The sequence below is a fragment of the Erinaceus europaeus genome, chromosome 10 (genome assembly GCF_950295315.1).
Source record: "Erinaceus europaeus chromosome 10, mEriEur2.1, whole genome shotgun sequence".
NCBI lineage: Eukaryota > Metazoa > Chordata > Mammalia > Eulipotyphla > Erinaceidae > Erinaceus > Erinaceus europaeus.
In genome coordinates, this window is record NC_080171.1 from 15,016,209 (window position 1) to 15,300,882 (window position 284,674).

The following is a 284,674-nucleotide window of genomic DNA, read 5'->3' on the forward strand; positions in this document are numbered from 1 at the left end:
TAAATCCCTCTCTTCTCAAACCATTTCACACACTGCTTACTCAGCACCACCTTTAGGAAACTACTGTTTCCTTTCTGATTGTTTCTGACTCTGAGTCTTAATAAGGTATATTACTCTACTTGTTCCCAAAGGAAAACATTTTTTTTTTTGGTCAGCTTAAAGTAAATACCACTTTAGGCCAGTTACCCCATTGGTAAACTGGGAATAACAGCAGATTGCAGGGATGGTAGAATGGGGTTAATTATATATGGAGTGTGTAAGGGTTGAGCAGATACACAAGTGATCTAGAAGTTCACAGCATAATACTATAGCATTATAATAATTTTGGCTTGCAGATTATACCCCAGCTGAGGTATCACATGGAAAGAGTGGGCCTGACCAGGCCGTGGCTGGCTAAAAGTGAAATGGAAAAAAAAAAAATAAGTTGTGAAATATAACTTCTCTTCCTAAACTTCTGGAAAAGCCAGAGATAACTCTCCCATGTGTAACCCACATTCAGGGAACATGTTTCTAGATTCAGTCTGGGGAGAATTTTTGGGTCCCCAGCAACTTGGTTTGCTGCCAGGATCTGGTCTCTCAGCCTTGCTGAGCACAGAGCAGAGATAGAAAGAAAGGCAGGAAGTCAGAAAGGATTTGTGGTTGCTGGAAAGGCGAGTAGATCTCAGGCAATGTTGTGCTGTGCCATTGTGGCATCCCTACAGTAGCAGATTTGGAAAACTGATTCAAGAAGATGACAGTCCTGTAAGACCAAAGAAGCAAAGAACAAAAGGGTGAATCCTGAAAGGACAATTTGCTGTCAATCCCATTGCATCACTGATTTGGCTGAGTGGGCAGAACACAGGCTTTGGAGAAAGATGGGGAACTGGAGTCCCACCTCTGCCACACAACCCCCGCCCCCACCCCCCAATTGGGGCAGAAGCCACAGCTCTCAGGCCCTCCCTGTTCAAGGGTCTCAGACTGAGAGTTTGACCTCCACCTCCAACGTGGCCAGGGCTATGTCCTTGCCAAAACTGCCACTGGTCTTGCTACCTGCGATAATCGGTTTTCCCTATAGGATACAGGGGGGGAAAAAAATTAGACTGGCTCAAAGTCCACTCAGACTGTGCAGACAGCAAGCAGAGATGTTCAATGATTTGGGCTAAAGCCCTAGTAAATCAGCTTTCTTACGAAACATCTCAGACCTTAGTCCCCACACTTCAGTGTCAGTCATATTCTGGTGCATGTCCAGCTAGATTCAGAGCACCAGACAGCTCTTCCCTCTCCATGGGGAGCATGCAGTAACCCCCCCCCCCCGGAAAAAGCAAAACAAAGCAAGCTGTGCATCTCCCACGACCTCAGTTTTCTCATTTTTCGGTTAATAACCAGAGGGTAATAAGTTGCAAAGAACAGACTGGTGAAAATTGTTATGGCAGGAGGCCACCGGGGAGCTGACATGAGTTTCTCAGGGCCTCGGCTTCTCCAGATATATAATGAAGGCCCTGACACTTCCTACAACCTTAGACATTCAACGCTCCCACTGTTCGCTGGGTTCCCCAGGTTGTCTGCGGATCAGTTCAAGCTTTGGCTGTCTGGGAGGTGGAAAGGTAAGCAAATACCGGGACCTCCCACCGTCCATCCTGGCCACATCTGGATTGCTAATACGCTCATTAACATAAACATTCCTCCCTGAGACTGGCAGACTGGGGGGTGAGCCCTTCAAGAAAGGCCCATCCGTCCGTATGGGGTCTCGGCCCTGCATTTCCTACGTGTGCAACACTCAGGAAAACAGAAAGCTCCCGTATTCATTCCCCCCCCCGCCCCCCGCCTCCAACAGTGGGGATTCCGAAGGTGCCCACCGCGTGGGTCCCTGGAGATGGAGACCTATGTGGCCTGGGCGCGCAGCAAGGCTCCGGCTGGACGCCCCTCGCCCCAGGCGGTGGCAGGTCGGGCCCGGAGGTGGGGCGGGGAGCGCCGCGGGCCCCCGGGGACCGGCGCCGAGGCAGCTGCAGGAGGCGGCGAGTGCGGTAGGCGAGGCGCTGGGGGCGCGGGCCGGGGGCTGGCGGCTGGCAGCGCGGCTCGCGGGGGTGCGCGGGGCGGGGCCCGAGGGCGGGCTGGGGGCGGGGCGCGCGCGGGCCGGGGCGAGGGGGCGGGGCCGCGGCGCGGGGCGGGGCGGGCTCTGGCGGCCGGGGTGTCACACACGCGGCGGCTCGGGAGGCGGCGGCAGCGGCGGCGGCAGCCGCCGGGACGGGCACGGGCGCGCGGGCTGCCTCCCTCCGTCGCTCGCTCGCTCGCTCTCTCTCGCCTCGCTCGCTCGCCAGCTCTCTCGCCCGCCTGCCCCCCGGCTGCGAGGCCGGGCTCACCCAGCGCGCTCGGGAAGAAAGAAGCGCCGCGGAGGACGCGGAGAACTTCCCGCAGCAGCCGCGGCTCCGACGAGCGGGGCAGGGAGCGCGCCCTCAGGGGAGGGGCCGCCCGGGTCTCGCGCTCCCCAGGGGCCCGCGGGCCGGGATCCCATGAGACGCGCCCGCAAGGGGCGCGAGAGCCGGAGCCCGGGCGGCGAGCGGCGGGGGCGGAGGCGGAGGGCGGCGCTGCAGCCGCGGGAGCCCGGGAGCGGCCGGCAGGAGGCGGCGCTGAGAACTTGAACTTGGCGCCGGGAGCGGGCGCCCCGGACGCCCCCCGCCGGGGCCGGGGCGCCGAGGGACCTGGGCGGCAGCGCTGTCCCCCGAATGGCCGCGGCGGCGGCCCGGGCTCCCGCGCCGCGGCCCTAGGCGGCCTCTCGCCATGGCCAAGTGGCTGAACAAGTACTTCAGCTTGGGCAACAGCAAGACCAAGAGCCCCCCGCAGCCGCCGCGGCCCGACTACCGCGAGCAGCGGCGCCGGGGCGAGCGGCCCTCGCAGCCCCCGCAGGCGGTGCCGCAGGCCCCCGCGGCCGCCTCGGCGTCCTGCGGCCCGGCCGCCGCTTCTTGCTTCTCGGCCTCGTCGGGGTCGCTGCCCGACGACAGCGGCAGCACGAGCGACCTCATCCGCGCCTACCGCGCGCAGAAGGAGCGCGACTTCGAGGACCCCTACAACGGGCCCGGCTCGTCGCTGCGCAAGCTGCGCGCCATGTGCCGCCTGGACTACTGCGGCGGCGGCGGCGGGGAGGCGGCCGGGGGGCAGCGCGCCTTCTCCGCCTCGTCCGCGTCGGGCGCCGCCGGCTGCTGCTGCGCGTCTTCGGGCGCGGGCGCCGCCGCGTCCTCGTCTTCGTCCTCGGGCTCCCCGCACCTGTACCGCAGCAGCAGCGAGCGGCGGCCCGCCACGCCGGCCGAGGTGCGCTACATCTCGCCCAAGCACCGCCTCATCAAGGTGGAGAGCGCGGCGGGCAGCGTCGGGGACCTGCCGGGGGGCGCCTGCTCGGGCGGCCGCACCTGGAGCCCGACGACCTGCGGGGGCAAGAAGCTGCTCAACAAGTGCGCCTCGACGGCCGCGGAGGAGAGCGGGGCTGGCAAGAAGGACAAGGTAAGGGGGCGCGCCCCCACCCCTCCCCGGGCCTAGGCCGGGGCTCCGGAAAGTGCGCACGCACGGTGCGCGCGCACGGAGAGCCTGCGGCGCCGCTTCGGTGCGGATCTCGACTTGGTGCGGGGTCCCGGGTCTGTCCTCTGCCCCCACGCCCACGTCGACAAACGCCCTAAGTCCCCCGACATCGGTGTCTTTCTCTGCTGCTTCCCAGACGTGCCCCCACTCCTGCTTGGACTCTCAGCCAGGTGCTCACTTGGGAAGTAGCCCGACCAGAGCACCCGGCCCCGCCGGCCCGCGGAGAGGCCCGGGTAGTCCTTCCGGCCCCCAGGAGCCAGAGCAGAGCCAGACCTGTCAAGGGCTTAAAGGAGCCTTGACGTTTCTGCACCCCACACACACTCTCCCCTGCCCCCCCCCCAGCACCGCCCCCATTCTAGAGATGGGAAGCTGAGGTCCAGAGCTGGGAAGGAACTGGCCTGATTTTTTTTTTTTTTTTTTTTTTAACACAGCCTGCCTGGTGGTAGATCCGACCGGCTGTTTCGAAACGTGTCTGTGTAAATCCCTCCTGGCCCGCCACACCCTCCCCGCGCCAGGTTGCCACACCAGGGCGGCCTTTTGTACTGGAGCTGCCCAGGGAAGCCTCCGCGCTGCGTGGGCTTTTCCGGTTGGAGCTCACCGCCTGTCCGAACGCCTGGGGTGGTGATGGTGGTGGTTGTGTGTGTGTGTGCGCGGGAGGGGGCGCCCATCTGGCTGGTCTGGAAGGCCACCGGCTTCAGTCCCCATCATTCTTCCTGACGCTACACCCACCCTGTACTGACCAGGGACGAGGGGACCTGCTTTATGACCCCACCCACCCCCAATGTATCAGGTCATCTCCACTCCCTTTTTGAAACATGTCACTTCATAACAGTCCGAATGAGCCCTCTGCTTCCCCCCCCCCCCAACCTCTTTGCAACCCTCCCTTCCCCCTGTAGAATAATGCTTGTTTCTATTTTGGGTGGAAGTGTTTTGATTACATCAGAGGCCCCGTGCCCTGCATGGGCGATCCAGATGTTGCCCCTCTGCCTCTTCCCACCATTTCCCAGAGGTAAACTTTTTGCTCAGACTACACTGGGGCAGGTGGAAGAACAGTTCGAGTTCCTTTGGGGACTGCATGTCCAAAATAGAGAGAGACAGACTTCTGCTTGCTAACCGGTGTTTGAAAAGGGATCTTATTTTATCTTCTGGCAAGGAGGAATAAAGGGATGCCCCTCCTTTCATTTTTCTGCTGAGCATTCTCTCCCCCAGGCTCCTGAGTATCCCCTCCCCACTGGCTCTGCATTGGAGGGTGCCATCCTCCAGCTCATTGGGGCCAGTTTGTAGACACAGCTCAGAAGCATAGACTCTGGGCTTCCTAGGCACCCAGGATACCACACGTAGGTGACACAGAGCTGAGAAACTGTGTTTGCGATAGATAGGTAGGTAGATAGATCTGAGAGGGCCCCTGCTCCTGCTGTCTGACCCCAGCTTGGTCAGCTGCTGACCTGGGAGAACCTGCACTTCCTGGTTACAGAAGGTATGAGGAAGGCCTACCACCGTGAGGCTCCCGGAAGATTCACAGCCAGTCAGCATAGTTAGACTGCCTCCGGGTTCCGCATGGTCACCTCCTCAGGTGGGCAGGTGGCCTCTCTTCTACTGTTCCTGTTCTGCCTGCTTTACTAAACTCTTCTTCACAGCATTCAAAACTTCAGTAAACATTCCTTCCTAGTTACAATTAAGACTGTTGCAACTCATGCGGAACAATACATTTTAGAGCTAGAATGTCAAGTGTGGTTAAGAGTTGGCTTAATTCTGTATCATCCCCCGCACTCTCCCTGTTAGGTGCTGTGAATGCTGTGTTGAGGCCTTTGTGTTCCAGGAGGTTAAGAGAGGGTGGTCCAGAGGAGGGAGTGGATATGGTAGCTGCAGGAGAGAACCTGGCACTTGAGGGAATAGCAAGTAAAGTCCCTGTGGCCAGAAGTGTGGTTAGAGTCGGACAGGACCAGGAGGGTCAGGAAGGACCTTGTAAGCTAAGCACAGTGAGAAACCGTGAAGGGGGTTTAACTGCTAAATACTGTAAGCAGATGATGCTTTCTGGGGAAAGCTCTCTGGGTTGCATGTCATCTACTAGGTTATGACTCTGAGCCCTTTGATCTTTGAGACAGAGGGGCTGCAGTTTCCAGATGTTCTTTCTAAAGGGGAGACGGACCAGGTAGAGTCACCGTGTGCTGTGTCCAGGCAGGTGGTGCGGTGGTAGAGTACAGGACCTGCAGGTTTGAAGGTCCCAGTGTGATCACTAGCACCACATAATGCCAGCCAGGGCTGATGACTTTGGTTCTCTCAATAAATAAATAAATCTTAAATAAATAAATAAATAAATAAAGTCACGTATCAAACCAGCACCAGGAAGGCTGGTTAAAACACAGGTTGCTGGACCCATCTCCCTACAGTGCCTGATGGTACAGTCCTGAAGTGGGATTTGAGAATGTACATTTTGTTCTAAGCCCCTGGTCCCCACCTGCAGGGGGAAAGCTTCATGAGTGGTGAAGCAGGGCTGCAGGTGTCTCTCTCTCTCCCTCTCTATCTACCCCCCTCTTAATTTCTGTCTCTATCCAATAACAAAGAAAGAGAATCTACATTTCTAACATGTTCCCAAGGTGATCTTCTGCTGCTGATTCCGAGAAGATACCCTGGGAATTACTACTGCAGCAGTGGCTTCCCCCGACCCCTCCCTTACGTCTTCTGGTCAGAGCCTTTGGGATGCAGATCCCCTGTGTGGGCCTGTCTGTGAGTCCAGAGCCAGCACTCACCCCTAGTCCTGCTCAGGCAAGCTGGTGCTCACCTCACTTCCAATCAGATGGCCTCTGGGTAGTCAGGCATATTGCAGAGCCAGCCCTGGACTGCTGGACCCCTGGGCCTGCCCTTTCACCTGCGGAGCTAGAAAATGTCACTCTGCCACCAATGTGTCCTGGAGCTCTGCTTCCCCAGAGACACACCCTACTAGGGAAAGAGAGAGGCAGACTGGGAGTATGGACCGACCAGTCAACGCCCGTGTTCAGCGGGGAAGCAATTACAGAAGCCAGACCTTCCACCTTCTGCAACCCTCAATGACCCTGGGTCCATGCTCCCAGAGGGCTAGAGAATGGGAAAGCTATCAGGGGAGGGGGTGGGTTATGGAGATTGGGTGGTGGGAATTGTGTGGAGTTGTACCCCTCCTACCTTATGTTTTTGTTCATTAATCCTTTCTTAAATAAAAAATTTTAAAAAAGAAAAGAAAATGTCACTCTGGCATCCTGCTTGGTGTCACCAGCTGTTAGGAGATAGAGCTCCTAATAGAATGGCCCCAGTGTGGACACACCTGTGGACATATGCCCCAGGGTTGTTCTTTTTTTTTTTTTTTTTTAACATCAGACCTTTTGGTCCACAGAGACTCCTTGCTTTCTGCTCTTCCAGCACCCGCATGCATCCCCCCCCCATTCCAGTGCCTTCCTCAGTTACACACCCTCTTATTCTCCCAGGTGAGTTATGGGGTGCACACATACCTCCTTGTCACATTCCCTCTGCCACACTTTTCTTTTTAGAGCAATGCAAAAGAGGGACTCTGTTGTCAATATATCCAACTCTTTTTTTTTTTTTTTTTTAAGATTTGTTTTATGAGAGAGACAAAGAGATGACCTTGGCATATATGTCACTGGGGACTGAATCTAGGGCCTGACATGTGCAAGTCCTGTTCTCCACCCACTGACCTGCCTCCCCCAGTCATCCAAAGCTGCCAGTTTTGTCTGTCTGTCTGTTTTCTCCCAACACTTATTTTGTACTGGGAGAGCTCCTGATGCAATGGTTAGCTAGGAGGGAGGGAGGAAAGGCTGAGGAAGACTTGTCCGTTTTCTCTGATCTGAGTCTCTGGAGGAGATCACCGCACATGGTCTTCTCCTCCCTTGTTCCCAGTGTTTTTGTCTGAGGGAATTCGGGGAGGTCCTCCTCTGGGAGGCCACTTGAAGCTGCATCTGGAGATGACAGTGGAATCTGAGTGCAGGCCAAGTGGGTGGCTGCGGCAGGCGCACTTATGTGTCGGCATCGTGCGCACACGCCTGTGCACACAGGGACCCGCCTGCCCCAGAGCCCGGTGCGTTCTAGAAATCAGAGCTTCCTTGGCTTTGTGTGGGGAACGAGAGCTGACAGCATGCGATTGGGAGCTGCAGGTAAAGGAGTGGGCTTAGAGTGGGACCAGACCCCAGAGAGGGAGCAGGGTCAGGGAGGGCCTTGTAAGTTAACCGCAGTGAGGACCAGTGGAAGGATTGACCTGCTAAATGCTGAGAGCAGGCCATGGACAGCTGCCCATTTCTGGGAGATGGGGGGGTCACAGTGAGGGGATGATTATGATACAGTCTAGGTGAAAGACTGCGGGGGCCTGAGCGCTGGGGAAGAGAAAATGAAACTCTAGGAGGTGGAAATGGTATTTCTTCAGGTTGTCTTTCTAAAGAGGTAATGATGACAAAAAGAGGCCAGCCGCCTGGTGGTTCTTTTGTGCAGCCAAACAGGTCTCATCTAGTTAATGTTTTCTGCTGAAGTCTTGTTTCTTTTAACATAATTAAGTAAATGTTGTTTCCACCACAACTGAGAAAGGCAAGATGCATCATGACATCAGCTTCCTGAGTGTTTAATACATGCTAATATGCACCAGCAATTTTTATATGTTGTCAGCATCCACACACTTAAATAACATGTTTTCTAAGGAGCAAATAATATCATGTCTGACTTAGGGAGAAAAAAAAAAACACAGCAAACAGCTTCTAAGCAGCCTGCTCAACAGTGAGGATTCAGAGAGGAAAGTAGTAGCCAGCTTAGCAAGAAGGAAGCTTCTCAGTCGGTTAAATACTAGCTTCTCCAGGTCTGATTTGGAAGACAGATAGAGCCAGTGTCTCAGCCTCAGAAATTTCAGGAGAGAAATCTGCCCAAAGGCTGGAGGGACTGAACTCTGTCTAGGAAGTCATAGTGGGCTTTCTGGAGGAGGTGACATTTGAGCTAATGGTGTGGAAGGATAAAGAGGGAATTCCCCCCAGTGGGGAATTGAAGAGGAAGGCTTTCCATCCAGAAGGGATGGTATAGTCATGCCAAGGCCTACAGGGTTCAGAAAGAATGGTTGGAGGCTCAGCAGGGCAGGTCTGTTGGTGGTGATGTTGGGGGAGGGAGGGTTGTGGGGGGAAGTTGGAAAGAAGTTGGAACCACTAAAGGAAGAGTGTCTCCCATGCCTTATTGAGAAGTTGTTACTTGTCTTTGGGACCTTTTCACATAGAATCATCGATGTGAGACTTGACTGAAGCCAGAGTCAAACATGAGTTGTTAGTTATTCCCTTTTGATTAATGACTGCTTCCTCCAATTCATAGAAAGTAATTGACGGAAAAAGTGGGAGTCGAACTTGGTAGCTGGCGTTTGCCTTGGGACACTTACTTCTTTGAAGCTTTATCCTATGAGAGGAGGGTGAGAGAAGTGCCACATATCAAGCCTGGGTCACCCCACCCATACCCTCAGTAGTGTGTGCTCTAGACTTGGTGCTAAGCATTGCGTTGGTCACTTAACTCTCGTAATTACCCCACACAGCATTTAATTCTGTGAGCCAGAGCTGCATAAAAAAACATGCCAAACCCAGGGGTCTGGACACTCCTCTCTCATATGCAGCATTGGCACTCAAAGCTGGGTTCTCTCTCAGATGTGCAAGGAATCTGCTCTGCCAACTGAGCCACTTTCTGGGGGCCTCGGCTTGGTGCTTCAAAGTAAGGGATTAGCAAACTTTTCTTAACGGTCCAGAGAGGAAATATATTTAAATTTACAAAGCTAAACTGTCTCTGTCACAACTATTCAGCATTGCCACTGCAACTTGAAAACAGCCCAAGATATTATAGAAATTAAAGGGTAGAGTTGCATAGCCCAATAAAGTTTTATTTACAAAAGCAAGGGGCTAGTCTGTGGCCTGTAGTTTCCAGCTACTTTTTTACTTTTTTTTTTTTTTTTGTCTCCAGGGTTATATCACTGGGGCTTAGTGCTGGCACTACTCCTGGAGGCCACTTTTTCTTTTCTTTTCTTTTCTTTCTTTCTTTTTTTATTAGATAGGACAGAGAAACTGAGAGAGGAGGGGGAGAGAGAGAAGTAGAAAAACAACTGCAGACCTGCTTCACCGCTTGCAAAGTGATCCCCCCTGCAGGTGGGGAGCCGGGGCTTGAACTGGGATCCCTGCATGGGCCCTTGAGCTTGGTACTATGTGCACTTAACCCTGTGAGCTACCACGCTCTCCCCCCACCCCCTGCCAACTCCTACTTTAAATGATAAGTCTTTATTGTTGTCCCTGAGCCCTCATGCTAACTGAGTAGTTTTTCTGGCCTCAGCTGGGTTCACTCAAGCATCTGTGATCGATGTTGGGTGGCGGACCCTTGCTGGCTCTCCCACATGCTCGGAGGTCAGCTAGCTTAGGATGGTGGCCTTGGCAGTGGCAGTTCAGTTCTGTTCCATGTGGTCACTCCAGTAAACCTTGCCCATATGATGGTGGCAAGGCTCCAAGAAAGAAGTCCCTACAATTTCTTGAGGTTGAAACCATCCCTTCTGTTGGCCAAAGCCAGTCAGTCATAAGGGCAACCAGGAGGCAAGGAGAGAGACAGAGCTACCTCGTCCCACAGCAAAGGGCCTCTGCATTGTCCATCTCCCACTGGTACGATCCAGGCTGTTCTGCCTGAACTGAAGCATAAAGGTTAATGGCTACCAAGTGTGAGAAGCAGGAGACGCCTGTTCAGAGCCTGTGTGCTTGCTGTCAATCTGCCCCACTAGTTTGCATGATTCGAATGGAGGTGGGAAGGCTTTGATATTTGTGAAAATGGGCTTTGTGCATCTCTTCCTCAACCACACTTCTTGTTCCTCTTCTGACGTCCCTCTGTCCTACATTCCAACCCTTTCAGTCCTGGCTTTCAGTGGCCCCCAGAAGAGACCCCTGGAACTGGCTTTTCTTCCTCCCTCCTTCAGTCTGCCTCCAAGTCCTATAAATGAGATGTTAATGCAGCCCTTGAGTTATTTTGTAGAGAAATTCTGCGCACAGAGCTGGCATGTCCTGAGGGACACCTGCGCAAAGCATGCGCCTTGTTAACTGTCATGTCTTTTCATTCTAATTCCAAGTGTTCTCTCCCTCTGAGGACCAGCAAGGCCAAGTGTGCTCTGATTTAAGAAGAAGCTGGGGTACCTTGGCCCTTATCAACAAGGAACCCAAGTTTCCTTAAAGGAGATGAGGTGGCCATCCTCTGAATCTGACAACCTCTGAACATGACTGATTTCTTCCCCCACCTTAACCCCCAAGACTTGACCTCCTCTCTCTGTTCCCAGAGCACTTCTGCCCCCGTAAGATAGGCATCAGACAAAAAATCTGAAACAGATAGGGCTTCTTGCTGTCCCAGGCAAGGCTGAGCTTCCCTGTGATCAGACTGCCCCTGAGCAGTTGAGCTTGGAGCGGATTTTCACATCCTGAGCTGGGGAGGTTAAGAGGTAGTTAGTGGCTTGTGGGGAAGGAGGCGTCCTCAGGACCGGTCCTTAGGAAGAAATGAAGTGTGTGACTTCCTAGCAGCAGGACACACTAGCTGGCCGGACATGGCAACACATCCCCGTAGCTTTCAGAGGCTGGATGGTGATGGTGGCTACCCCCCTGCAGAAGAGAGTAGTGGCTGCAGGAGTCTCTGTTATCCTGACTTCATCGACCTAGGAACTGCCATATTTAGGCCACAGCCAGGAGCTGTGTGGGTCCGGGCACAAGCCAGAGGGAGTGTGGGTGATACCTGCTCACAGATATCTTCTGGTGGGTGGGTACACAGAACTTGAGGTTGAAATTCTGAGTCTGGTCCCTGGTAAGAGACCAGACTTCTCTCTCTCTTTCTTAATAATTTGTTTATTTATTTATTGGATAGAGACAGAGAAATTGAGAGGGATGGGGAAGATAATGGGGAAGAGAGATATCAGCAGCACAGCTTGATCACTTGTGAAACTTTTCCCCTTTGCCAGATGGGGACTGACAGCTTGAACCTTGGTCCTTGCGCATGATGACATGCGCTCAAGCAGGTGTGCCACCACCCAGCCCCCAAACTCAAGGTATCGACAGTGTGGTGTGGGGGAGCTGAGAGCCATCCTGCCACAGAGTCTGTTCTGGTCAGGGCCCTGATTCCATAGAGCCAAAGGAGGAAGCAGGCTGAGGAAGAGTTCATTTTGACTGAGAGAAGCCAGGAAGTCTTTCCAGAGTAGGACATTTGAATATAGAAAGCCTAGCCACCAGCATGGAGGAAGCTTTTCCCTAATAGTCACATTCCTGCTGCACAGACTCTGAGCCAGAGGTCCTGCTCTGTGCGCTGTAGATACAGCCCCTCTTTTCCTCTCCGGCATAGTCCTTTGAAATAGGTCACTTTCACTTGACATAGAACACTGAGCACAGAGAGGTTGAGTAACTTGTCTGAAGTAAGACAGCAGAATAGCTGGTGGACATGAGACTTCCAAGTTGGATCAGAACTTGCTTTGAACCGCCTCAATATGCAGAATCTCAAGCCTGAATTTTCTTGTGGCTTATCTGTGGCTAGATTTCCTCTTTATCAAAGCGCCTCCAGGTTCCTGCATTTGTGAAAGTAGTCCACAGTTCAACAGACTCTTCCTCACCTTCTATTCTGATTCCGAGCCGTTCCGCTGGGAAGGTCCATATTTTATGGACAAGAAACTGAAGCTCAGGGGTGGAGTGGAGGCTGCTCTTGCTCTTCCTCATGGCAGGTACCAGCCTCGCAGTGCCCGGCTGCTTTCCTTGCCTTCTGAGCCCAGTGTCTGTTGTGCCAGAGTTGTATGTAGGTGGCTCGTCCAGAGCTCCAGTCCACAGGAAGGGTGACAGCCTGATTGACTTCCGGTGCTTTCCGTGTTTTGATTCTGAAAAATGCTTTGCCAGGACCATTAAGGAGCCTCGACAGAGGCGTTGCTTTCACAATGGAATTTTCCTTCTCTTCCTGTTTGGTATTTTCCAGTAATATTTCTATTAATGTTTCACTTTCGGAGGCACTAACTTCCTGAGAATTCGAACTTTCTCGACTGCTGAGCCAGGGAGAATTGAATTTTCCCTCTAAGTCATTTGGTTCCTTTCCTTTTTCTCCAAGGGGAGCACTCTCTGGATTTCCCATTTGTGCAACAGAGGAAGGATCTTGGAGGTGGGGCCAAGGGATGGAGAGAGAATTAGTCAGGGCTCCTGGGGAATGACTCAAGTCCAGTGTTTTCCAAGCGGCATCTAAGGTGAATGGTCAGAAAGGGGCTTCCTGAGACTCAAAGGGGAGAAGTGAATTGACAGATGGGTGGGGTAGGGCTCACTGCTGGCTCTGCTCTCACAAGCTAGACTCCAACCTCTCTGCTTGGCCATAAGAACCCAAGCCAAGTCCTTTCTCCTCAGTCACTCATGCAGCAGATTTCTGTTGAGAGCCTGCTATGTGCTGAGTATTGTTCTGCTTAGGTGCTGGGGATATAAGAGTGAATAAAACAGATAAAAGTCTATGTGTGTCATCCACCACCCCCATCCCCCAAGTGTTTGTCTCACCTGAGATAAGCAAAACAAATACAGTGTATCTGGTAGAGACCGGAGGAAAGTGAGCAGGAAAAAAAGAACTCAGAGGGCCTGACGTGGGGTTTTAGATCGGAACTTAGACAGGGCTTTGCCAAAGGCTATGCTGGAGGTTAACCTAGCTCTGAGGGATGCATCTTCTAGCAGAGGGCACAGCCAGGGCAAAAGGCTAGACAGGTGCATTCCTGGTTGCTTCAGGGAGGCCAGGGAACTGGGGTGACACTGGTGGGGCTGGTGAGGTCAAGGAGCTTGGTGTGTTAGACCTGGCGGCACTCGAAGGGCCTCTCACTTGAACTCCAGCTGGATGGGCCAGTCGAGGGTACTGAGCAGAGGAGTGATGCCAGCTGACTCGGGCTCTCCAACCACTCTGGCTATGTCGCGGAGAGCAGACTGGAGGGGATGGTGCGGAAAACAGTTGCATGGGGATTGAAGCCGCTGGAGCTGGGGTGCGAGACGCGACACACGTTAGAGGATGGGACTTGGGACCTGAGGAAGTGGAGCTGTGGGGTTTTGAGAAAGGAGAAATGGGTAGATGTGAGAGGAGGGTGACTTCCTGGGTTTTTGCTGAGAGGGGGGAAGACCCAGCCAGAGTCCTAACAGCTGAACTAGTGAACTTGATCCTGCAGCTGAGCCCTGCGACTGCCCTGCCCTCTGGGGCTGTAAGGTCGCTGAGACTAGAAACCATGGGTGGCCTCTGACTGGGACTGGGGCATACCTCCAGGAAGAGGAGGCCGGGGGGAGGTGAGGTCAGAGGAAGGTGCCAATGAGGCCTTCATTCCAGCCCTGGATCCATTATGCAGCTGAGCCCAGCGATCAGCCTGCCCACTGGCTGTTTGTCCAGAGCCTGGGGACTGCCTTGGTAGAACTGGAGGTGACACCAACATGGCCAGGGGTGGAGCACAAGGGAGCTCCCTGCTTCTGGTCTGAAATAGTCCCAGTTCTCTTAATTCAAAAGAGGCCGTCTGCTGAGTTGTTGAGACTAGACTGGACACCAGGAGAGGGTGAAGATGGGTGTTGTGGTTAAGTCTCTAGGGACAGGGCTGGGCCTGTCTGCCCCTGGTGCTAAGTATATCATTGTTCTGCAGAGCACTGTGAAAGAACTCACCCTTACATGGGGCGGGGGGGGGGGGGAGGTAGTAGGGGAATGGGGTGGTTCACTGCTGTAGGGGCTACAGGGAGGAAGGAAAGGAGATGAAACTTGGCCGGTCTTTATCAGTCTACGGATAAGTTCTAAAAGTGGGAATAACCAGAACGCTCTTCGCCATGAAGCTTCATATTTTGTGGGCTGTACACTCCCAGAGAGCCAGACAGCCCGTAATCCCCTGGTGCATTCCGAGCCACACATGTGATATGGGCCTGGGGCATCTGTGGAATGGTGCAGCCCCTACCTGCCGTGCTCGGAGGCCATTCCCCAGCACTGCGAGCTTGAGTTTTTGATATCCTTCAGTGTTTATCTCTCTGTTAACTTTTGTCTTCTTTTGACACAACCAAGACAAGTTAGGTACAGGAATGTTGATAAGCAAGACTAAAATAGAAACCAGCTCTAATTCTGTAATTCACAGAAACCCTTCTTAACTGTCGCCAGTTTTCCAGCTAGCCTTTTAAAAATCTGTATCTGTTACATGGCAACTTTGCCGCCCACACAATAATTAGTCTTGTGTGTGCTGTTCATTTTCTTGCATAAAGGCTTGGTGAGGTGTCTACATTATCTTAAAACATTCAGCAATGGTAACTTAACGTATGTTCTGTTACACATTTGATCTCCCTAGATTTCAGTAATTTAACAGTGCTGTAGCGAATATATTTGTAACCTGGTTGGTTCTCTGCAGAAATCTGTTATGGTTCTGGGAGTAATTCAGAGAAGTGTGTGTGTGTGTGTGTGTGTGTGTGTGTGTGTGTGTGTGTGTGTGACGTGTGTGTCTGTGTAAGAAGGTTAAAATTTGGTCACATGCTCTCAGCTCTGAGTATATTCCCGTCAATGCTTTTGCCCAGCACCAAGAATTGTAATGCAATTTAGGCTTGCACCTTCTTCAGTTGCTAGTGCATATGTGCGTGGAGTGATTTGCGTTTCTTTTCTAAAATTGTTTACTTACATTTTTTTTTGTCCATATTCTTCTACCCCCGAGTCTTTTTAATGATTTGTAAGAGCTCTGTGGGCTGAGGATCTCAGCTTCTTTGCCTGCCACATGGGTTATGGAATATATACATATATTTACAAATTTGTAAAGTGTCTTTTGGTTCTGTGTCTAGTGGTTGTAGTTGCTCACACTACTACTACTATTGTTTTCTGTCCTCAAATTAGTCTGGTGGTCTTCGTGGTTTCTTTTCTTCCTAAGAGTCAAGGTAGAGACCAGAGCAGGAGCTCTGACATAGGCTGTGCCAGAGATGGAGGCTGGGGCCTCACCCATGCAAGTCCAGGGTTCTTCCTGTTGTAACCCTCCCTGGCTCCTCTTCACAATCTTTTTTTTTTGTACTGCTTAGGAAGTCTCCTCCTCCCCCTCCACCGTCACCACCACCACCTCCTCCCTCTCCATCCCGTCCCCCCATCTTCTTTTAACATTGAATGTTGAGCACTGTCTCGAATTTGATTTCAGGGAGTGTATGAGACAGAGAGTTAATTTTATATTTCCAAGTGGTAGTCTGTCTGGACATTCTCTCCTTGTTGCTTGGTCTCTGATGTGTCTGTATTCCTTCAGGTGCCTGTTTAGACTTCAGTATTTTGACTCCTCCGTCTTTCTCCCTGACTGCCTAGAGGCCTCCAGCTATTATGGTAATGATGGTTTCACCTTGTCTTTATAAAATGACACCTTTCGTCTGCAGATATGCATGTGCTTATTACACATCCAGTCCTGACACCTGAGGGGAGTAGCTGAGCATTAGCATTTCATCTCTGGATCCGAGCAGCTGGGAAAACCTCCTCAAGTCAGCGTCTCCCTGACCACAGGGCCAGCCAGCCACCTGGATGGTTTGGGATGACTGTTGACTGGCTGTGGTCTGTCCTGTCTCAGTGGCTTTATCTGGGTGTGACTGCTTCCACTTTCACACGGGGACTTTTGTGGAGAAAGGGAGGTAAACATTTTCAGATACCTCCTGTGTGCTACCATTGGCAGGACAGAAATGAATACACCCCAAAGTCTAACTCAGAGCCCCAGAGGGGATATTAGAAAGACACTAGGGTTTTTTTTTTTTTGGATAGAGACAGAGAAATTGAGAGGGGAGGAAGAAATGGAGAGGGAAAGAGACAGAGAAACACCTGCAGCCCTACTTCACCACTCCTGACACTATCCCCCTGCAGGTGGGAACAAGGGGCTTGAACCTGGGCCCTTGCTCACTGTAATGTGAGCACTTCAGCAGGTATGCCACCACCTGGCCCCTAGGAATAGTGTTGATACAACATAGGGTGCAGAGAGAGACGGACAGGCAGGTGGGTGATTCCCAGTGGCCTGGGTGGCAATAGCAGTAGTGGAATTCTCTCTACCTAGGAGAGTTCAAATTTGAAGGGTGGGTAAGACTTGAAGGTGTGAAGTGGAGGTGGTCTAGTTCTAGTCACTTGGCTTTTGTTTCCTCACTAAGTCCAGTTCTGGTGATAGTCGTTCCCAGAATTCTTCACCCTTGCCTTTTCTGTCCCCCTCAACCCACATGTCCTTTGTCTTCATTCAGCAGGAGACCCTTTTCTGGGCTCCTGTTGTTGCCTGTTTCTCTTTCTTGCCCCTGCCAACCTCAGCCTCAGTCTCATCCATCTTGCAGTATCTGCCATGATGTGTGACCCTCATGAATCGGTGTTGAAGGAACCAGTGAAGTCCAGCCGCACTCCTGGGGGAAGTACCGAGAACCAGATGCAGGTTCTGAATGTCGACCAACCTTTGCATGGTTCTGACAGAGTGCCTGCCTGTGTCACCATGTTACTGAACCCTAACCGAGCCCTGGCAGCATTGGAATGACCAGAAGAGTTTTAGGGTTTTGTTTGTTTGTTTTTCCAAAATGTTGGATTCCTTGGTTTGCACCCCACACTACTGACAACATGGTGTCTGGGGAGAGAACCTGGTATTTTTGCATTTTCTAAAGTTCCCTCGTGATTTGGATTTGCAGTCAGGATGGAAAGTTGGTGCCCTCGACTTCTGTTTGGGGTTCTAGGAAAGCTGGGGGTCACCTAGTCCAGCCTCCTCTCCATGCCTGAAAACTTCCCTTGATGGGGGGGTGGGGGAGCTCTCATCAAACAGGCCACAGAATTGCCTGTTCTTTTGCATACATGGGCATCTAAGATTTCTTTTTCTTCTGATGTTCATGCCAACTTTTTATTGACTGTCAACTTTGTCTGTAGATCCTCCAATTGGATTAGTTGGTTGGATCTGTCTGACCTTTTTCCACATGACAACATGAAGCTGGCGAGCCTCTCTTCAAGGGCAGAGGGAGGCTGCAGACCAGCATTTCCTGGGGCCACAGGATAGCTCATCTGCTTGGCCGTGTGTTTACCATGGGTACCACATGGAAGACCAGAACAATGGAGGAAGCTCTGACATTGTGGTGTGTCTCCACTTCTCTTTTCTTTTTCTTTTTTTTCTTCCCTTTTGTCGCCCTTGTTGTTGTTATTGTTGTTATTGCTATCATTGTTGTTGGGTAGGACAGAGAGAAATCAAGAGAGGAGGAGAAGACAGAGAGGGGTCGCTTCACAGGCAGTGAAGCGACCCCTCTACAGGTGGGGAGCTGGGGGCTCGAACCGGGATCCTTTCACTTTGCGTCATGTGCGCTTAACCCACTGCGCTACCACCTGGCCCCAGTGTCTCCACTTTTCTATCTGAAATAAAAACAGGGATGGCAGGGCTGGGGGTGGGGGTGGGGGAGGGAATCCAGCCCAGACAGAAGTGGTGGTGTGCATATGCTTAAAGTCCCTGCACTGTCAAAACAAAAACATCCCCCTCCTCCCCGCAGCCAATTCTCAGCCAGGACACCAACTGCTAAGGACCAGGACCCTCCAGTAGCCAAAGGGGACAGCTTGATGAGCCCACAGCTAGGAGTTTCCTGGGCAGGAAGTGGCAGGCAGAAGCAGGTGGTGGAGGAGTTCGGAGGATCAGAGTCAGATTCCCAAGTGGATTTGTGGGGGTTCTGAGCAAAGAAAGTAGCAGGGAAGCAAGCGGGAGTAGATTCTGGGAAAGCAGGTAGGATGTCCCTACCTTGGACCTCAGCCCTGAGCAGGAGAAGTTGAGTGGCATGGGATTAAGGGGTTGCCCACTCTCCATCCTGGTGCTTAGCCCCTTGTGGGGGTAACCAGTTTTTGTTCGCTTTTTAGATAGAGACAGAGAAGCAGAGAGGAAGAAAGTAAAAGAGACCTCAGCACCCAAGCTTCCTTCAACACAGCGGGGATGGAGGGGTGGGGTTGGGGGGGAGCAGGGTCAAGTCAGGGTCACAAGCATAACAAAGTGGTGCACTACCCAGGGGGCTACCCTGCCAGCCCTGGGGGTAACTGGTGAGGCCAGGCACCACAAGAGCCCACAGCTGTGGACACAAACACAGCAGGAGACCCCAGCAGCCATGCAAAACAGGAGCACTGGTTCTGGGGGCCCGAAGCTTGGAGCTCAAATTCTGGCCCTGATGCCGGAAACTTAGTAACTTGGAACAAGTGATGGAATTCTCCAGGTCTGGAAAGCCCCATCTCTCCCCACGTGGATGTGAGCATCTCCCCACCATTCACTCCACGCCGTGCACATACACAGCCTGGTCCTCCTGGCAGGTCGTTGGCGCATCTTACAGATGAGGCATTTGAAGATGAGGTTTGGGGCGGGGCAGCACATAGGCTTCTTGTAAGGTTCCAGTGACACAATTTGCTTAAATGGCAGAGCACAATGCCTGGCATGAAGGAAGAGCTTTATGAGGCTTTTTATTTTGTCCACAGCCCATTCTGGGGCCCCGCCCAGCCCAGCATTCTGGCTTCTTCTCCCAGCCATGGGGGTGGGATGGGAAGGGTAGCTGGGGAGGTCATTCTGAAAACTGTAGCCATTTCCCCCTCGGCTAAGCAGCTGGACATGACTCTTTGCAGTTGGAGAATAGAAGGGCCCTGCACTCTGCTTGAGGAGCTTTATGCATATTAGCTAACTGAATGCCACAACGCTAGGAGGTGAGGCCTCTGGGTTCCAAGTTTCAGACAGGGAAGCTAAAGTAAACAGTTCTGTTAGATTGTCTTCACAGGTGACACAGCTGGTAAAGGCAGAGTTGGAGAAGGAGGCTGAGTGCAGGCAGGCAGTCTGGCTCCTGTCTGCCCTTCACCTCTGTGCTGCCAGCTGCAGACAACAGCGACAGACAAGACAGACGTCAGTTCTTTATCACCTGAGAGCCCTAGAGCATCTGGTTTGGGCCAGGGACTTACTCATCTTGTGGGTTCTGGGCATGATGCTGTCAAAGGGAACAGGAGGAGGAGGACTTCAGGGGGAGGTGACATAGAAGCTGGGCCTCCACAGAGAAGATCTGGATATTTGTGGAGGTTGATAGACAGTTGGAGGGGACCCTGTGGCTGATAGAAGATGAAAAGACACATGGGAGGAGATGAGAGGTGCTGGAATGGGATTTGAGGCCAGATGTCAGAAGCCTGCAGGGCCAGGCCACAGAATTTGCTCTCTTTATTCTGTGGGTAAGAAAAGGGGGCGGGAGGCTGGTGAGATCGCTCACTAGGATAGTGCACTTGGTCATGTGCACAGCGCAGGTTTGAGAGAGACTCTTACTGCAGAGAAGGAGACTTCAGCGTTGTGATCTCTCTCTCTCTTTCTGTATCTTTCTAAGAAGAAGAAAAGAAAGAGATATGGGGGTTGGGGAATGTCTGGGTCAACCTCGAGCTTTAGAGAAATCTCTTTGTGTGCAGTTTCAGAGGAGATATTGAAGCCTAAGCTAAGCCTGGAGGTGGGGGGTCTCATCTAGGAGGGCAGTAAATGCTCTAAGCCTGACCCCCCCCCCCCACATCCTTAAGCCATGAAATACGAGGGCTGACTACACAGACAGTTCTCAGATGACACTGGTCAATGGAGGGAAGTTGACCCAGTGCTTGCCAAAAGGTAGGATAGATTTTTCTGGATTGCTGCTGTCAATAGCTGAGGTGCCTCACTTGGGAGTCTGTAAGTGACCTAGTCTGCTAGAACATTTGTCCACATCCTCTTGGGCTCAGAGAGCTCATGCACCAAGCTCCCTGGGGTCCTGTCCTGGTCAGCCACTCATGAGGGACTCAGAATAGGGAAGGGCAGGACCACCCCACAACTAATTCCTGAGGGAAGGTGACTGGGTTAAAGCAGAAGGAGGAGAGGACAGTATTTGTTCTGGAGACTCACTGAGCTAGTCATCTGACCTTGAGACCAGGGGCTCTCAGCTCTCTCACCTGATGGTGGAGGAATGCAGTGTCCTGGTCAGACTGTAGCAGGTGAAGGAAGTGGAACCTCAGGGGGACAGCAGGGCTGCTGGGGCTTTGGCTGGTGCTAGGGAGGTGCTGACCTTCAGTGGATGTCCTTTGCAGGCAGATGCTTTTTTTTTTTTTTTAAGATTTTATTTTATTTATTTATCAATGAGAAAGATAGGAAGAGAGAAAGAACCAGTTATCACTCTGGTACATGTGCTGCCGGGAATTAAACTTGGGACCTCATGCTTGAGAGTCCAATGTTTAATCCACTGCACCATCACCCGGACCATGGCAGAGGCTTTTTGAGTGAATGCTCAGGATCCTTTGGTTCCCCAGAGGGGAAGAAGCATTAGCCGGGATGGAGATGTTTGCTTTGCTCAATGGAAAGTCCCCCTGAGGCTTCCCCCCTAGTCCTTCTGTGCTCACTGCTGAATCAGACCTGGCTCCTTTGGCCTGCAGTGAATGCCTTCCAAGTCCAGAAGGGAGGCTTTGAGATACAGATCTAGGAAGAACGTTCAGTCCAGCTTGGGACTCTTGTCGTACACTTGGGGGGAATTTGGCTGTCAGCTGACTCCTGCTTGTTGAGCTGTGGGGCTTAGCATCTTGTCTGAAAGCCATCTGTGGTGTGACTGTAAAGTGACAAGATGGTGGGAGGCAGTGTCATCTGTCCTTGTCACCCACAGGACAGCTGAGAACATCAGCACAGCCTGGATTCCACTTGCAGGGCCCTCGGGGGCCTGCACTTTCCAAATCCAGACATATGTGTGTTTGAGGTCTTGCTCCAACTCCAGCCTGTTTTTTGCCTACACCCTTGACTCTGGTTCTCTTATTTTTTTTTTTTAAACTTTACATACTGATCTAAGGAGACAAGCCTATAAAGAGAAGGGAGAGGGAGAGATACTCAAGCAACTGTCCCAACATCCCTGCAGATTTCCTTGGTGCTGTCAATAGTGCTTCCCTTAGGGGACCCCAGGGCTGCCTCACATGTGCTCTGTGAGCCGAGCTGTCTGCTGGCCTCTTCCCTTTCTTTATCACCCACTAGGACAGAAGTGGGCCTGGCTTACAAAAAGCAGAGGAATTTTTCTCCATCCATCCCGGCAAGCCCTTTGTTTTGAGGAGTCTTTTATTAGACATGAAGTCCCTAGAGGAAGCAGAAATTGCTGATAGTGACAGCTCACAGAGGGATACAGATGGAGCAATCTGGAGATTAAATGGTGTAATCAGTGGGTGGGGGTGAGGGTGCATTGTTTTTGGTACTATTCAGTTCCTCGCTCCCTATCTTAGAAATGACTTTCTTAGACTTGTCTGGTGGTTATCAAAATACTTTATTTTATTGTCATCATTTTGCTCTTGGCAGTTTCCTCTGCTCTCTCTCTCTCTCTCTTCCCCCCCCCCCCCCCCCGCATTTTAACAAGTACTTCAGAACATTGGATTCTTTCAAATCTAATGGTTTGTAGTTTCATTTGTGCTCAAACATTCCTGACTCCAAAAGTAAAGTTCAGTTGTGTACTTTCATTCCCTGAGAGAGTCCTGTTCAACTTGGGGCCTTTCTGGCGGTCACTTTCATAGTTATGTGTGGGAAAAGAGACTTTGGATCTGTGAAGAGGACTGAGATAAAACACATTCATATGTTTTTCTCTTCCAGACTATCTTAAAAAAAAAAATCACAAAGAAAAAAAGGGGGGGTGGCTTTCCTTGTAAGAAGATCTTCCCTAGAAGATATGTATATTCGAATTTCAAAGGCTTGTTTGAATGTGAAATCTAAGGTCATCTTGGCCTTCACAATCTGAAAATCAGAGACAAATGAGTTAGATTGTCATTATTAGGCCTATTCCTGGAGCCACTTAGGGCGTGACATTTTCTACTCCTTACTTTCTTTTTTAAGGTTTATTTTTGTGAGGAAGAGGGATGGACTAGAACATGTGGTGCTGGAGATCTGATCTGGGGCCTCACACTTGCAAATCCTGTTTCCTGCTACTGAGTTATCTTCCTGTCTCCCTGGCTCTTTAGTGACAAGGAGGAATTTATAAAGGAGAGACTCCTAGAGCCCTTTTGCTGTAGGACTGTGGTATTTCCCTGCATTTGTCTGAGGTTGGCTGGTCAGAACATTGACAAGGATTGACTTGGGATTGGTGGCAAGACTGTGTGTGATCATGGTGCTTGCAGTATTAAATACCCCATAAGACCTGCTCACATGCTGGCCTGGGGTCTGTCAGAGAAGCACTGCTCAGGTAGTGTCAGTCTGGGTTCAAGTGGAGGGTTCATGCCCAGGGATAAGTCATTTGACTTTTGATTCTGTGTCTCATCTTTGAGAAAGTGAGAGTGTTCCTTCCTGTCACCAAATTCATCATCAGGCCTCTGATTCTAGTAGCCAGAGTTGCCATAAAAATGTCGGGGAGGGGGAGTCGGGCTGTAGCGCAGCGGGTAAAGCGCAGGTGGCGCAAAGCACAAGGATAAGGATCCCGGTTCGAACCTCGGCTCCCCACCTGCAGGGGAGTCGCTTCACAGGCAGTGAAGCAGGTCTGCAGGTGTCTATCTTTCTCTACTCCTCTCTGTCTTCCCCTCCTCTCTCCATTTCTCTCTGTCCTATCCAACAACAACGACAACAACAATAATAACTACAACAATAAAACAACAAGGGCAACAAAAGGGAATAAATAAATAAAATTAAATTAAAAAAAATGTTGGGGAGGAGGAAATCTCAGAGAGACATAAGCAGAAAGGGGGAGCGACACAGCAGCTCAGACTGGGGGCCAGGCGCTAGTGAAGTGGGTTAAATACACGTGGCGCAAAGTGCGAGGACCGGCCCCGGCTCCCCACCTGCAGGGGAGTCATTTCACAAGCGGTGAAGCAGGTCTGCAGGTGTCTGTCTTTCTCTCCCCCTCTCTGTCTTCCCCTCCTCTCTTGATTTCTTTCTGTTTTATTCAACAATAGCAGCTATAACAACAAGGGTTACAAAAATGGGGGGGGGGGCTGGCCAGGGCCAGTGGATTTGTAGTGCAGGTACCAAGCCCCAGCGATAACCCTGGAGGCAGAAAGAAGAAGAAGAAGGAGGAGGAGAAGAAGAAGGAGAAGAAGAAGCTCTGAAACTACGACTCTGTGGCAAGGTGGTACCTCTCTCCTAGGAGTTTGCTTTCCTCCTAAGGATACAATGAAGAGAGATCTAGAATACACAAAAAGCTGGAGGTTGCTTGAATATCCAGCCATGGGGAAGGGCTGTCCAGCAGTTCACTTGGATGCATTATTGCTTTGCCGTGTTGGTAACCCAGGCCTGAGTCTGGTCCCTGCCACACTGAAATCAGCTTCAATATCTTGTTTCTCCATCTCTACACCTCTCCCTCTCCCTCTCCCTCTCCCTCCCTCCTCCTGCCTTGGTCTCTGTCTATCTGAAAAAGTCATCCAGGAGCAGGAGAAAAGAAAGGAAAAGAAAGAAAAGTAGAAGTTTCACTATAGAATAGCTTTCTTTTTCTTTTTGGATTTGTTTATTTGTTAGGATAATGAGAAGAAAGGGTGCAGAGGGAGAGAGACAGACTCAAGGACTGCTCGGCCCTGGCAGAAAGAGCAGCCAGGGATTCAACCTCTGGGCCTCGGACATGCAAGTTGCTTTTCTAAGAGGCTGAGTCTTCTCCCCCAGCCCTGAATGTTTATTTTTAAGTAGGCTAAAAAAACCCTAAATATCGACTTACTTCCTCTCTACCCTATTTCCATACACATATGCAGGGGGGAAAAAACTGGAAAAAAAATGAACCCAGCTGTGAACAGTGGTTGCCATTGGAAGGTTGGACTATTTCTCAGTTTTCAAAACCACATTTGTTTATTTGCTTACAAAGGTACATTAAAAAAAAAAGTTGTGGAGCGTCCCCCAGTGCAACGGGAAATGAGGCAGTCAGCCAGCTTGTCAGGCCATCTGAATGAGTGGTTACACTTCAAAGCTGGGGCAGAGAAGGGAGCCTCATTGTATTGGAATGTGGGCAACAAGGATCACAGGAAGTGGTGACAAGCCCTTTGTTATATAAGCTCACCAGGCTTGCTTGTTGGTGCCAGCGCTGGCCCTCGCTGCTTGCTCTGGTCACAGCCTCAGCCTGGGTAGGGACCTGTTATCAGGACTGCACAATCAGGCACCGGAAGCTGCAACACACACCCTTTCTCGCTTGACTCCCACTGGCACGCCCGGCTAGTCCATGAAGGGCAAAAGGCTGGAGTGGAAGGATTTTGGGTATTATTCCAGACCCCGGGGAAGATGCAGGGAGTTTCCCTGGCCCCTCTGGAAGGAATATAGGCTGTCTTCAAAAGCAAGAGCAGCCTGCCTCTCCTCTGCTCCTGGGTCTCGACCCTGTTGTTTACAACGGCAGACTTGCTGATGGAGTTAATGGAGAGATTCCCTGTTTGGAAGTTGTGCAGAGAGCAGTTTCCCCCCTCTGTCAACTTCCCAGCAGGAGGTGGGCAGGGCCCCACCTCACACATGACAGGTGCCCGTTGAAGCCTTGTAGTCTTCAAGAGTTTCCTGTGCGGAAGAGAGAGAGAGAGCTTGTCTGGTCAGGACAGTGGGATATTATAGCTGGAAAATATTTTTGTCCTCATGACTACAATCCTAAGCAGTTTTTTTTTTTGAACACCTATTGTATGCCCTGCTCTGCTGTGTGCTTATATATGTAATATATTTTTAAGTCTGTTTGTTTACTTATATATTTTTGTTGGATAAGACAGAGAGAATTTGAGAGGGAGAGAGAAAGATACCTACAGCACTGCTTGACCATTCATGAAGATTCTCCTCTGCATGTGGAGACCAGGGGCTTGAACCCACGTCCTTGCACATGGTAATGTGTGCTTCCCACTGGGTACACCACTGCCAGCTCCTCTGCTGTGTGCTTCACTCTAGGCCCATCAGGATCCTGCAAGGAAAAAGGACACATATACAGAGAGGCCAGAGGATGTGGCTAAGGCCCGCAGACTTCTCTGGTTTATTGACATCTCATCTTATTGGATACCAGGAATTCAATTTCAGTGACACTGTATTTTTTTTTTTTTAATATTTTATTTATCAATGGGAGGTTAGGAAGAGAGAGAGAGAAAGGACCAGACATCACTCTGGTACATGTGCTGCTGGGGATCGAATTCAGGACCTCATGTTTGAAAGTCCAGTGCTTTATCCACTGCACCACCTCCCGGGGACCACTTACTTTTGGTTTTTAAATTTATTCTTCTTTGTAAAAAGATTTATTGATTTCATCTGGGGTGAGGGGGAACCAGAGCCGCGGTCTGCTACATTTGGCCCTGGGGATCAAGTTTTACACACGACCAGCTGAACTACCCACCCTCGCCTGCCCCTTTCAAGTTCCGGCTCAGAATTAGTCAGTCACTCTGGATACACGGAGCCTCATGTTGCCTTGACTGGGTGGCAGTGGACGAGTCCCATGCCCTCGCTGGGCCACAGTGTCTCCATTTGTAAAACAGCCAGCTCTTCCCTCCTGTCAGCAGGCAGTCCTGTCTCCTCCAGCGAGTTCCCAGGATAGCTCCTAACAGCTGTGTCCAGACTGCAGGCTCCTGTGGAATGTGGTTGTGTCCCTAAGAGGTAGTCGCCTGCAACCCAGGGATCTTTCCTGTCAAGCGGTGGCTGTCACAGGTGACTTGTTTTCTCCAACTAAGGAGACATCGGGAATGAAGTCGTGCAACTCGACGACAAAACCACAGTCCTCACTGCACTTTGAGCCCATTCAGGCTTCCTGCCCCTGGCAAGCTCACACGTCTCATTCCTTGGCCTGATCCCCCACCTTTTCACCTGCATTGGTTTAGAAAAGCCACTGGCAGTTTCCAGGGACTGAATCCACGCTAGAGCATGAAGGCCTTTCTGGCCCAGGGTGCTCACAGGAGTGTGTGACCCCTTTGGGGAGGTGCAGTGGGGCTCGGGAGATTTCGGCGAGGCCTCCAGAGGCAACCGCCCGCTCTTGCTGGCGCGTGTATGTTCTCCTGCATCTCACACGGTGCTGAGTGACAGACAGCAGGCTGTTTTGTTTTGTTTTGTTTTGGGTACAGGGGCTTCATGGCTGCATAGTTCCAGCGCTCCAGATGAACTGTTTCTCCTTTTGATTTCAGAGTCTGAGAGAGGCGAGACAGCGTAGCACTGTTTCACTGCTCATGAAGCCGCTTCCCCCATGTAGCTCGTGGTACCTCCAGGTGGTACCAGGGGCTCAAGTCCAATTTCTCACACATGGTAATGTAACCTTCTACCGGGTGAGCTATCGCCTGTAAGTTTGGGGTGTTTTTTAATATCCTTTTTTTCATAGTTAATGATTTAATAATGATTGACAGGATTGGGTTAAGAGGGGTACAGTTTCACACAATTCCCACCACCAGAGTTCCATATCCCATCCTCTCCTTCCTTCTGGGAGTTTAGACCAAAGATCTTTATGGAGTGCAGAAGGTGGGCAGTCTGGCTTCTGTAATTGCTTCTCCACTGGACATGGACATTGGCAGGTCCATCCATATCCCCAGCCTGTCTCTCTCTTTCCCTAGTGGGGTGGGGCTCTGGAGGGGGAGGCTCCAGGACACATTGGTGAGGTCATCTGCCTGGGGAAGTCAGGCTGGCATCATGGTAGCATCTGCAACTTGGTGGCTGTTGGGTGTTGTATGCTTTACATTGGGTTGTTCTAGATCTCCCACGCCAAGAAAATTGGATCAGTCCTGTTAATTTCGCGGGCCTGCTTGGCCCCGCCCCTAGGAACCCCGACAGAGTTCAGAGTGGCAGAGTTAGAGAGAGTGTTTGGCGCTGCTGCAGGGGAAGGATGCAGGACAGATCTGTGTGGTGATTGGTTTGGGTTAGTTTATGAATCGTTGTTCGTGAATAAAGAAATACAGCTTCCCTGCCCAGCCATCTGTCTCTGGTCGTCTCTGTTACCCGCCCGTGAAGCTAGCCTGGCCAGCTAGAGCCGCTGAATTTTAACAACAAATGGCGCCCAACATGGGGCTCGAACCCACGACCCTGAGATTAAGAGTCTCAGGCTCTACCGACTGAGCTAGCCGGGCTCCTGTGTGCTGGCGTCGGCCTCTTGCGGGCTGCGGGGCTGCGGGGCTGTGGGCGCGGTGCGCGGGGTTGTCTGGGCGCAGCCTGCTGGCTGGCTGTTTAACCAGGTGGAAACAGCAGCTCCGCACCTCGCCTCCCGCCCGCTGGCTATTCTCGCTGGCTGTTCTGAGTTTGCCCGAGTGAGTGGAAACCACAGAGTGGTCCAGAGATAAGTGTTCCAGAAACAGCAAAACAGTCTCGTGAAGAAAGAGCAGAGGCCTTTGGAGATCTCTTCACAAGCAGAAGAGAAGGCCATAGTACATAGGTAGCCAAATTGTCTTTACTTATCTGAGAGATGCGCAGGTCAGGTCCACGTGGGCGCCATTTGTTGTTAAAATTCATGCATGAAGCTGTCCCTGTAGGTGGGGACCAGGGGCTTAAGCCTGGGTCTTTGCTCATGATAACTTGTTGTGCTCAACCAGGTACACCACTGCCCAGCCTGTTTTTATTTATTTATTTATTGGAGGATTCATTTTTTTAAAGTTGACAGTAAATGCAATCGTTTATATATGCATAACACTCCCCAGTTTTCCACATAACAATACAACCCCCACTAGGTCCTCCTCTGCCATCATGTTCCAGGACCTGAACCCTCCCCCCACCTATCCCCGAGTCTTTTACTTCGCTGCAACACACTACAAGTTTTTGTTTTTAAGGTTATTTATTTATTTAAATTTTATTTATTTTCCCTTTTGTTGCCATTGTTGTTTTTTATTGTTGTAGTTACTGATGTTGTCGTTGTTGGATAGGACAGAGAGAAATGGAGAGAGAGGGGGAGAGAAAGATAGACACCTGCAGACCTGCTTCACCGCCTGTGAAGCGACTCCCCTGCAGGTGGGGAGCCAGGGTTCGAACCGGGATCCTTCCGCCGGTCCTTGCGCTTAGCACCACGTGCGCTCAACCCGCTGCGCCCCCGCCCGACCCCCTTAAGGTTATTTATTAAAGAGAGACAAGTCCTCTGACATGTCTGGCACTGATGTTCAAACTCAGACTCTCATAAACATATACACCTCTCACTCTACCAATGAACCACCTCCCCGCCAGCCAGTCAATAAGTATGTTAAGCTCCAATGTCAACACAACTTCTTTTTCTTTTTCTCTTCCTCCCCCTCTCCCTCCTTCCTTCCTTCCCTTATTCTTCTCTCCTCCTCCTCCTAATACCAGGATTTCTTACCTCTGGCTTTTTTCAGATAGAAAGAGCCAGATAGGGGAAAAGCAAGGACACCTTAGATGTTTCCCTTAGTGGGGGCCTGACTTGAACCCTGGTCCAGTCGCGACACAGCAGGCACACTCTCCAAGTGAGCTTTCTTGTCAGCCGTCAATGCAGTTACTGTGGCGCCTCACTCCCTCACTTCTTTCTCCCGTTGCCTATAGAAAGTGCCTCTGTATAACATAGGGACGAATGGGTGTGACTGTGTACCAATAAAACGTTTCCATTTTTCACTACAGAAACAAAACTTTGCAGAGGTCTGCTCTAAAACATTAGACGCACCTCCTCGTGATCACAGCCCCTGTTGATGGAGTCTCCCTATTTTGTATATGTGGAGAGAGACATAGACACCCACATGTCTCTTACAAGTTGTCGCTGTCCTACGCATGACAGAGATTTGATGAAAGCCTAGCTGAACAGGACTTGCCCATATATCTCAGGTTAAGAAGTCTAGGTCTTGAAGAAAATGTACACACACCCCCCAACACACACACACACACACACACACACACACACACACACAGTCGTGTCCTCCTGTCTAGTCTGGTTTGTTATAAAGATGTAGGAAGCTGATAGATTGTCAAGGGTTTTTTTTCCCCAGTGCTGCCAGGAACTGTCAGCTATGGGGACATCCCTATCTGATGCCCCACATTGTCTGAATCTTGATTTGTGCTTCTGTCTTGACTCTGGCCAGGGAGGTAGCCCAGTGGTAGAGCCTGGGACTTGGCATGTGTGAGGTCCTGAGTTAATCCCACTTTCTGTATAATGCCAGAGAACTGCTCTGTACCCTCACTTGAATAAATAAGAATCCTTTTCAAAATGTATTTATTAGTGACTTTATAAGGATTAACAAGATGGTAAGATAACAGGTATATAATTCCACACAGTTCCCACCACCAGAGTCCCCTGTCCCATACCCTCCTTGGAAGATTCTCTGTTCTTTATCCTTCTGGGCATATGGACCAAAATTCTTGATGGGGTGCAGAAGGTTGAGGGTCTGGTAGGCTCTGTAGCCCCCAGGAGGCCCCCCCTAAGACCCCAGTAACTCCAGCAGAGTGGAATGCCTGAGCCCCCCTTTGCTCCCCCCCCATCGGTCTACACACTAAATGGCAGGTGCCTGGAGGAGGCTGAGGGGAGCAGCAGGTGGGCAGCTGGGAAGAGGTGTCCTCTCTCCTCAGGAACAGATGGAGGTGATGCCAATAATAGCAGGAAGGTGGCTCCATGGGCAGAGTGCAGGACTTGTGTGTATGAGGTTCCAGGTTCAGTTCCCAGCACTGCCTAGACCAAAGTGGCTCTGGTCTTTCGCTCGTAAAATATCTTTTTTTAAAGGGAAGCTTATCTGTCTGGCAGGTGTCTGCTTTGCCATGTGTGTGGCCCAGGCTGGGAGTGCTGTGACATTGGGGGAGGCTTTGTTGTGCCAGTGTCTGCCTCTCTCTGTCTCTGTCTGTCTGCCTCTCTTTAGGAAAATGTCTCTCACAGCAGGAAATCATGTATGTGTCGAGGCCCCGGCACAAGAAAGTAAACTTACGGGGGCTGGTTGGTGGCCGATTTTATCCTGTGTAAGGTGCCCTAGTTCAGGCCCCTGTAGTGGAGAAACTTCAGGAGCAGTGGGACAGTCCTGCAGGTGTCTCTTTTTCCTCCTCCATCTCTCCCTCTTTATCTCCATCTATGTCTGTCTCTGTCTCTCATCCTCCATCAAAAAAAGAAAGAAAGAAAGAAAGAAAGAAAGAAAGAAAGAAAGGAAGAAAGAAAGAAAGGAAGAAAGAAAGAGGGGGAATGGTTGCCTGGAACAGTGGAGCAGTATCAGAGCAGAACCCCAACAATAACCTGATGGCAGAAGAGGAAAGTAGTGAGCTAGCAAGTCTTCAGCACCTGCTGGTACAGCATCTGCACAGGCTGGGGGAGTGGAACTGGGGGTCCTTAGCTCTTTCCATCCACCCCAACACATGCTAGGGCTTAGCATACATTTTTTTAAAAATGAATAAATGAATTAGACTTTAATACTCTTTCCTAAAAGATTCTCTCTCTCCGTGTGTGTGTGTGTGTGTGTGTGTGTGTGTGTGTGTGTGTCTAGCTTGAAGACCACCAGTGCCAGCTCTAAGGAGGTGATTGAGCCTTGGCCCCATTGGCAGTGGGGATAGGACAGGTTGGTGCAGGGAGGGACGTCTGAGCAACACGTGTGGTGCTCTCCCCATTATTTGGCCTTTTCCGGTGTGGCCCAGATGCCAGATAATGAGGTATTGGGCTGCACAAAGCACTTCCTTGTGCGCGAGAGGCAGAGCCGGCCTTGAAGCCAGTTGGCCACTGGCCTCCTCCCTGTAATTGGTGTGCAGCAGCAGGTTGGAGTGGGCTGCCAGGCAGAGCCAGGGCTTGCCCGCCCTCCAGGCCGCCGCCTCGGCTTGCTGGCTCCCGCACAGGGACCAAGGCCCTGTCATGAGCCGGCCCTCTGAGCTGCCCTGCTGCCAGCATGCTCTGGGAGGATTAAAGGCAGTCGGCCGGCCCTTCCCAGAACCTGCTGACTCAGTTGATGGTCCCCGGGGCAGAGGGTTGGGGAGTATCTCTGACCTTCAGTCCCCCCTTCCTCATCCCCAGTCGCCTTGAGTTTCTCCCATCTAAAAGCAGCTGCTCCCCACAACTAAGTGGCTTTGCTTTCTCGACCTCCAACAAGGAAACATCTTACTGTGTTGGGAGTGGGCAGTTTCACATTTAAAGTGTCAGTCATGGGCCAACAAAACAGTTCAGTCGGATAACATGCTACCTTGCCATGTGTGTGAGACCCAGGTTCAAGCCCAGCCCCCAGCACATTAAAGATAACTTTGCGGTTGTGGTCTCTTTCACTCTCTACCTTTTTGCCTCTCAGTCTCCATCTTTAAAAGAAAGAAAGCGGTGGTTCCTGAAATCTAAATGTGCGGGGTAGCTAGTCACTGCGTTCAAGGGGCTGGGATGGGGGCGGTGGCACTGCATCCCAGCAGCTCAGTCCAGTGTGTGGGGTGAGCTTCCACTGTGGCCGCATGGAAGGATGCGGAAACAGTGCCTCACGGAGTCCGGAGAGGAATGGGCAGGCAGCAGGCTCCTTGGGGGAACTGGATTCCATTCTGGCACTGAGCAGTGGCTCAGGGAGGGAGAGGAGTCTCCAAGGCAGAGGGTCTAGCTTGACAGTAAGCATGGAGTTTGGTTAGCACATACCAGGCGGGGCCTGATGGCGAAGGTGTGGGACCCAGTGACGACAGGTGGGGCTGTGGCCATCTGGCAGAGGGTGCAACAAGTGACTGTGAGGGGTGACAGTAGGGCCAAAGAGCCCCTAGGTAGGCCTCTGTCCCTGTGGGGACCCAGGGAAAACTTAGCCCTCAGCCCAGGACTGGAATGAAGAGGAATCCACCCTCTCAGCCTTGTACCACGTGGCCCCAGGAAGGCCCCTGCTTGGCCAGGCTGGAATTGAGTTCCTACTGTCCTGGCTGTTGCATCTGGTTCTTGGGGTGACTTTCAAAGAGCCCATGCCGGTGACTTTGAGGGAAGCCAGCAGATGGACAAGAGGGGAACGGGTCCCTGCTGCTCTCAGCTGAAGCAGCAAGCGGTAATGTACAGACCCTCCCATGGACATTCATTTATTCATTTTTATTTCCACCAGGATTGGCACTGAGCCTCAGTGCCTGCCAGATGAACCCACCTCTCTTGGCAGGCTTTTTTTTTTTTAATAGAGGCAGAAATAGAGAGGGAGACACCTGCAGCACTGCTTCACCACTTTTGAAGCTTCCTCCCTGCAGGTGAGAACCAGGAATCCATCCATGCAGGTCCTTGCACATAGTGACATAGACTCTCTCCCAGGCACCCCGCCGCCCAGCCCCCATTTGATTTTATTTATTTATTTTTTTACACTTTTCATTTCTTGGTGTATTTTCATGAGGAGGAGGGAGAGGAACAACACCACTCTGCTCCAGTACAGCTCGTGGCCTCTCAAACTGATGTTGTCCCAGCCGCCTTGGGGAGACAGAGGGAGCAGGTGTCTTTAGCTCATGGTTTAGGGATGGAGAATGGCTGCCTGAAAGTCGCCCAAAGTCAGGCAGCCCTCGAGTGGGGTTGGGCCTCTTCTCGCTCCAGCTCAGTCACTTAGTCAGCACATGGCACTGTCCCTTGCTGATGAAAGGAGGTGAGGTTTGTAGTGCAGGGGTAGCTGACAATGGTGGGTGATTTCTGATTTCACTAGTATAAAGCTCCTACTGTGTGTAGGGGTTGTGCTTAGCCTTTGCTTCATTCCAGCTGTCACCTTGGTGGTGGTCCTGTTAGCCCCATTGGGGTGACCAGGGCACAGGGAAGTTAAGTGACCTACACAAAGTTCTGTCCCGGGGCAGAAGTGGCATTTGACCCTAGGCCATCCCAGAAGTCCCTGGTACACCTTGGCTTGTCCAGCATGCTTTATAATTAGAACAGGCTGCAGCTCCTGCTAGTGACTTCCTCACGAGAGCTGTACTTGGAGACCTGGGAGGACGCTGCAGACAGCAAAAGGAAACAGGTAAAGGATGAGGCCACGAGCACTGTTGAAGAAGTATGTTTACAGCTGGCTTTGGTTGACTGTGCTCTGGCAAGTTGTCAGGCCCTGTCCGTGACTCTCAGTCTCTACATTTCACTCCTCAGAACCTCAGGTGACCTCCCATTCCTTGCCTTTTGGAATAACTACGTTGTTTTATCCAGCATTTGAGCGCCCCCCCTGTCCCCCAGGTGGTCCCCCTTCCTCCCTATGCTAAAGGGCACCCCCCTTGGGTCACTGATTTGTCATGGACCCCCCCCCCCCCCGCCTTTACCCCCCACCTAGAAAAGGCATATGCAATTCAGCTCCTGCCCTACAGCAAACCTTTTGTTATTGTTTTATTTTATTTTATTTTACTCTTATTTGTTATTTCATCATCACCAGGCACTACAGCTCTTCCACTCCACGTTGACTTTTTTTCAGAGAGAGAGAGAGGGAAAGGGATGAAGGGAGAGGCTGCTTTCTCCAGTGTGGAGGTGGGAAGTCAGTCCTGAGCCTGTGTCACACATATGCCAAGCTGGTGCACTATTCACGTGACCTGTGTTGCAAGCCCTATCGTGGGGGCTGGGGTGTGGGAGACACAGGACGGAACTAGGGCGCAATGCCGGGAAGTGCAATGCCGGGAAGTGGTGCCTGAGATCGGGCCTTAGGCATATTGGTGCTCTGACAGGCCGAGCTGCTTCCCTGGCCTTTGACAAGACTCTTGCCTTAGCCTATCTTGTCTGCCCCCCACCCATGGGTGTGCCTGTGAGGCTTGCTTATGATTTGGGGCGGGGGGGGGGTACTATGTTCTTCAGTGTGTGTGGGGATGGGAGAAGCAGCTTAAGGCAGAGCCTCCCCTGGGCAGAGGCAGTGTAAGGTCCTGAAGGTGCAAAGGGCGTTCTGGGTGTTAGGCTTGAAGGGCCTATGTCTGTGTGTGACAAGAAAGATCAAAGGCCCCTGGGATGACTGCACTATGACCCTTCATCCCTGACTGCAAGAAACAGCCCCAGCTCTTCGGCCTAGAAAAGAGAGGATTCAGGTGAGGACAAACATCCTCCAGTCCCTCTGTCTCCAGGTTCTCTGGAGGTGACTCACCTCTAAGCATCTCTAGGGCAGGGACCTCCCAGCCCAACCTGGGACAGCTGCATTCCCACCCACCCTGCATCTTGCCGAGCACACGGTGTGACCCTGCTTCACAACACTGACTCAGTCGATCTCTGTTTAGGCAAAGCCCCAGTGATTTTAGCATCCAGAGTCCTCCAAACCCACCTCCCAAAGCCAAATGTACCTGTCTTTGTAGACACCCATCACGCAGCCCCTCCAACGCTGTAGTCTGTCTCTGCCAACCTCTGTCCTTACTTGTATGCCAGGAGTCCTCCTGCCTGACCCCAGGGGAAGCCCTTCCAGCCCTTGCCCCAGCCACCTGCTGCCCACCCGCCTGCTCTCACTGACGTGAAGCCCAGTGGCCAGGGACAGGGTAGGCTTTCAAGAGCTCGTGTCTCTTCTCCTCCAGCAGAGCACCCAGAGCCTGTGGGCTGACGCTGTCCACCTGTGCACAACACCCTACTTCCCACTTCACTCTTCTGAGGTGCCAGCACACATCCAGCACGGATGTGGCATTCAGGTGGCCGTTAGTTCTGGGACTTGCCCAGAGCCACACATGATGCCAGCCGGTAGCCCAAGCAGAACCACTACCTGGGCTTTCTTCTCCTTATTCTCTGCCTCTCTGAGGCTGAAGCTTCAGCCTCGAGAAAGTGTTGTGTAAGGGAGTCTTTCCAGGCTAGAGGGCTGTGGGGGTGGCGTGTGAACCAAGCCTGGTCCTCCGTGAACAGTCACACTGAAAGAATCAGGCTGCTCCCAGCACCCCTGTGGTCTGTGGTGCAGTTCTAGAAGGTGACCTTAGAACTCAAGTCAGCACTTCTGGCTCAAAAGACAACTAGAGAGGCGGGCACAGGCTGCTGGGCTGCTCTGCGAAGTACCACCCAGAAGAGTTCCTCCTCTCCGCTTCTCTCCCCTCATTTTCACTTGCACTGGAAAGCCTGGCCTGTCAGGAACATGCCCAGCAGCTCAAAGGTGGGTAGTCAGTGGCTCTGTGGGGCCAGGGGTATCTTGGACTTAGAAGATGAGTGACCTTCCCTGAGATAGTTCCTAACATCAGAGCTGTTTCCTGATAACTGCGGGCTGTGCGGTCAAGTTAAAGAGGCCATTCAGCAGGTCAGAGGAAGCAATCTTACAAGGGGATGTTGTGGTTCTGTGGCCTCTGCTCCGTGTATGGGGCCGGAGGTGGGCAGAGGGTCGTAAAGCCAGCACGCTTGAATCAAGAATCATGGAGTCCATTCAACCACACACACGAAAGGGAATGGGCCCCTTGGCCTCCACACTGTGACCCCTTTCTTTGGATCTTGCAGCCCGGATATCTGCTGCACTTATGCAGTGATTCCCATGTTGTAATTAATAACGTCTTACATTGGGCTCTTTAAGTGTCTTCCCCCCCCCTTTTTTTAACCACAAGTGTACCTGCCACCTTTTCCCCCCCCACACTTCAAATCTACCACTCCCAGTGGTCCTTCCTTTTCTTTTCCTTTCTTTTTTTGATAGAGACAGAGAAATTGAGAGGGAAAAGAGAGAGACTTGCAGCCCTGCTTCACCACTGTGAAGCTTCCCCCTACAGATGGGGACCAGGGACTTGAGCTCAGATCCTTTAAGATTCCAGTTGCCAGGATTGGAGACAGTGTTGTAGGATAGCATTTGATAGGATAGAGAGAAACTGGGAGGGAGAGGGGAGGGGAGGAAGAGAGGAAGAAAAGAGACATCTACAACAGCACTGCTTACCATTTGTGAAGCTTCCTCTCTGCAGGTGTGGATGAAGGGCTTGAACCCAGGTCCTTGTGCACGGTGATATGTGTACTCAACTAAGTGTACCACTCACTGCCCAGCCGCCTGGACAGAATACTTTATCTTGGAATGCTTGTCACCATCCTGATACCAAAGCATACACATTCTCCAAGGAAAGAAACAGTCAGTGGCGAGCTGTTTCCTACACTGCACTTTCCTGTCCATCCACCTCCCCTCTAGCCTGGCCTGACAGGCTTCAGGGGTTCAGAAACGTGTTCTTCTCCATAGCTGACAGTCTGTCTCCCATCTTCCAAATCACACTTCCCCTGGCTTCTCTGCAGCTGGCTTAGCCACGCCTGTCTTTGTGCTCTCCTGGACACACTCCTGTCCCTGGGTCCTCTGCCTCTTCCCACTCCTGTCACCTTCCAGCACCACTGCCCTTGTGGGTAGACCCAGTCCACTGGCACTCTCCTTGCTCTCAGGAGTCCTGGGTGGATGCTTATGGACTAGCTGGGCAACTGGGTGGGGATCAGAGTGGGCAGCTCCCTGGGTGAAAGGAGAGGCTAGAGCAAAGGATTGTGGGAGGGAGGACTTGGGCATGGAGCAGGTTCACTGTGTAGCCTCAAGTAAGTTTCTTCACTTAGGAACTTTGTTCTTCACTTGCTGAGCCCCTTTTTGAGTACCAAAACCTCTCTCAAGAGACCAGAAAGACTTGTGGACACAGGACCCAAGGCCTAGCTCACCTGAGAGGGCATGTCATGTCTCACACGTGGCCCAGGTTCAAGTCCCAACATTGCTTGGGGAGTGCATTGGCACCAGGGAAAGTTCTAGTGCTATGGTCGGTCTCTCTCTCTCTCTTCCTCTCTCTCTCTCTCTCTCTCTCTCTCAAAAAAGTATGAAAAGGTTAGTCTGTACAAGGCTGTGTACAGAGAGAGAGAAGGGGAAGGAGAAAGAAGGAAAGAAACAGTGTTACGTCTTGGATGCTTGGGCAGAGCAGGAGACTGCCGGGAAGAGTATCATGAGTGTCCGTGGTGTGCTTGGGAACGTGTTGGTTGCTGGGACCCTCCTTTCCTCTGCTTTTGAGATAGAATTAGCTTTCTAGCACACTTGAAAGTCGGGGTCCCTTCCATCCCAGTATCTGCACACCTACCCTGTCTGTGACTGCATGAGCAAGGACTGTGGGCTTGGGCGTGTGTGCTTGGAGTATAGAGTGGTGGGCCAGGGGTGTGTTGGGAGCTGTATGGCCCCAGACTGTACAGTTACAGGGAGAAGATCCTGGTTTCCTTCTCAGGCCTCCAAATGTAGTTTGACCCATTTAAAAAAAAAAAAAAATTCTTCTTCAACTTGTCATCACTGACTAAAACTGTCATTGATGGGAAGAGCGCCAGACTTTACAAAATCTTGTTAGAGTGTGACAGCATGTGAAATGTCATTTGTTGGCCCCTTTCAACTATTTGTGAGGCAATGTCTGTCCCTCAGGCTAGCTTGGGGACCCCTGTGGGACCACAGTAGGATTTGTCCTGCTCTGTATCCTAGAGCCCAGCACATGTGGACCCTGTCTACCAGTTGGTGGCAGAGGGGAGGAGGTCACTGAATTTTGGGGCTCGGGACTGAAAGCTGGCCCACCTGGTCCAGCTCATCTGCCTTTCCATGCCTATGACCAAGGGACCAGCCCTGGCACCTCATGGCAGTGCCACAACACTGGGGGAAGTCCTGGTGCTATGATAGTTCTCTCCCTCTTTATCTCTTATTCTCTGGAATAAAAATAGAGGGGGGACAGCCCAGGAATTCCACTACCCACTGTCACTCTCCTTGCTCTCAGGATTTCTGAATGGATGCTCGTGGGGTGGCTGTTGATCTGTGAGGCGATCAGAGTGGGCAGCTCCCGGAGTGCCTGACAGGAGAGGCTGGAACAAAGAATGGGGGGGGGGGTTCTGAAATTATGCACGTGCAAGGCCCAGGAGACAGGCAGACACACACTGTGGGGCTCAGGGGAGAGAGGGCTTGCTTCTAATGAGGTGAGGGGTACACACTCAGGGGCTAAGTCAGTAGTGACATCACTGGACAGTGGACACCAAGATGAGCTTTGTTTTTCTCTGTGTAGCTGGAGAAACCGAGGCCCAGAGAGGTTGATCAAACTTTCTAAGATGATATATGATTTTTTTTTTTAATCTGAGATGTATTTATTTCGGGCAGGAGAGGTAGCATGATGGTTATGCAAAGAGACTTTTAAGTCTGAGGCTCCAGAGTCCTCAGGTCAATCCCCAGCACCACCATAAAGCAGAGCTGAGCACTGCTCTGGTAATAAATAAATAAATAAATAAATAAATGTTTCTTTTATGAGAGAGAAGAGGCCAGAGTGTCCCTCCAGCAGATGTGGGACCAGAGATAAGACCACAGGGCCTTATATATGCAAGTCCCACACTCTGCTCACTGATCTGCTCCCTGGCCACACCAGTCAGGATTTGAACTCAGATTAAACTCCAAGGCTCAAATTCTCAAACCCTCTGCCTAGGAGTCTGGGGCGGGGTATTTGAATACACAGTGATTAAAGAAGGCAACACCCTGGGGGGGGGGGTGTAGAGGGGTTGGGAAACAAGTAGGTAACCACCCAGCAGGTGGGACTGGAAGTTCCTGGGGGTGTGAGTCTCCCAGCAGGAGCCATGAGAGCTGATGTCTCTGTGCGGGTCAGCATCAGGTTCAACCTGACGCTGTTGACTGGCTACGGAAGAAGGGCAAACACTAGAAGAAGAAGCAACACCTTGCTGGGAGGGGCCCGTGGTTTTGTGTACTGGAAGGTTGCAGGACTCTTCTTGAAGAGAGGATGCTCTGAGGAATGGTGTATAGCACTAGCTTTCCCCCAGACTCCTATCTATCTATCTATCTATCTATCTATCTATCTATCTCCTTTCTTCCATCTCTACAGGAACGAGTTGCATTAGTAAAGTCACTGATAAGAAGCCCTTTGAGCAGACCTTTGAGAGAGAATAAGGGGGTGGAACAGAGCTGCTGAGTTTGAATCCTGACTAACTCCTGCCTTGCTGATCTTGGGCAAATTCCCCAGCTACCCTGTGCCTGTTTTCACCCATACGGTGGGGACAATGGAGACAACGTAAGAATCTACTCCATGGAGTCGCTTAGAGCATTAAAAGAGCCAAGCACAAGGTTCAGGAAGATGGCAGCATTGGTAACCTAGCAAACTTTTCACTGCCTGGGACGCTGAACTCTCAGATTTAGTCTCCTGCACCACCACCACCGCAAGCCAGAGCTGAGCTTGGCCCTTGAGCTGAGATCCACTCTCAGTATCTGCTGTTCTTTTTTTTTTGCTTGTTTTTGTTTTATGATCAGGCTTCACTGCTCTGACTTTCTCAAAGAGAGGGAGGGGGAGAAAAACACCAGTGCACCAAAGTTGTCGCCAGTGCTGTAGCAGTCCCGTGGGGTATCACAGGGGCTCAGCCCTGGGCTGCAGTGGGTGGGTGCTCTCCCAGGTCAGCTGTCTAGCCTGCAGCTGTGTCACATCACTAAGCTGCTGGTTCCATCCTTGCTTCCTTGCTTTCTTTCTCTGCTGTCTGGCCACCCGCAGAGCTGTGAGCCCAGGATGCACAAGTCTGCCCGGTCTGCAGAAGCTTTACATTGTAGACACTGAGCTCATCACTGCCAGAGTGCCACCCAACCTCAGCCGAGCTCTTGCAACATCCCCCAGGGCTCTGGGGGTTCCTTGTGCCCCACTCCTGCGTGGGCAGCGCTCAGGGCAAACAGCACGTTTTGGCAGGTCCTCTGTGGTGTCATTGGTAAGGAGTTTCCTGTGGCTGCGCTTGTTAGGACAGAAAAAACGCAGGTTTTACAGCCCGCTTTTGTTCCTCCCAGATGCTAATAAACAGTTTAAATTTGCTTAAAATGCTGCTTCTTAGAAGAAAAGAGAGCATCTAGGGCATGCTGTCCACTTGTTAGCTAGAGGTCACCGAGGTCTGGCCTGGAGAGAGGGCTGTGCTGCATCCATCAGTAAGAATCCAATGAATTGTGGCTGGTACTGATTTCTCCGAGGCCCCTCATCTTCTGGAGCAGTGGGCTCAAGCTAAAGGCACCTGCACGCTAGGCTGTGGGCTGGGAACCGAGGCTTCCCCGGGGCCAGAGGTGCAGGCCATAGCTCACACAGGGATTCTGCAGACCAGCATGTCTTCCTTTTTGACTCATATTGTGACCCTGAGCGAGTCACTTCCTCTGGGCTAGGTTTATGAATGGTTGCGGATTTATTGTAAAACGGTGGATTTAGACATGCTGAAGACCAGTGACGCTCGAGCTTAGCTGCACAATATGGCCACCTGGGAGAGCTTAATAAGCAGTTGATCCCACGCCCTGCCTGGGACCACTTAAACCAGAACTGGAGACGGAGCTTGGGTGCTGTGTTGTGCAAGTGCCCCAAGTGATTCTTCAATGCAGCCTATAGGAAGGAATCGTTGCAGTGGACCAGAGGTGAGCTGACAGAGGCCCTGGGCCAGACACAGCTGCTGCCTGTTTTTGTAAATAAAGTTTTATTGGTACATAGCCATGCCCATTCATTAGTGCATGGCTGCTTTCAAATTACAGCAGCAATTGAGCAGAGTGCTTGCCTTTTATGGCCTGCACCACAGCAAAACAGTTACCATTTGGCTCTTTATAAAAAGGACTTCTCTGACCTCTCTTTGGATGAATGCCTGGGGAGAAGTGGCTTGGGCATGATCTCCAGCACCTGCCCTATCTGATGCTGATCTGTCTGAGCTCAGATTGTCTGAGACCACCCAGCCCCTCCAGAGCACACCCCTGCCCCACACTGAGCTTATCCTTCCTCCCTTTATAGATGGGGATACCACTTCTCACCCTCACATCTTGCTGGGAAACGTGCTCTTTGAACTGCAGAATAGCACCCTTGGGTCCTGAAGCCAGGGAGGCTGGAGGAGTGAGAGGCAGGGACGGGTACACCTTCAGGTTGGACCAGCACCTTCACACAGGCTCTCCTGTCCTCAGGCCCCACCTTTAGGGTACTAGAAAAATCAGAGGGGCTACATAGTTTCAAGTGCCTAAGGGTTCTGGTTTGTCTCCTGCTGCTAGCTACAGGCTCAGCCAGGCTCTGAGGACAGCTGTGGAGAGGACAGCACTGCCTCCCCAGAGCAGCCTCTTCTTGAATCCGCTCTGCGTAATCAAATGTTCAGCCTAGAATTGAGTGGAAGTTGTTCTCTACCGTCAGTCCCCCTCCTGCATGCCTGCTTCCTCTCTTGGCCCACAGAACACTTCTGCATCCTGTTCCCAGGGCCATCTACCTACCCACCCTGCACTGCACAAACCCTTGAGCCTTCTCTAAAGCACAGGTACTTTCTGTCTCTGCAGTTACGCTTTTGAGCCATGTATCCTGGGCCTTTATCATCCTGTTGGTAGCTGTTATTTAAAAGTGCAGGGTCAGAGCTGAACACGCTTCCCCAGATTTGATTCCAAGAGCCAGCCTCCTCCCTGGTGGTAGAACTCAGAATGGCCCATTGCTGTTAGCACAGCCTGTGGTCAGGTGGCTTTGACCAGCATTGCTTTAACAAAGGCCCCAGGCAGATAAGACTCCGGGTTCTTGCACCCCTGTGGCAAGTTGTGACTTTTTTTTTGGCCCCAGGATTATTGCTGGGTCCCACTATGAATCCACTGCTCCTACAGCCATTTTTTTCCCATTTTATTCGATAGGACAGGGAGAAATTAAGAGAGGAGAGAAGGGAGAAAGATAGATACCTGCAGACCTGCTTTACCACTTGTGAAGTGGAGGAACCCCCCCCCTACTCCCCCCCCCCACACACACAGGTGGGGAGCCAGGGTTTCAAACCAGGATCCTTGTGTGGGCCCTGGAACTTCGTACTATGTGCACTTAATCTGGTGCACCACTGCCTGGCCCAAGTTGTGACATTCTCCATCCCTACCTGGCTGGTCTCCCCTCGTGGGTAAGAGGTTTTCCCAGCTGGCATCTGGGAAGTGTGCTTGTGAGAGGGTTCCAGGGACCCTGGGTTGATGACAGAGCCAGGCCTGGAATGAGGTTAATATTTTTAATGGCAAAGGGTGAGCCCCATTATTACCCCAGCTCATGAATCTATGGCAGAACCCGTTTGACCTGTTAGGTGTCCTTGGTGTGAGAAGTTCATGAATGGAAATCCAATTTGGTCTTTACAATCCAAGCGACCTCTCCCCTTCTTAAAACCTGGGAGGTGGTTCTGGGGAGGGTGTCTGTCTTTAGCAGCAGATTTTTCCTGAGCAGAGAAGCCTCCCTGCCTTACTCACCAAGCAGACTCACCTGGCCAGGAGTACAGGGCAGGTGGCAGGAGCTGTGAGGCCTGGACAGCTTGTTAGGAGCCCAGGATGGGCGGGGAGCTTGGGACTATCTGTTTGGACCTGTTGCCCATAGGTGGGAGGATGGGTATAACCAGGATGCAAGGCGGATGGGGTGGCGGGAATGTGACTCAGCTGGTAGAGATCAGGACTTCTGTGAAGCACTATGTTTGATCAACCCTAGCATTACACACACACACACACACACACACACACACAGAGAGAGAGAGAGAGAGAGAGAGAGAGGGAGAGAGAGAGGAGAGAGAGCTTTAATATAATTCTCAAAACCAAAAGAAAACATGAGAGGAGGAGAGGAGCCAGAGCACCTAAGCAGATCCTGACAGAGTCCTTCTGAAACAACCTATTCGGAAAGTACATTTCTTAAATTAGTGATTTAATACGAATTTATAAAATTATAGGATAACAGGTATAATTCTGTATCATTCCCACCACCAGAGTTCTGTGTCCCCATCCCCTCCATTGGAAACTGCAGTAGTTTTCCCAAGGTCACAGATATGGGCTGACTAATACAACTGTCTATATTTGTATACACTTGCCCTTTTTTCCTATGATCCGCCTTCTCTTCCTTTCTAAGTCACGCTTACACCTGCTACTAGGGTAATGCATTTTTTTAGGGTCTGTGGTTGGGGAAAAGTAACCCCTCACCCCAATCAAATCCTTCCTAATCTCTGCTACCAGTCCTCCTACTCCCTCACCCCACAGAACTTGTTTGCATTCTTTTCCAGGGCCGACACACGCACACACATGCACACACACACGCGCACACACACACACATGCACACACACGCACACACATGCGCATGCACACACACACACACACACACACACACAGGGCATACCCCCAGATCTTCTCTCAGGTGTATGTACTTCTTGTCTGCAGTTATGTCCATGAACGCTGGGTTTCAGACTCTTAATCTTCCCCCCACCCCCACCCCACAAAGATTAGTGAGAGAGAACTAAAGCATCACCCTGGCACGTGGGATGCTGAGAATTGAATTCAGGATCTTATACTAGAGAGTCACTGCTTCTGGGCCCATGGGCTCTTTATCTTCATGGAGGCCCACACCCATCTGTGTTCTCCCATGTTTTTCTATGCAAAAATGCACCAAAACTTTTCCGACAGCCCAATAAAATGCCCAGCTACGTTACAATGAGAAAAATAAGACTTTATAGCCATCCTGGAAAGGAGCAGTAACGTACTATGTGCTGGGCGCTGTCCACGCAGTAACTCTGATCAATGAAGCGGGGGGGGGGGGGGGGTTGGGGGGGACGACCACATTCAGGTCACCTGACTCTCAGCCCCCTGCTTCTTCTTCTAGCGTTTGCCCTTCTTCCGTAGCCAGTCAACAGGTCAGGTTGAAAGCTTTCAGGAGCTGCTTGTTGCTGGCTTTGAAAGTGACTGGGATCCATGTGGATTCAGTCAGCTAGGAAGGATCAAGGATCCTCAGTTTCCCCAATGAATGGGTACTCACGGGATGCACCACGAGAAGGTCGATCCAATGCATCCCAGGCCCCTGCTGTGTGAAGGGTACTCTCAGGGAGGAGTCCCCTGGGCCTTCCCATTGCCTCATGATGCTCCTCCATGGCTCAGGCCAGGGTATGGCCTGTACTCTGCTGTGTGGTTACAACCGGGTGGGAGCCCCCAGGTGGGAAGGACAAACCAGCAGGGGTGGAGAGTGGGGGTGGGGGGCCGTGGCAGTGCAGCAGACAGCACAGGCTGCAGGCAGAAAGCTCTGCTCTCCAGGTGTGGCCCAGCCAGGTGGTGCTCCAGTCACTGGTGGATGAGGAAGAGAGACTTCCAGCACCCAGCTGATTCAGGGAGTGTCAGGGGCCACCCTTGCTCAGGGTTGGCACCTCTGAGCCACCTTGGCAGCACTTCTTCTTCTTCCTCTCCAACCTCCCTTCAGATATTTCCGCCTGCTGCTGGGAGGCAGCCCAGGATAATAGAGACTCGTGCAGTGGCCCGTGGATGGTGTAGGCACCAGGATTTGCCAGTGAGGCAGAGCCCGAGTTGAAGCCTGTACTGCCTGTGTCCTCTTAGGCCTGGGGCAATTACTCAACCTCTCCAAGCTTTTCTCCTCTGGAAGTGAGGGATTTGGAAGAGGAAGTAAATACAGAGTATCAAAAGCACACAGATCAGCAGTTGTCTCCCCCTTCATCGTCTCTCACTGCTCAGGGTTTTCCCTTTGTTTTTGTCTTAGATTTCTTTGTGTTTTTAAATTTTATCTTTTACATTCAAAGACTTGTTACATTTTAAAAATATATTTTATTTGTTGTACTTAAATGAGAGAGAGAAGGGGATACAGAGAGATGGTGGAGCACTGCTCAGCTCTGGCTGATAGTAGTGTGTGAGGGTTAAACCTGGGACTTTGGGGCCCCAGTCAAGAAAGTCCTTTTATATAACCATATGCTATCTCCCACCCACCTCTCATATTTTCGAAGGTACCAGAGGACCCTGGGCTCCCTGTGAATCCTTATGGCAGAGGTGTGAGAAGGAGGAGCTCTGGGTGAACTAGGAGCATCTTGTGACAGCTGTCTTATCAGTGAGGAGCCAGCCTCCCTGAGTGCTTGATTTATACAGCAGCTATACTATCAAAGTTTGCTCTTTTAAAATCAGTAACTCTCTCTCTATCTAAAAAAAAAATCACAGATGTCTCAGTCAAGCAGTTTCCTGTCCTGAGCTGAAATTTCCGCAAACTATTGTGTTCCTCCCCTTTTCCTTGCCTTCACACTCCCACAGTGCCAAGTAGGCAGATGATTGACAGGCAGGACCTGGGAATTCCTGGGGGCCAGGTACAGAGTATGGTCATAGAAATAGTCACTTAACGGTATTTAAAGACCCCAACAATCGTTTGGGTAGTATGCTGCTTTGCCGTGTGAGTGACACAGGTTGGAATCCAACTGCAAAGTGAGACTAGAGATAGCATAATGGTTATGCAAAGAGAATATCATGCCTAAGGCTACACTGTCCCAGGTTCATTCCCCCATATCACCATGAACCTCTCAGAGCTGAGCAGTGCTAAAAAAAAAAAAAAAAAGCACAAAACTGTGAAATTGATAAGTCTGGGATCCAATTCAAGATATCTTTGCCTTCCAAGTGCTGGGCAGTTGCTGAGTAGAGACTGGTCAGGAATATGCCCTTGAAGGAAGAGGGATGCGGCAGCAGAGAAAGACAGGGAAAGCTGTGCTCCTGACTGGGCTGCTAGGAATCCACAGGAGGGTCAGTTTTTTTTTTTTTTTATAAACATTTTTTAATATTTATTTATTCCCTTTTGTTACCTTTGTTATTTTATTGTTGTAGTTATGACTGTCGTTGTTGGATAGGACAGAGAGAAATGGAGAGAGGAGGGGAAGACAGAGAGGGAGAGAGAAAGATAAGACACCTGCAGACCTGCTTTACCGCCTGTGAAGCGACTCCCCTGCAGGTGGGGAGCCGGGGGCTTGAACCGGGATCCTTGAGCCGATCCTTGCACTTTGCACCACCTGTGCTTAACCTGCTGCACTACCACCCAACTCCCGGAGGGTCAATTTTTATAATAATATTGCACGGTGGGCTGAAATGCCAGTGCGATCCAGTGCTTCCCCCAAAAAAACAGTCAGAGTGTGCAGGAACTCTTGTTTAAAAATCATCAATAAAGTGAGGGTAGTGATAATAACACATTAAGCCAAGTGCAGGTCCCTGTGTAACTATGCAGTCATCGCGCCCATGACATTGACCCTGGGCACTATAAATGTCAACCCTCCTAAAGCTCTGGAATTGTCAGATGGGAACCTGCAGCTCTTAACTACCTTAAACTCTGCACTAGAAGCACATTTCCATAGTTCTTCATAAAGAAGCCTGAGGGGGGCTGGCTGGTGGCGCACCTGGCTGAGTGTACAAGTTAACATGCACGGGACCCAGGTTCAAGCCCCTGATCCCCACCTGTGGAGGAGGAGTGGAGGAGTAATGCTGCAGGTGTCTCTCTTTCTCTCTACCTCCCTTTCCCCTCTCAATTTCTCTCTGACTCTACCCAATTGTGTGTGTGTGTATATATATATATATATATATATATATATATATATATATATATATATACACACATATATATACAGACCAAGACCTGGTGTCTGCATGTTGACTTGAGCAGGCAGGTGCTTTCTGACAGGAGCATCAACTAGTGGAAAGAGCCTGGGACCAGGGAGATAACAAAGTTGGTGTGAACGACCAGAGTTCACGGGCCATCGCCGCCAGTCAGGGCCTGAGCTGGACTCTGCTGGCTGGCTGGCAATGTTTGCTTTAGGGCAGACTACAGCTCTTCTCCCTTTGCCCAGCGCTGGCCTTGTGGCACATAGACAGAGACACACTTAGTATGTACTTGCTTTACTTACCGAGCATTAAAGGGCACCTACTATGTGCAGTTCTAAACATTGGACACATGTTAAGATACATCTCATAGGAACTTTATAAGGCAGGTTTTTGTGTTAGTCCTGTTTAATATTTTATCTATTTTGGATCGAGACAGAAGTTGAGAGGGAAGGGGGAGAGAGAGAGAGAGATGCAATGCTGCTTCACTGCTTGTAAAGCTTCCCCCCTTCAGGTGGGGACCAGGGGCTTGAACCGGGCGCCTTGTGCCTGATAGCATGTGCGCTCTACCAGATGTGTTACCACCCAGCTACAGGCTACTCCTGTTTTACAAATGAGGAAACTGTGCAACAGAGTAAGACATGTGTCAAGTAAGACATGTGGCCTGCCTGGGATCACACAGCCAGAAAGTGGGCGAAATAGAGTGGAAGAGACTTTTCTATAGTGCCCTACGCCAGAGGACCCCTGTATCTGAGTGGACGTCAGGCTTCTCCCTGGATTGATATAGCACATAGTACCCCCCAGCCCCACCCCCCAGCTTTTACTTACACCCTTTATGCTGGCCTGAGACTGGGCCTGGCAGCTGAGGGTGAACAGAGACGAGGAGACCACCCCGTATTGAAAGCTTCAGATGCAGGGACAGCAGCCTGCAGTTTTCCTGGGCATCTGCTAGGGCTGTGCAGCCCGGGCAGGGAGGTTTGGGAGCAGAGCAGAGGATGTGTGGAGGACTGTGTTCCCTGAGCTGCTACAGCTCAGTGGTTCTGTGTAACTGTAGTTTGGGGTCTGATCAGGGAATAGCAGAGGGCAGGGCCACACAGCCCCGGCAGCAGTGAGTGCTGGGGAGAAAATGGGCAGTTGTGCACATCTATAATGCTGAGCTTTGCTCTTGCCTTCCAACCCTTCGTTGATGCTGTGGTTTAGCAAAGTAGAATCCTCCACTGAGTACCATTTTTAAATGTGGTAATTGTCAATGATTGGGGTGCTGAGAAGAATGGTTTTCAAATCTGTATATAGAACTGGTAGCCTTTTGTTGGCTGTGATGGGTGTCCTGGCGTAGCTCACCCCAGTCTGGAGCAGATCGGAAATGCCCCGAGGAGGAGAGTAGTTCACAGATTTCGTTAGGAGAGGGGCTCTGAGGGGTGCTTGCTTCTTCATCTGTGTGGTTATCTGCCAGCTGGGTTTGTCAGCATCCCAGGGCAGGTGACATGTGGGGCCATACCACATGGGCTTACTGTAGCGGGGACCATGCCCCCCAGGGCCTTTGCATTTCTCAGGAGGGCATCAAAATCCACTCACTGGAGATGACCGATTACGCTGCACTGAAGCTGTCTCTGAATCCACTGCCAGCCTGTAGGTCCCACCTGCCCCAGCTTCTGCCCAGCACACCTTGCAGGGCTGCCTATAATATAGAAAAGACAGGCCCACACAGAACCGTGAGCCTGGGCAAGGCGCTTACTCCTGGGCCCAGCACAGGCCAGCAGGGTGACTCCCTCCCTCTCTGCAGAGGTGCCATGATTACCACTGTCCTCCCTGGGAGCCTAGGAGCGCCCTGTGGGCAGGACGGCGGGACTGTGTTAGCCCAGGGTTGCATCACAGCAGAAGCACTATGGGCAAGTGGTAAACACAGGCGTGATATTGCGGAGCTCTGTCGCCAGTAACTTTCCTGTAAATGAGAACGTGCTGTTGAGCATGGACGAGAAAAAGTGCTCTGGGCATCGGGAGCCGTTTCTCAGCCTTGAGGACCACCGTGAGTGTTCATGGCGTCTGCGTGCTAGGAGATTCGGGGAGACAGCATTATTTGAAAAAGTAATTCAGCATTTATTGAGCATCCACTCTTAAACTGAATATAATTGGGAACCCTCAGATCCAGTGGTGGTAATTATGGGCAATGCTGCGTGTCCTCAATAAAAAGGCAGTAACTTGGGGCGCTTGGGGGAGCAGCGGGGTAGTGCTGCTGGTAACCGAAAGATGCTCAGCCTGCCTTGTGACTCCTGTGCTGGAAGTGTGTGTGAATCATCGTAATGGGCCCCATTCAGAGAGAAAGGACCCAGCACGTTGTGCGAGTCCTGCACCATCGTTGCTGGTTGCTGAAATAGGCCGCATCTCTCCCGCTCACCCCACTTTTTTCTTTTCCCTTTATTGGGGGATTAATGTTTAGTCAACAGTAATACAATACAAATACAATAGTTTGTACGTGTATAATATTTCCACATAACAATTCAACCCCCACTAGGTCCTCCTCTGCCATCGTTTTCTAGGACCTGAACCCCCCCCTCCACTCACCCCCACCGAGTCTTAACTTTGGTGCGGTACACCAACTCCAGCCCTGCTTAGAGTTTGCCCATCTGACCTTGTTTTTCAACTTCTGTCTATGAGTGAGATCATCCCATATTCATCCTTTTGTTTCTGACTTATTTCACTTAACACGATTCCTTCAAGCTCCATCCAAGACGAGGTAAAGAAGGTGAATTCACCATTTTTTTAATAGCTGAGTAGTATTCCATTGTGTATATAGACCACAACTTGCTCAGCCACTCATCTGTTGTTGGACACCTGGGTTGCTTCCAGGTTTTGGCTATTACAAATTGTGCTGCTGTGAACATATGTGTACACAGATCTTTTTGGATGGATGTGTTTGGTTTCTTAGGATATATCCCCAGGAGAGGAATTGCAGGGTCATAGGGTAGGTCCATTTCTAGCCTTCTGAGAGTTCTCCAGACTGCTCTCCACAGAGGTTGGATCAGTTGACATTCCCACCAGCAGTGTAGGAAGAGGGTTCCTTTGTCCCCACAACCTCTCCAGCATTTGCTGCTGCTACCTTTTCTGATGCAGGACATTCTCACAGGAGTGAAGTTCACCCCGCCTCTGAACAAGCACTGCTAATGGTGGCACAGGTCCCCCAATGGCCCCAAGTCCTGCAGGGGACACAGAGGTCTAGTCTCACAACTGCCAGTATAGCTTAGCCTAGGTAGTGCACCTGCTTTGCCATGTGCCCAGCCCAGGTTCCAGCCCCGCCTCCACCACACTGGAGGGAGTGTTGGTGCTATGGGCTCTTTCCCTCACCCTGTCTGTGTCTCTCTTGTTCTGAAAAGGCCATCCTAGAGCAGTTGGCTTCCAGGCTCTGGCCCCTTGCCTTGTATACTTTTCCCGTGAGCACACTAGAGAAGTTGTTTTCACTGTACTGGGCCTCTGCTACCCCTGCTACCGTGAGAAAGCCTCCCGGCGTTCCCCAGCCTTCCTTGGGATGGGAGCCGCAGAAGGGTCTTGCCTGTCAGGAGCAGAAGCATGACTCAACCCCAGCTGTCGACATCCAGCCCGTTTTGGAAGCAGGTCCTCACATGACTTCAGTTCCCCCACAGTTGGGAATTCCGAGGGAGTCTGGCCTTGTCACCTTGCTCATGAGAGTTCTTGATTGGATGTCTGGGTGACCCGTCTCAGAAAGAGCCTTCCCCTCTCCTGGCCTTAGTTTCCTCCTCGGTATGAAAAGGAAGTTTCTCATATTGGAGGACGGGCAGAGGCGATGATAACCCCACCTGACCTTTACAGAGTATTTGCTTCGTGCTGCTGGGACCGTACTAAGCATGCCGCTGATGCTCATTTATTCGCCACAGAACAGGACAGGGGCTTCATAGAGGCTTCCAGCACCCCTGCCCCTGACAACATAAGTCTGCTACCTTTCTAAGCACCCTGTGAGGACGAGAAGAAAGTTCCTCGCCGGGGGAGGCTTTGTTTCTCTTTATGAGAAAATGCTATTTTACAAGATTGTTCTGTCTCAGGGATGCAGTTTCTTTTTTTTTTTTTTAATTGGGGAATTAATATTTTACATTCAACAGTAAGTACAAGAGTTTGTACATGCATAACATTCCCCAGTTTCCCATTTAACAATACAACCCCCACTAGGTCCTCTGTCATCCTTCTTGGACCTGTATTCTCCCCACCCACCCACCCCAGTGTGATACGCCAATTCCATTTCAAGTTCTACTTCTGTTTTCTTTTCTGATCTTGTTTTTCAACTTCTGCCTGAGAGTGAGATCAGGGATGCAGTTTCATATCTCCTCAAAAATATGTGTTTTCGGGAGCGATTGTAAGAGAAAATGAGCTTGCGCGTCACACAGGTTCCGCGAAACACTGTGAACCTGGGAGTTGGGTCATGTGCATCTGCTTCGTTACTTGCTGCTGGCACTGACCTTCACGCCCCTCTCTGCGGGGCCTCTTGCTCCCTCTGTGAGTGTCCAGATGGATGGTATTTTGTGGTGGGGCCGCACGTGCCACTTCCTTTGCACGAATCACACACATCAGAGACTAAAGCCCACTGTACAGACTAGGCCGTCTCCTGGAACCCTTTCAGTTCTGACTCTGAGAGCCTGCAGACCCCAGGGTGCTCTGCCCTCAGGAGGGGATGTGCTGAGTTCTCTGTCTACAGGCCAGACTGAGAGCAGTTGGGAAATTCTAGGACTGAGTTCTTTCTGAGTTCTAAATAGAACCCCCCATTGCTCAAGAGATGCTGAAAAGCCAGTCCCCACCATGTTCTAGTGAGGTTGTGGGGTAAACGGGGGTGGACTTGGCTCTCCTCCAGCAGTCTCCCACCCTAGGCCCACAGGGAGAAAGTCGGTGAGTGAGTGAGTGAGTGAGGCAGGCAGACAGACAGACAGAAGGAGAGGGGGGACAGAAGGAGAGGGGGGCGAGGCCAAGCAGGCAGGCCAGAGGAGCTGACAGAGGCTGTAATTTGGAATGCATTTTTCCCTAACAAGTTGAAGCCTGCAGGTGTCTAGGCAAGCAGCTGTAGTTGTGGGAGGGGCAGGACTGGAAAGACCAGTGGAGACCACTTGCAGTGCCCCTGCCTCCTGGCACAGGGGCAGGAGGCTGACCAGAAGGAGCAGCCACAGCCCACACAGAGACCGCTTGCATAGTGACAGTGGTCCCGAATGACTGTCAGAACATCATGAGCTCCCTGCTGCTGGGGGCACAGGGGAAGAACACCTGTCCTCCATGCATGAAAGAAAGGACGTGGGACTCCAGGGTGACTGTGCCTGGCTGAGTCTGACTGAGGGAGGTGCGGGGGGGCGGGGGCAATCCCCGGATGGATGCAGAGAAGCACCCTCCCCACCATCTGATTTCCAGGATTTGCAGCTGAGTACGTGAGTTTGCCTAATTAATCTTCTGCAGATTAATTTCCTTGCCGTGTCAGAAGTGATTTATGGGTGTGCTTGTAAGGAGCATTGGTTTATGATGGCCAGAGCTGCCGACAGGAATGGTGAGCAGAGGTGCTTGCGTAAGTCTCAGCATGGGGTGTTCCCAGAGCCCCGTGTGAGGGTCCCAGAGCCCAGAATGCCACAGTCTGTCTCCCCACACTTAGGCAGGATGCCCTGAGGGTCCTGGGAGCTTCTCTACTTCTAGACCAACAGCCCCAGTGACAAGGTGCATCTTCCCCAAAGGATAAAGGGGAAAGAAAAAGAAGAAGGAGAAGGAGAAGGAGAAGAAGAAGAAGGAAAAAAAAAGATTCACAAACATTCTTTCTGTGGTTGGGAGATATGGCAGCTGCTGTCATGGTTAATTGCAGCCAATTTTTCCTGAGTTGTCACAGGGGCCTTTGCTGGGGCTTCTTCTCATCTTTTTTGTCTTACCCTCCTCGGTAAAATCCCAGTTCACTCTGGGCAGGTACCAGAGCAGTTGACTCGATCCTGAGCACCCAGGAAGTACCACCATGTCCTATCGACACAGCTGTCCTCTTTGAAAAGGCCGGAGTTTAGCCCTGTTTCACAGATAAGGCACTAAAGCTCAGAGCAGAATGGGCTGCCTGGAGTAGCTACCCTTAGCAGAATCAGCTCCAACACGCTGCCTGTCTGAGCCATCCCTGCTTAGCGACATTCCTTTTCTGGAGACCCCCCCCCCCATCTCTCTGTCTATTCACTCACACATCCCTGGGCAGCAGTTGCAGACCCGCAGCCACTGGTCAGCCTTGGAGCTCTGGAGCACCACTGGCCTGGGTCACATTATGGATTCTGCAAACACCCACCCACCCACATCAGTGTCTCCTGCAGCCAAGTCCTGCCTTAGGGCAGCTGAAGCTGCGCTGAAAAAAAAACACGTATAGAGGGCATCCAGTTAGCTGACTTCTATCCAGAGCAGACGGCCACCAGAGACTCTGTCTGGATGCTCCAGCGCCAGGCACTCCTGTTCCCAAGCAGCATGTCTCTTGGCTGCAAGCTGCCCTCTCTGACTCATGGAGCTTGTTTCTGTCTCATTTCCAGTCTGTGCAGAACATCTGTCCAGAGGCCTCTTCCCCAGACAGCCCCAACATCATTCAAAACCCTCTTCAGATTACCCCAAGTTCCCATTTCCTTGTTCCTCGCTCTCTGTCCCAGGGACTGTAGGCCTGCCAGGACCCTCCTTGCTGGGTCTCAAGGGAGGACTGGGACTCTGGCCTGTCCCTTCACCTAATGGGGACAGCAGCTTGGAGCCTTTTGACTGGTGCTGTTACCCTAACACCCTACCTACCGTTTGCAGTCTCTCCCTGTCTTCTCTCTCTCTCTCTCTCTCTCTCTCTCTCTCTGCCCTTCTCTCTCTCTCTCCCTCTCTCTCTGCCCTTCTCTCTCTCTCTCTCCCTCGTTTATTTATGCCACCTCCCCAGCTACCCTTGGTTTGCTCTCAACTCCACCCTACCCCCACCTCCCGCCCCAGAGTGAGTGATAGGACCAGATGACTGCTGCTTCAGAAGGCTGAGTGGCTCCTAGGTTTCAAGCTAATCAGCCAAGACTGTTTCTGACTACCCTTGTCTCACAGCCCCTCTCGTCTCCCATGACCCCCCACCCCCAGCAGCCACAACATCTGGTATGCTTAGCCTGGTGGATAATGCATGTTGAGTTACGGTAGAACCAGCACCCTGTGATCAGACACCTAGCACCTTGGATCGAAGGATGCTTACTGGGATAATACATCCCTCCACTGCTCACACAACCCAGGGTCGAGCCCAGCCCACGCTGTCCTGGGGAAAGCTTCAGTGTTGTGTTATCTTTCTCTCTTTCCTTCTATATGAAAATAGCTTGAAGTGGTGAGGCCCCAGTGGTGAAAATGAATAGATGAATGTTAGTGCCTGTACGGCCTCGCTAAGGAACGCAGTCTCATCACAGAGCTATTCTTTTCAGTGGCCTGGGGTGCGGCCTGGACCCTGAAATGTACCCAGCACTCCTCCGGTGAATGTGAATGTGGTAAAGGGAGCCACAACCTCATCCATTATCAGATTCCTGAAGAGATCCACCAACACAAAACTATCAAGGAAACAGGCTATAGTTCTCGTGGCAAATGGGCGAGGAAATGGCTGCGACCTCATAGGACGTCCTCAGGTGTGTTCACAGGTGGCAGAAAGGCCTGGAAAGGACCCAGGGCTGCAGGGGGTGCCACCCTCTCACTTCTAGGGTGAGGAGAGCAGCACAGGATTGGAGACTTCTCTTGCCTCAGCCAGTAAGTGGCTGAGCTGGGGCAGCCCCGGTGCTGCTGGTTCTGGTAAACAGTAGGACCGCAGGGAGGCTGGGAGGAAATGCTTGGGGGGCCGTGGGGAATGTGAGCGGTGGTTGCTCCATCTCCATCATCCCTACGCTTTGGCAAGTCTGAAGAACTTGAAACTGCAAAAGTAACAACCACAACTGCCCCGAGCATCTCAGCAACAACTGGTGGCAATGCTGCCAGCTGCGCCTAGGGTGGCATGGTCTTCCTGGAGCAGGTGCTAAGAGCCAGGTGGACTTGGCCTGGAAGTCTATGCTTTAGTACAGAGAGCCGTGCACATCCTCATGGCCAGGACGGGTGTCAGGAGGCTCACGCTCACTCCCCTGTTCCTGCACGGCCTTCTCCCTGACGCACGCACGGTCTGTGTGTTCAGTCTGGGAACAGCTCACAGCATCATAAAGGAACCCATTGCCTCTGTGTCTCCTGGAGAATGGAGCAAGGTGTGTTGCATCATCTCTTGGTTGACCTTTAGGGAAGAAAGCAAGAGAGCTCCGTTAACACAGAGCACCAAATGCTTGCTTCACTGTGGTGAACAGGGCTGAGAAACATCTGAGAAAAGTAAAATTCCAGAGCAATATCTAGACTGGGGGCAGGGGCTGCCTCCAGATTACTGTTTTCTACTCTTTCCTAATGAAAGTCAGCCTGTGTTGCTTATTAGAATACAAAGTGGGGACAGGGAGTTGTTGGGCAGTGGCATGCCTGGTAGAGTACACACGTCATATACAAGGACCTGGGTTCAAATTCCAAATCCCCATCTGTGTGTGTGTGTGTGTGTGAGGGGGTCACAAGCAATGGAGCAGTGCTGTGGATATCTCTCTCTCTCGCTCCCATTCTTTGCTCCTCTTTCCCCCTATTTCTCTCTGTGTCTGAGGGGGCAGGGGAAGACAACCAGGAGTGATGGAGTTGTGCTGCAGGCCCTGAGCTCCATCAATAACCTTGGTGGCAAAAAGAGGAAGGAAAGAAGAGAGGAAGGGAAGGTGGGAGAGTGCCAGCTGGGGAGATAGCATAATGGTTATGCAAAAATATATCAGTCAGGTTCAGTTCTCAGCACCACCATAAGCCAGAGCTGAGTGGTGATGTGGTTGGTGGGGGAGTGAGGGATATACAGAATTGGGGTGGAACTGAGCCGTCATGACTGTGCCATTCTACTACACCTGCACCAACTTTTTTTCTACACGGAAGAAAGAAACTTCCACAGCACTGGAGTTTCTCCTGGTGCTAATACTCCCTGATGGTGTCAGAATTTGAGCCTGGGCTGTATACACAGCAAGGTGCACACACTCTACTGGGTAAGCGTCTCTCTCTTGCTCAACTTTGCTTGCCTGCCTGCCTGCCTGCCTGCCTGCCTTTCTTCCTCCCTTCTTTCCTTCCTTCCCTCCTTCCCCCCTTTCTGATTTCTTTTTCACACTGTCTGCCCCAGGGCCTCACCACTATGGGATAATCTTTTTCAGACAGACAGAGAGAGAGAGAGAGAGAGGAGAAGATAGCACAGCACCAATGCCTCCATCAGTGTGGCAGGGACTGGATTCAAGCCTGGGTCACCCAGAACCTGTTTCTCACAGATATTCTAGGCCATTCCTATTTTTAGGCAAGTTGGAAAGTAGCCTGTCTACTGTACCAAAAATAGCCTGTGAAGAGTACCTTTTAAAAAGTTTAATTTTGCACATTTCACATGAATTGTTTTTCCTTGTTTGAAAAATGTATTAACATTACAAACAAGCCTCCTTTGGTTTCTTCTAACCACCCAATCCCAGACCCTCCACCCTCCCAGAAGGGAAAAGTTAGAGGCGTGTGTAGCCCTGGTTTTTTTTTTTCTCTTCCTCCCTCCCTCCCTCCCTCTCTTTCTTTCTTTCTTTCTTTCTTTCTTTCTTTCTTTCTTTCTTTCTTTCTTTCTTTCTTTCTTTTTACCATTAAAAAGAGGCACAGGTTTCTGCTTTGGTTTTCCCAAACAGTATCAAGTTGTTGTTTATCATCCCACAGCACACTTTTCACCCAGAACTATGTCGGGGGCAACAATGTTACCTCACATCAAGCAACTGCTTTTATTTTTATCTTGTTGCCTAATATCCGGGTGGGGGCTGACCCAGTTTATTCTCCATCCTGATTTGACAGACGGAGCAGTGAGCTGACATTTACAGTTGCTACGTGCATCAGTGAGGCTCCTGGTACACATCTGAGGACAGATGCAGAGAAGTGAAGTTGTTGGGAGCCCCTCCCTGTGGATTTTTGGACGCTGATAGCTTCTGACCAAAATTACCCTGCAGAAGGCCTCTCCCAGTATTCACACTTCTACACAGTGTATGGAGAGAACCCAGTTTCCTCACGTGGGTCTCTTGGACACACTAACACTCACTCACCTATGTATACGGGAAGTGTGGCTAAGTGCTGACACCTCCCTTGCCTCTGGGGACTAACAGGAAGACAGCTTTCTGTCATTCCCAAGATAAAAATCCCAGGGCCTCTGACTGCTGGAAGGGAGGGACAGAGTTCCACCCAGCAGCTACAGTGTCTTCAGAAGTGGCGGCCTGGTAGGACACTGGAGCCTTTGTCCTCCCCCACCCTCTGAAATCAAGACAGAGAGATAGGAGCAGGTCCTTCAAGGAACCCCCAGTTTCAGGTTCCTTAGGAGCCTTGGGCTGATGGGGAGTCTTTGGGTTTGCTGAGAAGTAAGTCAAGGCTTGCCTGGGATCTAGTCACAACCCTGTTCCTATTTAGGAGGGTAAGAAAAGAAAAGTTTTTCCATTAAACAGAGACACAGCTTCCTGCATTGGTTTTCATCAGTGGTATCAGGTTGTTTTTTATCAACCCATAACTTTCTGTCCAGAACTATTGTAGAGAGAACAATGTTAACACAGAGAGTGCTGCATAGAACTCCTGTTGCTTAAGCAACCACCCCCCACCAGTATTTCTCCACATATCCTCGGGCCAGCCTGGATTCCCCTCTCAGCTCTGTGCTCACTGTGTGTGACCAGGAACATGCCACTTGAAGGTCTTTGCCGGTCTAAGATCAAAATTAAGCAGATCTTTGTGTGCCAGGTGGCTCAACTGGCAGTAAAGTCCCAGCTGACTCCCGTTTGGTGGAACTGTTCAGTTAGATTGGACGAGCCTGCTGGAGAACTGGGACATTTTTTCATGTTTTATTTTATTTTATTTAATTTTATTTTCCTTTATTGGAGGATTAATGTTTTACATTCAACAAGAACTAGGACATTTTAAAGCAAAGCAACCCCAACAGGCATCTTGAGCTACCTAGAGAAACTAGTCCTCTCTTTTATTTGCTTATTTTGGATAGAGACAGAAATTGAAAGTGAATATATATAGTGGGGGGGGGGGTCAGGCACGAAGCTGGTTAAGTGCACACATTACAGTGCACAAGGACCCAGGATCAAGCTGCTGGTCCCCACCTGCAGGTGGAAAGCTTCACAAGTGGTGAAGCAGGGCTGCAAATGTCTCTCTGCCTCTCTCCCACTCTGTCTTCCCCACCCCTCTCAATATCTCTGTCTCTATCCATAATAAATAAGTAAAAGATTTTTTTTAGAAAGAGAGAAACATCTGCAATGCTGTTTCCCCACTTGTGAAATTTCCCCCTGCAGGTAGGGGTTTGAAATGGGGTCCTGTGGTATGTGCCCTCAACCAGGTACACTACCTCTAAGCCCTCGCTGTCTTTTAACTCAGAAAAAGCAGCAGCCTTCACTCAACCAACCTGCTTCTGAGCCACGCCAGCTGAGTGAACACCGGGAGGCTTGCTTGTCACTGGTGTCTGCGGCGGCACTCACTCCAGTCACCTGCACGCTCAGCTCTCCTGACACCTGGTTAAATTTTTACTCAAAAAGAAAAAAAAAAAAGTAGGACATGATTTTTCAAAAGGTCATACAGCGACGTGAATATTTGCCAAGTTTCAGGTTGCTCAAACCTCAAATTCCCTCCCCTCCACTTGCCTCCCTTTGAAGTTTGAAAGCAAATTGATTAAATATACATTTTAGGAACATTCCGATTTGCTTCTTAAACTACCAGAATCTAAACTTTTTTTTTTTAAACGGAAGGATTTCCAACTGTCAGCAGGTATAACTAGAACCATATGTCAGCAGAGACCGGAGGCTTTTCCTGGTTTTAGGATTTGTAAATTCTTATTGAAACGGAAGTAAGCAGGGCAGGCAGCTTGGGGGCCTCATGACAGCCTTAGCTCAGATCTCACTTTAATTAGAAAATACAGACAGTGCCTGCTGAATCGAAGGCCTCCCTGAGCCCCTGTCCCAGGGTGAACAAAGATTTGGTTGATATCCTGCAAGCCCCCTTGTTTGCAAATTCAGGAGCACTCCTGAGTGGAGCTGGAATGTCAATTTCTAGACTGTGGGAGTTTGCAGCTCAAATCTCTCCCTTATTCTCCGCCTCCCCAACTAACACCTCCACCCCAAAATGATTTTTTTTTCCTTTCTTGTGGAAATGTTTGCTCCCTCCCTCACTGCAGAATAGATGGAGGGTATTCATGCTGGAAAGAGACAGTCTTGAAAGCCAGGGCAGAGAGATGAGATTAAGTCCCATCATTTTCCCCATTTGGACTTCCGGCCCCTTGGTCTCTGAGACACAAAACCCTACACCAGCTCAGTGGCCAGGCTGTTTTGTTGGACAGTGGTTCACATGTGTAATTTTCTCCCTAATGTGTTCTGCAAATGGCAGAGTGGAAATATCAAATTAAAGACATGGCCAGCCGGAGCCCTCCCCCATCCTCATCTTCCCCATCCCCTCCTCCACTTGCCTGGTGTCATTTGAGCTCAGGGAGTCTCAGGAAAGGCCAAGATTACAATGTCAGCATGTGGAAGTGCCCCTGGGACACCCCTCACCCCCGCCCGGACCCTCAGCCCTGGTGGAGTGGTGTCAGCTGGAGCATGCTCAGTTGATGGGCGCCGCAGCCCTGGGTCTTTCCTGATGAGTTTGCTCTTGCTTGGGTTCCGTGCTTCCCGCCGCCTCTCCCAGCCACATGCTGCATGCTGTCCCTCAGGGTCGTCTCTTTCCGGGCAGCTCGAGGTCACTTGCTCACCCAGCCAGGGCTGCTGCCCAAGTTGCCACTCACCAGGCTGACAAAGGGGGCCCTTCCCTTCCCCTAGGTTTACAGACCCTTCAAATGCCTTGCATTCCAGGAGCTGGGAGAGCTGGGAGACTCCTGTGGTTTCTAATTAAACCCACAATTTAAATAACAATCCATGCCCCCCAAGGGCTGAGGGAAATGCTAGCCTGGCCTCTCTGTGGAGAGGCAGCTGGGCAGCCTGGCTGGGAGGCCAGTGACTTGCCCTTTTCCAGATGTGTGACCAAAGGGACCGAAACCCCAGGAGTTGGTGGCCTCCTTAGGGTGCTGGGCACCAAAAGAAGTCAGATTATCTGGGTAGGATTTTCTATCCTTTTCAATCTGGGGAATGTACCCCCTCAAGGAGGCTGGGATGAAATGCCAGGGAAAGTTGCCATGTTTATTCTTAGTCTCTGAGAATTTTGTTTTATTTTTTATTCGTCTACCTATTAGTGAGAGGGAGAACCAGAGAATCACTCCGACACATGCAATGCCTGGGCTCGAACTTGGGACCTCATGTTTGCAAGTCCAGTGCTGGATTCACTCTGTGGCCTTTAAGGCCACAGCCTCTAACAACTTTAGGTGTTCTCCTGAAGCGTTGGAATCCTAAGGTCTTCAGTCCCTCCCTGCCTCCTAGCGACTTGCTCTTTCTGTTGTGAAGTTTATTTCTGGGCAGGGTAAGGGGCTTCAGACAACTGAGGGGACCCAGAAGGGCCCTGGGAAGCAAATATCTGGCCACGGGTCCTGGGTGAGTTCCCACTGTCTGGATTCAGCGTAACCATCTCTTTATTGTTCTTGCTCTTTCTGGTCCTGGCAGTCTTTCCTCCCATCCCTCAGCTGCTTTTGTGTTTTCAGCGGACCAGTTTGGGGCCATAGTCATCTTAGTAGTGCATTGCTCTCGCCGAACTGTTTTCTGATTATCTAAGGCATGGTTGTGTTCCAGATTTGAGGGAAATGGAAAGCTGAACCTAATTCTCCCTAGACAGGGTCTTGTCAGCCTTAGCCAACACCAAGAGCATGTCAACACTTCTAGGTCTTCTACCATCTCTTGTCCGGCTCCCCTTCATTCCCATTGCCTTCAGTTCTCTGAAGATACCCTCCAGGTCTTTGCCTCCGTGTTTCTCTCCCCATCTTCCCTCTGTGCTCTCTTTTGACTACCCTGTGTTCACAGGGCTCAGGGCCCCCTTCCCTGAGCACTACCAGTTGGGTCTCCCTGCTTTGCAGACACACACACAGAGGACTGCACTTCCTATGGGCAGACAGTCCACCTGCTTCCTGCCTCCTCCCCTTCTCCCTGCTCTTCGTTCAGGCACAGACTCCATTTGCTTGTTGAAGCAGAACCTAGCTGTGTGCAGGAATGGAAGCAGAGAAGCCAAAGGAAGATTCACGGTACTGCCCTCTTCCCCCCTGCAGGTGACCATCGCAGATGACTACTCAGATCCCTTTGATGCCAAGAACGATCTCAAGAGCAAAGCAGGCAAGGGGGAGAGTGCCGGCTACATGGAGCCCTACGAGGCCCAGAGGATCATGACAGGTGAGCAAAAGGCTGAGCTGACGTGGAGGGGACACCCCTGTGCGGTCCTCAGCCAGCCTCAGCAGGAGAAGGTCTGTGCTTTCAAGTATGGGGCTTGATGTGGTATGTGGGGTAAGGGTGGGGGCAGTGTGCTGTTCCGGCTTCACATCAGCAAGAGCTGGGCAGAGCACAGAGGCCAGATACCAGGACGCCAAGTGCAGTCAGTCAACAGAGGGACTAAGGTATAAATGGCGAGACAGTGAGAGTTCTATAAGGGGTTTTGGAGTGAAGGAAGTATTTGAGACAGAAAAGTGAGGAGCTTCCTAGATTACAAGGCAGTCAGAGAATCAGGCTGGGTCACCTATTTTCATTGCCTGGCAGAAGAGAACAGAGTAGACCTGTAAGGATAAAACTCTCCCTGGCGGGCCGGGGAGACTACATGGGAGGCAAAGAGCCTTTCATGCCCGGGGCACAACAATCCCAGGTTCAATCCATGGCACTACCTTAAGCCAGAGCTGAGCAGTACTCTGGTGAAATAAAGAAAAGAAAAAAAGAAAGCTCTCCCTGGCCACGTAGCCAGAAATCTTTAATGGAATGGAAGTTCTGTAAGGGGTTTCAGAGTGGAATGGAAGCGGCCTAGACAGCGTTGTCTATGTAGCCAGCTTTTCGGAAACACGGGGACTTTCCTTCTGTGGCTGTTTTTGTATTGGCCTGTGATGACAGCACCTTGTCAGAGCAATTGTGGGGCGCCTAGAAGAACTCAGTGGGCTGTGCAGTTATCTCTGGAGCCTATTTTCACCACAGTGGTTACTTGGAGGCTCTGGAAGGAAGGAATGGCTGTTGGGTACCAACAGTCTGGGACAAACCCCAGGCATGAGCACAGGCTGGTGGAGAAGTTGTGAGCAGCTAGGAGCTCCCTGCCCCGGTCCTCCTGGCCCAGCCGTGGAGCCCAAGTTCCACACCTCCCCACCGCTTTAGCGAGTCTTGCACTCAGAGGCATCTGCCCTGGCTTGATGGAGTGACTTTGGCACATTCAGACTTTTAAAAAAATATTTATTTATTTATTTATTTATTTTCCCATTTGTTGTCCTTGTTGTTTAACATTGTTGTGGTTATTGATGTCGTTGTTGTTGGATAGGACAGAGAGAGATGGAGAGAGGAGGGGAAGACCAAGAGGGGAGAGAAAGACAGACACCTACAGACCTGCTTCACCACTTGTAAAGCGACTCCCCTGCAGGTGGGGAGCCGGGGGCTCAAACCGGGATCTTCACGCAGGTCCTTAACCCACTTAACCCGCTGCGCCACCATCCAACTCCCTAGGCACATTCAGACTTTAAGGCAGCAAAGGAACTTCGAAGTCTTTTCGGTTCAGCTGCCTCACTTGCCGGTAGGGAAGCTATGGTGAAGGAAGAAGAGCAGAGGGCCAGTGGGGTGGAGTTCTGGAGGAGGCATGGTGTTTGTGCCTGGCACAGGGCTTTTAGGATATCTCGGAATGGCAGGCACCAAGCTGGGCCCTTGTTAAGTTTCACACTGTCCCTCCAAGGTGTTGTTTCATTTTATAAGTAAAGGGGATAAGGCACTTTCTTTCTTTCTTTTTTTTTTCTTTTTAAATTTTTTTTTTTTGCCTCCAGGGTTATTGCTGGGGCTCAGTGCCTGCACCGTGAATCCACTGCTCCTAGAGGCCTTCCCTCCCCCACCCCCCCACCCCCGCTTTTGTTGCCCTTGTTGTTGTAGCCTTGTTGTGGTTATTACTGTTGATATTGTTGTTTGTTGGATAGGACAGAGAGAAATCAAGAGAAGAGGGGAAGACGGAGATGGGGAGAGAAAGATAGACACCTGCAGACCTGCTTCACCACCTGTGAAGCGACTCCCCCGCAGGTAGGGAGCTGGGGGCTCAAACTGAGATCCTTATGCCGGTCCTTGCGCTTTGCGTCACGTGTGCCTAACCCGCTGCGCTACCACCCGACCCCCTTCTTTTAAAAATTTTTTTTCTTATCTTTATTTATTAGAAAGAGACAGCCAGAAATCAAGAAGGTAAGGGGAAATAGGGAGCGAGAAACCCGTAGCACTGCTTCACCACTCGCAAAGCTTTCCCCTTGCGGGCAGGGACTGGTGGGCTTGTAACATTTGGGCTCAACCAGGTGCACCACCACCGCGGTTCCCCCGGGGGCACTTCCTGCCCAAATAGAGGGAGGAGCTCAGACATGGGTCTGCAGGACATGTGGGGGGAGGGGGAGGCAGGAGGGTGGTGGCATCTGTTGGGATCCTAGACTTGGCAGAGGCTCCACCATTGCTGTGTTTGGAAAAGCCAGAGTCCGTCTCAGCTGTCACCACATCATGGCTTTGCATAACCACTTAGCCAGGTGTAATCATCCTGTGGGGCTTCGCCTTTATTTATCTTTTCAATTACTGGATGATTGATTGATTGATTGATTGATTGATTGAGACAGGAAAATTGAGAGGGAAGAAAGAGGTACAGAGAGAAAGAGAAGGGGCAGGATGCACCTGGTTGAACGCACATGTTACAATACGCAAGTACCCGGCTTTGAGCTCCCAGCCCCCACCTGCAAGGGAAAAGCTTTGCAAGTGGTGAAGCAGGACTGCAGGTGTCTCTCTGTCTCTCTCCCTCTCTGTGACCCCCTCCCCTCTTGATTTATGACTGTCTCTATCCAATAAATAAAGATTAATTTTTTTAAGTGGTCCAGGCAGTGGATAAAGCACTGGACTGTCAGGCATGAGGTCCTGAGTTTGGTCCCCAGCAATACATGTAACCAGAGTGATATGTGGTTATTTCTCTTTCTCCTCCTATCTTTCTCATGAATAAATAAATAAAATCTTTAAAAAAGAAGGAGAAAGCAGCCCTGCTTCACCATTCATGAAGCTGTCCCCCTGCAGTTGAGGAGCAAGGGCTTGAACCTGGGTCCTTGCTCACTATAATGTGAGCGCTTAACCAGATGCACCACCGCCTGACCCCAGGGCTCTGGCTTTCCTAGAGGTGCACACAGCCAGGCCCCAGACAGGGCACGTAGGGTTAACCAGGAACTGTGAAGAGTGACTGCACTCACTCCACGGCATCCTACCTACTCTTGGCCGCTCTGTGTTTGCTCTCTCCTTTTCCAGGCTGACACCACGTTACCCACAGTTTCTGTTGTTAAGGAAATAGGTGATTAAACAGATGTTTTTTTCAGTGGTGATGACCTTGCTCCCTTTGACTTGGAATTCTTTGTGTGCAGTGTCACCATCATGACTGATGGCAGGAATATAGACCAGGCAGCCATTCCAGGAAGCAACTCACAGCTCACAGAGCTGGCGAGAGAAGCTCGCAGAGGGTTGGGGGAGGAGAGAGGGGATCTGAGGTTATGGTTGCGGTGGCAGTGGAGAGTCAGGTGACACTGACAGTTACGTGACTTTTTTTTTTTTTTTTTTTTTACTGATGGTATAACATTTCATGTGAGTGACTTCTAGGAACAGGGCGGGGATCTTTGGGACATAGGAATGACGCAGCTGGAAACAGTATGCCCTCTCGCTAAGGTCTCTTACACTTGCTGAGAACACTTGATGTAAATCCCGGTTGGAGCCTATTTAATCAGTGAAGAAACTGAGGCACAGGGGGTGGTCCACCCAACTGGGTCTGTCAGCCAAGGTCCTGTCTGAAGCAGGACATTGTCTCAGAACCCATCCAGGCAGGATCTGCTGCAGTATGGTTCGCAGACTGCCCAGTGACTGGTTGACTCCAGCACCCTCATGTCTGCGCCAGCCCGGAGCCCTGGGGTGTGCCCCCCATGTCCTCGGCCATCATAGAGCATCTGAGGTCAGATCCAGAAGGAGAGAGTCTGCTTCGGGCTGGCAGCTGCCTTCAGTCTTTGCCCCCCACTCCCCCTTTTTCTTGTTCCGCTCATCTCCTAGGGATGTGTTCCTGGCCTCTTCCACACCACCTAGGCCTCAGTTTCCTTGTGTAAAAATCGAAGAGAAAAAGAGAATTTCTAGGCTTCCTTTCTGCCCTATTCTGTATGTATTTGCTGTGCCTAGACTGAATTTTGATTTGGCCAGTAAGGTCAGACTGCCCTCCAAAGCCCAACTTCTTTTTTAGCATATCCTGTCTCTCTCACCTGAGTCTTGCTCCCAGGCTGGAGGGCCTGGGTGTAAGGAGCCCAACTGATGCAGCAGGCAGGGTGTTGGGTGGCTGGGTGGGTCAGGTCACTGATGTGAGCCTCAGCTGGTGTGTGAGATTAGGAGCCTGAGGGGTTGTCTGGATTTTTTTTTTTTTAATGTGATGTTCTGTGCTGTTGAATTATCTGACCTGTAGCAATAGGGATCTCTGGCAACAGGGGTCCTTGACCACATGGAAGTGGATGGGCAGTCCTAGGGTCCCCTGCTATGCTGGGAACTGGACAGATCCCACCACTTCGGGGGGGCCAGGAATGACATGCATGGTCCCCGGTAGCCAGGGCCTAGCGTGTGGAAGTGACCTGGTGAACCTCCAGTTCAGAGGAGAGACTGTGGCCTTCAGTTCAGGCACTCCATCTAGGGTGGAGGTTGTGAGGGCTTGATCACACAGAGGTGTGATAGAGCTATGGGAACTTTTTGTTGGAGAAGAGGGTAGGGAGATAAGACATTGAATAATGAGTGTAAAGAAAGCTCCCTGGTGTGAAGTTGTAAAGACTGATTAGATCAAGGAGCCACAAGGTACAGAAAGTCTCTCAGCTGGGAACCTTCCTCCCCAGGCCAGCAGCCCCCAGGAATTCTCAAAGAGACCCAGCCAGGTGTGAAGATGATGGTGTCTGTTTTTGCAGAGGGCTTTTCCTTTCTGTGACTCACTCAGCTCTCCCTCACAAAGAGCCTGTGCAGTGTGGGAACTTGAGTCATCATCCCATTTAACAGACAAGAACACTGATTCTCAAGAAGGTTAAATAACTGATCACACGAGGAAAAGCAGTGAGTGCCTCTTGGAGCCTCTGCCTGCTGCAAAGACACTCACCTACCTGCCTTGTGCTCCCAGAGTCTCAGAAATAACTGGGAATGTTGTGCTTATGTAAGTTTCTCCTTTTCTTGTGAGCCTGCTCCCTTCCCCCCCCCCCCCACACACTTTTATAAAATTGTTCAAAGGGTCATCTTACAGAATGGATTGCATAAACATTGATTGAAAACACTTTTTAATTTCTTTCTTTTTTTTTTTTTTTGCTTCCAGACTTATCACTGAAGCTCTGTGTCTATACTACCAATCCACTGTTCCTGGAGGCTATTTTTTCCCCTTGCTTGTTATTATTATTGCTGTTATTGCTATTGTTGTTGGACAGGAAAATCGAGAAACAGAGAGGGGAAGAGAAAGATAGACACCTGCAGACCTGTTTCACCACTTGTGAAGTGACCCCCCCCTACTACCCATCCCCCTGAAAACATTTTTTAAGGATTTATTTCTTTATTCACCAGAGAAAGAGTCCAGAGCATCACTCAAGAACATGTACACGCTAGCAAGCAAATTCAGGACCTGGTGCTTGAGAGTCCAACATTTCCACCGCACCCTCCTAGGCTAATGGAAAGCACTTTGACATACTTTTTAATGTGTGAGCGATCACACACGCAGAAGTCCTTAGCGAGTTGTTATTATTAAATGCGCTTCAGGCATAATCAGAGGTAATGAAAAGGGAGCCATTGCACACAGAAGCTGCCCTGGGTGGCCGCTGTCTTTGCTCCTGACTTGCCATCCATGCCGTCCCATTCCCAGGCCAGAAGACTCAGCCCAGCAGAGCAGCAGCTGAAAGATGAGGAGAGTCTGTCTGTCTGTCTGTCTGTCCTCATCCTCTGGCCTGCCGTTCTCTTTCAGTAGCTGATACTTTCTTTATTCACTTATTTTTTTATTATTGGATAGAGACAGAGAGAAATTGAGAAGGGAGAGATAGAGGGAAAGACACAGAGACACCTGCAGCCCTGCTTCACCACTCGTGAAGCTTTCCCCCTGCAGGTGGGGACCAGGGACTTGATCCTGGGTCCTTGGGCACTGGAACGTGTGTGCTTCACCAGCTTTGCCACTGCTTGGCCCCTCGTAGATTTTTTTTTCTTTTTCTTTTCTCTTTTCCTTTCTTTTTTTTTTTTTCCCCTTGTATCAGCAGTTTATATAAAATGACATTATTCCTGCACCTTCTCAATGGTTTCTTCCTTAACATTTGTCTGTTTCCTTTCCTACTTGGCAAGACCTGGCAGTGAACTTTCTGAGTGACAGGTGGTGCCACCATCAATCGCTGGCACCCCAGCTGTGGCCTGTTGAAGGAGGAAGTCAGTATGGGTCCTGGCTCTGGCTTTGGTTCTGCCCTGTTGTGCTGTGTGACTTGGGCCGGCTTACTGCCCTTCGCTGGGCCTCAGTTCCCTCATGCAGAAAATTGACTTTGACTTTCTTCCCTGGACACATGAAGATCTTTGTTTATATAGAACCCCAAGGGTCCTTGCTTCTGTGGGCATGGTGGGCTTCTCCAGCTGTCCTACCCAGGACCACACCTTCTGCCCCTCTCCATACCTCCCTAGAGTGCTGTCCTGGTACCTTATCAGAATGGACATGCTGCCCTTTCTGTTCCCAGTACAAACAGGCCTGTGAGCTTCAGGACTGTACTTCTAGCCAGGCTCCAACAATCCTTCCTGGAGCTCCTGTTCTTACAGTCAGCAGAAGAAGCATCTCAGAGAAGGAGCCTCTGAGTTTTGCCTAGCTGTCAGAGAGAATGTCTCTAGCCCTCTGGCCAGAGATTTCTGCCTTCTTCTGTCACTCACCATGGCCTCTGCCCCCTGTCCCCAGGTCAGAAGCCTTGGAATTCTCTCTGCTCCTGTTGGGGAGGTGAGCACACAATGACAGAGAAAGGGCCTTTCTGTCTAGGCTGCTCACACCTCCTTCCCAGCCCCACAGTGTCTGAACCTGGGCACTTATATCTTCCATAGCCAGCCTGTGCCACAGAGCTCTGATCCCTATACCAGTCTCTGCTTCTTCCCTTCCCTTCTTGCCACACCCCCACCCTCCCCAGCCGGGGCCTGGCAGGATAGAACTATCTTCACTGGAAGAGTGGTCCTTTGAGCCCAGCATCCTTTTCGACTCAAGTCCCAGAGAGGGATGTGAGCTGGCCGCAAGTCACACAGCAACTAGCTGCAGAACAGGTCTCCTGCCTTCTGACCTGGGGCTCCTAGGCTGTGTTTTTAAAAACTATTTGAAACCTCCTCTTACAGCCTCCTGCCTGACAGACAAGATAACAGGCTTGATCATGGGCTGTGTCGAGTACCCTTGCTGGCCTGTAATTTAGCCAGGATGATTTACCTGCCGGGCAGGAAGGAGCTAATCAGGCTTAAATAGATTTTGTGTTAGTCACCCCATGATGACGTCCCTGTTCTTGAGAAAAGCAGACTCACACGCCCAGCCTGGCGGTGCTCACCTGCTGAGCTGCAGGCCCAGGATGGCAGGGCGGGGCTTGGGTCTCCATGGTGACCAGTGGACCCATTCTGGCAGTCACTTCCTCTTCCCTCGCCCCACCTTCTCTGTCCCTCAGTCCCTTGACTCTGAGTCTGTCCAGCTTTTCAAGAAAGTTGCAGCAGGTCTGGGACAGACCAAGCAAAACTGACAGCAACTGACCACACGTCTGAGATGTGCCAGGTGTCAGCCTCTGCCCTCTGGCTGCCCCTGTCACGTGGGGGAGGTTGACAGGGACCCAGACAAGCTCTGCAGTCTAGTCTAAAGCAAGCCAGAAGAGAACAGAGGGAGACCCTGGCACACCCTCCTGGGGGCCATTGTGGGCTACACAGGAAAGGTGGTGTTGGACAGAGTCACACCTGCTGCCCTGACTCAAAGAGAGGCCTCTGCTTAAACCTCAGCCCATCCCAGCACCTCCCTCCCCACCCAGCCCTACGAGTTTGTGCTCCCTAAATAGTCTTTCAGCCATTAAAATGTAGGCTCATAGGGCAGAAATCTCCACTCTGATCCCTGATGGAAGGAATCTCAGTACCTGAAGTAGTGCCTGGCATAGAGCAGGTACTAAGTACTTGCTGAGTACATGAGTATAGTGATTAATTCCAGACCCTTTTAGGAGCCTAGTAGCTTCCAATTGCCCTCTGAAAATTGCCAGGTCTGGAACGTGCACTTGTAGCCAATTGCTAAGTAAGTGGGGAAGTGAGCCAAGGTTGGCATGCCCTCCAAGCTGGAGCCCCTCTGTGTTGGGGATCAGTTCTGTTTCTGCAGGTGGTGGGGTTGAGGGGGCTGGTTGTGCCCCCCCACAAGGAAGAAAGGACTTACCCATCCCCATGTGTCTTCGGGCACACTAAATATTTCGCCATGGAGTGACTGGATACAGGAATACAGCTCTTTATGAAAAGTAAAGGAAGGAGAGAGAGCTACGGCCGGTGCAGTAGTTCACTTTGCTGGTGTGCTGCTTTGCCGTGTGTACAACCCAAGTTTGAGCCCAGCCCCTCTGACGGAGCCTTCAGTATTGTGCTCTCCCCCCCCCACTCTCCTTCTCTCTCTAAAAATAAACTGTCAACTTGGAAGAAAAAAAGTCAACGGCTAGCTGTAAACCAACAGTTCCCCCATGTGCCCAACGTTACAGGTTCTTGGGGGACAAAGTGTGATGCCTTCATTCTTCAGAAGGGGCTGTGCTGAGCTGGGCTTGAGGAGTTGAAAAGGGAAGAAAAGGAACTTCTGTTCTTTTGAAGCTGACTCTCTGGGTGCAGGATGAGGGCAAAGTGTTATCTCACCACAGTTCCCATAAACTCAATCCTAGCGCCTGCAGGCTTGCACCCCTGACATACTGCAGCCTCTCATCACTGCGCGTCTAGGCTGCCGAGCTCTGGAAGGCAGGGCCGTCCTCAGTGCCAAGAGCAGAATGGAGGCTTGTCCCCAGGGCCCTGGCCACCTCCGGAGGAGGACAGGGTGTTCGTTCATGAGGCTGTCTTTACAAGGTGTGGGGCACAGCTCCGGCCAGTGACTGGCATGAGTTTCTATCTCTGCTTTAGTACCGGGGCACAGACTGAGGGGCGAGGGTTCAGGGAACATCCTGTTGAGCCTATGGCAGCCATGGCCTCCCCCACACTAAACACAGCCCATAACTCTTCTTGCCTGCAGGTGTGAGAGCAAAGGCCATTCCCCTAGAGGGGGTGATAAGGAGAGAGAGGGAAAGCTCAGGTGCTCCCCCTCCGTCCTTTGCTCTGCAGGTGGAAAACTGAGGGGCCTTCCCCACTCTGAAACACTCAGGGAGACGACGGCCAGCCAGCAGGATGGCTCCACACTCCAGCTGCCCAGCGACTCCCAGCATGGGGCAGAGCAGAGAGGAGGTTGTGGGGGTGCACTGCCCATTCCTGGCAGGGGTGAGGCTCCCTGAGGAAGTTGTTTAGGAAGTCACACCTGCCTGGGTGTGTGGGGTGGAGCGGAGGGAGCAGGAGGTAGGGAGACTGGTTTTGTGACTGTGACAGTCATCTAGGTTAAAGGGCGGTTACTTTGGTGTGTTGTGGGCAAGCTCGATAGCCTTTGGGGAGCAGTGGATGAGAGTGTGAGGGAGAAGCTAGGGGTTCTGGTAAGAGGAAGGCTGAGATGATCTCTTGTTCAGTGTGGACTGTCCCATCCAAGAAGGGGAAGGAAAGCTCTTTGTGGAGGTGGAGGAGTCAGTAGGTTCAGATGTGGGTACCTTGGCATTCATGCATTAGAGGCTGGAGCTGGCCCAGAGGACCCAGAATTCTGTGAGTGTCTGGGGAGAAGAGCTGCTTGCAGGGGCTGTGCAAGGAGATTGGCAGCCTTGGCTCCTGCCCCTCCAGAAATCCAAAGGAGATTCTGTGACACCCCCAACACACACACACACACACACACACACACACACACACACACATGCACACACGCACACACACACCCTATTATTTGACGTTTTAATGAGTACCTTTTCTAGCCAGGGCTCCGACAGGCTCTCTGGATGCCTGCAGTAATGACAGAGCTGTATTCAAAGGGCACTGCTTAAAGATTACGTCAGGATTCTCCCCCACTGCTTTGAGAGGAAGCCTTGTGGGGACTTCTGTTTTGCAGATGAGAAAGCTGAGCCTTAGAGGCTGACCCCGAACCATGCCCCACCCCAGGCCCCGTCTCCCTGCAGGATCCCTGCCTCCCAGTTCTTCAGGGAAAAGCTGCCATGGAACAGTCTGTGGGTACAGCCTTTCCACCTGGGTGACGTCCCAGGAACTGTAGCTCTCGTCACTCTCCTGGGTAGTCAGTCCTCCTCCCTCTCTGCTCTTTCAGATGGTTCAGTCCACATGGTTTTGGTTTTTGATTTTTGTTTTTTAACCGGAGCATTTATCGCCTCTGGCTTATGGTGATGTGGGGAATTAAACCTGGGACTTTGAGGCCTCAGGCATGAGAGCCCCTTTGCATAACCACTATGCAACCTACCCTCACCCAACAGCACTGATTTTGTATGTTGATTCTGCAGTTGTTATTACTTTGCTCTAGTGGTCAATAATTTATAGGGGTTTCTACTGGATTCTGTAGGGTTTTTCTATATATACTACCAGCCATATATGCTTTCTGTTTTTATGTATGTATACAAAAAGGAAAAAGCATGATGTCAAACTAATTTGAATAAGTTACCTATATAATGACAGTTTGCCCACAACATTTCGAGATAATTCTACTCAGTTCCCCCAAAGAATTACATTACATTATTACTGTCACTTTTTAAAAAATTTTACCGTGAGGGGTTAATAATGACTTACAGCATGGTCTTTTTTTTTCTCCACTCCCATCACCAAAAGTCTGTACCCCCACCCCCACCCACAGACAGCCGCATGGCCCTCCCACAGTCTTAACTACAGAGTGACTTCATTCCACATTCGTATGTTCCACTCTCCACATCCTGCATCTGAGTGAAACCATTCTGTAGTTGTCCTTCTCCTACTTGCTTCACTAGCCTGATCTTCTCCAAGTCTATCTACTGTATCCCAAAGGACACCATATCTTTTTATTGTTGTATGGTCCTCCATTGAGTCTGTGTCCCATAACTTCTTTTTAAATTTATTTTCCCTTTTGTTGCCCCACCCTTTTTTATTGTTGTTGTAGTTATTATTGTTGTTGTCGTGGTTAGATAGGACAGAGAGAAATGGAGAGAGGAGGGAAAGACAGAGAGGGGGAGAGAAAGATAGACACCTGCAGACCTGCTTCACCACCTGTGAAGTGACTCCCCTGCAGGTGGGGAGCCTGGGGCTTGAACCAGGATCCTTATACAGGTCCCTGCGCTTCGCGCCACATGCGCTTAACCCGCTGCGCTACTGCCTGACTCCCAGTCCCATAACTTTTTTATCCAGTCATCTGTCAAAGGGCATTTGGGTTGTTCCCAACTTTCTGCTGTTGGGGATAGAACTGCTATGAACATGGGGGTGTTCCCCGTTGAATCAGTGTTATATCTTTTGGGCAAATGTCTAGGCGTCTCCCATCCCTTTCCAGAACAGGCAACTTGCACATAAATACTACCCCATTCCTCTCCCCAACCCCAAAGGTCTTCAAGCCAGAGCAGATTGGCTAGCATTCAAAAGCCTCCTCCTAGCCTGGGACTGGTTTCATTTTAGTGGTAAGAAATCAGGAGCTTGGGCGACTCTGGGGACCATGAGGTAGAGGATGTCTGGAATCCTGGAGCTGCGTGCCGAAAGCCTATGGTCAGTAGGAGACAAGTACGACTCTGGGTTGAGGGGGCTCCCTCAGTATCTGCTGGTATGCTGGGCAGTGGAGCCCCAGGCCCTGCTCCTCCCAACAGGGCCATCTAGTGGGAGGTGGCTGTGGGATGCAGGAGCCTGTAATGGCACCATGGAGGTGGAGGGGGCTTAGCCGTCACCTGGTCACAGGCCAAGAAGGATGGCGGGAGCAGAGATATCAAAGAGCATGTCCCATTCCGTGCTGTGAGGATGGAGCTGGGAGGAAGAGGAAGAGGAGCAGCCTAGAAAGACTCCCAACGAGGCCCTATGTGAACTGTGAGCAAGGATGGATATAACCGCTCACCCCCACCCTGTGCTGTCCTTACCTCCACCCCATTGCAAGCTCCTGCAGAAAGGGAGTCTTCCCGTGTGTGGAGTTGAGCCTCTGAGGAAACTTGACAGGCTTTTCATTATTTTCACAATTCACACCCAGAAATTAGAAGGAAGGGTTTGTTTGTTATTAATATACTCAGCCTGTTTATACCCCTCCAGACTTGAAGCTAATTTTCATCTGGACCATGATCCACTGTGAATTCCCAAGGCTCCCGGCGCTAATGAAAAGGCTCTGGGTTGCCTTTCGGGCCCCAGCCCTGCGGCCTGCACTCAGCTCCTGGAACCAACGCCTAGGAAGTGCGGGGCTTCAGGGCTGAGACAGAGAGGAATCTTCCGCTTCGGTTCCTTTAAACCCTCGGCCTTGCAGCCTTTGTGGGGCTTGAATGCTCTGACATAGAATCAGCCAGAGCTGACACTGCAGCTGGAAATCTGAGGTTGGTTTTTAGCTGACGTTGATCCAGTCTCTATGTCGTGCTGTCTGAGAAGCTTGAGCGTGGGTGTTAATACCTTTCTCCTCTCCAGGAATCTTCCTTCATGGAGGGAGAATATCCGAGCCCAGCTAGACGGGTGGTATGCCTGCTCACACCCTTTGTTTCTGGATGTCTGTGGCTCTGGAAATTGAATGTTGTCAGGCTAGCTAGCCTGTGTGCAGTTTTGTTTGATTTGCCCTTTATTGGCTACAAAGCACTTTCTTAAATGCAATCTTACATCACCTCAGAGCAGCTCTGGAGGAAGCCCTTTTTATTCTCATCCTGAAGAGAGAGAAACCTGCAAACTAGAGACTAGGCAGGTTCACCCATCTGTCCCTGTCCCATTCCTTTTCTTCCACTGCCTGGGGCTTGTGCTCTGAGCCAGGTGGGGGGTGGCGGTGGGGGTAGCAGTGGGCAGAGGGCATAGAGACAGCCACAGGCGCTGCTGCCCTCCAGAGCTCATGTTGGAATGGGGAGGTGCAGGCAGTGAGTAGACAGCATAATGGTTATGCAAACAGACTCTCATGCGTGAAGCTCCAAAGTCCCAGGTTCAATCCCCTGTACTACCATCAACCAGAGCTGAGCAGTGTTCTGGTTTAAAAAAATCGAGAGAGAGAGAAAATGGGAAGGTACCCTCTCATCTGTAGAAGACTGTGGGTGCGTGTGAGTGAGCTCCTGAGTGCCTAAAGTAATGCACTAGACCCCCAAGGAGCTAACCTAACCTTTCAGAGCCAATGTCCCTCATCCCCACTCCCAGGCTACCTGTCACCCCAGTGTCCTGGTGCCAAGTCTCATCCTGCAGCCATGCAGGACAGACAGCAGAGGACCCAGCTCAAGCCATATCCAAGCCAGCACTCCCGGGCAGGCCAGGTCCAAACATCCAAAGGGCTGGGCTCCCAGAAGTCACCCTCAGCTGCAAGAAAGGACTGCTCAGGCACTTCTCCAGAAAGAGCTTCGTGTGTTTTCACACACAGGGCGAGGGAGGCTCGGCCGTGTCTGGAAAGAGCCCTGGGTTTGACACTAGATGCAGAGCTATAATTATCGTCTTTAATTACATGACAGAGCCTCTGCCAGGGAGACGTGCTTGGCGATTATCTCCCCTCCTGACGAGGGTGGTTTCATCTCCCTGTATCAGCACTGACATAAACATACACACTCACTTGAGGTTTCAAAGCTATGAAAGGGCTATTCAGTGTTGCCTACCAAGGACCCCTGCCTTCCTTTTCCAGGAGAAAGGGGGGAGCCAGGTAGAAATTGTGCAAGTGCTTTCTTGCCTGCTGCTGAAAAACAATGCTCCTTCGCCTCCGAGTGGACTCCATCTCGAAAACTGGGAGGAGGGAGTCGGGCGGTAGTGCAGCGGGTTAAGCAAACGTGGCGGCAAAGCACAAGGACCGGAGTAAGGATCCTGCTTCAAGCCCCCAGCTCCCCACCTGCAGGGGGGTCGCTTCACAGGTGGTGAAGCAGGTCTGCAGGTGTCTGTCTTTCTCTCCCCCTCTGTCTTCCCCTCTTCTCTCCATTTCTCTCTGTCCTATCCAACAACAACGACATCAGTAATAACTACAACAATAAAACAACAAGAGCAACAAAAGGGAATTAAAAAAATAAATATAAAAAATTAAAAAAATAAAAAACATTTAAAACTGGGAGGAAAGAGCAAACCTCTTCTTGGTTCTAAAAAGAAGAGGAAGAAGGGCAAAATACCATGTAGCAATGACCTTTATGTTGACATTGACACAGTGCTGAGTAAATCTGTGCTACCCTGGGGCCTACTCCCCAGGAGCCGGGAGCCCAGTGGTGCTCCATTGTCGTGTGGTGTGAAGACAAAGGCCCGCAGAGGCTAAGGCACTTACTGTGGTCGCACAGGAGCTGTGGCTGATGCACACGCAGGGCTACTTCTGTACGTTTATTTGTTTATTACCAGAGCACTGCTAAGCTCCCATTTCTGGCGGTGCTGGGGATTGAACCTGGCCCCTTTGGTGTCTCAGGCACAAAAGCCTTTTTGCGTGACTGCTAGGCTATCTCCCCTTGCTGTTCATGATTCAAGTTTCTTCAATCCCCAATTTACGCTAGAGGTCCACATGAGAGAATAAACCTCCAAGCTTGTGGGGGCTGGAGTGCTGAGTGGTCTATGATAAGACAGCACCCAGAGGGCAGTCAAACTTGAGTGCCCAGATGAACCATTCAAGGCAGTTCTTGAGACCTGGGCCTCAAAAAGGCACACAGGGCAGCAGCGTACATGGAGGCCCAGCAGGGTCCCACACTGTCCCACCACCACCACCCCAGCCCCTCTTCCCCCTGCTCTAGCCAGTCTTCAAAGCACAAGTGTCTGCCTCACACCTCCAAGTGCGAGGCTTTCCCGAGCGTGTCAGCACCACAGTTATGCACACTCAGGAGAAGCCGTGCGTGGTACAGGGGATGAGCCCGCTGAGAACGCAGACACCTAGGCACCACCCAATGAACGTTCTCCTTCAAGCCCAGGAAGATGTGTTTCAGTCCTGTACTCCATGAATCGGCCATAGGACCCCAGGGTTCACGAGGCCCTGCTATGGCCTGGGGGCTCCTTCAGCCCCTGTTGTTCTGGCCTGGCCTGCCAGCATCTTTGTCCTCCCTCCACCTCCTTTGCAGGGGAGTGGAAGCGTGCATGAGCTTTGTCCTGAGCCAGTTCCGAGCAGCAGGGTGGGGAGGGGGCGGTGCCGAACAGAAGGGGAATAGTTCCCAGACCCCTGACACCTGGTTGGAGCATGAATGAGGCTTGCACAGGTACGTGCACATACACACACGCACACGCCTCGGTGGCCCGTCTCTGAAGTCCAGAAAGCCCTTCTGGTGGTTCCAATTGTGACAGTAGGACAGGCTGCCCAGTAGGCTGGGGCCATACCCTCCCACAAAGAGAAACCTCGCCAGAGCTGTGGTTTTTGAGGGTGCTTTTGTTCACCCAGGCCAGACCCCCACACACATACAGACCATGTGACACTTCCATTCTGGAAACCTGTTTGCGAACTGAAGTCGCCGCAGACTCCCTGGGGACGTCTTTCCGCAGAAGCCTGCTCCTTAATGGATTGTAATTTCACAGTGCCTACTTAAAAAAAAGAAAAGTAATGTATTAAGAGGGCTATCATCTTGCACAGGCATCATCTGAGTGAGGGGAAGCAGCCATCAAGCTCCAGGGAACCCCACATCTGCAGCACCCTGGGCACTCGTGGGAAGCCGAGGAGCCAGTGGGCAGCCTCCCCACTCACCGTGCCTCACCCCTCCCTCGCACCTGTCAGCAGATGGGTTTCCCCAGCCTGGCCGGAGACTTTCACTGGGTCTGCTAGATGCGCTCCAGGCTTTTCCAGGCCCTCCTCCAGCCCCCTGGGAGTCGGCCAGGCCCCACCTGCAATACCTCCCTGCTCCCCTGTGTCACTTCTCCTTTCTTTCTTTTTTTTTTTTTCTTAACCTCTGGGTTTTTGCCGGGGCTTGGTGCCGGCACTGTAAGCTCCTGGTGACCATTTCCACCCCCCTTTTCTTTTATTATTGAAGAGGACAGAGAGAACTTGAGGGGAGTGATGAAGACAGAAAGGGGGAGAGACCCCACCTGCAGGGGGAAAGCGTTACAAGTGGTGAAGCAGAGCTGCAGATATCTCTCTTTCTATCTCCCCTACCCTCTCGATTTCTGGCTGTCTCTATCCAATAAATATATTTTAAAAAAAATTTTAAGGGAGGGGAGAGAAAGCCACCTGCAGGCCTTCTTCACCGCTTGCAAAACCACCTCCCCCCACAGGTGGGAAGCAGGGGCCTCGAACCAGGATCCTTGTGCAGGTACTTGCGCTTCATACTATGTGCACTTAACCCACTACACTAGCACCTGGCCCCTCACTGTCTCCTCTGAGCCTTCCTTGGACACTCTGCTCCATGGGATTCTCACTTCTGAGCCTCCATCTCCCCCAGCAGCCCAGACTAGGCCCGATGACTCACAGCCACCACACTCCCCAACGCCAAGAACACAGGCTTATCCTTTGTGCTCCTCCCAGCCAGACCTTCGGAAATGGGTTAAATCGCCATCATCGTGATGATGAACTGGGCTGTCGGATCTCCTGTTTGTGCCTGGAAAGTGACAATCCCAAAAAAGAATGATTCTGGGGCCATAGTCGTCCACTCTCTCCTGAATTTGCAAAGGAGAGAATATCTCCAGTCTGGGGAGTCTGTTTCTGGGATGTTTCCAGCACATGCAGCCATTCGTGGTCAGGGAGCCCAGGCCCCCAGGGTATCCCTTTATGTGCGTCTCTGACTCTGGTGCCCCTCTGCCCCCCAGCTCCTCGGAGCTGCCTGTGGCTGGTCGTCAGTGCCTTAGAGCCACGCTCAGCTGCCAGCACCGAGCGCGATGTAAAATACTCACCCCACCTCCCTTCACAAGAAGGCAGGTGAGCTGGGTGTCGTTTTACAAGAAGAAAAGCTTAGGGGCCAGGAGGTGGTTCACCTGGTTAAGTGCTCACAGTACAGTGCTCGAGGACCCAGGTTCAAGCCCCTGGCCCCCACCTACAGTGAGGGCTTTACCATGAGTGGTAAAGCAAGCAGGGCTGCACGTGTCTCTCTGTCTCTCTCCCTGTCTCCCCTTCCCCTCTCAATTTCTTTCTGTCTCCATCCAGTAATAAATAAATAAGAAGAAGACAGGTTTGGGGGCCAGGCAGGGATGCACTCAGTTACAAGCATGTATTACCAAACTCAAGGACCTGGGTTTGAGTCCCCACTCCCCACCTGCAGCTGGGACACTTCACAGACAGTGAAGCAGGCCTGAAGGTGTCTGTCTTCCTCTCCTCTCTTGTCTCCCTGTTCTCGCTCTCAATTTCTCTCTGTCCTATCTCATAATAAAAAATAAAAATAGGGGGAGCGCAGAGGGTTAAGTGCAGCTGGCACAAAGCACAAGGACCAGTATAAGGATCCCAGTTTGAGCCCCCGGCTCCCCACCTGAAGGGGAGTCACTTCACAAGCGGTGAAGCAGGTCTGCAGGTGTCTGTCTCTCTTTCTCTCCCCCTCTCTGTCTTCCCCTCCTCTCTCCATTTCTCTCTGTCTTATCCAACAACAATAATAACTGCAACAACAATAAAACAAGGGCAACAAAAGGGAATAAATACTTTAAAAAATAAAAAATAAAATAAAAATAGGAGAGGAAAGGAAAAATGGCTGCTGGGATTGGTGGATTTGTAGTGCAGGCACCGAGCCCCAGATAACCGAGCCCCAGATAACCGAGCCCCAGATAACCCTAGTGGCAAAAGGAAGGAAAGAAGGGAGGAAGGAAGGAAAGCTCTGCCTGGCATGCTGGGTCACACACTGGTCAACATGGCTTTCCTCCCTCCCGTCTGCTTGGGGTCACCCCTTGCCACCGCCCGTGTGAGGCGCTGTGTTCCTCAGCAAGGCCCGCTGTCCTCCTCTCGTGCTTGGGCTGTCACAGCGACTCTCCACACACTTCGGCACCATCACATCAGTGTAAGGGGGAAGCTGGCATTCGGCCTGTGTGTAGAGGAAACTAGGAAAGATTGTTTTTCAGCTGTGAACACATTGCCATAGAAAATAAAAGTGCAAGTTTTATTAGTAAGCAGGAAGCGGGGGGGTTAGATTTGCAGCTCACAGTCAGCCAGATTTTTATTTATTTATTTTTGCTTTTGTTGCCATTGTTTTTATTGTTGTTGTAGTTGTTATTGTTGTTGTCATCGTTGTTAGATAAGACAGAGAAATGGAGAGAGGAGGGGAAGACAAGAGAGGGGGAGAGAAAGATAGACACCTGCAGATATGCTTCACCACCTGTGAAGCGACTCCCCTGCAGGTGGGGAGCCGGGAGGCTCAAACCAGGATTCTTAAGCCGGTGCGTGTGCTTTGCGCCACCTGCACTTAACCCACTGCGCTACCACCCAACTCCCAGTCAGCCAGATTTCTTCAAGACCAACAAAACTTTGTCTTTTAACCTTCTTGGCCAATACAGCGAAAACAAGAACATTGGACTAGAATTGTCAACCTCTGTGCTTTTGAAATGAGTTGTTTCTTTGTCTTGTTTATTTTATTTTTTAAAGATTTTATTTATTCAAAGAAGATACATTGCTCTGGTACATGTGCTGCAGGGGATTGATCTCAGGACCTCACACTTGAGAATCACTTAGAGTTCTTATTTATAAAATGACTGGACTGGGTGAGATGAACTCCAAGAGTCCTGGTACCAGTGTTCACCTTGGGCAGTGAATGGGGGGAGGGGATGGCATACCCAGTTAAGCGCACATATTACCAAACCCAAGGACCCAGGTTCGAGCCCCAACTCCCCACCTGCAGGGAAGAATGCTTCACAAGCAGGTCTACCAATACCTAACTTTCTCTCCCTCTTTCTACCTTCCCTCCCTTCTCAATTTCTCTCTGTCTTATCCAATTAAAGAAGAAAAAAAAAGTGCTTCAGGGGAGAGGTGTTGCTTCATGGGTCTTAAAGCAGGTCTGCAGGTGTCTAGCTTTCTCTTCCTCTCTGTCTTCCCCTCCTCTCTCAATTTTTCTCTGTCCTATCCAACAACAGCAATAGCAACAATAGCAAGGACAACAAAAATGAGGAAAATTGGCCTCCAGGAGCCGTGGGTTTGTAGTACAGGCAACAAGCCCCAGTGATAACCCTGGAAGCAAAAAAAAAAAAAAAAAAAAAAGGTAGTAAAAAAGTAGACTAACTGGCACAAGGATCCTGGTTCAAGCCCCCAGCTCCCCACCTGCAAGGGAGTTGCTTCACAGGTGCTGAAGTAGGTCTGCAGGTGTCTTTCTCACCCAGTTAAGTGCACATAGTACTAAGCACAAGGACCTACTCAAGGATCCTGGTTTGGACCCCTGGCTCCCTCACCTGCGGGGGGGGGGGGGGGAGAGACACTTCACAAAAAGGGAAGCAGGCTGCAGGTATCTATCTTTCTCTCTCCCTATATGTCTCCCCCGCCTCTCAATTTCTCTCAGTTTTATCCAATAAAATGGAAAAAATGGCTTCCAGGAGCAGTGGATTCATAGTGCCAGCTCAGAGTTCCAGCAATAACCCTGGAGGCAAAAAAAAAAAAAAAAGACTAAACCCAGTACATGTTTGAATTCTAAGGCTCTCTATGTCATAAGCACTTTATATAAGTGAAACTCTCCTTAGGTCATTATTTTATAAAATGTAATTAGCAAATATTGATATTGCCATAGTATGGGGCTTTTAATAAGAGATTATCATTTATGGTAGAAGGTGCTGAGTGGCCTTCTAACTTCCTCTCCCCATCTATCCACTTGCCCTTGTCACGAAGTGAAGAGCTCCTGTCCCCTCTGGACAGACAGACAGAGCTTCTGACTATGGGACAAAGGAGTAGCCATGTTCTAGTCCCCTTTGGAGGGTGGTGTCAGCAGTCACCACCTGACCCTTTGGGTCAGTCACAAAGGGGTGGTCTGGGGTTCAGTACAAGTACTGCTGTCCTTCTTGATGGTCATTTTGTAGCCTCCCATGCCAAGCACTGAAGACAGTGGCATAAATGAGACTCTGGAAGGCATCCAGGGACCCAGGTCAGACACCAGAGCATGTCTCAGACTTCACGCCACACAGTGGGGGTCCCCACAGAGCAGTGGTCATTTGGTTCCCAGGGAAGAGGAGGCAGGACAGGCCTCCCAAGAGCCAGTACTTTCCCTCACTCTTGAAAGTGAGTGGGCTGGCAAGACAGTTTACAGACAGTCCTAGGCTTAGCTCAGAGCGGGTGCCGTGTGGGTGACACTGTAGGAAAGGGAGCATCTGTGGCCTTCCGGAGGGAAGAGAAGGCAGTCCAGTGGTTAGAGTGGCTGGCCTAGGCTGGTGGGAGTTTGGGAATCATTACCCCACTCCACCACCTGTCTTTCCTACCAGCTCCTTCCTCCCCCCCCATCACATCATGGGGCTCAGTGAAACCCCACTCATCCAGGAAGACACTGACCTGGGGGGCGTACAGTTTGATCGCTCACAGCCCGTTGCTGCTGCTGCTGCTGCTGCTTCTCCTCTTCCTCCTCCTCTTTCTCTTTCTCCTTCTTTTTTCTCCGGGGGTATAGCTGGGGCTCAGTACCTGCACCACAAGTCCACTGCTCCTGGAGGCCATTTTCCCCTTTTGTTGCCCTTGTTATTGCCCTTGTTGTTGTTGCTAATTGTTATCATTGCTGCTGTTGTTGGATAGGACAGAGAGAAATGGAGAGAGGAGGGGAAGACGGAGAGGGGGAGAGAAAGACAGACACCTGCAGACCTGCTTCACTGCCTATGAAGCGACCCCCCTGCAGGTGGGGAGTCAGGGGCTCAAACTGGGATCCTTGTGCTGGTCCTTGCCCTTGGCGCCATGTGCACTTAACCCTCTGTGCTACCGCCCGGGCCCCACAGCAGCCTCTTGCTTCTAAACTCTAGGCCAGTCTGGACAGTCAGCCCTGGATGGGAATTGAAGTGCATAGTACCCCACAACCACTAACACCAGCCCTGAAAGAAACGACCCAGGGATTTGCATGATGGATTGGTGTGAATGGGACAAATAACCAGTGCTGGAGTGAGGCCACAAGGGGCAAGAATGCCTCCCCAGAGTGGCTGGGTGGGGTCGGGGGACACGCTTAAGGGAGAGGAACTCTAAGCCAGGCCTTGAAGAACTTTGGGTGCAAAAAAGAAAGGTCACTGCTAGGGGAGGGGGGGGTGTGTGGGAAGCTGTGGCCTTGGCCCAGGGCCTGCATAGTGAACACACTTGTGACACAGTCAGCCCAACACTCTGGGCATAGGAAACCCACCAGTGTTGTAGAGAGCGAGGGTGTTCAGAGTTCTCACATAAGTCTTGAATGACCTACCAAATGTTTTTAAAGAAGTGCTGTGTTCTAAGTGTCTCCAAGCAGGTCTGTGCAGGACAGACGCCTGGACACATAATCACAGCTCTCACACTCTCCAGCTGTGGGGTCTGGCTTAGGAATGTCCTGTCCTGGCCAAGCCAGGCTGCAAGGCCGTCCTGACATTCTGCCTTTCCCTCCTGAGCTGGCTTCCAAAGGGGTGCCCCCACTGTGCTAGAAAGATGCTCCAAGCCCAGGGGTGCCCCAGTGACTTCTAAGGAGAATGACTGCTTCTGTCTCAGCCTGGGCAATTTTTCCCAACAGCCATTTCAGGTTGTCCACCAACCTTCCCCCCCCCCCCCCCCCCGACACACACACACACACACACACAAATCTCCACCGAGTGCCCTGGTACTTCTCATTTTAAACAGCGGGAGCTTCCTGGTAAACCCTATCAGAGGAATTAGTTGCAAATTAAACCCCCAGGAAACAGAATGATTTGACCTATTGTATAGAATCGTTGGATGTGAGCCAATTGGATGTTGAAAGACATCTGCCTAAGATGATGGTTTGGCTCTCACAGTGATTGATCTGAGGCCATTCCTTCTGGCAGATGTAAGAGAGTGTAATCGAGGGTCCTAACAAGGAAACCTTCTCCAACGCAGATCAGAACAAGGGGAATCCGTCGGCTCCCTTTCTGTGTCGCTGCATGTGCTTATGGACTTGTCCTTGGAGTGGTAGGCACCTCTTTCCCCTCTGCCTCCCCTCTGCCTCCCCTCCACACCACCACCACCATGTTCCTCCTACTGTACTTGGCACTGTCCGTGGAGGAAAGCAAATGAGACGGAAGAGGCTTCCTCCAGTGGAGAGGGAATGAGATTTTACAGGCTTCGTAGTGACACATTTCTCAACAGGATTCTTGGGGTCCAGTCCCTCCTCAGGTTTGGAGCACACTCTGACCCACCTGCCGAGAATCAATTTGTTTTATTATTATTATTATTATTATTTCTTCCAGGGTTATTGCTGGGGCTTGATGCTTACACTATAAATCCACTGTTCCTGGAGGCTATTTTTTTCCCCTTTTGTTGCCCTTGTTGTTTTATAGTTATGGTTCTTATTATTGTTGTTATTCATGTCGTTGTTGTTGGATAGGACAGAGAGAAATCGAGAAAGGGAGAGAAAGATAGATACCTGCAGACCTGCTTCACTGCTCTTGAAGCGACCCCCCCCCCCCCACAGGTGGGGAGCCGGGGGCTCGAACCGGGATCCTTAAGCTAGTCCTTGCGCTTCATACCACATGTGCTTAACCTGCTGCACTACCGCCTGACCCCTATTATTATTGTTGTTGCTGCTGCAGCTATTGTTGTTATTGTTATTATTTTGTGTGTGTAGCCTGACAGCCAATGGCCAGGGGCTGCGGAGACTCAGAAACCATCCCTTCTGAGTTGGCACTCAGACTTGGGCACACAAAGCCTTCTCGAGGTCAGTGAGGTCAGGAGGCTGAGGCCCAGACTGCCACCAGTTTGAACAAGGTGCTTGCACTGAAGGGAGGTGAGAGATTCCTCGGGAGACTGGGAGGGGAGGGGTCCTCCCCTGGGGAGGTGGTGCACAGCTTCTTTGTCTCACCAGAACAAGGGTGAACCCCTGCGGTCATGTGGCCTGGTGCCTCCGGTGGGGGGACGTGAGTGAAATCCAAAGTGCATGTGTGTGTGGAGGCAGCTGTAACATGACAGCTGCCGCCCTCTCCCCGCCCTCTCCTCCTTCCCAGCTCTCATCGCCCATCCCCACCCCACCTTACCCCCATTTCTGACCCAGGAAGCATGTCTGGCAGCACCAACTCAGCTGTCACACCACATCAGTTTTCGTAGGTTCCCAGCTAGTGGAAAAGTGCCAAACGTGAGCAGATGATATGTTTAATGAAACGCTCAGAAAGCAAGCCTCGGTTCCAGTCATTAGAGGGTTTATATATAACATAAAGACAGCCCTTCTTCCCAGAGTGTTCCTAAACTGTTCACTGGTAGGAACCATGCAGAAGGGAAGGAAAAAAAAAAAGTCAGATTTCTGAACCCCTGGGTTCTCAGACCATGCTTTCTCAGGACCTAGTCCCATATTGAAGGGTCCTTCTGACTGTGGGTAAATATTTAAAATTTTGAGTCGTAAGGATAGAAGTTGATTGTGTCTGTTCAGCATCTGTGAAAGGCACCGTAACAACTGATATCACCAAAGAAAAATGAAATGAGACGTCTACTCCTCGTGGATGTAAACTGATGGAATGTTGAGTTGTTTATACCAGATGTCAACTAGAAACAAGGTTGTGAGTCTGTCTACACACACATATGCCAGCCCCACCGATCTTTTACATCTGCACAGGGTTTCATGGTTTACAGGGTCCTTTTATATCCTTTGTCTGGTTTTATTTGAATAATAGCCCATGGGGTTAACAGTATTCTCCAGTTCTCACAACACAGGAGGCAGAGGCTCTACTGCCACAGGATGTGAGCTGCTAAATGCCAGGCCAGGACTTGAACCGCAGTCGCACGCTAAAGCTCCAAAGTGTTGGCATCAGGGTGGAGGGCAGCCAGCACATGTGCAGTGTCTGGATTCAAAGCCTCACATTGTCAGGGCAAGTGGCAGGTGTATCATCTCAGTGATATTTGCATTCATCCAAGATGACCAAAGTCTAAAACATCCTGGAGTGAAGGGTGGAGCAGAAGGCAGTAGTATTTGCAAACGCTGCCCACTTCATGTGCGACTCAGATGTGATGTCACCTGGCCGGTGAGGAGCTGGAGGACTCCCCCAAGGTCACCCATCTAAAAGTCCAGTCCAGGTTTCAGACACCTTTGACTCCCTTGTGCTACAGCCATGTAAAAATGGAACAGTGAGAGTGAAGGGAGCAGGATGGGGCAGTGATTCTGCCCACCCATGGCCCACTGAGGTCAGTGCCCACCAGGCACTTTGCAGACTGGGCAGCGGCATAAAAAGACTGCTCGGGCCCTGCTGGCTGAGAGCCATGGCCTGGGCCCAGATTCAGGCCGGCCTTCCCATTCTGAGTTTGAGTTTTCTGCAGATCTTTGAGCCAACACTTTGGAATGTCTTGAGGTCTGATGTCAGTCCTCTGGCCAGCCTCTTAATTGGAAGAGAACCGTAAATTCCAACTGCAGGCAGCCCCTCCCTCCCAAGTGAGACTAGACTTGGTCTCGGGCTCATATCAGCAATCCTGTGCTTCTCAACGGTGAGTCCACACTAGTTCTCAGTTATTTTTAGGTGGGAACTCCATATATTTTCCGTTTCATACCACGCTGGCTCCCTTTTGTGGCTATATTTTCTGCCTCGTGCTCATGTTGCAACAGTCTTACTTTTAGCTTATTTTGTTTTCCTGTAATTCCCTTTTTCTTCTAATTTAATACACACCACGTATGTACACATAGACTTCCTTTCCTCTCTTATCCACACCACCCCCACCCTCAGTGCTCATTCACTGCATCACAAGACTGAATCCAGAAGGCAGGTACTCAGCCTCACCTTGTCCTAGGAAACAAAAAGAGGAGAGTCTTCAGCAAGCCTGGAGTATCCGCTTGTCAGGATGTTAAAGCCTCTTCACTCGCCACTCACCTGTGTGTCCCTGGCTGAGACCATCCACATGCACGTACTTGATCACTCTTGGTTCTGACCTCTTCAGCCCACCCCCCATCCCCCCACACACCCCTCCATAGAAACATATGGGGGGTAGGCAGTGGCGCACCTGGCTAAGCACACACATTAAAGTGTTTGAAGTTGCAGGTTCAAACCCCTGGTCCCCAGCTGCAGGGGGAAAGCTTCACGAGTGGTGGGGCAGAGCTTCAGATATCTCTCTCCCTCTCCGTCTCCTCCTCCCCTCTCAGTTCCTCTCTGTCTCTAACCAATAATAAATAAAGAAATAAAAGAAATATATGGGTGGAGGTGCTCTGAGGGACAGGCATTAGACTTATAAGAGGGCCGGGCATGTGTGTGTGTGTGTGTGTGTGTGTGTGTGTGTGTGTGTGTGTGTGTGTGTGTGTGTAAGCATACATAGACCCTGTTTTCTCTTTTTAAATTTATTAGTGATTTAACGATTTATAAGTGCTGTAATATTACAGGGGTGTAAGAGACTGGACAATGGTGCACTTAGTTGAGCACACACAGTACAGTGCACAGGGATACTGGTTCAAGCCCCTAGTCCCCACCTGCAGGGACGGAGCTTCAAAAGCAGTGAAGCGGGGCTGCAGGTCCTCCCTCCACCACCCCCCTCTGTCTGTCTATCTATCTATCCCCCTCCCTTCCTTCTTAATTTCTTTCTTCTCTATCCAATAAATAGTAAATTAAATTTTGGAGGGGGGAGAAGATTACAGTGGTATAGTTCCATACTGAACCCACCACCAGAGGTTTTTTGTTTGTTTGTTTGTTTGTTTTAATTTAATAATGAGAGGGGCACAATTCCACATAATTCCCACCATCAGAGTTCTCCATCCCACCCCCTCCATTGGAAGCTTCTCTATTCCTTACCGCTCTGGGAGCATGGACCCAGGGTCATTATGGGATGCAGAAGGTGGAAGGTCTGGCTTCTGTAATTGCTTCCCTGCTGAACATGGGTTGGCAGGTCGATCCATATTCCCAGCCTGTTTCTGTCTTTCCCTAGTGGGCAGGGCTCTGGGGAGGTGGGATTCCAGGACTCTTTGGTGAGGTCGTCTGCCCAGGAAAGTCAGGTTGGCACCATGGTAGCATCTGCAACTTGATGGCTGAAAAGCATTAAATATAAAGCAGGAGAAATTGTTGAATAATCAGGAATCTAAAGGTAAGAATATAGCAGATGAGATTTGGGGTCTCCATTTTGGGAAAAGCTAGGAAGTCTATTTTAGGTATATTCCAAGAGGACCATGTCTTGATTAATTCTCGCTTGAGCCCAACAGCTAACATGCAGGTGGGCTAAAGGTATCTTCTGGGGAGAGGGTGTCAGAGTTGGGAATGAGACTAGAAAGCTGGATCAGGGAAGAGAGAGAGTAGCTCCCATATCTGGAAAAAGTATATTATTACTGTTAACTGTAAACCCCATCGATTTGATCTGGGGCCCGCCCATATTCAGCACAAGAGCTTGTGTAACCTCTGCATCCCTGTGGGTCTGAGCTCACACTTCCATGGTTATAACTAGGAACATTCTAGGCTGCACTCATTATAGGACCAGTCTTCCTCAAGGGGCAGAGTATATTGACCCAGCCTCACTGCAGAGAGTGGGGCAGTCCCTACCATTGTTGTTCCACATTGAGGGCGAGGTCTTAGAGAGGCCCACAGGAAGGCCCACCGTTGTTCCTTATGGAGATGACCAGTGATGGTGGAGAGAGGGACCTGTTAGAGGTCTAGGCCCATCATGTCTATGCCACCACCAGGGTTTTTTGATAAACACCCCCCACCCTCTTCTCCCCTAGCACCATGTAGTTCTCACAAAGTTTGAGAGACAGTTTGGCCACTTGTCATGTTATTGTTGCAAGTTCTTCTGATCTGCAGTCAGACACGTGATCCATTACAGCCACTGGCCCTGCACTGTTGCAAGTTCTTATGTTTCATTGCATATGAGAGAAACTAGCCAGCAGTTGCATGGACCCTGTTTTCATCTCCGATACTCATTACATTTGATTCTGGTTCCTGGGCTCCCTAAGTAGCCCCCAAGAATGCCATGTTTTCCCTGTGAGTTGGGTTTGCTCAGCATTTCCTTATAAACCAGCAATGCAGGTTTTCTTCTGGGGAGAGCCAGGAGGGTGAATAAAAGCCTGAATTAGTGAAGCTACTTGTCTTAGCTGGACCCCCTACAGCTGCATTGATGCCCAGAGATAAGATGGCCAGTCCCCTTTCTTGCTGCTCTTAATCCCTTCTGATCCCATTAGCACGGAGCCCCCTTTCAGAGACCTTGTCTGTAACCAGGGGCTAGACTTGTCACCCCTGAACACACCCTTTCTCCGAAGAACAACCTGTTTGCCAGCCTTCATCTTTGTTTGATTTGGGCTTCGTGGCTTGGTGACCACTGTTGTTTGATAGGACTTACCTTGACTTAAGACGTAGAAGAAGGGATAATCAGGCCAGAGAGAAAGCTCACTCGGTAGGGCACATGCCTTGACATGCTGTGGTCTCTCACTCTCTTTGTCTCTGTTTCCCAATCTGAAAGAGCAGTCTAGAGCAGTAAAATCACACATGCTTAAGATTCCCGCTCCACAGAAATGAAAGGATAGTCAGCTCCTTCGAAAGTGGGGGCCTTGGGGCTAGATGGTGGTATACCTGCTTAAGTGCATACATTACAGTGTGCAAGACCCTGGTCCCCACCTGCAGGGGGAAAGATTCATGAGTGGTGATGCAGGGCTGCAGATATGTCTCCGTGTCTTTCCCTCCTCTCTGTATCTCCCTCTCCACTCTGTTCCTATCTAATAATAAATAAATAAATAAAAAGATTAAAAAGAAAAAGAATGTGGGGACCTTTTGCTATGAATTCTTAGTAGGTAGGCCATGTCTTTTGTAATGCCCAGACTGTAACTATAATTCCTCTTATTTATTTATTTTTTTGATAGGACAGAGAGAAATTGAGGGGGGAGGGAGGGAGAAAGACCTGCTACACTGCTCATGAGGCATCCCCCTGCAGGTGGGGAGTGGGGGTTCCTGTAAGTACAGTTCTTTATGTGTCTTCAAAAATCAGGTGCCTCCGGCCAGGAGGGAGGGAATCCTCTGGGTACAGAGTGCACACCTTAACATTTGCTAGGCCTTGCTTGGCCTTGTGCCCTGCCACCATTTGGAAGCACTGTGGGTAATGGAGGTTCCCCCCCCCTTTTTTTCTCTCAAAAAAGAAAAATTACAGAATAGAAACTTGGACTGGGAAGATTATTAAGCAGTGTCTCACACACTCAGGTCCCCAAGTTAGTGCCCAGGACAGCATTACAACAAAAACATAACGAACAAACAAACCCAGGGCTGATCAGGACATATGGGGTGGGCGGCACATTATAGTTAAAGTGTACATCTTAGCGTTTAGAACACAGGCGTGGTTTCCTCTCCTTAAACCTCAAATGTACAAACATGACAAGAAATGGAAATGATTTAGAAACAGTCAGAGAAGCAGACAGACCCTGATGGTCTGTCCCAGTGGAATGTTAAATAGAAGATGATGCATTTCTCAGTGAGGCTTTTCCCAGAAACAACAGGGAGCAGTGAGTACCCCCGTGCCATGTGCCATGTGCCATGTGCCATGTGCCCTGTCCCTTATCAGCACTTCCCACCACAGCCTCCTCACCTGTCCTGAGTCAGTCAGTATAAAACTCCCGGCTCCGTGCCTGGTTTCAAGCAGACTTTTTTTTTTTTTTTTTTAATATTTATTTATTTATTTATTCCCTTTTGTTGCCCTTGTTGTTTTATTGTTGTAGTTATTATTATTGTCGTCATTGTTGGATAGGACAGAGAGAAATGGAGAGAGGAGGGGAAGACAGAGAGGGGGAGAGAAAGATAGACACCTGCAGACCTGCTTCACCGCCTGTGAATCGACCCCCCTGCAGGTGGGGAGCCGGGGGCTTAAACCGGGATCCTGACGCCGGTCCTTGAGCTTAGTGCCACCTGCGCTTAACCCGCTGCGCCACCGCCCGGCTCCCCAGTAAGAGACTTCTGTGTGCCACATCTACACATTGTGTCCTTTAGAGCCTTCTTCTTAAACTTACAACCCAGTGTGTTCTGGGTAAGAAAATTCGATGCAAATTAGCCATGGATTAAATTAAAAAGTGCAATCTCTCTGGTGACAAGGATCCCTGGTGTGTTGCATATGCTTGTAGCTTTTTGCCAGTTTGCCTACAAAAAAAAAAAAAAAAATACGCATCCCAGCAGATCTCCAGGCATTTCCCCTCCGTAGACACTCCTCCACTCAGCAGGGCCTGGCATCTCAAAGCTTAGCTGAGGTCACTTGTTCTGAATGGGACTGGGGCACAATGCAGACCCTACTCACAGACTCCTAGCTTGTTTCCAGGGTTTTTGTTTGTTTGTTTTCTCATTCTTCTGCCACAAACACCCATGTGCATTTATGTCCACACATGGGTCCTGGTATTTCTGCAGTCTCGATTTCTAGAAATAGAAATCGATCAGGCCCTAGGCTATTTTAATTGATCTCTGCAAGGGCCATTTGCCTCCTCGACCCTCTACGAGGCTAGAAATATGGTTCTCTTCCTAATGTAGGCAAATGTATTAAACATTCTCCCCTCGCCCCCCAGTGCTAAATTCTGAATACTTAAAAAAAAAAACTGTCTGCATTGTCCTTTCAGCCAGAATTCATAGAGCATCTGTACATCAGGGTTCTGTGCTCAGAATTGCAGTACATGTGTCAAGATGGATTGGTCATGAATGCAAGCCTCTGAGGCTGGGGTGGGGGTGGGCAGTAAGGGCTCAGCACTCGAGCCACAGGGGTGCCACCTCACCCACCACTGACACAGAAGGAGAGAGGTTGGCAGTGCATTTCCAGCTTCTTGAAGGGAGGTGTTGGTGACTGTGTCAATTCACTTCTGACCCAGTCGGGGTCAGTACAGAGGGTCCTGAACTGAAACAGGGGATGTAACGGTCTGGGGCTGCAGTGGGAACCAGGCCAGAGATGCCCCTCTGTAGTGAGATGTGGTTCCAGGCACCAGGAGGACACAGCTTTCACGAGTGTGGGGACTCTGCAGGACACTTTTAGAGGTCCTAGGGGGGCGCTGTGCTTGTGTCTTCCAGCGTAAAAGCATTCATTGTCCACATGTCTCCTTCCCAATAATGGTAGAGAGGGCATCATCTAGAATACGTGTTGATGGGAAAAAGCCACTTGAAACTAACTCTGAGCAGGAACTTTCAGGCTCCTGATTCTTGTGCATAGCACCTCCCCTGCCTCCAACACAAATCCCCTTCCTTACTCTATTAAGCAAAGCAAAGCAAAGTTAAAAAAAAAAAAAAAGTCAAGTTTATTTGTATCAAGACACAGAAACACAAGACATAAGGGTTATGTTAAAAAGACCACTAAGGTAGGAAGTACACTGACTTTGGCAAATTCTCTGAATCCTTGTTTCCTGTTTGCCCCGTTAAATGGGCATGCAGGTTCTGTCTACCAGAATCTGTCTACAGTGAGATGGTCCAAGAATTTATACACACACACACACACACACACACACACACACACACACACTCTCACACTACAGAGACTTTGTGGACCTAAAAGTGCTATTGAAATAAGGGAGTCTTGCTGTTGATTCCTTTTTTTAAAGAATTTATTTATTTATTGTTTTAAATATTTATTTTTATTATTTATTCCCTTTTGTTGCCCTTGTTTTATTGTTGTAGTTATTATTGTTGTAGTTATTATTGTAGTTGGATAGGACAGAGAGAAATGGAGAGAGGTGGGGGAGACAGAGGGGGGAGAGAAAGATAGACACCTGCAGACTTGCTTCACCACTTGTGAAGTGACTCCCCTGCAAGTGGGTAGCCGGGGCTCGAACCAGGATCCTTACGCCGGTCCTTGCGCTTTGTGCCACGTGTGCTTAACCTGCTGCGCTACCGCCCAACTCCCAAGAATTTATTTATGAGAAAGATAGGAGAGAGTGAAAGAACCAGACATCACTTTGGTACATGTGCTGCCGGGGACTGAACTCAGGACCTTGAGACCGTATGCTTGAGAATCCAATGCTTTATCCACTGCGCCACCTCCCGGACCATCTGTTGATCCCTTTATAAAGTATGAGAGAGAGAAGGAGAAAGAGACAGGAGAAGGGACATGTGCAGCACTGCTCCACCACTCATGAGGCTTCCTCACTGCAGGTGGAGGCTGATGGTCTGAACCTGGGTCCTTGCGCTTGGTAATGTATGTTCTTCACTGAGTATGCTACTGGCTGGCCCCTTGCTGTTGTAGGGTTTTTTTGTTGTTGTTTTTGTGGGGGGATGTCTATTTGCTTATTTGTTTTGTTTTTTGTTTTCCTTAAATGCAAATTGCCCCCCCAGCAGGTGAACACTACTGGGTCATAAACGTCTTGAGGCACTTTGCTGTTAGGTCCTCAGAGGGTGGGACAGCAGGCTCCTCGTAGGAACCTGATGTTGGACTGCAGCCCCCGTCCTCAGGGTCAGCGGAGGTGCATATCCCTCCTGTGTTGAGAGGCTCTGATTTTTCTTACAGACCCAACTCTCAAATGATGGGGCCTTTACAGGGGTTGTTGGGGAATGCTTGGTTTTCTTCTTGAGGAGCTAAGCACACTTGGCATAGCAGCTATGCTGTTTCACGGTCCTACCAACAGTGCTTGAGGGTCTCAGACCTCACTAGGATATGAAAGCCTGGTGGTGGGAAATATGTGGAATTGTTTTTTTTTTTAATAAACTTTTTTTTAATTTTCCTTTTTGTTGCCCTTGTTGTTTTTCATTGTTTTTGTAGTTATTATTGTTGTTGTTATTGATGTCATTGTTAGATAGGACAGAGAGAAATGGAGAGAGGAGAGGAAGACAGAGAGAGGGAGAGAAGCAACTCCCCTGCAGGTGGGGAGTCGGGGGCTTGAACCAGGATCCTTCCGCCGGTCCTTGCTCTTTGCGCCACGTGCGCTTAACCCACTGCGCAACCGCCCAACTCCCAATATGTGAAATCTTACCCTTCTTCTCCTATGGTTTTGTCAGTGTTTTTTTTTTTTATTATTTTTTTTCCTTTATTGGGGGATTAATGTTTTACATTCAACAGTAAATACAATAGCTTGTACATGCATAGCTTTTCTCAGTTTTCCACATAACAATTTTTCCTTTTATAAATAAATCTAATTTAAAAAAAAAATATGAGAGAGACCAAAGTAGAATTCCACTCGTTGTTTTTTTCTCTCTCTTTATTGATCTCATGAGATGCTGGAGGGACTGAACCCAGAAGCCCAGAAAGCTCACAAGGCTCTGCCCTCCCCACCTCCCTGGCCCTGGGAACTATTACTTGAGAAAGGAAACAACAGCCTGTCTGTCTGTCTGTCTGTCCTAGGACTGTGTGCTGGGCATGCAGGGATGGCTGGGGCATGGAGGAAGGGTTTTCAGAGCAGCAGTGCCCATGTAAGAGAGTTACTCCTGGGACTTGGTCAGTGATCGAGGCCAGCAGGTCCTAAGACCTGTGGGCAGAGTCTCAAGCTGCAGGCCCAGGAGAGCCCGTGTTTCTTGTCAGCCTGAGTCTAAAGGCCTGAGAACCTGTATGGCCTGTGGAGTCATTTCTCCAAGAAGCTGAAGACCTAGGAAGAACCAGCTTTCAGTTCAAGCCTGAAGATAGAAATGGTCCCACTTCAGCCACTCCCAGGCAGAAAGAATTCTCTCTTATTGGGGGCTGGCGGGGAGGGCCAGGGGTTAAGTCTGACCTTTGCCTGCTTGCCTTGTAGGGAGGGCAGTCTGCTTTGTGCACCCTGCTAATGTAAATGCTAACTTCACCCAAAAACCTCTAGAATCGTGTTTAGCCAGACATCTAGGCACCCTGTGGCTCAGTCGAGTTGTCACAAGACAGGGACTGTACCTGTCACAGGCTGTGCTTTGTGCTGGCTTCTCACCCCACAGGGTTCTCACTGCACATTGTGATCAGAGTCTGGAAGACTGCAGGAATGTGGTTAAATGCCTCAATCAGTGACCCCTATTGCAGAGTATCGCTGCCCTTCATCCGCCTCATTCTTCTCCACATGCTAGAACCATAGTACTAGAGTGAGGAGGGGGAGACAGAGAAAGGAAGAAAGAAAGAAAGAGAGAAAGAGAGAAAGGATTCGTTTTCTCCTTTTATAGAATCAGACTAGGAGCTTCCAGAGCCAGAAAAGCTTCCAAGACATCTCCCTCACCTCCTCCTCCCTCACATGCAAGGAACCCTAGTACCAGAGGGTCAGGATGCTAGCCAGGGTCACACAGCCAGCCGGTGAGCGCAGGGCCAGGCTAAGGTCATCTGCGAGTCCCCAGGGGGATTAGCTCCTCTCCTGAAACAGCTCCAGAGCAAAGATAGGCCAGGGCACAGACTGCCAGATCTCAGCCAGTCTCTTCCGGCTAGGCAGATGTACTGGGCAGGATGCCAGCAACGCCCCCAGGCATGAGGCACTGACCCGTGTCCAGCCCTAGGATTGCCATCACTACCATCCATGGGGATTCAAGGACCACCAGCAAATGTTGGCAACTCCTCTAGAAATCTAGAAAGTGTTTGAGTCTCTTCTGGGTCCCTTCATTTTCATCCCAGGCTGCCCAACCAGAATGACTCTAACATGGTTCTAGTCGGATAAGCCTTGCGGCCGGGTGGGACCTCGAGGTGACCCACGTGGCCCCGAGAATGACTTCAGGAGGGAGACTCCCCTTAGCGTGGTAGATGGAGGACCCGTTACCTGTCTCCCCTGCTTGTCTGAATACCTTCCTGTCGAATGGAGCATCATCTTGGGTTGGAAAGACATTGCATTCAGCTGCAGGGCTAAGAGCATGAGCGCTGGGCTCAGGCTGGCAGCTTCACCCGCTTGCTCTGTGATGGTTCTGAAGAGGTGCTGACAGCAGCAGCCCCTCAGAGAACGGTGAGGATTCAACGAGAATCCAGACGCACAGCCCAGCACTAGGATGCTCTCAGCCCCGGGTGATTCTTAAGAGGGGTCGTCTGCTTGTTGAGTAGCACTGGGGCCTCACACATGCGTGATTTCACTGCTCCCAGGTCAACTTTTTCATTCTTTTTATCTCAGAGATTTGTATGAGAGGAGAGAACACCACACCCAGAGAGCTTTCCCCAGGACCATGGCACTCCCCTGTGGTGACAGGGCTCAAACCCAGGCTGAGTGCCTGGCAAGGCCCTCCCTGGTCAGTTACCTTCTGTCCTCGCATTACTGGGAGTTCAGCCCTGGATCTCTCACCAGTCAGCTGTGGCGGGGGCTTGGGTGTAGTCATGTATCCTCCAAGGCTGCCTCTGTGAGCTGCTTCCTAAAGAACCTATAGCCTGGGGGGCCAGGTGGTGGCGCACCTGGTTGAGCGTATAGTGTGCAAGGGCCCAGGTTCAAGTCCCCAGTCCCCACCTGCAGGGGGAAAGCCTCACGAGTGGTGAAGCAGTGCTGCAGGTATCTCTTTGTCTCTATCACTCCCTTCCCTCTCAATTTCTGGTTGTGTCTATCCAATAAATAAAAATAAAGATTAAAAAAAAAAAGAACCTCTAGCCTGCAGGTGACACTGTTTGGTGAGGGGCGTAGCCATGATTGATCTGGCCTAGAAGCCTGTCACCTGTGGCTTTATCACATTAGTGTGTGGCTTGGGGCCTCTGGATGCTGACACCTCACTGTGCCCAGTAGACTGGAAGAATGCCCCACTGGGACGACTAGCCCCTTTATAAATGCAGCCGTTCATCTGGAAGACAAGGGCTGCGCCCGGGCCTGGCAGCCTGCCTCGACCCTGCTGAGCCCTGGCCTCTGTCTGCAGCACAGAGGTCCTGCCAGGCAGCCTTCCCTCTGGGGGTGACCTGAGAATGCAGGTGCCACCTGGACCTGTGCCCCTCATCTCACCTTCTCCATATTTGGGGACCATTCACAGGAGCGTTTTCTTCCTGAAAGGGTAGAGCCTTCTTTTGGTAGTCAGACCTTCAGGTCAGCAGCAGTGGGCTGATATTTCCTGCCAACTTATAAAAAGAGGGGTTTGGGGTGGGGTGGGGTGGGATGGGGTGGGGTGGGGTGGGGTGGGTTGGAGGCAGAATAGCTCACCTGGACAGTGTGCTGTTTGCCATGTACGCGACCCAGGTTTGAGTCTGGCCTCAGTGAAGAAAGCTTCAGTGCAGTGGTCTCAGCCTCTCTCTCCCTGACTCTCCCTCTCTTTATCTAAAAATAAGTAAATCGTTTTATTTGTTTGTTTTGTTTTTGTGAACACACAGACCTGATGTGGGCGCCTAGTTCCAGTTTTCCAGCCTCCTACCCTTTGGAGTCTACGCCCCTGCTGTCAGTTTCCAAGGCTCTCCGTAACCTAGGCCTGAGCCCTAGAGTCAAGGCAGCTCAAGCTGTTTGCATTTCCCCCAGAGCCCCTCTGGATCTCTTCTGCCCATTACTGTGGGTGCTCATCCTGCCTCAGTTCCCCTTCCTCCTGGTGTTCTCGTCTTCCCGCCCAGGCAGCTCCCACAACTTCCCTGAACCTGGATGCGCCAGAACTGGGGGTCTGTGAAATGCCACCTTCTCGTTGGGATTTGGCACAACCCCCAGGGCTGCCTCTGCTTTCTGCTCTCACCAAGCTCTCTTGGTAGACACTTGAGGGTGCCTGGAGCCCGTCAGAATGGGTTCACCCCAGCTGAGCCTCAGCACCTGTCTGGGCCCAGTTTCTATACTATCAGTTACTCAATTCTTGCTTCTCTGGGGTCGAGAGGGGATAAGACCAGCCTAGGGAGACAGGCAGCTGCCCGGGAGCTCCTAACTGTGGCTGTCCTGCTAGTCCGTGAGCTCTTGCGGGGTGTGGGGAGCAACACCGGAGCTTCATCTGACATCACATGGGCATTCAGCATCTGGCCCCAGATCCACCCACCACACAGCAAGGGCTCAGTGAGTATTTGAGGAAGCAAAGTGGGCAGGCTTCCCACTTTTGTCTGTAATCTGGGCCTTGTAGTTGGCATGGAGGCAGAAAGCCACCTGGGGGGTGGGTAGCTGCTCTACAGGAGGACCCCTCTAGGCTGTACCTGGAGCCCCAGAGCAGCCCGGGCCTTGGAACTCTTGAGTTTGCCTCAGTGAGTCTCCGCAGGGGGTGACACAGATTTCAAACCTGCTGTCTCTCCAAGGCCTCTGCACGGAAAGGCTGTCACTAAAAGAGTGCAGAGTGACGGGCAGGCGGGAGGGGGGGGGGGACCGTAATTGCCCACCCGGAGCTCTGCACAGAGCTTTTAAATCACAAAGCACATTTGGTGCCATCAGGCCTGCGGACTTGCCTCCTCACTCAGCTCCCACACAGGGGCCCGAGGGAGAGTACCCAAAGAAGAGCGTCCCCCAGCCCCTGATGGAGGAGGAGGAGAATGCAAAGTGACTTACATAGAAACCTGTGTCGAAGAGAGGGCAAAAGACTACCCGATAGCTAAGCCAGCCGGCATACCTATTGACGTAAGACATCGAAATTTAGCTGAAGTCTCCTGGGTGCAGAGCTGATGAGTAGTGGAGCACTCCTTGTGGAGTGGGAGAGCACTCAGTCCTCCCTAGAGCCACTCAGGAACCTCCTGGTGTGCCCAGCACTCTGTCCTGGTTCTGGCTCAGAGACACACACCACCCCCCCAGCCCTTTCCTCTCTATGATCCAATCCCACTTCAGCTTCCTGGCTCTGAACCTTCAGTGGGTGTGCCCAGGGTCTCGTTCCCTTCTACCAACATTCCCTGCTTCTGAAGAAAGCGCTGTCTCGTCCATGTGTCCTTTCTCCTTAAGCTCCACTGGCAGACCTTCCTACTCCAGCAGTCACCGGAAATCCCTAGCCTGTCAATTTAATGTTTCTGCTCACTGCCTAAGAGGCATGAAATTACAGCCTGCTGCCCAGTAGTAAAGGCCCTTTTCCATGAATTTATACTTGGTGATACCCAGATAACATGCAACTTAAAACATATGGTCACCAGCTCCCCCATTAGATCAGTCTCTGGACCATCACAGGCCGGTCTGGGTAATCAGGAGGACGGCCTGGCCATTAGGCAGGAAGTGGCGGTGTCTGCCAAGCTGGCCTGGCTGATGGCCCTTGACTTCCTGGGGCTCCTGGCAAACCTCTCCTGGGAGAGAAGATGTACTCTAAGTGGGTATTTTCTCCGAAAAAGGCAGCTGCTTCCTAAATACACAAAGCTCCTGTAGGCCAGCCTGCTGGAAGTCACATTTACTTTCATGGATTCCTGTCTTAATTACATTTTTTTTTTCTTAACTAGCATCCTTACTCATTTTTCTAAACAACCATCAAACATAATTATGCAGTATTTCCTTCCCCTGTCCATAGTAGCTGCCTGCTACCAGAGTCAGTCCCTAGCTCCTTATTCCATACTCACAGTATTGCTGTCACTGGAGTGTAGCTATTATGGGCAGAGCGCAGTGCTACTGCTATTCAGTAACACCTCAGCAAAGAGCAGAATGTCCTCCCGGGTTCTGTTCATTGCCCGGGACATCTCTAGAAAGCCCACATGATACAGTTTGCCCGGAACACATAAGTAATCTTGTATTTTACTTTTGAACTTAGAATAATTCCATGCACGCTTTTTCATGCAGCTACATAATCTTCAGATTTATCATTTTAATGGCTGTTTAATATTCCAGCCGGTTAGTGAGCCATAATTTACTTAACTGTTCCCTATTGTTGGGGGCTTAATGAAAATTGGAATTCAACATGTAATACAGGCAGAAGCTCATTTTAATGATTACCAGGACAATACCCATGCCCTGACTGCGGGCCATGACTATCCAGCTTTGGTGAGGTGCAGACGCTGTGGACCAGTCGGTCCTGTCTGAGAGGTGTGTGCACGAGTCCCTCGGACTCCATGGCTAATCTGTTCACTGCACGTTTCTCTTTTCGGCTGATATTTATGTGAATATCCGTGCCTCCTGAATACCGAGAGATACTAAGCTGTTATGCACTGGGCATATTGTGCCAGAGACTTTATCACGGCTGTCAGGGCTATTCCTGTATTGACTGGAATCTGGGAGTAAAGAGTCATTTCAGGCTTTCCCCTTATCACCCGTTGATCCCACCCACATTCAGTGGTTGTGCACTGGATGTGCAGCTGAACTCTGTGAGGAAGCCAGGGCATACTTGATTGGGAGTGTCCCAGGAGCACACCTTTGGGTTGCTTTGCGGTGCCCAGGTACCCAGGACGGCAGGGCAGTTTGCATGCAAAGTGCTTTGTAAACTGTGCCACACTCACTGGCGGTTGCTGTTCCTGGCTTTTGTAAAGAAGGGTAAGAGGGTAGCTTCCACAGATTAAAAAAAGCACAGCACAGTGAGTGGCCCTGGAGGTGGTGCAGCGGCTGGAGTGTCGGGCCTTCGAGCGTGAGATTCTGAGTACAGTTTCCAGCAGGGCATGTGCCTGAGTGATGCTGTGGTGTGTTTTTTTGTTTGTTTGGTTGGTTGTTTTTTTTTAATTTTTTAAATATTTATTTATTCCCTTTTGTTGCCCTTGTTTTATTGTTGTAGCTATTATCGATGTTGTTGGATAGGACAGAGAGAAATGGAGAGAGGAGGGGAAGACAGAGGAGGAGAGAAAGAGAGACACCTGCAAACCTGCTTCACTGCCTGTGAAGCGACTCCCCTGCAGGTGGGAAGCCAGGGGCTCGAACCGGGATCCTTACGCCGGTCCTTGCTGTGGTGTTTTTTTTCTCCCTCTTCCTCCCTCTCCTCTCCCAATCTCTTCCTCTTCTTTTCCCCATCTCATTCATAAATAAATCTCTTTATTATAAAGGAAATTAAGAGGAAAGTGATTTCCCTAGGTCAGTGCCCATGTGTTCAGCCCTCAGAATTATTCAAAGACAGGAGGCCAAACTGTACTTTTAAAAAAATATTTTATTTATTTTTAATTGTTTGCTTATTGGATAGAGACACCCAGAAATCAAGAGGAACGGGGAGATAGAGAGGGAGAAAGACAGTGAGACACCTGCAGCCCTGCTTCACAACTCGCAAAACTTTCCCCCTGCAGGCGGAAACCAGTAGCTTGAACCCAGGTCCTTGCACAGTGTAACATGTGCGCTCAACCAAGTGCACCACCACTCGGCCCCCAGACTGTACTTCTTAGAACTAGGTGTGCAGTGGAATGAATGATGGCAGTGACCCCACAGCAAGGTCACGTAACTGGGCGGTGATTTACAGAGTTTGTAAGTGGTTTGGAGTACTTTCAGAGCTATAAAGTGACATGTCCTACCTTCTCCCTTCAAAAGGGAAGTAATAACATTCTCCAAACTAATACATGACCCTGGTTTATTCATGAGGCCCAACAAAAGATGCGTTTTGCCTGAGTATGTGACTTCTCAAAGAAAAGTGGATTTTTAGGATTTTTTCCTAAGGCCTTAGAACCACCTAGTGAGAGGTCTGTTCCCTTTTCCTGCTCTCTCTGAAAAGAGAATGTTACTTTTTTATAAAAAATTATTTATTTATTTCCCTTTTGTTGCCCTTGTTTTATTCTGTAGTTATTGTTATTGATGTCGTCATTATTGGATAGGACAAAGAGGGGGAGAGAAAGACAGACACCTGCAGACCTGCTTCACCGCCTGTGAAGCGACTCTCCTGCAGGTGGGGAGTCGGGGGCTCAAACACTGGTCCTTCTTGCACTTTGCGCCATGTGCGCTTAACCTGATGCGCTACCGCCCGGCTCCCGAGAATGTTACTCTTACCAGACATAGCATCGCATTGCTGATCTCGAGTACTTACCCATCTGCCATTTCAACCAAAGCAGAGTGAGTCTTGTGCCTGCCTCACAGCAAGCAAGTGGTACACACCTGGCTGACTTTGTTCTTTCTCATCCTTTTCATGCCTGTCATCTCCACTAAAGGACAATGACTTATGAGACGTGGATATTCATTTTACATGACTCTGCTTTCTCCAAAGTGAGGCAACACAAATATATGAGTAATAGCCCAGGTCTTGCCCAGAAACAACTTGATGAAGTCAGTCAGTTCGTGTGTGAGTAGTCCAGGAAATGCCAGAATGTCATGGAATCTCAGCACTAGAGACCCGTGGGTCTGCGGTCACGGCTAAGATTGTTGGCATCTCCACGAGCTAGCCTTCCATCAGGAAGCCTGGTGTGAAAGTAGTGCTCTTGCTCAGAAGGAAGAAAGTCACTGGGTGTTTTTGCCAGCTGCTCCTTGCGACACAGTACTGTCGTGGGTTCCTACCATAGCTTGATGGTTTTAGAGTTCTGATTTGGAGAGTCCCCTGAGAGTCAGTGTGGGCAGCTTGCTGGCACAACCTCACCTCTGTGTATCAAGCCTCAGTGCCCCAGCACCAGTAGGCAGGGAATAAACATTATTCAGCCTTACAAAGAGATGAGAGTCAATAGGAGGGGAAAAAGAAAGGGAGGGTATAAGGATCCCCGTTCGAGCCCCCGGCTCCCCACCTGCAGGGGAGTCGCTTCACAAGCGGTGATGCAGGTCTGCGAGTGTCCGTCTTTCTCTCCTCCTCTCTGTCTTCCCCTCCTCTCTCCATTTCTCTCTGTCCTATCCAACAATGACAACATTAATAACGACAGCAAAAAGACAACAAGGGCAACAAAAGGAAAATAAATAAAATTTAAAAAAAAAAGGGAGGGAGGGACGGTGGGGGGTTGGGAGAGTAAAATTCAGAAGGGGGGGGAGGCAGGCCAGTGAAATGTCTCCCTTGGCTAATGCGATGCTTTGCCATGTGCGCAACCCAGGTCAGAACCTAGCCTCTACCACACTGAAGGAAGCTTTGGTGCTCTGGCCTCTCCCTCTCCCTCTCCCTCTCCCTCTCCCTCTCCCTGTGCCTCTCTGCCTCAATCTTTGAGAAAGAGTGAGGGAGAGAGATAAGGATGAAATTCAGACATGGGCTGTAGTGTGAAAGAACCTGATAAACATTATGTGGAGTAAGATCAGCCTGGCACAGGAGCACAGAGATGGGATGATTCCGCTGGTGTGTGGTACTGAGGAGGAATTCAGCTCACAGAGACAGAAAGCAGGGTGGGGTGTTGCCAGGGGCTGAAAGAGGGATGCTATTAAGGAGAATGTAGTGTTTGAGTTTGGGAAAATGAAGTCCTGACCATGTCCAGTGGTGGCGGAGCACAAAGGTGTGAATGTACCTGAAGCCATTGTGCCGTACTCTTAGGGAGAATTAAAGGGGCAAACGTAAGTTTATGCATAAAAACGCAGGTGCCGGGTGGGGGTATAGCATAATGGTTATGCAAAGAGACTTTCATGCCTGAGGCTCTCAAGTCCCAGGTTCAATCCCCCACACCTCCATAAGCCAGAGCTGAGCAGTGCTCTCGTTAAAAAAAAAAAAAAAAAAAAAAAAAAAAGCAGGTGCCAGGTATGTTCTCTTCAGCTGCGCTGCCCTGGCCCCGCCACAGAGCATTCCGAGCCGCTGTGCCTTAACCGAGCCATCACTTCAGCTGTGTCACCTCCTGCCTCACCCCCTCAGTATCCCTCTCAGGTTCACCCTGAGCCTCTTACTGCACAGTGGTTACAGTGACTTCGGTGCCTGCCATCATCCTGGAAAGAGTGGCCCTCCCAAGAGCAGCCTCAGCGGTAGACCCTCTCCCAATCACCACCTGCAGCGGAGAAGCTCCATGAGCAGTGAAGCAGGTCTGCAGGTGTCTCTCTCAGCTCTGGCTTATGGTGGTGCAGGGGATTGAACCGGGACTATGGGGCCGCAGGCATGAGAGTCTCTTTGCATAACCATTATGCTATGTACCCCCACTCTCTCTCCATCTCTGTCTCCCCTCCCCCTCTCAATTTCTCTTTGTCCTATCAAAAAATTTAAAAAAAAAAAAAAAAAGGAACAGTGGAAGAAAGGAAGAAAGGAAGGGGGTAAGGGAAAATGGCCACCAGGAGTGATGGATTCATGAGCCTTTCCTCCTTATTCACACACGAAGCTGGACCTTACCTCTCAAGTCTCTGGAATTTGCTCAGTGCTTCAGAGGACAGGGCACTGCCCCAGTGGGGGGGGGGAACCCACCATTTTCTGTAAGTAAGGAGTGAGGGTCCTGCCTGTTCTGGGCAGGTGTCAGGACACACCTGGACTACGGTGTTCACATCTGGCCTGTGCCAACCATGATGCTCCAAGGGCCAGCAGCAGCGAGGGTGCTGGTTCTATCAGGTCTGCTGCTTCAGGTCTTTATGAGGAACTGTTAGCAGAGAGAGAAGGGGCTGACCGGGTGCTGTCCTCCGCGTTGTAGTAGGAGGCCCCAGGTGTCACACCTGTCTTCTTCCTTTGTGCCTGCAGAATTTCAGAGGCAAGAAAGTGTGCGGTCCCAGCACAAGGGCATCCAGCTGTATGACACCCCTTACGAGCCTGAGGGCCCAAGCGTGGACTCCGACTCAGAGAGCACAGTCAGCCCCCGACTACGGGAGAGCAAGCTGCCCCAGGATGATGACAGGCCTGCCGATGAGTACGACCAGCCGTGGGAGTGGAACCGGGTCACCATCCCGGCCCTGGCAGGTAAGGGGCGGGGCTGTCACTCTTGCTGTTGGGAGAGGGAGCGTGTGCAGGGGCCCAGCGGGCACTCAGGAAACTCTAGCACTTGCTTTGAAGATCTGACTGGGCTGTGTCTTTTCTAGAGCAGTCAGAACCCGCCAAGATGAGGAGGATGAGGAAAGGAATGTCCAGGCCGAGGGGAAAATCTAGGTCTTCCTCCAGCCCCTTGTGTTCAAAGAACAGGAAAATGTTCTTATCACCTACCTGGTCATCCTCTTAGTTCACTGACACCAAGCCGCCAGATCTCAGAAGGCAGCTTTTGTTTCGTTTTGTTCTGTTTGTTTTGAAAGGCAGTTCCATTGCCCTGGGTCATTTTTTTCCCCACCACACCACTTGAGCTTCCTTCCTCTGGTGTCATAGTACTTCCCGTGTGACGTTGGGCCCCAAACCTGGGGCGTGTATCTGGCAGGGCTCCCACTTTACTCCACGAGCTGTCTCTCTGGCCCCGGAAGGAACTTGACTGCAAACTAGAAGACATCCAGTCTTGGGGGCTGCGGAAATAGCTTGACTGAAAGAGCATCGGACTTGCATGCCTGAGGTTCCGAGCTCCACCCCCAGTGTCACGTGTACCAGAGGACTGCTCTGACTTCTCTCTGTTACTCTCTCGGTCTCGTGAAATTAATATGTAATGGAATGTTTAAAATTTAAAAAGAGAGAGAGAGAAAGAAACTCAATCTTTCAACGTGTGTGGGGTGGGGGGCACAGTCTTAAAGTGCAGGACTTAGGTGTGTGAGACCCCAGACTTGATCCAGCGGCACACAGCTGAATTCTGTCCCTTGTTCTCAATGCCACATACCAGGGCAGCTCTGCTGCTATGCTGTTTCTCCCTTTCTCGGTCTCTCTGAATGAAAAAACTGCCCGGGACCTCTGAAATCTGTATTCTCTGCAACATAAATGAATTCTTTTTTTTTTTTTTTAATTCAGCCTTTAGTGTGGCTCCTGTTGGGATTTTTTTACTATTTATTTATTTATCATTGGATAGAGTCAGAGAAATTGAGTCAAAAGGATAGATAGAGATGGAGAGAGAAATAGAGACACTTGCAGCCCTGCTTCACCACTTGCAAAGCCCTTCCCCTGCAAGTGGGGATGAGGGGCCCGAACCCGGGTCCTTGCGCACTATAATATGTGCACTTAACCAGGTGCACCACTACCTGGCCCCCTCCTGTTGGAATTGATAGAGCCCAGTGGTTTTATCTAGTCATTTGGCTATGTGGCTTCTGGGCAGCCAGGGCTACTGTACTTTCTGTCCCAGCTTGGGCGTGAGCCCATTCACAGCACAAACTGGAGGTACATCCTGTCTACCCAAGCTGACCATTCCCCTGGCCAAGAGCCCCTTAACTGACACAGGTACCTCTCCTCCTCCCTACTTGAAGGCTAGTTTTCTTTTTTCTTTTTCTTTTTCTTTTTTTTTTTTTTTGCCTCCAGGGTTATTGCTGGGGCTCAGTGGCTGCACCATGAATCCACTGCTCCTGGAGGCCATTTTTTTCCCCTTTTCTTGCCCTTGTTGTTGTAGCCTTGTTGTTGTTGTTTTTGTTGATGTTGCTCATTGTTGGATAGGACAGAGAGAAATGGAGAGAAGAAGGGAAGACAGAGAGGGGAAGAGAAAGACAGACAACTGCAGAACTGCTTCACTGCTTTTGAAGCGACTGCCCTGCAAGTGGGGAGCCAGGGGCTGGAACCGGGATCCTTATGCCCGTCCTTGCACTTTGCACCACAGGCGCTTAACCCACTGTGCTATCGCCCAACCCCCCCCCCCAGGTTAGTTTTCTTTCTTTTGTTTCCTTCCTTTCTCTCATTCTTTTTTTTTTTTTTTTTTTTTTTTTTACACCAGAGCACTGCTCAGCTTTGGCTTGTGGTGGTATTGGGGATTGAACCTGGGACCTCAGAGCCTCAGGCATGATGAGAGTCTGTTTGCAAAACCATTATGCTGTATCCCCCGCCCGAGCTTTGCTTTCTAAAGTCTGGGCCTCTGTCACAGAATGAAAGCTTCTCTCCCACAGCCTCTGCTAGTATGCCACGTGTGCCTGAAGTCTAAGGCTGCATCCACACCCTTTGATTCTAATCTCGTGGATCCTTGCCAAGGTTATGAGCTAAGTCAGAAAAGGCATTGTTTGTGAACATGAAAGATGGGGACTAGCCTGAATGCCCAGCACACAGGAATTGGTGAAACTTAACATTGGACAGCCACTGAAAAGAGATGTAGACAAGAGATTTATGACAACTGCTTATGCTAAATGTGAAAACCAAATGCAAAGAAATGTTGTGCATCTGGAATTGCAGACGTGTGAAGAAAATTCAAGACATCGAGTGAGTGCTTTAACCCTTACTGCGCTGCAAGTCACAAAACTAAAGTTCTTGTTCTTGTTCTTGACTTCAGCTTCATTCTGTCTGGACCCCCCCCCCCTTTTTACAAACTCAGGCCCTGCCTACTCCACTCCCACCCTACCCACTCTGCTTCCCACCCCTTCATTTGTGTTCTAGCTCTCTCACAACTTGCAGTTTCCTGGGGGAGGTGTGGTCCGTGCCAATCCTATTGCTTCTGCCCCAGTGCCCCCTTCCCCTCTGTATCCTTGCTGGGGGGATCCTGCATTAGCTTCAAGGGCCAATTCAAACCTTGCCATCTTGTCCGTGAGCCATGTGACCCACAGGCCTCCCTACTGCCTCTTGGGCTTGCTGATGTGTGTCCACAGGGCAACATTTCTCTCAACTTGTAGTGTTTTTTTTTTTAATTATTTCTTATAATTAATTGTTGTTAAAATTCGGAGGCTCTTGCTGGCCGGGCTAGCTTCACGGGTGGGTAACAGAGATGCGGAGACATACGGCTGGGCAGGGAAGCTGTATTTCTTTATTCAGGACAACGATTCATAAACTAAGACAAACTAATCACCAAACAGAACTCTGCTGTCTCTTTGGGCGGCGCAAGCCCTCTCTCTTACTCGAACTCAGGAACCCTCTCCCTGGAACTCTTCCTCTCGAACTCTGGCGGGGTTCCTTCGGGGCGGGGCCAAGCAGGCCCGCGAAACTAACTGGACTGATCTAATTCTCTTTGCGGGGGAGAACTAGAACCCAATGTAAAGCATACAACAATTCCCCCTTTTCTTTTAACTAAATGGCTACAGTATCAAGGGTGTGGGGTGAACAGAAACCTATATATCGTACAGGCATTTAAAAAAAAAGAAACTGGCACAAACATGGAGAAACATGCAAGCAAGTATCAAGAACCAGTGTGCTGTTAAGGGAAGGCCTGAGGGGACCATATCTGCCTCTGTGGGCTAAACTTTATCAGCTTAAAAAAAAACATTTCTTGTCTCTGGGGGGCTACTTGCCTCAACGGGCATTTGCATGGGGGCGGGTAATGGCCTAGAGTCCCAAAGGCAGCTGGCTGCAATTTACTTACTATGAAACAAAACTTGTTATTAGCATATTTCTAATAGAGAAGGAATTTGAGACTTTTACATAGCAACAACGTCTTTTTAACCTTTTGTTACACCCATTCAAGATGGAGTCAGGAAAGGAAACCTCAGGCATGAGAATAATTAGCATAGCCATTGTGCGATCTACCATTTCTAATAGAGAAGGTAGTGGAGAGTTTTACATATCAACAAGTCTATTTAACCTTTTGTTTAGACCAACTTAGTTAAAATATATTGCTTGTTAACTAATTTTTACCTTAGACTTTAAATGTAAGTTAATTTTATCTTTATGAGAATTACGTTGAAAACCTTTTTTATTTAACTTTGACTAGTAAGAATTTAGCCTTAAAGTTATTGTTTACCAAACTTTAAACATACACATAAACATGGTCATTAATACACAAGGAGAGAAACCTTTGTTACGAAGACATGTCATTTTAAACATGAATTTAAATCTGTACTGTCTTAGTTGTTGGGGGGGGGGTCCACCATCCGGAGGTGGCTTCCCACGCAGCTTCACTTCTAGGAATTGCAGGTTGCGATCTCTGCACAAATCTCTGTGTACTCCAGCTTGTCTGCCTTCAGACCGGACCGGCAGCTGGAGATCTCGTGTGCCCAGTTTCGGCAGGGATCCTGGGGGTCCAGGAGGCCCAGGATCGTTCCAGAATTCATAGCAAGAGGGCAGGCAGGCCAGGCTTGTAGAAGGTGTGGGCCTAGGTGCCCAGGGGTGGCGGCCATGATAGGCCGCCTCGGCCCTGCCCCATGGCCCTGCCATGTCTGCTGCCCTGTTTGCAGTGGCCGAGCAGTGTGGAGGGATCACACATCCAGTGCCCTGCGCCACGCGGTGGAGAGCCAGCTCCTGTGGGCTGGCCTCGGGCTCTTGCGTGTTGGCATCGGGCTCTTGTGTGGTGGCATCGGGCTCCTGCGGGCTGTGGGGCTGCGGGGCTGCGGGCGTGGTGCGCAGGGTTGTTTGGGCGCAGCCGGCTGGCTGGCTGTTTAACCAGGTGGAAACAACAGCTCTGCGCCTCGCCTCCCGCCCGCTGGCTATTCCCGCTGGCTGTTCTGAGTTCGCCCGAGCAAGTGGAAACCACAGAGTGGTCCAGAGATAAATGTTCCAGAAACAGCAAAACAGTCTCGTGAAGAAAGAGCAGAGGCCTTTGGAGATCCCTTCACAAGCAGAAGAGAAGGCCATAGTGCATAGGTAGCCAAATTGTCTTTACTTATCTGAGAGATGCGCAGGTCAGGTCCACATTGGGCGCCATTTGTTGTTAAAAGTTTCGGCGGCTCTGGCCAGCCGGGCTAGCTTCACGGGCGGGTAACAGAGATGTGGAGACAACGGCTGGGCAGGGAAGCTGTATTTCTTTATTCAGGAAGAATGATTCATAAACTAAGACAAACTAATCACCAAACAGAACTCTGTTGTCTCTTTGCGGTGGCGCAAGCACTCTCTCTTACTCGAACTCAGGAACCCTCTCCCTGGAACTCTTCCTCTCGAACTCTGGCGAGGTTCCTTCGGGGCGGGGCCCGCGAAACTAACTGGACTGATCTAATTCTCTTTGCGGGGGAGAACTAGAACCCAATGTAAAGCATACAACAATTAATGTTTCACATTCAACAGTAAATACAATAGTTTGTACATGTATAACATTCAGTTTCCCATATAACAATACAACCCCCACTAGGTCCTCTGTCATCCTTCTTGGACCTGTATTCTCCCCACCCACCCACCCCAGAGTCTTTTACTTTGGTGCGATACGCCAATTCCATTTCAGGTTCTACTTGTGGTTTTTTGTTGGGTTTTTTTTTCTGATCTTGTTTTCCAACTTCTGCTTGAGAGTGAGATCATCCATATGCATCCTTCTGTTTCTGACTCATTTCACTTAACATGAATTTTTCAAGGTCCATCCAAGATTGGCTGAAAATGGTGAAGTCACCATTTTTTACAGCTGAGTAGTATTCCATTGTGTATATAGACCACAACTTGTTCAGCCACTCATCTGTTGTTGAACACCTGGGTTGCTTCCAGGTTTTGGCTATTACAAATTGTGCTGCTAAGAACATATGTGTACACAGATCTTTTTGGATGAATATGTTGTCTTCCTTAGGATATATCCCCAGGAGGGGAATTGCAGGGTCATAGGGTAGGTCCATTTCTAGCCTTCTGAGAGTTCTCCAGACTGTTCTCCACAGAGGTTGGACCAATTGACATTCCCACCAACAGTGTAGGAGGGTTCCTTTGACCCCACACCCTCTCCAGCATTTGCTGCTGTTACCTTTTCTGATGTATGACATCCTCACAGGAGTGAAGTGATATCTCATTTTTGTCTTTATTTGCATTTCTCTGACAATCAGAGACTTGGAGCATTTTTTCATGTGTTTCTCGGCCTTTTGGATCTCTTCTGTGGTGAATATTCTGTCCAATTCCTCCCCCCATTTTTGGATGGGGTTATTTGTTGTCTTGTTGTTGAGTTTGGCAAGCTCCTTTATATATATTGGTTATTAAACTCTTGTCTGATGTATGGCATGTAAAGATCTTCTCCCATTCTGTGAAGGGTCTCTTGGTTTGGGTAGTGGTTTCTTTTGCTGTGCAGAAGCTTTTTAATTTGATGTAGTCCCATAGGTTTATACTTGCCTTAGTCTTCTTTGTAATTGGATTTGTTTCATTGAAGATGTCTTTAAAATGTATGCAGAAAAGAGTTCTGCCAATATTCCTTTAAGTATCTGATAGTTTCTGGTCTAACATCCAAGTCCTTAATCCACTTGGAATTTACTTTTGTATTTGGTGAAATACAGTGGTTCAGTTTCATTCTTCTGCATGTTTCAACCCATTGTTTTCAACACCATTTGTTGAAGAGACTCTGCTTTCCCCATTTAATAGTCTGGGCCCCTTTGTCAAAGATTAGATGTCCATAGGTGTGGGGCCTCATTTCTGGGCTCTCAATTCTATTCCACTGGTCAGTGTGTCTATTCATGTTCCAGTACCAAGCAGTTTTGATGACAATGGCCCTATAATACAGTTTGAAGTCTGGGAGTGTGATGCCTCCAGTTCTGTTCTTTTTTCTCAAGATTGTTTTCGCAATTCTAGGTCTTTTCTGGTTCCAGATAAACATTTCTAGCATTTGTTCATTTCTCCTAAAAAATGTGCTTGGGATCTTGATGAGGATAGCATCATTAAATTTGTAGATGGCTCTGGGTAGTATATTCATTTTGATGATGTTAATTCTTCCAACCCATGAACATAGAATATCTTTCCTCTTCTTTGTGTCTTTTTCAATTTCCTTGAGTAGTGATTCATAATTTTCAGTATACAAGTCTTTCACTTCTTTGGTTAGGTTTATTCCTAGATATTTTATTGGTTTTGTTGCTATAGTGAAAGGAATTGATTTCTGGATTTCAATTTCTTCTAACTTAGTGTTTGCATAGAGGAATGCCACTGACTTTGGAATGTTAATTTTGTAGCCTGACACCTTACTGTATTGCCTGATGATTTCCAAAAGCTTCTTGCTGGATTCCTTAGGTTTTTCTGTGTATACTATCATGTCATCTGCAAATAGGGAGAGTTTGACTTCTTCTCTTCCAATCTGTATCCCTTTAATTCCCTGCTCCTGCCTGACTGCTATGGCAAGAACTTCCAACACTACGTTGAATAGTAATGGTGACAGTGGGCACCCCTGTCTAGTACCTGATCTGAGTGGAAATGCTTCCAGTTTTTCACCATTGAGTGTGATGTTGGCTATAGGTTTGCTATATATAGACTCCACTATCTTCAGGAGTTTGCCATCTATTCCCATTTTTTGTAGTGTTTTGACCATAAAGGGATGTTGTATTTTGTCAAAGGCTTTCTCTGCATCTACTGATATGACCATGTGGTTTTTGGTCTTGCTTTTGTTGATGTAGAGTTTGTTTTGTCACCTGGTACAGCTGCCATGCGGTGAGCAATGGGGGCTCGGAACCAGTGGCAAGAACTGTCTCATGTGACTGGAGATCCTTGATCACCTGAGGTCTCTCCCATGCAGACCACAGCCTACACAGGAAGGAGGAGCTAAGAAAAGGTCGTGCTTCTCCCCAGTGGGGCACTTAAGCCATCCAAAGGTTTGCGCTCTGCAAGCACCCTGCAGACACCAAGGACCCTGGGCATGAGGTGACAGCAAAGTAGGTTGGGGCTTACCTCTGCCTGCACCAGCCACCTGCAAGTCACAGTTTATTTTTTAAAAAATATTTACTTATTTATTTATTCCCTTTTGTTGCCATTGTTGTAGTTATTATTGGTGTCATCATGGTTGGATAGGACAGAGAGAAATGGAGAGAGGGGGAGAGAAAGACAGATACCTGCAGACCTGCTTCACCACTTGTGAAGCGACTCCCCTGCAGGTGGGGAGCCAGGGGCTCAAACCAGGATCCTTACGCTTTGCGCCATGTGCACTTAACCTGCTGCGCTACCACCCGACTCCCCAGTTTATTTTTTTATACTACCAGATAGCACTGCTCATCTCTGGCTTATGGTGGTGCTAGCAGTTGAAGGGGTTGAACCTGCGCTGTTGGAGCCTCAGGCGTGGAAATCTTTTTGCATAGACGTTATGCTGGCTCCCCGGTTCTCAGAATCTGCTTTCTCCAGACTCCTGAGTGATGTGTGTGCCTGTTAAATAAGACATCAACTCTTTAGAAAGTTCCCTGATGAGAGGTGGTGGTAGAATACAACCTGCATACCTTCTGTTCGCCCTAAAAGATCTCAGGACCTTGGATCATCAGACCGTATGGAGTAAGGTCTGAGCCCCAAGCCCTCACTTTTAACTTAGTTTTATGGTGCTGAGTACCACCCCGGGTTCCATTCAGGGCAGTCATTCAGCTGCCAGTGAAAGGCACCCGGAATCAAATTTGTCTGCCTCCTTAAGCCCCTGGTCACTGACTGTGTCCTGCTCTGCGGCAAATACTGGTCATGTTTTTCCCAACAAGAGTTTGGCTAGATTTTAGTTGCCAGGCCACAGAAGGAGGAAACGCTTTCAACTGTGCTGGAGGGACATCTTTAGTCGTGACCAGTCCCTCCCTGTATCCATGGACAGAGCCTGAGGCGAGCTCCCGTTTCCAGCCCAGCACAGAGGTGAAGTGTGGAGTAGTGGTGCCAGGAAGCAGCTTGATGGGCTTGTTGAAGTGCTTCTGTGGCCCCGTGTGTAGACCCAGAAACACGGCTGCTCAGGAACGAAGAATAAAGTCTCTACCCAAGTCAGGGTGCATGTGTGCTCGCTCTAACACACCATCGGTGCTGCCGGCCAGGGGGCAGGGCGGTGCCGGGCTGGACTGCACTGTCCTTACAGTGCCCTTCACAATGCTCTTTGGGCCTACAGCCTGGGGTGTGGAACTCCTAGATGGGAAATGGGTGAGATCACCACTGTCTCCTTGGGTCCTTATTATCTGAGTGTGTTTAGCCTAGTGGAGAAAACCTGGGCAGGGAGCCTGGTAAATTACCAAGGGTGGATCAGCAAAAGAGAGCTCACTTGGATAGCACGTGGCTTTCCCGTGTGCTCGGCCCAGGTTCGAGCCCCGCCCCCACTGTATTGAAGGATGCTTCTTTGCTGCGGTCTCTCTAACTCTCTCTGTCTCTGTCTTTTATAAAAAGGAAATATCAGGGGTTGGGTGGATGTACATCCAGCTGAGCGGATGCTATGCATAAGGACCCCTGTTCAAGACCCTGGTCCCCACCTGTAGGGGAGAAAGTTTCACGAGCAGTGGAGCTGAGCTGCAGGTGTCTTTCTCTCTCCCTCTATCTCCCCTCCCCTTTCAATTGTCAAAGAATGTAGAGGCGGGGAGCTATCGTCAAAGGTAAAATCTTGAGGGTTGAGGGTTTAGGGTCCAGGTGAGTGGTAAGAATTTCTATTGCAGTGCCTAGGAGGTAGGTGGCACAGTGGGTAGGCTCTTGGACTCTCTAGCATGAGGTCCCGAGCTCAGTTACACCTGGAGTTGTAGCATGAGTGTCCTGCACTGGGGCTGTTAGGATGAGGAGGAGGATGGTGGACTGTGTGCAGCAGGGGAGACAAACCTCCAGAGATGCTTCCAGGCTTCACCCACCAGCATGCTGGCCAGAGCTCAGGGGAAGAAAATGCCTCAGGATCATTCCCATGACCCATTCTCAGAAACAAAAGTGCTTCCTACCTTTCAAAGTGCAGTCCTGCCCCTAAAAAACCTACACTTCTCAAAGGGATGCTTCACCCACTCTACAGAAAGAGCCCTTCAGGCCTGCAGTTCCTGACCAGGCCTGGCTCACTTAGACCCTGGGGGCCACAGCCTGGGAAGGTTCGATTATCACTCTCCATAGTTGTGAAAACAGCTATTGCAGGGTGTGAGGTGGTCCTAGCTTCTTGGGAATGGACGTCTCCACTTCCCAGCAAATGCCATGGCCCGGTGTGTGAGGAGCATGACATGTTGTCCAATAGGCCTTGGGGCTTCCTTGCCTGCTTGCCCTATGGGAAGCTGACGATGGCCTCAGCCGGGACCCCGTCCCCATCTCCCTGCCTTGGCTGGTCTGTCCCCAAGACAGATGGCTGGTCAGGTCCCACCCCTCCTGCCACAGGGAGGTGATTTATCAGGCTTCCACCAGGCTGCCCATCCCCTTCCCACCTGGCAGAGACACCTGCTTCACTTTGACTCACCCCCAGGAATCTTTTTTTTTAATTTTTTTATTATCTTTATTTTTATTTACTGGATAGAGACAGCCAGAAATCAAGAGGAAAGGGAGTGATAGAGAGGGAGAGACAGAGAGACACCTGCAACACTGCTTCACTAGCAAAGCTTTCCCCCTGCAGGTAGGGCCTGGGGGCTCGAACCTGGACCCTTGTACACTGTAACATGTTCACTCAACCAGGTGCGCCACCACCCGGCCCCACTCCCAGGAATCTTCACAGCAGTAAATTTCAGGGCTCTTAGCTGGTGGGTCTATAGAAGGCCTCACCCCAACACCCCCTAGATGCAATTCTGAACCCACATGACAACTGTGCCCCTGTCAGTGAGGCGTGGGACAGGCAGCCTGGGGTGACTCGGTGTCTCAGTGTCCTGGGCTTGGGGACACAATTGTGAGGGAGTCTGAGCAGGAAGTGGCCCCAAAGGAAGGGATTGAGAAGCAGACATGGCTCGGGAGGCCCAGGCCAAGTCTTCAGGTCTCTGAGAGGCCTTTGCAAGAACAGGGCTTGTCTTGGGAGCCTCAGGCCCTTCAGTCAGGAAGCTCGCTGCTGACGACAGTCCTGCACAGGCCAAGAGAGGGACAAGGACTGCCAGAGGCCTCACAGCAAAGCCAGTCATGGTGCACTGAAGGAAGCTGAGCAGTGCACAGAGTTAAAAATTTACATCCCAGGGGCCAGGTGGTGGCATACCTGGTTGAGCACACATTATAATTCATGAAGACCTGAGTTCGAGCCCCCAGTCCTCACCTACAGGGAGAAGCAGGGCTGCAAGTGTCTCTTTCTCTTTCCCTCTTCCCCTTCCCTCTCAATTTCTGGCTGTCTCTATCCAACATATAAATAGAGATTAACAAAAATAAAACTTACACCCCTGGTGACTAGCTCATGGAACCAGGGAAGGGGGAGGCTTAAGACCTTTTTGAGCAAGTCGTTTCATTCCTGACTCAGCCGAAGATCTGTGAGACTGGACAAAAGCATTCATGGAGCCTAAAGCTGCTTTTGAGGTGGCGTCTTGAGCTCAGCCAGTGACAGGTCTGTCTTCCTCTGCAGCTCCTCTGTCCCCACAGCTCTCTGCCTGCCCTGTGGTGCCCGGGGCGGTGTCACGTCAGGAGCCCCAGGGCTGGGAGAAGGTCAAGGGAAGCCCAGCATCAGTGGCAGCTTCTACGGCGCAGCAGCTTCTCAACCTTGAGCAGACTGCTTGGCGTCTGTGAGCCTTGGTTTCCCCGTCTATAAAATGGAAGTGGTCACAGCCCCACTCACACTGCATTCTCTGTAGTGAGTGACCAAGGCAACAGAAATGAAATGAAGAGACTTTGCAAGTCGTAAAGGGTCACTCATGAAAGAGTGGTTACTGGTGTTCAGGGGGCACTTGCTTTATTAACATTTAATTTGGCGTTAAAGCAGTACTGCATGAAGAGCTCCTTACAGGGCACTGAGGGCCCATTTACAGAGCCCATGCACAGGGCAGTGCAGGAAATCCTACATCGAAATTCCAGTCACAGTTCTGGCCATGAACAGACCAGTTCTTCCATCTTTTGGGCTGGGCACTGGCACAACATATTATCACGTATAAGAACCTGGATTCAAGTCCCTGCTCCCCACCTGCCAGAGGGAAACTTCATGAGCTGTGAAACAGAGCTGCCTGCCTCTCTCTTCCTCTCCCCCCTCTCTCTGTCTTCCCTTCTCTCTCTATTTCTTTATCTATAAAACAATAATTTAGGACCCGGGTGGTGGTGCACCTGGTTGAGCACACATGGTACAATGCCCAAGGACCCAGTTTCAAGCCCCTGGTCCCCACCTGCAGGGGGGAAAGCTTTACAAGTGGTGAAGCAGTGCTACAGGTGTCTGTCTGTCTCTCTCTCTCTCTAGCTCCTCCTTTCCCCCTCGATTTGACTGTCTCTACCCAATAAATGATTTAAAAGTTTTAAGAATAATAATAAATAATTTAAATTTTTTTAAAGTTACCATAGTTTCTCCCAAGGGTTGGGCCACTGGACACCAGGTGTAGATGGTCTACACTGCCCCGCCTCTCCTCTCCCCTTCCCCTTCCTGGCTGTGAGTTTGATGGATTGGTAGGTTTGCCCAGAGCACACTTCAGGATCACCTGCCAAAATCATGAAACAGAGAGTCAGTTTCTGTCACCAGAGTTCCTACTTCAGCAGGTTCTGAGGAGAACTAGCCTAGGTCTCCAAGTGTAGCTGACCTGAGGGCTCCACATGAGAACCTACAGTGTACTGGGCGCAGGGGCCAGGATGGAGTTAAGAGAGGGCTGCACAACTCAGCTGGGGTGATGTTTAATGCTCCCTCCTCCAAGAGGAGTTTCCTAATCTGACTAGTCCCTCCCCACCTTCATCCCAGGTCAGGCTGGGACTCTGTCTCTTACCTCTCATACCACATCCCACTGGGACATGCTTTGGTTTATCCTGGAGCCAGCAGATACGGGCATTACTGTCTGCTTGGGGGCAGAGGAGGCTGTGAATACTATACTAATTAACCCTCAGCCAGGAACCCTTTTGACAAAAGGGTTTTTTATTTGTTTTGTTTTGTTTGCCTCCAGGGTTATTGCTGGGGCTGATACCTGCCCTATGAATCCACTGCTTCTGGCAGCCATCTTTCTTCCATTGTTGTTGTTGTGCTGCTACTGCCTGCTGTTGGACAGGACAGAGAAATCGAGGGGGGAGAAAGATAGACACCTGCAGACCTGCTTCACCACTTGTGAAGAAACCCCCCCCCCCCGCAGGTGGGGAGCCGGGGGCTTGAACCATGATCCATGTGTTTTACACTATGTGCGCTTAACCTGGTGCGCTACCGCCCTGCCCCCTTGACAGAATTTTGACACCAACCCAGCCTTATCAAGCAAGGCTGAAAGGGCAGATAAAGGAAAGGGAAGGTCCCAGGTATGTCTGTTTCCATAAGCAAGTGTGACTCACATCTGAGCCAGCTCAGCACACTCCTTTAAAATGATTCTCTAGGGCAAGCAAGGTGGGGTGGGGAAAGGCTAGGAAATTAACATTTAGCAAGCACTAGTTATTGCAACTGATACAGAGTTAACCCGAGAAAGCCCCGAAAGGTGGTCTCTCAAGTGGGGAAAGGACAGGTCAAGGCATGTTTTCTACAAGTCCCGGTTTGAGGTGGCTTGAGCTGTAGCTGAGGCAGAAACAACACCCTCTCTGTGCTGACCTGTGCCTTGTCACTGCCTCCCTCCAGCGCAAATGCTCTGAGGCTGGTGACGCTGACGTCCTTTGTGGATCAGACTCTGCTCTGGGCTTCCTGTTCCCAGTGAGCCTCGTGACTCATCCTCCGCCTGCACTCAGATAAACAGACTCAGCCTCTGCAGAAGGCTTCTTGGGGGGAATCTGAGACCTGTCCCCCTCACCATCAGCCCCACTGCACCCCTCCCCTCTGTGACGTCCCTGCCCCCTGTGTGGCTTCCCAGCATGCCTTGGGCCTGCAAGGAAATTAACAATTGTGTTTGTATTGGGAGCTTTTTGCTATGTAATGAGTAACAGTTGTAATTAATGTTTAACATGTGTGAACAGCAGGTCTGTGGAGAAAAGAGGGGTTTAAAGGAGAGAACTGGGATGGCTCGCTTCCTCTGGCTAATATGTGACTGAGAGACAGGTTTTTCCGGTTGAATTTTCATTTCATTTGACATATGAATGAATTCCTTTAGTAACTTTGGGGAGCGGCGGGGGTGGGGGAGAGAAGCGCCGACATGTAATAGTGTTGGTTCATCTGCTAATTCTGTTGATAGAAATGCCCCTTCAAGTGCCTTTGTCTCTGGTGTGGAATAGAAACAGATCTGACAGGCTGTTTTTGCTCTTCTGTTTTGCAGATCAAAGATAGTGTGTGGCTAGAGGTTTGGAAGCTCTATGAGGTCAGATAATTCAGCCTGCCTTGTTCACACCTGAGCCCCCTCCTAGGTCGGTGCCTGACACGTAGTAAACTTTCAGATGCCTTTTAAATTACTAAATAAATCAGGTCTGGGAAAAACCAATCTCAGGCTCTCTTTAGGATAATGGAATATGCAGCATGCTTGCAGAGGGATGCTTTGTCTTCTTTATTATTGGACAGAGACAGAGAGAAATAGGGGAGAGAGTGGTCCGGGAGGTGGCGCAGTTGGACTCTCAAGCGGGACAGGAGGTCCTGAGTTCCATCCCTGGCAGCACATGTACCAGAGTGATGTCTGGTTCTTTCTCTCTCCTCCTGTCTTATGAATAAATAAAATATTGAAACGGGGGGGAGGAGGAAGAGATAGAGAGGGACACCTGCAGCCCTGCTTCACCACTTGTGAAGCTTTTCCCCTAGAGGTGGGTGGGGATCAGGGCCCTGAACTCGGGTCCTTACCACTGTAGTGTGAGGGGTTAACCAGGTGCACCACCGCTGTCCCCAAGCGCTACATCGTCTTCATCTCACTCTTACACTGCATATCTCTCTCTCCAGCTTGTAAGGCCAGGGGTCTACAAGTAAGGGAGCAGTGGACTGCCACAATTGTCATCTCTGGACTGAACCCCCAGGGAGAAGCCAAGAGTGTGCGTGTCCCTGCTGGTGAGAGCGCTGGCTGTGAGGCAGGACCCCTCTGCCATTTGTAGGCGGCGGCAGCAGAAACATAAACGCAGCTTGGCTGGTGCCTTGGGGCTCTTAGATAATCAAGGTTCCACTAAGTCTGGTCTGCTCCCTGCAGGTGCTTGGAAGCTTATGGATGAGGGCGAAGCCCCTTTCCTGGACCCTGCAACCCAAGGGCACTGTGGGTATCTGTCCGCAAGTGACAGTGTCAGCAGACTCTGCATCAGAGCTGAGCAGCAACTTTCCAGCTCCCAGGTGAGCCTGGCCCAGAATTGGCTGCAAGAGCTCGGCTCAGGTGGCAGAGGCGGGGTTCTGGTTTCAGCCCTCTGCTGTCACTCACGAGCAGGGTGATCTGGGAGATGAGGTGTGATGGGTGCTAGGAGCTATGGGCACACTGGGGGATCAGATGATAATCTTTATTTATTGGATACAGACAGCCAGAAATTGAGAGGAGGGGGAGATAGAGAGACACCTGCAGCCCTGCTTCACCACTTGCAAAGCTTTCCCCCTGCAGGTGGGGACCGGGGGCTTGAAACCGGGTCCTTGCGCACCGTAACATGTGCGTTCAACCCGGGGCGCCACCACCCAGCCCCCGTACTATGGTCTCTGATTTTTCTGTCTGTCTCTATCTAAAGAGAGAGGAGAGAAGAACACGAAGAGGTGCTATAGACTGAATCTGTGCTGAGCTCAGAGGTCTCTGGAATTCGGGAAACCTGGCTTCCAGTCTGTTGACTCAAGAGCCAGTCAATCCCTTTCCCAAAATCATTTTGAAGTGGCTGCTGACTGTTCTGCTGTCGCCTGCGGTCTGAAGACCCAGGGAGAAAGGGAATCAATCCCCAGCCTCCCTCTGCAGAGGGAAGGTGACTTGCCTTGGCAGCTGCACTGGGGTCACCTAGTCTTTGCCTTGGGCCATCTCCCTGACATTTCCCTTTGGGGGTACAGGACCAGAGGAAGCAAGCCTGGCCCCTTTGCAAGGCTCCCCTTCCTCGACCCAGGCAGGGGTGAGCAGGCATGCACCACAGTCCTGCGGCCAGGTGGTGTCTGCTGCCTGCCTTGTAGACTTTTTTTTTTCCAATTTAATCACTTAATTTATTAATAAGAGAGAAGGAGAACCAGATCATCACTCTGCACGTGTGATACCAAGAATCAAACCCGAGATCCCATACTTGTGAGTCCGTCACTGCCCACTAGCCACTAGTGGCCCACTCCTGGGCCAATTGCAACCTTTCTGACGTCCTGCTTCTTGGGGAGCCACCACTGTCTCCCCTCACAATGAGGAGCTCTGTGCTGGGGCACCACCACACGATGAGGCAGTGTGGTGCCCTAGGGCCTGCATGTGTCTGTGAGGTAAACAGAGAGGGCTCTGATCCTTGGTCTGAAAGCACAAAGCAAACATTTGGAGAGCCTCCTCCGAATGTCTTGCAGCCTCCTTGAAAGTACAGTTTTCAGTGACTGGATTGGCAATTGGCAGGAAGAACTGTGTGTGTGTGTGTGTGTGTGTGTGTGTGTGTGTGTGTGTGTGTGTGTGTGTATGTGTGTGTGTAATCCACCTCTCCCATGGCCATTTTTCCCCTTTTTTATTAGATAGGACAGAGAGAAATTGAGAGAGTAAGAGAGAGAGAGCACTACAAACCTACTTTACCATTCATGAAGCTTTCCCCCTGCAGGTGGGGAACAGAGACTCAAACCCAGATCCTTGCACATGTTACCATGGGCACTCAACCATGGGTACACTACCACCTGGCTCCTGAGACCACATCTTGAGCAGGAAGGAAGGGGACTTCAACTCTCTGGGCCCCAGTGTCCCCCTCTGTGAAGCAGGAGTTCTAACACTCGCTGAGCTGAGTACTACAGAGTGTACGTCAGAAAGCTGTAACAGCAGAGGACTGTTAATCTCAAGAACAGAGTTTTAGTCAGCCGCCACTGTTTGTGTGCTTTCAAGAAGCTTCATGGTGTTTTCATAGACAGGGGTGAGGGCCTGCCATGTGTTCCACACCATTTCTTCAAGCCAGTGCAGTCTCCCTCTCCTTTGTCCCCTCCTGGGGGCTCACAGGGAAAGGCCACACGTCCTCCCCTCTGTGCCCACCCACCCTGCCCACTTTTCCTTTCTCCTTTCCACCAGAGTGGCAGTGAAGAAATCAGTGTCAAGAAACCCGTGGAAGGGGTGCCTTGGACTCCTTCCTTCTATTGTCGATGCCTGTGTCTTTTTTTGGAATAATAGGAATTCCATGAATAAACACTGGAGCTGGAACCCTTTCCAGGCCCCTCCTCTCAGCCCCATGGTTTGCAGACATGGCACACACTCCTGCCCCGTCCACGCAGGGCCTGACGCCACTTTGTCAGTGGGCAGAGACCTCCCTGCTGGTTTGTTCTCCACACAGTGTCTTGTTTTCATCATCCCTGTTCTTGCTGGTTCAGTTCAGAGGACTCGGTTCTGCACTGGGAGACGAGGGGAGCCCAAGATTCTAGGTCAGCCACTAAGCTAGAAGCCCATTCATGGTCTTCACAGATCCCTGGATGATCCTTCTGTCCACCATCTACACCCTTGGTCAGACAGGGTTCTAGAGAAATTTGCTCAGGGACCAGGCGGTGGCACCATGCAGATTCAAGCCCTGGTCCCCACCTATAACAGGGAGGATTTTTCTGGCGGGGAAGCAGTGCTGCAGGTAGGTGCCTCTCTTACTCTCTCCCTCTCTCTCTTCCCTGTGAATTTCTCTCTGGCTGTCTCTAACCAACAAGTAAATAAAACTTGAAAGAAAAGAAGTTTGCAGGGGCCAGGTGGTAACACAGCCAGTTTTTGTTTTTTTTCTTCCCATTTTGTTGCCCTTGTTGTTGTGCTTGTTGTAGTTATTGTTGTCATAACTGTTGTTGTTGTTGGATAGGACAGAGAGAAATGGAGAGAGGAGGGGAAGACAGAGAGGGGGAGAGGAAGACAGACACCTGCAGACCTGCTTCACCGCCTGTGAAGTGACTCCCCTGCAGATGGGACATCGGGGGCTCGAACCGGGATCCTTATGCCGGTCCTTGTGCTTTGTGCCATGTGTGCTTAACCCGCTGCGCTACCGCCCGACTCCCGCGCAACCAGTTTAAGTGCACATAGTACGAAGCGTTAAGAACCCACACAAGGATCTGAGTTCAAGCCCCCAGCTCCCCACCTGCAGGGAGGACACTTCACGAACGGTGAAGCAGGTCTGCAGGTGTCTGTCTTTCTCCCTCTCTATCCCCCCTCCCTCTCAATTTCTCTCTGTCCTAGAAAATGGCCATCAGAAGAATCCAAAATGGATTCTTAGTGCTGCTGCCAAACCCCAGCGATAACCCTGGAGGCAAAAAAAGAAATTTGCTCTGAATCACACAGTAACAGTAAAGGAAAGATTCAAGTTGTCTTGACTCCAAAGTGCACCCCCTTCCCTTGATGCCCGTTTCCCACAGCCCCTCCAGTCCCCTGGCTTTGTTGCAGCTTATGTACTGCGTTCCAGACCTGGGGAAGCTCAAAAGAGACTGGAGACGAGAGCCCACCTCCCCTCACCTCCATGGGAGAAGACACCTGTGATAGGCTATACTGTAGAAGGGGGCGGTCAGACAGTGAATGGTCTGGGCACACTGATGTATGGTTTGGGCCCATATTGTCAGTCTTTCACAGGAAGGAGCCTAGAGCTTCTGGGAAATAACGCTGGAGCTGAATTTTGATGAATGTTTGGGGGTTGGCACACAGACACCGAAGGAAGGGGTCCTAGCAGGCAGGCTGGCACTGGCCTCAAGGCAGAAAGGCAGGTATAACTGAAGATAGGGCGAGGGTGTGGAACCTAGAGGGGGTTTTCAGGAAAAGATATATCCAAAAAGTCACCCTGGAAGCCAGGTAAGTAACTCACTTGGATAAAGTGTTGCTTTAACTTTGTGTGTGCCTCAGAGAACCAGGTTTGAGCCCAGCTCTCAGCGCACTGAAGGAAGCTTCAGTGTTCTAGTTTCTGCCATTCTCTCTGTCTTCAAAAAACAAACAAACAAACAAATCTGGTTAGCACCAGGACAGTGAAGACCTTGAGCACCTGAGTAAGGAGTTCACCCCATGTGGGGGCATTGGGAGCCAGTGAGGGTTCGTAAGCCCAGGAAAATGGATGCTTTAAAGACCCGCTGACTTTCTGGAGCGTCTTCCCTTTGTCCATCCCCAGCTGAAAGGAAAGTAGAGAGGAAGCAGACCCACTTACATCACCTAAGGGGAGAGTCAAGTGGGTGCCTCACTGAGCTACAAAAGAAGGAGCAGGTTCCATGGGGTGCCAAGGAGTTAGTCCTCAGCTGGTGGGACAGGCAGTCCTTGTGCAGAGGCAGAACTTGTGCCAGACCCTGGAAGTGTCCAGGTGCCAGGCAAGGGGAGCAGGAGGACTGGTGCCCCAAGCCCAGAGACAGGAGCACACCATAGACTGGATGAGTCAGGCCAGACCCTGCAGGTCCACAGTCCTGGGCTCAGGGCTGTCTTGGCCTTGCCTCCCAGTTCTGAAGCTCCACCTCCTCGGGACTGACCTCAGGCCCCTCATCTCCTTAAGGTGGCATGTTACTGTGTGGGACTCAGGTACCACTGTCCATCACCGCCATTAGCCAGACTTCAGCACCAGTTAGTATAAACATTACACTAAAGGGCCAGGCGGTGATGCACTTAGTAGAGCGTACATATTACCTTGCACAATGATCCAGGTTCAAGCCACCCAGTCTCCACCTGTAGGGGAAGAGCTTCATGAGTGGTGGAGCGGTGCTATAGGTGTCTCTGTCTCTCTTTTCTCTATCCTCTGCCCCCTTCTCTGTTTCTCTGTCTCTCAAATAAGTAAGCAAATAAAAGTTTAAAAATAATAATAATAATGAGGGTGTCCAGTGGTACACCCAGTTAAGTGCACATAACTAAGCACACGGACCCATGCAAGGATCTGGGTTTAAGCCCCCTGGCTCCCCACCTGTGTGGGGGACACTTCACAAATGGCAAAACAAGTCTGCAGCTGTCTCTCTCTCTCTCCCTCTCTGTCTCCCCCTCCCCTTTCAATTTCTCTGTCTCTATCCAATAAAATGGAAAAACTGTTCAATAGAAGCAATGGATTTGGGGCTGGGTAGTGGTACACCCAGTTGCGCACACATGTTACAATGCATAAGGATCCAGGTTCAAGCCCCCCCAATCCCCACCTGCAGGGGGAAAGCTTTGCGAGTGGTGAAGCAGGGCTGCAGTTGTCTCTTGGTCTCTCTCCCTCTCCCCTCTTGATTTCTGACTGTGCCTATCCAGTAAAAATAACAAAAAATAAAAAGAAGCAGTGGATTTGTAGTACCAGCACTGAGCCCCAGCAATTACCCTGGAGGCAATAAGAAGGAGAAGAATGCTGACCTAAGCAGGTTTAAAAGGATGGGTCCTTTCATGGCCAGAAATTTTGCAAAGACTCTTGGGGCATCAAGACGGACCTCCTCACCTGCTCTTGGGCCTCTGCGCCTCCTTAACTTTGCCTTCTCCCCATCGCCCCCAGGGATCTGTCCCCATCCTCATAGCAGAGTCGGAAGGACTCCTGGGCCCTCATCTTCCCGTCCTAGCCTCCCCTCCCACCTGCACAAGTCTGACTTCCATCTGCAATTGCCTATAGGTGGAATCAATCAGGTTCCGACGTTCTAACAATTTGCAGAGGTGACATTTTTCCCCCTCTAAATGCAGATACTCTTTTGAGGGTTTGTGTCTTTATCTTTTGCAGAAAAAATCACTAAATTAAAAGAATTGCCATTTTAAATTGCAGATTAAAGAGAAACTTAATTAGAAGGAATGAAAGCAGTTGTGTTTGGAGCTTTTGTTCTTTTTTTTTTTTCCCTCCCGCTGCTGCTGATAATTCACTGTACTTGGAGTTTGTATATTTTTATTTTAGGTGAAATGATTTGCCTAATTAAGCCTGTCATTCATCACCACCTGTTCCCTCTAAAATATATGGCTATATTATTAAGCTTGCAAGGGAACATATAAATTAATTCAGTGGGGAATTACAGTGTTGACTAGGATGTTATTAGGCTTTATCCAATTTATCTGGTACAAAAACTGATATTTTTTCTCAGTAAAGCAAAACAGCAGCTCATTAAGTCTCTTCTTTCAATCACTCCTTCAGCACTAGCTTTGTTGCCAGCGTGTGCTAGGCAGTCACGGGGTGTAGGGGCAGGTACGGGGTAGCCCTGCCTTCGTGAAATTCTTGGGGAACCAGACCAGCAAACTGGCAAACGGTACTCGGACTGAGACTGAAAGTTTTGGGAGAGGAAGTGAAGTCAGGGAAGTCTTCCTGGAAGAGACGATTCCTGAAGGACAAGAGGACAAGTGCAGCCAATCAGGTGGAGATTTGGGGTTGGGAGCATCTTAGGAACTTCAGCCAAGGACTCTGCCCAGAAGAGGGGGTGGTGAGACATGAGGCAGCACAGGAGCCAGCTTGCAGGGGGCCACGTTAGTCCGGCTGACGAGAGTAGGCCCCACGTCCTGTGTTCTGTGATCTGTGCTTCTCTCCTGCACCAGGAGGTGTGTTGTGGGATCTTGCCTTGGCTCCAAGGGAGCCGCAGGTGGTGATGAATGTCAGCCATGCACTCTCTGACATTCTCCTTCTCTCAGCCTGCAGGAGCAGGGAGATAGTTCAGCCTGCTAGAGTGCATGGCTTACATACCTGAAGCCCCAGAGGTCCCAAGTTCAATCCCCAGTACCACTATATGCTGGAGCTGAGCAATGCTCTGGTCTCAGGGTCTCTCTCTCTCTCTATCTCTCCATTTCTCCTTCTTCCTCCTCCTCCTCCTCATAAGAATAATGCTTTAGGGGGCTGGGAGATGTGGGCAGTTGGGCACATACTACCATGTTCAAGGACCTGGGTTCAAGCCCCTGGTACCTGCAGGGGCGGGGGATGCTCCAGGTGTGGTCACACAATGGTGCAGGTATCCCTCTTTCTCTCTCCCTCTTTGTCTCTGCCCCTCCCCCTCTCAATTTCTCTCTGTGCTTGCAGAGGAAGGAAAGAGGGGGAAATTGATTGCTGAAAGCAATGGATTTACTATGTAGGCACTGAGCCCTAGCAATAACCATGGTGGTAATAATAATAACAACAACAAAAATAATAAAGAGCTTTTAGGGGGCCTGGTGGAGGTTCACCCAATAAATAAATTCATTTAGGGGACTGAGCAGTGGCACACCTGCTTAGGTGCCCACATTACCAAGCTTAAGGACCTGGGTTTGAGCCCCTGCTTCCCACCTACAGGGGGTCTACTTCACAAGCAGTAAAGAAAGTCTGCAGGTGCCTATCTCTCTGTCTCTCCATCCTCTCAATTTCTCTGTGTCCTATCTAATAAAAATTAGAAAGAAAAAAAAATGGCCTCCAGGAGCAGTGGATTCCTACTGCTGGCACTGAGCCCCAGCTAATAGCTCTGGTGGCAATATAAGTAAATAAATAAAATTTTAAATAAGGCTTTAGAAACACAAAGCTGAGCTTATAACCTTCTCTTCAAACCCCCTCCCCACTCCTCTCTCACCTCAGTGCCACTGGCCTCCCAGGGCCAGACAGCCTGATGAGTGACCTTCTCTCCATCCCAAACACCTAGAAAGTTAGCCGGAGGGGAGGCACAGTGAGACCTGCAGACTGGTCTTAGCTATGCTTCGATCCCCGCCTCAGTGGACCATCATCTTCCTCCAAGGGGAAGGCAGCAGGTGTGTCTTCCCTAACATGATGAGGTGGTCAGGTCCTTTTGAAATCCCCTCCTGGGGACAAGATACCTCAGCTGGGAGGGCCTCTGCTTATCTGAGAGTCAGGGAGCCTGATTCATAGGATTAAGTCCTAGTTCTTTAGAGAGGAGCTCTTGTGACTAGGACCTCATCAGGTCCATCAGACCCCAGGAATGACACTCCATTTGACCAGTTGTCATGGGCACTAGAAGCCCCAAGGGAGATTCAGGCTGCTAGGAAGCCAGGCAGGGGCAGGTAGCCATAGCCAGGTGTGTGTCACTTCTTGTGAATTGCTTGGTGCTCGGTACATGGTGGCCAGGATCTCAGAGCTGGGTCTTTGCACATAGTGAAGTGTGACCTCTGCTGTGTGAGCTGTCACCAGTCCCCGCCCATCCTTCCTACCTTCCTTTCTTCCCTTTCTTCCCCTCTTAATTCTCTCTGTGCTATCAGGAAAGAAAAGAAAAGAAAGAGAAAATTGACTGCTGGAAGCAATGGTTTTTAGTGTGGACACTAAACCCTACCAGTAACCATGCTTTACCTTTATTTGTTTGTTTATTTATTTATTATTTATTTATTTATTTTTACCAGAGTACTGCTCAGCTCTGGCTTACAGCGTTAGAGACTGAGCCTGGGACTTTGAAAGTTGTTTGCATAACCAGTATGCCATCTCCCCCAGCTCCTCTCTTCCACTTCTAATTAATTAAGAGAGAGAGAGCTATTTCAGCTTCACAGCAAAATTGAGTGGGCAGCACAGCAGTTCTGCAAATAAATAAATAAGTGATAAGTTCCTGGTCAAAGAACCCTTCACAGACTGCCTGTCCACTGACCTCCAAATAAAACCAAAGCCTCCCTTCAGACCCACGAAGCCAACAACTGGCCCTCCATCCTCCTTCTTCACACCCCTCCATGTACCCTGGACTGTTTTTTCCTTGGTGTGTGCCCACCTCCAGGCCCTTTACCCCACTTCCCCTCCACACGCATGTGCACAAGGCTCACCCCCCACCCCCGTCCTTCGGAGATCTGTTCAGGGTCAGTCCTCGAGGGAGGGCCTGCTGCCTCGGCCTCCCCAGAAGCAGACATGCCACAGGTCAGATTGGCTTCACACACTAGGACTCACTCCATGAGGCGGGCTTTGTCTGTCTCGCTCACTGCTGTTGTCCTGTTCCCCCACTGCCGTGTGTCCAGCAGTATGGTACGTGAGGGGTTGCCCGCCTGGCCTGGCAGCCACAGGGTGAGCATGGTCATGTCTGGAGACTTCTTTCAACAGGAAGCTCCCTCCGGCAAGTTTCCATCCGTGTTTAGTGGAGGAGCGTCTCTTGGGGAGTGGAAATGTTTCTCGGTCCTGAAGATTCGGGGGTTGGCTTGCTTAGTAGCTGAGATGGAACAAGTCCGTGCACATCCTTGGTCCCAGTAGACAGGGCATCACGGCCTCAGAGTGAGGCTGATGGCTTTGCGTCTGGTCGGAGGTGGATGTCTGTCTGCCTTTGTATGGGGCTGCAGCTGGCTCTAGGGACCTGGCCAGGTCACTCAGCCCTTTGAGTACCCCACCTCTGTCCATCATGGCCAGCATGAGAAGTGAAGTGACTTAGTACAGGCACACAGCCAGCCACAGCAGGCTGGAGACAGACAGAAAGAAGTGCCTTGTCTCTTCTTGTACTGAGTGGACACGACGGTTCGTGAAGTGAGGGCTCATGGTCACACCGGCTGGCACTGAATACAGATGCTCCTGAGACCTTCTGTTCCTCAGACAGTTGAGTCTTCATAACCTCTGGTGCAGGGGAGGGGAGTGGTCATTCTCCCTAGTTTTCAGAGGAAGAAACTGAGGCCCAGAGAGATAACTTAGAGAAAGGGGGGAGGGGTGGTGGGCATAATGGTTATGCAGAAAGACTGTTCTGCCTGAGGCTTCAGAGTCCCAGGTTCAATCCCCTGCACCACCATAAGCCAGAGCTGAGCAGAGGTCTAGCTTTAAAAAAAAAAAGGAAAAATAGTGGTCTGGGAAATGGCGCAAGCATGAGGTCCTGAGTTCAGTCCCAGGCAGTGCATGCACCAGAGTGATATCTGGTTCTTTCTCTGTCTTCTCCTATCTTTCTGATTAATAAATAAAATATTAACAAAAAAAGAAAGAAAAGTTGGAGGCCAGGCAGTGGCACAGCGGGTTAAGCGCGCAAGGACCGGCGTAAGGATCCCTATTCGAGCCCCCAGCCGCCCACCTGAAGGGGGTTCGACAGGCGGCAAAGCAGGTCTGCAGGTGTCTATCTTTCTCTCCCCCTCTCTGTCTTCCCCTCCTCTCTCAATTTCTCCCTGTCCTATCCAACAACAATGACAGCGATAACCACAACAACGATAAAACAAGGGCAACGAAAGGAAAAAAAATAGCCTCCAGGAGCAGTGGATTTGTAGTACAGGCAACGAGCCCCAGCAATAACCCTGGAGGTGAAAAAAGAAAGAAAGAAAGAAAAAAAAAGGAAAAATAAAAACTAGCTGGTTTCTAGGAAACTTTCTGACCACTCTGGTTTCAATTCAGTGTTTTTGTTGTTGTTTGGTTGGTTTTTTTTGTTGTTGTTGTTGTTAGTTTATTTATTGGAGCGAGACAAAGCAAAATTGAGAGAAGGGAAAGTAGAGGGAAAGAGACCACCTACAGCCCTGCCTTACCACTCATGAAACTTTCTCCCTGAAGGTGGGGACCAGGAGCTCGAGCCTGGGTCCTTGAGCACTGTAATGGGAGTGCTTAACCGGGTGCGCCACCACCTGGCCCCTCGGTTGAGTATTTTCTGCCTTTGGGGGCATCTGCAGGGCCCTGGAGATATCCTCAGATATCCTCTCCTCAGTCCTGGGTGTGATGGGGTGGGGGTGGGGTGGGGAGGGCGACAGTGAATGATGCTCCCACAGACCCGTGAGGGAAGCATGTGGTCGGGCCCATTCCTGTGTGCATTCCCCTCAGTGTTGGACCCAGGACCCAGCTGGCTTTGGGGGCGGGGGAGGGGGCAGCATCGCTAGGATGATCCTTAGCTAGAACTCTGAGAGGAGCAGGTGGAATGGGGCATGGGAAGCGAGAAGATGCCCCCTTGGAAGCAGGTTTGGGCACGAAATAAGATCCTGCTTTCTCTCCTGAGAGGTTTCCAGGGTTCCCTTTGCTGGAAGTTGCAGGTGTGCCTTTTGGGATAAAGTTGGGCTCAGGGGTCTCTGGAGACCCAGCCACCTCAGGAATGTGCCAAGTAGCTTTGATGCCATCCGCTTGGCCGCTTTACTTAGGAAGCCCAGTGTTTTGTTTTGTTTTGTTTTGTTTTGTTTTGTTTTGTTTTGTTGTTAGCCATTGTCGCTACTGCACAGAACTCTTACCCTGCAAACTGCAGAGTCCCCACCAGAGCAGCTGACTGCTCCTTCCTTGGCGTCATCTAGTCAGCCCTGCAGCTGAGCTCTGGGTAACCGCCATGTTTCTGTCTCTCTCTTTCTCCCCCCACAGCCCAGTTTAATGGCAACGAGAAGCGTCAGGCATCCCCCTCACCTTCCCGAGACCGGCGACGCCAGCTCCGAGCTCCTGGAGGGGGCTTCAAGCCCATCAAGCATGGGAGCCCCGAGTTCTGTGGAATCCTGGGAGAAAGAGTGGACCCCACTGTCCCACTGGAGAAGCAAATGTAAGTTTGAAGGAAAGTGTGCCCGACCCCAGCTCCCAGTCCTGCGGTCACCATGGGCCTCACAGCTGGCCAGGGACACCGTCAAGCCAGTGGCTAGCCCCACGCTCCCACTCCACACTGGGCTGCCACCCTCATGTCCTGTGACTAGGAGGACTGCTACTTTGTTGGCTCGTGTCACCCCTCACTCTGACATCCTGGTGGTGCTTTTTTTCCCCCTTTTTCCTGATGATACTTTTTGCTCCACATCTGCTTGACGTTTATTGGATAAGATCTCCGTGATGATGATGGTGGTGGTGGTGGTAGTAGTGGTGGTGATAAAAGAGAAAAAAAAGAGGGTCATGAGGCAGTGGTGCACCTGGTAGAGTACTTACATTACCACGCATGAGGACCAGGGTTCTAACCCCCCCGTCCCCACCACAGCGGGGGGAGACTTCGCACGCGGTGAAACCATGCTGCAGGTGTCTCACTTTCTCTCGCCAGCCTGCCCTCTCTCCCCCTTCCCTCCCCATGTCTGTCTCTATCCCCCAAAAAATAAGAAAAGGGGGGGGGGAAGTCCAGTGGGAAGAATGGCGGCGTCAGGCTCCTGCTGCCATTTCCCTGGCTGCTGGTTGTCATCTCAGCCCTGCTCTGCTCTGCTCTGCTCTGCTCTGCTCTGCTCTGCTCTGCTCTGCTCTTCTCTGCTCTGCTCTGCTCTGCTCTGCTCTGCTCTGCTCTGCTCTGCTCTGCTCTGCTCTGCAACCCTCCAAGGTGAAGCCCCCTTTTCCTAGGCTGCCTCGCCTTTCTAGTTTCTCATCATTCCGCATACCCAGACGGGCATGAGCTTCTCCTAGAACTGGATGAAGCAGGTACCAGCTCATGCGCTGGTGCCTTCAAGTGTCTCAGCCTCTCAGCAAGCAGACGTGGAACTAGTGGGGTTACCTTCCCTGTTGCTCAGATGATAAAATCAGGGGCGTGAGGCGCAGAGCCTTGGCTGCATTCTCGTGACCAGCATGCAGAGGTAGGTTCCAACTCCAGCCTCGTGACTCCACACCACAGCCTCCCTCACAGCCCTGCCCAGCACACACTGGGCACCACCAAGGGGTTGGCTGACCCCAGGCTGGTTCCTCACAGCACTGTCTCGTGTGCCTCACGTGCTATATTGCTGTCCCCCAAGGGCTCCTGGTCTCAGCAGCCAGCAGGGCAGCCCTCACAGAAAACACTCCGTGAGCAGGAAGTGACGTCATGGGCTCAGAGCCCCCTTTTAAACATGGGCTGTCATCCGGGGAGGCTGCAGCCTCCTGAGCACGTGGGTCTAGCTGTTGCACCGAGCACGTCCCATAGGGTTATGTGCTGATTGTTTCTCCCAGCCACACAGACGGGGTGGCAAGCTTACTTCTGATCAAACTCTGTGCTTTTTGTAATCAACAAACAAAATAGCATTGGGAGCTGCTTCCTAACCAAGGTCTGCATGGGGCAGCTGGGCCTCCTGGGGCACTTCTGCTCCCTTCCTTGCCTGCCATGGCTGCCCGACCAGGCCCTTGGCCAAGTCCAGAGTCAAGCCTGACTTTTCCTCCCGTGTTGTCTCAGCTCCCCAGGATTATTCTAGCCTGCTGGAAGCCCTGACGTGTCACAAGGGCACACTTAGGTAAAGCCCCCAAAAGGTTCTGCAAAAAGACTCTCATGCCTGAGGCTCTGAGGTCCCAAGTTCAATCCCCTGCACCACCATAAGCCAGAGCTGAGCAATGCACTGATATCTATCTCTCTCTCTCTGTATCTCTCTCATTTAAATAAAATTTATTTTAAAAAAGAATGTCTTAAAAAAAAAAAGTCCTCTACCCTTCCAGCAGAGCTGCTGACCCAGGCAGAAAGGCCCACCCATCCCCCACCTGGGCTGGTGATGCTGGAGAGTCAGGAAGTACCTTCAGGTCTCAAGGTCTCCACCCCAGCTCAGGGCTCATGGGGGACTAAGGCCGCAAGGAGCAGGCCCAGGCCTTAAGGGATCATCAGGGGTGGAAGGTCATGCATCAGCCTGATACCCAGACTTCCTGTCCCTGGAGACAGCCTTCTGGCTCACCTGCACCCCCAACCCCAAATCATTACTATCAGCATGAACACGTTTGAATTGCAAACTTCTTACTGTATGAGCAGTAGGGGTGGGGAGAGAACAGAGGTTATGCAAAATACTTTCTTGTCTGAGGCTCCAAAGTCCCATCCTCATTTCCCAGCAACACCATAAACAATGCTCTGGGGAGATACATTTCTGTTTTTTAATATATTTTTATTTATTATTGACTGGAGACAGAGAGCATTTGAGAGAGTAGGGGGTGCTAAAGAGGGAGAGAGAGAGACACACACACACACACCTGCAGTCCTGCTTCACCACCCATGGAGCGTTCCCCCCCTGCAGGTGGGGACCAGGGACTTGAACCTGCATCCTTGTACAGTGTAATGTGTGAGCCTAACCAGGTGCGTCACCACCTGGCCGCTAAAATGTTTTTTGTTTTTTTGTTTTTTCATTTTTTCCCCCCCCAGAGCACTGCTCAGCTCTGGCTTATAGTGGTGTGGGGGATTGAACCTGAAACTTCGGAGCCTCAGGCATGAGCGTCTCTTTGCATAACCATTATGCTAGCTCCCCACTTGAGATATACCTATATAAAATAAGTACTGCTATTTATCATAAACAAGTCATGTTTCATGTACATTATAAAATATGATGAGGAAGTCAAACAGTCGTGAGCTGGCAAACCCTCTCCAGCTGCTGCCCCTGAACTGTCTGTGCCATAGCCTGTCCGGGTCCCCTGTCCCTGCATCACCAGCCTGGTGCAGTGCCCAGCACATAGTAGATGCTCAGTAAACAGCTGTGTGATGAGTGGGTGAAGCCCCCCAAAGCTAGCACACTCACCCTCACCCCCACCCACCACAACCCTGCTTCCCTTTTCTGCTGGGAGCCATCACGTGGCCTCCTTGGTGAACAGCCCTTAGTCCAGCTGACATTCCCTCCTTTGGAGACTCCGCTTCCCAGTTTCCCCCTGCCTCCTGGCTGCTGCTTCCCCTTCCCCTTCCCCTTCCCCCATGGCTCTTGGCCCCCATTTGACCTCATGGTTGGACTTCTCAGGGCTTTGTTGCCAACTCCGGGCTGACCTCCAGAACCCTGGTGGTGATTCACTGGTGCAAAGCTTCAGCCCACACCTCTCCCACAACTCCCAACTCCTACGACTAACTTCTTGGCGTCTCCGTCTAGCGGACAATTCAGCGTCTCAGGCTCAGCCTGTTGAAAACTGGGCTCCTGGAGACTTGCTGCTTCCCCAGCTCCGTAAAAGGCATCACGTCATCCTAGCTGCTCCAGGTACATGCTAGGAGTCACCTTGAGGCCTGCGCCCAGCATTTCACCACCAGCAGGCCAGAGACGCTGTCTCCATCTGCAGTCCAGCCCGAATCCATCCAGTCCTCTCATGTCTACAGCCGCTCCCGTCTCAACCACTGCAGTAGCCTGCTAACTTGTCTCTTGGCTCCCTTCTGATCTGGCCCCTCTTCAGGGCATTCTGGTTGACTTTTTGTGAGATCAGAGCAGGACCTCACAGGTGGCACAGTAGACAAAGTGCTGAACTCTCTAGCATGAGGCCCTGAGTTCAATCACTGGTATCCCATATGCCAGAGTAATGCTCTGGTATGTTCTTGCTTCTCCCTTTCCTTCTCCCTCTCCCTCTCCCTCTCCCTCTCTCCCTTTCCTCTCCCTCTCCCTCTCCCTCTCCCTCTCCCTCTCTCCCTTTCCTCTCCTTCTCCCTCTCCCTCTCCCTCTCCCTCTCTCCCTTTCCTCTCCCTCTCCCTCTCCCTCTCCCTCTCCCTCTCTCCCTCTCCCTCTCCCTCTCCCTCTCTCCCTCTTCCTTTCCCTCTCTCCCTCTCCCTCTCCTTCTCTCCCTCTCCCTCCCTCTCCCTCTCCCTCTCCCTCTCCCTCTTTCCCTCTCCCTCTCTCCCTCTCCCTCTCTCCCTCTCCCTCTCTCCCTCTCCCCCTCCCTCTCCCTCTCTCTCCCTCTTCCTTTCCCTCTCTCCCTCTTCCTCTCCCTCTCCCTCTCCCCCCCTCTCTGTCATTAATAAATAAATTTAAAATGGGGGGCTGGGTGGTGGCACACCAGTTAAGTACAGATATCACCATGCCTAAGGACCCAGGTTTGAGCCCCCCCACCTGCAGGATGGAAGTCTCACAAGCAGTGAAGCAGATTTGCAGGTGTCTGTCTTTCTCCCACTCTATCTCCCCTCCCCTCTCAATTTCTCTCTGTCCTGTAAAATAAAATTTAAACAGAAAAAAACAAGTCTGATGAGAGCAGTTGATTCGAAATATTGGCACCAAACCCCAGAGATCACCCTGGTGGCGATAAGAAATGAATCAAGAAATTAGCTACTTTAGAAAAGGATCACCCAGAGCAGGTAACACCTGTGTAAAGCCTTCATTCCTTTCACTCTGCTCAGAATGCAGTCCGACTTCCTCCCATTTCCCAAAGCCTTAGTTAGTGGGCTCCTGCCTTCCCACCTTCTGGATCGCTCTTGTGGTACAGGGCCACACTTAGCACCTTCTGTCTCCTCAACACCCCACCTCGACTCCCACTTGGGGACCAGAACACTTGCTTTCTCCTCTACAGAGAACACGTTTCTGTGGCTCTTGGCGGGCTGCTCGTGAGGCTGATTCTCAAGTCAAATGTCCCCTTCTCGGGGTCCCCTTCTCTGTTGACTGTAAAGTACCCAACGTCCCCTGCCCCAGCCTCTGCCTCCTCACAGACTCAGTGTCCCCACCTAGCACTTTGTCACCACCCAAAACTGGTTTCCTGGATCCGTCTGTTGACTCTTGACGTGGGCTGTGTAAGTGGTGAGTAAACACTGACTGAGCTGACGGGCTGGGCCGCAGCGGTGGAGCTGTCTCGATCCCCACAGCTCTCAAGATGGCCTCCTGCTTAGCTCACTTCAGGCCTAGCACTGACACCCCCGGCCCCCAGCCCTCCAGAGGACCACTCGGCACCCTGCCCTCCACAGCTAGCATCCTTTGGCCCTTTTCTCCCAGCCTCCACCCGGGTCTGCTTTGACCCCAGTCTCCTTCCTGCCTCTTCTCTGTGAGTGCTGTAGCTGGAACAGCCGGGAAGGAACCAGCAGCCGATCCTGTTCACCCGCCAGGGAGCTCCCTTTAGGAGGCCCCAGAGCCCCGGAGGCCCATCTGCCAGCACCTCACTTAATGCGGCTTGTTCCACCCTCAGAGAGGGCCAGGAGGCAGGCACTGCTTCCCCGGGGATCACTTCTAGCCTTCCCTGAGGACTGCTCTGCTTCAAATGGCTGGAACGTGTTTTCTTAGTAAAACAACATTTTTGTCAGCTCACTGGGAGTGTGATGAACAGGTGAAATTTCCCAGAAAATAATCTAAAACAAATCTGCTGTCTATTCTCCCCTCCCCACCCACATTTTTTTTTTCTCCTTTTAACTAGAGCACTGCTCAGCTCTGGCTTATGGTGGTGCTAGGGAGTGAACGTGGGACATTGAAGCCTCAGACATTATTATTAGTATTACTATTTTTGCATGACCATTATGCTACCTCCTCTGATCCTCCTGTTTCTAAAGTCTGTTCCATTCTTCTCCGACTTTTCCTCCCAGGTCCATTTGTTTAGCTTTTCTTTTATAGATATATATTTATTCCCTTTTGTTGACCTTGTTACTTATTGTTGTTGTTGTCATTGCCATCGTTGTTGTTGGGTAGGACAGAGAGAAATGGAGAGAGGAGGGGAAGACAGAGGGGGAGAGAAAGACAGACACCTGCAGACCTGCTTCACTGCTTGTGAAGTGACGCCCCTGCAGGTGGGGAGCCGGGGGCTCGAACCAGGATCCTCATGCCGGTCCTTGTGCTTTGCGCCATGTGTGCTTAACCTCCTGCGCTACTGCCCAACTCCCTGTTTAGCTTTTCTAAAGCAGGACTGGAGCTGGCCCATGTCTGTAGCTCATACAGCCCTGCACGTGGCACTCCTCTTTACCTCTCCAGAAGTCTCCTGTTGACTCTTCCTTCAGTGTCCATCCCTGGGGTGGACCCCTCTTGGGCTCAGTCCCCTGCCCATTGTACAGGGCCACACACAACTATCCTCCAGGCTTGCTCTTCTAAAACTGGCGGGGGAGAGGGGTGTTTGTTTGTTTTATAATGATGTCACCCCTGCCTCCCCACAACCACCCTGTAAATGGCAGGAAGACACAGTGAGAGGCAGCACGGGGCCAGGAGGTAGCTCACCCAGTAAAGTGCACACTTTGTGCCAAGGCCCAAGTTTTGAGTCCCTGGCACAAGAGAGCATTGTGCATGGCACCAGGAGAAACTCCGCCAACAGTGGAGTGGTGCTGTGGTGTTCCTCCTTCTCTGTCTCTGCCTGACATTATAGGTGGTGGAGTCCCTGGGGAGCAACAGAATAAGGCGGGTGAGACCTGGAGGGGGAAGGGGAGCATGATATTTTTTGCCTCCAGGATTATCTCTGAGGCTCAGTGCTTCCTGCATAATGAATCCACTGTTCCCAGCTGACATTTTTTTCCTTTTTTTTTTTTTGGAAAGACAGAGAAATTGAGGAAGTTGAGGGAGAGAGAAAGACAGACACCTGTAGACCTGCTTCAGTGTTTGTGAAGCATCTCTCCTGCAGGTGAGGAGCGGGGCTTGAGCCCTGGTCCTTGCTCTTGGTGACATGTATGTTTAACCAGGTACGCCACCACCCGGCCTTGCATGATATTTTGTTCATGCAAAACACCTGCAATAAGCCATAAGAGGAGGTCAGGACCAGCACACAGGATTTTTCCTGCTTAAGCCAGCAACGGCAGGAGCTGGAAATCATGGTAGCTGGGGAAGGCCCACGTGCCAGTCCGCACATTGTCTGTGCTGCTGGCGCTCATAACTACACCCTATAGCCATATCAGATTCCCTAAGTCCTCCTGCATCATCTCGTTTAATCTGCGCAACCCCAGACTGGGGGTGGAGTGGTCCTATAACTTGATGCAGGACAGAGCACAGCCAGTTCAGTTCTCTGTGCTCTGCAGGTCAGACGTGTGCTGCCCTGACCGGGGACCACCCTTACTTTCCTCTGCCTCTATTCCTCCTTACAAAGACCATAATGTGAACAGCAGGGCCAACCCAGCAGACCACTGGCTTCCATGTTACAGGCTTCTACTGACATCGCCATTCACTTTTGTTTATGTTAATTCATAGAGAGCAGGTGGTGGTGCCCCTAGTAGAACATGCGTGTTGCCATACACAAGGACCTGAGTTCAAGCCCTTGGTCCCCACCTGCAGAAGGGGAAGCCTCATGAGCAGTGAAGCAGTGCTGCAGGTGTCTCTCTGTCTCGATCGTGTAGCTCCCTTTGCCCTCTCAACTTTTCTCTCTATTCAGAAGGAAGGGAGGGAGGGAGGAAGGGGTGGGCTACTGCTCAAGTGGATTTGTCCTAGGCACCAAGCCTCAGCAACAGCCCTGCTAGCGATTGGAAAAAAAAATTTAAATAAATATTTATATATTAGTGTGGGGGTGGAGAGAGAGAGAGAGAGAACCAGAGCATCACTCTGGCATAGGTGAGGCCAAGGACCAAACCTGGTACCTCATGCTTAAGAACTGAGCTTTTTATCTCTTGTGTCACCTCCCAAGCCACACCTTCAACATTTTGGTCAAAGAAGTCAATGTTCCGGGAGTTGGGCGAGCACAGTGGGTTAAGCGCAGGTGACCCAATGCACAAGGACCGGCGTAAGGATCCCAGTTCGAGCCCCCGGCTCCCCACCTGCAGGGGAGTCGCTTCACAAGCAGTGAAGCAGTTCTGCAGGTGTCGATCTTTCTCTCCCCCTCTCTGTCTTCCCCTCCTCTCTCCATTTCTCTCTGTCCTATCTAACAACGACGACATCAACAACTTAAAAAAAAGAAGTCAGTGTTCCCTCTTGCACTGCCTGTCACCATGCCTCTCCTCTCAAATATCTCTCTCTCTCTCACACACACACACACACACACACACTTCTGTCATGGAAGACAAAAGCAGTACCACTGATTCCCACCAGTATGCCCAGCTGATGCCAGATTCACTTGGCAGGAGCCTGGTGTGGCCGCCCCATCCCAAATGCCTGCTGTCCTAAGTGCCGGGCACCACCCATTTGTCCATCAAATGTCACAAGAGAATCAGCACATGTGCCCCACATGGACAGCTCGAATGTCACTCAGACAGAGCAAGCCAGAGTGTCACATTACACTGGGGGCCTCGCAAAGTACACGGCCACACATGCACGCACACACACCTCCTTGCTGTTTCCAGACACTTGCACTCCAGTCTCAGACCGTGGTCTCTGCCACCCTGCCCTCAGCCAGAACCACTCTGCTCCCGCTGCTCTCCTATGCTTCGTCGCTGCCTGCCTCAGGCCTGTGCTAAAATGTCTCTCTCTCCAAAAGGCCTGGCAGGGTGATGTACCTGGATAAGTGCACATAGTACCGAGCACAGGACCCACACAAGGATTCAGGTTCAAGCCTCCGGCACCCCACCTGCAGGGGGGACACTTTACAAGCAGTGAAGCAGGTCTGCAGGTGTCCCTCTCTCTTCTTAAACTTATTTTTAATGAAAGAGACACAGAGAGAAAGATATACACAGAGAGCTACCAAAGTACTGCTCAGCTTTGGCTTATAGCGGTACTGGGGATTGAACCTGGGACTTTGGAGCCTCAAGCATGAAAGTCTTTTCCATAACCATTATGCTGTCTCCCCAGCCCTCTCTCACTCTCTATCTCCCCTCTCAGTCTCTCTATCCTATTCAATAAAAAACGGGAAAAATGGGAGTCAGGCGGTAGCCAGGAGGTTAAGTGCACGTGGCGCAAAGCGCAAGGACTGGCTAAGGATCCTGGTTCGAGCCCCTGGCTCCCCACCTGCAAGGGAGTCGCTGTATAGGAGGTAAAGCAGGTCTGCAGGTGTCTGTCTTTCTCTCCCCTTCTCTGTCTTTCCCTCCTCTATCGATTTCTCTCTGTCCTATTCAACAACAGCAACAACAACAATAATAATAACAATAACCACAACAATAAAAACAACAAGAGCAGCAAAGGGGGGGAAAAATGGTCTCCCCACCTGCAGGGGAGTTGCTTCAGGGGCAGTGAAGCAGGTCTGCAGGTGTCTAACTTTCTCTCCCCCTCTGTCTTCCCCTCCTCTCTCCATTTATTTCTCTCTGTCCTATCCAACAATGACAACATCAGTAACAACAACAATAATAACTACAACAATAAAAACAACAAGGGCAACAAAAGGGAAAATAAATAAGTATTTTTTTAAAAAATGGGAAAAATGACCACCAGGAGCAGTGGATTTATAGTGCCAGTACCAAGCCCCAGTGATAACCCTGGAAAAAAAATAGTCTTCTCTGGCCACTCTGCAGGTGGCATCTCCTGCAGCCCCTGCAGGAGCTCCCACTGCAGGACCTTGCTCTGTGTGCCCCATCACACCTGTCACCATGCGGCCACTATGGTCCCCCACTTAGCATTTTCGGACCCCTGCACACAGATGTAAGCTCTGGGAGGGAGGTGCGGGCTTGCTCTCTCCTCTCCTTGGCCTGCCACACAGATGCTCAGTAAATGTGGAATGAATGAACACTCACGTGCACCCACCCCGGAGGCTGACAGCCCCTGTCAGGGACTCTGGAGGGACTGACTGTGCCTCCATGAGGAGGAGCAGATTTGGGGCGTCAGCTGTGGGTTCTGAAACTCTGTCCTCTCCCCAGCTGGTATCACGGAGCCATCAGCAGAGGAGACGCCGAGAACCTGCTGCGACTCTGCAAAGAGTGCAGCTACCTCGTCCGCAACAGCCAGACCAGCAAGCACGACTACTCCCTCTCTCTGAAGTGAGTAGCACACGCTCCTCGCTCCTCGCGGGGCTGGCCCTTGTCTCCCGCAGAAGACCCCCTCCCCGGTGTCTGCCCTCATCCCCCTCTTCCACCCTGGGAGGTTGGCAGCACACTCCACAGGCCCCAGCTTTTCAATGGGATTTACTCTCTAGGGTGACAGGGTGTGTGTGTGTTTGGGGAGGGGGCTGTCCATGTCTGGTGTGTGATCTCCCCGGCAGAGGAGGGACCTTTTCTAACATTTATATTCAGCAGCCAAGGATTGCCTTCATGGCTGCTGCAGCTCTTGGTAAACCTCACCCTCTCAGAGTCCTTCAATGAGAAACACATTTCAGGTGGGGAGACCGAGGCTCAGAGAAGGGACGGACGGGTTAGGGTCAGGACTGGAGCAGCTGTGCACCTCTCCTCCGCCTTCCCCCAGCACGGCGATGAGTGCGACCCGTCCTGTGTCCCCGGGGCTGTTTGTGCAGCTCTGGCTCTCGCGTTCCTCCCGGAGCGGAAGAGTCCTGCTGGTGTGAAGTTCCGTGGCAGCTGTGGGAACTCTCAGGTGACCCTGGCCCACCAGATGTTGCTGTCAGGATGAGCTAGCCCCCAAGTAGGAAGAACAGAAAGGGAAACTCAAAGCAGAATCTGACTGAATTTGCAGTATGGCACTAAAGTAAAAATCTCTGGGTGGAGGGTGAGGGTAGATGTTCAACAGACTTTTGGTGGTGGGGATGTGTTGTAAAAAGAAAAGAAATCCCACCCGCAGGGGAGTCGCTTCACAGGCGGTGAAGCAGGTCTGCAGGTGTCTATCTTCCTCTCCCCCTCTCTGTCTTCCCCTCCTCTCTCCATTTCTCTCTGTCCTGTCCAACAACAACAATAATAACTATAACAATAAAAAAAAACAAGGGCAACAAAAGGGAATAAATAAATATTTTTAAAAGAAAAGAAAGAAACAAGCAAACAAAAGCCCTCATTCTATTAGCAGGAAAGTTGAGGCCCAGAGAGAGAAGAGGTAGAGACTTAATGAGAGGGTCTGGTGGTAGTGCACCTAGTTGAGTGCACATGCTACAATGTGCAAGGACCCAGGTTCAAGTCCCCAGTTCCCACCTGCAGGGGGAAAGCTTTGCAAGTGGTGAAGCAGGGCTGCAGGGGTCTCTTGTCTCTCTCCCTCTCTATCACCTCCTTCCCTCTCGATTTAACACTGTTTCTATCAATACATAAATAATACATAAAAATAATCCAATATATAAATAATACATAAAGAGAGAGAGAGAGAGTTAGAGAAGAAGCCAGGCAGTGGTGCACCTGGTTAACACACACCACAATGCACAGGACCCAGGTTCAAGCCTCTGATCCCCACCTGCAGGGGGAAAGCTTCACGAGTGGTCAAGCAGGGCTGCAGGTGTCTCTCTGTCTCTTTCTATTTCCATCTCCGTCTCCCCTCTCAATCTCCCTCTGTCTCTATCCAATACTAAATAAATTTGGGCAGGGGTAGAAAGCATAATGGTTATGCGAAGAGACTCTCATGTCTGAGGCTCGGAAGTTCCTGGCTCAATCCCCTGCACCACCCTAAGCCAGAACTGAGCAGCACTCTGGTAAAAAAATGATGATGGTGATGGTGGTGGTGGTGGTGGTGGTGGTAAGAGGACGTATAGTGTGTTAATGTTTAAATCAGTGTGTGAAGCCCAGGACTTCAGCTGGCTCTTCTGCTTCATGCACCAGTGTTAGTGATCATGGACCAGACGTCAGGCCAGTGCAGGTGGGGTGGGGGAAGGGGGTCAGTGCAGCTGAGGCATGAGGTGGACCTGCATGTGCTCCCTGCTCGGGACTGTCCCCTCTCCCATGCAGTGTGCCGGGCTCTGCCCTGATGTGCTCTCTGCTCAGGACTGTCCCCTCTTCAGTCCAGTGTGCCGGGCTCTGCCCTGATGTGCTCTCTGCTCTGGACTGTCCCCTCTCCCATCCAGTGTGCCGGGCTCTGCCCTGATGTGCTCCCTGCTCAGGACTGTCCCCTCTCCCATCCAGTGTGCCGGGCTCTGCCCTGATGTGCTCTCTGCTCAGGACTGTCCCCTCTTCAGTCCAGTGTGCCGGGCTCTGCCCTGATGTGCTCTGTGCTCTGGACTGTCCCCTCTCCCATCCAGTGTGCCGGGCTCTGCCCTGATGTGCTCTCTGCTCAGGACTGTCCCCTCTCCCATCCAGTGTGCCGGGCTCTGCCCTGATGTGCTCTCTGCTCAGGACTGTCCCCTCTCCCATCCAGTGTGCCGGGCTCTGCCCTGAGCGACAGACAGCAGCACAGTCAGGAAACAGGCATGGGAAGTCTGCCTGGAGAAGGGAGGGAGAACTGAGATGTGGTGGGAAGCAGAAGTCTCTCAAGAACTGTCAGGATAGAGGGTGGCAGATAGCTCACCTGGTAGAGTGACTTCCAGCCCTTGCGCTACATGGGAACACCAAGTTCAGTTCCCAAGAAACTCCATGTGTGGTGGAGCAGCGGTATGGTGTTTCTTCCTCTCTCTAAAATAATGAAAAAGTTGACCTGGGGAAACCAGTCATGGTGGATTGTACGTATGTGAGGCTTCAGGTTCATTCTCTGGTGCCACAGAAGTAACACCTGTCCCTCCACATCTAACAGTCAGGAACCAAAGTGTAGTTTGGATGACAGGCCTCTGCCCATGGGCACCAGAGGTGAAGTGGTTTTGCAAGCCTGTCTGGAGCCTTAAGATCCCCGGCTCAGGTAGGCACACCTGTTCGGTCTGGGCATCCCAGGGCCGTGTGGACAGCAGGGTGGGGCCTGCCTCCCCAGGTTGGGCTGCTCCGGGAAACCAGCCTTCATTCCCTGTGCACAGCACTCTGCCAGCTGAGAAACAGACAGATCAACCTCATGGCCCGTGGGTGGCATGGCGCGGGCACTGAGTAGCCTGACTGCTTGGGACAGGCGCCAGCTCCTTCAGCCGTCCCTCAAGGTGTGAGCTCTGAGTCTGACGCCTGCCTAGCAGGGACAGGCTGGGGAGTGGCATTCCCGGCGTGTGGTGTTGTCAGGAGAAGGGTGCAAACTGACATTGGAATTCCAGCTATGTTTTCTTGTGAGAGTTGAGTTCTGTCTTAAAGGTGTTAGAGGGTACAGAGATGGTTTGGGGGAGTCTGGACTCAGAGGTTGGGGCCCTCCACGCCTTCCGTCCTTCCCTTGGCAGAGACTTAGCAGAGCCATCTGTGCCAGGCACAGGGCTGGGCAGCAGAGAACTCCTGGCTGAGAGTAGCTTGGCTCAAGCTGCAGGACCTCCCAGGCTGGCTCCTTTCACCCCGGCCTGCAGGGTCCCAGAATTTGGGGCAGAGCTGTCAGAGGGAGGTGAAGCTTCAGGGGAAAGTCCACTCAACACAGCGAGGACACCAGACAGGCACGGCTGTCTGAGGTGAGCGGGGAGGAGCCCTGGCAGGTGTCACACCCCACACAGAGGAAGCAGAGGCTCAGTCCTTAGCGCAAGGTCCTTTCAGACACTCAGCCCTCTGCTCATCCATCTTTCAGGTGGCCCCATGGGAAGGCCTGGGCAGAAAGCTCAAGACAGAGAGACGTAGACAGGGTCTGGGCACTTGGCTGTTTGAATACACACATTCCCCTGCACAAGGACCCAGGATCAAACCCCTGGTCTCCACCTTCAGGGGAAGATTCATAGGTACTAGAGGAGGTCTCTGGATTTTCCTCTCTTGCTTTTTTTTTTGTCTTTATTTATTTATGTATTTATTGGATAGAGACAACCAGAAATCTAGAAGGAAGGGGTGATAGAGAAGAAGAGAGAGAGACACCTCCAGTATTGTTTCACCACTTGCAAAGCTTTCCCCCTACAGGTGGGGGCTAGGGGGTCGAACCTAGGTCCTTGCACATTGTAACATGTGCTCAACCAGGTATGCCACCACCCAGCCCCTGCCCTCCCAATTTCTTTGTGTCAAAAAAAGAAGAAAAGGGAGTTGGGCAGTAGCACAGTGGGTTAAGTGCAGGTGGCGCAAAGCTTAAAGATCCCGGTTCAAGCCCCCGCTCCCCACGTGCAGAGGAGTCGCTTCACAGGCAGTGAAGCCGGTCTGTAGGTGTCTTTCTCTTCCCCCTCTCTGTCTTCCCCTCCTCTTTTCTCTCTGTCCTAACAATGACGACATCAATAACAATGACAATAATAATAACTACAACAACAAGGGCAACAAAAAAAGAGAAAATAAATTTTAAAAAGGAGAATAAAAATGGCTGAAGGAAGCAGTAGATTTGTCTTGTAGGCATCAAGCCGTAACAACAACCCTAGTGGCAGAGGGATCAAGGGAGAGAGAGAAGTGGGTAGACAGAAGGAGAGATACCAGCACACCAGCTTTTCTTTCTTTTTTTTTTTTTGCCTCCAGGGTTATGGCTGAGGCTCAGTGCCTGCACCACAAATCCACTGCTCCTGGAGGCCATTTTTCCCATTTTTGTTGCCATTGTTATTGTTGTTGAATAGAACGGAGAGGAAGGGAAGACAGAGGAGAGAAAGACAGACACTGCTCAAGAAGCAACCCCCCCCACACACACAGGTGGGGAGCCGGGGGCTCGAACCGGGATCCTTACACCGGTCCTTGCACTTTGCACTATGTGCACTTAACCCGCTGCGCTACCGCCCGACTCCTATCACACCAGCTCTTTCCCACTGCCATCACCGCACTCCCCACACGGTTCTGGGGCTCAAACCTGGGCCATATGTGAGGAAGCTGCTGCCCTACTTAGTAAGCTGTTGCTCTGACTCTCTCTTCCTCATCTTAGGGTAGATGTGGCTGAATGACTCCGCTTGTGACTGAAACTGGTGTGGAGGGGCCACGCGGTGGTGCACCTGGTTGAGCACACAATTTACAATGCACAAGAACCTGGGTTCAAGCCTCTGGTTCCCACCTGCAGGGGTAACTTCACAAGCAGTGAAGCAGTGCTACAGGTGTCTATCTACCTATCTCCCCCTTTTCTGTATCCAGATATGGGGGGGCATTATAAAGACCGGCATAGAGATAGTACACTCCCAGCCCAGCATCTCCCCACCCCATCCCGAGTGCTCCCAGCAAAGTTGAGAAGGTCATCAGATATCAGGCTTGCAGCAACTTAAAAAGTCATCTGATCCGACCCCTTACTTCATGTGTGTGAGCACTGAGACCCAGCAGAGGTTCATGACTAGCCCGAGGAAAGGTGATGCTGGGCCCAGGAAATAGCTCAGCCTGTGAAGTCACAGGACTTAAATTCCCAAAGCCCCAGAAACCCTGGGTTCAGCCCCCCACACCACCATATAAACCAGAGCTGAGTGGTCCTCTGGTCCCTGTCTCATAGAAGAAATGCCTTCCACTGTGGGGACCAGACAGATCACGGACTGAGCCACACTGCCGCCACCTGTCCCTCCACCCACGGCCATTCAGCCTGCAGCCTGTACTCTCCACCCCACCCCATCCCAGTGCCCGTGTCCCCCTGCCACACACACACACACACACACACACACACACACACACACACTGGGAGCAGTCTTCCCTGCCTGGTGAGCACTGCCCTCAGCCCTTCTCCCGGCTGAACCCTCCCCATCCTGTCCTCCATGAGGTGCCAGGACAGCAGCTCTTGGGCTCCCTCCTAGCTGCCAGTGAGCACTTTGGCCTCTGGGCAGCACAGAGCCGGACCCAAGCTAGACAGAAAACATCACACTCTGACAGTTTCCTGTCTGGGAAGGGCACACAGTGGGGGACAAGGATGACAACTCTCATTGAAAGGGTTCTTTGGGCACTTTGGACTAGACTGCTGGGGAGTGACTGCAAGCGTGTGTGTGTGTGTGTGTGTGTGTGTTGTGCATGCATACACAAGAATCTAGATAAGATGAAGGAGAGGCCTTCAGAAGCTGAGGGGATTGCAGCTGGAGGTGGGGAAGCTTGGTGGGTGGTCGCCCCACACACACACTGGCCAGCAGGCTCTGCCTAATTGGTCCCATACTGGAAGGGGAGCAGGCACAGTGTCTGGTGGCAAATAATAATAATAATGTGATGGTGGGTGGCAAACCTGGCTAAGTGCTCACATCCAGTGCACAAGGACCCAGGTTCAAGCCCCTGGTCCCCAACTGCAGGGGGCAAGTTTCACAAGTGGTGAAGCAGGGCTACAGGTGTCACTCTTGTCTCTCTCCCTCTCTATCTCCCCGCTCCCGTCTCAATTTCTCTCTACCCATAAATAAATAGAAATGTGCATTTTTTAAAAGTCAGATCCAGCCGGGCAGAGATGTGGTCTCTTAAATAATAATAACAGAGACTGGGCTCAGACCCGGGCTGTGCACATGGCAAAGCAGCACACCAGCCAAGTGAGTTGTTTCACCAGCCCAGGGTTGTTTTTCTTTCTTCTCATGCCTCATTGATTTATACAGAAAGGAGAGAGTTGTCAAACAGTAGGCATGTCTGGGTCTGGACTAGCAGCCAAGTTATTAATCTCAGTTTGTTGCTGCTGACAGCAGGAGCAAGAAATAATAAAGGTTTGCAGGATGGAGAGGGAGTGGGGCTGAGGAGAAGCTGCTTACCCCTCACCCGTCAGCAGGGAGCGTGACTCTCATGCCTGCCCATCTGAGGATGCCCTCTGATGGGGGAGCCTTCCCTGCTGTGTCCAGGGTGCTGCCTCAGACCAGTGGGCCCTGGGCAGCACAGCACAGCTTCCCGCCCCAGAAGGCCTTGCCTTCAGGCCCAAGTGGCCCCTATTCCAGCCTTGCACCTGAGGACAAGGCGTCAAGGACCTCAGGTTCATGCAGCCCAGGACCCTACTGAGGCTCCTGTGTGGGCCCTTTGCCCCACCCGCTGCCCATAGGGTCCTCTAGCTCTGTACCTTTCTGGGCAGGCTGGCACAGGGGTAGCTGACTTTACCTCCAGTTAAACACTTAACAGTGTTGGGAGTCGGGCGGTAGTGCAGTGGGTTAAGCGCACACAGCGCAAAGCGTAAGGACCAGCCTAAGGATCCCGGTTCCAGCCCCCGGCTCCCCACCAGCAGGAGAGTCTCTTCACAAGCGGTGAAGCAGGTCTGCAGGTGTCTGTCTTTCTCTCCCTCTCTCTGTCTTCCCCTCCTCTCTCCATGTGTCTCTGTCCTATCCAACAACGACAACATTAATAACTACAGCAATAAAACAACAAGGGCAACAAAAGGGAATAAATAAATAAATCAAAAAAAAAAAAAAAACACTTAACAGTGGTGTGGCAGGAGGCCTTAAGGTCAGATGGCTTCCCTGGGGAGGAAACAGTCTTTAACTTGGTCCTTGGAGAATCAGAGGGGCCCAGGCAGAGGCATTCCTGGTAAAGAGCACACATTCCATTGCACAAGGACCCAGGGTCCGAGCCCCCGCCTGCAGGGGGAAAGCTTCACAAATGCCGGATTAGGGTTGCAGGTTTCTCTCTGTCTCTTCCTCTCTCTCTCTCCCCCTCCCTCTTTTCTCAGTCTCTCTCTGTCTCTATCCAAACATCAATAAATAAATGAGAGAGAACGCGAATTGGAGCAGAGGGAGATGGGCAGGGGTTTCCCATGTGGAGGGAACAGCTGCTCAGCAGAGAAGCCCCTCTTCTGGCTCCAGTCTGCAGTACCCGCGACACGGGCTCTGGATGGCAGGGTCCCTGGGCAGAGGGATTTAGCACTGAAAAAGGGCTGTCACACATGTTCCAGTGAAGAACCGATCTGCATGAGAGCCTGTGAGCATATGCCCAACACTGGGTGGCTCACTGACTTCATTACGGAACCACCTCTGTTGGGGACAGAGGTCAGTGTGGCCTGGAACCTCAGGGATCTGTCCTTGCCCCTGTCTACTTCCTTTCGGTGGTGGTGGGAGAGAGGGCGAGGCTGATTGCTGCTCAGAAATTCTACATTCCTCTGACTGAGGCTTTGGTTTATTTTTTTTTTAATATTTATTTTTTATTCCCTTTTATTGCCTTTGTTGTTTTATAATTGTTGTCATTGATGTCATTGTTGTTGGATAGGACAGAGAGACATGGAGAGAGGAGGGGAAGATAGAGAGAGGGAGAGAAAGATAGACATCTGCAGACCTGCTTCACCACCTGTGAAGCGACTCCCCTGCAGGTGGGAAGCCAGGGGCTCAAACCGGGATCCTTACACCGGTCCTTGCGCTTTGCGCTGTGTGCGCTTAACCCACTGCGCTACCGCCCGACTCCCTTGTTTGTTTTTAAACTAGACCACTGCTCAGCTCTGGCTTGTGGTGGAGTGAGGAATTGAGAGAGGTTTGAAAGCAAGTAGCCCAATCCAGGCTGCCCCCAATGATGTGCTGTGTTGCTTAACCTCTCTGACCTCCCTGTTCTAGCTCAGCAGCTGGAGATGTGGATGTTTAGGGAACAGATCCTCAGGTCCAGTGGCCTGTGCAGGTAGGGAAACTGAGGCCCAGAGAGGCAAAGAGGTTCGCCCACCTGCTGGCTTCCAGTCAGGCCCTGTTTTCTGGCAGCATTTAGGATGTTGGCTTGGGCTAGGGTTATCGGCATCTTTATTCTCAGTACATAGATCTGCATCCTTTGGGGGCCGGGGGCTGGGGGCTGGGGGCTGGAAAATGAATGTCTCTGATCAATTAGTGTGCTGCGTGTTTGTCTGATTCTATAAGGCTTAGAGGAAATGCCACAAATAGGAGCTGCTGCTGTAGGCAGATGAGAGGCCCCTCAGATGTTCTGCACAGAGCAGAGCACAAAGGGAGACGGTGAACTTGAGAATGCTTGGCAGCCCCCTACCCCAAGATGGAAGGGCAGGGCACTTTACTTTATTCAGAATAACTGAGCAGAGTGGCCTTGGTGGCCCCATAGCTGGTGAGACTTTCAGAAGCCCTGGCTGACCCAGGTGAATCTAGAGATGGGTCAAGAGTGAAGCACTGGTTGTCCAGGAAGTTGAGACAGTTTGTGAGAGACCAGACCAAGAGAAGAAAGAGCCGGTCCTGGTGGGATCAACGGCTGGGTGAGTAGGTGGTCCCGCCCCTCGGCTATTCCATGACCTGGAATGGTTGGTTTTGTAAAGGCTCAGGCAAACATGGGATCCCTAACTCAGTTCCCCCCACCCCCCCCTTTTCACTGCTGCCCCAAACCCACAGGTGAGAGGTATCTGTTCACACAGCCAGTTCTTTCTCCAGCGCACCTACTTACTGGCCAGGTAGTGCCAGGCATGCCCATCAGTACACTAGAGGTTCTTTTCCCAACCTGCTGCATCTCCCCTCCCAGCCAGGCACCCAACCCTGCCCTCCATTCCCCCAAGAGCCCTCCCAGTCCCCTCCAGCACCTGAGCCTCCCAGTCACATTTCCAGCTCATTCTCCTCTCAGCTTGAGTTAACCTACCCATGTGGCTTGCCCTCCGAGACAATCAGCCCAACTGCCCAACCGTCTCCAGGAATCCCTGTGCCCTGGATGCTGGTCTTTCCACATAAGAAAAAAAAAACTTTGCTTTCAGGCTGGGGTGGGTGATTAGAGCCCCCAGCTCCCCACCTGCAGGGGGGGGTTGCTTCACAAGTGGTAAAGCAGGTCTGCAGATATCTGTCTTTCTCTCTCCTTCTCTGTCTCCCCCACCCTTCTCAATTTCTCTCTGTCCTATCCAATAAAATCAGAAAGATGGCTGCAGGAGCAGTGGATTCATGGTGCAGGCACCGAGCCCCAGTGATAACCCTGGAGGCAAAAAAAAAAAAGAAAAAAGAAAAAGAAAAATGCTGCATTCTGACCCCATTTCTAACATCTTGCTAAGATGACTTGTTTGATAATATATTTGCAAAACACCATCTTGAATGACTTGGGTCATATGTGGGAGGGTGCACGGGGTGGTGGAGGGACAGACCACAGTGACAAATACAGCCCTCAGATCTGCTTTCTGGGAAGGGGCAGCCAGCCACATGGCTTCCCACCAGCCACTGGTTACCGTGAGCCTGGCCAGCTCTTTATAACTGAGTGCCATCACAGTGTAGGTGGGACTGTTTGCAGAGCCTTTGTGCTTTCAGCCCAGGGAAGTATGTGTGTCTTACTGTCTTAGAACTAGGTAAATAACTCAGAGGCCCTGGCAGGGATACAGGATCAGCTCTCCTTGGGGTATTTGGCTAGGTTTGAAGCTACCTTCTTCATTCTTATAGCAAAACCCCCAGTGGAAAACCTGGCCTTTGATGGGAGAAGTAGCACAAGAAGGGAAAGGACCTTTCTGTCTCCATCCCCGTGCCAGGGTTCCTGCCCTCCCGGACCCCAGAAGCACTGTATTTCCTTCTCCCGTTCTCTCCATAGACAACCCTGGGTTTTGAGGCAGATTTATAAAACTGGATGTCAGGTTGTATAGCTCTCATCTTTGCTCTGAAAGTTCAAATGTTGAAGCTGTAAAAATGATTTGGGGTGTGTGTGTGTATGTGTGTGTGTGTGTGTGTCTTCCTCACATGCACACCTTTCCACACACCCACCACTGTGTGTTCGCTGCCTCCCCCAACCCTTGAGCAGCCACCACCCTCCCAGCCACTGAGGCTGAGGAAACTCTTCACCACTTTTAATAATGCCTTTTTGTTGTTGTTTTTAAAGATTACGTCACCCCAGAGGAATATCAGAAGCAATTGGGTTTAACAGAGTTGGCTTATTAGAGATGCTTTAATTAGAACCATCTTTTCCCTTTTGAAATCCGCGGTGCTCATAGCTCCAGGCAGCTGGGCGGGTGCCTACCACCTCCTGAACACAAGCTTCCAGGACAGGGGTGACAAACATGTCAGCAGGGTGGCTGTCACTGCAGCACTGCTCCCGTGCACAGGGCCTTGGCTGAAGACATCCAGGTGTGTCCTTTATGCTTGCGGTCTGGGTGGAGGAGACAGGCAGGTCGGTAAGGGAGGGAGTCTCACTCTAGGTGCCTCGGAGAAAGCTCCACGGAGGAAGTGATATTGGACCTTGGAGCATAAGTAAGAATTTCAAGAAGAGAAAACTAGCAGAATGATTTGTTGAGGAAGTAGCAGCAGAGTATTGATAGGATTGTGGGGCTGGAGAAAAATCCCACCAGGCAGGCCAGCGCCTGGTCTTGTGTGCCGCCCACATTTGAGGCCGTGCACCACGTGGCAGGGGCCACAGCACCAGAAAGTGCCAGAGTTCCTCTCCGTCTCCCCATCTGAGCAGACTTGCATCCTGGGAGAGTGAGTGTGTGCGGAAGAAGCCCCGGTGACTTTGGGAGTGGCAGGGCCCCTTACTGTTTCACCCAGCTGGGTGGTTTTGGTTTTTGTTTTCTAAGTATCTGTTTATGGGCTGAGGAGATGGCATAATGGTTATGCAAAACAGAAGCACCAGCGGTACAATCCCGCGGCAGCACTAGGAATGAGAGCAGTGCTCTGGTAAAATCAGTCTTCATCTATTCTCATGAGCACCAGACCTGAGCACTTCTCAGCTCTGGCATATGCTAGTTCCGGGGATTGAACCTGAGACCTTGGATGTGTGTGTCGGGTGCATCTGCACTTCACTGTCTCCCAGTTCTCACCCAGTTTTATTTGCCAAGTTAAAGCCTGGCTAAATCAAGCTGCCCTCTCACAGCTGAGGCTGCTGACCATGACCTTCAGGTTTATGTCATCTAGACTGATTTGATATCTACTTAAGTACTTATGGCGGCTTAAGTGTTCCTTTAGAATTATGTCTCCATAGGGAGTCGGGCCGTAGTGCAGCGGGTTAAGCACACCTGGCGCAAAGCACAAGGACCGCTGTAAGGATCCCCATTCGAGCCCCTGGCTCCCCACCTGCAGGGGAGTCACTTCACAGGTGGTGAAGCAGGTCTGCAGGTGTCTGTCTTTCTCTCCCCCTCTGTCTTCCCCTCCTCTCTCCATTTCTCTCTGTCCTATCCAACAATGGCAACAAATATGGAGAAAATGCCCTCCAGGAGCAGTGGATTCGTAGTACAAGCACTGAGCCCCAGCTATAACCTTGGAGGCAAAGCAAACAAGCAAAAAATTGTTATCTTGGGGCCAGGCAGTGGCACACTTGGTTAAGGACTCAGATTACAGTGCACAAGAATCCGGATTCAAGCCCCTGGCCCCCACCTGCAGGGGGAAAGCATGAGTGGTGAAGTGGGGCTGCGGGTGTCTCTGTCTCTCTCCCTCTCTAGCTTCCCTCCCCTCTCAACTTCTCTGTCTATTCAATAATAATATTAAAAATTTATTATCGTTATTTATTGGATAGAGAAAAGGGGAGATGGAGAAGGAGAAAGACAGAGACACCTGCATCCCTACTTCACTACTCATGAAGTTAAGTGCACATGGCACAAAGCTCAGGGACCAGTGTAAGGATCCCGGTTTGAGCCCCCAGCTCCCCACCTGTGGGGGAGTCACTTTGCAAACAGTGAAGCAGGTCTGGGGGTATCTATCTTTCTCTCCCCTGTCTATCTTCCCCTCCTCTCTCCATTTCTCTCTGTCCTATTCAACAACAACAGCTATAACAACAATAACAACAACCACAACTAGGACAACAAAATGGGAAAAATGGCCTTCAGGAGTAGTGGATTTGTAGTGCTGGCACCGAGCCCCAGTGATAATCCTAGAGTGAAAAAAAAAAAAAAAAAAAGAAGGAAAATATTTAGGCCAGGTGGTGGTGCACCTGGTTAAGTGCACACATTATAGTGCATGAGGACCCAGGTTCAAGCCTCCAGCTCCCCACCTGCAGGGGGTCAGTTCACAAGCAGTGAAACAGGTCTGCAGGTGTCTGTCTCTTCCCCTCCTCTCTCCATTTCTCTCTGTCCTATTCAACAACAAACATCATTGGCAACAATAACAATAACAATAACGACAATAAGGGCAACAGAAAATGGGGGGGGGGGTTTGGCCCATACTCCCAGATTGGATAAAGAATAAGAACATTTCCAATGGAGGGGATGGAACATGGAACTCTGGTGATGGGAATTGTATGGAATTAACACCCCTATTACATTATACTCCATACAATTGTGTATGGAATCAATATTAAATCACTAATAAACAAAAGAAACATTTTTAATGGGGCATTAGCGTGGGAGGTGGTTTAGTGTCGATAAGCATTGGACTCTCAAGTATGAAGTCCTGAGTATGATCCCCAGCATTGCATGTGCCAGAATGATGCTCTGATTCTCTCCCTCTCCTCCTCCTCCTCCTCCTCCTCCTCTTCCTCCTTCATCTCTCTCTCTTCTTCTTCTCATAAGCCTAAAAATTTAATAAGTTGTGGGGTACAGTACATGAGTTCTGACATATAAATGATAAAACCACAGGGGCAGCAGATACATGTGGTTGACTAGGGCACACCCAAACTCTAGACGCAGTCTCCAGCTATTAGCATAACTACATTTTGAGCTCAAAATTTTAGGCTAGAAAAAGATTCTTTTCTCCTTTCCTCATTTATTCCAGTAATTAAAAAAAATTTTTTTTTTTTAGGAAAAGGAGGAGGGTTGACTGTTTTTACTTGCGTGGGAGTTGTGCTTTTAAAAAGCAGTCAGTTCCAATAGTAAGTGACTTTTTGGAACTCAATCACTTGCAGCCATGCTGAACAAAACGATAATTAATATGGTCAAACCCTGGCCAAATAATAAAATGAAGGCTTTGTTGTGTATCAAGGCAGAAATCAATTTCATTAGGGAGCAAAGAACCAAAGATTTAATTTTGAGAAAATTCTCCACCCTGTGGAAAGAGGTTGTCAAAAAGCCACTGGGAGGAAGGAATGCCTTCTAGAGCCCAGATATTTTTTTTTCTTCCAGGATTATAGCTGGGGCTCAGTGCCTGCACTGCAAATCCACTGCTCCTGTGGCTATTTTTTCTGATTTTTTGGATAGGACAGAGTGAAGTTGAAAGGAGAAGGGAAGGCAAAGAGGGAGAAAGATAGAAGACACCTGCAGACTTGCTCAAACCAGGATCTTTGCACAGCTGCTTGCGCTTAACCTGGTGCGCAAGCTCCCGAGCCAGCATTTATTTTTTTTTTTAGAATTTATTTATTTATTCATGAGAAAGATAGGAGGAGAGAAGGAACCAGACATCACTGCGGTACATGTGCTGCTGGGGATGAAACTCGGGACCTCACAGTTAAGAATTCAATGCCACCTCCCGGACCACTAGAGTTGCATTTCCTAACCTTCTGAGTGTAGCCAAAACTAACGGGGTTTTTACTTCTGGATGTTCTCATACTCCTTTTGATTTTGGTCAAGGAGTGAATGTTGTCTGTACCTGATGGCATTTTTTTTTAATATTTATTTATGAATGAAAGGAAGAGAGGGAAAGAACCAGAGCATCACTGTCATCTGTGATTCTGGAGACTGAATTCAGGATCTCATGCTTAAGAGTCCAGAGCTTTAGCCACTGCGCCAGTTGTCCAGATGTCAATTTAAAAAAAAAAAAAAAAAACCTGCCCTTTGGGGTCAGAAGGAAATGGAAGAAAATGGTTGCATTTAGAGGGTCAGCAGACGACAAAGAGGAGTTCAGTGAAGGTTCTGGTATCTGCACTGATGGTGGAGTCCATGTTCAGATAGCAGGGCTGGTGACCAAGCAGAACAGACCTGCCAGAGACATTGTTCAGAGAGAACTTCCAGAGCCAGAAAGGTTGTGACTTTGCTAGCTACGGAGGCGACCTGGTGAGGTTGTGACTTTGCTAGCTACGGAGGTGACCTGGTGAGGCTGTGACTTTGCTAGCTACGGAGGTGAGCTGGTGAGGTTGTGACTTTGCTAGCTACGGAGGTGACCTGGTGAGGTTGTGACTTTGCTAGCTACGGAGGTGAGCTGGTGGTTCTGCTCCAGAAGGACGACTGGCTGGCCTGACCTGAGGCGACTCTTGTTTTGCCTTACAGGTAAGAGTTCTAGGCATTGAAGCAACTGACCTGCAGGGTCTAGAGCTCACAGATAGGGCTACCAGCAGTACATGGCACTGAGTCATTTCAGCTTGGAAAGGGGCGGAAGAGGTAGATAGCACAGTGGTTATGCAAAGAGACTCTCATGCCTGAGGCTCCAAAGTGCCAGGTTCATTCCCCCCTAAACACACACATACACACACACACACACACACACCACCATTATAAGCCAGAGCTGAGCAGTGCTCTGTTTAAAAAAGAAGGAAGGAAGAAAGGAGAAAGAGAGAGAGAGAAGGAAAGAAGGAAGGAGGAAAGAAAGGAAGGAAGGAAGGAAGGAAGGAAGGAAGGAAGGAAGAAAAAGAAAGAAAGAAAGAAAGAAAGAAAGAAAGAAAGAAAGAAAGAAAGAAAGAAAGAGAGAAAGAAAGAAAGGTGGATTTCCCACAGGCAACCTACCAGAGGTTGGAAGGGAAAATCTCCCCCGTGCTTGGAGGTAAGCACAGAACGTGGACACCAGGCGTGACAGCTCTCACAAGGGCTGTGCATCAGAGTCTTAAAGAGCAGGCCCTGCTTCCAAGCAGCCGCAGACTTCACAATCCTTGGGAACCGAGATGTGGCCTTTCTGAGGCAACTTGGAAGAAAGTTAGTTTCTTTATGCTGCTCTTTTAGTCCTGGGGCTTAGGGCATCTGTAATGAAGGCGAGTCATTTTGTTTAGTATCTGAACAGTCCAGTCTTCTGTCATGCACTGTGCTCTGTGAGTATCTCTAGTGGGCCAGCCTTCAGAAATCTGCTGAACCTCAGTGATCATTTCTCCTGTGAGTGTGTGTGTGTTTCTAGCAGTGCACAGGCCTTGAGTGTGCGTGCACAATACCTCAGAGAGGCCTCCTGGTTTCATTTTTGTATTCTTTATACTTGGTACGGGGAGAGTGGCGTCAAACCACAGCTGGTGCTTCCATGTGGGGCCTTGGACCAAACCCCGGGCCACCTTCAAGAGTAAGGTTTGGGGGGTCGGGCGGTAGCGCAGGGGAGTCGCTTCACAGGCAGTGAAGCAGGTCTGCAGGTGTCTACCTTTCTCTCCCACTCTCTGTCTTCCCCTCCTCTCTCCATTTCTCTCTGTCCTATCCAACAACGACATCAATAACAACGATAATAATAAGCACAACAATGGTAAAACAACCAGGGTAACAAAAAGGGAAAAAAATGGCCTCTAGGAGCAGTGGATTCATGGTGCAGGCACCGAGCCCCGGCAATAACCCAGGAGGCAAAAAAAAAAAAAAAAAAAGGAAGGTTCACAGTAAGATAGCTTGTCTGGAGGACACCTGGCTTGCTGTCATACAACTTTGAGCCCCTGTATATCACATGGGAAACCATGGCACTAAGAGAAGCCGCAGGGCTGTGGTGTCTCCCTTTTAAAAAGGGAGGACGGGGAGGCCAGGTGATGGCATATTACCAAACTCAAGGATCTAGGTTCAAGTCCCCAGTCTCCACCTGCAGTGGAGGGGAGGCTTCACAAGAGTTGAAGTAGGCCTGCTGGTATCTCTCCCCCCACCCCTCTCAATTTCTCTCTGTCCCATCAAGTGAAAAGGAGGGGCCAAGCAGTGGTGCACCTGGTAAAGCGTGCATGTTACAATGCTTAAGGACCTGGGTCCAAGCCCCTGGCCCCCACCTGCAAGGGGGAAGCTTCATGAGTGGTGAAGGAGGGCTGCAGGTGTCTCTCTGTCTCTCTCCCTCTCTATCTCTCTTTTCCCTCTTGATTTCTCTCTGTTGCTATCTAAATAAAGTTTATTTAAGGAAAAATTGGCCCCTGGGAGTGGTGTATTTATAGGACAGGCACCGCGCCTCAGCATAACCCTGGTGGCAATTTAAAAAACAAACAAACAAAAGTGTGGTCCGGGAGGTGGCGCAGTGGCTAAGGCACTAGACTCTCAAGCATGGGGTCCTGAGTTCGATCCCCAGCAGCTCATGTACCAGAGTGATGTCTGGCTCTTTCTCTCCTCCTATCTTTCTCATGAATAAATAAATTCTTTTAACAAAAAAAGTGCTCAACCAGCTAAACCATCTTCCAGTCACTGTCCTGAATCTTCTGTATATAAATGGAATAGCCCAGACCAGAGGGGAACCTCATGCTCCAGTTCCCAAGGGCTGCTGGGAGTTTTCCACAGTGATGCTCATTGTCACGGGCTTTATAAATGACTCTTGATCAGGCTGGACTGGCAGCCTTTGAAAGTCCAAGGAGAAGAAGCCACCTTCAGGTGTGGTGCAGCTCACTGACCAGGTAAATGTGTTTGAACACAGCAGTTGTAAGAGGCTCCTCTCAGTTTTCCCCCTTATTTTTTCTCTTCTTCCTCTCCTCTTCCTCTGCCTTTTCTTCTTCTTTTACTTCCCTCCCCCTCTCCTTTTCTCCCGTAGGGTGCCAGGTAGTGGTGCGCCTGGTTAAGCACTCGCACTATAGTGTACAAGGACCCGGGTTCGAGCCCCTGGTGCCCACCTGTAGGGGGAAGGTTTCAGGAGCCATGAAGTGGTGCTGCAGATGTCTCTCTGTCTCTCACTGCTTCCCCCTCTCAATTTTTCTCTCTCTATCCAATAATCAATAAAAATATTTTTTAGAAATACTGTAAATTTGTGAACCAAAGAGATAGCTTACGGGGGTGGTGGTACACCTGGTTGAGTACACGGGACCCAGGTTTGAGTACAGGGGACCCTGGTCCTCACCTGCAGGGGGAAAGTTTCAGGAGTGGTGAAGCAGGGCTGCAAGTGTCTCTCTGTCTCTCTCCCTTTCTATCACCCCCCCTCGATTTCTGGCTGTTTCTATCCAATAAATAAAGATAATAAAAGTTAAGGGGGGGGGGGAGAGCTCACCAGTAGGTCACCTGCATGGCAATCTGTGTGATCCGGTGTCCCATATGGGGGTGGTGCTAAGGCAGTGAGGAGCTTCAGGGCTGTGGCTGTGGTGTCTTATCCTGCTCTGTCTCTGTGTCTCTATCTAAATTAAAAAAAAAAAAAAATAGTCCAGGACAGTGAAGTCACACATGTGCCAGGCTCCAGTTCCACCAAAACCAAGAGAAACACTGGGAATTGGACCAGGTTCTTTGTCAGCAATAAGTCCTCACTGCTGTGCTCATAATGTCTGTGGCCAGTCAACTAAGGAAGCCTGACCTCCACCCCCTAGATGCCAGCTGTGCCCAGGGTTGCACAGTTTCCAGGGACCCCCACAAGGACGTCAGCTCTCCCCCAATGAGAACCACTGCTCCCAGGATCGGGGTTGGATGGACTTGACTGCAACTGAAGGAAGCTTCGGTGGGGACCAGGTGTCGGAGCACCTGGTTGAACACACACATTATTGTGTGCAAGGACCCGGGTTCAAGCCCCGGTCACCACCTGCTGGGAGAAAGCTTCACAAATGGTGAAGTGCTACTGCAGGTATCTCTGTCTCCCCTTTCTGTCTTCCCCTTCCCTCTCGATTTCTCTCTCCCCCCCCCCCTCAAGGGTTACTACTGGGGCTCAGTGCCTGCACTATAAATCCACTGCTCTTGTGGCCATTTTTTCAATTTTTTTGGATAGGATAGAAAGAAATTGAGAGGAGAGAGGGAAATAGAGGAGAGAGAGAGAGAGAGACCTACAGACCTGCTTCACTGCTTGTGTATTGACCCCCGAAACACACACACCCCCAGGTGGGGAGCAAAGGTCTTGAACTCAGATCCTTGTGCCTTGTACTAAGTGCACTTAACCTAGTGTACCACAGCCCAACTGCCAATTTCTCTCTGTCTCTATCCAGAAAATAAATATCTAAATAAAAGGAAGCTTTGGTGCTGTGGCCTCTTTTACTCTCTCTGCCACCTTTCTTTCTCTCTCTCCCTATCTTTAAAAAAGGGGGTGGGCAGTGGTATGCCAAGTTGTGTGCACATATTACAATGCAGAGGGACCAGGGTTCAAGCCCTGGGGCCCCACCTGAATGGGGGAAACTTTGCAAAGAGTGAGGCAGTGCTGCAGGTTTCTCTATATATATACCTCCCCACTCTCCTCAATTTCTTTCTGTCTCTAGCCAATAAGTAAATTCGTTTATTTGATTTTTTTTATAAAGGAAAAAGGTTTTTTAATTTAACAATGTCAGTTAAAAAATTGCAGGCCAGGCAGTGGCACAGTGAGTTAAGTGCACATGGCACCAAGCACACAGACTGGCGTAAGGATCCCGGTTAAGCCCCCAGGGGTGTCGATTCTGTCTTTCTCTTCCCCTCTCTGTCTTCCCCTCCTCCTCTCTCAGTTTCTGTCTGTCCTATCCAACAGCACAGCAGTGACAACAATAATAAAAACAACAGTGATAAACAAGGCCAACAAAAGGGAAAAGATAGCCTCCAGGAGCAGTGGATTCGTAGTGCAGGCACCAAGCCCCAATGATAACCCTGGAGACCAACCAAAACAAAAAAAAAAATCCCTTCAGCACTGGAGGGTACCAGCCAGCCTCGTCCAGGTGGACATGTTCATGTCCAGGGAAAAGAGATCTGCCCAGCCAGGGTCATCAGTGGAATCAGAGTCAGAACCCAGACCTCTGGCTGCAGTCCAGCTACTTCCTCAGCCCCACTTATCCCAGATACAGATGCACCTTTGTGAGCCTATAAAGTCTCAGTGGAAGGGCAAAAATAAAAAAATTTTAAAAACATCCTGCTAGAACTCTTTCCCCTTTCTAAAACTCTGTAGAGCGGCCCAGGAGGTGGCACAGTGGATAAAGCACTGGATTCTCAACCATGAGGTCCCAAGTTCAATCCCCAGCAACACAGTACCAGAGTGATGTCTGGCTCTTCTCTCTCTCCTTCTGTCATTCTCATGAATAAATAAATAAATTCTTTTTAAAAAAATAAAATAATAAAATAAAACTCTGCAGACATTTCACACATCAGGCCCCGTCCCACCCCGCCTCACCTCCAGCTGCCACCCTGCAGTTCTCCTGGGTGTTTGGCTGAGACTGGGACTGAGAATGGGGCTGTAAGACCTGATCCCCAAGCATTATTACTCTCCCGCTTACACAGCCGCAGTAATAAAAGACTCTGGGCTGGGGAGACAGCATAAGGGTTATGCAAAAAGACCTTCATGCCTGAAACTCCAGAAGTCCCAGGTTCAATCTCCAGCACCACCATAAGCCAGACCTGAACAGTGTTCTAGCAAAAAATAATAACTAAAAATAAATTTAAAAAAAAACAAACTAGGAGACTCAATCCTACAACCCAGGCAGTGGCACAGTGGATAAAGAAGTAGACTCTCAGGGTTCTGAAGTCCTGAATTTCACCCATCCCTAGCATATCTCTTGTGCCAGAGTGATACCCTGGTTTATTCTCTCACTCTCTTTAACGGGTAAATAGAGAGAGACAGGCCCTGAACCATCAGCCCTGGCCATTAGACCCCTCCTATCTCACGCTTAGTCTCCACCTGAGAAAATTCCCCCGTGTGGGTACTGCCTGACCTACCTGCTGCTCTCTGTGACACAGAGCAAGCCTTACATGGCTCCAGCCCTTCCAGGGTGGCTTCTCCCAGCTCTCCAGCTGGGACACGACTGCTCTCACTGTGATTTATTCAAGGCCTTCACCCTGAGCCACCATCTTAGAACTTGAGAAATGCCATGTCGTCTCAGGAAGGCTAATGGCCACTGATGGGTGGGTCGAGAGTCTGGTTATGTGGTCGTAAATCAGGTTTGGCTCAGCAGCATTTACACTGAGGCGTCTGTTCACACTAAGCTGAGCCGGGCATCTGGCTTGTCACTGTGAAGGCTGAGGAGACAGTGGGCGACATGCAGGTGTTGCTGTGTGTGGATCCCTCTAGAACCTCTCAGCCAGAAGTGGTCTACCTGCCACCCACTCTATGAAGACCTCACGTCCCGGTCCCCTTGGCTCCCAAAGCCCTTTCTCTCTGGGACCCAGCAGGCAGCTTCTCCCTCAGCTCCTTGGTCTTCTACTCTGAGCAGTGAGCCTCTTATAGTCATCCCCGTTTCTCTGCAAACCACACGAAACCTGGCCATGGGACGGAGGTGGCCATAGCTGTCACCACTGTGCCCTACCTCCGAGTGCCAGGTGGAATTCTGGGCTCTGTGCTGAGAGTCACAGCAGGTGCCGAGACCAGTCTGCATGCAGGAGGTTGACCAGCTCCCTGTCCCCTCAGGACCCCCGTCTCTTGTTATCTGGGTATGTCTCTCTCCCACAGTAGCCCCAGTGCCTTCCTCCAAGCATCCTTCTCACAGTGCTTCTGGAGTGGCTACACCTGGCTTGCAGGTGTGGGGAGAAGGGGGTCAGAGAGAAGTCTGGGTGCACTGAGTCACAGAGACAGCACTGCCAACCTCAGCTCAGGGCCATGGTGGGAACCACCTGCTTGCAGGTCCTGAGGTGACCACAGAGGTAGATGGCGTCTGACCGTGGTCAGCCTTCAGGCTTCTGGCCAGCTCCCTTGCCCAAGGTCACAGCAGGTCAGCCTCCAGCCACACCTGTCTCCTCGTTAATTCAGCACAAATGACATCTGTCCATCCCACCCCAACTAGAGAGCACGCCTGCGGGGATGAAAAGACACCAGGCTAGTGTCGTGCCCTCTGCAGTAAGGGCTGGTGCCATCAGCTAGGATGTGGAGGTCAAGGGGCCTGGGGCATCTCCCTCCCCTGAGAGCAGCCAGCTGTCCCAGACAGATGCACAGTTCAGCTCTCCACGCTTACAGACCTGACCCCAGGAATGTGCACGATGTAACATCCCAGCGTTGAGTGGGAGCGACTCCCAACAAGAAGAGATATAGCACTTTAGATCTATCAGCCCGGGGCTAGAGAAGGAACTCACCAGGTAGAGCACAAGCCTTGTGACGCACACGGCCCAGGTTCAGACCCCAGCACCACGGTGGAGTGCCACAGCACTGGGAGAACCTCTCTCCTCCAGTCCGTCTTGATGAAAAAGCCAGCTCTTGAGCAGTGAGATCCTGCTGTCACAAGGCCCCAGGTCTGCAAAAAATTAGTTGATTAATTAAAATGAAAGAGGGCTGGGGAGATAGTATAATGGTTATGTGAGACTCTTGCTTGAGGCTTTAAGGTCCCAGGTTCAGTTCCTAGCACCACCATCAGCCGGAGCTGAGCAGTGCTCTGTTCTCTCTATCTTTCTCTCTGTATCTCTTATTAAAATAAATAAGATAAAATAATTTAAAAAAGAATGTTCTCTGGTGCCCACAGTGGCTTAGAAGGGGACTTGACTCCCGTTTCTATTTCATTTCTTTAGTCCTCAGCAAGAGTGCTGATCAGAGCAGTGGCCACAGGAATGACTTAGAACCCCAAAAAGAGAGCATCCCGGCTAGCAAGGGTCACCCTCTAGAGACTGCCCCTTCACCTGACCCCACCACTTTGGTTCTGTTACCCCGTGGGCCTATCATGGGACCAGTGCTGCCCAGACAGAGTCGTCACTGTCCAGCTGTGCTCGGGACTCGAGGCGGGGTGTGGGGGCTCATTTCCCTGGCTCAGCGTAGACCCTGGCTAGGCAGCTGCTGGGGGGGTAGGGCAGACACAGAGAGAGAAGGGCTGACTGCCAGGTATGTCCTGAAAGTCTAGAGGGGAACAAGGCTTGACCTCAGGGACCAGGTGCAGAAGAGAAAGGACACAGGCATTGGAGTCACATAGATGTGAATTCAAAGCCTGGCCTCTCGGTGCCCCGTGGAACCAAGTCCATAACACCTTCAGGTTCCCCATCTGTGAACAATAATGGGGCTGGGGAGACAGCATGGTGGTTAATGCAAAAGACCAGGTTCAATCCCAAGCACCACTATACGCCAGAGCTGAGCAGTGCTCGGGTCTCTCGCTCCCTCTGTATCTTTCTGTTTCGAGAGAGAGAATTGCTGTGATGAGTAGGCTAGGTAGTGACAGACCCAGTTGAGTGCCCATGTTACCATGCTCAAGGGCCCAGGTGCAAGCCCTCAGTCCCCACCTGCAAGACCTGAAGCTTCAGGAGCAGTGAAACAGTGCTGCAGGAATCTCTCTGTCTCTCTCCTTATCTCCCCTGCCAGTTTCTCTCTGTCCTATCATATAAAAGAGAAGAAAATAATAAAAGGAGAATGTGGCCACCAGAGTAGGTGGCTTCACCACGCAGACACTAGGCCCCAGCAGTAACCCTAGTGGGAAAAAACAGGCTGGGGGCCCTGTTGTGCAGCGGCCCCGGGGAACTCTGGACAGTGTCCTGGTGTGGAGAGAATAAACCCCCCACCCCCAAAGAAATGAAGCAGATGTGGGAGTCGGGCTGTAGCGCAGCGGGTTAAGCGCAGGTGGCGCAAAGCACAAGGACCGGCATAAGGATCCCGGTTCGAACCCCGGCTCCCCACCTGCAGGGGAGTCGCTTCACAGGCGGTGAAGCAGGTCTGCAGGTGTCTATCTTTCTCTCCTCCTCTCTGTCTTCCCCTCCTCTCTCCATTTCTCTCTGTCCTATCCAACAACGACAACAACAATAATAACTACAACAATAAAACAACAAGGGCAACAAAAGGGAATAAATAAATAAAATAAATATTTAAAAAAAAAAAAAAAAAAGAAATGAAGCAGATGTGTGTGGTTCCTGTGGCCACACCCTGCACAGCCTAGACCCAAAGGCCACTTTCCACTTTCCTCGCCTCCTCCCGCATGAATATTATATGCGGGTATCTTGAAGTCAATTCTTCATGAAAAGGAGCGATTTAACATAACGATTACCACCGATTCTTCATGAAATATGCATCAAGCAATTAGGTCTAAAAGCGAGAGGTGAGGCCTCGCACCCTGCTCAGGGGCCAGCAGCTGCGGGCTGAGTGATGTTTTATTAAAGCCCGTGATTACGAGACGAGGTGGGGCCTGTCATTACACCGGGCGCGCCAGGCACACTTGATAATCCTGGTGGTGAGGAGTTGTTTTTTGTGATGGTAATGAGTGATCTGAGCACCCAGACAGCCCGGCACCCTGGCCTCCGCAGCCCTACAAGACTTATTCGCCAGGTCACCCATCAGAGATAACCCTAATTGTGACTCTGTTCTCACAAGAGGTCCTGTCAGAAGAGACAGGGCTGCTGCTGGGGAGGTGGCTCAGTTGGCAGAGCGCTGGACTTGTGTGTGCGCCTTTGGTTCTTGGTTCAATTCCCCCGGCACTGCATGTACTAGAGTGATGTCTCACACCTCTCTCTCCCTCTCCCTCTCTCACTCACTCTCTCTCTCTCAAAGAACCAGACATCACTCTGGTACATGTGCTGCCGGGAACTGAACTGAGGACCTCATGCTTGAAAATCCAGTGCTTTATCTACTGTACCGCCTCCTGGATATCTCCCTCTCTCTCTCTCTCTCTCTCTCTCTCTGAGCAAGAGAAAGGAGCCAAGTAGTGGTACACTCTATTAAGCACATGTTAGCATGTGCAAGGACCCAGGTTCAAGTCCTCAGTCCCCACCTGCAAGGGGAAAGCTGAAATGGTGCTGCAGGTATGTCTCCCTTTCCCTGTCAACTTCTCTGTCTCTATTTAAGACACAAAGGAGGAGAGGGCAGACGGTGGTGCACCTGGTTAAGCACACACATTACAGTGTACAAGGGCCCAGGTTCAGGCCCCTGGTCCCCACCTGAAGGGGAAAGTTTCATGAGTGGTGAAGCAGGGCTGCAGGTGTCTCTCTGCCTCTCTCTATCTCCCCCTCCCTTCTCAATTTCTCTGTTTCTATCCAATCATAAATAATTTTTTAAAAATAATAAGTAGATTTAAAAAAAATAAAGGGGGAAAGTTGGGGTGGGGGGGGAAGGTGGGGGTAGCCTCCAGGAGTAGTGGATTCGTTGTGCAGGCACCAAGCCCCAGCAATAGCCCTGGTCAGAGATGGAGGCAGGGCTGGTGTGGGAGCTGGCTGACCACAGCCTGTTCAGGTCTCTGAACCCCCCTTCTTACATGCCTGCTCAGAAGCAGCAGTGAGGAGTGTGGTCCTGGCTGCAGGGGGCCCGGGCTTTGCATGTAGTTCCAGCCCACCTTGCTGTGGGCTTTGGGCACAAAAGTGTTGCTCTTGGCCCAGTGAAATAGTTCATTTGGATGGTACACTGCTTTGCCATGTGTTACCCAAGTTCAAGCCCAGCCTTCACTGTATTCAAGGACGCTTCAATGCTGTGGGCTCTTTCTTTCTCTCTCTATCTAAAAAAAAAAAAAAAAAGGGTGTTACTCTTTCATCTTGTTTGTTTATTTTTAGATCAAGACAGACAGGCTGAAGCTTCCTCCACTGCGGTGGAGATGGGGCTTGAACCTGGGTTGTATGCATGGCAGACTGGTGCACTGCCCACGTGAGCTACCTTGCTGCTCCTCGCGGCTCTGCCGGTCCCAGTGCCCTCCAGGAGTACCCCAAGAGGTGAGAGGAAATGAGCCCCAGGCTGCTTCCTGCTCTGAAATCACTTTGTCCAAAGCAGCTACACCCCATCCCCGTAGCTGCTGGCACTGGGTTCGCCCTCTGCCTTCTCTAGAAATCATTTGACCAGCTCTGCAAAGTAGCTCACTTTGTAGTGCTCAGCTTTGCTGTGTGTGCAGCCCAGGTTCAAGCCCTGCCTCAACCACAGTGAAGGAAGCTGCAGTGACATGGTCTTGGTTTCAAAAGAAAAAAATGGGGTGGGGGGAGGAAGGAAAGGAATCCCCACCTGCAGGGGAGGAAGCTTTACAAGCAGTGCTGCAAGGGTCTTTCTTGTTGTCTCTACCCAATAAATAAGTAAATAATAAAGAAGGAAGGAAAGAAAGGGGAGGAAGGTTTGTTATATATAAATATATATATATATTTTTTAAAGAATGTATTTGTTGGGGGCCGGGTGATGGCACACCTAGTTAAGCACGTATGTTACAGTGCAAAAGGACCCAGGTTCAGGCCCCCCAGTCCCCACCTGCAGGGGAGAAATCTTCATGAGTGGTGAAGCAGGTCTGCAGGTGTCTCTCTGTCTCTCTCCCCTCTCAATTTCTTGCTGTCTCTATCTAATAAATAAATATAAAAAATAAAAAAAACACTGGGGGAAAAAAAGACAAAAAGAATTTTATTTTTTTAAGATTATATTTATTTATTCATGAGAAGTGTAGGAAGAGAGAGAAAGAACCAGACATCACTCTGGTACACGTGCTGCCGGGGATTGAACTCAGTACCTCATGCTTGAGAGTCCAGTGCTGCATCCACTGAGCCACCTCCCGGGCCACTTTTTATGTATTTTTACCAGAGCACTGCTCAGCTCTGGTTTATGGTGGTGCTGGGGATTGAACCTGGGCCTTCAGAGCCTCAGGCATGAGAGTCTGTTTGCATAACCATTATGCTGTCTACTTCTGGCCTGGTTTCTATTACTATGGCTAGGGTGGTGGGGCAGTGGCTAGAGCACTGACTTAAATGCATAGTGTCCTAAGTTTATGCTGGAGTGGTTCTCTGGTTCTCTCCATCTCTCTCGAAGCAATAAATGAAAGATGGGAATTTCTTCCTTCTTCTGGTGGGCATCTTCTTTGTAAAGCTGAGGGTCATCAGAGCCCTCCCTGGGAGCCATTTATGACCTCAGCTCAAATTAGGTGGCGTCCCACTGTGTGTGGGGACCTTGTGATTGGCCAGGTCACGTCACTGCAGCACATCTCTTGGCCGTGCGCTGACAAGGTTTTCCCTGACCTTAGCGTGAGCTGGGTTTTGATAGCTTGTCTCAGACAGAAAGCCTGCTCACTGTTCCAGGCCTGCCTGCCCCAAGTGATGGGTCGTTCATTCCCTGCCTCTGTGACTGCCGCTGTCCCCTTGACCACACACACACACACACACACACACACACACACACACACCATCCCTGGTCCCTTAGACAGGGTTTCAGTCCTGGCCTCCCAGCTGTCTCTGACCTGCCTGCAACCCTGCAGGGTCGATGCCCTGAAGATGGAGGCCCCCATCACGGAACTGCTCGCTCAGGGCTTGATGCTTCTCTCCCACCCTGCCCGTGCTCACACGGAGTGATGGGGGTGTCCCTCCCCTGATAGCTTCGTACTGAGGTCGGGAGCATGGCGGTGGGCACAGCCCCCAGGAGGCAAGCAGCAGCACCACTGCTAAAATTGCTGTGTGACCTTGGACCAACCTCCTCCCCTCTCTGAGCCCTTGTGCTTAGCATATGGCCTGGTCCCCATAGTCCATCCACCCTGCAGGCCACTTGGGTCAATGGTCAGTGAGAGCAGACAGGGTAGAGGAGGCATGCAGCTGCCTCCTGGCCCCTTTCTGCTGGAAGTCCTCATGGACGGGGCAGCAAGCTGTGCTTCTGCACTGAGTCCAGGCTCTTGGGTCCAGGGGGTCCCTGGAGGACGGGCCTTGCTGCAGGGTGGGGGCGGGGGCTGCTTTGTGAGGCTGGGGCAGGACCTGAGTCCTGCAGCCCCGGCGCTGCCTGGCCCAGGGTGATAATCTAGCGCTCACTGAGTGCCAGTGTCAAAGGGGCAGCAGACAGAGGGTCAGGAGAGGCTGTGATGCCCGATGCCTGGCTGCCGTTCCCAGTCCAGGCTGCCACCTCCGGCTCTGTCAGCAGAGTGCTCACTTCACCATGAGCAGGGACCCAAGTCTGAGCCCCTGGCCACCACGGAAAAGGAGAAACTTCAGGAGTGATGATGCCATGGTGCTGTGGTGTCTTTCCTCTCTGTGGCTCTCTCTCCCTCTCTCTCTCACCCTGTTGGGGTGGGGTGGGGGGTTCAGTGGGTGCAGTGGAATTGAGCAGTTATAAGACCCTGGTGCCAAAAAATAATTTAAAAAGGGAGTCGGGCGGTAGCAAAACGAAAGGACCAGCATAAGGATCCTGGTTCGAGTCCCCTCGGCTCCCTACCTGCAGGGGAGTCGATTCACAGGCAGTGAAGCAGGTCTGCAGGTGTCTTTCTTTCTCTCCCCCTCTCTGTCTTCCCCTCTTCTCTCCATTTCTCTCTGTCCTATCCAACAACGACATCAACAACAACAATAATAACTACAACAATAAACAACAAGGATAACAAAAGGGAATAAGTAAATAAATAAATATTAAAAAATGATAATAATCAAACAGTCAGCCTCCATCCTGTTACCAGCTGAACTCACTAACTGCTAAGTCTTTTTATTCTTGCTTGTTGTTTTGTTTGTTTGTTTGTTTGTTTCTGTGTTTTTACTAGAGCACTGTTCAGTTCTGGTTTATGATGGTGCAGGGATTGAACCTGGGACTTTGGAGCCTCAGGCATGAGAGTCTGTTTGCATAACCATTATGCTATCTACCCTCCATCTATCTATCTTTCTTTCTTTCTTCCTTTCTTTCCACAACATGCTCAGCTCTGACTTACAGTGGTACAAGGGACTGAACGTGGAACTTCAGACATGAAAGTCTTTTTTTTCCCTAGTCATTATGCTGTCTTCCCACCCCTGCAAGCCTTTCTTTTACTTGTGTTGTGTTCTGTACCCCAACTGTGTCTGAGAAGCGTCAACCCTGATGGGGTGTGGGGTGCCGCGTGCACACACATCTCTCCAGGCATGGCCGAGCCCCTGACCTGCCAGAGCACAGAGCCTCCCAGCTCTTCCAGGTTTTCTTAGCCGGCAGTTACAGCTCCACACACGCTCAGCATCTGCGCCCTTCCAGGCTGGCACAGGCTGGCGCTCTCCCTGGTGTGGCGGGGCCGGGACCTCTCTGGGCTGGGACTGTGCACTGAGGACACCGTCTCCTTCCCACGGGCTGAAGCAAGCGCTCCTCGGCTTCTCCGTGCATCGAGGCAATTCTCCAATGAAATGACCCTTCGCTGAGGAGCAGTACTTGCCAGAGGCTCTGTAATTAGAACATTGTCAGCCTTAAAAAATCTTGATTTAAATTTCAGCTCTTTCCAGGAATTATTCTCTCTTGAAATGTAATTGCTCTCCAAATGATTTCCGTTAAGCTGAGGGTGACATCTCTAAATACATTATTATGAGCAGATGTATGGCTCGGTGTCTGCACTTCATTAGGCCTTTGCTCTGCCCATTTGCAAATGCTTCTGGAGTCCAAACTGATGCATTAGTAGAGCGGGAGCTGGTGGACATGGGGAGCCCAGGCTGGCAGCCAGAGCTGTGTGTGAGCCCCCGCGTGAGCCAAGAGTCAAGTCAGACAGAGTGCAGGCCTGTGTCCACTCGGAGCTGGAGCTCTGAGCCTGGCCGGGGACAAGCATCAAGTCACAGGTTAGCAGGGGTGCGCTCCGGAGAGAAGTCAGCTCACCGAGTGGGACAGAGTGACTAACACACAGTTCTGAAGGGCTAGTTGTGACATCCCGAGCAAAGGTGGGTGAGGGACGTGAATGATCTCATGTGGCCAGAGTCCTGGGTGGGAGAGGGGGCAGGTCAGCTGGGGTCAGCTGGAAGGAGCAAGGAACAAAATCTTTGCCCTCTGGGCTGTGCCCTCCACCCCTGTCTGGCATGCTGGCATCACGGGCAATCTGAAGGAATCATGGGGTACAGGATCTGCTCTGCTCACCAGAGAGCCCACCCACAGGGGTCCTGAGAAGTGGTGCAGTGGATAAAGCCTGAGACTCTCAAGTATGAGGTCCCGAGTTCAACTCCCAGTATCCCATGTGCTAGGATGATGCTCTGGTTCTCTCCCTCTGTCTCATAAATAAATAAGCAGGCTGGTGAAATAGCTCACTTGGATAGTTTGTTGCTTCACCATGAACCTGACTCAGATTGGAGCCAGGCCCTCACTGCACTACAGGAAACTTCAGTGGTGTGTGTGTGTGTGTGTCCCCGAACATGTTCCTCCTCCATTATCTCTTATCTGGGGGGGGGGGGTACCTTGCAAGGAAAGGAGAGGGGATGGAGGAAGGGAGCAAGGTAAGGAGGAAAAGAAAAGGAAAACCCATCCACTGCCCTTCTCAGCAGACTCCCAGCAGGCTCCACACTGTTCAGTGGAGCTCACCCAGAACGGGGAAGATGGGCAAGTCATTATAATTCAAGAAGCCCTGTGCTGCTAGGACCATGAGTCAGTCAGAGGAGGGAAGGAGCTGTGCCCACGAGAGCCTGCCTGCAGGAGTCACTGCAGAGGGAACTCTCAGGCTGGGCCTTGGCGGGACCACCACAGCTGCAAGCTCAGGGTGGCCCTCCTGGCTGAGATCTCTCCCAGTCTAGACACCAAGACCCCTTGGACCTTAGCAGGAATGTCGCCAGAGGGGTGGTCAGTTCTCCTGGGGAGCAGTGTGAGTACATGGCCTGCTGCTTGCTGTCTTTGGTGTCTGGAGGGAGCGCCTCAGCTCGGAGCAGGGCCCTTCAGGCTCCTCGGTCCTGCACCCCTGGCCCTTGTCCTCCCAGCGGCTAACAAGCTCTTTGCTTTTCTTCACAGGAGCAACCAGGGCTTCATGCACATGAAACTGGCCAAAACCAAAGAGAAGTACGTTCTGGGTCAGAACAGCCCCCCATTCGACAGCGTTCCAGAAGTCATCCACTACTACACCACCAGGAAGCTACCCATCAAAGGGGCCGAGCACTTGTCCCTCCTCTACCCTGTGGCCGTGCGGACCCTGTGAACAGCCCTGCCCGGCCTGGCCACGGAGCCCAGGTGTGGAGGGGCTCGAAGTACCCCTGCCCGGCCGCCGCACCCAGTTTGTTGCGTGTATGGTACTAGCACACCACTGCATGTCTCTAGAATGCTGTTGCCACTTCTGGGGGCTGGAGAACACCCGGATAAAGACCCAGGGATGCGGACCAGCCCCCAATCCCACCCCACCCCCTTGAGTTTCTGTGAATTAAAATATTTGCAAACCCAAAGAGATGCCTTCCAGGATGAGCAAAGGAGAGCAGCTCGCAGGGCAGGGCGGGGCGGGGGCGGGGCGGGGGCGGGGCAGGAGCTCCGGGGCTTGCTTCTCTTTGCTCTCCAGCCCTCGGGAATTCCCACCTGTGGAAGGGAGACATCCCCTGCTGGTGCTGGGAGAGCCCAGGAGTCCCGCCTCCCCTCTGGGTGTGTGTGTGTGTGTGTGTGTGTGTGTGTGTGTGTGTGTACACATACATGTGCTCCTGGCCACCCACTTAGTCATCCTGTGTAATCATTAGGAGAGGGTCAAGGAATCATTGTGGAGTCAAAAAAAAGGATTTAATTATTTATGAATAGGGTGTGTAAATAATAAAATAGTCATTTAATACAGATTCTTATCCTTTTGTTTTATCTACCACCCAGGGTCGCGCGGGGGGCGGGGGGGGTACTGGCCTGTTGGTTCTGTTCTTAGAGAGACGTGTCTTCTGAGTCTCCAGCGCCCCAGCTCAGGGCTCAGCTGCAGGTGGAGGTGGGACAGTCGGGCTTTCTTGCCACTGCGAGTCACCCAGCAGGAAGCTTCCACCCAAACCCTGTGTTCAGGCCCGGTGACCCCTTAGGTGCACAGCACCCAGCACTCTTCAAAGGGCTGTCCTCCCATCCATCACCTGAGGGCCACCCAGTGAGACATTTAACATGAAGGGAAAGGGAGAGACTAAGAGGGCTGAGGAGACAGCGTGATGGTGATGCTAAAAGCCTTTCATGCCTGAGGCACCAGAGGTCCCAGATTCAGTCCCCAGTACCACCATAAGCCAGGGCTGTGTTAAGAAGAGGAAGAGGAAGAAGAAGAAAGGAGAGACTCAGAGAGGCAAAGCAACTTGTCTCAGGCCATGCAGCTTGCGGAAACGGAAGAGTCAAGGGCCAGCGCTTTGCTTTTTGTTTTACTTATTTTTTTTCTTTATCGGGGGTTAATGGCTTACAGTCGACAGTAAAATACAGTAGTTTGTGCATGTGTAACATTTCTCAGTTGTTTTTTAATTTTTTTAAATTACCTTTATTGGGTAGAGACAGCTAGAAATCAAGAAGGAAGAGGGAGACCGAGAGGGAGAGAGAAAGCGAGACACCTGCAACCCTGCTTCACTATTTGCAAAGCTTTCCCCCTGCAGGTGGGAACCAGGGGCTCAAACCCTGGTCCTTACACATTGTAACATGAGCTCAACCAGGTGCATCACTACCCGGCCCCACATGTCTCAGTTTCCACATAACACTCTAATCCCCCACCTAGATCCTCCTCCTCCATCATGTTCTAGGACCTGAACACTTCCCCCCATCCCAGAGTCCTTTAAACTTCTTTTAAATTTATTTATTTTTTCCTTTACTGGGGAACTAATGTTTTACGGTCGACAGTAAATACAATAGTTTGTACATGCAGAACATTTCTCAGTTTTCCACATAACAATACAACCCCCACTAGGTCCTCTGTCATCCTTTTCCAAGACCTGAACTCTCCCCCGACCCACCCCAGAGTTTTTTTACTGTGGCGCAGTACACCAACTTAAACTTCTGTCTATGAGTGAGATCATCCCATATTCATCCTTCTCTTTCTGACTTAGCTCCACATGATTCCTTCAAGCTCCATCCTAGATGAGGTCAAAAAGGTGACTTCATCATTCTTAGCACTGAGGAGTATCCCCCTGTGCGTCTAGACCACAGCTTACGTAGCCACTCATCAGTTCTTGGACACCGGGGTTGCTTCCAGGTAGACCAGTCCTTTGCACCTGCATGGCCTTGCAGTCCCCCTGCTCCTGGGGAAAGGCAGAGTCCTCTGGGTCATCCGGGCTGCATCCACAGATGAAAGCAGCAGCACGGTGGCTCAGGAGGGAGGTAGCACTGTAGCTGAGGCATTGGACTCTTCAAGCCTGGGATCCTGAGTTCAGTCTTCAGCATCATATGTGCCACAGTGATGCTCTGGTTCTGTCTTTCCTGGTCTCTCATTAATAAATACTCAGTGGTCCAAGAGGTGGCACAGTGGATAGAGCTTTAGATTCTCAAGCGTGAGGTCCTGGGTTCAATCCCTGGGAGCACATGTATCAGAGTGATGTCTGGCTCCTCCCTGTTATCTTTCTCGTGAATAAGTAAAGAAAATCTTTAAAATATATAAATAAATATTTAGGGGCCAAGTGTGGTGCATCTGATTGAGCGCACATGTTACCATGCACAAGGATCCAGGTTCAAGCCCCTCATCGCCACCTGCAGGGGGAAAGCTTCACAAGTGGTGAAACAAGGCTGCGGGTGCCTCTCTCTGCTTCTCTGCCGCCCCCTTGCCTCCGAATTTGTGTCTCCATCAAAAATAAAAACTAAGTAATATTTTTAAATAAATCATTAAAAAAAAAAACACACTCAGGGAGTCGGGCAGTAACGCAGTGAGTTAAACGCAGTTGGCGCAAATCGCAAGGGCTGGCGCAAGGATCCCGGTTCAAGCCCCCGGCTCCCCACCTGCAGGGAAGTTGCTTCACAAGTGGTGAAGCAGGTCTACAGGTGTCTATCTTTCTCCCCTTCTCTGTCTTCCCCTCCTCTTTCCTCTCTCTGTCCTATCCAAAACAACAACAATAATAACTACAACAATAAAACAGCAAGGGCAACAAAAGGAAATAAATAAATATTTTTTAAAAACCCAAAACACTCTACCTCCATTTTATCTCTGGCCTTTTACTGTTTGCTTGCTTACATGCTTGTTTATGAGACAGAGCCAGAATACAGCTCTGCATATGTGATCCCAGGGATTGAACTCGAGATCTCATGCTTGAGAGTCCTTCACTTTATCCACTGAGTCACCTCCCAGCCCACTTAATCCTGACCTTTATAAAAAACAATTGGGGGGGAGTCGGGCGGTAGCGCAGCGGGTTAAGCATATGTGGTGCAAAGCACAAGGACCGGCCTAAAGATCCCGGTTCGAGCCCCCAGCTCCCCACCTGCAGGGAAGTCGTTTCACAGGCGGTGAAGCAGGTCTGCAGGTGTCTATCCTTCTCTCCCCCTCTCTTTCTTCCCCCCCCTCCATTTTTCTCTGTCCTATCCAATGACAGCAACAACAACAATAATAATAACCACAACAATGATGGAACAACAAGGACAACAAAAGGGGAAAAAATGGTCTCCAGGAGCAGTGGATTCGTGGTGCAGGCACCGAGCCCCGGCAATAACCCTGGAGGCAAAAAAAAATTGGGGGTCGGGCAGTAGCACAGAGGGTTAAGTGCACATGACGCAAAGCGCAAGGACCGGCATAAGGATCCCAGTTTGAGCCCTGGCTCCCCACCTGCAGGGGAGTCGCTTCACAAATGGTGAAGCAGGTCTGCAGCTGTCTCTCGCCGTCTCTGTCTTCCCCTCCTCTCTGGATTTCTGTGTCCTATCCAACAACAATGATGACAATGACAACAATAATAATAACAAAAATGATAAACAATAAGGGCAACAAGGGAAAAAATAGCCTCCAGGAGCAGTGGATTCATAGTGCAGGCACCAAGCCCCAGCAATAACCCTGGAGACTATATATATATATATATATATATATATATATCAGGTGGTAGTGCACCTACTTGAACACACACATTACTGTGCTCAAGGACCAGGGTTCAAGCCCGAGTCCCACCTGCAGAGGGAAAAGCTTTATGAGTGTTGAAGCAATGCTGCAGTTGTCTCTCTTTATGTCTCCTCTATCTCCCCCCCGACACACACACCCATTTATTTCTACGCACTATCAAATGAAAAGAAAGAATGAAAAAGTGGCCACCAGGAGCAGTGTATTCCTCATACCAGAGCCCCAGCAAGTTTTTTCAGCCACCAGGTTCCAGATGCTACCATGATGCCAACCTGACTTCCCTGGACAGACAACCCCACCAATGTGTCCTGGAGCCCTGCTTCCCTAGAGCCCTGCCCCACTAGGGAAAGAGAGAGACAGGCTGGGAGTATGGATCGACCTGTCAACGCCCATGTTCAGTGGGGAAGCAATTACAGAAGCCAGACCTTCCACCTTCTGCATTCCACAATGACCCTGGGTCCAAACTCCCAGAGGGATGGAGAGTAGGAAAGCTATCAGGGGAGAGGAGGGGATTCATAGTTCTGGTGGTGGGAATTGTGTGGAGTTGTACCCCTCTTATTCTATGGTCTTGTCAGTGTTTCCATTTTATAAACAAAAATTAAAAAAAAAAAAGGAAAATGGCCACTGGGAGCAGTGGATTCATAGTGCTGGCACCAAGCCCCAGTCATAACCCTGGACAGAAAGAAAAAAAAATAATGGGGGTGGTGGTGCACCTGGTTGAGTGCACTTGTTACAGTGAGCAAGGACCCATGTTTGAGCCCCCAGTCCCACCTGCAAGGTGAAAGCTTTTCAAGTAGTGAAGCAATACTACAGGTGTCTCTCTGTCTCTCTCCCTCTCTATCCCCCCTCCCCTTTCAATTTCTGGCTGTCTCCAATAAATAAAGATATAATAAAAATTATATTTTTTAAAGTAAGATAAAATAAGATCTGTTGGTGAGGAAAGAGTACGTCACTGGCATATGCAATGCCAAAGACTGAGCTAGGGACCTCACACAGGCCAGTCATGCTTCACCTGCTGCGTGGGCCTCGCATGCAGGCTGCTTAACCCGGAGCCTGACAGGAGCAGGGGCTCCTCCCACACATCCAGGGAGGGTTCTATACTCAGTTCCCCTTTCCTACCCTGCCCCACCCCAGCAGTTTGGGAAATGGCTTCATCTAAGCCTTGGGTCAAGGGCTCCCCTGGGATGCAGGTTTGGTGGCTGACGTCCCCAGTGCCAGGGCCTGAGCCTGAACATCGCAGACAGTCTAGACCATCAGAACCGCCAGGGCTACCAAGATAGTCAAGGCTCACCTCTCAGATGTGGGGCCAGAAGAAAGCTGGCCTGGGCCACTGGTCAGGCTTGGGCAGGATGGGACTACAAGATGGCTTCAGGGGCTTGTGGCCCAAGCCGTTTCCTTGGCAACCAACCTCTGCCTGGATAGGTCCTTGAGTCCAGCCCAGGCAGCCCACAGACCCATCTGTCCTATGAGCATACCATGTTGGTTGTGTGTGACCTGGGTCTAGTCCCTAAAGATACACTCCTGGGGGAGCCAGGTGGTGGTGCACCTGGTTGAGTGCATATGTTGCAATGCTTAAGGACTTGGGTTCGAGCCCCCGAGTCTCCACCTACAAGAGGAAAGTTTTTGCGAATGGTGAAGCAGTGTTGCGGTGTCTCTCTGTCTCTCTCCCTCTCTATCTCCCCTTCCCTCTCGATTTCTGGCTGTCTCTATCCAATCAATAAATAAAGATAACAAAAAAATATTTTTAAAGCAGAAACTTAATAATAATAATAATAAAAGATACACTCCTAGGCTGGGAAGACAGCATGATGGCTATGCAGAAGGATTCTCATGCCTAAGTCCCCAAAGTTTCCAGGTTCAGTCCCCTTACCACCACTAGTCAGAGTTGAGCAGTGCTCTGGTAAAATAATAATAGTAAAGTCTCACTCTTGACTTTTTCACCTGTTTTGCATTTTCCAAGACACTTTCTGAGGGTCAGAGAGTAGCTGGTGTGATTCATACAGTGTGTGTATGTGTGTGTGTGTGTGTGTGTCTCTGAAAATGAGGAGTTGGCATATGTCCAACAAGGTGCCAAAGGAAACTGGGTCCCCAGGGTCCAGTGAGAGGTCGGGTACTAAGAAGAAGTCCCTTAGATCCTTTCTTGTGTTTTTAGTTTTTGTCATTGCCAGTAGGGTTATTACTGGGGTTCGATGACTACACACAGCTTCACCCCTGCAGATGGAGACTAGGGGGCTTGAATCTGGGTCCTCATGCATGGAAACATGTGTGCTTAACCTGTTGTCACTGCCCAGCCCCCTCCACACACCCTGGGCTTCACAGTCGCTTCTCCTCTATCACAAGCAAGCCCAGATTCCTACAGGGCACGTCCAGCTAATACTCAGTTTGAGATTTCTCAGGAGATGATATTTTAGAGCAAATTTCTCCCAGAAAGGGCTTTGTACCCCGTGGTCTGAGGAAAAAGCAGGCTGCTTTGGGCAGCTCCCTCCACCATCACCCCCACCTCTGCCTTTAAGATGTTCCTGGGTCTTCCTTTCATCTTCCAGAAGTTTCCCTGAGAGGTTCCCAACCCCCAGCTGCCTTCTGGACTGAGGCTGGTTGAGGAGCTAGCTTACAGGATGGGAGCTGCTACTGAAAGGATTTTTTCCCCTTAATTTTATGAACCTCTCCCTCTTCTTCCTCTAATTGTGACCATTTCCTCTGTCAGCGTGTATTCATGTTTTCTTGGACATCTAACAATCGAAACCACTTTTCCCTTTCAGAAATGCTCACATTCAGGTTACTGGCGTTGGTATGGGTTGTTTTGTTTTGTTTTGTTTTTTTAATCTGCTGCCAATTAATGGGAGGAAAAAAGTTAGATTTCTTTAAGAAAATAATAATAATAATAATAAAGCTCTATGCCAAACAATATCTCGCCCTCAGCATTTTGTCTCACAGGCTGTGTTGCTCAGAGTCACAAGCCTGATGCTCTGCTTCTTTTTCCCTCCCTTTTGTTTGCTAGCTTCATTATTGACCATAATGCCCTGACCACTTCAGCAGCTGAGTCCTTGAGCCTGAGGAGTCAAGGGCATTTTTGGCAGTCCCTCCAAACAAGATGGCATCCACAGAAATAAAGGAGGCTTTGTGGGGAGAGAGAGAGAGAGAGAGAGCCCACCTGCCTGTCAGTGTGAGGGCCCCATCAGAAGAATCACAGATGCTAACAGCCTCTCAAGGAGAAGGGTTCGGAGAGGAGGAAAATGGTGAAAAGGCTGGGCTGGTTGGAGCTGAGTTGTGTGTCTCATGCCAGGATTCCCTGGGCTGCTGGGAGGCAAGGGGAGCCTTGAGCTAGTTTCCTGTGAGAGTTTCACATCAAAAGGTAGAGCCATTGGCAGACACAGCTTTTACCACAGTTATAGGAACACAGGTGATCTTTTATTTTTATTTGATTTGTTTATTCTTAGAAAAAGACAGAGAGAAATTGAGAGAAGAGGGTGAAAATAGGGAGAGAAACTGAGAGACGCCCGCCGCCCTGCTTCACCACTCGTGAAGCTTTCCCCCTGCAGGTGGGGACCAAGGGCTTGAACCTGGGTCCTTGCACACTGTAACAGGTGTGCTTAACCAGGTGTGCCACCACCTAGCCCCCTCTTTTATTTTTATTTATTTATTAATAGAACAGAGGGAAACAGAAAGGGTAAGAGAGAGACACCTGCAGCACCGCTTCACAGCTCTTGAAGCTTCTTCCCCCACTCCCTCCTCAGATGGGGACCAGGGACTTGTCCCTGCACATGGTAACATATGTGCTCAATCAAATGCACCATCCCTGTCCCTAGAGATGATATTTTTCAAGGGTTTGCACACTGAGCTCTGGATGGGGAGGGGGACAATGGTGAGTAGGAACGCAGCAGGCACAGATGATGGGGCTCTCGCACTTTCTGTCACAAAGCCAAGGGACTGCATATGTAGAAGCTGGACAGGCAGGCTGTGGCTGCCGGCCCAGACACCCTTGAAGAGCCCTGGCTGACTCAGGCGACCGTTCAGTGAATGGCCATGTCTGCCCTCCCCGCTTCCCCTGGGACAATTACCAGAGAAGAGCAGAGGGGCGCAGCATCCACAGGGAGCCAGCATGGCCAGGGCCTGCCGGAGGAGCACCACTGAGAAGCCTGCTTGGGCACTTCTGGCATATCAGGTGGCCTCGGCCTCTCCACACCCCCACCCTCAGAGCCACTGAATCACTACCACGGAACTCAAACCAGCCACCCCAACTAAAAAGTGTCCTCTGTGGGGCTGGGGTGATAGCACTGCGGTTATGCAAAAGACTTTCATGGCCGAGGCACTAGAGATCCCAGTTCAATCCCTAACCACCGTGAGCCAGAGCTGAGCATGGGCTAGTGGGATTTTAAAAAGTGTTTCAGTGAGGGTAGATAGCATAATAGCTCCAAAGTCCCAGGTTCAATCCCTCATACCACCATAAGCCAAAGCTGAGCAGTGCTCTGGTTAAACAAACAAAAAAAATTTTTTAAAGTGTCTCATGCAACCAGTGACTTAAGTGTTGGACCCTCAAACATGAGGTCCTGTGTTTGATTCCCAGTATTGCATGTGCCAGAGTGATGCTCTAGTTCTCTCTCACTAATAAAATAATTTGGGGGCCAGGCAGTGGTGCACCCAGTTAGGTGCACATAATACTATGCGTGGGAGTCGGGTGGTAGCGCAGTGGGTTAAGCGCAGGTGGTGCAAAGTGCAAGGACTGGCTAAGGATCCCGGTTCGAGCCCCTGGCTCCCCACCCACAGGGGAGTCGCTTCAAAGGCAGTGAGGCAGGTCTGCGGGTGTCTGTCTTTCTCTCCCCCTCTCTGTCTTCCCCTCCTCTCTCCATTTCTCTCTGTCCTATCCAACAGCAATGACATTAATAACAACAACAATAATAACTACAACAATAAAACAACAAGGGCAACAAAAAGGAATAAATAAATATTAACAAAAAAAATTTAAAAAATACTATGTCTAAGGATCCGGGTTTGAGCCCCCAGGGGCTCAAACCAGGATCCTCACACATGATTTTTTTTTTCTTCATTTGATAGGACAGAGAGACATTGAGATAACGAGGGGGAAATAGGTACAGAGGCAGAGAGACACCTGCAGTACTTGCTTCTTCACCGCTCGTGAAGCTTTCCCCCTGCAGGTGGGGAGCAGGGGCTCAAACATGGGTCCTTGTGTATGGTAACACATGTACTTAACCAGGTGTGCCAGTGCCCAGTCCCCTACAAGAATATTTTCTTTCTTTCTAATGCAAATGCATGCCCTGAGAATTGAGTGTGACTGCCTTCTGCTTGCAGAGCCTAAGGTTCTGCCTTCATACCCCAAGGGTAGATTGTTAGGAGAAAAAAAGAGCCTTCTTGCTTCCTAGTTAGGAGGAAGAGAAAGCCCTGATGAGCTTGTTAAATAGGAACAAATTAATTTGTTCAGCAAACATTTGTGCGGAGCCTGCTGGTCCTGGATTGAGCAGAGCCTGCTGGTCCTCGGGCCAAATGGATACAGGGAGGCTGGGAGCCAGCCCCTGCCCTCGGGGTGTGTATGTGGGGGGGGGCAGGGGTAAAACAAACATGCAACAGTCTGTCATGGAAGGGGGCCCCAGGAGCTAGGCAGGCCAGAAGAGGGGTTCTGAGGCTGTAGCCCTCAAGAGATACCAGGTCTTGCAGCAGAGGGCTGGGTGTCACTGGCAGGCCATCTTTTGTCTGGTGGACAGTAGAACAGGGTGAGGGCAACTGGAAGGTGGTGCTGTGAAGAAGCCCTGGAACTCCCAGGCATGACGTTCATTCGGAGTTGAAACCCTTGGCATGGCACATGGCAGAGTCACACGATGATTCTCTTGTTCTCTGGTTTCTCTCTCCCTGTCTCTCACTCTTTCTCTCTTGTATTAGTAGGTGATTTTGAAAACAGAACAAGTGAGGGAAAGGGCACCTCTCCAGGCAATCCCAACCACCCTCAAAGACTCTGGGCCGTCTGGCACACGTCCCCATGGTGTGCCCTTAGCCGTCATTTGGAAAAGTCTTACTGGATAGGGCCGGGTGGTGGCACATCTGCTTGAGCACACATGTTACGATGTGCAAGGACCCAGGTTAAAGCCCCTGGCCCTCACCTGTAGGAGGGAAGCTTCACGAGAGGTGAAGCATTGCTACAGGTGTCTCTGTCTTTTATCTATTTCTCCCTTCCCTGTCAGCTTTTCTGTCTCTACCAAAAAAGAAAAAGATTGATTGATTGATTGACTGACTGATTGATTTAGTACGTAGCACTGCTCGATTCTGGTTTTTGAACCTGGACCTCTGGGACCTCAGGCATGAAAGCCTAGAGTACAAACCGCTGTGCTGTCGCTCCAGCCCCCACGGCCGCGAGGATGATACGTATGCGCTACTGAGTTCTGAGCTCACACAGTCTGAGGCAGGGAGGGCCTCACAGCTCTGCACCCAAGACCCTCCCAATACACAGATGAGCATCTGAGGTGACATGGAGCCCCCTGAGCCCCAGCAAACCTGCTCTAGAGTGACTCCCCAAATCTCTGGCCCACCCAGAAGAGCACACAGCCTGTCCCTCCTGCCCAACAAGGGGACCCCTGCCTCCTCTCCACTACCCCAGGATTCAGTTTGTTTTCCCCTCTCCCCATCCGCTCACTCCCCTATTCCAACTACCCAGATTCACACGGAGAACTCCCCAAGCCTGTCAGAGCCACACACATACTTGCTCTGGGATGCCAGTGTCCACCGAGGGGCCCAGCCTTGGTGCGTTGGTACTGGTGGCTGCAGTAGGAGCAGGGAATACGATCAGCTCTCTTTCCACAGGACAGGAGGAAGCGTCTCTGGTGGTTACCTCTAAGCTGTGTCATGTTCTAGAGAGGTGTTTTTGTTTGTTTGTTTTGTTCCTGTTTCAGTTCCATTTCACAAACGCTGAGCCGGTGACCTGCAGAGAGAAACTGGCCGCAGGAAACCTCTTCCTCAGCCAGGAAGCGCTGGACAGCCAGCTGCCTGGCCCACTGCCCCTCTGCACACAGCCCGTCATTCTTCCCTGGCAGAGACGAGGAGCCACTTCCCTCTCACAGGCCCTTCTGAGCAAGCATGTCCAAAGCCTATAGGATCCAGGATCTAGACTCATCTCTAGCTTGGGAGCATTTAGCCAGAGTACAGCTCAGCTCTGGCTTATCGTGGTGTGAGGGGATTGAACCTGAGACCTTGGAGTCTTTTTTGCTGTTTCCCGGCTCATAGAGTCAGTTTTGCAGTGGCCAGGTACTAGCGCGATGGGGGAAATCACCGGTGTGGTTCTGGTGCCCCTGTGTGGTGTCCTTCAGCATTGCAGTCAGTCAAAAGGCAAAGAAAGGCAGCTCCAGGCCACGCAGCCTCACCCGGACTCAGAGAGAAACTGAGCCCCACAGGAGAAAGAGACAGAGGCAAAAAAAAAAAAAAAAAAAGTGAAAAACACAAACATGGGAAGGGTCCGATTAGAGACGGCTCACATGCAGTGAGTTGGGGCGGCCCAGGCAGAGAAGCCCCCCCACCGGTGTCCTGAGACTGCACCCTGCTCTGAACCCCACCCAAGCCAGCCTGAGACAGAGCAGCTAGTGCAGAACACAGCAGTGGATTTAAAACATGAGATCTCCAATTCAATCCCCAGCAATCTGTGTGCCAGAGTGATGCTTTGATTTTTTTTAAGTTTTTCTTTTTAATTTTTTCTTATTATCTTTATTTATTTATTGAATAGAGACAGCCAGAAATCAAGAGGGAAAGGGGAGATAGAGAGAGAGAGACAGAGAGGCACCTGCAGCCCTGCTTCACCACTCGCAAAGCTTTCGCCCTGCAGGTGGGGACTGGGAGCTCGAACCCAGGTCCTTGCGAACATGTATGCTCAACCAGAGTGACGCTTTGATTCTCTCTCCCCTCCTCCTTTGTCCTGTGTTAATAAATATATGAATCTCTGAAAGAAAAGAAGGGAGGGGAGAAGGAAGGAAGGAAGGGAGGGAGGGAGGAAGGAAGGAAGGAAGGAAGGAAGGTTAGTTTAAGAAGGGCCAGCAAAACAGCTCGCTTGGATAGTGTGCTGTTCTGCTATGTGCACAGCCCAAGTTTGAGCACTCCTTTGTCCTCTGTGCACCTCCAAGGGTTTTACGTTTAATAGGCATATTGGATTTTTTTTTCAAACTTACAGCAATTTGAAAAAACTGGTAGATGAACCACAAAACCTAGGAATGATTTTATTTTTTACTAGAGCCCTGCTCAGCTCTGACTAATGGTAGTGCAGGGGGATTGAACCTGGGACCTCAGAGCACTAGTCATGAGAGTTTGTTTGCATAACCATTATGCTATCTCCCCCCCACCCTCCAGAAAGGATTGGAAAAAAAAAATTAAGTTAGATATGCCATGAATGCATTAACTATATGTAGATACGTCTATTTTACAATACTGTAAGTATGTTTTCCTTATATTGTTCTCCTACTCCTTTTAGGCTGAGATAGGGAAAGAGAGAGAGAGAGAGAGACCACAGCACTGAAGCTTCCTTCCTTGCAGAGCGGGCTGGTCTTGAACAGACACTACTATGGTGCCATCCTGACCTCCCCAGGCAGATAACCTCACCAATGTGTCCCAAAGTCTTACCTCTCTAGAGCTCTGCCCCACTACGGAAAGACAAAAACAGGATGGGGGTATGGATCCACCTACCAACATTCATGTCCAGTGGAGAAGCAATTACAGAAGTCAGAATTCCTACCTTCTGCTCCCCAAAAAGGATTCTGGTCCATACTCCCAGAGGGATAAAGAATAAGGAAGCTTCCAATGGAGGGGATGGGACGCTGAACTCTGGTGGTGGGAACTGTATGGAATTATACCCCTCTTATCCCAGAATCTTGTCAATCATTATTAAATTACTAATAAAAAAGAAAAAATGAGCTCACAGGGTTTTTGCAAAGATCACATGAAATGTTGGATGAATGCCCTCAACTTTAACTTTCTCCGTCGTCAGACAGTGCCAGCTAGGATGAGAACAAGGTGCATCTTCTCAAGAAAGGCTGGAGTCATCACGGTCACAGGACTTCAAAGGAAAAAAGTCCTGGGGTTCAGGGAAGGCTTCCTGCTGGACATGAAAGTGGAATGCGGCATATAAACTAACACCCGCATGGTGCCCTGAACTTCTAAGAAACTGGGGTCAACCTAGGATCTGCTTTTTCCCCTCCAGAGCCACTTTCCTCCCACTGGCACCTTCTGACAACCCATCTGTATTTGCTATTTAAATTAATGTTAACACACCATAACTATCACTTACATAATAAATGAAGATTGTGTTTACTATGTAAATAATTACCACACTTGATGTTCATGTCAGCATTAAACTCCTTTGTTGCCTTTGTTATTCAAATACTATGTGGCATCTTTGTTGTTGACATGGTAAATGTGTTCATTTAGTTTTTTTTCTTTCTTTTTTTTTTTTTTGAAGGAAAAGTCTTCTTTTTTACTTATTAATGAGAGGGATAGTGGTTCGGGAGGTGGCGCAGTGGATAAGGCATCGGACTCTCAAGCTTGAAGTCCTGAGTTCAATCCCCGACAGTACATGCAACCAGAGTGATGTCTGGTTCTTTCGCTCTCTCCTCCTATCTTTCTCATTAATAAATAAATAAAATCTTTAAAAAAAAAAATGAGAGGGACAGGAGGAGAGAGCGAAAGAACCAGACATCACTCTGGTAGATGTGTTGCTGGGGACCAAACTCAGGACCTCATGCTTGAGAGTCCAACACTGTATCCACTGTGCCACCTCCCGGACCACTTTTTTTTTCCTTTGTGATAAAAACTAAGAGGGGAGGGAGAAGTAGAGAGGGAGAGAAAAAGAGAGACACCTGTAGCACTGCTCCTTGTGAAGCTCCCCCCAACAAGGGGGGGCTGGGGGCTCAAACCTGGGTGCTTGAGCATTGTAACATATGCACTCAACAGGTGCGCCACCCAGCCCATCACCATCACCACCACCACCACCATCATCATCATCATCATCATCATCATCATCATCGTCATCATCATAGAGAAGAGGAGAAAGAGCCAGAGGATCACTCTGGCCCATGTGATGCCAGGATCTGACATAACATCATGCTTGAAAGTCCAGTGCTTTATCCACTGCACCATCTCCCAAGCCGACATTCTTTAAGTGAAGGATGAGTCAGAGAGAGGGGGAGACCAAAGCACCATTCTACTATCCACGGACCACCCCAAGCATTCTCCACGGTGCGCCTATGTAGTCCTGGGATTCGAACTCAGGGCTTTATGCATGGTTTGGTGCATGTTTTACTGAGTGAGCTATTTCCTGGTCCCTTATTATTTATTTATTTATTTATTTATTTATTTATTTATTTATTTATTTATTGTCTGTCACCACCACTGGAAATCACTAGAAAGTAGACTCCGGGGTTGGGCGATAATGCAGCGGGTTAAGTGCACATGGCGCGAAGTGCAAGGACCGGCATAAGGACCCCTGTTCGAGGCCCTGGCTCCCCACCTGCAGTGGGGTCGCTTCACAAACGATGAAGCAGATCTGCAGGTGTCTTTCTCTCTCCCTCTCTTTCCCTCCTCTCTAGATTTCTCTCTGTCCTTTCCAACAACAACATCAATGGTGACAATAAACAATGACAAGGGCAAAAAAATGAAAAAAAAATGGCCTCAGGAGCTGTGGATTCATAGTGCAGGCACCAAGACAGAGTGATAACCCTGGAGGACAAAAAGAAACTAGACTCCACACACACAAGGATGGGGGGGGGCAGTAAGCAGGCAGTGGTGCACCCAGCTAAGCACACATATCTCCACGTGCGTGAACCCGGTTGGAGCCCCCACTTCCCACCTGCAGAGAGGACGCTTCATGAGCAGGGAAGCAGGTCTGCAGGTGTTTCTCTCTCCCTCTCTGTCTCCACTCCCCTCTTAATTTCTCTCTGTTCCATCAAATAAAAAAATTGAAAGGGGGAGTCAGACATTATCACAGCGGGTTAAGCGCATGTGGCGCAAAGCTCAAGGACCCAAGTAAGGATCCCGGTTTGCGCCCCAGGCTCCCTACCTGCGGGGGGGGGGGGGGGGGGAGGGTCGCTTGAGGGGCCATAAAGCAGGTCTGCAGGTGTCTATCTTTCTCCTTTCTCTCCCCCCTCTGTCTTCCCTTCCTCTCTCCATTTCTCTCTGTCCTATCTAACAACGACGACATCGATAACAAGGGCAACAAAAGGGAATAAATAATTTTTTAATGGCTCAAATCTTTAAATAATTTTTTTAATGATGAGGCAATGACTATAGAGGTACATATTTTAAAAAAACAGAGAGGAAAAAATGCCCGCTGGGAGTGGTGTAATCATAGTGCAGGCACTGGAACTCAGTGATAACCCTGGAAGCAAATAACAAAATCAAACAAAACCCAAAGATCAGGAGAGCCCTGTCCACATGCAGGTGCTCAGTAAGTGTGCATTAAATGGTGTTAACAATGACTAAGAGGTAGGTGGGCTAGATTAATAGAGGGACATATGTAGGATGGTTGTATTTTTTATAAGAATACAGGGAAGTGGGAGTAAGGCGGTAGCAGCAGGTTAAGCACGTGGCGCAAAGCGCAAGGATGGCTTAAGGATCCCGGATAGAGCCCCGGGCTCCCCACCTGCAAGGGAGTCGCTTCAGGGGCGGTGAAGCAGGTCTGCAGGTGTCTTTCTCTCCTCCTCTCTGTCTTCCCCTCCTCTCTCCATTTCTCTCTGTCCTATCCAACAATGACGATAACAATAACAACTACAACAATAAAAAAACAAGGGCAACAAAAGAGAAGAAATAAATATTTAAAAATATATATATACAGGAAATCACCAGAAAGTAATAAAAGGAACCATGGGGGAAAAATCACTAAGGGACAGGGTGGTAGTGCACCTGGTAGAGCGCACATGTCACCATGTCCAAGGACTCAGGCTCAAACCCCCAGTCCACACCTGCAGGGAGGAAGCCTCATGGGTGGTAAAGCAGGGCTGCAGGCTTATCTTATCTCTGTCTTTTCCCTATCTCTTCCTTCCCTCTCAAATTTTCTCTGTGTCTATAAGTAGACAGATAAGTAGAGGGGCCAGGTGGTGGCACACCTGGTTGAGCGCACACGTTACAGTGTGTAACGACCAGGGTTCAAGCCCCAGTCTCCACCTACGGAGAGAAATTTTCACAAGTGATGAAGCAGTGCTGCAGGTGTCTCTCTGTTGCTCTCTGTCTCCCCCTTCCTCTCAATTCTGACAGTCTCTATCAAATAAATAAAGGTACTAAGAAAATTTTTTAAAGACAGAGTTGAATGAGGTCCCAAGTTCAAGCCCTTGAATTACTTGGTGTTACTTGTACCACAATGATGCTCTGGTCCCTCTTCTCTCTCTCTCTCTCTCTCTCTCTTTCTATCTCTCATTAGTAGAAATTTTTATTTTAATTTCAGAGTAAGACAGGGAGAGACATTACAACATTCTACGACCCATGAAGCTTCCCCTAATTCCATGCACAGTACTCCTATATGGTGGCTCAGGGCTCAGGATTCAAGGTTCAGGGCTTGGGACTTGGGACTCAAGTGCAAGTTAAAAAAGATAATGGTGAAGTGCAGGCTCTACCAGGTGAGCTACTCCCTAGTCCCTTTCTGATTCCCAAAGATTTATCTTGTCTTCTCTAGAGCTGCCTTTTTCAGAAACAATGAGACAGAGAAGTGGGGGGGAGGTGAAGCAGAAAATAGCTGCATAATTCCTTAATATAACCTGCACTCATATTTCCGTTGTCTGATGACTGACTGAACAGAACAGCAGCAGGAGGCATCCCGTGAGATGAGAGCTGTTAGCACCAGGGGGCATCCTGTGAGATAAAGAAGGGTGATTCCTGCCCATAAGTTCCAAATCCTCTTTTGCCTAGTTGCTTTGCATCTAAATAACACATTGATTTTTTTTATTACCTTTATTTATTGGATAGAGACAGCCAGAAATCAAGAGTGGGATAGAGGGGGGAGGAAGACAGACAGACACCTGCAGCACTACTTCACCATTCGCAAAGCTTTCCTCCTGCAGGTGGGGACCAGGGGCCTCGAACCTGGGTCCTTGCTCATTGTAATACGTGCACTCAACCAGGTGCACCACCACCCAGCCACAACACATTGATTTTTAACACAACCCTGTGAAAGTTCTTTCATCTTGCCCTGCTCCTTTGGAATGAAAATGTAACCATACTGTAACCTGTTGAAAAATGCTGTTTAAATCTGTGCTGTTCCTTTTTTGGGGCAGAGAAACTTTCTGGAGATTCGGTTCTCCTGCCCACAAGTGTAATAAACTTCTCTGTTCACCATAATTTTGGCTTAAGCTTCGTGTTTGGGCATAATTTCTGCAACAAAGGAGAAGGGAAAAGAGAGAGAAGAGGGGCAGGTGGAGGGAGACGGAGAGAAGGGGGAATAGAGAGTGGCGCACCAGGTTAAGTGCAAGGATCCTAGTTCCAGACTCCGGCTCCCCACCTGCAGCGGGCTCACTTCACAAACAGTGGAGCAGGTCTGCAGGTGTCTATCTCCCTCTCCTCTCTCAATTTCTCTCTGTCCTATCCAATAAGATAGAAAAAATGGCCGTAAATTTTCTCTGCCTCTCTAGCTCCCCCCTCCTCTCGATTTCTAGCTGTCTCTATCAAATAAAGATGACGTTAAAAAATATTTTAAAAAATATTTTGCTGACCTCACTTAAGCAAGTACTCTCAAGCATTCTGTTCCCTCCTTCCTAGGAGTTTCTCTGGAACACACACACACACACACACACACACACACACACACACACCTTTGACTTAAGTTCTTCAAATTTCCATTCCTGTTAGAACTCTAGCAGTCCTCAAGGTGACATTCCTGATATTCCCTTTGTTGCCCTTGTTTTTTGTTTTTGTTTTTGTTTGTTTTCTTTTTACCAGAGCACTGTTCAGCTCTGGCTTACAGTGGTGTGGGGGATTGAACCTGGGACTTGGCAACCTCAGGCAACCATTATGCTATCTACCCCCGTCATCGTTGTTGGATAGGACAGAGAGAAATGGAGAGAGGAGGGGAAGACAGAGAGGGGGAGAGAAAGACAGACACCTGCAGACCTGCTTCACCACCTGTGAAGCGACTCCCCTGCAGGTGGGGAGCCGGGGGCTCGAACCAGTATTTTTATGCTGGTCCTTGGGCCTTGTGCCACCTGCGCTTAACCCACTGCACTACCGCCCCACTCCCTTTATTTATTTATTTATTTATTTTTAAATATTTATTTATTCATTTTCCCTTTTTGTTGCCCTTGTTGTTTTATTGTTGTACATATTATTGTTGTTGTTATTGGTGTCTTCATTGTTGGATAGGACAGAGAGAAATGGAGAGAGGAGGGGGATACACAGAATGGGAGAGAAAGACAGACACCTGCAAACCTGCTTCACCACCTGTGAAGCAATTTCCCTGGAGGTGGGGAGCCTGGGGCTTGAACCAGGATCCTTATGCTGGTCCTTGCGCTTTGCGCCACCTGCGCTTAACCACTATGCTACCGCCTGACTCCCTCCCTTTATTTTTTTAAGTGTATTTTTTCATATATTTCTATCTTTTTTTTATCTTTTTAAGTTTTTTTTAAAAAAATTTATCTTTACTTATTGGATAGAGACAGCCAGAAATCGAGAGGGTAGGAGAGATAGAGAGACAGAGAGACACCTGCAGCCCTGCTTCACCACTTGCAAAGTTATCCCTCTGCAGGTGGGGTCCAGGGGCTTGAACCTGGGTCCTTGAGCACTGTAACATGTGCATTCAACCAAGTAGACCACCACCCAGCCCCCATGCATAAGCGTTTTTAAAATTCTATTTTAATAATAGATTATAGAAGATATGCAGGTAGATGGATAGATGATAGATAGATAGATAGGTAGATAGATAGATAGATAGATAGATAGATAGATAGATAGATAGATAGATAGATAGATGATAGATAGGTAGATAGATGATAGATAGATAGATAGATAGATAGATAGATAGATAGATAGATACCAGAGTATTTTCAGCTCTGGTTTATGTTGGTGCTGGGGACTGAACCAGTAACCTTTGGTATCTTGGACATGAAAGCCTTTTTTGGGTGGGAGGGTCAGGCTCATCATTTTAAGCGCACATAGTACTAAGCACAATGACCTGCACAAGGATTTGGGTTCGAGGCCCTAGCTCCCCACCTATGGGGGAGGTCACTTCACAAGCGGTACAGCAGGTCTGCAGGTGTCTGTCTCTTTCTCTCTCCATCTCTCCCTTCTCTCTCAGTTTCTCTCTAGCTTATCCAATAAAATGGAAAAACCAGCCTCCAGGAGCAGTGGATTCATAGTGCTAGCACCAAGCACCAGTGATAACCCTAGAGACAAAAAAAAAAAAAGTCTTTTGGGAGCTGCGGAGATAGCATAATGGTTATGCATGAAAGGCCCCAGCACCACCATAAACGGAGCAGTGCTCTTATCTCTGTTTTTTTCACTAGAATAAATAATAAAAAATTCGTAAAGTCACTGTGCATAATCATTATGCTTCTCCCCAGCCCTGGAACAAGCTCTTCATGGAGTAGGCCTTGTCCACCCAGGGCCCTACAGTTCACTATCTATCCGAATCCTCAGTTGCAGGACACTAAGCACTACCTGTACTCCTGCTCCCCAAAACAGTGCAGGTGGTGGGCCCCAGCCTCACCTCTGACTTCAGTTGCAAATTACGGACTTCTCTGAGCATACAAATTATATGAAAGCCAGAGTAAATAACTATCATGCCCCTGGAAGAACCACAGGGTATTGTGCAAATGTTTGATGATGTTTTATTGACCTGACCCTAGCTAAATAAAAAAAAGTGTTTGTATTTCACAAGTATGTGTCACTTCGATACCAAAGAAGGTGTCCCATGATCATACCCAGAGGTCAGTGACCATTCTGAGCCCTGACTGCTACCAGGGGGTGGGGGTGGCAAAGCTTCTGCCTGTAAGCAGGTCTGGTACAGAGCCAAAGTTGGGGAAGGAGAACCAATTCAGAGATAAAGAGCGTCCCAGTGTCCCCTTCTTCACGCGTTCCTTCTTATCCTATGTTTTTCCTGGACCTCATCCGGCTTAGATCCTAAGCAAGCTTTTTCGATCATCTCTTCTGCAGCCAGAGCACGGTCCTTGTCCAGTGAATACTCACAAACACTTGGTGTGTGTTTGTCTCAAATGCTGATCATTTCTCCTTAGGACTAGGCCCCAACCTTCCCCTCTGAGTCACTCAGTTACACATGCCTGAGCCCTCAGGCTCCTGCATTCAAACCTGAAGCCATCATGGATTAGAATATCAATTTTAGGGAGTCGGGTGGTAGCGCAACGGGTTGAGCGCATGTGGCACAAAGCGCAAGGACCGGTGTGAGGATCCTGGGTCGAGCCCCCGGGCTCTCCACCTGCAGGGGAGTCGCTTCACAGGTGGTGAAGCAGGTCTGCAGGTGTCTGTCTTTCTCTCCCCCTCTCTGTCTTCCCCTCCTCTCTCCATTTCTCTCTGCCCTATCTAACAACAATGACGAAATCAATAACTACAACAGTAAAAAAAAAAAAAAAGCAACAAAAGGGACTAAATAAAAAAAGAAAGAAGAAAGAAAAAAAAAGAATTAGGGGTGCCAGGTGATGGCGCACCTAGTTAAGCACACACATTACAGTGCACAAGGACCGGGGTTCAAGCTCCTGGCCACCCCCCCTGCAGGGGGAAAGCTTCAAGGGTGGTGAGGCAAGGCTGCAGGTGTTTCTCTATCTTCCTCTCCCCTTTCAATTTTTGTCTCTATCCAATAATATAAATAAATAAATAAAAGGATTAGAAGGGGTCAGCTGGTAGTGCACCAGGTTAAGCGCATATAGTGCAAAGTGCTAAGGCAGGCACAAGGATCCAAGTTTGAGCCCCCACCCTTGCAGGGGAGTCACTTCACAAGCGGTGAAGCAGGTCTGCAAGTGTCTATCTTTCTCTCCCCCTCTTTTCAATTTCTCTCTTCCCTATCCAACAGCAGCAACAACAATGGGGAGAAATGGCCGCCAGAAGCACTGGATTCATAGTGTAGGCACCGAGAGCCCCAGCAATAACTCTGGAGGGGAAATACATATATTTAATAGCAGAGATTGTGCACTAGACTTTCATGCCTCAGGCTACGAGGTGCCAGGTTCAATCCCCAGCACCATTTTATGGTGGTGAGTAGAGTTCTGGTATTTCTCACCTACTACAATAATATAAATAACTTAAAATGACTTATTATATCTCTGTGTGTATGTGTTTTTTGTTACTGGGTTTTTTTTGTTTGTTTGTTTGTTTTTGCCTCCAGGGTTATTGCTGGGGCTCAATTGTTGTTTTATCATTGTTGTGGTTATAATTATTGTTGTTGCTGTCATTGTTGTTGATAGGACAGAGAGAAATCGAGAGAGGAAGGGAGACAAAGAGGGGAAGAGAGAGATAAGACACCTGCTTCACCACTTATGAAGCCATCCCCCCCTGCATGTGGGGAGCCAGGGGCTTGAACTAGGATCCTTATGCCCGTCCTTGCGGTTTGCGCCACCTGCATTTAACCTGCTGCTCTACCACCTGACTCCCTTGCTTTTGTTTTTAGCAGAGTGAAAACATTGCTCAGCTCTAGCTTGTGGTGCTGAGGTTTGAACCTGGGACTTTGGAGCCTCAGGCATGAAAGTCTTTTGACATGACCATTATGCTACCCTCTCCTCATAACTTATTTATTTTAAAAAGGAGACATTAATAAAACCATAGGATAGGAGGGGTACAACTCCACACAATTCCCACCACCAGAACTCTGTATCCCATCCCCTCCCCTGATAGCTTTCCTATTCTTTATCCCTCTGGGAGTATGGACCCAAGGTCATTGTGGGTTGCAGAAGGTGGAAGGTCTGGCTTCTGTAATTGCTTCCCTGCTGAACATGGGCATTGACAGGTCGATCCATACCCCCAGTCTGCCTCTCTCTTTCCCTAGTAGGGTGGGTCTCTGGGGAAGCGGAGCTCCAGGACACTTTGGTGGGTCATCTGTCCAGGGAAGTCTGGTCGGTATCATGCTGGCATCTGGAATCTGGTGGCTGAAGTCTCCGTCCTCATAACTTTTTTAAGTGGCCTGAGGAAATAGAAGTTATGCAAAGGACTTTCATGCTGGAGACACCAAAGGACCTGTCAATGCTGTTTCTGGCTACATAACTAAAAAAAAAAAATTTTTTTTCTGCATAGCCTGAACAATGAAGGATGAAGAGAATTTTGTCATGAAGAGCAGAACCTTTTAGGCGCTGAGGACAAAATGTATACAGGTGGGGGGGGAAGGTCACATCAAGTTCAGGCGAGGGAGCCAGGGGAGACTGGCTAGTGGCTGATGCCTGGGGGTGTGTGAAGGGGAGTGACAGAGCTAGTCCCAGGTGATTGCAAAGGCCTGGGAAACTGAAGAGGAGGTCACTGACCACAAGTGACCTGCTCTGAGCAGAACCAATCACACTTGACAGGTTCCTCTCACAGCCTGACCCCTGGAGTCCTAGAGACTATATAGAAAGCACTTGGCTGGGGAAATAGAGGCTGTTTTCAGTGAAGATTCACCATCAACACTTTTTTTTTTTAACCAGAGCACTGCTTATGGGGAAGCAGGGAATTGAACCAAAGTCCTGGCAGCCTCAGGCATGAAAGTCTGTTTACATAACCATTATGTTATCTCCCCTTCCCTCTCTGCAACATTTAAAAATTATATTGGTTTTGTGGGCTGGGCAATAGCGCAGCGGGTTAAATACACATGGAGCAAAGCACAAGGACTGGAGTAAGGATCCCAGTTCAGGTCCCCAACTCCCCATCTGCAGGAGGTTCCCTTCACAAGCAGTGAAGCAGGTCTGCAGCTATCTATCTTTCTCGCCTCCTCTCTCAATTTCTCTCTGTCCTATCCAACAGCAGCAGCAGCAATAGCAACAATAACAATAGTAACAAGGGCAACAAAATGGAGGGGAAAATGGCCTCCAGGAACAATGGATTTGTAATGCAGGCATTATGAGGTGGACAGACAACAATAACCCTGGTGGGTTATTTTAATTTAATAAAATTTATATTGGTTTTAATGAGAGAGAGGAACAGAGCGAAAGAGCCCAGAGCTTGGCTTTGCTTTACAATAGTGCTGGGAATTGAACCTGGAACCTCAACCTCAGAGCCCCAGGCCTGAAAGTCTTTTGTGTAACCATAATGCTATTCTCCTGGCTCTATCAGCAATAATTCTATGCCCCCTTTCTCAAGAACCCAAATCCTCTCCTCCAGAAGTATATGCTTGGGCAAACATTTTTATTTATTTATTTTTTATAACTAGAGCACTGCTCAGCTCTGGTTTATGGTGGTGCTGGAGATTGAACCTGGGACTTTGGAGCCTCAGACATGACAGTCTCTCTGTGTAACCATTATGCTAGCTACCCCCACCCTCAAACACATTTTTTTGCCAAGCACTGAATACAAGGATCAGAAACAAGTCCCTGCCTTAATAAACTAGCAGTGGGAAAGGGAGACACCTTCATCACTGATTACAACAGAAAGGACGACCAGTCAGAACAAAGCCCACAAACGTTACTCTGTGGGAAGGCAGAGGCAAGAGCACTCGATTTTGTTTGGGGTGACCAGAGAAGACTTCTAGGGCTAAGTGGCAAATAGCTTTGAAGGCCTAACATGTTTGGTGAATGAATATTAATTTGGGGCCATGTGGTGGCACACCTGGTTACATGCACATATTAGTGTTCAAGGACCCAGGTTCAAGCCCCTGGCCCCTACCTTGCAGGGGGGGGAGGCTTCATGATGGTAAAGTAGGGCTGCAGGTGTCTATCTCTTTCCCTCTTCTATCTCCCCCTACATTCTCAATTTCTTTTTTTATATTTATTTTATTTTATTTTCCCTTTTGTTGCCCTTGTTGCTTTTCATTATTGCTGTTGTTATTGATGTCATCATTGTTAGATAGGACAGAGAGAAATGGAGAGAGGAGGGGAAGACAGAGAGGGGGAGAGAAAGATAGACACCTGAAGACCTGCTTCACTGCTTCTGAAGTGACTTCCCTGCAGATGGGGAGGTGGGGGCTCGAACTGGGATCCTTATGCTGGTCCTTACGCTTTGCGCCATGTGTGCTTATTCAATTTCTTTTTAAAAAAATATTTATTTACCTATTCCCTTTTGTTGCCTTTGTTGTTTTTGTCATCAATGTTGGATAGGACAGAGAGAAATGGAGAGAGGAGGGGAAGACAGAGGGGGAGAGAAAGATAGACACCTGCAGAACTTCAGTTTGTAAAGTGACTCCCCTGCAGGTGGGAAGCTGGGGGCTCAAACCAGGATCCTTAAACTGGTCCTTGTGTTTTGTGTCACCTGCACTTAACCCGCTGCGCTACTTACTGCCTGACTCCCTCAATTTCTTTTTTTAACCAGAGCACTGCTCAACTCTGGCTTATGGTGGTGCAGGGGATTGAACCTGGGACTTTGAAGCCTCAGAGACGAGAGTCTCTTTGCATAACCACTGTGCTATCCACCCCACTCCCACCCCACCTCTGCTGCCCCATTCTCAATTTCTTTTTCTTCCCCAGAGCACTGCTCAGCTCTGGTTTATGGTGGTATGTGAGACTGAACCTTGGATTTCAGGGCCTCAGGCATGAGAATCTCTTTGCATAACCATTATGCTACCTCCCCCACCCAATTTCTCTGTCTCTATTCAATAATAAATTATGTATTATACATATATACATTATATGTAGTGAGAAGATCAATGTGACCGCAGATGTGGAGGCTGGAGAACAATTTAAGATGTAGGAACCAAGCAAAAAGTAATAAATGTAAAATGGTATATGAACAGACAAATGAACCTAGACCCGGGCAACCCAAGGGTTAAGTAAGCAATTACAAGACAGGCCTGGGAGTCTGCAAGGCCGGAGATAAATACAAGGGCAGACTCTGAGAAAACAGCCTGGGAACCTGGAGTCAGAAAAAAGAGATAACTCCAAGGACAAAAAAGACCCCCTCCCCTTCCCTGCACCTGTGGGCTATAGAGGTAAAACTGTCATGTAAACTACATTGTGTAGCTGGACCTTGTCACATAGCCATGTAACCGGAAAGGTATACAAACCTTAATAGGACTTGGGTACGGGGTCGATTACCAGAGAGCTGGTGTGTCAGCCCCTCGGTAACTCGGCCCTAGCCGGCTAGAATATAATAAAGGCTCTCTGCTTTTACATCACCTTTGGTTCCTTGTTGTCGGACTAGCTTCGCGGGCGGGAGACAGACGACCAGGGACTCATGGCAGAGCTGTACGCAGTATCTTTTATTCATGCAGAACACAGCACAATTTAAGCCAAGCTAAGCTAAAAACTAAAACTATAATCACAATCCTGTCCTTATATATATATACTCGCCAAGTAGGGTGTAAACAGGATGTGATGCAGAGAGGGTGGAGAGAAAAGAGATTGGTGCAAATCAGGGAGTACTACAAGAGGGGGCGGAGCAAAAAGACATCATGAACCAATGGGGATTAAACCAATGCCCTGCAAGCAGGGTAGTGCTTAGTTAACAGTGGTTATGTAAACAGAATACAGTGTTAAGCAGGGGGGATTAAACCAATGAAACAGAAGGGGGTTTTAGAAGCAGAATTAGAAGCATACCAACAATGGAATGGATTTCTTTATATCATGGACCCAGGTACAACATATGGGGGCGCATCCAGGATTTTATTGAAATTCATCAACGCACCAAGGTGTAGAGCCTTCAGGTAAGGTATTCTGGAAAGTCTGTACTAAGGCCTTAAAGTCTCGGAGGCGGCAAGGGTCTAGGGGGACACCCTGCTTATGGACCGCAGCCAGGGTGGAGATGGAAGACGTTCCTCTCTACCCTCTGGGACCTCCATGGCGTTGGACGACATTAGGTCTGCTAGAAGTCTCAGGGGCTGGAGAGCCGCCAGAGAGTGCAGAGCCGAGGGTCCATCTGGAGACCCCAATGTGGAATCCAGGGTTAGTTCTGAAGGTGTCTAGACAATTTTTGAGAACTGGTCAAGGGGTTCTTTGTTGTGGTGCACTTGCCTGTCTGTTTGTCTTGTCTGTGTTCCCATTTGCTTTCACTTTGCAGGAATGGGCCAAACATCATCCACCCCTCTAGCTTTGATTACCAGCCACAGGAATAAAGTCAAGGCACCGGCTTATAGCCTTGGGATGGATGTAAAAAAAAATCTAAATTAATAACTTTTTGTTTCAGCAAATGGCCCGAGAAACATTAATTTTAAGTTTAAAAGTGTAAGTAGCTTTGAAGCTGCATTCTTATCAAAGTTTAAAAAAGGAATTTCCAACACAGTTCTTATGTGATAATATAACTGTAAATTAATTTGCTAGGGTAGCTGAAGATTTAAAGTAAAAGTCTAAGTATTTAAGGTGACAATTATTCATCTACAAGTTGAAATGCAAATTATCTATGTATTTAGCTGGAAAAGTCCAAGACATTTTGGAGGGCCCCCAAAATGCCCCATGAACTGTTTTGTGGATATTGGTCCACAGCAAATTTGGCATTTGTCTGACACTGGAGATGTTTTGAGAAGCATTGTCACTAATGTGTGTTAACTTTCTAAGTAATTGGAGATTGTTTAAAGTTTAAAGAAAAATTTAGTTAAACTGAATTTGATTTGAAGATCCTAGCTTGCAGGAATTGCTACAGGAGGTTAAATAAGATAACCTTTAAATTTATGTTCTTTAAAATTCAAACAGAGCCTCTCAAGTTAGGTATCACACACTGAAGATGTGTCTCTATCTCCTGTGTGGCAAATGGCAGAAAGGTTATTGATATGTAAAAGTTTTAAAATACCTTCTCAACTAAAGAAGTAGAACTGGCGGAGGACTTCCGGAGGCGGAGCTACGAGCAGCAGATCGCTTTCTCTCCTCTCCTCTCTTCTCCTATCCTCTCCCGGATCAACTAGGAATACCAAAGGAGATCACTCGGACCGAAACAAGACAGGACTAGAATGACCACAGGAACCCAGTAAATCACCCGTGAGTACAAACACGCGTGGCTGGTGACAGAGAGGAGAGAGGGGCCTAAGGAGAGATTAAGTGACTGCTAACAGTTAAACAGTTTATCAGTGGAGACACCACCTCCAGTCTGCTCCACAACAAGGGGACAGCTGAAGGGAGGAAAGGACTCCCCAGAGACTCACTAAGTGCAACTCTGAGTCTCCATTGCTACTACCCTAAGAATCTGGAGCAGCAACAGGGAGGGACACCAGGGGACAGAGATCTAACCGGGAAACTCAGGAGAAGACCTATACCTCAGTGGCATAGCTGAGGGGCTGTGAAAGTCTCTTTGCATAACCACTAGATTATCTCTGCCACACCCTGCTTTATCTCTTGGTCAGGAGTCAGTGATTAAGCTAAGAAGCCTATTGATAGTTTAAAAGCCCTCAGGCTCCCATAGCCTACAGGGAAGGAAAAAAAAGAGGCTTTTACACCACTGAGCTCCAACTCAGAGATAGAAAAAACTGTTAACATATATAAAATGGTTAAAACAACAAGAAAAAATATTGGAGACTCGAACCAGGACAAGAGTCCAGCTAAAAGTCCTCCAGAGGGTGAAGCACAAAACGAGTTCAACATCCAAACATTAGCTAAGGAAATAATAATAGGAGTGAGTAAAGAATTTGAAAAAAATGTAATCAGAAATGCAGGAACAACAAATGAGAAAATGGAAGAAAATTCTAATTATCTCATGGTTATTAGAGAGCTGAAAGCTGAAATCACTGAGATAAGAAGGCAACTAGCTGAACAAGCTAAAACAGTATCAGAGCAGGGCAACAAAATAGATGAACTCCAGAAAGCAGTAGAAGGCAGAGAGAATAGAATCGATGAGGCTGAAGACTTAATTAGCAAGATTGAGGATGAATTAGAGACAACTAAAAAAGAAGTAAGAGATCTAAAAAAGAGATTAAGAGATGCTGAAAACAACAACAGAGACCTATGGGATGACTTCAAAAGAAACAATATATGCATTATTGGCTTACCAGAGGAAGAAAGAGAAGGGGAGGAAGAAAGCATTCTCCAGGCCATAATAGCTGAAAATTTCTCTAGTCTGGACAACACCAAACACATAAAGATTCAAGAAGCCCAGAGGGTCCCAAACAGAATTAACCCAGACCTAAAGACACCAAGACATGTCATACTTAGATTGGAAAGGAATAAGGATAAAGAAAGGATCCTCAAGGCTGCAAGAGAAAAACAAAGAGTCACCTACAAAGGAAAACCCATAAGATTAGCAGCAGACTTCTCCATACAAACACTACAGGCCAGAAGAGAATGGCAAGATATCTATCAAGTGCTCAATGAGAAAGGCTTTCAGTCAAGAATACTATATCCTGCTAGACTGTCATTCAGAGTAGATGGAAGCATCAAAACCTTCTCAGACAAGCAACAGTTGAAGGAAGCAACCATCACCAAGCCTGCCCTGAAAGAAGTTCTGAAAGGTCTCCTATAAACAACCAGACCACCACAAATAGGACATATATCAAAACACTCTAAAACTCTACAAGAATGGCGTTAAAATATCTTCAATCTTTGATATCAATAAATGTGAATGGCCTGAATTCACCTATTAAAAGACACAGAGTAGGAAGATGGATCAGAAAACACAACCCAACAATATGTTGTCTACAGGAAACTCACCTAACTCAACAAGACAAACACAGACTTAAAGTGAAAGGATGGAAAACTATCATACAAGCCAATGGCCCACAAAAAAGGGCAGGAACAGCTATTCTCATATCTGACATGATAGACTTTAAAATAGATAAGATTTAAAAAGATAGGAATGGACACTACTTAATGCTCAGAGGATCAGTCAATCAAGAGGACTTAACAATTATTAATATCTATGCACCCAATGAGAAGCCATCTAAATACATCAAACTTCTACTGAAAGAGCTACAGCAATATATTAACAGTAACACAATCATAGTAGGGGACTTCAATACCCCACTATCTCAACTTGACAGATCATCCAGGAAGAAAATCAGTAAAGACATAAGGGAGCTAAATGAAGAGATAGATAAACTAGAACTATTGGACATTTTCAGAGTCATTCATCCCAAGAAACTGGAATACACATTTTACTCAAATCCACATGGATCATTCTCAAGGATAGACTATATGTTAGGCCACAAAGACAGCATCAGCCAATTCAAGAGCATTGAAATCATCCCAAGCATCTTCTCAGACCATAGTGGAATGAAACTAACACTTAACAATCAACAAAAGATTAGTAACAATCCCAAAATGTGGAAGCTCAACAGTACACTTCTTAACAACTTCTGGGTCAAAGAGGAAATCAAGGAAGAAATCAAAATGTTTCGAGAGTTCAATGAAAATGAAGACACAAGCTATCAAAATATTTGGGACACAGCTAAAGCAGTCCTAAGAGGGAAGTTCATAGCTATACAAGCACACATTAGGAAACAAGAAAAGGAACAAATAAACAGCCTGATTGCACATCTTAAAGACCTAGAAGAAGAACAACAAAGGAATCCTAAAGCAACCAGAAGGACAGAAATCACTAAAGTTAGGGCAGAAATAAATAACATTGAGAATAGGAAAAACATACAAAAGATCAATGAAAGTAAATGTTGGTTCTTCGAAAGAGTAAACAAAATCGACAAACCTTTAGCCAGACTCACAAAACAAAAAAGGGAGAAGACCCAAATAAATCGGATAGTAAATGAAAGAGGAGATATCACAACAGACACCGCAGAAATTCAACATATCATGCGAGGCTTCTATGAACAACTATATGCCACCAAGCTAGAGAACCTGGAAGAAATGAATGATTTCCTAGATACCTACCAACTTCCAAAACTAAGTAAAGAGGAAGTGGATAACATGAACAGGCCCATCACAGCTAATGAAATTGAAACAGTTATCAAAAATCTTCCCAAAAATAAAAGTCCTGGACCAGATGGTTTTACAAATGAATTCTACAAAACTTTCAAAGAACTAATACCTCTACTTTTAAAAGTCTTCCAGAAGATTGAAGACACTGGAATACTCCCTGCCAGCTTCTATGAAGCCAACATCACCCTGATACCAAAAGCAGACAGGGACACAACCAAAAAAGAAAACTACAGACCAATATCTCTGATGAACATAGATGCAAAAATATTGAACAAAATTCTAGCCAACCGGATACAGCAGTATATCAAAAAGATTGTTCATCATGACCAAGTGGGGTTTATCCCAGGCATGCAAGGTTGGTTTAATATACGTAAATCAATCAATGTGATCCACCACATCAACAAAAGCAAGACCAAAAACCACATGGTCATATCAATAGATGCAGAGAAAGCCTTTGACAAAATACAACATCCCTTTATGATCAAAACACAACATCCCTTTATGATCAAAACACTACAAAAAATGGGAATAGATGGAAAATTCCTGAAAATTCCTGAAGAAAATTCCTGGAGTCTATATATAGCAAACCTACAGCCAACATCATACTCAATGGTGAAAAATTGGAAGCATTTCCACTCAGATCAGGTACTAGACAGGGCTGCCCACTATCACCATTACTATTCAACATAGTGTTGGAAGTTCTTGCCATAGCAATCAGGCAGGAGCAAGGAATTAAAGGGATACAGATTGGAAGAGAAGAAGTCAAACTCTCCTTATTTGCAGATGACATGATAGTATACACAGAAAAACCTAAGGAATCCAGCAAGAAGCTTTTGGAAATCATCAGGCAATACAGTAAGGTGTCAGGCTATAAAATTAACATTCAAAAGTCAGTGGCATTCCTCTATGCAAACACTAAGTTAGAAGAAATTGAAATCCAGAAATCAGTTCCTTTTTCTATAGCAAAAAAAACAATAAAATATCTAGGAGTAAACCTAACCAAAGAAGTGAAAGACTTGTATACTGAAAATTATGAGTCACTACTCAAAGAAATTGAAAAAGACACAAAGAAGTGGAAAGATATTCCATGTTCATGGGTTGGAAGAATTAACATCATCAAAATGAATATATTACTCAGAGCCATCTACAAATTTAATGCTATCCCCATCAAGATCCCAAGCACATTTTTTAGGAGAATAGAAAAAATGCTACAAATGTTTATCTGGAACCAGAAAAGACCTAGAATTGCCAAAACAATCTTGAGAAAAAAGAACAGAACCAGAGGCATCACACTCCCAGATCTCAAACTGTATTATAGGGCCATTGTCATCAAAACTGCTTGTTACTGGAACATGAACAGACACACTGACCAGTGGAATAGAATTGAGAGCCCAGAAATGAGGCCCCACACCTATGGACATCTAATCTTTGACAAAGGGGCCCAGACTATTACATGGGGAAAGTAGAGTCTCTTCGCCAAATGGTGTTGGAAACAATGGGTTGAAACATGCAGAAGAATGAAACTGAATCACTGTATTTCACCAAATACAAAAGTAAATTCCAAGTGGATCAAGGACTTGGATGTTAGACCACAAACTATCAGATACTTAGAGGAAAATATTGGCAGAACTTTTTCCCGCATAAATTTTAAAGACATTTTCAACGAAACGAATCCAATTACAAGGAAGACTAAGGCAAGTATAAACCTATGGGACTACATCAAATTAAAAAGCTTCTTCACAGCAAAAGAAACCACTACCCAAATCAAGAGACCCCTCACAGAATGGGAGAAGATCTTTACATGCCATACATCAGATAAGAGTTTAATAACCAACATATATAAAGAGCTTGCCAGACTCAACAACAAGACAACAAATAACCCCATCCGAAAATGGGGGGAGGACTTGGACAGAATATTCACCACAGAAGAGATCCAAAAGGCCGAGAAACACATGAAAAAATGCTCCAAATCTCTGATTGTCAGAGAAATGCAAATAAAGACAACAATGAGATATCACTTCACTCCTGTGAGAATGTCATACATCAGAAAAGGTAACAGCAGCAAATGCTGGAGAGGGTGTGGGGTCAAAGGAACCCTCCTGCACCGCTGGTGGGAATGTCAGTTGGTCCAACCTCTGTGGAGAACAGTCTGGAGAACTCTCAGAAGGCTAGAAATGGACCTACCCTATGACCCTGCAATTCCCCTCCTGGGGATATATCCTAAGGAACCCAACACATCCATCCAAAAAGATCTGTGTACACATATGTTCTTGGCAGCACAACTTGTAATAGCCAAAACCTGGAAGCAACCCAGGTGTCCAACAACAGATGAGTGGCTGAGCAAGTTGTGGTCTATATACACAATGGAATACTACTCAGCTGTAAAAAATGGTGACTTCACCGTTTTCAGCCGATCTTGGATGGACCTTGAAAAAATCATGTTGAGTGAAATAAGTCAGAAACAGAAGGATGAATACGGGATGATCTCACTCTCAGGCCGAAGTTGAAAAACAAGACCAGAAAAGAAAACACAAGTCGAATCTGAAATGGAATTGGAGTATTACACCAAAGTAAAAGACTCTGGGGTGGGTGGGTGGGTGGGGAGAATACAGGTCCATGAAAAATGATGAATGACATAGTGGGGGTTGTATTGTTAAATGGGAATCTGGGGAATGTTATGCATGTTCACACTATTGTATTTACTGTTGATTGTAAAGCATTAATTCCCCAATAAAGAAATAAATTATTTAAAAAAAAAAAAAGAAAAACAGACACCTGCAGATTTGCTTCACCACTTGTGAAAGGACCCCCCTGCAGGTGGGGAGCCGGGGGGCTCAAACCAGGATCCTAAAAAAAAAAAAGAAGTAGAACTGGCCTAGGTGAGTGAAAAATAACACAATGGTTATATTAATGACTGTCTAGCCTGAGGCTTTTGCTCTGGTTTTCCTCTTTATATCTTTCTGCTTTTAAAGATTTCTGGTCTGTTTTAAGACACTGTCAGAGATTTATTCTTCATAAATTAAGTTGGCAAATGGTATTTTTGGTCTGATAAAAGATTTGATGTTTGGCAAATCCTGATTTAGCAAAAAGTATTTAGTCTAAAATTGTCATTTTGTACTGGTATACCTGTTTTTTAAAAAGGCCTTCTAAAATTATATAAAGATATATATGCCATTTCTAGTATTGGGTTATCAATTTTAGTGAACTCCTAATTTGGTTTTGTGTATGTCTTGCTGGTCACAAATGAATAACTGCAGCTGTGACACCCCTTCAGTCTTACTGCCAGTTTCTCCTGGGGGGTCTCCAAGGGGCAGTGAAATGCCCCACAAATCTCTCTAAGGTAAATAGAATGGCACTAAATTTGGCCTTTTGTTGCTCAAATCCGCCCTAGATATTAGAAGAAAGTTACAGAAGATAGAAAGATTTAAAGGAAAGCTGAGAGACTGCTCAGAGGGTTTTTAAGAAGCTGGCAAATGTTTTGACATTAGACTTTGAGAAGAAAGAAAAAAAAAAGTTGGGGCAGTGCCCAGAGGGAAGAAGAAAGTCAGAAAGATTAGGCTAAGGGTAGGGGAAAAAATCAGTGATTTTACTGCAAAGAGAAAGGACACTGGAAGAAAGGCTGTTTTATCAACAAGCCATTTAGACTGCTTGTAGATTAACTTAAAGGCATAAGCCGGGGAGTGTTGACCCAAAAACTTGGGCTATGGCACAGACCCGTTGCCTATTTTGTCAAATAATGGACCCAGTGGCTGCTGGACAAAAATGCCTGAGGACAATAGCACCTGTGGCATAGCTGGTAAGAAAAGCAGACAAGCTATCACTGGGGCAAGTCCAATTCCCACCTAACCTGCTACCAAGCTCTGTTCCTAGACCAGCCATGAGTGAAATTCAGCGCTGCCACCAGCCTGAAACCTGCCACCCTGATGTCGGAGACGGACCCTGAGGCTCCCTGCAATAGCATGACTGCCAAGAGGTATGCCTTCAGTACATTGCATGTGCATGAAGCACATGGGGAAGGAAAATTCCTGACCTCCACCAGGAAGAAGATCCAGCACAAGGACCAGATACTGAACCTTCTGGAGGCTGCGTGGACCCTGAAAGAAGCAGCCATGATCCATTGTTCCGGACATCAGAAAAGAAACCAGAGGGCAGATGAAGCCGCTTGTGCAGCTACACAGCAAGCAGGGCCAGCCTTGGCATTGATTATAACAGACTCCCTGCTTCCAAAGGACCCTAGATACAGTAAGGAAATAGATAGGCGAGAGATTAGGACTAGAGACTAAATAGATTTTATAGAAGTGAAATCAGAGACTTTTGGGTATAAGTACTTGCTAGTATTTATAGATACATTTTCAGGTTGGGTAGAGGCTTATCCAATAAAGTCTGAGGGGGCATAAATGGTGAGCAAGAAAATTTTAGATAAAATAGTACCCAGGTGGAGAGTTCCCTTTCACCATTGGTTCTAGGAATGAGCTGGCATTCACTGCTACAGTGCCTCAGTTAGTGGCCCGAGCAATGGGAACAAATTAGAAATTTCATTGTGCTAATGAGCCCCATAGCTCTGGACAGGTAGAGAGGTAAATTAGACCCTAAAGGAGACTTTAACTAAATAACCCTTGAAACTGGCAGGTGGATGGCTATTGCTCCTGCCCCTGGCCCTTCTGAGAATGCCCTGCTCCCCATTTGTAAACAAACTGTCTCCCTTTGAAATTGCTTTTGGCAGACCACTGCCTCTGATGCCTGTCATGAGACCAGATGTTCTACTAACATTGGGGCAAGGGTATGCTTGCTTTTCCACAGAAGCAGATTCTTCCACTTAAAATTCCTGCAGTTGCAGTCCAAGGACCTGAGGAGACCTCCAACCCTGTCACAAAGCAGCTCACCTTACAGATACAACAGATGATCCAGCAAAAGACTTCATCAGCTCCCTCTAATTTAAATAGTAACAAAAAGATTTTTAGATTTTAAAATTGATGATGTTGAGATACAAAAGATTTAATGATGCTTAGCGTAAATTTTCTGTTATTCCCTTTCCTCCTTGTACTGAGTTTTGAAGAGAGATAATCATACTTGAGAGTGTATAGATAAAACTAGAAAAATGTTACAGTAAGGTTGTGATAAAAATAAGTGATTGTGTGAGTAAGAGTAAGTAAACTTTCATTGGCTGGGGGTTGGTATACTTTCACATGTGCAGGAGTTGGCCAGGAAGGAGTCTCTATGCTGTGCAGCAGATTTCTTTAGATGGGTTAAAAATGGGTTAAAAAAAAAAAAAAGCTGTTAGTATTATGACAAAACCAGCGTCATCATTATCAGCCAGTAAGCCAAGAGAGAGAAAAAATATAGCTAAGATTAGTTACAGGGAACATAAAGAAGGGGGGAAATGTAGGAACTGAGCAAAAAGTAATAAATGTAAAATGGTATATGAACAGACAAATGAACCTAGACCCGGGCAACCCAAGGGTTAAGTAAGCAATTACAAGACAGGCCTGGGAGTCTGCAAGGCCAGAGATAAATACAAGGGCAGACTCTGAGAAAACAGCCTGGGAACCTGGAGTCAGGAAAAAGAGATAACTCCAAGGACAAAAAAGACCCCCTCCCCTTCCCTGCACCTGTGGGCTATAGAGGTAAAACTGTCATGTAGCCACATTGTGTAGCTGGACCTTGTCACGTAGCCATGTAATCGGAAAGGTATACAAACCTTAACAGGACTTGGGTATGGGGTCGATTACCAGAGAGCTGGTGTGTCAGCCCCTCGGTAACTCGGCCCTAGCCGGCTAGAATATAATAAAGGCTCTCTGCTTTTACATCACCTTTGGTTCCTTGTGGATTTCTTTATATCACGGACCCAGGTACAACAAAGAGACTGGATAATTAATGCAAGAATGATTGGATGGGGACAGAGAAATTAAAAGTTAACCTTATGGTGAGTACCCCAGAACTCACCCCCCAATCCCAATGGAGGGCTTTTCTGTTGGTTTGCTTATGAGAGAGATAGAGAGACCAAAGCACTACTCAGCTCTGGTTTATGATGGTGCTGTGGGTTGAACCTAGTAGTTCAGGCATGAGTCTTTTGAGTAAGCATTATGCTATCTACCCAGCCTTTTTTTTTTTTTTTTTTTTTACCAGAACACTACTCAACTTTGGTTTATGGGGGATTGAACGTGGGACTTTGGAGCCTCAGACATGAGTCTCTTTGCATAACCATTATCCTATCTATCCCTACCCTGTTTGTTTTTTAACAAGAGCACTGATCAACTCTGGTTTATGGTGCTGTTGGGGATTAGGTTTGGGACTTTAGAACCTTGACAAGACAGTCTTTTGCTATCTGCCCTGCCTGTTGTTGTGGCGGTCTGGTGTCGGGCTGCACAGCGGAGAAGAGAGCGGACGTCCAGAGCAAAGGGGTACACAAATCTTTATTATAGGATGGGGGGGGTTGGTTCAGACCACGTGGAGCCAGCCAGCAATGGCCGACCATGGGGGGAGAGCAGGGAGCGAGACCTCAGAGAGGGAGAGCCGAGAGCCCAGAGAGAGAGGGGGGGTGAGGGGGCTTTTTATTGGGCGACAACCAGGAATGACGTGTAGGGCCAGGACTGGTTGAAGGGGGCACTCTAGGGTTTCGCTCGAGCGTAGTGAAACCTGGGGGCGGAGACTGCATCAGAATAACTCCTCAGCAACATCTCCTCCTATCCCTTTATATCTAAATGGACACAGTAAAGAAAAATGGAATGGAGCAGGCTTAAATGTTTTAGAGGAATGCCATGCTCAGGTGGGAAGATGTAGGACTTTCTGTGGAGGAGGGAAGGCTTAAATGGCTGTGAACCTTGTGAGATTTATGCGTCCTCCTATGCTCAACCCCTCTTTAGAGAGAGACTTACCTGGAGAGACTCATCTCATAGGTTTAAGCGCAGCCTGCTCAACCATCTCTTCACAATATCTCTACATCTTTTCTATCTTTCTATCTAGTAATTGCATAAGATGTACAAAGTCTGTAAAAGACTATCATGGGGCAGAAACCTTTTGGGCATAAGCCTAAATGATATAACAAAATAGGAAGGGACAAGTAGGGGAGTAGTAAAAGCCAGTGTGGTGTGAAGGGAAGGATTGGTGTGTAAAGGAACATTCCCTGCTTGGGTGGGGAAAGGGGCAAGGGTACATAATGAGGGGGAGGCGGGAGGCATGACCCACCAAACAGAGGGGCTATTTGGCATTGTATAGTCCTCAAGGCAACAGTCTGTAAAGTCTATGAATTACTCAGGATCAGTCTATGAAAAACCAGCAGCGTGAAGGGAAATAAGCTGCTTCAAAATTGTGTAAAATGTATATAGGGTATGTCAGAAAGTCCGATACAAGTCTCAGTCCGAAGTAGATGGCTAGGGGAAGAATTGGCAGGGGATGCAACGCTGCATGAGGGAGGTCAGCCGCTGGAATGTTGCTTTTCTGTAGATAGCCAGCTGGAACTGCCAACACGTGACAAGCAGGTCAGAAGCAGGAAAGGTAACCAGGCATGAAGAAAGTTCTGTCCTTGGAGTCTGTGTATCAGGTTCTTCAGATCGCGTTGAGTGACACCTGCCCATTTTTTTTAACACTTTATTCTAATGAGAGATGCCAAAACAGGCAGGAGGGAGGGAGGAAGACAGACCAGAGGGGTCAGGTAGTGATGCACCTGGTTAAGTGCACACATTACAATGTACAAGGACCCAGGTTTGAGCCCTCAGTCCCCACCTGCAGGGGTAAAGCTTTGTGAGTGGTGAAGCAGTGCTGCAGGTGTCTCTCTTCCTCTCCCTCCCCTCTCAATTTTTGACTGTCTCTATCCAATAAGTAAAGATAATAAAAATTAAGAGAGGGATGGAAAGACCAACCAAGACTGGAGCATCGAACTGAGACCCTTACGCCAGTCCTTGCACTTTGCGCCACGTGTGCTTAACCCACTGCTACCACCTGACTCCCTTGTGTGTCTATTTTCAATCTTTTATTCCTCTTTAAGTCTTACCATAAAAGAATAACCTCAAAAAAAATAACCTCTCCATTTTAATTTGAAATGAATCATGTATGCTTATGAACACACTGGATGTGTGCCTGGCTTGCTTGTTTTTTAAATAATCCATCTGAGTTAGGAATTCACACAAGACAGGACAGATCATTCTGAGGCAATGCCCTTCCCCAACTGTTGCCTGATTATTCATTCTAAACTGTTCCATGGCCCTGTCATCTGGGGGGAGTTCAATATCTACCCCTGTGCATTTATGAGATGCCAACTGCCTGTCTGACAGTCAAGATTTACATTATCAAGACCCCACCCCACTTTTACAATCTTCTGCTACTATGGACTTTCTCCACGGGCCCAAATTCCACTTATTCAGCCTTTGATACCCAGTTCACACCTCGGTAAGGGCCCAGGTCTCCTCCCCAGGGAAAGGTCTCTACTTCTGAGTCTTTTGTTTTTATTATGCAGAACTTTCCATATGTTTCCTTCATGCCTCACAGGTGCCACCCAGAACCGTTATTCCCAGACGGACCTGCTCTCCGCGGGTCTCAGGGAGGCACGCAAGGCAGACACCTGCTTTTTAAAAATATATATTTATTTATTCTCTTACTTATTTTTTGATATAAATGAGAAATTGAGGGGAGAGGAACAACGACCTGCAACACTGTTTCAGTGGGAACCAGGGGCTTGAACCCTGTTCCTTGGGCACTGTAAAGTGAATGCTCAACCAAGTGCCACCTCCTGGCCCCTTTTTATTCATAGAGAAAGAGGGACAGAGAAAGCGGAGTCAATGAAAAAGAAATTTCCTTTACGAGGTGGAGGCCGGGCTGGAAGCTTTTCTGGACCAGGATTTGGGACAGATAGGCACGACGACGTCTCCTAGATCATTACCAGCAAATGCCATTGCTCTGACTTGGCCCAGGTCTCCAGCCCCAAGGCCACGGAATCCAAGACTCACAAGTTGTCTGAGGTCCAAAGGAAAAACGGGGCTTTCGATGGACAGCTGTTTGGGACCCAGCCAAGGCGGCCAGCAAGAGGAAGGGCGCTGGGGAGCCTTCAACGCATGCGCTCGAGACCTCCAACAGTCGCACGCTCGAGAACGCATCGGGCTACTTTGGGCACACCGAGGCCACCGTAAGACATTCCGTAGCGGAGTTTCTTAGTCTTTATAACTGGAACGAGGGGCGATCCCCTACCTGGCGGGTGCAGGCGAATCACCGCCCCCAGGCGTTAGGAGGGGTCACCTGACCCGCGCTTTAGGACAGGTCGGCGGGCCCACGTCTCCGTCACGTGACCCGGGTGGGCGGTACCCGAGCGCGCCCCGCCCCGAGGTCAGACTCAGCCTGCGCCTGCGCACGCGCGGGCCTGCGGGTCGGGCGGCTACCGGGCGTGGAGCCGGGCGCCCGCGGCGATGGGTGAGTGCAGGTGGCGGGCGACAAGGGAGCGTGGGGCTCGCCCGGCCGCCCAGTGCAGAGAGCGGGAGCAGTGAGGAGGCTCGGAGGTGGCCGCCCGTCCCGGAGCCTTGGCGCGGCCGCTGGTGGGACACCCCCCTCCGGGTTCTCCGCACGCGCAGGGCGCGCCGGGTCGCTCCGGAGCTCGGGCCCGGGTGGGGCTGCGGGGCCGCGGGGCTGCTGGCCGGGCCGGGCTGGGGACGCCGTGCGGCGCCCGGAGCTTCTGCAGCCGGGGAGGCCGCGCTCTCTGCAGGGCGGGGGAGGAGCCGGTCTTTTTCTGCACCCCGAGGAGGGCGGGAGCGCCTTGACTGCGCCCCTTCCACCGGGAGTCTGGGATTCTGGGGACCCTCCCGAGACCCCTGACTCCGCGGAAGATCGGAGACGGAAGGGATCTTGGTGATTTGGGCCGCCGTTTGCACAGCTTGGGGAAAAGGACGCTTGGAAAGAGGTTAAGTCCGCCAACGCATCTTCCGCGACGCCCCCCCCCCCCCATTGCATTGCATCGCATCGCAGTGTACAAGGTGTTTCGCTGTTGTTGTTTTTATTTGGAGAGGTGGGGGGGTGTTGATGGCAAATCTCTGTTAAGTGTGCGGTGTTAACTTTGGCTTGGTGGAGCTTGTCTTGCCCCAGCTGTGTTTACCCTTTCAGCAGACAGATTGTTTTACCTCTTACAGCTGCGCGCAGCTGGACTTGGTTCCCACCTTGTTGCATTGGCTGTCGGGCACCCCACCCTGGAGCCCCCGGACCTTGCCAGTGTGAACCGCCTCAGCATTTGTTTTGAAAGGATTCAGTTAAATCGACAGCTGTCAGGACTAGTAAACAAAACAAACAAACAAAAAACTTCGTGGCTATTGTTTTTTTTTATTTATTTATGAGCGAAAGATACAGACACCAGAGCACTCCTCAACTCTGGTTTATGGTGATGCTGAGGATTGAACCTGGGATTTGAGAACCTCCAGCATGAAAATCTTTTGCAGAACCATTATATTGTCTCCCCCAGCCCACTGTTTTTTTTTTTTGTTTTTTACTCAAGTCATTCTGGAGATCTGGAGTTACATTTAGGTATCTTAGGGGGAAACCACCAACTCTGTTACCTGTGAAAGAAATGGGTTTATGTGGCCTCTCCTTTGCTAGATTATACCGAAGGCGGCGTGGGTTTTTTGTTTTCTTTTTTTTTTTTTTTTTAACTTTTTAACTTTTTGCCTCCAGGGTTATTGCAGCTCGGTGCCTGCACTATGAACCCAACTGCTCCTGGAGACCATTTTTCCCATTTTTGTTGCCCTTGTTGTATTTATTGTTGTCATTGCTGTTGTTGGATAGGACAGATAGAAATCGAGAGAGGGAGACAGACACCTGCAGACCTGCTTCACCGCTCGTGAAGCGAACCTCCTGCAGGTGGGGAGCCGGGGGCTCGAACAGGGATCCTTATGCCTGTCCTTGTGCTTCGCTCCATGTGCGCTTAACCTGCTGCGCTACCGCCAGCCACCCCCCCCCCCACCCCCCCCGTCAGGCTACTCAGCTTTGGTTTATGGTGGTGCTAAGACCTCAGTCTCGGGCATGCATAACCATTGTGCTATAGAGACCAGAGCACTGTTATATACGTGCCTGAAATGGAAGGAACTGCAAACCACACAAGCCCTGCCGGCTGCCAGGCACTGACAAGCGGATTTTCTAAATTACAGGACTGTTTTATTTATTTATTTATTTATTTATTTATTTTACCAGAGTGCTGCTCACCTCTGGTTTTTGGTGGTGCTAGGGATTGACCCTGGGGCCTCAAAGCCTTTGGTGGGCATTGTTTTGTATGTATACTAGCAAAATAGCACCACAACTAAGATTGGAATCCAGGCTAGTTTTTTTTTTTTTAAGATTTTATTTATTTATGAGGAAGATAGGAGAGAAAGAACCAGACATCACTCTGGCACATGTGCTGCCGGTGATTGAACTTGGGACTTCATGCTTGAGAGTTCAAAGCTTTACTACTGCACCACCTCCCGGACCACTCCAGGCTAGTTTTGATCCTTCTTTTTCTTTACTTTTTTTCTGAAAAGACTTAAAAAAAATTTTTTTTTATTTAATCCCTTTTGTTGCCCTTGTTTTATTGTTGTTGTTATTGAATGTCTTCGTTGGATAGGACAGAGAGAAATGGAGAGTGGAGGGGAAGAGGGGGGATGAGGACAACACACACACCTTCAGACCTGCTTCACCACTTGTGAAGTGACTTCCCTGCAGGTGGGGAGCTGGGGGCTTGAACTGGGATCCTTATGCCCGTCCTTGTGCTTTGCGCCACCGCCTGACTCCCTTTTTAATTTAAAGATTTATTTGCATGTAAGGGGGAGAGATCCAGAGCATTGCTCTGGCATATGCACTATTGGGACTCAAACTCAAGAGCTCAAATCTGAGGGTCTAACTTTTTTTTTTTTTACCAGAGCACTGCTCAGCTCTGGCTTATGGTGGTGCAGGGGATTGAACCTGGGACTTTGGAGCCTCAGACAGGAGAGTCTCTTTGCATGATCATTATGCTATCTATCCATGCTATCTACCCTCCACCCGAGGGTCTAACTTTTTATTCACTGCCACCTCTCTTGACTTAGAGGCAAATTTTGTTCTAAATGCTGACTCCGATCTCATTACTTGGAGGTATCCTTTGAGAATTACAATGGCCTTTCCCCCAGTTTCGCGCAGACCTTTGTGCCAAGATCACATCTGGGCCGTGCTCTTCCTTGTGGGTTGTATATTAGTGTTTAGACTTTCCCCTGATATGCCTCAGGACTTTCCCACTTTGCAGTAGCTTGAAAATCATTTTCATGAACTTTGTTTCCTACTGTTGAGAAAGGTTGAATGTTGCAGGTAGCAGATTAAGTGTAAAATGATGGTAAAGCATGCAGGGCCCTTTAGAGAGTCACTTGGCAGGATGCCTGCTTTGTCATGCTGGCTACTTAGGTCTGAGCTCAACCCCCAGTGCACTGGGGTAGCTTCAGATACTGTGGTATCTTTCTCTCCCTTTTTTTTTTAAATTATCTTTATTTATTGGATAGAAAAAGCCAGAAATCCAGAGGGAAGGAGGAGATAGATACCTGCAGCCCTGCTTCACCACTTGCAAAGCTTCCCCCCCCCCCCAGGTGGAGGCCAGGGACTCTAACCAGGGCCCTTTCACATTGTAACATGTCGCTCAACCAGGTGGCCGCCACCAGGCCCTCTCTCTCTCCTTATCTTGTTACATATAGCTACAGAGTTGTGAAGTCCAGGTGTGTCTAAAAAGCCTCTTCTACAATGAACTTTTAAAGAATTGCAGTCCATATTAAAGACTTCTAAAAGCAAGATAATTTGGCCTTGTTCACATGCAAAACCCTAAACACCATTGCCCCTTCTAGAATATTGTCTTAGTACACTCTATAGCTAAATTGACAACCTTCTCACTCCCACCAGCCTGCTAGAGGGGGAAGCTTTAGCTCTGTGAAGTGAGGAAGGGTTTCATATCATGCCCCTTTCCTGTCCAGGCCTGTTTTTGAAGTCAAGAAGTTATTCAAATGTATGGTACTCCTAGAATTTCTTAAAATTGTTAAATTAACTAGCATCTGTTAACTAGAATATTGCATTTCTTTACTGTCCACATTATTGCAGTGTCATGATACGTTAAACGAAGGGACTTTGATATTACAGCCTTAGAAAGCAGTGCAATTACGGTTCCAGTAGAGACTAAAAGTGAGGGGCAGGGGTGGTGCTTCCAGCTGAGCTCACGCTACAGTGAGCGAGCACCAGGTTCAAGGTCCCCGTCCCACTGCAGGGGAAAAACTTGACAAGTGTTGAAGCGGGCTGCAGGTGTCTTTTCTCTGTCCTCCTTCCTTCTCAGATTCTCTCCTTATCCAGTAAATGAACAGAAATGGATTTTAAAATATTTTTTAAAACTAAAATGAAAGGGGAGTTGGGCGGTAGCGCAGTAGGTTAAGCGCATGTGATGCCAAGGATCCCGGTTCGAGCCCCCGGCTCCCCACCTGCAGGGGAGTCACTTCACAGGCGGTGAAGCAGGACTGCAGGTGTCTGTCTTTCTCTCCCCCTCTCTTGTCTTCCCCTCCTCTCTCCATTTCTCTCTGTCCTAACAACGATGACAACAATAATAACTACAACCATAAAACAACAAGGGCAACAAAAGGGAATTAATAAAAATAAATAAGTAAAAAGAAAACTAAAAAATGAAAGGAAAAACTTAGTGAAACATTGTTTATATTGCTATATTATTCTAGATTTTTATAAAATACATTGTTTAGTGTTTTTGGTTGGTTGGTTGGTTGTTTACCAGGGCACTGCTTATCTCTGGCTTAAGGTAGTGCTATGGATTGAACCTGGGACCTTAGAGCTTCAGACACTAAAGTGTTTTCACTTTGTTTTTTTTTTGAGAGGCAGAAATAGTAAGAGACCACAGCACAGAAGCCTCATTCAATGCAATGGGGGCTGGGCCCCGCGCTGTCCCAGGGACCTGTTCCACCAGCCCAGTTACGTCTTTTTGCATGATCATTATGTTGTTTCCACCCGCCCACAGTAATTATTTTGTTTTTAAGTTTTATTTTATTTTTTAATATTTATTTATTCCCTTTTGTTGTCCTTGTTGTTTTATTTAAGTTTTATTTTTATTGATTTGTTAATGGATGGGTGGAGAGAGGAAGAGACGACTCCAGAGCCCCACTCTGGCACCTGCAAGTGCCAGCGATGAAACTCGGGAGCATGAGTCCAGTGCCTTATCCACTGCAAGCCAGATGTCTTTGTTGGTTTTAAGATTGTTTAGTTCTGAAACTGAAAAAGAACACAACATTAGATAACTGTAAAGCATATCTATATAGGGAGCAGCAGTGGGCTAACTGCATGTGGCGCAAAGCGCAAGGGCTGGCTTAAGAATCCGAGTTCGAGCCCCGGGCTCCCCACCTGTGGGGGAGTCCCTTCACAGGCAATGAAGCAGGTCTGCAGGTGTCTCTCTTTATCTCCCCTTCTCTGTCTTCCCCTCCTCTCTCCGTTTCTCTCTGTCCTATCCAACAACGATGACATCAGTAACAGCAACAGTAACAACAACAACAAGGACCACAAAAGGGAATAAATAAATATTTAAAAAATTTGAATTTTTTTTCTTTTTTCCTCTGGAGCACTGTTCAGATCTGGCTTGTTGGTGCAGAGGGTTGAATCTGGGTGGGACCTTAGGTGCTTTGAGCATGAAAGGCTTGTTGCAGGGGCCAGGCAGTGGCACATCCGGCTGAGTACATGTTACCATGTGCAAGCTCCCAGTCTCCACCTTTCTCTCCCCCCCCCACTCCCCTAGCTCCCCTTTCCTATTTGATTTCTGTTTCTATCCAATTAAATAAAATATAAAAGGGGGGGAAAGTCTTGTTGCATGCTATCTCCCTAGCCTTGTTATTAAACAAAATATAAAAGGGGGGAAAAGGCTTGTTGCATGCTATCTCCCTAACCTTGTTATTAAATAAAATATAAAAGGGGGAAAAAGGGCTTCTTGCACGCTATCTCCCTAGCCTTGTTATTTTTTTAATGTTTTGTTGTCTCCACAGCAGGCATCATAGCCACAGAAATAGTATACGAAGGGAAGATGTCATACTCAAGAAGTTTTATCTTGGACTAAGGGAAACAGCTGTTGAAACATGGGTTAACACAGTAAAGCCAGCGATAGATTAGCAGTTTAAAATGCTGAGTTTTCGGGGCCGGGTGGTGGTGCACCTGGTTGAGTGCACATGTTACAGTGTGCAAGGACCCAGGCTCAAGTCCCCGGTCCCCACCTGCAGGGGGAAAGCTTCACAAGTGGTGAAGCAGTGCTGCAGGTGTCTCTGTCTCTCTTCCTCTCTATCCAACCCCTCCCCTCTCGATTTCTGGTTGTCTCTATCTAATAAATAAATAAAGAAAAAAAAATTTAAAAGAAAATAAAATGCTGAGTTTTCAGATGTCATAGTGCACAAAGCAATACTGAGTAAAGAGTCAAGGACTTAAGGACTTGTAGGTAAAAAGGAAGAAGCTTTGCTTATTCTGTCTCTTTGTTTCTAAAAATAAGGAATAGAACAGAGAGGAAATTAAAAATAATAAATAAAAGAAGCCTAAGAGGGAGTATTGCACGTGCACGAAGTCCTGGCTTCATTCCTTGTTCTACACAAAAAAGAAAAAGAGAACAGACAACCCCCTAGTGTGTGTATAGGTCCCCTTTGGCTCAGTTCTCAGCACTGTTTTTTTTCTTTTTTTTTTTAAACAATTGCTCAAAGGAACACATAGCTTTAAACAAGTTATTGAGCAAAAATAAAATAAGCATGTAAGGCCAGAGCAGTTAGGCATTGCTCAGAGGCGGACTGTATTTTGTATATATAAGGTTCTAGGTGTACGGGTTAATCATGTGGGAGGACCTGGGTCCAAACCCCAGGGCCCCACTTGCAATGGGAAAGCTTCAAACTGAGCAGTGCTCTAGTAAAAATAAATTTTCACAAGGTTCCATCCAGGTGGCTCCCTGCACTGCATTGCCTCTGTTCTGTGTCTCTTTACCCCTCCCCCTTTCATAAAGAAAGAAGAATAAGCATCTAACTCAGGAGATCAGAATAAACTAAACAGACTAAGATAATCGAAAACGGGATTTCCTGGGTCAGCAGGGCTTTGCTAGGACTCGGTGCCTCCCTACACAATTGCTCTGCTTCTGGTAAGCTCCCTTCTTCCACCCCCCACCCCCACCGTCAGCTGGAGGATAAGAAACAAAGACAGCACCACCACCGCTTGGGAAGCTTCCCTTTTGTGGGTCCCTCTGTGCTGACACAGCAAAGTTTACTGGGTGAGCTGTCCCTTCAGTGCCCCCTCTCCCAAAAAAAAGCACACCATTAAACTCTTAAACTTGGTAATATTTATTTGCTAGCGAGAGAGAACAAGAGTATCACTCTGGCACATGCGGTGCTGAGGGTTAGACTTAGTACCTACTGTATCATCCTCAGACTATTTTTTTTTTAATTAGCACTTCCTGTAAGACTATATATATAAGCCGGATTTTTTTTTTCCTTAAAGGAAATCCAGTTATCAAAACCTACTCCAGAAGAGAAACTAACAGACTTGTATCAGTGGGAGAAGTCAGGAAAGTTGCCCACCACCTACCATCCTCCAAAACACCAGACCCAGGTGGTGTTACCGGTGAATTATTATTATTATTATTTTACCAGAGCACTGCTCAGCTCTGGTTTATGGTGGTGCAGGGGATTGAACCTGGGACTTTGGAGCCTCAGGCATGAGAGTCTATTAGCATAACCATTATGCTGTCTACCCCTGCATGGTGAATTATTTTCATGATTTGTGAGGACAGTAGTAATTTGGGTATGACTTAAATTGTTCACCAGCATAAAGAGAGAAAAACGACAGATTCTTCTTACAAAACCAGTGGGAACTTGAGGTGAAGATACCACTGACCTAGGAGATTTGATCTGTTGAGAATAGTGGTGAGTGGTGTGAAACTTTTATTAGCAAATGATAGTAAAACAATAGGAGTATTTTACTATAGTCAGTGGAATTCGTCCTCATAGTACAGAGTAAGTGCCAAGAACTTGGCTGGTGTGTACACCAGATAAATACATCAGGAAAGTACCAGGAGTGGTTCGGCCTTGCTGTCTGTCGGCTGTGCTCTAGCCTAGGAGGCAGGTAAGCTAGAAGAGCCCTGAGTAGTTTGCCACAGGCGAGGCAACAGCTCTCTGATGGGACCAGGATCTGGACACAAGACATTTAGCTGTAACTCTTAGATGTCACCGATTTTGTCTCCAGCAGCCATATGACCATTTCAGAAACTCTGGTAAGGGCAGAGGAGGAAGTCCGGAGCTGGCACAGTGGATAAAGCACTGGACTCTCGAGCAGGAGGTCCTGAGTTCCATCCCCAGCAGCACATGTACCAGGGTGATGTCTGGTTCTCTCTCTCTCCTCCTATCTTTCTCATAAACAAACAAACAAACAAATAAAATCATTATAAAATAGAAATCTATTCTGATACTACGATTGACACTAGAGGAGAGATACTAGACTGAGAGTGGGACAGACAGGAGGGCAGACATAAGTGGCAGGGATGTCAGTCAGAGAGGGTTTTGTTTTGTTTTGAGAACACTGTTCACCTCTGGTTTATGTTGTGTGTGTGTGTGTGTCGGGGGGTTGAACCTGGGACTTTGGAACCTCCAAAAATACCTTTTGATTTAACAAAATTTTATTTTGGGGGTGGGGGGCGGTGGCACACCGGGTTAAGCACACAGGTGAAGCATAAGGATCCTGGTTCAAGCCCCTAGTTCCCCACCTGCAGGGGTGTCACTTCACAAGCGGTGATGCAGGTCTGTAAGTGTCTGTCTTTCTCGCTCTCTTATCTTCCCCATCTCTCTCAATTTCTCTCTTTCCTATCCAATAGAATTGGGGGAAATGGCCACAGCAGTAGTGGATTCCCGTGCAGGCACTAAGCCTCCCAGTGATAACCCTGGAGGCAAAAAGGCTTTATTATACTAGAGAGGCTAGACCACCACTCAGATAAGCCAGTGATTTAGCTTGGGGCCTTACAGGTGCACTTTACCCACTGTACCTCCCTACCACAAGTTTCTCTCCTTTTCTGTTTATTTGAGACAAACTGAGAAGGGAAGATAGAGAGGGAAAGAGACAGAGAGACACCTGCAATCCTGCGCTACCACTCGTGAAGCTTTCCCCCTGCGGGTGGGGACCAGGAACTTGAACCCGGGTCCTCATGCACTAAAATGTGCGCACTCACCGAGGTGCGCCACCGCCTGGCCCCTCTCTCTCCTTTTTTTTTAAAATTTATTTCTTTATTGGGGAATTAATGTTTTATATTCAACAGTAAATACAATAGTTTGTACATGCATAACATCCCCCAGTTTCCCATTTAACAATACAACCCCCACTATGTCATTTATCATCCTTTATGGACCTGTATTCTCCCCACCCACCCACCCCAGAGTCTTTTACTTGGGGGCAATACGCCAATTCCATTTCAGGTTCTACTTGTGTTTTCTTTTCTGATCTTGTTTTTCAACTTCTGCCTGAGAGTGAGATCATCCCGTATTCATCCTTCTGTTTCTGACTTATTTCACTCAACATGATTTTTTCAAGGTCCATCCAAGATCGGCTGAAAACGGTGAAGTCACCATTTTTTACAGCTGAGTAGTATTCCATTGTGTATATAGACCACAACTTGCTCAGCCACTCATCTGTTGTTGGACACCTGGGTTGTTTCCAGGTTTTGGCTATTACAAATTGTGCTGCCAAGAACATATGTGTACACAGATCTTTTGGGATGGATGTGTTGGGTTCCTTAGGATATATCCCCAGGAGAGGAATTGCAGGGTCATAGGGTAGGTCCATTTCTAGCCTTCTGAGAGTTCTCCAGACTGTTCTCCACAGAGGTTGGACCAATTGACATTCCCACCAGCAGTGCAGGAGGGTTCCTTTGACCCCACATCCTCTCCAGCATTTGCTGCTGTTACCTTTTCTGATGTATGACATTCTCACAGGAGTGAAGTGATATCTCATTGTTGTCTTGATTTGCATTTCTCTGACAATCAGAGACTTGGAGCATTTTTTTCATGTGTTTCTCGGCCTTTTGGATCTCTTCTGTGGTGAATATTCTGTCCAAGTCCTCCCCCCATTTTTGGATGGGGTTATTTGTTGTCTTGTTGTTGAGTCTGGCAAGCTCTTTATATATGTTGGTTATTAAACTCTTATCTGATGTATGGCATGTAAAGATCTCCCATTCTGTGAGGGGTCTCTTGGTTTGGGTAGTGGTTTCTTTTGCTGTGAAGAAGCTTTTTAATTTGATGTAGTCCCATAGGTTTATACTTGCCTTAGTTTTCTTTGTAATTGGATTCATTTCATTGAAGATGTCTTTAAAATTTATGCGGAAAAGAGTTCTGCCAATATTTTCCTCTAAGTATTTGATAGTTTGTGGTCTAACATCCAAGTCCTTGATCCACTTGGAATTTACTTTTGTATTTGGTGAAATACAGTGATTCAGTTTCATTCTTCTGCATGTTTCAACCCATTGTTTCCAACACCATTTGTTGAAGAGACTCTGCTTTCCCCATGTAATAGTCTGGGCCCCTTTGTCAAAGATTAGATGTCCATAGGTGTGGGGCCTCATTTCTGGGCTCTCAATTTTATTCCACTGGTCAGTGTGTCTGTTCATGTTCCAGTACCAAGCAGTTTTGTTGACAATGGTCCTATAATACAATTTGAGATCTGGGAGTGTGATGCCTCTGGTTCTGTTCTTTTTTCTCAAGATTGTTTTGGCAATTCTAGGTCCTTTCTGGTTCCAGATAAACATTTGTAGCATTTTTTCTATTCTCCTAAAAAATGTGCTTGGGATCTTGATGGGGATAGCATTAAATTTGTAGATGGCTCTGGGTAGTATATTCATTTTGATGATGTTAATTCTTCCAACCCATGAACATGGAATATCTTTCCACTTCTTTGTGTCTTTTTCAATTTCTTTGAGTAGTGACTCATTTTCAGTATACAAGTCTTTCACTTCTTTGGTTAGGTTTACTCCTAGATATTTTATTGTTTTTGTTGCTATAGTAAAAGGAATTGATTTCTGGATTTCAATTTCTTCTAACTCAGTGTTTGCATAGAGGAATGCCACTGACTTTTGAATGTTAATTTTATAGCCTGACACCTTACTGTATTGCCTGATGATTTCCAAAAGCTTCTTGCTGGATTCCTTAGGTTTTTCCATGTTTACTATCATGTCATCTGCAAATGAGAGTTTGACTTCTTCTCTTCCAATCTGTATCCCTTTAATGCCTTGCTCCTGCCTGATTGCTATGGCAAGAACTTCCAACACTATGTTGAATAGTAATGGTGATAGTGGGCAGCCCTGTCTAGTACCTGATCTGAGTGGAAATGCTTCCAATTTTTCACCATTGAGTATGATGTTGGCTGTAGGTTTGCTATATATAGACTCCACTATCTTCAGGAGTTTTCCATCTATTCCCATTTTTTGTAGTGTTTTGATCATAAAGGGATGTTGTATTTTGTCAAAGGCTTTCTCTGCATCTATTGATATGACCATGTGGTTTTTGGTCTTGCTTTTGTTGATGTGGTGGATCACATTGTTTGATTTACGTATATTAAACCAACCTTGCATGCCTGGGATAAACCCCACTTGGTCATGATGAACAATCTTTTTGATATACTGCTGTATCCGGTTGGCTAGAATTTTGTTCAATATTTTTGCATCTATGTTCATCAGAGATATTGGTCTGTAGTTTTCTTTTTTGGTTGTGTCCCTGTCTGCTTTTGGTATCAGGGTGATGTTGGCTTCATAGAAGCTGGCAGGGAGTATTCCTATGTCTTCAATCTTCTGGAAGACTTTTAAAAGTAGAGGTATTAGTTCTTCTTTGAAGGTTTTGTAGAATTCATTTGTAAAACCATCTGGTCCAGGACTTTTATTTTTGGGGAGATTTTTGATAACTGTTTCAATTTCATTAGCTGTGATGGGCCTGTTCATGTTATCCACTTCCTCTTTACTTAGTTTTGGAAGTTGGTAGGTATCTAGGAAATGGTCCATTTCTTCCAGGTTCTCTAGCTTGGTGGCATATAGTTGTTCATAGAAGCCTCGCATGATATGTTGAATTTCTGCGGTGTCTGTTGTGATATCTCCTCTTTCATTTACTATCCGATTTATTTGGGTCTTCTCCCTTTTTTTTTGTGAGTCTGGCTAAAGGCTTGTCGATTTTGTTTACTCTTTTGAAGAACCAACATTTACTTTTGTTGATCTTTTGTATGGTTTTCCTATTCTCAATGTTATTTATTTCTGCCCTAACTTTAGTGATTTCTGTCCTTCTGGTTGCTTTAGGGTTCCTTTGTTGTTCTTCTTCTAGGTCTTTAAGATGTGCAATCAGGCTGTTTATTTGTGCTTTTTCTTGTTTCCTAATGTGTGCTTGTATAGCTATGAACTTCCCTCTTAGGACTGCTTCAGCTGTGTCCCAAATATTTTGATAGCTTGTGTCTTCATTTTCATTGAATTCTCGAAACATTTTGATTTCTTTCTTGATTTCCTCTTTGACCCAGAAGTTGTTAAGAAGTGTACTGTTGAGCTTCCACATTTTGGGACTGTTACTAATCTTTTGTTGATTGTTAAGTGTTAGTTTAATTCCACTGTGGTCTGAGAAGATGCTTGGGATGATCCCTCTCTCTCCTAATAGGAGCATGAGAGCAAGGTGGCTTGGACTAGAGAGCCTTTGGGCCAGAGTGTACAGACACCTCGTTTTCTCTCTACTCTGCGGCCTGTCCCAGTGACAGTAGGACACACCCAGGTAACACGGACCTGCTGCTCTTTCACTCACTCGGGGTCTATAGTGCCGGTGCCAGTCCTTCACGCACGCGGGCATCTCGTTTAGCTTTCAAAGCCTTTCCCAGGGTCGTAGCTTACCCTGACAGCAAGTTCATGACCCCTTCCTTTGAGACCCTTCACAGCTTGTGTATTCATTGCACTACAGTCTAGTTACTTACCTGTCTTACCCCTGAAGTGAGGGTCCTTATTTATCTTCCGTTTCTGGCACCAAGGGCCATGGTGGGAATATTACAGGAGTTGAGTTGAATGGACTTAATTCTTTTTCTATACCAAGGAGCTAGAGTAAAACCAAAGAGGACATTCCCACCAAAGGCAAATGGATTTTAACTTTTTTTTTTATTGTTGTTGTAATTGATGTCGTCGTTGTTGGATAGGACAGAGAGAGATGGAGAGAGGAAGGGAAGACAGGGGGAGAGAAAGATAAGACACCTGCAAACCTGCTTCACTACCTGTGAAATGACTCCCCTGAAGTTGGGAAGCCAGGGGTTCAAACTGGGATCCTCATGCCGGTCCCTGCGCTTGGCGCCACGTGCACTTAACCGGCTGCGCTACCGCCTGACTCCCCTCTTTTGTTTTTAAGATTTTTGTTTATTTATTGGATGGAGAGAAAAGACAAAAGTGTCACTGTAGCATATTTGATGCCTGGACTTAAACTCACAGGACCTTGTGCTTGAGAGTCTTAACTCCTTATCCATCTGACCACTTCCTGAGCCACTGGAAATCTTTTTCGTTATCTAGAAATAACTCTTTTCTTTCTTTCTCCCTTTCTTTTTCTTTCCTTCTTTCTAAGTATTTATTCACAAGAAAGAATAAGAGAGAGAGAGAACCAGACATCACTCTGGTACATGTGCTGCTGGGGGTTGAAGTTGGGACCTCATGCTTGAGAATCCAATGCTTTATCCACTGCTTGAGAATCCAATGCTTTATACCTCTCAGACTACCAGAAATATCTTTGATTTAACATTGGTTTAGGATTTTACGCCTTAGGTTGAATTCATCGTCATATGTCAATGAATTAAACCAATACAACATTTTTGTTCTCAAACATTTTTTGTTAGAAATAGTCTAGGGAGGGGGGCTGGGTGGTGGCGCACCTGGTCGAGCACACATTACAATGTGCACGGACCCAGTTTAGAGCCCCCGGGCCCCACCTGCAGGGGGAAAGCTTCACCCCTTCCTTCTCGATTTCTGGCTGTCTCTATCCAGTAAATAATTTTTTTTTAAAAATAATCTAGGGAGGGAGGAAACAGCAGAAAGCTAATGCTGTCTGCACTGCTGAGCCAGCTGTTCGGATGGGACTGGGGAGTTAGACTTAAGTGACTGCAGTGATCTGACAGTGTTAAGGAAGCTGATGGATTCTGGAGGGTAAGGACTCTGCCATGGTTCTCCTCAGTGGGTCAGACCCAATACATTCAGGTTTCTGATCTTTTTCAGCAAGTCTGGTAGAGCCACTTTCGTCCTAGGGCAAAGATCCCGGTTCGAGCCCCCGGTTCCCCACCTGCAGGGGGTTGCTTCACAAGCAGTGAAGCAGGTCTGCAAGTGTCTCTCCCTCTCCTGCCCCTCTATATTTCTCTCTCTCTCTACCCAACAATAAATAAGATTTAAAAGATGAAAAGAACTGCCATGTGATCTGGGAGGTGGTGCAATGGATAAAGCACTGAACTCTCAAGCATGAGGTCCTGAGTTCAACCCCCGGCAGCACATGTACTGGTGTGATGTCTGGTTCTTTCTCCTCCTATCGTTCTCATAAATAAATAATTTTTTTTTAAAAAAAGAACTGCCGTCAAGTCCGATGTCAGGAGCGGGAATGTGATAGTGTCCGGAAATTGGAGGGGGTTAAGGGAAAGCCTCCTGTGTTTGGCACTGTATGTAAAGGTTCATCAATTGTCATTTATTGTTTGTAGGTCAAAGTGCTTCATGAAGGAGTCTAAGCACCATGATGGATTCGGAAGCTCATGAGAAGAGGCCGCCGATCCTGACATCCTCAAAGCAGGACATATCGCCTCACATCGCACACGTCAGTGACCTGAGGCATTACCTGTGCGGCTACTGTGCCGCCTTCAACAACGTGGCGCTCACCTTCCCCATCCAGAAGGTTCTCTTTCGGCAGCAGCTGTATGGGATCAAAACCCGGGACGCAGTACTTCAATTGAAGAGAGATGGGTTTCGAAACTTGTATCGAGGAATCCTTCCTCCACTGATGCAGAAAACAACCACGCTGGCGCTTATGTTTGGTCTGTACGAGGATTTATCTTGCCTTCTCCGGAAGCACATCAATACCCCGGAGTTTGCGACGCGAAGCTTGGCAGCTGTGCTCGCAGGGGCAACAGAAGCAGTATTCACTCCATTGGAAAGGGTTCAAACGTTGCTTCAAGATCACAGGCATCATGACAAGTTCACAAACACTTACCAGGCCTTCAAGGCATTAAAATGCCACGGGATTAGAGAGTACTATAGAGGCTTGGTGCCCATTCTGTTCCGTAATGGATGTAGCAACGTCCTGTTTTTTGGCCTTCGAGGCCCCATCAAGGAGCATCTGCCTACTGCAACGACTCACAGTGCTCACTTGGTCAATGATTTCATCTGCGGGGGTCTGTTGGGTGCCATGCTGGGAATCTTGTTTTTCCCGATGAATGTTGTGAAAGCTCGCATGCAGTCTCAGATTGGTGGGGAGTTTCAGTCCATCCCCGAAGTGTTCCAAAAAATCTGGCTAGAACGGGACAGGAAACTGATCAACCTTTTCAGGGGTGCCCATCTGAATTATCACCGCTCCCTCATCTCTTGGGGAATAATCAATGCAACTTACGAGTTCTTGTTAAAGGTTATATGAAAGAAGTCATCAGTTAAGTGCCATTTATCAGCCGAATAGACCTTCTAAGAACACAACTGGGCTTCGTTCCTAATTGGTGGCATGACTGTTGGTGTGATAAGTCTAGAGCACTTTGAATTATGGGCAAAGCTGTTTTTCTTTAAACACCAACAGATTCACAATAAAGGGTTCAGTAGGAAACTTTTAAGGGTTTGTTATTGTTTTTAAATCATCTGAAAACTTTAGGCTAATTGCCTGGTTAATTGTCCATTTGATGGCCTTTGACAAGGAAACAAACAGCCAAGATAAGATTTTTTTTTTCTTTTCCAGGACAGTCTTTAAACTTTATGTATTGAAACGTAAGTGACCATGAGCAGCTAGAGAAAAGACTTTTTTTTTTTTAAGCCAGAGCATTGTTCAGCTCTGACTTACTGTGTTGTGGGGGGTATTGAACCTGGGACTTCAGAGCCTCAGGCATAAGAGTCTGTTTGCATAACCATTATGCTATCTACCCTCCCATGAGAAAAGACTCTTAAGGCCTTATGAATTCTCAGGCTTGCTTTTATTCCATGTCTTTGCTTTGCTCTTAAGAGGAAGCACAGAGGACAGTCTTTGTTAAATTTAAGCTTATACACAGTAGGACAAAGGAGCAGAACAGAAAAAAGTTAACACTTCTTGTGACAAATTGCGTTAGTTTTGGAATTAAACACCTGTTGGGCTGATTGGCTGTTGAAACTCGCTCTCTACATGATAGATTCAAACAGCCAGTGATAGCTCACACATTGCTCTCTAGGCTTGAGTGTTTTCTGTTCCGTTCCAAATGTGACCTTAAACTTTCCAAAAATATCCTTGTGTTAATTTCACTGCCAAAAAAAAAAAAAAAATTGGAAAGACTTAAACTCTTTAGCTTGTTTTCCTTGAATCATTGTCAGCAACACAGCAAAGATCTTCAGGTTTTGTTTTTGTGTCTTTCTTCCAAATACCTTTAACTAATGGTTGGTCATTCCAGTGGCCTGTTGCTTTAAAGCCCCTTTGAAAGTAAATACACTTGCATACAGCTCTACTTTGAATCCCAGATACTTTATCAGAGTACTATTCAGCTCTGCTTATGGCAGTGCCACTGGCTGAGTCTGGGATGTTAGAGCCTCAGGCATGAACATCTTTTTGCGTAACCACTATACAGTCTTCCCCATCCTCTTTTCTGGTTTTTAAATGAAATGGGGAAGGGGTGGAATCTGGATAGCTTTCACCCCACAGTGTTAAGCTGTCTTTTTATTTTATTCTTGAAAACAGACACTTCTCTTGGGATTTTTACATTTTAGGAGCCCAGCCATCATTAAAATGGTAAGGCAGGCTGAGAGGTTAAGATCTAAATACAGGTGTGCTGAGTTAATTTCAGTTGTTCAGAAGCAGTTGGTTATATCAGCATAGCACACTCAACCTTGCCTTAGCTGACAAAATTTACTCATCAGAGGAACCGAGTTTTAGGACAAAATTTCCAGGTGAGTAAAACAAACTGATTAATACACCAATTCTGTAACTAATAAAGCGTCCCTGAAAGGCGGTTTTTCATCAGTATTTAAGAGTCCACACCTGTAAATATTTTGGAGTTGCTTTCCAGTATCCTAATTGGCAGAGTGATTTGATTTCTTAGTACCCCCCCACCCCCCACCCCCCAGTCATTCTGGATAATAGTGACCAAACCAAAATCAGGGTTTCGATTGACAGTTTACTCATTTTCTGGGCAGGTAGTTCAAACATATTTACCTCAAAGTGCTACGATATGAGGCTCAAATAGAATGGACATCCTCCCTCCCTCCAGAAAGGATTAGGAAGCATTGTCACACAGTTGCCAGGCGGTAATAAGTGGGATAGCTTTACAATAAAAACCCCAGCAGTGTGCTGGGAATGGCAGGCAGCCTCCCATTGAAACCAAGGTGCAGATACAGGGATCTCAGACACCAGATGGACACCAAATAAATGCCAGTAGCATCCACTGGCCTATTGAGTGCAGTCAGACATTGAGGAAACAGGTCAATGTTCTGAAGTGACAAGGCACTATGGTGCCTGAGTCTGTCTCCCTCTCTCTCCCTCTCCCCCATCCCTGAACACTCACGGGCATGTCTGGTGCTCTCCATGAAAGAGCTGGCCTAGGGTTGGACCCTGACCCTGGGAATAAAGGACGAGGGGCTTTGGGTCTCCAGGGCTGCTTTTAATCTAGACACTCCAGGCAGGTTTTACAAGTCCCAATTCTAAAGCACTTTTGCAAAAATAAAGTGGTTTGAAGGAGGAGGCTTTGGTTTCTGCTGTCTCAAATACGTGGCATTTACAGACAACTATGTTTAATGATTGTAACTCCATATTTAAGTTTCTCTGTGACTTTTTACAACTTTGGAAAACCAAACTGCAAAATAAATAGCTGCCAGGGACAGCTTTGTGTTACTTTGTAGACCTTAAGTTGAAATAAAGGCAGAACTTGTGGTAATCAACAACAGCTTTGTCTGAACTTCCAGTGACAATGTGTTAAGAAAGAATCGCACCTGTTGTTTTCACCTCCGGTAGGAATCAGTATGGTTGTAATTTTCAAAAGGAGAACGTGCTGAGACACTGTTGAAACACTTGGAAAGTGGCCTTTCTGTGACCTGTATGGCACAGACGACTTGGGTGCAGGGCATTCCTGGTTTTGCCTCCTCACATTGTGTCTGATGCCACCAGGAATGTCACCAATTCTGTAGTCAGCCGACACTCAGTGGCATGAACACTCAGGACTGCTCCAGGGACTAAACGTAACCTTAATACGGTGGCAGGTGTGTGTATGCTCATTTCATTTTTGTGACCGGGGACAAAATTGTTGTCGACCCTCACCGTCTGGCTGGTTACACAATCACCTGCTATCTACTGTGAACTGTGCAATAAAATAGAATCGTGTATATAATCCTGTCTGGAGCCCTGGAGTTCTGATTACAATGGGAAGACTCAGAAAGACTGCAAGCAGATGAGGGGGTAGTGTGGGAGGAGGTAGAACAGAATGTCCACGAACTGGGGGTGTATAGGGCTTGGGGGGTGGAGGGTGGCACAACCCTGGTTGGTTCAGCGTAGGAAGCACTCGTCTGAGGGCCATACAGTCCAAGTGAAGGTGACGCAGGAGACCCCATGTGACAAGGTTATGCCCTCAGGCTGGTTTCACAATTGTTTTTCCTGTTGTGTAAACACATAAAAGACCTGCAGAGATTTTTCTGTTTTAGGCTTTCTAGTTTTAATGCTGTCATATTGCATAGTATTTGCTTGCGTAAGTGGCTCCCACATTGTATCCCCCGGGGGGGTCTCCACATTCCCTAACTGAAAGCTTTATTATTGAAAGTGGGTAGGCACATGAAACTTTAATATTTTGAGTCCTGTGACAAGTTGAAATGAAATTTGTGAAGTGTTACAAGAGTTACTATGCTTTTTTGATAATCTTGTTTGGAATAAATTTTTTTTAAGTTCATTCTATGTGATTGAGTAGTTTTTCACTAATTGCCCTTCTCTGTAGTAGATTGGCCCACTATTTTATTATTATTTCTTTTGTTAATAAAAACAGTGCACTACTTTACTCTAAGTTGCAAGACAGTCTTGTAGGTGGACCTGTATACTTACTCCTCTCGTTTGGTCAAGAAGGCTTTCAGGTAAATGAATTTACCAGATAACTGTAAAACATTTCTTTAAAAATCTCAAAAGAGGGAGTCTGGGCGGTAGCGCAGCGGGTTAAGCGCACGTGACGCAAAGCTCAAGGACCTGCGTAAGGATCCCGGTTCTAGCCCCCGGCTCCCCACCTGCAGGGGAGTCGCTTCACAAGCGGTGAAGGCAGTCTGCAGGTGTCTTTCTCTCCCTCTCTGTCTTCCCCTCTTCATTTCTCTCTGTCCTATCCAACAACAACGACATCAATGACAATAAAACAACCAGGGCAACAAAAGGGTGCCGGGTGGTTAACGCACTGGGTTAAGCGCACATAGTGCAAAGCACAAGGACCCACATAAGAATCCGGGTTCGAGCTCCCAACTCCCCACCTGCAGGGGGCCAGCTTCACAAGCAATGAAGCAGGTTTGCAGGTGTCTTTATCTTTCCCTCCTCAGTTTTATCTCTTGTCATATAAGAAAATGGCCTCCAGGAGCAGTGGATTGATTCATAGTGCAGGCACCCAGGTCCAGCAGTAACCCTGGAGGAAGAAAAAAATCTCAAAATAAACTTTTCCCTAGGGAGTGTAAACTTGTAAATTCAGTTTATGGCTTCTGCTGGAATAGTGTACCTCCAGGGCATTAACGAGAGGCTCATTGCTATGCTTCATGAGTGTGTTACTTGCTATGTCTGCATAGCCGGTCCTTTCTGCTGTGAGTGTGAAGTTAGATTAGCTGCCCCGTTGGGCTACATGTCTCAAGCTCCCTTGATGAGGGCCTGCAGCTGCTATGCGGATATGGTGCTGCTGAAACCCGGTTAGGGCAGAAACTCATAATCAGAAAGTGATTATGTTAAGCGTTAGTACTCAGAATCCATAAAAGCTGTTTTACACAAAGTAATGAAATGGCACCTTATCCAGCTGCCCCGGTTGCTGTGGGCCAGGAAAAGGCAGTGTATTCCCAGATGGAAAGAGGCTGGTTCTCAACTGAATCCACTTAACATCACAGGTCTCCATTTGGGAGTCAGGTGGTAGCCCAGCGGGTTAAGCATACGTGACGCAAAGCGCAAGGACCGGCATAAGGATCCCAGTTCCAGCCCCCGGCTCCCCACCTGCAGGGGAGTCGCTTCACAGGAGATGAAGCAGGTCTGCAGGTGTCTGTCTTTTTCTCCCCCTCTCTGTCTTCACCTCCTCTCTCCACTTCTCTCTGTCCTATCTAACAACGACATCAATGACGACAACAACAATAACTACTACAACAAAACAATGGACAACAAAAAAGAATAAATAAATATTAAAAAAATATATATATTGAGCTTGTAACAACCCCTATAGGGAGTGAGGTTGGAATTTACCATGAGACAATGGTGCCTTGGATGCACTAACGGCTCTTCTTCCAGTGTGGGCCACCAAGAAATGCTGTGTGTATGTGTGTGTGGGGAGTTGGGGGGCCTGGCAGAATAGGTCACCTGCTTTGCCATGTTCGAGGTCCAGGTTCAAGATGGGCCTCCGCCACACTGAAGGAAGCTTCCTCGTTCTGGTCTCTTTCAACAGGGAAGAGGGACTGGGGAGTTGAAACTGAAAAAGCCAGTTCAGTTCTTGTTTACATTAAAAGAAAAAATATAATTTTTTTAAAATTGTGTTTTTAAAGTAATTTACTTACTTTTTATTTTTTTATTTTTGAGAGAGATGCAGAGAGTGAAAGACAGAAATACCAAAGCACTTCGCAGCTCTGGCTTATGGTGGTGTGGGGGATTGAATCTGGGACTTCGGAGCCTCTGGCAGGAGAGTCTCTTTGCATAACCATTATGCTATCTACCCCCGCCCGAAAAAAATAGAATTTTAACTTGCAAAGTCCATCCTTTTTTTTTTTTTTAATTTATTAGATAGCTCCAGGAGGGTACTTCAGAGGGAAGTCAAGCTTTAAATGTGCACCCCAGAACACTTCATGATCGGTAAAGCAGGTCTACAGGTATCTGTCTTTCTCTGTCCCTCTCCATCTACCCTCCCCTCCCTTCCCCTTTCAATTTTTCTCTGTCTTGTCAAAAGAGGGAAAAAAAAAAAAAAAAAGGAAAAGGAAAAAATGGTCCCCGGAGCAATGGATTCATAGTGCGGGCACCATACCCCCCAGCAATAACCTTGGTAGAAAAAAACAAACATAAGGTTGGTGGTGGCAGGCAGTGGGACACCTAGTTAAGTGCACATATTACCATGTGCAAGGATCTGGGTTCAATCTCCTGGTCCCCACCTGCTGGGGGAAAACTTTGTAGTGAAGCAGGGCTACAGGTCTCTCTCTCTCTCTCTCTCTATTCTCTCTCTCATTATCTTTGATAGAGACAGCCAGAAATTGAGAGTAAGATGGAGAGGGAGAGAGACAGACACCTGCAGCCCTGCTTCACCACCTGTGAAGCTTACCCACTATAGGTGGGAACTGGGAGCTTGAACCTGGATCCTTGTGTATTGTACTCAACCAGGTGTGCCACCACCCAGGTGTGCCACCACCCAGCCCCCTCCCTCCCTCCCTATTAGCTTCTTTCTTTAAATCTTTTAATATTTATTTTCCCTTTTGCTGCCCTTGTTTGTTTTTCATTGTTGTAATTATTGTTGTTATTGATGTTGTTGTTATTGGATAGGACAGAGAGAAATGGAGAGAGGAGGGGAAGACAGAGAGGGAAAGAGAAAGACAGACACCTGCAGACCTGCTTCACCACCTGTGAAGCGACTCCCCTGAAGGTGGGGAGCCGGGGGCTCGAACCTGGATCCTTACACCGGTCTTTGCACTTTGCACCATGTGCGCTTAACCTGCTGTGCTACCGCCCAATTCCCTATTAGCTTTTATTTACAGGATAGATTGGACATAGCCAGAAACCAAAAGGGAAGGAGGTGACAGGGAGAGAGGGGCCCGGGCAGTAGCACAGCAGGTTAAGGGCACATGGTAGAAAGCACCAGGAGCCCCCCGGTTCCCACCTGCAGAGGGGTCGCTTTACAACCGGTAAAGCAGGTGTTTATCTTTCCTCCTCTCTGTCTTCCCCTCCTCTCTCGATTTCTCTCTGTCCTATCCAACAACGACAACAATATCAACAACAATAATAATAACAAGGGTAACAAAAAGGAAAACATGGCCTCCAGGAGCAGTGGATAAGTAGTGCAGGCACTGGAACTCCAGCAATAACCCTGTAGGCAAAAGAGAGAGAGGGAGGAAGAGAGACACCTGCAGCCCTGCTTCACCACTTGAAAAACTGCCCCTGCAGGTGGGGACCAGGGGTTTGAACCTGGGTCCTTGAGTACCGTAACGTGCACTCAACCAGGTGTGCTACCACCCAAACTCCAAAAAAAAAAAAAGAGGCAGGCGGTATCGCAGCTGGTTAAGCATTAAGCACACATGGCACAAAGCACAAGGATCTGGGTTCAAGCCCCTGGCTCCCCACCTGTGGGTAAAGCAGGTCTGCAGGTGTCTGTCTTTCTCTTCCCCTCTGTTTTTCCCTCCTCTCTCGATTTCTCTCTGTCCTATCCAACAACAACGATAGCAATAACAACAATAATAACAGCAAAAATAAACATCTAGGGCAACAAAAGGGAAAAAATGGCCTCCAGGGGCAGTGGATTCATAGTGCAGGCACTGAGCCCCAGCGATAATCCTGGAGGCAAAAATAAAATAAAGTAAAATAAAATAAATATACACCCCAGAAGGACTGGAGGAGGCAGGGATGAAACGACTCTGCCTAGCTTGCTTTATTTATTTTACTTTATTTAACAGAGCCAGAGAACTGGAGAGAGAGAAAGAGAGAGAGAGAGAGAGAGGGAGACCTATAGCCCTGCTTCACAGCTTGTGAAGCTTCCTCCCTTGCAAGTGAGTACTGGGGGCTTAAAGCCAGGTCACTGTGTATGATAACATGTGTGCTCACCAGCTACACCACTGCCCAGCCTCCAGCTGGCTCTTTCTGAGTTAAAAAGTAAGCCATAGGGGGCTGGGTGGTAGTGTGATGACCCAGGTTCATGCTTGAGGGCCAGGGGATAAGCCCCTGCTCCCACCTGCAGGAGGGAAGCTTCTTGAGTGGTGAAGCAGGGCTGCAGTTATCTATCTTCCCCTCCTCTTTCAGTTTCTGTGACCTATCAAATAAAATAGGCCACCACATGTATTCAGAGCCCCAGTAATAACCTTGATGGCAATTTAAAACAAAAAAGCTGGGGCTGGGTGGTGGTGCACCTGGTTGGACGCACATGTTATGGTTTGCAAGAATCTGGGTTCAAGCCCCCGGTCCCCACCTGCAGGGGGAAAGCTTTGCGAGTGGTAAAGCAGTACTGCAGGTGTCTCTCTGTCTCTTTCCCTCTCTACCTCCCTTGATTTCTCTCCCCCTCTTAATTTCTGGTTGTCTCTATCTAATAAATAAAGATAATAAAAATAGTAAAAGGCGAAACAAAAAAGCCATATAATTCCAACTCTGTGCGATATGATGATCTTAATGGATTAACTGTACAATAATTGAAACATTAAGTCAGGGCTAGGAGATAGCTTGCCCAGTAGAACGCACACTTCGTTATGCTCTGGGACCCGGGTCTGAGCCCCAGCCACCACACAGGAGCACCTGCAAAGGTGTCACTTCACACACACCTTGCCTCTCCCTGTCTCTGCTGCTCTATCTGAAAAAGAAAGGGGGGGGGGAGGAATGAGTCTGCTGGGAATGGTGAAATTATGTATACACATAAGCGCCTCTAGCAGCAGCAAAAGAAAAAAAAAAGTGTGGGACCTTGTGGCGCACCTGGTTGAGTACACATCACAATGCTCCAGGACCCGGGTTTGAGTCCCTGTCCCCACCGGTAGGGGAAATGCTTTTCAAGTGGTGACGCAGTGTCGCTGGTGTCTCTGTCTCTTTCTCCCTGTCTTCCCTTGCCCTCTCAATTTCTCGGTGTCGCTATACAATAAATACAGTAAAGCTTTTAAAATTAAAATAGGCATGTTACATTCACTGATGCTGAATGAGTGTTAACTTCACGACTTACCTGTGAATGGGTGTGTGATGGGACAGGTCAGCCATCTGTATCAGCCTCCAAAGTTAAGTTGCTCTCTACAATGACTTGTCTACAGAGAGATCTGTGTGGTAAGTCACCCTAATGGTGCTTTCTATGTCTCTAGTTCTCAAACTATGGGCTCCTCCTCAACACCATCAGCTGGAAACTGGCTGGAAACGCTAACAAGGGTTTCCCACCCCCAGAGCAGTGATAGCAGAAACTCTGGAGGTGAACCCAGTGGTGCAGTTGTTGCACAGACATTGAGGCCCATAGATAACCCTGGTGGCAAAAGAAAAAAAAAAAAAAAAGAAAACAGAAAGAAAAGAACACATAGGTGTGTAAATCAAGCTGGCCTCAAGAAATAACACAAACGGGCAGGGGTAGATAGCACAATGGTTATGCAAAGACGCTCATGTCTGAGGCTCCAAAGTTCCAGGTTCAATCTCCCATTCCCCCATACCATCATAAACCAGAGCCTTGCTCTGGTAAAAAAAAAAAAAAAAAAAAAAGGAAAGAAAGGAAAACGAAAAGAAATAAAATATTTTTTAAAAAGCAGTGAGGGGAGACCAGGCAGTGGCTCACCCAGTAGAGTGTGTGTGTCAAAATGTGCAAGGACCTAAGTTCAAGTCTCTGGTCCCCACCTGCAGGGGGAAAGCTCCATGAGTGGTGAGCAGGGCTGCAGGTATCTCTCTCTTTCCCTCTTTATCTTCTCCTTCCCTCTCAATTTCTGTCTCTAGCCAATAAATATTTAAAATGGAGGAGGGAAATTGGGATGGGGAGTGAATTGCAAGAGTGGAGAACTATTGATCCCTTGTGAAGAGAAAGGTGTAGTAACACTTTAATTTTTTTTTCCTCCAGGGTTATTGCTGGGGCTCTACAAATCCACTGCTCCTGGAAGCTATTCTTTCCCTTTTGTTGCCCTTGTTGTTTATCGTTGTTATTACTGTTGTTGTTGGATAGGACAGAGAGAAATCGAGAGAGGAGGGGGAGTGGAAGACACCTGCAGAGCTGGAGGCCTTTTCCCTTTTGTTGCCCTTGTTTATTATTATTGTTGCTGCTGGATAGGACAGAGAGCAGTCAAGAGAGGAGGGGAGGGCAGGGGGGGAGAGAAAGATAGACACCTGCAGACCTGCTTCACTGCTTGTGAAACGACTCCCCCCTGCACGTGGGGAGCCGGGTCTCAGATCCGTGAGCCTGTCCTTGTGCTTCGCACAATGTGCGCTTAAACCGGCTCCCTGTAAAACTGCACTCTCTAGGGTACTGCACCTGGAATCTTGAGATCTCAAACTCAATCCCTGGCAAACCATGTGCTAGAGTGAGGCTCTGATTCTCTCTCCTTCCCTCTCTATCTTGTGTTAGTAAAGAAACTCTCTGCTACTGTTTTTTACACGGTTACATAAATTAATTTAAATAAAGGTTCCAGGGCAGTGGCGCAGAGGGTTAAGCACACGTTAAGCACACAAAGCGCAAGGACCAGTGTTAAGGATCCCAGTTTGAGCTTCTGGCTCCCCACCTGCAGAGGAGTTGCTTCACAGGCGATGAAGCAGGTCTGCATGTGTCTTTCTCTCCCCCTCCTCTCTCCATTTCTCTCTGACCTATCCAACAACGATGACATCAACAACAATAATAACTACAACAACAAAAACAAGGGCAACAAAAAGGAAATAAATATAAAAAAAATGAGACAAAGAAAGAGCCTTGCAGTTATTTTTTAATTTTATTTATAAAAAGGAAACTGACAAAAACATAGGATAAGAGGGGTACAACTTCGCTAGCAGGATGTAGTTTTCTTTTTACCTCCATGGTTATTGCTGGGGCTCGGTGCCTGCACCAATTCACCGCTCCTGGAGGCTTTTCCCCCCTTCTGTTGCCCATGTAGATTGATCATTGTTGTGGTTATTATTGTTGTTATTGATGTTGTTTTGGATTGAACAGAGAGAAACGGAGGAGGGGAAGACGGGGGAGAGAAAGACACCTGCAACTCCCCTGCAGGCGGGGAGCCAGGGGCTCGAACCGGGATCCTTACATCTGTCCTTGGGCTTTGCGCCACTCACATGAAAACAACTGCGCTACCGCCCGCCCCCCCCCCAGCCTTGCAGTTTTTTTTTCTTTTAATATTTATTTATTCCTTTTTGTTCCCCTTGTAATTTTATTGTTGTAGTTGTTATTGTTGTTGTTGGATAGGACAGAGAAATGAAGACAGGAGGGGAAGACAAAGAGGGAGAGAGAAAGACACCTGCAGACCTGCTTCACTATTAAGCGACGCCCCTGCAGGTGGGGAGCCGGGGCTCGAACTGGGATCTTCTGGTCCTTGTGCTTTGTGCCACCTGCGCTTAACCTGCTGCGATACTGCCCGACTCCCGCCTTGCAGTTTTCTAACCAGTGAGAAATGTTTGATCAGAACATATCTTACCCTGAAGAATATATTTTTTTAGTTTTTCTTTATGTATTTGTAACTGGCTAGAGACAGAAAGTGAAAGGGGAGGCGAAGATAGGGAGAGGCACCTGCAACCCTGCTTCACCACTCTGAAGCTTTCTTCCCCCTGCACGTGGGGACCAGGAACTTGAACCTGTGTCCTTGCGTACTGTAATGTGAGTGCTTAACCTGGTGGGCCCTAGTCTGTTCTTTTATTATTTTCCCTTTTGCTGTCCTTTCTTCATTGTTGTAGTTACTATTGTTGTTTTTGATGTCATTGTTGTTGGGTAGGACAGAGAGAAATGGAGAGAGGAGGGGAAGACAGGGAGGGGGAGAGAAAGACACCTGCAGGCCTGTTTCACCGCCTGTGAAGTGACTCCCTGCAGGTGGGGTGCCGGGGGCTCGAACTGGTATTCTTAGGCCAGTCCTTGCGCTTTGCGTGGCCACGTGCACTTAACCCGCTGCGCTACTGCCCTGACCCCGGTCTATTCTTTTTCATAAGGTTTTATTTATTAGTGAGAGAGGAGGAGGAGGGAAAGAACCAGACAGCACTCTGGTACATGTGCTGCCAGGGATCGACTCCATGCTTGAGTCCAACACTTTATCCACTGCGCCCCCTCCTAGACCACCTTAGTCTATTTATACTAACAAATGATGGGTTCCTCTAGTACTGAGTAATCTGCACACTACTTCTGGCTTCATGGGAACTTGATCACATATGGTGAAGTTTCATTTTATTAAATCAACAATTATTTATTGAACAGCTACTCTGTCAGACCCTGTATTGGGAAGTGAGGATCCAAGAATAAATAAAATAGCCCCTGCCCTCAGGGGGTTTACAGTCTAACACGGAAACACACAGCACTTCAGAACCTAGTAAGAAAACTTCCCAGTGTCTAGTATATGTCTGGAACACTCCCAAAATTTCCTGAAAATATGAATCCAAGATTTACCAGCAAGTATAGTTTGAAATAGAAGATGCAATGAAATTTAAAAGAAAATTCAAATGTTCCATCTTTAAAAACCATGGAATCTAAATGAGGAAGAAACTTATGAAAGTTAAAATTTCTCTTTTAAATGTCTTGGACCAGATTTAAACTTTAAAAATGATTTTATTACCTCTGGGTGACATTTTCATTTATAGTGACATTTATACACACATACATATAAGAGGTGTATGTATATGAGATGCATTCTTGAAGCTTTTGCTAAAACCCAAATCTCTATCCCTAATTCATTTACATCTTTAGAGCAGCATACAGGTAAATTTAAAAGTTTCCTTTGATGACAATGTCCATTATCATTTGAATGGAAGAAATTCTTTTTTTATTATTGGGTAGAGACAGAGAGAAACTGAGAAAGAAACTGAGAAGGGAGAAGGAGACAGAATTAAATAGAGACACCTGCAGCCCTGCTTTACCACTCGTGAAGCTTTACCCCTGCAGGTGAGTATGAGGGGCTTGAACCCGGGTTGTTAACCACTGTAATGTGTGCGCTTAACCAGATGCACCACTGACCCCAATGGAAAAAATTCTTAGAAACTGTCTTTAAAGTATAATTTTTGAAAAAAAAAAAAAAGTATAATTTTTGGTACAGTTTTGTCCTGCAATGAAATGAAACTATCTTTGTAACAGCGTGTAATGACTGAAGCACATGTCATAGGTACTGACAAAACTGACATCAAAAATACTCATGTCTATCTGGATTTTCTTTTCATTGACTTTCCCCTCTGCACTCTCAAGAAAACAGCCCCATGGACAAAGACAGTGCTTTTGTTGTTGCTTTGCTACACTTTGTTACATTGCTGTTCATTCCTTAATCTAGCAGCATCCTTAGCTTGTAGCATTGGGTGGTGGTGGTGGGAGCCCTGATGCATTTTTGCATAGGAAAACATAGGAAAATACATCCTGACTTTCATGACAACCCAATAGTTTACTTAGTGACAACTGAAAACATTACTAGCCTAGGCTGGAGCTAGGAACTTACTACTCAGAAAGTATTGTGCACCTGTTAGAAAGGGGAGGTAAGCCCAAGAGAGCCTGGTCAGAGTAACCTTGGCTACATTCTGACCAATCTCATTAACAGATACAATACTTGGGGGAGGAGGAGGAACTGGGGGATCTATTCCAAGCAGGCATATCTATAATGTGCTAGAAGAAAGAACAAACCAGTTGGGAGATAGAAACATTTTTTTTTTAAATACAAATAACCAAACACCAACAATCCGCAGCAAATGATTATACACACCTCAGGGCTGAGGGGGGGATCATTTTATAACTGCTAGTATTATTAACTTATACTTGTATAGCCCTTTACATTTTTATGAAGTGCTTACATACATTAGAGTTCATTGGGTTTTTATAATAACATATTATGAATATAACTTACTTTTCATCATGAACAAAGTGAATTTCATTGAGCATGCTGTTTTCAGAGGAAGGCAGGGAAGTATACTAACATATCTGAAAAGTTTGCATCAAAAATAATTACAAGTTTTCAAGTTTGGCACTTAAAGAGATATGCATTAGTTATCTAAAAATTCATATATGTGGTTTCCTTCATGACCAACAGAGGGTGTTCCTAAGTAGAATTTCATAGCTTTCAGTGAATGCTGATCACTGAATGGGGATGATTGTCATCATTATGTAATCAAATTGTTTCTCTTGCTAAAGATAAGCTTAAAATATACTTATGGACGCCAACAGAATATTATAATGAGGGGGTCGGGTGGTAGTGCAGAGGGTTAAGCGCACGTGGCGCCAAGCACAAGGACCGGCATAAGGATCCTGGTTCGAGCCCCCATGTCCCCATCTGCAGGGGAGTTGCTTCACATGTGGTAAAGCAGGTCTATAGGTATCTATCTTTCTCTCTCCCTGTGTCTTCCCCTCCTCTCTCTATATCTCTCTGTCCTATCCAACAACGACATTAATAACAACAAGAATAATAACCACAACAAGGGCAACAAAAGGGGGAAAAATGGCCTCCAGGAGCAGTGGATTCATGGTGCAGGCACCTAGCCCCAGCAATAACCCTGGAGGCAAAAAAAAAAAAAAAAAAAAAAGAATATTACAATGAATATGGGAAACACTAGTGTCTGAAAGATTCTGAGTGTCCTATATTGCACTTTCTAGATAACAAAAATCTAGCAATGGTATAATGTCATCTTGGTTCTAGATACAGGAGTGGGGGACATGTGACTATGTGATTTACCTTTTCCTTACTTGCTTTCCTAAAATTTTTGGTATAGCCTCTTCTCAGGGGTATCACAAGGAGAAATAACAAAATACAGAAAAAATTTCTTTGGGCTTCTGAGAAAGAAGACCACACACATTTTCAAAAGACAAAAACAGAGGTTTCTTCTAATTTAACCACTTCATTTTCATAACTGAAAGTAAGGTCCTGAACTCATTCAACAAAACACTGTCAGAAATGCACTGTTCTGCTGAAAAAAAAAAAAAGGAATTTTAAACAGAAATAATTTATAGCACATTTAACAATAATTATACTTCACTACCAATTATAATACAGGTAACAATTGTCATGAATAAAAGCTACTAAGATGAAAAAATACCAGATTAGACTTATGACCCTAGTGAAACGGCACGTTGGCTTTGTAAGATGGAGTGTCCCTAACAGCAGCACTGAGTCCTTGATTACTATCCCTGGTGACTTCTGATCATGACCAGACCTCAGAGAGGACAAAGCTAGTTTCACTGGGTTTGCTGGCTATTCATTTTTAATTCTCGTTTCTGTGCAACACTATTTTTTATGCAACTCCATTTCCTCTTGTTTTATAGCTACTTATCCTACTTGAGAATTTTTTAGTGAGGAGTGGACTGAAGTTTATGATACTAATTCTAATGGAAATCATTAATCTTGCAAATGGTGCAGAAGATAAGCCAACTTTATGATAATAAAGAGCTTTTTTTTAAGGAGCTAAGCAAGTAAATGAAAAAGCCAGCTTATATTCTTCACAAACTAAAGGGCACAGTGGAAACAGCAGTGTGGAAGATGACTTTGGACTAAAACAGACAGACTGGATTTGAACCCCAGCACTGCCACTCTGTAACTACAGGCAAGTCACGTGGCCTTTCTGATCCTCCATTTTCTCCAAAAACAAACCTGTACTCACACCACCTACCTCGAAACGTCTGAAGGCAAGCGGTAAAGTCTGTATGTCACTTGGCACATGATGCACTTGGCTGTAGTTAAAGCAACATGGGCTGAATGGAGATCTGGGAGACACTGGGCCCATGATCTGACATGGAAGCCTCCTGCCAAAAGGAAGCAACTTACAGAAATGTTTTTGAGTTACATATAGGATAGTTACAAGTACGAGCTTCTCTGTAATGGGAACATAGTTTACATGCTTTTGCCTCCCAAATTTTCTTTTAAGTATGTGTTTTGTAAAGAAGCTTCTAGTAAGCCTGTGGCTATTCTCTTAATGAAGATGATTTTTTCTAAATTTTTTTCACCATTCATGGTGAAATAATCTCATTTTTAAAATGTGTTCTAGAGCCAATACTGTTCCAAGTGAGACAGATGGAGCCTCTATACATGTGTGTGAATGGCTCTCCTATGGGTCCATGTTGATGCATGTATCTGGGTTGCTTAAATATTTCCTTAAAATTTTAAATATTCCTTACGGCTGGGCTCTTCAGCACCTACCCTTTCCAGTCTACTGGTCAGTTTAAGAGTATGCTGCACACAATAGGGGTAGGGGTAGGGAAAAGAATATGCACAAAAACATAACTGAGAGGCAGAAGTAAAGTGTGTGTGAGATCACGGTTAACAGAGAGCATGCAGGGTGCGGTTGCCCTGAGTAAGGAGTTAGGAGACTTGAGTTCATGTCCTGACTCTGCCACTAACTTTTCAGGAGTGACTACAATCAAGTCACTTCTCTCATTTGTCACGTAAAGAGATTGATTCTATTTTAAGTTATTTTCTACCTTAAAATTGTTTTAATTTATTATTATTTTTTAAATAATCAAAACACCTTCTGGGAATTGTATAAAGCACCTAGTGGGAACAGGAGTATTGACTCATTTTTAAGGTAGTATCTTTCAAACTATGATCCAAAGACTACTTGAATAAAGATTATTTATGGTTCCTGCTTAAAATAGAGATTCCTGTTTTCTCTGTAATGGAAACATTATTTACAAGCTCTTGTCTCCAAAATTTTATTTTTCTTTTAAGTATGTATTTTTTAAAGAAGCTCATAGTAAGCCTGTGGCAATTCTAAATTTTTCTGGTTAACCAGAACATCCAAAGGTGAGGGCCAGCTCTCTATTTTTCACAAGCTCCTCAATGATTTTAATACACCCTACTGTCTGAAAACCACTGGCCTAAAAGGTGACTTAAAAGGGAAAGCTAATACATGACTTAAATCACTCCAGCCTCTGGCATATCACTTCTAATCCAGTGCCACTCAGCTGAGGGAGAGAAGACTGGAGGAAAGTTGCTTGCTCCAGTCAGTAAGCACAGTCTCCTTGTGCTTGACCCCTGCTTGGGGCTTTTTGACTCACTACGTTCTGTAATAAAAGGTAAAAGGCCTTTTGGCAACTTTGTCTTGACATGGGAGTTACTGACTAACATTGGTGAGACAAGGCTTAAAAAGAAATGCAATTCTTTTCTCACTAATTGCTTGAGCTTTTGTCACTGCCTTCAAGGAAGAAAGATGAGTGAATTGCATTTTCTTTACTCTTCATTCTGTTCTACTACAGCACAATAAAACATCCTCTGCAATTCAAATCATTTGACAGAGAAAACAGAAACCCAAGTCACACTGCTCTCATCACTCAGTGGGCAGATAGTGTACTAATCTAATAAATAAATCCTCTTACACAGGAGAAAGGACCAACCCCATTCCTTTTCCACTTCTCCTTTCTAAAGCTGCTGAAAGGAGCAAAATATCCAGTCAGGACATATACTAAGGAGTTTAAAATTCATACAAGTAAAGTAAAATACAAAGAGAGGTGCTAATATTTTTTTCCTAAAATTTCACAACAAAAATCTCTCACAGTGAAAAAAAAAAAAAGTATAGTTTTAACAACAACAAAACCAAAAAAGTATTTTGTTGTAAGACTACTGGTTATGAGAATAATGCCATTATGTGTGCTCATTATAGAGAAACTTAATAGCAACTTTAAAAGGCCAAGTATACTGATAAGTGAAGGTGAAAATTCTTTTTCAATAAGGGATATGCCAAAAGCAAACTTCTGGCTTTTATTTAATACTATGTCATGGATTTTCCCCAACCTAAACTCCTGTCAAATGTCCATAGATTTCACATAAAATAAAATTGATAGTTAAAAAGAGAAGGAAAGAGAGAACCCAGACAAGAGCCACCATGCCAAGTAACCAGAGGAGCCAGGCTCAGTGGCACAGGTCAGCAGGAGCAGAGGAACGCCGCGCAGTCAGACTCGGAGACGCCCCCAGGATTCTGGACGACCACGTGTCAGGCCACAGGTGTGTTCATGGACCCATACAAACCAGGATCTTGACCCAGACTTATAAGATCTTCTAAAAAGAAAATACTTCACCTAAATTGAAGTAATTTATAAGTCAAACACCACAAGAGTTCCTTATTTGATGTACGTTGTGCCTAAAACTTTGGCTGATACAAAGAAACCCGTCCACTAAGGCAGCCTGAGGCAATCTGACAATGTGTTGGAGAGAACTTTGTTGTCAGTACCACATCGTTATGAGAGTACAAAGAACGGATCACCCGAAGGGGACTGGCTTCTTTGGGCAGACAGTCAATAAGCTCACTGCATTGTTTGTCGAATCCCAATAAGCGAATCCCGTAGCCATGTGGGGAAGAGATCATTCGCCCATCAGGGCTGAAGCAAAGCTCTTTGATGTAACCCCTGCCTACATTGGCTTCTTCAATAAAATGAGTCAGTCGTAGAGAACATCGAGGCGAAACAGGTCGAACGGGAGCTCCTTCTTGGAATTCATAGACGCAAGTCCACTAGGAGCAGAGCAGAGAAACAAAACAAAGTTATAGAGCCCAAGTAATGCCACAGATATTTAATCTGGAAAAGTTCTACTCAATGCCCGAGCTAGCCTGAATTACCAAAACAGAACTTTGCAAGAAATTAGTCAGGGGCCAGGCGGTGGCGCACCTGGTTAAGCGCACACATCACAGTGCACAAGGACCCAGGTTCACACCCCCGGTCTCCACCTGCAGGGGGAAAGCTCAACAAGTGGGGAAGCAGGACTGTAGGTCAGTCTCTCTCTCTCTCTATCTATCTCCTCCTCCTCCTCCACCTCTCTCAGGTTCTCTCCATCTCTATCCAATAATAAATAAATCAGTTGGATGCCCTTTCCATAACAAAACTATGTGCTGATTATTCAGCACAGTGATATATGTGTGCTCATTATAGAGATTTAATAGCAACTTTAAAAGGCTGAGTATCCTGATAAGTGAAGGTGAAACTTCTTTTTCTTTTTTTATATTTATTTATTCCCTTTTGTTGCCCTTGTTGTATTGTTGTAGTAGTTGTTGTTATTGATGTTGCCGTTGTTGGACAGGACAGAGAGAAATGGAGAGAGGAGGGGAAGACAGAGAGGAGGAGAGAAAGATAGACACCTGCAGACCTGCTTCACCACCTGTGAAGCGACTCCCCTGCAGGTGGGGAGCCGGGGTTCGAATCGGGAGCCTTACTCCGGTCCTTGTCCCTTTGTGCCACGTGCGCTTAACCCTCTGTGCTACCGCCTGACTCTCCGAAACTTCTTTTTCAATAAGGAATATGCCAAAAGCAAACTTCTGGCTTTTATTTAATACTATGTCATGGATTTTCCCCAACCTAAACTCCTGTCAAATGTCCATAGATTTCACATAAAATAAAATTGATAGTTAAAAAGAGGAGAAGGAAAGAGAGAACCCAGACAAGAGCCACCATGCCAAGTAACCAGAGGAGCCCGGCTCAGTGGCACAGGTCAGCAGGGGCAGAGCGGTTTCCTGTGGCTTCCGCAGTAGGCTTCGCCTTTCTGAGGACAATAACAATCTTGGCTTTTTGAAAACTCTAGGGGTAAGGTAACCAAGCAGTGGAAAACCTCTCCTACACTGTCCGAGGACTCTTCTTTCGGTTGTGATTTCTGTAGTACTAGTGAGAGTCTTGCAGGACTCTGCTTTTCTAATGATAAGAATCATAAGGTCACCAACCCTTTCTTTGAAAAAAAAAAACGTATTTCTTAGCATGAGACAGTGATAAGGGAGAGAGAACCAGAGCATCATTCTGGCACATGAGATGCCAGGGATCAAACTTGGGATCTCATGCTTGAGAGTCCAAAGTTTGGTGGGGAGGGAGAGTAGATGGCATAATGGTTATACAGACTCTCATGCCTGAGGCTCCACAGTCCCAGGTTCGATCCCCCGCACCATAAGCCAGATGTGAGCAGTGCTAGCCACTGTCCTAGTTCCATGGCCACCATCTAAGGTCTTTTACCTTAGCCAATAGTTTAGTCCCTTTCTCTTCCAAAATTTCTCATGGTTTTTAAGAAAGAGAAGAGTGTTAAGTCTCGGTTGGAAAAACTGAAATGAGGGACACAAGAATTAAGGAGTTGGATACGATCTGAGCTAATGATACTTTGAAATACTTTTCAGCTTGCTCCTTAGGAGGAAAAGGGTTCTCAAGAGATAAAGAGACCATGAGCGCACATGACAATGCCAATATGTTCAGCTGGACCTACTGAAGGCTGAGTAGTATTAGCCATACCTCCTGATCATCAGTATTGCTTGAACATCGAAGAAGAGTGGCCCAGCCTTTTGGGTGCAGCTGTAAGGATGTGATACAGTTTCCACGGTCTCTCTCACCAGGAACTTCAGGGGTTAAGACTTCAAGACTGTTTCGAGGTGAAACTCCTGAGACACAAGAAAACGAGAATGTGGAATTTGTTTTATTAAAGGACTACTGTAGCTCATCAAAACTTTTGCTTCTGGGGTGGGGGTAGAGAGCATAATGGTTATGCAAAGAGACTCTCATGCCTGAGGCTCCATAGTCCCAGGTTCAGTCCCCTGTTCTACCATAAACCAGAGCTGAATAGTGTTCTGGTAAAAACAAACAAACAAACAAACAAACAAACAAAACCACTTTTGAATTTAGCTGAGTGTTAATATGGAAGATGGTAGGTATAGTCTGCATAGGTAGAAAGCTATTCACTTAAAGGTAGAAAGGTGGCTGGTTATGCAAAAGACTTTCATGCCTGAGGCTCCAAGGTCGCAGGTTCAATCCCCAGCACCACCATAAGCCAGAGCTGTGTAGTGCTCTGGACTCTCTCTATATAGTTCATTGAAAAAATAACAACAAAGCTATAGAGAACAGGCTAAGCAGCTAGTTCTGGCATAGGAGCTAAGATAAAACTGGCAGAGTAGGACTAGAATGCTGCTCACTTTATCCCACAGTTCCTGTAAGGGTGTTAGGCACTGCTCAGATAAGGAAACTGCAGAATGAAAGGGTCATGAGCTAGAACCAGGTGACTGTCACCAGTACCTGGTAAGCTTGTCTCCATTTACAAAAAGAACACTTCCAATGTATAACCTCATCTGATGTTCATAACAATTCAGATTGTGTTAGACACTAGGAAACTGCTTCCTCTCAAAGGAGACTATACTAATCTAGGAAGTAAAACCAAAGCTCAAATTCCAACACTTAACCCCAGAGGTTTGGGTTAGAAAGTTTTTTTTAAAAAAATGTTTATTTATTTATTTCCCTTTTGTTGCCCTTGTTGTTTATTGTTATAGTTACTATTGTTGTTGTTATTGATGTCATTGTTGTTGGACAGGACAGAGAGAAATGGAGAGAGGAGGGGAAGACAGAGGGGGGAGAGAAAGAGAGACACCTGCAGACCTGCTTCACCGCCTGTGAAGCGACTCCCCTGCAAATGGGGAGCCGGGGGCTCGAACTGGGATCCTTATGCTGGTCCTTGCACTTCATGCCATGTGGGCTTAACCTGCTACGCTACTGCCTGACCCCCAGAAAGTTTTTTGCTAGACACAATCGTTGCAAGAGCACAGAATCCAACTTTTAACCTACCTTCTCTTTGTGCGGCTCGTGACATGTGTTTTTCAGACGATGAATTAGAATCACCATGATGACAAGGTGAACCAGAAACTCTGGGACCAGATGAACTTGATGAAGTTGTCAGATCTTAAAAACATAAAAAGTTTTAATAATAAACTTAGCCAGGTGGTGGTAGTGTTGCTGAACTCTAAGCCATGTGCTTGAACCACATCATTAAAATTCATTTGAAACAATGGTAAGTATGTATCCATACAGGTTGATAACTTACTTAAGGAAGGCAGGGCAGCTCACTGAAACATTCTAAGTTCTAGCATCCCTTCCTCTTCCCCTCCCTCCCTCTTTTTCTACCAGGGTTACTGCTGGGGCTTGGGTGCTTATATAACAAATCACCTCTCCTGGTGGTCATTACCTACCCTCTCCCCACTTACTGGGCTGCCAGGAGTATCATGATGTGTTTCCCCGTTTTTCTATGAAAAATGTGCCATGACTTTCCCAACAACCCGGTATTAGAGAGGGGCAGAGAGACACCTGCAGCACTGCTTTGTCACATGTCCTTGAGCTGGGTAACATGTGAGTTCAACCAGGTGCGCTATCTCTTGGCCCCTTTAGTCCCTTTCTAAAATCTTTTTTTTTTTTAATTAGTTACGTGTTTACATTAAATAAAAATAATAATAAAAAGAAGACCCAAATAACATAGGAACATCTTTGGCTACCATAGTTTCAGTAGTGAAATGGATGAAGAAAACTCAGCAACAATGAAAATGGGGAAGAGGTAGTTCACTGGGTACGGTGCCTGTCTTGTCACACACACAGCCCATGTTCAAAAACCCTGGTGCCACCAGGGAGTGCCATGGGACTGGGGAGAGTTTTGTGTGCTGTGGAGTCTCTTCCTGTCTTAGTCTATAGTGTAAGGGCAGTGAAACCGCATATGAATGAGTCCTGACCATGTGCACATGGAACTTGTTGTTCAGTGTTTATAGACTAGATTTCAAACAGCAGACCCATTACCAAGAACATAAATACTTTCATTTATTTAATTTTCTTTAATTATTATTATCTTTATTTATTGGGTAGAGATAGACAGAAATCGAGAGGGAAGGGGGAGATAGAAAGAGAGGGAAACAGACACCTGCAGCACTGCTTCACCACTTGTGAAGCTTTCCCCCTGCAGGTGGGGACTGGGGACTTGAACCCAGGTCCCTGTGCACTATAACATGTGCACTCAACCAGGTGCACCACCGCCCAGCCCCACAAATACTTTTAAAGCATATTAAAAACTTCTATTGGTTTTCTTTTTTTATAACGATTTTATTTTATTAATTCATGAGAAATGAGAAAGAACCAGACATCACTCTGGTACATGTGCTGCTGGGGACTGAATTTAGGACCTCATGCTTGAGAGTCCAATGCCTTATCCACTGCCCCATCTCTCAGACCACACTTCTACTGGTTTTCTATACATATGTGCTTACTATTTTTTTTTTCTTGCCAGCAGGGTTAACACTGGGGCTCAGTGCCAGCACTATGAATCCACCACTGCTGGTAGTCATTTTCCCTTCTTTTTCTCTTTTTTTTTTAGATTTTTTTTTGGATTGCAGCAGGAGAAATTGAGAGGAGAGGAAGACAAATAAGGAGAGAGAAAGACAGATACCTATAGACCTCCCTGCAGGTGGGGAACAAGAGGTCAAACCCTGGGCCTTGTGCAAGGTGATATGTGCACTTAACAGGGTGCATCACCACCCAGGCCTGTTTCCTTACAACCTTTAAAATGCAACATAGGGGCCGGGCAGTGGTGCGCCTGGTTAAGTACACATATTACCGTGCACAAGGACCTAGGTTTAAGCCCTTGGTCCCCAACTGCAGGGGGAAAGTTTCACGAGTGGTGAAGCAGAGCTGCAGGTATCTCTCTCCCTCTGTATCTCCCTTGCCCTTCTCTTTGTCTCTATCCAATAATAAATAAATATAATATTTTAAAAATGCAATATAAGGGAGTCGGCAGCACAGCGGGTTAAGCGCACATGGCGCAAAGTGCAAGGACCGGCACAAGGATCCCGGTTCGAGCCCCTGCTCCCCACCTGCAGGGGAGTCGCTTCACAGGCAGTGAAGCAGGTCTGTAGGTGTCTATCTTTCTCTCTGTTTTCCCCTCCTCTCTCCATTTCTCTCAGTCCTGTCCAATAATAACGACATCAATAACAATAATAAAGCAACAAGGGAATAAATATTAAACAATGCAATAGAAACTTCACATCAAAATCTGTTAAAAAGCAAAAAAATAAAAGGATTAGTGAGTCTGATATATTATTCCATTATTCCAAATAGCAACTTATTTTATCATATTTTCCTAATGGCCTTACCCTACTATAAAGTCTTATTTATCTATTTATCAATTCCCACTGATATTATTAAATATTACAGTTATGGACCAAGAGCTAGCTTATTGGGTAGGAGAAACCCAGGTTTGATCCCTAGCACCACACAAAGGGAACCATAGCAGCAGCAGAAGCTATTCCTAATGGTATTTCTTTCTTTCCTCTTCTTTTTAAATATTTATTTATTCCATTTTGTTGCCCTTGCTATTTTATTGTTGTAGTTATTATTGTTGTTGTTGTTGGAGAGGACAGAGAGAAATGGAGAGAGGAGGGGAAGACAGAGAGGGGGAGAGAGAAAGATAGACACCTGCAGATCTGCTTCACCACCTGTGAAGCGACTCCCCTGCAGGTGGGGAGCCGGGGGCTTGAACCGGGATCCTTACGCAGGTGCTTGCGCTTTGCGCCACCTGCGCTTAATCTGCTATGCTACGCCCGACTCCCATGGTATTTCTTTCTATCTCTTTCTCATTATATGAAGAAAAAGCAACCTGGAGTGGTGAAATTTATCATCCATGAGGACACAGCCCCATACAGACAACAAAACATATTATTAGCATTCCCCTCGAGGAGATTAGAAGACAGAAAATCTTGGATTCAAGTAAAAATACCAAATCAACTTCCTAAATCATTGTTTGTTAAGAAGTTAGTTGATCATTAATATTGGGGGGGGGGGGAAGCCCAAGACTATTCTGAGTCTCAAGAATCTAAAGGGATATACTAGCATATTTATGAAACCGTTTACTTACAAGTTAGTTACTGAATGTTTATTTTCTTACTTTAAGTTCTGAAAGTAGGTAAACATAGAATGATGCCTATATATCCCCAAAACAGTTTCCAAAGGTGATTCTAAGCCCACAATAGAAATAAATTATTTGAAGTTGCTGTTTAGTGCAATTTATAAGCACTATGTGTTCCAAATGCTTCCATCTTTCCCTTTAGTTCCTGTTCATAAGCATAATACTTTAAACAATGGACATATTCTCAGATTTGTCCAATTTCCCAGTGATGAAATAAATCTCACATATAAATTATAGGACATACATTTTTCTGAGCCCCAATTATACTTCAGGCTAATGGAATCAGGAAGAAGAGAAATAAGAGGATTTTTTTAAATTTAAATTTTTTAAATTTATTTTATTTATTTATTAAAGTTTTTAAAATATTTATTTATTTATTCCCTTTTGTTGCCCTTGTTCTTTTTTTATTATTGTAGTTATTGATGTCACTGTTATTGGACAAGACAGAAATGGAGAGAGGAGGGGAAGACAGAGGGGGAGAGATAGACACCTGCAGACCTGCTTCACCACCTGTGAAGCGACTCCCCTGCAAGTGGGGAGCCGGGAGCTTGAACCAGGATCCTTACGCTGGTCCTTGCACTTTGCCCAACGTGCACTTAACCCGTCACACTACCACCCCACTCCCTATTAAAGTTTCTTTTTAATATATTTATTTATTTATTGGATAGAGACAGCCAGAAGTTGAGAGGGAAGGTGATAACAGAGAGTGAGAGAGACAGAGAGACACCTGTGGCACTGCATCACCATTTGTGAAGCTTCCCCTCTGCAGGTGGGAACTGGGGGCTTGAACCTGGGTCCTTGAACACTGCAGTGTGTATGCTCAACCAGGTGCACCACCAACCAGTCCCATATTTTATTTATTTACTTATTTTACTTTTTGTTGCCCTTGTTGCTTTTATCATTGTTGTGGTTATTATTATTGTTTTCGTTGTTGCCGGATAGGATAGAAATGGAGAAAGGAGGGGAAGACAGAGGGGGGGAGAAAGACAGACACCTGCAGACCTGCTTCACACACACACACACTTCCCAAGTGGTGAAGTAGGTCTGCAGGTGTCTTTCTCTCCTCTCTCTGTCTCCCCCTTCTCAATTTATATTTGTCCAATGCAACAAAATAGAAAGAAAAAGTTAATTATTTTTCCTGAATACATATAGATCATTATACTTCCTTGGGGAAAAAATTATCACTGAGCCTTCAAAAAAAAAAAAAGTCTCTTAATTTTTCTTCTCTTTTTCCTGTGGCATATCAGGTAGAACACACATATCACCATGTGCAAGGACCTGGGTTCAAGCCTCTGTCCCATCCTGCAGAAGGAAAGCTTCACAAGTAGTGAAGCCGTGCTTCTCTCCTTCTCAGTTTTTCTCTGTCTCTATTCAAAAAGGACAGGAGGAGGAGGAGGAGGAGGAGGAGGAGGAGGAGGAGGAGAAAAGGGTACCAGAAGCAGTAGATTCATGAGGCAGGGAACAAGTCCCAGTCATAATCCTGGTGGCAATAGAAAAAGAAAAAAAAAAAAAAGGGGGAGTGGAAGGGGGATTGAGGAGAGAAAAAGAAAACACTTTCATGAATTAAAAAAAGAAAAACTTGGGGGTTGGGCGGTAGCACAGTGGGTTAAGTGCATGTGGTGCCAAGTGGAAGAACTGGCATAAGGATCCTGGTTCGAGCCCCCGGCTCCCCATCTGCAGGGGAGATGCTTCACATGTGGTAAAGCAGGTCTGCAGGTGTCTATTTTTCTCTCCCCCTTTGTCTTCCCCTCCTCTTGGTTTCTCTCTCTTGTCCAACAACAATGACAGCAATAACAACAACAATAATAATAACAATGATAAACAAGGACAACAAAAGGGAAAAAAATAGTCTCCAGGATTCGTGGTACAGGCACCAAGTCCCAGCAATAACCCTGGAGGCAAAAAAAAAAAAAAAAACAACTTACCTGAACTTGATGTTGTCCTTCTTGCTCTCAAAATGGGATAGCTGCCTACTTCTAAAGACTTGGTTAAGTCAAGATCATGTAAAATCAAGAGATATCCAGAGGATGTTGAGATCAACATTTTAGAACAATCTGGTGTTAATCTCATTCGCATGAGAAAACGCGTGTGAAAGAATTTCTTGTGTGGACATCCATCTTCTGTACACCTGCAGAGGAAATCAGACCAACAAAACCTGGAGTTATCATAAATGCACAGATCCAGTGGTGAGTCATATTTCTGTCCTTCAAAATCAGATTCCACAGTCAATGTACACTTAGATGCACATGACTGATTTTATTACCATTACTTCCTTTTTGTTTTACTACCAGAGTTATCGTTGGGACTTGATGCGTATCGACTCCACCACCCCTGGAGTCCATTTTTGTTTCTGATAGAGGGTGAGAGGAGATACATCTGCAGCATCGCTCCACCACCTGTGAAGCTTCCCCCTTGATGATATGTTTAAACTACCGTGTGTGCTACCACTTGGACCTAATATTGCCTTTTTTTCACCATTCTTTCATCTTCTACCTTTCTTTTTATTCTTTAAGCATATGTTTTGTTATTTTAAAATTCGATTTTTGACTAGAGCTCAGTAACTATGGTTACTGGTGGCACCAGGGTTAAAACGTGGGACTGGGAAATTTTGTAGACAAGTCCTGTATGCTACCAGAAAATAGCCTGTTAATACCAAAGTATTTCACAGCTCTGGTTTATGGTGTTGTGGGGAATTAAACCTGGGACTTCAGAGCCTCAGGCATGAGGCTTATGAGACTTATACATAACCATTATGGTATCTCCCAGTACTTAAGCATATATTTTTAAATTAAGACTTTGAAGCTAATGTAAGTTTTTTAGTTGCAAAAATATTTTTTCTTTCACTCTTCTGTTCAATAAATGTTTGGCTAAGTAAGTTAATAGTTTTATCTTTTTGAATAACATTCTAATGAGTTTTGGTTTCCACTATTGCTATTTTTAAGTCTGCTATCTAAGTCTTAAGATTTGGGGCTGGAGTAGGGCACCAAAGTGAAGGTCTCTGGGTGGAGGATGAGGGTAGATGGTCAGCTTCACTGGAGGTGGGGAGGGACACAGACCTTCAGTGGTGGCAACACTGTTAATATGCACTCTTATTAACTTATAGTCTCATAAATCACTAATTAATAGGAGAGGGGAAAAATGGGTCCAATATCTCAGGCTTTTGTATATGCTCCTTCAGTCTAAGCACTTAAAACTTCAAAGTGGTAATCAAATTGAATTTGAACAGTCAGCTCAAATTGTTAATACATTTCTAATAATGACTTGTTTTTTGAAATACTAAATCTTCTAAAAACTTAGACCAGGGAGAACAGAAGTAACCCCGGTGGCATTTCTTTATAAGATACAATTATATGTAAAGAGCATAAAAGGACATAAATTATGGTGAGGTCTTATATGATATAGCAAATGCTAATAAAGGGACTTTCAAAGTTAACCCAACTGCCAAATAATTTCGTTATAGCAATAACTATCTAGTGCCTTCTATATATATATATATTTATTTATTTTCCCTTTTGTTGCCCTTTTTTATTGTTGTTGTAGTTATTATTGTTGTTGGATAGGACAGAGAGAAATGGAGAGAGAAGGGGAAGACAGAGAGGGGGAGAGAAAGATAGACACCAGCAGACCTGCTTCACTGCCTGTTAAGTGACTCCCCTGCAGGTGGGGAGCTGGGGCTCAAACCGGGATCTTTATGTTGGTCCTTACACTTTATGCCACGTGTGCTTAACCCGCTGCACTACCACCCGACACCCTTATTGCCTTTAAGTTTAACCTTAGGGTTTACTGCCTTACGGTTATCCTTAGACAGGAGTAACCTTCCTTTTTCTCTATAAAGCCCATATTTCTCTCAGGCCTGGAACCCCTAGGGTGGGGCTGACTTTCTGCATGCTTCTCTCAATTCATACCAACTGACACTGCATCTGCTGATCCCAACCTAAGCAATGCAACCAGTACCACCTCGGTATGTCTCACTTCGGACTGTGTCCAGAGAAGTCAGGCGTGGAATGTCAACTCTTCAGCTTCATTACTCTGGTGAGACCTTTCTTAGCTCATAGGATTCCTTAATTCCATTTCGGGTGGTGCACTTCTTAACAAACCTCAAAACCTAGATATAGACCAAGGCCCATGAGACAGGGCTTATGTACACATGTATCCACAAATTGGGGGGAAACATATACCTTAAAGCAAAAGTGCACAATAGTTTGCAGAAAGTCAATAAATGAAGCAAGCAAGTAGAAAAACACAAAAAGACACCATAAAGTGCCTAATCAAATAGAATCTGCTTTGACCTTCTCACCTACCTCTTATTACACATCCCTCCATCACTCCAAAAATAACCTTGTCAGACAAAGGACTACAAAACCTGAATAAAGGCAAGAGACTGGCAGACTTTAATGATGACTCTTTCGTCACTACCAGACCTCCCCATCACCTGGGGCCCTAGTCAGGGAGTCCTGGGATTCCCACACAGACATGGTGGACCCAGACCTCTAACAGATCTCTCTCGCCACTGTCACTGGTCATCTCCATCAGGAACAACAGAATGGACCCCTCTGTGGGCTACTATAGGACCTGGCCCTCAGTGTGGATCAGCAATAGTAGGGAATGTTCCATTCTCAGAAGGGAGGTTGGACAGCATACTCTGCCTATCATCCAAGGACGATGGGTCCTGAAATTATTGCAGCCTGGAATGTTCCTAGACGTGGCCACAGAATGTGAGCTCAGACCTATAGGGATGCAGAGGTTACATGGGCCCCAGATCAAACCGATGGGGTTTACAATTCATATTTATACACTTTCCCCATATTTGGGAGCTACTCTTTTCCCTGATCCAGCTTTCTAGTCCTTTTTCCAACTACGACACCATCTCCCCAGACAATAACCTGGGTCCACCTGCATATTAGATGTCAGTCTCAGGCAAAAACTAGTAAAGTCATGGGCCCCTTGGAATATACCTAAAATAGGCTTACTAGCTTTTTCCAAAATGGAGACCCCAAATCTTCATGGGATATGGAAATTATGTGGAAATGTACCCCTAAATCCTGTGGTCTTGTCAATATTTCCATTTTATAAATAAAAATTATATAAATAAAAAAAGATTTGGGGTTGGACAGTGACACACCCTGTTAAACATTACCATGCATGAGAACCTGATTCAACTCCCCAGCTGCAGGGGGGTATTTCTCAAGTGGTGAAGCAGGCACACGGGTGTCTTTTTCTCTCCCTCTCCCCTCCCAATTTCTCTCTATTTTATCAAATAAAATAGAAGCAGAAAAAAAAAAAAAAAAAAGGAAAGAAGAAAGGCTGCTGGGAGTAGTTATTGCTTAAGGTACTGGCACTAAGCCCAAGCAATAACCCTGGTGGAAAAAAGAATAAACGAACAAAAAATCCACTCAGAACTGGAGGCATCATACTCCCAGATCTCAGAATATATTATAGGGCCATTATAATAAAAACTGCCTGTTACTAGAACAAAAATAGACACAGTGACTAGGGAATAGAACCAAGAGCCCAGAAATAAGCCTCCATATCTATGGATATCTAATTTTTGACAAGGCAGCCCAAAATATTAAATGGAGAAAGAGGAGTCTTTTCAACAAATAATGCTGGGAAAATTGGGTTGAAACACATACAAGTATGAAATTTGTGGTTCATGAAAGTGGTTCATTAAACTGAACCACCACATCTCACCACACACAAGAGTAAACTCCAAGTGGATCAAGGGCTTGGATATTAGACCAGAAACGATCAGATACTTAGAGGGAAATACTGCCAGAACTCTTTCCCATCTAAGTTTTATAGGCACCTCTGATGACTCAAATCCAGTTTCAATGAAGACAAAAATCAAAAATAAACCAATGAGACTCCATCACATTGAGAAGCTTCTCCACAGCAAAATAAATCACCACCCAGTGGTCTGGGAGGTGGCACAGTGATAAAGCTTTGAACTCCCAAGCAGGAGGTCCCAAGTTTGATCCCTGGCAGGACATGTGCCAGAGTGATGTCTGGTTCTTTCTCTCTCCTATTTTTCTCATAAATAATGAAATCTTTTTTTTTTAAAAATCACCACCCAAATAAACAGATTCCTTATAGAAAGGGAAATATGTAAATGCCACACATCAGAAAATTAATCTTATAAATCAGTTTTAATGATTAACTCTATTAATTTCTATTTTATCATTTAAAAATATTTTTTTGTCTGCGGAGGGGAACTTGGTCTTGAACCTAGGTCCTTGTGCACTGTAATGTTCTGTTTCATCACTAACTCTATTCCCTATCACAAAACGTTGTCCAACTTTTTAGTTGTAATCTATAAGTCATTTTAACAAAAGATGGAACTTTTTAAAATTGTTTTTCCAAAGTCAGTTTTTTTCTCCAAAGAGATATGAAAACTATGACAGGACAGTGAATTTACCATCTTTTTTTTTTCTTTCCCTTTCTCATAATCCTAACAAGGTCTTTTATTCACAAACCTGTTGGTATCCCAAATAATGACATTTCCATCAAATCCTGATGTTACTAAGAGTCTTGTATTAGTATCATATTCGATGTTCTTGACCCAGCTAGTGTGACCATGCAAAGTGCACACTTTGGTGTTCAATTTTCTCAGATCCCATAGTGCTATTGTAGTATCGTCAGAGCAGGTAGCGAACAGCCGGTTATCAAGAAATCTACAGAGGAGAAAAGAAAACTGGTTTTAATAACCTTTTAATAAAGCAAATTGGACTTGGGGGCGGGGTAAACAGCATAATGGTTATGCAAAAAGACTCTCCTGCCTGAGGCTCTAAAGTTCCAGGTTCAATCTCTCACACAATCATAAGCCAGAGCTGAGCAGTGCTCTAGTTAGAAAAAAAAGAAGAAAGAAAGAAAATTGGCCTTGGTCGTCTTTTTTTTTTTTTTAATATTTATTTATTTTCCCTTTTGTTGCCCTTGTTTTTTATTGTTGTTGTAGTTATTATTGTTGTTGTTATTGTTGGATAGGACAGAGAGAAATGGAAAGAGGAGGGAAGACAAAGAAGGGGAGAGAAAGACAGACACCTGCAGACCTGCTTCACCGCCTGTGAAGCAACTCTCCTGCAGGTGGGGAGTCGGGGGCTCGAACAGGGATCCTTACGCTGGTCTTTGCGCTTCGTACCATGTGTGCTTAGCCCACTGTGCTATCACCCGACTCCCTGGTAAATAGTCTTCATATTACCTAGTCAGGAAGGAAAGGAGGTGGCTCTAAGTCCACTGTACGAACCTAGCGATTCTGCCATCCAGTAAACAGTATCCTCCATATAGGCACAATGAAGGCTACTGTGGCTTCATGAGGGCCACACCGCAATTTTATTCATTTGCTTTACATTGTTGATTTTTATTTGAAACTGGAAACAAGTGTTCGACAGTATCAGAAAGAAAAGACTTTAGAATCTGTATTGGAAATGCAAATGAGAGACAACTTACTAGGAGACAAGAGATTTTGAAGACTTGCTTGTTAAGGGAGACACGCTAAGAGGATCGGTCTCAAAATTATAAGAAACATTTACTCTGTTACAAATGTCTCTAGAAAAATCACATACAAGAGTTGTAATCAAAATGTTATCCTTTTAAAAAATTTTTTAAAAATCATCTTTATTTATTGGATACAGACAGCCAGATAGAGAGGGCCAGGGGACATAGAGAGGGAGAAAGACAGAGAAACACCTGCAGCTGCTTCACCACTTACAAAGCTTCCCCCCTGAAAATGGGGACCCAGGGCTTGAACTTGGCTCCTTGCCCACTATAACATGAGTGCTCAACCAGGTGCACCACAACCTGGCCCCCTTAAAATGCTATAATTCTGACAGCCATTTTTTCCCCTTGTTTTATTGGTTAGGTCAGAGAGAAATTGAGATAGGAGGGGTAGATAGATAGGGCGAAAGGACACCTACAGACCTGCTTCACTGTTTGTGGAGTGACCTCCCAAGGGTGCTAGGGGTCAGAACCAGGATCCTTGGGAGTTGGGCGGTAGCGCAGCAGGTTAAGTGCACATGGCGCGAAGCACAAGGACAGGCGTAAGGATCCCGGTTCGAACCCCCGTAGGTAAAGCAGGCGGTGAAGCAGGTCTGCAGGTGTCTGTCTTTCTCTCCCTGTCTTCCCCTCCTCTCTCGATTTCTCTCTGTCCTATCCAACAATAGCAACAACAACAACAATAATAATAACCACAACAATGATGGAACAACAAGGGCAACAAAAGGAGAAAAAATGGTCTCCAGGAGCAGTGGATTCGTGGTGCAGGCACCAGGCCCCAGCAATAACCCTGGGGGCAAAAAAAAAAAAAAAAAAAGAACCAGGATCCTTACACCAGTCTCAGTGCTTCATACTATGTGCATGTAACCTAGAGCGCCACCCCCACCCTGTATGTCTCTTAGTAAAGAAGTAATCAGTTCATTTAAACTTAGTGTGAACTACTCGTATATCTGAAATTACTTCTATTTATTGCTTTTTAGTTCCCCCCCCACCCCCACTCCAGAGTCCTTTATTTATTTATTTTACCAGAGCACAGTTCAGTTCTGGCTTATGATGGTGGGGAGACTTGAAGACACTTGAACCTGGGACTTCGGAGAGCCTCAGGCATGAGAGTCTGTGTGCGTAACCATTATGCTATCTACCCTTCGCCCCACAGCATCCTTTACTTTGGTGCAATACACCAAGTCCAGTCTAAGTTGTGCTTTCTGTTGTAAGATTTGTTTTAAATAGGTACACTTCACAAGGGTACAGTTCTCAAATGCGAATCATCGTTAGATTACATTACAAATTTTCATTAAGTTCCAAAAACCAGCATTTTGGACCACACTGATAAATTCACTTTTCATTTTAATACTAACCTGATATTATTTACACAGTCTTCATGAGCCTCAGAAAGTGTTTTTATGTGCTTTGAAGATATAGGGTCAAAAAGCAAAACTTCAGTCTGCTCACAGGCAACTGTCAGCACTGACCTGAAAACAGACACACATTTCTGTTCAGTTTTCTAGTATTCACTTCTTACTGATATTCATCAATGAATAACTTAAAAAAATTAAAGTATCTTTATTGCATAGGGACAGCCAGAAATCAAAAGGGAAGGGGAGATAGAGAGGAAGAGAGACACCTGCAGCCCTCTTTCACCACCTGCCAAGCTTTCCCTCTGCAGGTGGGGACCAGGGGCATTGTCACGTGCAATCAACCAGGTGTGCCACCGCTCGGCCCCCAATTAATAACTTCTTTTTGCCTATATTAGAAGGAAAAAAAAAGTGAAAAGAATGATACTATCTGCTGTTGGGAATAACAGGTGATAATACTTTATCTTTTCAAAAATTAATTTATTTATTCATTTTTATGAGAGCACCGCTCAGCTCTGGCTTATGGTGGTGTGTGTGTGTGACTGAACCGGGGCCCTGGAGCCCCAGATATGAGTCTCTCTGTATAAACACTATGCCACCTCCACCACCCTCAAAGACAGATATTGTGACAGAAGCACAGAGAATCAGAGCAGCAATGTGGCACACGCCGTGTCTCATGCCTGAGAGTATGACTTATCCACTGCACCGCCTCTGGAGCCACTAAGAATGATACCAGCAACTAGAATCTCAACTACTAGGGATTCTTGGGAGAGTAACTTGAAAGTATCCACATTTTCAATGTGCCGTGGCTCGAGAGAGGGTTCAAGTCATAGAGCGGTGGACTCTCGATCCCCAGCACACGTGGGCGAGAGGGAGGCTCAGGCTGCCCACCGCATCTCCACACTATACAGCTCTCTAATATGTGATAAGTAAAGTAAGTCTTTTCCAAAGTTTTTTTTCTCAGAGAACTTAAACTTTTATTGAAAACAAAAGAGAGAGAGAGAGAGAGAGAGAGGTAGAGAAAAAGAAAGAAAGAAAGAGGACTGAGAACTGACTGACATATTGCCCACATGAGGGGTCGGGCAGCAGCGCAGCAGTTTAAGCACATGTGGCACATATTGCCCACATGGTAGTCCCAGGAAGAGACCAAGCTTTTTCATCATTATTATTATTATTATTGTTATTATTATTATTTATTGCATTGAGATACAGGGAGAGACAGAATAGAGCACTGCTCAGCTTTGACTTAGTGGTCAGCTGGGGATTGAACCTGGGACATCAGAACCTCAGGCAAAAAAGTCTTGCATAACCATTATGCTGCCTCACAGTCCTTTTTTTCAATGTGTATACCGATTTATTCAATAAATTTTCTGGGCATCTAGTCCGGAGAAATAACCACAAATACAAACATATATAAACACGCTTTGAATCGTGCCACCTATTCTATGGAATAGCAGCAAACTATTTTGATTTCTAGGGCTATTTCAGATTGTTGCAAAGAAGCACCCCCCTCATTGATTTATAAATTTCCCTTTTTTCCTAGCTGCTTTCAGGCTTTTCCTTCCAAATGAACTTTTTTAAAAAATTTTTTATATTTATTTTATTTATTGATTCCCTTTTGTTGCCCTTGTTGTTTTATTGTTGTTGTTGTCGTTGTTGGATAGGACAGAGAGAAATGGAGAGAGATGGGGAAGACAGAGAGGAGGAGAGAAAGATAGACACCTGCAGACCTGCTTCACCGCCTGGGAAGCGACTCCCCTGCAGGTGGGGAGCCGGGGTTCGAACCGGAATCCTTATGCCGGTCCTTGTGCTTTGCGCCACCTGCGCTTAACCCGCTGCGCTACATCCCGACTCCCCAAAATGAACTTTTAGCACCTGATAAAAAGTATGCCAGGCTCTCTTAGAAATATTCTAAATTGGGGAGAGGGGAGGCAACACAATGGTCACGCAAACAGACTCTCATGCCCGAGGCTCCTAAATCCCAGGTTCAGTCCCCCGCACCACCGTAAGCCGACTAGTGCACTGGCTAAAAAACAAAGAGTCGGGCGGGAGCGCAGCGGGTTAAGCGCAGGTGGCGCAAAGCGCAAGGACTGGTGTAAGGATCCCGGTTGGAGCCCCTGGCTCCCCACCTGCAGGGAGGGGTTCGCTTCACAAGCAATGAAGCAGGTCTGCAGGTGTCTATCTTTTCCCCCCTCTGTCTTCCCTCCTCTCCATTTCTCTCTGTCCTATCCAACAACTATGACATCAACAACAACAATAATAACTACAACAATAAAACAACAAGGGCAACAAAGGGAATGCATACATAAATATTTTTAAAAGATTTAAAAAAGAAAAGAAAAAAGAAAAATATTCTAAATTGTGGTCCAGAGGATGGCACACCAGATTTGCAATCATGAGGCTATGAGTTCAGTCCTCAGCCAGAGTCATACTCTGGTTTCTCTCTCTCTAGTACTAATAAATAGTTTTTAGGGCAGGGGTAGATAGAATAATGGTTATACAAAGAGACTCTCATGCCCGGGGCTCCAGTGTCCCAGGTTCAATCCCCTGCACCACCATAAACCAGAGCTGAGCAGGGCTCTGGTGATAAATAAGTAAATATAAATATATATTTTTTAAATCTAAGTATTTTTCTTTTCTTTTCTTTTTATTGGACAGAGGGACAGAGAGAAATTGAGAAAGGAGGGGCAGACAGTGAGTGAGAGACACAGAGAGACACCTGCAGTTCTGCTTCACCATTCGTGAAGCTTTCCCCCTGCAGGTGCGGACCAAGCGCTTGAACCTGTGTCCTTGCACACTGTATTGTGTGTTTTTAGCCAGATGTGCCACCGCCTGGCCCCCTTAAGTATTTTTCTTGGGATACACTGACTGTACAGATTAATCCAGTGGGATTTATATCACGCAACACTGAATCATTCCATCAGTAAACAGTATGCACACTTTCTGGCATGTGAAAGATGATTTCCTTAGCAAGAGTATACCAGAAGAGCTGGAACCTTCCAACATTCTTTTGCACTTAGAATAGGCTTATCAGATTATATAGGAACACCACAGGAATTCAGATAGATACACTGAGGTTATAATAAAGCAAGTAAAAGGTTTGCACAGGGTCTGGGGAGACAGCTTAACGACTATGCAAAAGACTGTGTTGTCCGCGGTTGCGAGGTCCCAGGTTCAGTCTCCAGCACCACGACAAGCCAGAGCTGAACAGTACTCTGGCCTTTCTTTCTCAGTCTATTTCACTCCATTTCAATTTCTTTCTTTCTTTCTTTCTTTTTTTTATATTTATTTTATTTATTGATTCCCTTTTGTTGCCCTTGTTGTTTTATTGTTGTAGTTATTATTGTTGTTGTTGTTGTTAGATAGGACAGAGAGAAATGGAGAGAGGAGGGGAAGACAGAGAGGGGGAGAGAAAGACAGACACCTGCAGACCTGCTTCACTGCCTGTGAAGCGACTCCCCTGCAGGTGGGGAGCCGGGGTTCGAACCGGGATCCTTATGCCGGTCCTTGTGCTTTGCGCCACCTGCGCTTAGCCCGCTGTGCTACAGCCCGACTCCCTTTCTTTCTTTTTTTAACAGAGCTCTGCTCAGCTCTGGCTTATGGTGGTGTGGGGGATTGAACCTGGGACTTGTCGGAGCCTCAGGCGTGAGAGTCTGTTTGCATAACCATGATGCTCTCTACCCCCACCTTCCATTTCTTTTTCATCAAAAGAAAAGAGAGAAAATAAGAAAAGTTTGAATAGAGCTGACATCTTTAAAGTAGAGCCTTTCAATTCACAAACAGTACACTCCATGCACCCTGGAGATTTCCTGCCTACTACGCAAGCTTGGCTTTTGTAGATTTATTTCTAGTACATGACATTTAAACACAAATGTTTTTGTGGGAGCCAGGCAGCAGCACAGCGGGTTAAGCGCAAGGACCGGCATAAGGATCCCCGTTCGAGCCCCTGGCTCCCCACCTGCAGGGAAGTCATTTCACAGGCAGTGAAGACAGGTGTCTGTCTTTCTCTCCCCCTCTCTCCATTTCTCTCTGTCCTATCCAACAACGACAACATCTATAACAACAATAACTACAACAACAATAAAAAACAAAGGCAACAAAAGGGAAAATAAATATAAAAAAGGTATTAAAAATGTTTTTGTAAAATGTCTTAATTTTTTGCTTTGCTGATGAGACACAAATGCAACTGATTTTTACATTATTAATGATCAATATTGCTGTTATTTATTTACTTATTTAAGATTTATTTATTTTCCCTTTTGTTGCCCTTGTTTTATTGTTGTAGTTATTATTGTTGTTGTCATTGATGTCGTCATTGTTGGATAGGACAGAGAGAAATGGAGATGGGGGGGGGAGAGAAAGATAGACACCTGCAGACCTGCTTCACCGCTTGTGAAGCGACTCCCCTGCAGGTGGGGAGCCGGGGGCTCAAACCGGGATCCTTATGCTTGGCATCACAGGGGCTTAACCCACTGCACTACCGCCCGACTCGCAATATTGCTGTTTTCGTACTTCATCTGTAGGTTATTTTAGATTTTCAGTATCATCACACCATGTACAATTTCTTTGTTCTTTTTAACATTTTCTCTTTGATGTACTAGCTAGGACACTCAGTACAATGTTGAATAGAGATTTTAGCGGCAGGCACCTTTATCTTCTTCCTGCTCTACAAGCATTTCCCATTAAGTACACATTTGACGCCTAGGACCAACCTGGGAATTCACGCTTGCAAACTCTACCACACCCTGGATTACTACTCACTTAAAGTTGTGCATAATATCTTTTATAATTGAAGAATAAAATGAATCCAGAAAACTGAACAAATCATAGTATACTATAGGGACTTTTCCAAAAAGAGAACACAGTCATGAAGCTATCAATTAGGTCAAGGAATAGAAAGTTACCAGTATTATAGAAATCCCCATTCTGCTTTTATTTATTTTTTTTAATTTAATTTATTATTATTTTTTACCAGAGCACTACTCAGCTCTGGTTTATGGTGGTGCAGGGGATTGAACCTGGGACCTTGAAGCCTCAGGCATGAGTCTCTTTGCATAACCGTTATGCGATCTACCCTCTCTTATCCCCTCCTACTCACTTTAAAGACTTATTTACCTGAAGAAGGAGGAACTCAGAACATCAACCTGGCACCTGCAATGCCAGAAATCAAACTGGGGATCTCATGCTTTACAGTCCAATGCTTTAATCATTGTAACCCCCTCCTGAGGCACATTTCTGCCCGCCCCCCCCCTCTAATTTTATTATCTTTAATTACTAACTGGATAGAGACAGCCAGAAACCAAATGGGAAGAAGGAGACAGAGGGAGAAAAAGTAGAGAGACATCTGCAGCCCTGCTTCACCACTCAAAAAGATTTCCCCCTGTAGATGGAGACTGGCGGCTGGAACCCGGGTCCTTGCACATTGTAACGTGCGGTCAACCTGGTGCGCCACCACCAGGGCCCCATTTCTGCCGCCTCTTAACCTTCCCATACCTAGGTAATCACCATTCTGACATCTAGTATTACTTTAAAAAAACTTTTTTTTTGTTTTGCTTTCCTCCCTTTTGTTGCCCTTGTTTTCTTGTTGTAGTTATTATTGTTGTTGTTACTGATGTCGTCGTTGTTGGATAGGACAGGGAGATAGATTGGATAGGACTGCCCGACTCCCTAAAAAAAACTTTTAATATCCCCACTTGCAGGGGGAAAGCTTCACAAGGTGGAGCAGGTCTACAAGTGTTTCTCTCCCTCCCTACCTCCCTCTTTTCTCTAAATTTCTCTGTCCCATCAAACAAAATTAAGTTAATAAAATAAGGGAATTGTATGAAATTATACCTGTTATCTTACAATCTTGTTAATCACTATTAAATCATTAATCAAAATTTACAAAAAAAAAAGCTCTTGGGAGTCAGGTGGTAGTGCAGTGGGTTAAGCGCATGTGGCACGAAGCGCAAGGACAGGCCTAAGGATCCTGGTTCGAGCCCCCAGCTCCCCACCTGCAGGGGAGTCGCCTCACAGGCGGTGAAGCAGGTCTGCAGGTGTCTGTCTTTCTCTCCCCTCTCCTCTCCATTTCTCTTTTCTTCTCCAGCAATGACGACATCAATAACAACAATAACTACAATAAAAACAATAAGGGTGACAAAAGGGAATAAATAAAATAAAATGTGTGCTTCTGTTAGCTCTTAAAAAAAAGCTTTTAACATGAGGATAAACTCTTCTGTTAGGCTTCTCTTACATGACACCACTCTGTGCATTGTCCATATGGGTGCTGGCTGGCTGGGCTTCTTTCATTTTCCTAGCGAGTGTCCCAGGGCTGGGTAAACGCGCTGTAATCAGCACATCCCACTGCCAGTAGGCATTTGCGTCCTTTCAAGTATGAACAATGTTGCTATGTTATTATGATTTTTCCCACTTGAGCACTGCACAGCTCTGGTTTATAGTAACCCTGGGGGCTGAAGCTGTGACGTCAGAGCCTCAGGCATGAAAATCTTTGGCATAACCCTCTGCTGCAAGTTTCTGCACAGAATTCTAACACATTTATGTATCCATTTCCTTTTCTCTTCTACATTTTTTTAAACATTTACTTTTTTATTTATTTCCTTTTGTTGCCCTTTTTAAAATTATTGTTGTTATTGATGTCATCGTTGTTGGATAGGACAGAGAGAAATGGAGAGAAAGGAGGGGAAGACAGAGAGAGGGACAGAAAGATAGACACCTGCAGACCCGCTTCACCACCCGTGAAGTGACTGACTCCCCTGCAGGTGGGGAGCCGGGGGCTCGAACTGGGATCCTTATGCCGGTCCTTGCGCTTTGTGCCACCTGCTCTTAACCCGCTGCGCTCCCGCCCGACTCCCTTCTACTTTTTTTTTTTCCCCTCCAGGGTTATTACTGGGCTCGGTGCCTGCACCATGAATCCACCGCTCCTGGAGGCCATTTCCTCCCCCTTCCGTTGCCCTCGCTGCCGTAGCCTCGTTGTGGTTATTACCATTACTATTGTTGATGTTGTTCGTTGTTCGACAGGACAGAGAGAAATGGAGAGAGGAGGGGAAGACAGAGAGGGGGAGAGAAAGACAGACACCTGCAGACCTGCTTCACCGCCTGTGAAGCGACGCCCCTGCAGGTGGGGAGCCGGGGGCTCGAACCGGGATCCCTACGGTGGTCCTTGCGCCTTGCGCCACGTGCGCTTAACCCACTGCGCTACCGCCGGACCCCCCTTTTTTTTTTAAATACACTGTGCCGCCTCCTGGATTGCTCTTTTCTTTTCTTTTCTTTCTTTCTTCCTTCCTTCCTTTTTCTTTCTCTCTTTCTTTTTAAAGATTTTATTTATTTATTAATGAGACACATAGGAGGAGAGAGAAAGAGCCAGACATCACTCCGGTACATGAGCTGCCGGGGACTGAACTCAGGACTTCAGGCTGAGAGTCCAATGCTTTATCCACTGCACCACCTCCAGAACCACTGCTCTTTCTTTCTTTTGATCTATTATTGTTAATATATTTTCCAGTTCTAAAGAACTAAATATTTTTTATTCTTTTTAAATATTTATTACTCTTTAATTTGATAGGACACAGAGAAGTCAGGGGCTGGGGAGATAGCATAATGGTTATGGCAAAAGTCTTTCAGGCCAGAGGCTCTGAGGTCCCAGATTCAATCCCCAGCACTGAGCAGTGTTCTAGTCTCTCTCTTTTGTCTTTCTCTCAGTATCTTTCCCTTTGTATCTTCTCTTTCTCATTAAAATAAAATAAAATAAAATAAAATCAATATATCTAAAAAGCGGGAGACGGGAGTCGGGCGGTAGCACAGCAGGTTAAGCAAACGTGGTACAAAGTGCAAGGACCGGCTTAAGGATCCCGGTTCAAGGGGCTCCCCACCTGCAGGGGAGTCACTTCACAGGCGGTGAAGCAGATCTGCAGGTGTCTCTCTCTCCCCATCTGTCTTCCCCTCCTCTTTCCATTTTTCTCTGTCCTATCTAACAACAACAACATCAATAACAACAACAATAATTACTACAACAATAAAAAAAGGGCAACAAAAGGGAAAATAAAATAAATAAAATTGAAAAAAGAGAGAGAGACGAGGGGTTGGGCAGTAGCGCCGTGGGTTAAATTCACATGGTGCATAAGGATCCCACTTCGAGCTGCCCGGCTCTCCACTTGCAAGGGGTCGCTTTACAAGCGTTGAAGCAGGTCTGCGGGTACTTACTTTCTCTCCTTGTCTCTTCTCGTCTGTCTCCCCGCCCCTCTTTCTATTTTTGTCTGTCCTATCCAACAACAATGACATCAACAACAATAACCACAAAAAAAAAAGGGGGCAACAAAAAGGAAAAAAAATGGCCTCCGGGAGCAGTTGATTCATAGTGCAGGCACTGAGCCCCAGCTATAACTCTGGAAGCAAAAAAAAAAAAAAAGAGAGAGAGAGAGAGAAGTTAAGAGGGGAGAGACAGAGCAAACAAGCAGCGCCTGCCGTGTGCATGGCGGTGTGTGCGCGCTGTACCTGGTGTGCACCCCAGGGCCTATTTTTTCCTTCTTAAACCTTTTGGTTCTCTGCTTAATTTCTTGGTTTTGCCTTTTAATTCCCTGAACATATTAAGTTTGTTTCTACCATGTATCTTTTTTTCTGTTTCAGATGATTGACTTCCTCATATAAATGGTTACTTTTTTAGTGAGCACCATTACTATAAGTAAACAATTACAGTGATCACTTAAAGCATTAGATGATGCTATCTTCATCCAAACAAGATTCATATTTAAGTACAGCACGTAGACTAGATTAGAGGTACCTAAATGTGAGATATCAATTCAGAAAGATGGTTTCAGTTGGCTTTAATTTTTCTTTCTTTAATGTTTTTTAAAATTATCTTTATTTATTTATTGGATAGAGACAGCCAGAAGTCAAGAGGGAAGGGGGTGATAGAAAGAAAAAGAGACAGAGAGAGAGCTACAACACTGCTTCACCACTCGCAAAGCTTTCCCCTTGAAGGTAGGGACTGGGGGCTTGAACCTGGGTCCTTACGCACTGTAATATGTGTGCTCAACCAGGTGTGCCACCACTAGGCCCCTCTTTTCTTTTTTTTACTTTTAATTTCTTAAAAAAATTTTTTTTATTATATTTATTTATTTTCCCTTTTGTTGCCCTTGTTTTTTATTGTTGTTGTAGTTATGTCGTCATTGTTAGATAGGTCAGAGAGAAATGGAAAGAGGAGGGGAAGACAGAGAGGGGGAGAGAAAGACACCTGCAGACCTGCTTCACCGCGGGTGAAGCGACTCCCCTCAGGTGGGGCGCCGGCAGCTCTAGCCGGGATCATTACCCCGGTCCTTGTGCCTTTGCACCACGTGCGCTTAACCAGCTGCGCTGCCGCCCAACTCCCGACTTCTAATTTCTATGGGGGCCATTTGTTTCTGGTTAATTTTTAAATCCCAGGTGGACTGTTTGAATCTTTCTGGGGTTTTACTCAAGGCTCCTCATCAAACCCTTTTTTTTCCTGGCCTCCAGGGTTGGTTATTGCTGGGCTGGGGATCGGCGCCAATACTACAAACCCACGGCTCCTCGCGGCCATTTCCTCTCCCCCTCATTTTATTGGATCACACAAAGAGAAATTGAGAAGGGAGGGGAAGCTACAGAAGGAAGGGTTACCCTGACCTGCAGACCTGCTTTACCCTTGTGAAGTGACTCTCCTTCCTGCAGGTGGGGAGCCAAAGCTTCCTCCCACCAGTGCTGCACGTCGAACTATTTGCCTTCCCCATCAAATCCTAAACTGCAACTCGTGTCTAGTCCATTAGAAACCTTGCTTAGAGGGAGTCGGGTGGTAGCGCAGCGGGTTAAGCGCACGTGTTAAGACCAGCGTAAGGATCCCAGTTCCAGAGCCCCCACACACACCTGCAGGGGAATCGCTTCACAGGTGGTGAGGCAGGTCTGCAGGTGTCTGTCTTTCTCTCTCCCTCTCTGTCTTCCCCTCCTCTCTCCATCCTAACAGCGACTACATCAATAACAATAACAATAATAACTACATCAATAAAACAACAAGGGCAACAAAAGGGAATAAATGAATAAATAAATATATAAAAAAAGAAAAGAAACCTTGCTTAGTCTCTGCTGCTGCTCTTGGAGCTGACAGACAACTCAGAGAAATGACCTCAAACTGTGGTTTCCTTTCATTCATGTATTTTACTCCAGTAATTGCTCATTGCCTCTATTCCCCAAACCCTTCAAACATAAGTGGTATATATATTTCTTCTAGATTTTTAAATCATCCTTATGCAAGAGTGATACAAACTACCTAGTCTGCTATTTCTGGAAAGCTACACTCTATCCCTTGCAGCCAAAGTTATGTAAGTTATGTACTCGTTTTCATTCTGAATATTGCTTATCGGGACACTGTATTGTATAATGAGGTAATGATTGTATAATGAGGTAAAAGTTTTTATGGGTGCAGGGCAGATAGCATAATGGTATGTAAAAGACTAAGACTCCAGCGTTCCAGGTTCAATCCCCAGCAACACCATAAGCCTACACTGTGCAGTGCTCTGGTAAAAATAATACTACAATTAGGGAGTCGGGTGGTAACGAAGCGGGTTAAGCGCACGTGGCGTAAAGCGCAAGGACTGGCATAAGGATCCAGGTTCCAGCCCTGGGCTCCCCACCTGCAGGGGAGTCGCTTCACAGGCGGTGAAACAGGTCTGCAGGTATCTATCTTTTTCTCCCCCTTTCTGTCTTCCCCTCCTCTCTCCATTTCTCTCTGTCCTATCCAACAACGATGACATCGATAATAACTACAACAAAGGGCAACAAAAGGGAATAAATAAATTTAAAAATTTTTTAAATTGTCTTTTCATTGTCAGAATTTTCTTTCTCCCTCTCACTTTCTCTCTCTCTTTTGACCAGAGCACTGCTAAATTCTAGCATACAGTGGTGCAGGGGTTTGAACCTGGGAGCCTCCGGCAGTGGTGGCTCAGTGCACATGTTTCAATGCACAAAGACCTGAATTCAAGTTCACAGTTTCCACCTGCAGGGAGGAAGCTTCACAGGTGATGAAGCAGGGCTGCAGATGTCTCTCTCCCTCTCTATCTCCCCTTTCCCTCTCACTTTCTGCCTCTAACCAATAATAAATAAATAAATAATAAAAATATCTGGTTTCAAGCCCACAGCCCCACGAGGGGCTTCACAAACAATGGAGTAGTGCTATGGTTTTATCCTTCTCTCTTTGTCTCTGTCTATATGGAACTAAAAGGAAAAAAATAGGGGAGTCAGGCGGTAGCATAGTGGGTTAAGTGTACATGGCGCAAAGTGCAAGGTCCGGTGTAAGGATCGTGGTTCGAGCCCTCAGCTCCCCACCTTCAGGGGAGTCGCTTCACAGACGGTGAAGCAGGTCTGCAGGTGTCTATCTTTCTCTCTCCCTCTCTGTCTTCCCCTCCTCTCTCCATTTCTCTCTGTCCTATCCAACAATGATGACATTAATAACTACATCAACAATAAAAAAACAAGGAAAAATAAACATTTTTTTTAAAAAAGGAAAAAAAACAGCCCACGAAGCAGTAAAATTGCACAGGTCCCATGCCCAGACAACAACAACAACAAAAGTAACATAATAATACAAATAAAATATAAACACTTAAAACCATTACTTGACATGACAGTGGCTTTGTGCCTACATAATTCCACTGTTCTCAGAAGAGACTCTTATTTTCTTACAATTTAAGACAGAGAAGGAGGGCAGAGGAGATAACCATGCTTATGTAAATAGACTCTCATCCCTGAGGCTCCAAGGTCTCAGGTTCAATCCCCTACACCACCATAAACCAGAGCTGAACAGTGTTCTGGTAAAGGAATAGTAATAATAAGTGAAAATCAAAACAAAATGAAAAGGGAAGGGAAGACACAGAGAGGAGGAGAGATTCTGCATCGCCTGCCATATGTGGTGCTCCCATGTGAAGTGGAGGGGCTTGAACCAGGCTTTCACTAAGGTAAATTGTGTGCTCTACGAGGTGAGCTACCTAATGGCCCTATTTTTTTTTTAACCAGAGCACTGCTCAGCTCTGGCTTATGGCGGTGTGGGGGATTGAACTTGGGACTTTGGAGCCTCAGGCATGAAAGTCTCTTTGGATAACCATTATACTATACCCCCACACTAAACATTCTAACAGATTATAAACATGCTTGTGAAGTGATATCATAACTCAAATTGTTCATCAAGTTACAGTAATTTCCTGTGCTTTACTAATCTCTGGAAACTGCAGTCATAATCTTTAGTTGATCCAAATGCTTTTGTCTGAACCCTGAGCTGACAAAGGAAACTGCATAAAGTTCCTCCAAGAATGTCCACAATTGGTAGTCATGAAATAACTTGTAGTCTTGGTAGAAAAAAAAAAAAAAAAAAAAGGACTGTTAGCTATGAGGTCCCAAGTTAGATCCACTGCTTGTAACAGTCATGCTCTTTTTCCCTCCCCTCCCATTATCAAGCAAATCTTTAAAAATTACTCTTAACATCAATGTTTATAAGGATGAGTTCTCTTTTAGCTTTTACTCGTTTAATTTTTAGCCCTTATAATGCTAACTTTGTATATTTAATCCCATATTCAAGAACATTCATAACCAAGTTACAGACATAATTATTGACATATCACCTTTAATTATGTCAAATCTAAACCGTCAGTATAGATGAAGGGTGATGAAACACGTCAGGTAACATAAACCATGGAACAAACTCTTTGTGTTTAATGGCCTCTCTGCTTCTCAGCTTTTTCAACTAAATAAATATGCCTGGTACAGAGCAACGACTTATGCTTCTTTATATCCCAGGAGTCATTCATCACTAAGCCGCCTTCACAGGCTTCCTTCATCTACTGTGGATTTTCTTGATAGGGGAGGCCACACCATGCCCAGAGAGCTGGCCTATGAGAATGATGTCTGCTATGATGCTACCGCCTCTCCTCATCTCTCTGGAATTTCTGGGAAGCTACAGTTCCATGAATGAATATGTGAAATGAGTGAGTATATGAAAAATGCCAGGCCGCCCTGCACTAAGAGGAGCTTAATGACCACTGGGCATTTGCCTGTGAATACCTAACACAGCAGAAATGAGAAGGACTGCTGGTCTAGAGATCTGCACTGAAATCTTTGTTGGCAGCCTTCAGTATCAGTTTCATTTTATTTTATGTGATAGTAAATATATCCCATGATATATTTATTTAACAAAGCTGTATTGCTTAACACATTTTTGGGATTCTTTAAAAAATATCTTCTAGCAGGAGTTGGGCGGTGGCGCAGTGGTTTAAGTGCACATGGTGCAAAGCACAAAGACTGGCGTAAGGATCCCGGTTCGAGCCCCTGACTCCCCACCTGCAGGGGAGTCGCTTCACAGGTAGTGAAGCAGGTCTGCAGGTGTCTATCTTTCTCCCCTCCTCTCTCCATTTCTCTCTGTCCTGTCCAACAACAACGACATCCATAACCACAACCGCCTGGTGAAGCAGGGCTACAGGTGTCTCTCTTTCTCTCTCTCTCTATCTCCCCCTACCCTCTCGATTTCTGTCTCTATACAATAAATAAAAATAATTTAAAAATTTTAAAAAGAAACATTTCTTAAAAAAAAAAAAAAAGACCTGACGAAGTAGGTCAGAGGAAAAGACTGGGATACAGGAGAGAAAACCTCAATGTTTATGGACACAATCTCTTGGTATTTGGGGAGGTGTTTTAGGAATAGGCTTTGGTTGGAAAGAAGGCTGGGGAGAGAAAGTTCCATGAATAACTTCAGCAAAATAAATCCCCCTCTCATTAACTCCTTGCTACAAGTTCTACCTAACTACTATAAGGAGAAGCGTCAGGTCCCAGCACCAGTGTGATCAAGAAGAGGTACTCACACCAGAGGACTGGAAGAGAGTAGCAGCTCGCAGCGTTACGGCTTCTACTGCCTCCTTCCGTCCCTGCTGTATTCTAGGCCTTTGTTTCTAGTTTTTGTCACTGATGGGGTTTCACCAGTCTAGGCTGATCTTTTAAGGAAGATGAGATAAGATGAGATGAGATGGGGGGAGAGAAGGAGGGAGAGAGAGAGAGAGAGAGAGAGAGAGAGAGAGAGAGGGAGCTGACAGCACACTGCAGTAGTCGGGGCCAGGCTCCAACCTGGGTCCTGAGCAAGGCAGGGCAAGCACACTACCTACATGACCTACTTTGTCGGCCCTTGGGTCTTTCTTCTTTTCCTCATGTCCTTTTCCTTCCTTCCTTCCTTCCTTCCTTCTTTCTTTCTTTCTTTTTTTTTTTTTTTTTTACCAGGGCACAGCTCAGCTCTGGCTTATGGTGGTACAGGGGATTGAACCTGGGACTTTAGAGCCTCAGTCTGTTATGCTAACTACCCCTGTCCGCCTTCGGGTCTTTCTTTTTTTCTAAATTGTCTTTTACTTCTTTAATAATCTTATTCTCTTTATTTATTGGATAGAGACAGCCAGAAACTGAGAGGGAAGGGGAGACAGAGGTGAGGGAGACAGAGACACTTTACAGCCCTGTGAAGCTTCCCCCTGCAGATGGGGACCAGGGCTGGAACCTGGGTCCTTGTGCACTGTAGTGTGCGCGCTTAACCAGGTATGCCACTGCCTGGCATCCCCATTGGGTCTTTCCTTTACCAAAAAATTCATTTTGTCAAACTGTCAACTTTAAAAATTACTAAAAAAATTTTATTATCTTTATTTATTGGATAGAGACAGCCAGAAATCGAGAGGGTAGGGATAGAGAGGAAGACAGAGAGAAAACTGCAGCCCTGCTTCACCACGTGCAAAGCTACCCCCTGCAGGTGGGGACTGGGGGCTTGAACCCAGGTCCTTGAGCACTGTAACATGTGCGCTCAACTAGGTGCGCCATCACCCGGCCCTATTTTAAAAAATCATTAATGAGGGCAGGGGTGGATAGTATAATGGTTATGCAAAAAGACTCTCATTCCTGAGGCTCCAAAGTTCCAGGTTCAAACCCCTGTACCACCACAAGCTAGAGCTGAGCAGTGCTCTGGTTAAAAAAAAAAAAAAAATAGGGAGCTGGGTGGCAGCACAGCCAGTTAAACGTGCATGGCGCAAAGTGCAAGGGCCGGCATAAGAATCCAGGTTGGAGCCCCTGGCTCCCTACCTGCAGGGGAGTCACTTCACAGGTGGTGAAGCAGGTCTGCAGGTGTCTATCTTTCTCTCCCCATCTCTGTCTTCCCCTCCTCTCTCCATTTCTCTCTGTTCTATCTGACACAACAATAACAATGACAGCAATAACAACTACAACAAGCGCAACAAGGGCAATAAAATGGGGAAAATGGCCTCCAGGAGCAGTGGATTCGGAGTGCAGGCCCTGAACCCCAGCAATAACCCTGGAGGCAAATAAATAAATAAATAAATAAAACAAATAATGAATTATTAATGAGCAAGAACTAGAGCATTATTCCTATGGGGTGGGAGGGTGTCAATCTAGGGACTGCAGGTCAAAGGTCCATGGGTCCCTACCCACTGCGTCATCTCCAGAGTCACCTCCTACTGTCTCCTGGCTTCTCTGACATGAATGCTGCACCTCTGAGCACAGGTGCACTCAGGTACCAGTTTCTTTTAAATCCTTCTATCTCTCCCTCCCCAAGCCTGTGCTGGCTAATTCTTTTATTTTTCTCTCTTTTTTTTTTTTTTTTGGCTAATTCATTTTCTTTTTCTTCTTATTATTATTTATTTTCCCTTTTGTTGCCCTTGTTTTATTGTTGTTGTAGTTATTATTATTGATGTCATCATTGTTAGATAGGACAGAGAGAAATGGAGAGAGAAGGGGAAGACAGAGGGGGGAGAGAAAGACACCTGCAGACCTGCTTCACCGCCTGTGAAGCGACTCCCCTGCAGGTGAGGAGCCAGGTGCTCCAACCGGGATCTTCACTCCGGTCCTTGCCCTTCACATCATGTGCATTTATTCCACTGCGCTACCGCCCAACTCCCGGCTAATTCATTTTCTACTCATCTTTCTTAGGTTTTGGTTCAAGAGTCACTTCCTCAAGGCAACCTTAAACACCTTTAGTCCACACAACGGGCTCCCTCTTGAAGTCTTTATCTCAACTGGTAAATACACATCACAAACTATTTAGCATGGTTATCTAATGTCTAACTGAAGGGGCCGGCTGGTGGTGCACCTGGTTAAGCGAACACTTTACAATGCTCAAGTTCAAGTTCGAACCCGGGGTTCTCCCCTGCAGGGGGAAAGCTTTGGGAGTGGTGAAGCAGGACTGCAGGTGTCTTTCTCCCTCTCTATAATCCCCTTCTCTCTTTGACTTCTGGCTGTCTCTATCCAATATATAAAGATGATAATAGTTAGTTGATCCAATAGATACCAAGCTCGATGAAAGCTTGGCCACTGGCTGGTTTTGCCCAGCACTCTGTATGTGGAATGTATCAAATGCAAATATATGCTGAATGAGTGAATCAGTGACGAAAAACTAAGCAAATGACTGGGAAACCGGACGTCATGCTCAGGTGAGGATTAAACTACATTGCCTTGCAGGTAAACTATGTGTAGTTTTTTTTTTTTTTTTTAGAACAACTTAATTTTTTCCCCTTTTGTTGCCCTTGTTTATCGTCATTGTTATTACTGTTGTTATTGCTGTCATTGTCATTTGACAACTCCTCATAACCCAACATCAACAGAGGCCAAGCATGAAATAGTTAATCAGTGGGGGGGGGGGGACTTAAAAAAAAAGGGGGGGGAGGAGTCGGGTGGTAGTGCAGCGGGTTAAGCGCAGGTGGTGCAAAGAGGTGACACTGGATAAAGCACTGGTTTCTTTTTTTTCTAAATTTTATTTATTTTTGTTGCCCTTGTTGTTATATTGTAATTATTGTTGTTCTTATTGATGTCGTCGTTGTTGCATAGGACAGAGAGAAATGGAGAGAGGAGGGGAAGACAGAGAGGGAGAGAAAGACAGACACCTGCAGACCTGCTTCACCGCCTGTGAAGCGACTCCCCTGCAGGTGGGGAGCCGGGGGCTCAAACCGGGATCCTTACGCTGATCTTTACGCTTTGCGCCACCTGCACTTAACCCACTGCGCTACCGCCCAATTCCCAAGCACTGGTTTCTTGACCATGAGGTCCCAAGTTCAATCCCCAGCAGCAGCACATGTACCAGAGTGATATCTGGTTCTTTCTCTCTCCTATCTTTCCCGTGAATAAATGAAAAAGAAAAAGAAAAAGGCGGCTGAATACCCTGATCAGAGAGGCCTGTAATCGCGCCTGGGAACTTCCTACACGGCTCGCGTTTTAAGACAACTCGTGGAGGCGCACCTGGTTCAGCGCACATGTTATCATACACAAGGACCCGGGTTCTAGCTCCCGGTCCCCACCTGCGGGGAGAAAGCTTTGTGAGTGATGAAGCGAGGCTGCGGGTGTCTCTCTCCCTCTCCGCTTCTGGCCATCTCTATCCACTCCATAAAGATAACCCGGGGGCCGGGTGATGGCGCACCTGGGGTTGAGCTGCAGGTTACCACTTGCAAGGACCCGAGTTCGCCCCCCGCCCCCGCCCCGCACCTGCAGGGGGAAAGCTTGGCGAGCGGTGAAGCCAGCGGGGCTGCAGGTGTCTCTCTGTGTCTCTCACCCCATTTCCCTCCCGACTCCTGACTGTCTCTATTCAATAAATAAACAAACAATACGAAACCTTGTTTGAAATAAAGACGACAACGACAACAGCAACAATAGCAGTTTCGGGCGCCCAGGGAGACACACACTTGGACCTTCCCGGGAAGCCAGGCACCGGGCATGGGCACCTGCAGCCCCCCGCCCTTGCAGCCCGAGGACGGACACTGCAGCCGAGCACCGGGCCCCCCCGCCCCGCCCTCCCGCCGCCGCCCGGGCCGCACTCACCCGTCGGGCGAGTACTCGAGGTTGAACACGGCGCCGTGGGTGCGGGTGCTGAGATACACGGAGTCGGCGGCGTGGATGGAGCCGTACAGGTTCGTCATGGTGCGGAAGTTGTCCCGCGCCGGGTCCACGAACAGCCCGCGGCCCAGGCTGCGCTCCCGCAGCCACCCGAGCAGGCGGGCCCCGCCGCCGCGCCGCCCCCGCTGCCCCGCGCGGACCCCGGGCCCGGGCCGCCCGGCCGGCGAGCTGGGCGGTGACAGGTCCCCCTGCGCCGTGACGGGCTCCCCCGGCTCCGCGGCGGGCGGCGGGGCGGAGGCCGCGGCGGTCCCGGGCGGCGGCGGCGCGGGCGGGGGAGCCAGCGGGCTGCCGGCCGCGGTCGGGCCCCGGAAGGAGGCCGGCTCCTCTGGCCCGACCCCGGCCGCCCTGTCCGCTCCCGGGCTGCCCGGCCCGAAGAGAAACATGACGGACGCCCCCAGCCGCCCGTCCGTCCCGGCCGCTACCCCGCCGGCGACACCTCAGCTCTCCCGCTCCAGCCGCCACTTCCGGCGTGCCGCGGCCTAACCTCGCCGGCTGGGAAACCCACGCCGCGCCGCGCCGCGCCAGCCTCCGCCGGGGAGCCGCAAAACGGGGACACCGCGCCGTGACGGCCGCCCGAGCCCGCGGGGACCGAGGGCCGAGCTGTGCGCCCGCGCCGCTGAGGGCGTCCAGGGGCCGGACGGCACGGGGCGTTTTTCTTCATGGTTTCAAACCAGAACGGCGCTCTGCTCCGGGCCCTGGCGGTGCCGGGAAGGGAACCTGGGAGCGGGGGGCGTCCGGCGTGACAGTCTTTTGCAGAAGCACTATGCTCGCGCCCCCGCCATGTACGGAGCAGTTGGCATCTGGGCACCTCCTGTGGCAGAGTCTGCACTTGCCCAGTGTGACCGCGACAGAGTGCCTGGGGGTGACTCACTAGCCTGTCCTGGGATGCAGCAGCAGGAGGAAGAATCCTCCTCGTGGGCAGGAGGTATGATTTTCACTCTCCTCCCTTTTCCATTCCCCCTCTTTCTCTGTCTCTCTCCCAGCCCATTGCTCAGCTCTGGCTTATGGTGATACAGGGAAATGAACCTGGGAACCCAGAGCCTCAGGCATGAGAGCCTTTTTGCATAACCATTTGATGCAATTTCCCCCACCCTCTACCGTCCCATTTCATACTAAGATTGGCAAAGGGAAAGAATTTGCTGTATTACTATGATATGCAGTGAGTGGCCTGGTATGCTGCCTTCTCAGTCTGGAGTCAGTTTAAATCTTTTTGCACTGAAAAGCCTTGGTCAGTATCAGTACAATGCCTGGGGCGACTGACTGACTCACCGCCCAGTAGGTCAAGCTTGATTATCAAGGCCAAATACCTTCCCCTCTTCTGGAGGGCCAAATACCTTCCCCTCTTCTGGAGAGACAATATCCAGCTAGGAGACACTGGAGGGAGCTGGAGAGCTGAGTCAGATGAACCTTACAAAACACAGAGCCTAGGGCCAACACAACGTCTGCGAAACCAGCACACAATCCCTTCACCATTACTATTGAGGACAAATGCACAGAACTGACATAGAGGAAAGGGTCCCAGGGGCCAGACAGTGGCGCACCCGGTTAAGTGCACATAGTACTAAGTTCAAGAACCCGTGCAAGGATCTGGGTTCCAGCCCTCAGCTCCCCACCCGCACAGGGGCACAAACTGTGAAGCAGGTCTACAGGTGTCTGTCTGTCTTTTTCGCCCTTTACCTCCCCCTCCTCTCAGTTTCTCTCTGTCCTTATCCAGTAAAGTGGAAAAAATAGCCACCAGGAGCAGTGGATTCATAGTGCCTGTACCAAGCCCCAGCGATAACCTGGAGGAGAAAAGAGGAGGAGGAGGAAGAAGAGGAAAGGAAAGTGTTTCTGGAAACTTGGACCTCTTGGAGACAGAAGCAGAGTCTTTAATAAAGGAAAGCTTAAGGGAAAAGGAGAGATGGGGGTCAGAACTGACAACTTGTTAAGGTGATAATCATGTGATGTATTGTTGAAAGCTCATACTTGGTGACTTTGAGGTCAATCTGGAGAATCTCCAAAGAAGGGCACAAGATTCAGAGAGCAGTGACTATCCAGCAGGTTCTCCCAATGGGAAACTTGGCCATTAGTCAGCAGCCATGTTCAGGAGCTGACAGAATAAGGGCCAAGAAGCAGTGTCCTGGTTTCAGAGAAGATCAGACTAGCCATTTCTCTAGAGATGATGGTTCTTCCAACGAGCAGAGACAATTTTATGATTGATAAGGTCCCCGACTTCTGACTACAGTGGATACTTAGTAGAGGCCCTCTGTTTGACTACCAAGTTACGATCAGTAGCAAAAATGTATGGTCTGTAGTAGCCAAAACCTGGAAGCAACCCAGGTGTCCAACAACAGGTTGAGTAAGTTGTGGTCTATATACACAATGGATTACTACTCAACTATTAAGAATCATGAAATTATCTTCTTCACCTCATCTTGGATGGAACTTGAAGGAATCATGTTAAGTGAGATAAGTCAGAAAGAGGATGAATATGGGATGATCCAATTCATAAGAAGTTGAAAAACAAGAACAGAAGGAAAAACACAAAGCAGAACTTGGACTGGAGTTGATGTATTGCACCAAAGTAAAGGACTCTGGGGTGGGGGGTTAAGTGTTCAGGTGCTGGAACATGAGAGTGGAGGAGGACCTGGGGGGGGGTGGTTAGACTGTTATGTGGAAAACTGAAAAATGTAACACATGTACCAACTACTGTATTTTACTATCATCTATAAACATTAATCCCCCCAATAAAACTAAGGAACAGAGGGAAAAAATATGGTCTACAAAATCTTGTCCAATGTTCTTAACCTTATTATTCAGGGGACCTACTTCTTTTTTTAATTTTTAAAAAATATTTATTTAGTCCCTTTTGTTGTCCTTGTTTATTGTTGTAGTTATTATTGTTGTTGTTGATGATGTCATCGTTGTTGGATAGGACAGAGAGAAATGGAGAGAGGAGGGGAAGACAGAGAGGGGGAGAGAAAGATAAGACACAGACAGACCTGCTTCACTGCCTGTGAAGCGACTCCCCTGCAGGTGGGGAGCCAGGGGCTCGAACCGGGATCCTTACGCGGGTCCCTGCGCTTTGCACCACGTGCTGCACTACCACCTGACTCCCCAAGGGACCTACTTCTTGTGGGTAGGGAAAGACAGAGATTGAGGGGATCCACTTTGGAATCTGATACCATTCAGGGAACTGCACATTCATAATCTCATTTAATACTCACACTAGCTCTGCAGGGTGGGTATTCCTGCTACTGTCTTACTCCTAAAGAAACTAAGCTGTTGAGACATCTAAGTTGTTTGGTGAAGTTCACAAACATCATTATGATAGAATTCATATCTGAACACAAGTTCTGTCTTTTCCCACCAGGAGAGAAGCTGTGGAAAGAAGTTGCCACTGGGGGTGTGTGTGCCACTGGGGGAGACCAATGGAGCTGGCTGTGGGAGTTCAGAGGATGCAGAGTCCCTCCAGAGTGAAGGCAGGGAGACGGTCCTTGCACATGGTAACGTTTGTGCTCAGCCAGGTGCACCATTGTCTGGAAGGATCAAATAGTGTTTTTCCTTTTACCTGTTTTCTTTTTTAAATTTCTTAAAAAATATTTTATTTATTTATCAATGAGAAAGATAGGAGGAGAGAGAGAAGGAACCAGATATCACTCTGGTACATGTGCCGCTGGGGATTGAACTCAGGACCTCATGCTTGAAAGTACAGTGCTTTATCCACTGCACCACCTCCTGGACCACACCTTTTACCTGTTTTCTTTGTTGTAAAGAACACTGCAATAAGCAAAGCAGACTATGAATTCCAACATCCAGGAAGGCTGCCCTCTATATTTGGTAAACATTTTGTCTGCTGTTTAGGAAAAAAAAAGAGGGAAATCAAGCGAAAACTAAGGGTCTATGAAATAGTTCTCTTGGATAGTGTGCTGCTTCGTCACGTGTACGACTCAGGTTTGATACCAGTCACCACTGCTTTGAAGGAAGCATAGCTGCTGTAGTCTCTTTCACCGAATAGGATAGGATAGCCATAGGGGTAGGGGTAGGGGTAAGGATAGGATAAGATAGGCTAGGCAAAGAGTAACTGGTACTTCCTGTATCTGCTGAGAGCCAAGTGCAATCTTAGGAAAGTCACAGTCTTGGTAACAAAGCAAATTGTTACCAAGGAAATTAACAAGCAAATTGTTAACAAGCAAATTGTTACAATGGAAAAAGAAGGGGTAGAGGGGAGAAGACAGAGGCCAACACCAGTACATGGTATATCAGGGATTGAACCAGGACCCTCAGACACACAAGTATGATTCACTGTCAGTTGAGCTAATTTCCCAGCTGCTGTCAACATTACCTATAAAAGTTTGTGTGCTTTCTTTCTGGTTGTTTTATGAAGATTTGAGATTGAATCTTTTTAAAAAATATTTATTTATTCCTTTTTGTTGCCCTTGTTATCTTTTTGTTGTTGTAGTAGTTATTATTAATGTCGTTGTTGGATAGGAAAGAGAGAAATGGTGAGAGGAGGGGAAGACAGAGGGGGAGAGAAAGATAGACACCTGCAGACCTGCTTCACTGCCTGTGAAGTGACTCCCCTGCAGGTGGGGAGCCGGGGGCTCGAACCGGGATCCTTAGGGAGGTTTAATCTTAGAACTAAACCAAATGACAAGTCATAGAATTTGGATTTCACTGAGTTCCTACCTGTTCACATTGAGGATGGTGGTGCTCACTTATTTAATAATTCAATTAGCAGACTGAGGAGGTAGAGTTGTACAAGAAGACTTCCATGCTGTGACAGCAAATGCCAGGCTCAGTCCTCAACACCACCATAAACCAGAGCTGCATGTTCCTCTGGTTAAGAAAAGAAAAAAAAAATAATTAAAATTAGCAATAAGCTTGGAGATTAATGAAGCATTTCATAAAGTTTTTTTTTTTTTTTTTTTTTTTTTTTTTGCATAAGCCAGCAAGTGGGCACTGGGGACTTAAACTGCTCACTTGCTTGGAGTGAATATCAGAATCAGTGGAGCAGTGCTGCAGGGTCTTTCTCCCTTCTCCTCTCTCTCTCTCTCTCATGCTCTATCAAAAAGAAAGAAAAGGGAGGGGCCAGGTGGTCGTGCACCTGGTTAAGTGCACACAGGTTTAAGCCCCTGGCCCCCACTTGCATGGGTAAAGCAGGTCTGCAGGTGTCTTTCTCCCTTCCTATACCCCTCTTCCCTCTTAATTTCTCTCTGTCCTATCAAATAAAATAAATTAAAATAAAGAAAAAGGAAATGAAAAAAGCCCGCTTAGAAGTATTGGAGCTGTACAGGTGCTTAACTCCAGTGATAACCCTGGTGGCAAAAAAAAAGGGGGGGTAGATAGCATAATAGTTATGCAAAGAAACGCTTATGCCTGAGGATCCAAAGTTCCAGGTTCAGTCCTGCCTGAAGTTCTGATTTTGACCCCTAGCACTAAATATGTCCAGGTATGCTCTAGTGTCTTTTTCATAAGTAAACATCTTTTAAAAATTATTTTTTTATAGAAATTGTGAGGGAAGGGACAGGTGTGTGTGTGTGTGAGAGAGAGAGAGAGGGAGAGGGAGAGGGAGTGGGAGAGAGAGAGAAAATGGGGGAAATACAGGCCTGTAGTATTGCTCCAATGCTTGTGAAGCGGGCATCTTTATCTCTTCTTCCTGCTCTACAAGCATTTTACCATTAAATACACATTTGATGCTTAGGAGCAACTTGAGAATTCATGCTTGCAAACTCTACCACATTCTGGATTACTCACTTAGTTGTGCATAATATCTTTTATAATTGAAGAATAAAATGAATCCAGAAAACTTAACAAATCACAGTAAACTATAGTGATTTTTCCAAAAGAGAACACACTCATGTAGCTATCAATTAGGTCAAGAAATAGAAAGTTGTGGTCCGGGAGGTGGCGCAGTGGTAAAGCTTTGACTCTCAAGCATGAGGTCCTGAGTTTGATCCCCGGCAGCACATGTGCCAGAATGATGTCTAGTTCTTTCTCTCTCCTCCTATCTTATAAATAAATAAATAAATAAATAAATAAATCTTTTTTTAAAAAAGAAATAGAAAGTTACCAATATTATAGAAATCTCCATTCTGCTTTTCATTACGCAAAAGGACCTGGGTTCAAGCCCCCAGTCCCTACCTGTAGGGGTAAAGCTTTGTGAGTGGTAAAGCAGGTGTCTGTCTTTCTCTTTTTCCCCATTCCCTCTCAATTTCTGACTGTCTATACCAATAAATAAATAAATAAATATAAAAAATAGGAGCTGGGCGGTGGTGCATCTGGTTGAACACACATGTTACAATGCACCAAGGACCCAGGTTCTAGCTCCTGGTCCCCACCTTCAGGGGGAAAATTTTGTGAGTGGTGAAGCTGTGCTGCAGGTGTCTGTCTCTTTCCTTCTCTCTTTTTAAAAAATATTTTTATTTATTTATTATTGGATAGAGACAGAGAGAAATTGAGAGGGGAGGGGAGTAAGAGGGAAAGAGACAGAGAAACATCTGCAGTCCTGCTTCACCACTTTTGTGAAGCTTCCCCCCTGCAGGTGGGGACCAGGGGCTTGAATCTGGGTCCTTGTGTACTCTAACACATGTACTTAACCAGGTGAGCCACCACCTGGCCCATCTCTCTCCTTCTCTTATCGCCCCTTTGCTCTTGATTTCTGGCTGTCTCTATCCAATAAATAAAGATGATAAAAAATTAAGAAATGAAAAAGATTGAGGGCTCAACAAGAAACAATGGTGCAACTAGCAATATAGATATGGGAAGAGGGCCTGGTGGCGCAAGTAATGTAAAGTAAAGCCCAGTACTTGGCTTAAAACACAGCTGAGGGAGTCGGGCTGTAGCACAGCGGGTTAAGCGCAGGTGGCGCAAAGCACAAGGACCAGCATAATATGATCCCGGTTTGGACCCCGGCTCCCCACCTGCAGGGGAGTCGCTTCACAGGCGGTGAAGCAGGTCTGCAGGTGTCTGTCTTTCTCTCCTCCTGTCTGTCTTCCCCTCCTCTCTCCATTTCTCTCTGTCCTATCCAACAACGACAACAACAATAATAACTACAACAATAAAACAGCAAGGGCAACAAAGGGAATAAATAAATAAAATAAATATTTAAAAAAAAATTAAAAAAAAAAACACAGCTCAGGTACCACCTAATACCACTAAAAGTTCCTGAGGCACTTCATGGTCCTGAAGCCTTTTGCATCCTTTTTAAGTCTATCAAATAATTATCAGAATTTAATCATCTACTGCCAACAATAATGATTAGATAGTAAATACCAAATATGAGGCAGGCCTTTTACATACTCTTTTCCAATATTCTCAACACGCTTGCATTTTATAAACATCAAAACTAAGGACGAGATAGGTTAGGTCACATAGAAATAAATGTTTGAGGAAGCTGAGGAAAGTAACCCAGTGGTAGAGAAGGACTTGCATGCCTGAAGTCCTGACTTTGACCCCTAGCACTAAATATGTCAGGGTATGTTCTAATAAACAACTTTTTAAAAATTAATTTTTTGATAGAAATTGTGAGGGGATATATATATAGGAGACAGGCCTGTAGCATTGCTCCAATGCTTGTGAAACTTACCCCTTCCCGGACGGGGCTTCGGGGGGGGGGGGGGGTGTGCTTGAACAGGGGTGATTGTACATAGTAACGTTTGTGTTCTGTGGGGCTTGTCACAACCCCAACAGCTTTTTTTTTTTTTTTATGTTTTGACACTTGATTCAAATCTAGAGCTGATGATTCCAAAATCTATGATTTTTCCCATACTGCAACCGTTCCCTTTAAAAATCTAAAAAAAAAAAAAAGCCTAAATATTTAAATTAAAATGTCAAAAACTAACACTCTTAAGAGGGGGGAACAAACATAACTTAACGGTTTCTAGCGCCTTGTATTATACAAAGTGCTGACAGACGTGCAAGAAAACCATGTGTTCATATACTTCTGAACTGTGAGTTGTCGGAGAGCCTCGGCCCGTAGCACTTGGGTTCTCAAGTTTCCACGGATCCCTAGTGCGCGGCACGTCTGCTATTCCACGGCGCGACCAGAGACGTCGAAAGCGGAGGCTCTGTGATCGACTCAGTCTGCGTGTGTCCACAGTGATCCACGGCCAGATGGCTCGATCAAGAATCAAGAGAAAACTGCAGCCACCCAAGAGGCACGCACGACCCGCGGCTCCCAGCCTTTGCGGCCTTGGCAGGGGCTCGCAGCTCCTTCCGGAAGCGGAAATCCCTGGGCGCGTTGGCGATTGGACGCGGAGGCGGAAGCGGAAGTCGGCGGCTGCTCGGTGCCGCTCGCGATGGCCGAAGCCGCGGCGGTGGCGGCTGCTCAGGCGCGGGCGGCGCGAAGTGTGCTAGGCCAGGTGGTGCTGCCGGGCGAGGAGCTGCTGCTGCCGGAGCAGGAGGACCTGGAAGGCCCCGGAGGTGCTGGAGAGCGACCGCTGCGCCTGAACGCCGGGCCGCGCTCCCGGGTGCGCGTGGTGTGCGGCCCGGGCTTGAGGCGCTGCGGCGACCGTCTGCTGGTCACCAAGTGCGGCCGCCTCCGCCACAAGGAGCCCGGCGGCGGCGGCGGTGGCGGCGGCGGTGGCGGTGGTGGCGGCGGCGTTTACTGGGTGGACTCGCAGCAGAAACGGGTGAGTGAGTGCAGCCTCCGGGTGGAGGTAGTGCTGCCGTGAGAGTGGTAACCAACCCCCTTTCTTGGTAGGAGACCCTGGAGTCTAGTTTCCTTAAGGTAAACAAGTCACACATATATATATATATGCCATGCCACTGGGCAAGGAAGTGACTGTGTATTCGGATGGAGACAGAGAAGTGGAGAGGCAAGTGGGAGACGAGGAGAGAGACACCTGCTTCGCCCCTTGTGAAGCTTCCCTCCTGCAGGTGGAGCCGGGGACTTGAACCCGGTTCCTCGCGCGCTGTGTGATAGATGCGCTCAGCCAGGTGCGCCACCACCTGGCGCCTGAAGATGAGCTCTTGGGCTTCCCGCTGCGGCTCCCAGACATGCTGGAACCTAGTTCGAAAAGGGCGACCAGGAGGACAGTTCTGGAAACCTTGGCATGTTAGGGACTAAAGATAGAAGAAAATTCCCAAAGATCAGGGATCAACAGCCTTGTCTTTTGTGTTCCGAACTCTGATGAATGCCACTGTGATGCTAGATGTTGACTAGCATAAGAACTTGGTTTTGTTTTAATGTTTATTTTTTTCCCCTTTTGTTGCCCTTGTTTTTCATTGTTGTTGCAATTATTGTTGTTGTTGTTATTAATGTCGTCGTTGTTGCATAGGACAAAGAGAAATGGAGAGAGGAGGGAAAGACAGAGGGGGAGAGAAAGACAGACACCTGCAGACCTGCTTCACCGCCTGTGAAGCGACTCCCCTGCAGGTGGGGAGCCAGGGGACTCGAACTGGGATCCTTGAGCTTTGCCCTACATGTGCTTAACCCCCTGCGCTACCACCCGACTCCCTAATGTTTATTTTTTATTTTATTTTATTATTATTTATTTAAGAAAAGGAGACATTAACAAAACCATAGGATAGGAGGGGCACACTCCACACAATTCCCACCACCAGAACTCTGTATCCCACCCCCTCCCCTGATAGCTTTCCCATTCTCTATCCCTCTGGGAGCATGGACCCAAGGTCATTGTGGGTTGCAGAAGGTGGAAGGTCTGGCTTCTGTAATTGCTTCCCCGCTGAACATGGACGTTGACAGGTCGATCCATACTCTCAGTCTGCCTCTCTCTTTCCCTAGTGGGGAAGGGCTCTGGGGAAGCGGAGCTCCAGGACACATTGGTGGGGTTGTCTGTCCAGGGAAGTCTGGTCGGCATCATGCCAGCATCTGGAACCTGGTGGCTGAAAAGAGAGTTAACATACAAAGCCAAACCAGTTGTTGAACAAATGTTTATTTTTAATGAGAAACATAGAAAGGATCTAGAACACTGCTCCACTCTGGCCTACAGTGGTGCCAGGAGATGAATCTGGAAATCCTTTTGCACAGACATTATGCTGTCCTCCCCAGTTCTAGATCGAGAACTTTCATTTAGGACAGTGGTAGAACAACTATTATTGGCTGTGG

General features: G+C 48.3%; 5 protein-coding genes, 2 long non-coding RNA genes and 1 other non-coding gene across 16 annotated transcripts in view; 4 read left to right on the forward strand and 4 right to left on the reverse strand.

The window, feature by feature from the left end:
- Window positions 1-1,718: 1,718 nt before the first annotated feature.
- LOC132540807 (spidroin-1-like) lies at window positions 1,719-2,553 on the forward strand. The gene is made up of 2 exons (XM_060198988.1): window positions 1,719-1,838; window positions 2,008-2,553. The coding sequence occupies exons 1-2, from the start codon at window positions 1,719-1,721 to the stop codon at window positions 2,491-2,493; spliced, it is 606 nt and encodes a 201-aa protein (XP_060054971.1). The 3' UTR covers window positions 2,494-2,553.
- SHB (SH2 domain containing adaptor protein B) lies at window positions 2,520-169,547 on the forward strand. Of its 2 annotated transcripts, XM_007524116.3 has the most exons (6): window positions 2,520-3,474; window positions 60,768-60,888; window positions 103,021-103,236; window positions 129,079-129,250; window positions 138,968-139,087; window positions 169,123-169,547. In XM_007524116.3, the coding sequence occupies exons 1-6, from the start codon at window positions 2,758-2,760 to the stop codon at window positions 169,304-169,306; spliced, it is 1,530 nt and encodes a 509-aa protein (XP_007524178.2). In that variant the 5' UTR covers window positions 2,520-2,757; the 3' UTR covers window positions 169,307-169,547. The 2 variants fall into 2 exon arrangements, with proteins under 2 accessions (XP_007524178.2, XP_060055140.1); XM_060199157.1 differs by lacking the exons at window positions 138,968-139,087; window positions 169,123-169,547 and adding an exon at window positions 132,471-132,519 and having other exon boundaries at window positions 2,522-3,474.
- Window positions 27,429-27,501, reverse strand: TRNAK-CUU (transfer RNA lysine (anticodon CUU)). The gene has a single exon. It is a non-coding gene; the product is annotated as a tRNA-Lys (tRNA).
- On the reverse strand, window positions 114,711-116,708 carry LOC132540834 (uncharacterized). Of its 2 annotated transcripts, none has more exons than XR_009551959.1 (3): window positions 116,534-116,708; window positions 115,319-115,457; window positions 114,711-114,955 (listed from the first exon to the last, which is right to left on the reverse strand). It is a non-coding gene; the product is annotated as an uncharacterized LOC132540834 (long non-coding RNA). The 2 variants fall into 2 exon arrangements; XR_009551960.1 differs by lacking the exon at window positions 116,534-116,708 and adding an exon at window positions 115,932-115,998.
- Window positions 149,652-208,273, reverse strand: LOC132540833 (uncharacterized). Of its 2 annotated transcripts, none has more exons than XR_009551957.1 (4): window positions 208,177-208,273; window positions 160,647-160,804; window positions 159,300-159,599; window positions 149,652-149,863 (listed from the first exon to the last, which is right to left on the reverse strand). It is a non-coding gene; the product is annotated as an uncharacterized LOC132540833 (long non-coding RNA). The 2 variants fall into 2 exon arrangements; XR_009551958.1 differs by lacking the exon at window positions 208,177-208,273 and adding an exon at window positions 161,775-161,950.
- Window positions 208,274-208,300: 27 nt separating this feature from the next.
- Window positions 208,301-224,236, forward strand: SLC25A51 (solute carrier family 25 member 51). 4 transcript variants are annotated; one of them, XM_060199161.1, is made up of 3 exons: window positions 208,350-208,395; window positions 215,464-215,586; window positions 222,688-224,236. In XM_060199161.1, exon 3 carries the CDS (start codon window positions 222,720-222,722, stop codon window positions 223,611-223,613), a length of 894 nt encoding a protein of 297 aa, XP_060055144.1. In that variant the 5' UTR covers window positions 208,350-208,395; window positions 215,464-215,586; window positions 222,688-222,719; the 3' UTR covers window positions 223,614-224,236. The 4 variants fall into 4 exon arrangements, with proteins under 4 accessions (XP_007524177.1, XP_060055144.1, XP_060055143.1 ...); XM_060199160.1 differs by having other exon boundaries at window positions 215,464-215,574; XM_060199163.1 differs by lacking the exon at window positions 208,350-208,395 and adding an exon at window positions 210,670-211,071 and having other exon boundaries at window positions 215,473-215,574.
- A 16,599-nt stretch (window positions 224,237-240,835) lies between these two features.
- On the reverse strand, window positions 240,836-275,169 carry DCAF10 (DDB1 and CUL4 associated factor 10). Its single transcript, XM_060199156.1, has 7 exons — window positions 274,549-275,169; window positions 256,711-256,824; window positions 254,338-254,535; window positions 249,790-249,992; window positions 244,711-244,824; window positions 243,394-243,539; window positions 240,836-241,643 (listed from the first exon to the last, which is right to left on the reverse strand). Exons 1-7 carry the CDS (start codon window positions 275,004-275,006, stop codon window positions 241,275-241,277), a joined length of 1,602 nt encoding a protein of 533 aa, XP_060055139.1. The 5' UTR covers window positions 275,007-275,169; the 3' UTR covers window positions 240,836-241,274.
- A 7,697-nt stretch (window positions 275,170-282,866) lies between these two features.
- EXOSC3 (exosome component 3) overlaps window positions 282,867-284,674 on the forward strand; it is a 19,799-nt gene continuing 17,991 nt past the window's right edge. Inside the window, exon 1 of one of the 3 annotated variants that reach the window (XM_060199159.1) lies at window positions 282,867-283,235. In XM_060199159.1, the coding sequence (XP_060055142.1) occupies window positions 282,903-283,235 (333 nt within the window). In that variant the 5' untranslated portion in view covers window positions 282,867-282,902. The remainder of the gene's footprint in view (window positions 283,236-284,674) is intronic. The other 2 variants (XM_060199158.1, XM_007524114.3) reach the window with 2 other exon arrangements.

Coding starts and splice junctions, on each gene's coding strand:
- LOC132540807 (XM_060198988.1), top strand. CDS start 1,719: ATGGGGTCTCGGCCCTGCATTTCCTACGTGTGCAACACTCAGGAAAAC. Junction 1,839..2,007: donor ATTCCGAAGGTGCCCACCGC/GTGGGTCCCTGG, acceptor CGAGTGCGGTAG/GCGAGGCGCTGGGGGCGCGG.
- SHB (XM_007524116.3), top strand. CDS start 2,758: ATGGCCAAGTGGCTGAACAAGTACTTCAGCTTGGGCAACAGCAAGACC. Junction 60,889..103,020: donor GGCCCAGAGGATCATGACAG/GTGAGCAAAAGG, acceptor TTGTGCCTGCAG/AATTTCAGAGGCAAGAAAGT. Junction 103,237..129,078: donor CACCATCCCGGCCCTGGCAG/GTAAGGGGCGGG, acceptor CTCCCCCCACAG/CCCAGTTTAATGGCAACGAG.
- DCAF10 (XM_060199156.1), bottom strand. CDS start 275,006: ATGTTTCTCTTCGGGCCGGGCAGCCCGGGAGCGGACAGGGCGGCCGGG. Junction 249,993..254,337: donor ATTATTTGGGATACCAACAG/GTTTGTGAATAA, acceptor TTTCCTCTGCAG/GTGTACAGAAGATGGATGTC. Junction 241,644..243,393: donor GCAATACTGATGATCAGGAG/GTATGGCTAATA, acceptor CTCTGCTCCTAG/TGGACTTGCGTCTATGAATT.
- SLC25A51 (XM_007524115.3), top strand. CDS start 222,720: ATGATGGATTCGGAAGCTCATGAGAAGAGGCCGCCGATCCTGACATCC.